The sequence below is a fragment of the Saccopteryx leptura genome, chromosome 2 (genome assembly GCF_036850995.1).
Source record: "Saccopteryx leptura isolate mSacLep1 chromosome 2, mSacLep1_pri_phased_curated, whole genome shotgun sequence".
Classification (NCBI taxonomy): domain Eukaryota; kingdom Metazoa; phylum Chordata; class Mammalia; order Chiroptera; family Emballonuridae; genus Saccopteryx; species Saccopteryx leptura.
The window spans coordinates 319327516-319559060 of NC_089504.1; the positions used below are offsets into that span (position 1 = coordinate 319327516).

Genomic DNA, 231545 nt, shown 5'->3' on the forward strand with positions numbered 1-231545 from the left:
GTATGAGCAGTAAATAGAGACTTTAATGTTCTTTTTTCAAAAATTTTCTTTAAAGTTTTAAAGTAACTCAAATCTGAATTAATATGAGCTCTATATTTCGCCTTCAAATGCGCCTCAAGACGACCTCGTTTCATTGATTCGTTGGTCAAGCATTGCTGGCATAAAAGACAAAAAGGAATCCGCTCATCGTGAACAGTGGGTATGAACCCAAATTTTAAATACTCCTCCGAATATTGACGAGTTTTTTTCTTGCTCGCACCACTCATTTTACTATGGGCTATAAGAAATAAAAATAAGATCAATTAAAAACTAATATTAAAACGCATACTAAAAATTCATATTTATTTAAATGTATATAACACATTTACTACACTACCACCGCAAATCAAAAGGTATCTATATTTTTTCCACTTGACAAAATTTTCTGGAAAGTTATGCTTCTAAAATTAAAATTGTCAAGCATGCACTATTATAGCCCCAATAATATTTATAAAATATTAGTGCTTTCTAGCCCCGATGCAAGAAGTACTTAATAAAGAGTTTAATATTGATAAAAATAAAATCAAATACTTACCAATTATATCTATACAATATATATATGTATATTTATTAAATCAATGAGCTTTTACAGCAGTTTTGACTGACACTTATTTCAAATTAGCACCAGCTGAATGATATGAAACACTACAGAAGTTGCGATGGGCCAATTAGGTGAGAATAACTGCGTTGTTTAGCGACAACAGTGGACACTGGAGAGAATGCTGACTGGCTGACTGGGACAAGGCAGAGGGGAAGCCCTAGAGCAGGGGTCCCCAAACTTTTTACACAGGGGGCCAGTTCACTGTCCCTCAGACCGTTGGAGGGCCGGACTATAAAAAAAAACTATGAACAAATCCCTATGCACACAGCACATATCTTATTTTAAAGTAAAAAAACAAAACGGGAACAAATACGATATTTAAAATAAAGAACAAGTAAATTTAAATCAACAAACTGGCTAGTATTTCAATGGGAACTATGCTCCTCTCACTGACCACCAATGAAAGAGGTGCCCCTTCTAGAAGGGGGCCGGATAAATGGCCTCAGGGGGCCGCATGCGGCCCGCGGGGCCGTAGTTTGGGGACCCCTGCCCTAGAGAGACTACACAAACCACCCAGGAAGTCCATGAGGCCCCCAGACACTGATGAAGAGGGAGGGAGCCCAGTGGCTTTGAAGGCTCATGAACACTCCTAGTTAAGGGCCTGCGGAGAATTTCTCTGTGACAGAACAAAGTGTGGTCAAGTGGTACCACTACAGTTATCAGAATCTTAAGAACTACGGTAAGTTGGGAGGGAAATAAATGGAATTAAAGTGCACTAAGAGGCCTGTATAATCTGAGTGGTGGGTGAAGTTTTTGGTTAACCACAGGCTTATGGAGTTCATAGTGTAAACACTGAAAGAGAAGAAATAGCATTTATATATTTCAAACTAGCAGGTGGAAATAATAGCATTATTTGAAAGAATCTCAATCAATCTAACAAAAATAGAAAAACATAAATAAGTGATGAACATTGGCAGTATAAAAATAAGGTGGGAGGTGTGAATACAAATACATCTGCAATTCCATTAAAAGTAAAAAATAAATGCCTCAGATTAAAAGACAAAGATTGTAATATTGGGTTAAAATACTACCAACTATGTCCTATTTACAAAAGACACATCTAAAACACAACCTTGATACCAAAACCCAACAGGGAGAGTCCAAAAAAATAAATGTACAGGCCAATGTCACTCATAAGATTGGTATGAAATTAAATAAATTATTATCTAAGTGAATCTACAAATACACAGGAATAGGGAAAAGTAGGTATACAGTTGTTCATATGGAAAATAATACAATAATTAATAAATAATGATACAAGATAAACTGTGTTTTGCGTACTCACGGCTGTAAGCCCCCTTCTGCCCCGCCCTGTATAAAAAGGACAGAACTTCATGACCACGTTGGAGTTACATCCAGAATGAAAAGTGTGTTTACTTTTATAAAATGTAATATATGTAATGCACCATATTAACAGGCTAAATGAAAAGGAGCATCTGATGATCTTAACTTCAAAAAAGTGGGTTTTGGCCCTGGCCGGTTGGCTCAGTGGTAGAGCGTCCGCCTGGAGTGCAGAAGTCCCGGGTTCGCTTCCCGGCCAGGGCACACAGGAGAAGCGCCCATCTGCTTCTCCACCCCTCCCCCTCTCCTTCCTCTCTGTCTCTCTCTTCCCCTCCCGCAGCAAGGCTCCATTGGAGCAAAGATGGCCCGGGTGCTGGGGATGGCTCCTTGGCCTCTGCCCCAGGCGCTAGAGTGGCTCTGGTCGCAACAGAGCGACGCCCCGGAGGGGCAGAGCATCGCCCCCTGGTGGGCGTGCTGGGTGGATCCTGGTCGGGCGCATGCAGGAGTCTGTCTGACTGTCTCTCCCCGTTTCCGGCTTCAGAAAAATACAGAAAAAATAAAAAAATAAAAAAAATTAAATTAAATTAAAAAGTGGGTTTTGATAAAATTCCACATTCATCCATGACAATTTTATTTTTGCAAACTAGAAGAAAAATTCTTTAATTTGGTAGAGACTATTTATAAGCAATATAGTCCACAACACATACCGTATTTTTCGCTCCATAAGACGCACTCTTTTCCCCCCAAAAGTGGAGGGGGAACCTGGCCAGGCAGTGGCGCAGTGGATAGAGCGTCGGACTGGGATGGGGAGGACCCAGGTTCGAGACCCCGAGGTCGCCAGCTTGAGCACAGGCTCATCTGGTTTGAGCAAAAGCTCACCAGCTTGGACCCAAGGTCGCTGGCTTGAGCAAGGAGTTACTCAGTCTGCTGAAGGCCCATGGTCAAGGCATATATGAGAAAGCAATCAATGAACAACTAAGGTGTTGCAAGAAAAACTTATGATTGATGCTTCTCATCTCTCTCCATTCCTGTCTGTCTGTCCCTGTCTATCCCTCTCTCTGACTCTCTCTCTTTGTCTCTGTAAAAAAAAAAAAAAAAAAAAAAAAGTGGAGGGGGAAATGCCCATGCATCTTATGGAGTGAAAAACAGTATTTTATTAAATATTTTAACACACCATTTGGTTCAGAATGTTTTTTTTCTTCTTTTCCTCCTTAAAACCCTATGTGTGTCTAATGGTCAGCTGCGTCTTATGGAGCAAAAAATACAGTACTTAATGGGGAAATTTTAAAAGCTTTTCATGTGAAATCAAAATGAGACAATACCTGCCATCACCACCTTTATTCAACACTATACTGGAGGTCCTAGTCAGTGTAATAAGGTAAGAAAAGGAAACAAAATATCTAAGGATTGGATAAAGGAAAGAAAATATTTACATTTTTTAGATGATATGATCATATACACAGGAAATGTAAAAGAATCAACAAATTATTAGAATTAATGAGTGTTTAGCCCAGCTAATCTAGTGTTAGCCCTCTTAATCTCATACTAGATTAAGCCCACATTCCCTTGCTTTTAGTTTGGCAAAACCACAACCTTTAAAATGATACCCTAGAAATTTCTGTGTGCAAAATTTGAAATTCTAAGTTAATAAATATCTGCACCCTCCTCTCAAATTACATAAACACTTTCATTTTTGTCATCCCATTCTTTTTTTTTTTTTTTTTGTATTTTTCTGAAGCTGGAAATGGGGAGGCAGTCAGACAGACTCCCACATGCGTTTGACTGGGATCCACCTGGCATGCCCACCAGGGGGCGATGCTCTGCCCATCCGGGGCGACGCTCCGTTGTGACCACAGCCATTCCAGTGCCTGGGGCAGAGGCCACAGAGCCATTCTCAGCGCCCAAGCCATCTTTTGCTACAATGGAGCCTCAGCTGTGGGAAGGGAAGAGAGAGACAGAGAGGAAGGAGAGGGGGCAGGGTGGAGAAGCAGATAGGCGCCTCTCCTGTGTGCCCTGCCCGGGAATCAAACCCTGGACTTCTGCACGCCAGGCCAACGCTCTACCACAAGCCAACCGGCCAGGGCTTATCATCCCATTCTTGATATGCTATTGTTAATCAGTATTTTAGTCTTATTCTTTTTTATTTTTATTTATTGATTTGAGAGAGAGCGCGCGCATGCAACGGGATAGAAATAGGAAGCATCAACTCATAGTTGTTGCTCCTTGTAGGTCCCTTGACCAGGCAAGCCTTGGATTTCGAACTGGCGACTTCAGCATTCTGGGTCGACGCTTTATCCACTGCACCACCACAGGTCAGGCTTAGTTCTCCCTTTTAAAAAAGCTTTGTAAATTAGACATTAATATTGTATTATATGGTCAATAACTTTTAGATTTACTTACATATCTTACAATTTCCTTGTTCATTTTTTTCCTTTGTGTAATCTCAGACCTCCCAGCAGGGTCATTTTCCTTTTCTTTAAAGTATATATTTAAAATTTTCTTTAGTGAAGCTTTATTGGTAATAAACTCTCTGAGATTCTTCATGTTTTAAAGAACAGTTTAGCTGGGAACAGAATTCAGAGCTGACTGTTATTTCCTCTCAACATATGGAATGTGCCATTGCACTGTCTTCTGGCCTCCTTTGCAATTATTGTTCATTTGTAGGTGATCTCAGATTTCTCTCTGGCTACCTTCAAAAGTCAAAGTCCTCAACCTCATCCAGGAGATCAAGTCCACACTGGAGAAAGGTCACCCGGTGAGGGGAGAGTGGGAAGATCAGAGAAAGGGGACAAACTCATCACCTGAGCAGAGCTGCCCTGCTCTGGGCGGGAAGGGCCTCCTCAGCTTCTTCACCCTTTGCAGGAAGACTCAGAGATCAGATTCAGAAAGAAGGAAACTGGAATTTCTTCCCAACCTTTAGGGACTAAAATATTAGGGGGCACCCAGATTTGAACTAGGGACCTCTTGATCTGCAGTCAAATGCTCTACCGCTGAGCTATACCCCCTGCCATACTATTAAGGCCCAATGAACACCTTTTACTGTTTGGTCACACCCAGAGCTTCTGTCCCAGGTGCCCCTTCCGCATGGCTTGGCTGAGCTGCCAGACCTGCTTTACTGCAAACTTGTCCCCACATCAAAGGGAGCAACAGGTGCCCTCCTCCCACAGTTCCACAGCCTCTCACCCCTAGTCCCTGGAGGAGGGCATAACCTGGAGAGCACCCCTGACAGCTGGAAGGAGCTTCAGTCACGTCTCTGTTGTAGTTTTGATGTTGAGCATCTGAGACCAGACTCAGAACGCCCGATGGCCTGACCACGCATGGAGCACCTCAGAGACAGAACACCCATCAACTGGACATGGATCAGAGCTCTGCACAAAGCCACACGTGAGCATGCGGGCTGACCGCTCTCCTGTGTCCCAAATCCCCATATAGTCAACCCTTTAACTGCTGGAGGAGATGAGGAAACATTTGAAGAAATGATTGTCTCTAGGTCCACCTTTCTGTCCTCTGCTCTGTGTTGCTGGTCTGGGCCTCTGTAAATCAGGCTTCTCCTTTGCCAGGTGGCTTGCTGGTTGGTCTGGTCAATAGGGTTTCAGAAGGCTGGAGCAGAAGGAAACACTTGTTCCTTCCTGCCCACTTTGGGTTCCTGTCAGTGTCACTTGGCAGTGACAGTCCATCCCAGTAGCAATAATAATGGCCACATGCAGTAGCACCACCTTTGAGATCTGAGTCCCTGCTGACCAGAGATACTCCCTGAGCTTGTAAGATTTAACATGTTTGTCCTCTTCTGTTTGCCCCCCAGCCCTGGAGTGGTGGCTGCTGTACTGAAACTACCTTTGTGACTCTTGGTCTTCCCTTTCTGCCCATTCAGTTCTAATTCCTGGTTGTTGTGGGTTGAAATGTGTGCCCCTAAAAGATATGTTGAATTCCTAGCTCCCAATGTCATTTTTGGAGAAGGTCTTCAAAGATGGAATTAGTTATGATGAGCTCACCGTGGAGTAGCACGGGTACCTAATCCAATGTGACTGGTGTCATAAGAAGAGAAGAGACTGTGTCACAAGCCGGCCATGTGAAAACAGAGGCAGGGGCTGGAGTGATGCGTCTACAAGCCAAGGAATGCCAGCAACCCCGGAAGCTGGACAGAGGCAAGGAAGGACCCTCCTCTAGAGCCTTTGGAGAGAGCATAGCCCACCTGACACCTTGATTTCAGACTCTGGCCTCCAGAACTTGGACAATAAATATCTGTTGTTTATGTCACTCATATTGTGGTGCTTTGTTACAGAAGCTATAGGAAATTGACATTCTGGTTAACAATTATTTATATTAAATCCTTTTAAAATAACTGGCTCAATTTTTGTCTCTGGACTGGACCATGGATGATACTGAAATTGGTACCACTGGGGTCCCAGGAAACAGACTCTCCAAAAAGGGTATTGAGGATGGATTTGGTCTTGTCTAGTCATCAAGGCCATGGCCAGTACCTACCTGGAGCCTAACAGAAGGGACGGCCATACAGGTACCACTTCAAAGGCTCTAGCAAGCCTCTGCCTGTAAGGGAACTAGAGTATGGTGGTCATAGAATTGATTTTGTCAATCCAGCTCAAGAAGGAAAAGAGTACTCTCAAAGGGGGCACCCGGATTTGAACCGGGGACCTCTTGATCTGCAGTCAAATGCTCTACCCCTGAGCTATACCCCCTCTTATTAATGATATGTAGTTAATAACATTCTTTATTCTTCCACTCATACGTGGGCTGTTGATTCTGATTCAGCAGAGAGCTGCTAGTCCTGCTCAACTGTACTTGCAACCCTTACGCCATAACTATTCTCTTTTCCCAAAAGGGCACCATCCCTTGTTGGCACACCACCTGGAAGGTCACTGAAAGGCTCAGTTACTGAACTCAAGGGGTGTATTACTTGGAGTGCTCTATTCAAGAACCAGACATAGCTCTCACAGGAGAGTGTTTTCAGTGAATTGGATGACACCCTCCAGCATTGGGGAGGGTGATCTGTTTTTACTTTTTAATTTTTCTGATTCAAATGCTAATCTTACATAGAAGCATCCTCACAAACACACCCCAAAATAATGTTTAACAAAATATCTGTGTGCCCTATGACCCGGTAAAGCTGACACGTAAAATTAACCACCATATTTAGCTTTAACAATTTACAACATGGCCATGCTTGTTAGATCGAGAGGCTTGATAAAATTCAGGTTCAATTTGTTGGCAAGAAGATGTCACTGTGTTTTTTCTTTGTATAAGGATGCTCACCGCTGCTTGTTTCTCTTTTTTTGGTGTGTGAAATTTACAGTTAACTGGTGCGTGGAGGTGTTGTTAACCTCATTATAAATTTCCCTATCAAACACACATCTCCTAGTTTTAGCAAGCACTGGTGATACTTGTTTACATTTGTTATCTTTTATTAGGAGTTGCAAATGGTTTCATTCTAATTCCTGATCTCTTATGAACTCGAGTTTTTTGGATAAGAAAGAATTTCTTTTATTGGCTTTGCGATTCTGTTGGAATATAGTTAATACAGAAAGTGTAAAATAAATGCTTGATTCTTTTCTTCTATTTGTGGGTTTTCAGAATGATAAATTGATGCGTTAGCAACCTTCAAGCTTGACCAGTGGGGGCTTTAAAAAAAACATCATAATGAATTAATGGATTTTTAAAAATTTTTATTTATTCATTTTAGAGAAGAGAGAAAGAGAGAATGAGAGAAAGGGGGGGGGGGAACAGGAAGCAACAACTCCTTGCCTTGACCAGGCAAGCCCAGGGCTTCGAAGCAGTAACCTCAGTGTTCCAGGTCGATGCTTTATCCACTGCACCACCACAGGTCAGGCAAATTAATGGATTTTTAAAAGATTTTTATTGATTGATTTTAGAGAGGGGGAGAGAGGGAGAGGGAACAAGAAACATTCGTTGATCGGGCGAGCCTGGGATTTCAAACCGGCACCTCCACGTTCCAGGTTAATGCTCTGTCCACCACACCACCACAGGTCAGGCTGAATTAATGCATGTTATCTGTTTCAGTCAAGTGTACTCAGTCTTCATTTTGACCCTCAAATTGTTCCCACCTTTGGCTAGTGGGAGCCCGTTCAGTTGGCTCCTATGTCCATTTAACATGGCTCTAGTAATCTTTGAGAATTTCCTTGTTTTCTGCAAGATGTGAGTGTGCGTTTGTGCAAGTAAAATGAAGTTGCCAGGCTGGGATGTCAAACCCAATCGTGGAGACTGACTTGCATTGTGTCTGTGGGGTGGAGGGAGGTGGGCCTTTTGGAGAAGTGTTGGCAGGAGCCTCCAAGATGGGAAGGGAAGGTCCAGGTTGTGTAGGAGGTAGACCCCTCAACAGAACAGAGAGTCTTTGCCCTGGCCGGTTGGCTCAGCGGTAGCGCGTCGGCCTAGCGTGCGGAGGACCCGGGTTTGATTCCCGGCCAGGGCACACAGGAGAAGTGCCCATTTGCTTCTCCACTCCTCCACTGCGCTTTCCCTCTCTGTCTCTCTCTTCTCCTCCCGCAGCCAAGGCTCCATTGGAGTAAAGATGGCCCGCTGGGGATGGCTCTGTGGCCTCTGCCTCAGGCGCTAGAGTGGCTCTGGTCGCAACATGGCGACGCCCAGGATGGGCAGAGCATCACCCCCTGGTGGGCAGAGCGTCGCCCCATGGTGGGCGTGCCAGGTGGATCCTGGTCGGGCGCATGCAGGAGTCTGTCTGTCTCTCCCTGTTTCCAGCTTCAGAAAAAAAAAAAAACAAAAAACAAACAAACAAAAAAAAACCAACCCCCCCCCCAAAAAAACAGAGAGTCTTTGAGGAGGCCTCCTGCAGAACCATCTGGGTGAAAGTCCTGAGCTCAGCCACAGGGGTATGGAGCCCTGTGGGGACTGCTAACCTGGACGTGGCCCGAGCAGACCTGAGTGAGGAGTGAGGCTGAGTGCCCATCACAGACTGCCCAGACTCGGGACACAGCAGAAAGGGGGGACGCAGACCAAACAGACCCGTGCTGGATTACCCCCCCCCCACTTTCAGTGAGTGAGGCCTCACTTAATTTGGTTATTTTAAATTTTTCATTGTATTTGTGAAAGATAAATACTGAAATCACAGAACTCACATGGTACAATGTTCAAGAGGTACAAAAGTATGCAGCTGGAAGCAACCATCCCTCAATGGGTGATGGATAAAAAAAATTGTTCTATATCCAGACAATGGAATATTACTCAGCACTGAAAAATAAGTGAGCTAACCAGCCATGAAAGACATGGAGGACACTTCATTGTATATTATTAAATGAAAAAAGCGAATCTGAAAAGAGTATGTCATATTGTATGACATTCTGGAAAAGGCAACTATATGACAATCTAGAAAAGGCAAAACTATGAAGACAGTGTAAAGATCAGCGGTTGCCAGGGGTTTGGGGTTGAGGGAGTTAAACAGGCAGAGCACATAGGATTTTTAGGGCAATGAAACTACATCATATGATACTATAATGAGGGATACACTTCATTGTACATTGGTCCAAACCCATGGAATGTATAACACAGGAATGGGAACCTATGGCTCATGAGCCAGATGTGGCTCTTTTGATGGCTGCATCTGGCTTACAGACAAATCTTAAAAAAAAATGATAACGTTAAAAATATAAAACATTCTCATGTATTACAATCCATTCATTTCCTACTGCTCATGTTCATGGTTGCTGGTGGCTGGAGTCAATCACAGCTGTCCTCCGGGACAACACCAAATTTTTATTGGATAATGCGTAAAGTACACGGGTCATTGTATGGCTCTCACAGAATTACTTTTTAAAATATATGGCGTTCATGGCTCTCTCAGCCAAAAAGTTACCCGACCCCTGGTCTAACACCTACAGTGAACCTTCATGTAAACTTGGACTCTGGGTGATACAGATTTGTCAATGGTTCATCCATTGTAACAAATGTGCCGCTCTGGTGAGGGATGTTGATAAGGGCTGGAGAGGCAGGCAGGGCTTGGTGGGTCCTCAAGAAATTCTGGATTTTACCCCAAGAGCAAGGGGAACCACTACTCTTAGGGAGGTAAGCAAGAGAACGCAATCATCAAATGTGCATTTTCAAAGGATTCCTCTGACTGCCTAATGTTCCTAAAGCATCCAAACCCACAGAGGGTCAGGCCCCACAATATGCCCCAGGCCACTGTGTTAATGCCATTGCCCCTTTGGTCACCACTAATACAGAACCAGGTGAGTCTCTCTCCCTCAAGAGCCTTTCCACATGCTGGGCAGACACTCTATTCACTGAGCCAACCTGCCAGGGCTCAAGAGCCTTTCCAAGTCTCACCTCTGTCTGTCGGTTCCCACCAGAGAACAAAAGTGAACTGGGCCCTGGCTGGTTGGCTCAGTGGTAGAGCGTCGGCCTGGCGTGCAGGAGTCCCAGGTTCGATTCCCGGCCAGGGCACACAGGAGAAGCGCCCATCTGCTTCTCCACCCCTCCCCCTCTCCTTCCTCTCTCTCTTCCCCTCCTGCAGCCAAGGCTCCATTGGAGCAAAGATGGCCCGGGCGCTGAAGATGGCTCTGTGTGGCCTCTGCCTCAGGCGCTAGGATGGCTCTGGACGCAACAGAGCGACACCCCAGAGGGGCAGAGCATCGCCCCCTGGTGGGCATGCTGGGTGGATCCCGGTCGGGCACATGCGGGAGTCTGTCTGCCTCCTCGTTTCCAGCTTTGGGAAAATGCAAAAAAAAAAAAAAAGAAGAAGAAAAGTGAACTGGTGGGCCTTCTATAAACTGGTTTGGCAACACGCATCAAAAGCCTTTAAAAAAATAATAAAGTTTATACTCTTTGATAGGACAAGTCCACCTCTTGGAAATAACTAGACGTATATTTGAAAAGATTTCAAGGACCAGAAAAGGTCCAGCCCAACCATCACCAGAGCGCTCCTTCACAAGGCCATGCACCTGCACATGCTGTAAATGCGTCTGCCACCAGCTTCACGGACCTGGACTTGAGGACAGTCGTTAAAATGAACTGTGGCCCGGGAAAGGGTTTTATAAACCCCGACGCTCCAGGGGCCGTCCCTCCCTTCTCGGTCCCCGCGACCCCAGTACTGCCATTGAACCCCTGCCCTCCGCCCCAGGGCGGGGCTCGTCTCGGCTCTGCAGCGTCCCACACAGCCCTGAGGCCTGCCCTTTGTGTCCCCACCTGGTCCCCAGCCCCGTATCTTTACAAAGCACGGTCCCCACCGAACTGGGCGTGGAAGGAAACGAGAAAACCCAGGAAAAAGGGGTGGTGTCAGGGTGCAACAGGGCGGTTCCGAGACGGCCCCGGAGGATGGGCCACCGCACGGCCCACCTGGGGGCTTGGAGGACCGCCCCTTCCTGGGCGCGCGACGGCGGCCCCACGCCACCACCGAGAGGCCCGCGTTCCTAGAGCGGCCGCGGGCGGCCAGGTGCGGAGCCGGCCTCGAGGTTCCCCGCTCCGACCGGCAGGGGGCAGCACGTCCCGGCGGCCCCACGTGGCCAGGGCGCCCAGAGCGAGGCTTGGGGTCCTGGGCGCGCTCTGCGGGTTCGCTTTGGTTGACCAGCAGAGGGTCGGCCCAAGGAATTCAAAACATTGAAGTCATTAAAAATTAAATAGACAAAACACATAGACATTTATTTAAAATATAAATCTATAGAAATGCATTAAAAATATACATGCTAGATTTTGTTCATCCCAGCCGCCATCGCCCCGCAGCATCGCCTACAGCGCCCCTCTGAGACAGACACTGTCCCATTTCACAGTTGCTCACTCGGGCCCATACTGAGTGGGTCGATGGGGTCTCAGGCGGGAAGAGATGGAGCCAGGAGGTCGGCCAGGGAGGTTGAGGACAAGGACAAGGCTGTCCCCGAGGGGACCTGGCTCTGCGGGACTCCAGGGACGTCCTCAAGGGGTTGGGGATTTGGGATTGGCAGAGGCCGCTTCCCGGGGGTCCCGATGCCTCAGCATTGTGTTGTATGTGTGTCTGTATGTCGCTGCTGCATGAGCAGGGAAGCACAGCACAGCGAGGCGATTTAAGCCAACAGAACCTGTGCAAACAGATCAGTGACAATGTGACAGCTCACAGGCAGCCGAGGAAGGGTGGGAGGGCGCCCCGAAAGCCAGGAAGCTTCTAACGGCTCCATCTCCCCGCAGTCTAGCTCTGCTGCCCGCCTTCGCGCCCCTGGACTCCTTCTCAGCGGGCTGGGTGACATTCCTTCCAAGGCCTGGCAGCCCAGAGGATTTCTGTCGTCACCCCAGGCACTCTGCGACCGTGGTAAGAGGATTGGGTAGTGACCCCGGGGCTCTACCTAATATTTGGGCTGAAAGATCAAAGGGAATGATGACATACATTTTTATTAGCATCTTTTAAAGCTTTTGCATTAGCTTAGCTATAATGAAGAAACTCATCTGCATGCCAACCGGGCAGAGATTTGGGGTTTTACTTGTGTTTCTTACTGCATTGTTATCTGGGGTTTTTGTTTGTTTGTTTTGTTTTGTCCATTCATTTCACGTGTTTGAGTACCTTGCAGGGCCAGACCCAGGAGCAAGCACTGAAGCAAAGGCTCGCCCTTGGGAACATCAAGCACACATGCCACCGAATGTGCCCACCGAGCCTAGGAAAGTGTGCGGGGGGGGGGGGCAAAGCTGCCAGCAGTCAGGTTGTGTAACCCAGGGTCCCAAGGGACTGTAACTGGCCTGCTGCATCTTCCCTTGCCTTCACAGTGTAGGCGTTTGCTGTAAAAATAACTTTGTTTGGGGATCCTTGTAGCTTCTGACAGGGTTTTTCTGGACATCTGTGCTGTGATTTCTCCTGCCTTCCAGGGATTCTTGGTGGGCATCTGCACGCTAGAATCACAGGCGTGGTTATAGGGACTCCCCACCGTCTGCTGACACCATTTGCCCAGTCCTGTGAAGGTTATAGAGCATAGACATGCAGGTATACCCTAACAGGAGGAAATAAACTTAAGAAACCCTCTGTCCTATCAAAGAATTAAGCATAGATTGAACATATGGAGTTTGGATTGAGACTGGGAAAAGTTAAAGCAAGGGAGAAAGGTAGGCAGGACTTGCCCAGGATAGGAGGCATGAAGCAGCTTCCTCTTCAGAGGCCCCTCAGTGCAGCACCCAGGCCCAGGGGAGGGCCAGGCAGGTGGGTTTAGCTACCACCCACTCCAATCTCCGCCCTTCTGCCTACAACTCTTTTATTACATATGTAACTTCTGAAAATAGTTTTGTTTATACAAGGGATTTTGCGGCTAAAAACTAAAGCTTGAAAACACCCATGAAGCACAGAAAATTTGCCTAGTAGTGATAAATTTGATGACGTCTGTGTCCTGAATCTGAAAGAGATTTTAAAATATTGATATATTAGAGATTTGGTTTCTAAAGAGGCGTTGAACTGTAAGTAAGCCACTTAATTTCATAGGTGTGGAGATGGTTAAAAGTCCTCATACTGAATGGGAAGTAAAATGATTTCTTCTGCAACATTTATGGACAAGACTTGATATGAAACCACATGAATTTCTCTTAGAGAAATAAGGGACTCATTCAATCCTAAGATGAGTTTTTATTGTTTGAGACTCAGAAATTCCTTTACAGTGAGAAAAAAACAACAAACAACAACAATGGCATTTTCATTTGGGGGGAAAAGGGTTTTAAATTAATTCTGAAAAAAAAATTAATTCTGAAAATTCTGTGATGCGATTACTGAGTTAATCTTTGGTAAAGTGAATACCTAAGCATGTTTGTATATAGTTTGTTGGTCCAAGACCCTGAAGAACTGGCAGATATATGAGCAAAAAAAAAAAAAAAAAAAAAAGTCTATTTCTTTGCAATATGTCTACCGTTTGAATTAAATATACTGGAGATTGGTGTGATTCAATCTGGATATTGACTTGCTTTTTTAGTGGAACTCTGAAATGTTTGAGATATGTTTTTTCTAAACTTATTTCGAGGTGTATCCCAAACCTTTGGCTTGGTAAGGCATTGCTACTTCAAAATAAAGGAAACTACTGGGTTAAAATGGGAAAGAAACAATAATTTTAGTGGGATATTTGTTATTAAACTGCTCAGGGGGTAACTATGCCAACCAACTTACAGCCTTTACTTTTGGACAAAATGTGGTGACTTTCCAGGATGACAGTTGATACAATGAAGATGATACAGACCTAAAATTATATCTTAGATTTTAGAATTGGCATAAATAGTCTACCAGCAGAAAATTTGATCATGGAACCTTGTGGTCCTTGTGTTATATGTTCCGTAGAAAAGTGGTAAATATCACATTCTATAACCTGTTTAATTTTCTCAATTGAATCCAATCGATTTCAATCCTTGGAGGTCATAACTTGAGTATTTGTGTATCCTGAAAATAAAGAACTGATTGAAGGTAGTCCATTAAAAGGTTGTATTAAAGCTTTTAGACTACTATATTGATTCTAAAAGGAAAGACTTTGTTATTCTGATAGCCATGATTTAAGCATTACTAGTGAGGGTAATTTTCACTGGTACATTTTGTCATTAAAATTCAACTTTCAAAAAAAACTTTAAAAATTCAACTTTCTATTACCCTAGTTAATAGACAGTGGTGATGCTTCTGTCTTATATAGTCTTATTTAGTTTGGGAAGTTGGATATTGTTTTATAAAGAGATGCAGTGTGTTTCAGTCATACGGTAGTAGTGGCAGGGGAATGGAGAGAACCCAAAGAGGTAGTATAGCCTGAAAGATTAGAGTCAGGGTGTGGATGGTACTTTATTAGGGGGCAGGTGTGTTTTCCTTATAATCTCCTTCACTCAACTCCTCTGTTAAACAAATGGCTTCCTAGGTCCCACATCAGAGGCAAACACAGAAAGGGAAACTTTTCCCAAAGTCCCTCCAGAAGAGAGGGTCTCAGTTTAAGCAGGGGCTAGTGGCCTGACCTGTGGTGGTGCAGTGGATAAAGCGTCGACCTGGAACGCTGAGGTCGCCGGTTCAAAACCCTGGGCTTGCCTGGTCAAGGAACATATGGGAGTTGATGCTTCCTGTTCCTACCCCTGTTCTCTCTATCTTTTTCCTCTCTCTCTAATAAAAATGAATAAATAAAATCTAAAAAAGTAAATAAATAAAACAGGGGCTAGTGTGGCACCCACCCACATCTATTCTGTCCTGGTTGAGAGCTGGGTCACCGCCCCAGTGTTGCCGGACTGGCCAGCCAGCAAGCTACCTGCTTTCAGCCAGGTCCAGGACTCAGATACAGTGGCCACTGGACAAATAGTACCATTTTGCCTTTTTAAAAAATGAAGGATCTGGCCCTGGCCGGTTGGCTCAGTGGTAGAGTGTCGGCCTGGCGTGTAGAAGTCCCGGGTTCGCTTCCCGGCCAGGGCACACAGGAGAAGCGCCCATCTGCTTCTCCACCCCTCCCCCTCTCCTTCCTCTCTGTCTCTCTCTTCCCCTCCCACAGCCAAGGCTCCATTGGAGCAAAAGATGGCCCAGGCGCTGGGGATGGCTCCTTGGCCTCTGCCCCAGGCGCTAGAGTGGGTCTGGTCGTGACAAAGCGATGCCTGGATGGGCAGAGCATCACCCCCTGGTGGGCATGCCAGGTGGATCCCAGTCGGGCGTATGCGGGAGTCTGTCGGACTGCCTCCCCATTTCCAGCTTCAGAAAAAAAAAAAAAAAAAAAAAAAAAAAAAAAAAAAAAGAAGGATCCATGTTGAAGAAATTGGGAGGCGGTATATAATAGCAGTTAACAGCACACACCAAGTGATCTCAGGCTAATTGCTTCATCTCGCCGAACTTCATCCGTAAAAGGCGATACGAATACCATTTCACAGGTTGTCACAAGGTAAAATGATATGAGAGCATTTACGCAGCACAGTGCCTGGAACACGGTAAGACCCAATGAATCGTAATGATGATAAATATTATACCTAATAAACTCAAGGCTAGGGTCTGACTGCTTACCAGAAGTTTTCACGTAAGACCACTCACTATCAGAATTATTTGCTTTAATTTTTTTTTTTTTTAACAGAGACAGAGGGAGAGTCAGAGAGAGAGATAGACAGGGACAGACAATAACGGAGAGAAGAGAAGCATCAATCATTAGTTTTTCATTGCGCATTGCGACACCTTAGTTATTCATTGATTGCTTTCTCATATGTGCCTTGACCGTGGGCCTTCAGCAGACTGAGTAACCCCTTGCTCGAGCCAGCAACCTTGGGTCCAAGTTGGTGAGCTTTTGCTCAAACCAGATGAGCCCACGTTCAAGCTGGCAACCTCGGGGTCTCAAACCTGGGTCCTCGGCATCCCAGTCCGATGCTCTATCCACTGCGCCACTGCCTGGTCAGGCTAAGTAATTTTTTTTTTTTTTTGTATTTTTCTGAATTTGGAAATGGGGAGGCAGTCAGACAGATTCCTGCATGCACCTGACCGGGATCCATCCGGCACGCCCACCAGGGGGTGATGCTCTGCCCATCTGGGGCATCTCTCTGTTGCAACCAGAGCCATTCTAGCGCCTGAGGCAGAGGCCACAGAGCCATCCTCAGTGCCCGGGCCAACTTTGCTCCAATGGAGCCTTAGCTGCGGGAGGGGAAGAGAGAGACAGAGAGGAAGGAGAGGGGGAGGGGTGGAAAAGCAGATGGGCGCTTCTCCTGTGTGCCCTGGCCGGGAATTGAACTCGGGACTCCTGCACACCAGGCCGACGCTCTACCACTGAGCCAACCGGCCAGGGCCTACTCGCTTTAATTTTTTCTTCCCTCCCTCCCTCCCTTCCTTTCTTCCTTCCTTCTCTTTCCTTTTTTAAAAGAATTCTTTCGGCCTGACCAGGCGGTGGCACAGTGGATAAAGCTTCGGACTAGGATGCCAAGGACCCAGGTTCGAGACCCTGAGGTCACCAGCTTGAGCGCGGGCTCATCTGGTTTGAGCAAAAGCTCACCAGCTTGAACCCAAGGTCGCTGGCTCAAGCAAGGGATTACTCAGTCTGCTGAAAGCCCGTGGTCAAGGCACATATGAGAAAGCAATCAATAAACAACTAAGGTGTCGCAATGAGCAACGAAAAACTAATGATTGATGCTTCTCATCTCTCCATTCCTGTCTGTCTCTCTCTCTCTCTGACTCTCTCTCTGTCGCTATAAAAAAAAAATTATTTTGGCCTGGAGTTAATCTTTTGTAGAAAATAAAAATAAAAGGGTTAGATTCTATTATTATTTTTTTTAAATACTCATTTCAAGGAATCCAACCAGAAGTGGCAAATGCAGAACTGATTTTTAAAATTTAAATCTAGGAGTTCCCACTATGCCTGGGAAGCAGCAAGAGGCTTCAGTGGCCAAAATGCTTTCCAGAAAGCTGGAGACCTTGGCCTGACTCACCGTTGCCCTGGCAACAGAAGGGCCCAGAGGCCTTGGGCCCTGATCCCTTAATCTGAGGAGCCAGCTACCACATTGCCTCAGGAAAGGTCCCCACAGACACCTGGCTAGGTAAAGCTACCTAGCAGGATGGAAAGAGAAGAGGTGGAGGTGGGGCTCTTTCTGCAAAGATAGCCACCTACGGGTCATCGTGATGGTCTCGGCTCTCCAGACCCTCCAAAGGCTGAGAGTAGAGAATTAGGCCACAGACCCTCTCCCAGGTTCTAAGTGTGGTCCTGACAGTGGATGGCTTCTTAATCCTTTTGTGTTTCTCCTCGGAGCTGAGCATGATGCCTTGCATGCACACATTAATAAATATGACAGCTTTATAACAATGAGCATCCCCGCAGGTGCCAGGTTCATTTACTGACCCCAGGAGCAAGCAAGCCCAGGCCACCAGCTCCTCCTGTCTCAATTTCCCTAGTGGTCAAACCATACGCTGGACCCCAAGGCCTTTTTCGCCTCTAGTTTAAAAAAAAATTTCCTTACTATTCATAATTTTGACAAACATATGGCACAAAGCCTGTTCTGTTTGAGATATTCTGTTTCCCTTAATTTTGTCTTAAATTTTAAAATCTGAGAATAAAATGGAATAATGCCAACGAGGGGCTGGCTTTCCTTTTTTTCAATAATCATTTGTGTCCCAGGTAAAGAACTTTGTGGGCAAAGCACATGGTCTTTGGAATAAAAAAGATATGAGTTCAAATCCTGGCTCTCCCATTTGGTTGCTGTGTAGCTTTGGGCCTATTTCATCTCTCTCAACTTCAAGCTCTATGCCGATGGAACCAGTAAAAGGGTGCATGCAGCAGAGATATGAGGTGATGTATGCAAAGTGGTCAAAAGTAACACGTGCCCAATAAATGGCAGTGATTCCCTTCGACCCACAGTACCATGGGGCCAGTGGCAACTGGCGATTTAGGAGTTTGAAGTCTGGCTTTCTAATTAAAGTAAGGCACCCTCAGAAAGCGCTGTGAGAGTGCCAGACACCCCTGGTAGGGAGGGTACTGCCCACTGCAAACTCTGCTGCCAGGCTCCAATGTGAGTTGAGACCCCCATCTACTCTGACATCATGACCAAGTGTCGTTGCCTATGTGGTTTGATTTGAACTTGTCCTCATATGAAAATAATTTTCCACTTCTGCCTCCTGGGGAAATTTCCTTTTCAGAGATTTGTTCTTTTAAAACACACCGCTAGCCCACAACCTACGTGAACTTCTGTTTTTACTAAGTTAAGCCGTCATAAGCCAGAAACTTATAATGAAATTTTAGCTTCCGGCCAGCCTTTATCAAAACCTTAGAAGATGTCAGTGCTTTTGTGCTGTATTTATTCTTTTTTTTTTTTTTTTTTCTCTCATTTTTCTGAAGCTGGAAACAGGGAGAGACAGTCAGACAGACTCCCGCATGCGCCCGACCGGGATCCACCCGGCACGCCCACCAGGGGCGACGCTCTGCCCACCAGGGGGCGATGCTCTGCCCATCCTGGGCGTCGCCATGTTGCGACCAGAGCCACTCTAGCGCCTGGGGCAGAGGCCAAGGAGCCATCCCCAGTGCCCGGGCCATCTTTGCTCCAATGGAGCCTTGGCTGCGGGAGGGGAAGAGAGAGACAGAGAGGAAAGCGCGGCGGAGGGGTGGAGAAGTGAATGGGCGCTTCTCCTGTGTGCCCTGGCTGGGAATTGAACCCGGGTCCTCCGCACGCTAGGGTATTTATTCTTTATGTTATTTAAGCCTCAGGACAGTGGGAATAACACCCCCTCATTGAACAGATGAGGAAGTTGGTATTGTTAATTAATCTGGGCAAGGTCATACAACTAAGATGAAATTCATACCTTTTTTTTGTATTTTTCTGTGGGTTTTTTTTTTTTTTTTGTATTTTTCTGAAGTTGGAAACGGGGAGGCAGTCAGACAGACTCCCACATGTGCCCAACCAGGATCCACCTGGCACACCCACCAGGGGGCGATGCTCTGCCCATCTGGGGTGTCGCTCTGTTGCAACCAGAGCCATTCTAGCACCTGAGGCAGAGGCCACAGAGCCATCCTCAGCGCCCGGGCCAACTTTGCTCCAATGGAGCCTTGGCAGATGGGCGCTTCTCCTGTGTGCCCTGGCCAGGAATCGAACCCAGGACTCCTGCACGCCAGGCCAATGCTCTACCACTGAGCCAACTGGCCAGGGCCTTTTTTTTGTATTTTTGAAGTGAGAAGCAGGGAGGCAGAGAGACAGACTCTCGCATGCACCATACGGGGATCCACCTGGCATGCCCACCAGGGGGCGATGCTCTGCCCCTCTGGGCCGCTGCTCCATTGCAGCCTGAGCCATTCTAGCGCTTGAGGTGGAGGCCATGGAGCCATCCTCAGTACCCGAGTCAACTTTACTCCAGTGGAGCCTTGGCTACAGGAGGGGGAGAGAGAGATAGAGAGAAAGGAGGGGGAAGGGTGGAGAAGCAGATGGGTGCTTCTCCTGTGTGTCATGACCGGGAATCAAACCCAGGACTTCCACACGCTGGCCCACGCTCTACCACTGAATTTCATACCTTCTTGACTACAGAGGCCATCCACACTTGAGTGACCAGCCCGTGGATGTTGGCCTTGGACCATTGTGGAACTTTACGGCAAGTGGAAGGCGAGAATTGTGATGGTAACAGAAGTCAGGATGAAGGGAGGGACAACTATGGAGTAGAGAGTCCTGAGCTCCTTGAAGGAAGAGGCCTGAAGAGAGGGTTAGAGCCCAGGAAGGGGAAAGAGAGGCACAGAGACCCCTTAACAGCCCAGTTCCACCTAAGAAGTACCAGTTTTTTCCTTATTTATTTTATTCAGTGAGAGCAGGGGAGGCAGACACAGACTCCCACATGCACCTCAACTGGGATCCACCTGGCAAGCCCCCTAGGGGGTGATGTTCCGCACATCTGGAGTGTTTCTCTGTTGCACAGCAACTGAGCTCTCAGCTCTTGAGGTGGAGGCCTTGGAGCCATCCTCAGCGCCTCAGTGCCCAGGGTCAACTCACTCTAACCAAGCCATGGCTACAGGAGAGGAAGAAAGAGACAGAAAGAGAAAGAGAGAGAGAGAGAGAGAAAGAGAGAGAGGGAGAGAAACGAGAGGGGGAGGGGTGGAGAAGCAGATGGGTGCTTCTCCTGTGTGCCCTGGCCGGGAATCGAACCCGGGACATCCACACCCTGGGCTGACCCTCTACCACTAAGCCAACCCAAGGGCCTATATTGACTTCTTTAAAAACTGAATGAGTAGGAAATGAAAGCTACTAAGCACCATTCTTGGTAACTATGTAACAAAGTTACTCTGGGAGTTTCTGCCTTGGATTTCACCCCAAAACATCATTGAGTTTCACTTTAGTCACAACATCCCTAGCACTCTGTGGTCCTCAAATTTCAGGACTAGTCAAGATTTGGAGCAGCAGTGGCCCTCCACCAAATATTTCCAAAATATCTCTGCTTCCATCTCTTTGAGGCTTCAAATATCCTGGTGTTCAAAAGAGCCACTTCCTCTGCTATCCTTCAACTTCCATCCTGCAGTGTCATCGTGACCTGCCCACGGGACACGGCTGGTTCTCCCATGCCTCTTGTTACCTATTTGCGTCAACGTTCTTTCCTGATCAGCAATTTTCAATGGTTTCTCACACAAGATCAAATTCAAACTCCAGCCTTAAAGTCCTCGACTCAAGGCTCCCTCCGCCCCTCCCCCAATCAACTCCAAGCTAACTTGGTGGTCCTGTTGTTCCCTCCACAAGCTCTCTCCAAACCAATCATTGCTCCCTCATCAATTGGAGTCCACTTTCCACACTTCTTTTTTATTTCACTTTTTAAAAATGCGTTTGATTTTAAAGAGAGAGGATGGGAGACAGAAACAACCTGTTTCTGCTCTGACTGGGGATCGAACCAACAACCTATACTTATCGGGATGATGCTCTAACCAAGCTATCTGTCCAGGGCACCCCACTTCTGCTTTTAAATACCCCCACCAAAGGGCCATCCTCCTTGTCCTCATCTATGGAATCCTCCCAGCCCACAGATCCACCTCCATGGAGAAGCTGTCCTGACTTCTCCGGGCTCCTCCTCCTGTAGCCGGCAGGATACGGATACGCTTGGCACTTGCATAAGTCTCTGCACCTGCATGTGGCTGTACTCTGCAGCTGGGTCTGCGATTCTGAGGTGAGAGGGGCAACCTCAGCAGCCCTTCGTGCCCATCCAAGCCTCTGCCCCTCCTCTGGCTGCCTGTCCTGATGTCCCTCCCACCAGCCTTTCAGAAATTTTCAGTGCAAACAGGTAAGTCACATCTTTTCAGGTGTGAGCTATCGGGCATCACCTCCCTTCTCTGTGCTTCAGTTTCTGCATCTTTATAAGGGGGTGGGGGGCTGATGACCTGTACGGTCCTTTCATGCAATAATGTGGCATCTCCTCCCTTGAATTCTCCTGTAAGTGTCTTGTTCCCTCCTCCCGCCCCCAGAATCACGACTCAGTCTGCCTACCTTCTTGTCTCTCAGGTCAGTCTCTCTGCCTTCAGCAGAAGTCCAGCCTCCCCAGCTACTGTGGCTGAGTCGGGCACTCTACTGGTCCCCATGAAGTGTCCCTTCACACTGCCTGAATTCTTGCTGGGTCCCTGCCAAGCCCAGGAGCAGAGTGAGAGTCAGTTGCTCTGTTGGCAAAGCAATGTGCCTGCACTTTTTCTAGACCTCACTGTATAGGATTAGAAATGAACATCTAGCGAAACCAGGGTGCATTCGTGCATGTAACAAATCTAGAGAATACCTCTCGTGCAACATACAAATACAGACTTTTTCAGAATGGTGCCTTTTTTGGTTTCCCCAAAGACGGGCACAATGGGCTTCTTCTCCCTTCCCTATACCTCCCTGCCTCTGGCTGTGCCACCGCCACCAGCCACACCTCCCTCCACTGGCTGACTGGCTGGCCCTGCTGCCCTCTACTGGCCACGCCGCCCTCCACCAGCCACTTGACAAGCTCCACAGAAAAGCCGCTTGGTCCCAAGGGAAGTGCCCAGCTTTTGCTATAGGGACCATCTTTCCAGGCCAGCCCATCCAGGCTCGTCCTTCTTCCTGCCTCCCTCCAGAACTCCCTCTGTCCTCCAACAGCAGGGTGCCAGGCAGCTGCCTACGCGCTCACAGTCTCCCTTACTATTTCAAGCTCCCCAATCTGGTCTTTTTGATTTTATAATGGGTGGGGTCTGTGCCCCTTCATCACCCAACATAGGGAATGAGCACATAAAAGGGGCTCAAGGCAACCTGTCCACTGCCACTGGGCACAGGAAGTCCCTTGGCCACCTTCTCAACCCCTCCCCTTCAAAACCAAACAAAAACGGCAAACAAGAAACGCTCGTCTTTTAAAAATTACTCTATTATTATCAAATAGAACCACAGTATCCAAAAGGTAATTATAAAGTTCTATCCCCTACTAAGTGGCCCTGCACCGCCCCTCCGAGTGGCCGGCGGCCAAATCACTCCCCCCGTGTTGATTGGTTTCATCCATTTTATTGTCAAGGAAATTAACAGCCCGAAGGGGTTCCCCAGGTCCAGCTCTCCCCCCCTTGAGCCCCGGGTAAACACGGCAGCAAGCGACCTGGTTTCAGGACCCCTGTGTCCTTGGGAAGAGGGATGAAAGGAGAGGGGGGCTCACAGCAAAGGGGCTGGGGGATGCCCTGCCCGCTGGGCTCAGGCCTCGCAGCAGCCGGGTAAGTGTCGTGTGGGGGGTGGGCTGGGCCGCGCACCAGGCCAAGAGGCATCGGCTGCGGTGGCGGCAGCGGGGGATGTGCTCACTCGCCCGTGTGGGTCCGCAGGTGGTACTTGAGTGACTGCTTGTAGCGAAAGCACTTGGCGCAGTGCGTGCAGGGGTAGGGCCGCTCGCCGGTGTGTGCGCGCTGGTGCTCCAGCAGGTGGTGCTTTTGCGTGAAGCGCTTGCCGCACTCGGCGCAGTGGTAGGGCCGCTCGCCCGTGTGGATGCGCCGGTGCTCCAGCAGGTGGTGCTTGCGGATGAAGCTCTTGCCGCACTCAGGACAGGCGTGCGGGCGCTCGCGCGAGTGCACGCGGCAATGGTTGGTGAGCTTGGACTTCTCGCTGAAGCTCTTCTCGCACTCGGGGCACTTGAAGGGCCGCTCACCTGTGTGAGTCCGCTGGTGGCGCAGCAGGTGCGACGGGCGGCTGAAGCTCTTGCCGCACAGGCTGCAAATGAAGGAGACTTCATGCTTGCCTGCGTGCACACGCTGGTGGATGACCAGGCTGATGTGGAGGCGGAAGCTCTTCTTACACTCGGGGCACGTGTAGGGCCGCTCACCCGTGTGCGTGATCTGGTGCTTGGTCAGGCTTGACTTGTGGCTGAAGCTGCTGTCGCACTCGGGGCACTTGTAGGGCTTGGGGCCGCCGCCACTGCCAGAGCTGGGCGACTTAGGTCGCGGCTTGAGCGAGTGCTTGGAGGTGAAGCTGGGGCCACGCTCGGGCGACACGTAGCCTCCTCGGACGCGGTGGATGCGCTGGTGCAGCGTGAGCTGCTGCTTGTGCCGGAAGCTGATCTCGCACTCGGCGCACTCATAGGGCCCCTCCTTGATGTGGTTGCGCTGGTGGATGATGAGGTTGATCTTCAGCCGGAAGCTCTTGCCGCACTCCATGCAGGTGAAGGGCCGCTCGCCGCGCCGGTTCCGCTGCTGCTGGCTTGAGGAACTCCGGTTGTCGCTCATGTGCCGGTCGCCGTGGGGCACGGGCGCCAGCCTCTTCACCGCTGGGTTTCCCAGCTGCAGGGGCGGGGGGCTTTCCTCGCCCTCGGGGGACAGCTCTTCCGGCAGGGGGGTCTGGTACAGGCTGGCCTCATACCTCCCGGACAGCTCCCCGAGGTCCTGCAAGTGTTGCGGCAGCTCATCCTCCTCCTCCTCTTCCTCCTCCTCCTCCTGTTCTTCGGTTTTGATCACGATCCCCTCTGCTCCCGGGACAGGGAGGGAGAGAGAGCAAGAAGACGTTAGCTGTTGCCTAGCGCTTGTAGCCTGGATCTAGGTAGGAAACATTCCACCTCCCCAATAAGCGCTGCATAGATACCATCACCTGGATTCCCTCCTTTGGGAGGAGAGTCCGTCCACTCCCTGCTGCCTGTGGCCCTACCCCACGGGGCTGGATAAATAACATACCCATTTGCTTCAGGAATGAGCCCAGATTCTCTCTTGGAACTTGACGCAGAGGAAGCAGGGAAGATCAGTGATGGGAAGCTGTCATTGCTAGTGCCGGTTCCCCAAGCTGCTAGTGAGCAGTCAGGAGTGGTAAGGACACCAGCGTGTGAGCCCTCCTGGGAGGCCCCCAGACCCAGGGGCCTGAGGTTGGTATACATATAAACCTACCAGTTACCCAGGCCCATAAACACCCATTTTTCATTTACGCTACTTAAGGGCTGGGTTTCTTCCTCCTGTATCAGAAGGGTCTGACTCATCAGAATCGTCAAGCTTTCCTCTCTATGGTCTCCTCTGCCTGTACTCAGCTCAGCCCAATGGGTTACATCTTTTCTAGACTCAGTTGGAGATTTCTCCTCAGGTGCCTTTATTGACCCTCCTTTTCATCTCTACAAATCGTGCCCATCACAGAACACCCAACTCCAACCTTCCCTGACCATCCCAACCTGCAGCCCTCAACCCCTCCTGAGCCCCCAGCATGTGCTGGTGCACCTCCCCAGGATGAAGAACTTGGCCTTCCCATGCAACATCTCACCTGCACAGTTGGGATGAGTCACCTACACAGTCAGACTCTACCAACCCTGAGGCTGGGGTAGGGGGTTTCCTCTGCCTGTCTCACAAGCCCTGGTGTGAATGCCAGACACTTCCACTAACGGATGGCCTTCCCCACCTCCCTCTAGTCCAGGGGTCAGGAACCTTTTTGGCTGAGAGAGCCATGAACACCACATATTTTAAAATGTAATTCCATGAGAGCCATACAACGACCTGTGTACGTTACGCATTATCCAATAAAAATTTGGTGTTGTCCCGGAGGACAGCTGTGATTGACTCCAGCCACCCGCAACCATGAACATGAGCGGTAGGAAATGAATGGATGGTAATACATGAGAATGTTTTATATTTTTAACGTTATTATTTTTATTAAAGATTTGTCTGCAAGCCAGATGCAGCCATCAAAAGAGGCACATCTGGCTCACGAGCCATAGGTTCCCGACCCCTGCTCTAATCTGTCCCTTTAAGATATAAATAAGGCTGTGTTCTTGTGGCCCGTGAGGATATAAATCCTAAAGACGAGTGGCCTCCCACGCCTGTCTGAGTTTTCTCAAGTGCCTTCTACTTATTTGGTACTCCCTAAAAACTGTTAACAGGGGGATTCTATTTTTAGTTGCACTGACCAACTTTGTGCAACAGGAGAAAGTCGCTCACTTTTCTGAGCCCACCTGTGAGATGGAAGATGCGGTAACAGTCCACATTTGTGGAATTCCTAAAAGCAAACTAATGGGAACTTTTTCAAAGCACTTCATACCTGTCTTTTCATATTCACAAATATCTTAGCCTAGGGTTAAGTCAAGTGAGAATTAACCCCATTTCACAGACACGGACATCCCAGCCTGGAGAGATGAAGTGAGGTTTCCAAATAAAATCAGTGAAATTGTAGACCTTTCGCCTGACCTGTGGTGGCGCAGTGGATAAAGCGTCGACCTGGAAATGCTGAGGTCGCCGGGTTCTAAACCCTGGGCTTGCCTGGTCAAGGCACATATGGGAGTTGATGCTTCCAGCTCCTCCCCCCTTCTCTCTCTCTGTCTCTCCTCTCTCTCTCTCTCTCTCTGTCTGTCTGTCTTTCCCTCTCCTCTCTAAAATGAATAAATAAAAAATTTAAAAAAAAAATTGTAGACCTTTCCAGAGCCTGCAAGCTGGGGACCACTATTCTCTCTTCTCAACTGACAGGGAAACCAGACCCTGCAGTGTCTGGCCACAGTCTTGTAAGTTTGTAGTGACTTCTAGGTCAATAAAATGCAGTGTTAAAGTCAGAACATAGGCATGCTGAATCCCCTAGCACAGGCTCTCCCTGTAAGACAACACTGCCTTGGGACTGTTAGGATTCTCGGCAGTTAGGGTTCTGGAAGGTCCTAGGAACACAATGCTTAAAAGATTGGGAAGACGGAGGCAGCTTCTGAGGTTGGTGACCAGTTGCCCTGGTTTTCTCCGGCACTGTTTATGAAAGACAGAGGGGGAAGTATGGGCCATGGAAGATTTAGACTCTCCTTGAACGTCAGAGCCGTTTCTTCTTAATGCAATAAGAATGGGACATCTGGCCCTGAAATTCAGGGCTCAAAATCCCCAAAAAACTGCTTAGCAATTTTCTAAAATCTGACTCAAATTAATGAGGACTGTTCAAAAGACGATCTGGAATATTACTTCCGAAGTTCTAATTTAGCATCTACTCACAATTTGCCTTGTACCTTTCACTATTCTTTTATGAAAGGCAACATGGTATATTAAAAAGACTTCTGAAATATCATGCAATTATTTAAAAATAAGGAGCTAGATCCACACCTTTGGACTAAGAAGGGTGTCCATATTTTATTATTAAGGGCAAAAAGGCAAGTTGCAGAGGAATTATCTACAGATAAAATGAAAAATAAAATTTCTAAAAATCAACACAATACTTTAAAAAAAATCTAACTAAAATGGATGTGGACATATTTCCAAATAAATACAATGTGTAAATTGGTATGATGGTTAAAGACTTCCACACACAAACAAAACATCCAAACAGCCTGACCTGTGGTGGCTCACTGGGTAAAGTGTCGGCCTGGAATGCTGAGGTCGCCAGTTCAAAACCTGGGCCTGCCTGGTCAAGGCATATATGGGAATTGATGCTTCCTGCTCCTCCCCACCTTCTCTCTCTCTCTCTCTCTCTCTCTCTCACTAAAATAAATAAAAATTAAAAAAAAAAAAATCCAAACAAAAACCGAAACCCTGCCTAACCAGGCAGTGGCGCAGTGGATAGAGCGTCGGACTGGGATGCAGAGGACCCAGGTTTGAGACCCCAAGGTCGTCAGATTGAGCGCAGGCTCATCTGGTTTGAGCAAAAGCTCACCAGCGGACCCAAGGTCGCTGGCTCGAGCAAGGGGTTACTCGGTCTGCTGAAGGCCCACAGTCAAGGCACATATGAGAAAGCAATCAATGAACAACCAAGGTCTCACAAGGAAAAACTGGTGATTGATGCTTCTCATCTCTCTCTGTTCCTGTCTGTCCCTGTTTATCCCTCTCTCTGTCCTTATAAAAAAAACAAAACCAGGCCCTGGCCGGTTGGCTTAGCGGTAGAGCATCGGCCTGGCGTGCAGGAGTCCTGGGTTCGATTCCCGGCCAGGGCACACAGGAGAGGCGCCCATTTGCTTCTCCACCCCTCCCCCTCTCCTTCCTCTCTGTCTCTCTCTTCCCCTCCCGCAGCGAGGCTCCACTGGAGCAAAGATGGCCTGGGCGCTGGGATGGCTCTGTGGCCTCTGCCTCAGGCACTAGAGTGGCTCTGGATGCAACAGAGCGATGCCCCAGAGGGGCAAAGCATTGCCCCCTGGTGGGCGTGCCGGGTGGATCCCAGTCGGGCGCATGCGGGAGTCTGTCTGACTGCCTCTCCATTTCCAGCTTCGGAAAAATGAAAAAAACTCAAAAAACAAAAAACAAAACCAAAAACAAACAAAAAAACCCCAAAACCAAAGTGTGTTTTATCAAATTTTTGAGGAGCAAAATTCCTATCTTATATATTATTTTCAGGATATAGGAAAAAAACAAAAAGAGCAAAACTTTCCCAGGCCATTTGATAAATCCAGTACAATCTTATTTCCAACATTAGATGAGGCTGATTTAAGAAAAGTTCAGGTTCATTTCATTTAGGAATATACCATATTTCCCCATGTATAAGACGTACCGTTTTGAAAAATTGGGGGTCTAAAATCTTGGTGCGTCTTACACAGTGACTGTAGGTCAAACAAGTTTTTTCGCACTTGTTTTTGTGCTCATTGTTGAAGACAGTGATTCGTCATCAGACACAGATGAGGACAAGATAATGGATGGGAGTTTTGACAGTAATGAGGAGTTGTATGGTTTTCATGATGAATAAAACATGAGTTCAATAACTTTATGTAATACATTTTTTTTCAAATTTCAAGCCCCAAAATTAAGGTGTGTCTTATACATGGGAGCGTCTTATATATGGGGAAATACGGTAGTTGTAAAGCTCCTGTATAGTCACTAAGCAGGTCTAATAGTGTGTTTAGGAAAGAGACCACCAAAAAATATAAATAAGTAAAAAAAAAAAGAAAGAAAGAAGAAAAGAAACAAAGAGACCTTAGACCATGACGGTCAGAAAGGGCTTTTTTCTCAGGAATGTAAGAATGGTTCAGCATCTGAAAATGACCACAAAAGACGTCCTGGGATGAGGCTATGCGAACCCATTTCCTTACTGTTCTCCTCGCACTTACAAGGTGTTCAGAATGTGACCCTGAGATTTTGTAATTAAAGAAAAATGAAGGCTAGATTCTACCAGAAAAAGGATAGTCATTAAAAAATGTGCTGTCCAAGGGCTGAAATCTTCAAGTCGGGTGAGACTTCTAGTGAGACACGAGAACAATCAAGGACACATCAGGACAAGGAAGTTCAAGCTTTGCCACTACCGTGGGCCATTGATTTGACCTTCTCCTACCTGTAGAAGGAGGGGTCCTTGCTTGCCCTAGTGTTTGGCTGTCTTACCTCCTTCCCTAGTCCAGACACAGATGCTCATAAACCCCGAGGCAGGAAACCTGCACCTGCGGCCGTGCTTGCAGTTCCGTCACACCTGTCCGACCATTAGCGACCCTGCCCTGACTGACCTGTGCAGTTTCTCTGCTGCACCAGCATCTGCTTCAGCTCGCTGAACTCGCCGGAGACTTCTGTGGACTCCTCCAGCGCGTTGTCCTGCTCCTGCATGTCCAGATCTGGCTGCTCCCCACATGGGTCACCCAGCTCCGAGTCCTGGAAGCCGTGCTCCTCCACCTGTCCCATCAGGGGCTCCGGCGTCTCCAAGCTCTCGGAGCCCTCATCGTTGGTCTGCACCTCGATCTTAATCACGATGCCATCGTGGGCTGAGAGAAGGCGGAGGGGAGGGGAGGAGGGAGACAGAAGAACCCAGAACATGTTCATTCTACCTGCCTGAGAATTTGATTTCAGCAATTCTTATTTTAGAGATCCTAAAGACACATAACACTGAGTTGGTGTTGATTAGACAGAGTTTTCTGGACATACTTCCCTGACTTCTTTTTTTTAACTTTCCTATAGGTCTGTAGGCTAATGTCATTTCAAATGTCATCACCCACACAGGCATCGTTTTCTATAAATGGAATTATAGCATGCACTTTTGTCCTTTAGTGCAGTATTTTTTTTCTTTTTAATTTGCCTCCTCTTCCTCTCACTTCTCCTTTCACAGTAGTGACCTGCCCAGGTATCTCCTGTAACTAACTCAGTGTTTTCTCTACAGTTATATAATTATTTGCCATAACACATTTACATTGATATGTTTTTATTTTCTGGCCATTATTGGTTTAAAAAAAATAAAATTGCGGCCCTGGCCAGTTGGCTCAGCGGTAGAGCGTCGGCCTGGCATGCGGGGGACCCGGGTTCGATTCCCGGCCAGGGCACATAGGAGAAGCGCCCATTTGCTTCTCCACCCCCCCCCCTTCCTCTCTGTCTCTCTCTTCCCCTCCTGCAGCCAAGGCTCCATTGGAGCAAAGATGGCCCGGGTGCTGGGGATGGCTCCTTGGCCTCTGCCCCAGGCACTAGAGTGGCTCTGGTCGCAAAAGAGCGATGTCCCGGAGGGGCAGAGCATCGCCCCCTGGTGGGCAGAGCATCGCTCCTGGTGGGTGTGCCAGGTGGATCACGGTCAGGCGCATGCGGGAGTCTGTCTGACTGTCTCTCCCCGTTTCCAGCTTCAGAAAAATACAAAAAAAAAAAAAAAAGGAGAAAAAAAAAATTGCTTTGTACATAGTCTTCTACGTTCTATTTCTCACTCATATATCTTGTCGAAATCCCTTCCAACCATTCTGTTGGAGGCTACGCATTCCCATTCAAAGCACAGTGAGGACGATACTGTAACGTGTTCAACCAGTCCCTTACTCAACAACACTCACTTTTTCTTCCCAGTCTTTTGCCATGGTGAACAATACTGCAGCAGGCATTTACTTAATTATAACTACAACTACAACTACAACTACAACTACAACTACAACTACAACTACAACTATAACTACAACTACAACTACAACTACAACTACTGGCCCTGGCCGGTTGGCTCAGCGGTAGAGTGTCGGCCTGGCGTGCGGGGGACCCGGGTTCGATTCCCGACCAGGGCACATAGGAGAAGCGCCCATTTGCTTCTCCAACCCGCCCCCCTCCTTCCTCTCTGTCTCTCTCTTCCCCTCCCGCAGCCAAGGCTCCATTGGAGCAAAGATGGCCCGGGCGCTGGGGATGGCTCCTTGGCCTCTGCCCCAGGCGCTAGAGTGGCTCTGGTCGCAAAAGAGCGATGTCCCGGAGGGGCAGAGCATCGCCCCCTGGTGGGCAGAGCTACGCCCCTGGTGGGCGTGCCGGGTGGATCCTGTTCGGGCGCATGCGGGAGTCTGTCTGACTGTCTCTCCCCGTTTCCAGCTTTAGAAAAATACAAAAAACCCCCAAAAAACTGTAACTACTAAACTGTGGGGTTTTTTGTTGTTTTTTTTGTTGTTTTTTTTCCTCTTTTTTCTGAAGCTGGAAACGGGGAGAGTCAGACAGACTCCCGCATGCGCCAGACCGGGATCCACCCGGCACGCCCACCATGGGGCGACGCTCTGCCCACCAGGGGGCGATGCTCCGCCCATCCTGGGCGTCACCATGTTGCGACCAGAGCTACTCTAGTGCCTGAGGCAGAGGCCACAGAGCCATCCCCAGTGCCGGGGCCATCTTTGCTCCAATGGAGCCTTGGCTGCGGGAGGGGAAGAGAGACAGAGAGGAAGGCACAGCGGAGGGGTGGAGAAGCAAATGGGTGCTTCTCCTGTGTGCCCTGGCTGGGAATCGAACCCGGGTCCTCCGTACGCTAGGCCGACGCTCTACCGCTGAGCCAACCAGCCAGGGCCAACTGTGGTTTTATTTTAACAAGAGTCCCAGGACTGGGGCTGCAAAGTCAAATGGTGTCTGTATTTTTAATTGTGATGACTGCCATCAGACAGCTTTTCCACAAGGCTGAGAGAATTCATAGTTCCACCAGCCCACCAAGAGAACAATACCCCAAATCTATCATTTGTTGGCTGTTTCCTTCTATCACACAAATTCCTTCACGTTTTCAAATGTGTCCCTCTCCATTTACGGCTTGCGGGTTTTTCTTAGTTAAAAGGGTCTCCCCCGTTCTAAATGGTTCCTCTGGTTGCCGAGATTTTATTCCAAGGTTTTCATTGTTCAATTATGTACCCTTAGGTCTTTACTGCACCTGAAATTTATTTCTGTTTTGTGTATGGTGTGAGGTAGGGATTCTACTTTATTTTCTTCCCTGTTGGTTGAGTTGTGTCAACATAAATCCCCTGAACAGGCTGAAAATTACTTTGTTAGTTAAGGAAATTATAAATGTATAATGCATAAACATATCCGTTCATTCACTGGACGCTTACTCAACAGCTCTTTACTAAGCACAAACTCTGTGCTATGTGGTGTTCTAATGGCTTGAGATACACCAGTGGACAAAGCAGAGCTCCCTGCCTCATCTAGCTTACATAAGGCAATAAACATAACTAATAAATTCTACGGTATGTTAGAAGCTAATCAGTGCTATGGCCAAAAGAGAAGGAAACCAGAAAAACCAGAGGACAAAGCCAATGGTCCCTGCCTCTGCGAAGCCTCCTCTTTGTTCTTCTGCCAAATCCCCTAGTTCTTCCCCAGTTAGTGGACTACATTGCTGCAAGAGCACCAACGAAGTATGCCATAACTATGCCTGATGACCTCAAATGGGTTCTTTCTAATGTCTGGCAACCCTTTAATTCTTCTCTGATTGGCCAGCTCAACCCATTTAGGAAAAAACAGAACATATAGCAGCTTTAATACTCCCAGGGTGCATCCCCTCCCCTAGCCTGAAATGTAGACCCTGGCTACCGTCCCTCAGAGCTGAGTCTCCAACAATCTCTTCTCACTGTCCAAATTCTCTACCCACACATAACCTTTGGACTTCCCCCTGCTCTAACTCAAGGTTATCATCTTGACCCCACCCCCTTCCCCAGTCTCAGGAAAAGCAGTGTCCTCTCTCCTCTTCTCACCTAATGCTCTGCTTGCTTCCTTAGTTCTGCCCATGTTACCCCCGGACTTCTGCTCTACCAGCTGTGTCCCTTTTCTTCTTTGTCCTCAATCCTTGTCTCTGTACCCAATCCACAACCACCACCATGACTGCAGCATTAGAAAAGATCTTCATGACAAACTCCTTATATATTTTGCTGCTCACCTCCTCCCTAAAATATGTTTTTAGAACTATGGACCCTTTGCACCTTTTGGAATAAGTGTGATATGCTTCAACAATGGCAAAAAGATGTCATTTCCGGAGTACTGTAAATACTGATATTTTAAAATAAACTCTTCCATCACCCTTTAATGTCGCCAATGAAATCTAAGAACCCTACCAATTAAAAACCCACCATTATTTACTAGATCTTCTTTGATAGTTGAATTTTTTTATACCATTCCTTTCCACCTTGCATGTCTACTTCCATTCCCACTTTGCCCACAGAATTTTATCCTCATAGAACATATTTTCATGCTTAGAAGCCTTTTACTGATCACTTCAACTACCACTCAGCCACAAAAATGTGTATTTATTTATTTATTTTTGTTTTTTTCTATTTTTCTGAAGTTGGAAACCGGGAGGCAGTCAGACAGACTCCTGCATGCGCCCGACCGGGATCCACCCGGCATGCCCATCAGGGGGCGATGCTCTGCCCATCTGGGGCGTCGCTCTGAGGCAACCAGAGCCATCCTCAGTGCCTGGGCCAACTTTGCTCCAATGGAGCCTTAGCTGTGGGAGGGGAAGAGAGAGAGACAGAGAGAAAGGAGAGGGGGAGGGGTAGAGAAGCAGATGGGCTCTTCTCCTGTGTGCCTGGCCAGGAATCAAACCTGGGACTCCTGCACACCAGGCTGACGTTCTACCACTGAGCCAACGGCCAGGGCCAAAAATGTGTATTTAAATTGCAAGATTAATTCTGCTTTCATTTCTAACAACCACAGGTCTCTAAGTGTTCAGTCCCCCTGTAGACCTCCTGGGCGTGTGTTCCCCTTAGTTATTACTACTGTAGAATGATAAATTCAAGATAGAAAACAAGAACAAAAACAAAACCTGCTTGGAAATGTATCTCTTACAAGGATGGATAAGGATGTTTTTCCTCCAATTAGTTCACTTACCTGAGAATGAATATTCTCATGGTTTGAATGAGACAGAGTTCCGAATCCAATCTTCCTGTTTTTCATTTATCTAATGCAGTGGTAGTCAACCTAGTCCCTACCACCCACTAGTAGGCGTTCCAGCTTTCATGGTGGGCGGTAGCGGAGCAACCAAAGTATAAATAAAAAGATAGATTTAACTATAGTAAGTTGTTTTATAAAGATTTATTCTGCCAAACTTAGTGAAAATCCTACATAAAGTACTTGGTAATTATTATTATATGCTTTAACTTGCTGTAACTCTGCTTTATAAATTTTATAAAGTAAAGTTACTTCCCTACTTTATAAATCACCATTACTGTGGAACTGGTGGGCGGTTAGAAAATTTTACTACTAACAGATATACAAAAGTGGGCGGTAGGTATAAAAAGGTTGACTACCCCTGATCTAATACAAGCTTGGGAAGCTCATTTACACAGATACGTACCTAGCTAGCAGGAGCTTTGCTATGGAGTCATCACTCCATTCTTTGGACTTCTGAATTATAATGGTACCAGAGCGCACGGTGAATGTATCAAAAACTGTTTTTGGCCCTGGCCGGTTGGCTCAGTGGTAAAGCGTCGGGCTGGCGTGTAGAAGTCCCGGGTTCGATTCCCGGCCAGGGCACACAGGAGAAGTGCCCATCTGCTTCTCCACCCCTCCCCTTCTCCTTCCTCTCTGTCTCTCTCTTCCCCTCCCGCAGCCGAGGCTCCACTGGAGCAAAGATGGCCCGGGCGCTGGGGATGGCTCCTTGGCCTCTGCCCCAGGCGCTAGAGTGGCTCTGGTCGCAACAGAGCGACACCCCGGAGGGGCAGAGCATCGCCCCCTGGTGGGCAGAGCATCGCCCCCTGGTGGGCGTGCCGGGTGGATCCCGGTCGGGAGCATGTGGGAGTCTGTCTGTCTCTCCCCGTTTCCAGCTTCAGGAAAATAAAAAAAAAAAAATCCAAAAAACAAAACAAAACAAAAAAACAAACCTGTTTTTAAGGACCCATTAGCTGACAACTCAGTTTCTCTTTCAATTTTGTTGAAAGCAAAGTACTGCAAAAACATCTCACTTGTAAGAGAATTCACCATCTAGGCCCCAGAGCGATGACTTTCTGGTCATGTACCCCAATATCTGGGGTTGTCCCTTTGTTCCGTGACCCAGAGGGCTTCCTATACTTCAGAGAAACATTCCATAATGATATAGGGATGGATGGGAGGTGCCTGCTCTCTCTCTTTTAATTGTGGGGAATATAGGGGATGAGGACCAGCATTTCAAGGATCCTCATGTGCTGTGCACCCTCACTGATGGGTTTTATGAACGAGAACACATGGACTGAAAGACCTGGAAATTGAACCTTCAATGCCATCTGTTGTGTCTCTTTTGGACCCTGCACTGTCAAGGGCATGGATAATACCCCAGCTTGGAGACCACTGCTTTCCAACACCAGCTCCTACTTCAAGACCCCGCTCCAATGTCCCCCACACCACCAGGCTTCTCACAATGCTCTCGGCTGAGCACAGCGTGCTCTTCTCTGAACCCCAAGCACTCTTCCATTCCTTTCTATGACAGTTAATTCTTTTTCTCTTGAAACATCTATTTACATATTTTCACCTCCCATTTGTTAGATAGTAGGGAAGCCAGTTGTTTCCCCAATAAACAAAGTTAGTTGTTTCTAACTTTGAGCCGAGGAATAGGAGATTCCAAGACCTAGGACCTCAGATGTTCCCTCTGGAGGCTGGCTGGTCACCCAAACAGATCTGATGTGCCCAACCCATACCAACTATAACTTTCTGGAAATAATCTTTATAGCTTTGTCTTGATATTGTTTGGCTATAGAAAACTTAATTGAAGTTCTGATTGCTTTTTAATCTCTGTAATCACATTTCTTCATAAGAACTCTTGTGAAATGGGAAATATCTGTCCCATGACTTGTTTTAAAAAATATTAAATGTTTGTGAACACTGAATTTAATAATTAATGAAGCTGATGTAAGATTATATTTGTAGACAGTTAATCATTTAATAATTTATATTCTGCAATTTTATTTTTGTTTTCTGGAACAAAAAGTATTTTATTCCAGGTTTCAAATATTTTTATAGAGTTCTGAAAAGCTTCTAGGTGTAAGATCTGTGATCATAAGGTTTACTGAATAAAATGGGCCAAGTAAGTATTTCCACGCTTGATGTGAAACCCAGACACCATAAAGAAAATTACTGGTAAGTTTGACAGCAACACCACACACAAATACTATACAAAGGTAAAGCATAAACTCAGAAGCATGTTCACATACATAAAAGAGTTATAATGTTAACCTTTAAGAAGCTTTTACAAATCAATAATATAAAGACGAATAGTTCAAAAGAACAATAAGCAGAAGGCAATTCATAAAATAAGACATACTAGCGATCTATAAAGGTATAAAAATATACTCCACCCCTAGAGAAACTGAATGAAAATACCAAACTATTGTCCTTTCTACCCATCATTTTGACAGGTGAAAAGATAAATAATAACTACTACTGCCAATGATATGGGAAAGCAGGTAGTTCCATGCATAGATGAATGTGTAGAAATTGGAACAATTGATTTTTTGTTTTTTTTGTTGTTGTTTTATGTATTTTTCTGAAGTTGGAAACGGGGAGGCAGTCAGACAGACTCCCGCATGCGCCCGACCGGGATCCACCCAGCACCTACACCAGGGGGTGATGCACTGCCCATCTGGGGCGTCGCTCTGTTGCAACCAGAGCCATTCTAGTACCTGAGGTAAAGGCCACGGAGCCATCCCCAGCGCCCGGCCAACCCTGCTCCAGTGGAGCCTCGGCTGTGGGAGGGGAAGAGAGAGACGGAGAGGAAGGAGAGGGGAAGGGGTGGAGAAGCAGATGGGCACTTCTCCTGTGTGCCCTGGCTGGGAATCGAACCTGGGGCTCCTGCACGCCAGGCCGACGCTCTACCACTGAGCCAATCAGCCAGGGCTGGAACAATTGTTTTGAAGGGCATTTGCTAATATCTATTAATTTATTTCCAGTGTCTATTAAATTTTCAGACAAGTGCACAAAGATGTACTTATAAAAGACCTTTAATAAAGGCACGGAAACTTATAAATGTTCTAAATGTGCAAGGATGAGAGTTTATTTAAATAAATGATGAAATCAATGCACAGAATACTACAGTCTGCTATTTAAAAAAAAAAAAAAGCAAGATGCATTTATATGTTTTAACATGTAAAGATGTCAAAGAAATATTGAAACAAACAAGTTGCCAAACAATATACTTCTACACTGTTTGGATTTTTTAAATAATGAGTATGTATTTATAAAATTAAGGCCGTGTGTGTTACTATCTGCACACAAATTGGAAGGAATAAACTTGACTCTTGCAGGAGAATTATGTGGGGCTTTTACTCTCTGTATTTTTTTCTTTTTTGAGGTGACATTTTATCAGAAAGTGAACAAGTAGAGTTGCCACATTAACTTTCTCTACCCGCAAGAAGCAAAGAAATGACAGCTCAGACTAGTAGTTCTCCAACCTTGTCGTAGTTGCACTTCCTGTTAGATTTTTAAAAATTTCGGTATATTAGCTTTTTAAATCTTTTTAAAAAGTTACACATGTACACAGGCCAGAGGACTGAATAGTTCTTCCAAACTTTTTTTTAAAGAGCTCTCCTCACCCCCAACCCCTTATGATCGGCTTCCCAGAGGCAACCACTTCTAGTTCTGGATGTTTTCTTTTTTGTTCATCTATATATATCGCTCACAAAAATTAGGGGATATTTCAAAGTGAATATGAAGCTGTAAAATATTCCCCAATTTTTGTGAGGTGTGTAGTTCTTTTTTTAAAATTAATTTTAATGAGGTGATATTGATAAATCAGGGTACATATGTTCAGAGAAAACATCTCCAGGTTATTTTGACATTTGATTATGCTGCATTCCCATCACCCAAAGTCCAATTGTCTTCCGTCACCTTCTAACTGGTTTTCTTTGTGCCCCTCCCCTCTCCCAGTGAGGTGTGTAGTTCTAAGTAACATACTTATGTTGCTACTCCTTGAAGTTTCTGTTTTAAGTGTAATCTATGGACTTCCAAGAGCTACAGATGCGGACCAGGCTTTTCCGTGTCCATTCGGTATTTCTTTCAAATCCCTGATCCTTGCAGTTTGGTTTGTGATTCTGACTGGATCAATATTGGCATGATTAAATTATGTGAATATGATTTAAAATTAAACAATGCCATTTATTATAAGCATTGTTCTATGCCTGTAAAGCTTTTTGCTTTTCCCTGGAGCTAGTAATTTTTTCTTTTGCGTGGCTTACTATTAATTATTATGAACTCTCCCTCAAACCCTGCTCTGTAGCTCTCCTCTCAAAATATGCAGACATATTAGGTATTTCTCAATTTCATCTACTGGAAGAAAAAAATTTCTGGAACCTTCTGAGGTGCTCCAGTCTGGTCTGGTTGCCTCCAGGTGCACAGCTGTCTTCTTGGGCTCCGACAACACCTGGGATTCCCTTCACCTCTCGTGTGTGGAGCTCCTAACACCTCTTCCTGGGTTTCCCTCCCCATTTTGAGAACAGGGGCATGGAAGATGGTGAACACCTCAAACTATCTCGATTTCACTCCCATACAAGGTGAGGTAAAAGCAGGTCTACAACTGTTTGCACGGAAAATAGTGCAATAATGAATACATAATGATACAAGAATAAACTCTGTTTGTGTGCTCACCACGGTAAACCTACTTTTGCTGCATCCTGTATTTAATTAGTCTGGCTGGGTCCGTCACGTTCTAGAATAGTTGGATGATATTTTCCAATTTTAAAAGTTACGAGAATTTTTAAAGGCACTGCCCTGCTGATGTGGAGCTTCCAATACTGCTTAGAAAGTCCGAAGCCATTCTAATTTTTGTTCCTCTGTGTAGACCATATTTTTCTCTCCAGAAGCTTGCCGAACCTCCCTTGTCCTCAGCGGCTCTGAGATTTCTTGCTGCGGTAGCTGCAGGGTGGGCCTATTTCCATCCATCATCCCAGACGGTTGGTGGTTGCTTTCAATACAGAAAACCATGTCTTCGGTGCTGGGAATTTTTTATTTGTTTAGTGTAAATTTTATTTTTTACTTTTATTATTTTTATTTTCCAAACATCGTTGACATACAGTGTTTGTTTCAGGCACAGCTGAACATTTTTTTGAATTATTTTGTTGCTAATTCCCTACTTCCTGGTATTGCTATTCTTTTTTCCCCTGATATTCTCATCTTCTGGACATTGGACTTCCATCCTTTAATTTTATTATTGTTTCTCTGTTTTCTTTTTTGCCCTTTTGCTTTATTTTCTGAGATGTGTGCTCAGTGTTATCTTTTAACACTGCTACTGAGCTTACAGTTTCTATTATTATATTAAATTAATTTGACAGAGACAGAGAGTCAGAGGGATAGATAGGGACAGATAGGCAGGAAGGGAAGGCGATGAGAAGCATCAATTCTTTGTTGTGGCTCTTTAGTTGTTCATTGATTGCTTTCTCATATGCGCCTTTACCAGGTGCTACAGCAGTATGAGTGACCCCTTGCTCAAGCCAGCGACCTTGAGCTTCAAGTCAGACACCTTTGGGCTCAAGCCAGTGACCATGGGCTCATGTCTATGATCCCATGCTCAAGCCAACGGCTCCATGTTCAAGCTGGTGAGCCCGCGCTCAAGCCAGTGACCTTGGGATTTCAAACCTGGGTCCTCTGTGTCCCAGTCCAACACTCTATCCACTGTGCCACTGCCTGGTCAGGCTCAAATTTATTTTATTTTTTTTTACCTTTTTTTTAATCTTTGTATATCAGAGGCCTTTCCTGAATGTCTTGCAGTTCTTGACTGTCCATTTACATTAAAGTGGAACCGCCAGAAGAGCATCGAAAGTTCGGTGCATTGCCATCCATGCGTCTCCCAGTAGGATGATTCCTTAGGGTCATTTCATGGGGAAATAGCTGGTCCCAAAACTCTCCTGATTAAAACTCTTACAGTATCCTGCCTTGGGGCTTTAATCCTGGATGTCATTTTGGGAGTCAAGTCAGGGAAGAAGGCTGCAAATCTCAGTATCTATATGTCAACTCTCACTTATTCCCTTCTTCTTAACAGGGTACCCCACTCTCATTGTGCCTGGTGCCCACATCCACAGATCTTCCCGTTCACCTTCTCCAGAGAATAAGTCTTGGCCCTCTACTAGGGCCAGGAGAGGCCGATGCCAGGGTTGGGTTGGAGGAGACTGCGGAGGGGGCTGTGCCTTTAAAGGTTTCTTTAAAAGATGTTCCATGAATCCTCTGTTTCAGCCTCACCTTTACCCCATTTCTAAAGATAAGCAGCATCTCTGGCACTAGCTGCTGAGCGCTGAGCATGGGTGGGGTGGGTGGGGAGCACGTCGGATTTCCGCTCAGTCCCCCGCCCCCCGGCCCAGGGGTGGATGCCACTTCCTAAATCCATCATCGTCCAACCACTTGCTTTCAGGCTCCTGCCATCTGGTGGCTGCAGTCTCCTTGTCCATTCTTTCGAAAGTCCCTTCACTCTTATTTTAGAAAGATTTGGGGGGAATGGAGTAACACAGGCTCAATCTGCCATCATCAAATCTAAGTCATTCTTCATGCATTGCTCTTTTTTTTCCCTTTTAAACAATTATTTTAGATAAGAAGTAATACATGCTCACATCAGAAAATTCTGCAAAGCACTGAGAAATATGATTTTGGTATGGCTGCACCCAATTTTTTTTTCTCTTTTCTTTATATCATTGACTTCATAGCGTATTGACATTTTCCAATTCTACATTATTAACTTTCCCATAAACATTTCCAACGGACTTTAGAAATCCCTACCTTAAGCAAACAATGATGGAAATACTATCCACAAGCTCTGGCCAGTTGGCTCAGCGATAGAGCATCATCAGCCCAGCATGTGGAAGTCCCGGGTTCGATTCCCAGCCAGGGCACACAGGAGAGGCAACCATCTGTTTCTCCACCCTCCCCCTCTCCTTCCTCTTTATCTCTCTTTTCTCCTCCCGCAGCCAAGGCTCCATTGGAGCAAAGCTGGCCCAGGCGCTGAGGATGGCTCCATGGCCTCTGCCTCAGGTGCTAGAATGGCTCCAGTGGCCACAGAGCAACAGCCCAGATGGCAGAGCATCACCCCCTAGTGGGCATGCCGGGTGGATCCCGGTAGGGCACATGTAGGAGCCTGTCTCTCTGCCTCCCTGCTTCTCACTTCAAAAAAATACAATAAAAAAAGAAATACTATGAACATTCTTAGTTTGCTAGACTGTCCCCCCACTTGGCATCACACCAGTGGGGGGTCTGGCTCAAGGTTGATTTGCAGCTGCCCTCATAAGGGAGAAGACTCACAGACAGACGGGTTGCTATGGGCATGTTTGGGGCTCCAGTGACTGCAGATCCTAGAATGGCCACTCTCCAGAGGCCAGGGCCCTTGGTTCATGCACAGGTACGAGTTCAAGGGCAGCCCTGGAGCAGCAGTTCCCATGTCCTCTGTCTCCCTCCCGACTCAGGCTCCAAGTGGCTGGAGATGGTCAGTGGGACAAATGGCACATTCCAGCACACAAGGCAGCCTCTGGGAGACCACCACTCCAAACGGAAGCTCTGGCTGTGGACGTGTGTGTGTATGCCAGAACAAACCAGCCCAGTGGGTGGGGGTTATTTGCTTTTCAATTTCGGCCCCCATCTGTGGGAGGCCCATCGGCACTGAGAGTATGACAAGGGGACAGAGGAAGGGGACCGGTAGCTTCATTCCAGCACCTGGACCTCAAAGCCACACTGAGACATCAGGCTGGATTTTAGGATTTCAACCACAAGTCACCTATCCCATATTGTCATTTTTCCCCTTGCCAGCCTTCTTCCTCACTTCTTCTCTGAAATTCCCTATTCCCATGCGGCCCCAGTGTTTGGATGTGACCGCTCAAACCTTTCAGATACAGACTTACTTTCCTCCAAACCAAAGATCACTCTGCCACACACCACGTTTGCCACAACATGCCCCCGCCGTCTCATCTACTCTCCAATCTGTCTTTTCTTGTCTGCCAGACAAAGTCAGGGTCTGCCTCTTCTTTTGATTTAAATCTCCAGAGAGTAATGCACCAAATCCCTTTGAAATATGCCACATTCACTGTCCCACTGGGTTCTGTCTCTTTCCTAAGTTCCCTTTGCTCTCAGTCCATGGGGCTGACATCGCTCCATACGGTTCATCTTTGGAGCCAGTTTGTAGGTCCCAGAATCAGTGACGTTTCCTCATCACAAGACTTGACTGTTGGCCCCGGTGGGGTTATCCTCCACGATCACTAATGACGCCTGGCTACAAAGGACAAGGATCTCTTTCCACTGAAGACCTTTGTCAGAGGTAAGGAATACAAGTCCCAAGGCAAGTCCCAACTACGAGCTCCCGAAACAGACTACACACCCTGACAGCACTGCAGCTTAAGTGTCCAGGCCACTGAATGGCCGGTGTGGAAGGGACAACACTCCATGCAGGATGACCACAGCTAGTCATCGCTACGAGCTCATCACCACACCAGGCCTTCGATATTAGGACTAGTCCTATTTTAATCGAGAAAAAGGAAGCCTCCAAAAGAGGCCGAGTAACTGAAGTCAACACTGCTAGTAAGCAGACAAGCTGGGATTCAAGCCACCAGATGCTTGAGCCAGCAGCTGAGCCAGTCCTACCTGCCGCCTCTCTGCTGCCTCCACCTCACACCTCGTCTAGATAGACACTGTCCTGCACACTGGAGGGCGTTTCAGGTATGGTCTACATCTGTCCCTAACCTACTGACCGGTGGTAGGACCCAGACGTGGCCCTACTCCAGCAGCTCCAGCATGCATGCACAAGCAATCTGACAAGTGATTATCTTCCGTTCAATTGTTTTGTTACCTGCAGAGTGAGGTGACACTCAGAACTCACTGAGACAAGGAACCCAACAACAGACCTATTTATCAGTGGAGTCCCAGCACCTGCAGACAGACCACCTTCCTGCACATGCGGGCTGACACACCCGTCCAGGGCCCACCCTGGATTATAACGCTGAGAGATCTAGAGGGCTGAGCTGCGGGCTGCCCGGAAGCCACTCACCAGCACTGGGGTCTGCAGGCGGCTCGCCCTCCTCCGAGTCTTCCTGCTCCTGCATGGTTGGCCTCTCCCCGCGCTCCATCTGGGACATGAGGTCTGGCTTGGAAATGGCATAGTCTGGGCAGAAGGAAGGAAAGAAAACACACTATGGGGTGAGGTCGCACCGGATGCTGCAAAGGTGTCACACCTGGGCGAGTGTGACACCAGGAACAGCTAGCTCCCCTGATGGCGGCTGACAATGTTGGAAAAGAAGGGAGCTACGTTTCTAGCCCTTTCCTTGGACCCACTGTGTGTGTGTGTGTGCATGCATGTGTGCGTGTGCACACGAATGTGTGTGTTAACCACGCACTATATCCTCCCATGCAGGGACCAGCGGTGGGGCGCTGGCTGCTACCAATGCAAACTGGCCCTTTCGTCACCTGTCGCTCCCTGTTGCTCAGGGTTTTCATGACAAAGGCACCAGACATTTAAAATTTTATAAAGTACAAAATTAATCCTGATCAAACCTACACGTCATAACACAAAATACTGACAGATTTCCTTACATTCAAAACGTTTAAAGTTCTTTGGAAATAAAGTTAAAAGGTGAAGAAACTTGGAGGAAACATTATTACATGCACACATTTGTCATATGTAAGGCAAAGAGTGAATATTCATAATTACACATAAACAGTCTCTACAATTACTAAAAAAGCAAAGATAAGAATACGCAATTCATAGAAGAAATGCAAGTGGCCAGTAAACACAAGAAAAGATAAACAAGTTCACTAATCATAACAAGGTGTCATAGTTTACTTATCTATTTAAAATAGAAGAACATCAGTTGGGGCCAGGGTGTAGGGAAAAGGCCTTGTTACACACCACTGCATAAACATACACGGCCTCTGGGGGGCGCCACAGCAATGGCTGTGATATTATTGTAAATGTGCACCCTCTACTCCAAAAACCCACTTCTGGGAATCCGTCAGCTGAAATAATCACCTAAGTGCACAGACACACAGAGGTGTTTATGGCAACACTGCAACAGTCAGAAGACAGACTCCAGCTGCTGTTTGTTAAATGCCCAGTGGTTCAACATGGAAAACTGCCTGAGACCCACCGTTAGGTGAAATAAGTGAACTATCCTGTTGGTGCAAACTACAAACTGCGTGTGCACAAGTGCAAGCATCATATGTATGTTTGGATGTATACACACAAAAAATATGAGAAACCACGCAGGCCAACAGGTTCACGGTGGTTGCCTCTGGGGGATGGGGGCTGCTCTGTATTATATAAATCTAAATTGGTAACTTTCCACAATTATGCATGTACTTCAAAAAGAAAATAAAAAATAAAAAATATAAAAGTTATCCCTATGAAGAGATAATGTGTGTATAAAATTAACATTCAAGCAAGAATCAACATTTCTATACAACAGTGTATTTAATAACTTTTAAACTTTTTTGTGTGTGCCCAAAGAGTTCACCACATCAGAGAAAAAGGATACATATAAAAGTATAGTTTTCCCAGGTTTTCATCCTTCAATACTCCTATTTAATGAAGACAGAAATAATCAAGAGACTTTGGGGTAAGAGAGATTTTAGTGACACTGTGACCTCCTGGTGGGGACCTGGGATGTCTCCGGGTCACAGTGTCCTCTCTACACAAGGAGGGACAGGAAACTAGGGGATGTGGCCCTCAACAGATGATATTGTTTGGTTTGTTACCTCAACAGTGAAACAGGAGTGCCCACCCCTGTCCTAGCTCCCTAATTTAGAGGAATGACTATCAAATAGGATTCTTGTAAAGTGCTTCACACTTGCTTCATAGTGTGCTGGACAAACTAACTTAAATATTTATAAATATGGTCTGCAGAGAAAATAATATAAAGGCAGAGATCCTGATATCTGAGTCCGCCTTCTCCCCTTGGGCCAGTGGCTTCTCCATGGAGCGGTGCCTCCATTCACAAGCGGTCCTGCACCGATGTGTGTCAGTATATGGGAGCGTTCTTCTAACCTGTGGTGCTCTCAAACATTCGGTTTCCCTTGCTCTCAACTCTCCATAGGACCGGAGTTCAGAAACCCCAACAGTTCCAAGTGAACCTTGAGCCAGTGTCAAGGCTGCCCCGGCGAGGGAAGCCCTCTCCTTACCCATGGAAACCAGAGACTCGTAGTTGCCCCTCATCACGTTCTTGTACAGCTCCTTCTGCCACTCGGACAGGTTCCCCCACTCCTGCTCTGAGAAATGGACGGCGACATCATCGAACGTGACAGGGACCTGGAGGGAACACAATAAGCTCAGCTGGGACCCACAGGAGGGCTGTCACAGGCCCTTGCCTGCCAAGTCCCAACGAAACAAATGGCCCTTTACCTGCCCTGGCCTGGCTCAAATACCTCTCCTTAGGACCAGGTAGGCAAGGCCCAAAAGCACAGTCGTGGGGTGTCACTAAGGAGTCTGGCCAGGCTTAGGCCATTGTCCTAACCAAGGGTCCCCAAACTTTTTACACAGGGGGCCAGTTCACTGTCCCTCAGACCGTTGGAGGGCCAGATTATAAAAAAAACTATGAATAAATCCCTATGCACACTGCACATATCTTTTTTTAAAGTTAAAAAAAAAAAAAAAACGGGAACAAATACAATATTTAAAATAAAGAACAAGTAAATTTAAATCAACAAACTGGCCAGTATTTCAATGGGAACTATGCTCCTCTCACTGACCACCAATGAAAGAGGTGCCCCTTCCGGAAGTGCGGCGGGGGTTAGATAAATGGCCTCAGGGGGCCTCATGTGGCCCGCGGGGCTGTAGTTTGGGGACCCTGGTCCTAACCAACTCCACAGAGTAAGAATCTTGTCTTGCCTGGTCCTCCTCCTTTCTAACAGGATAATCCTCGCTGCGGTAAAGCATGGTGTGCAGACCAGCAGAAAGAGCGCAACCAGGGAATTTGCTAGAAACACAGCCACTACATCAGATTCTGCCTTTAGTAAGCTCCTCAGGGGACTCATGTACACAATAAAATTAGACAAGGGCTGGCCTAGAGAACACAGTCCAAGTTCTTTTCTAAAGGCTGGGAAAGCCTGACCAGGCGGTGGCGCAGTGGATAGAGCGCTGGACTGGGATGCGGAAGGACCCAGGTTTGAGACCCCGAGGTTACCAGCTTGAGCACGGGCTCATCTGGTTTGAGCAAAAGCTCACCAGCTTGGACCCAAGGTCACTGGCTCCAGCAAAGGGTTACTCGCTCTCCTGAAGGCCCACGGTCAAGGCACATGTGAGAAAGCAATCAATGAACAACTAAGGTGTCGCAACGCGCAACGAAAAACTGATGATTGATGCTTCTCATCTCTCTCCTGTCTGTCTCTCCCTGTCTATCCCTCTCTCTGACTCTCTCTCTGTCTCTGTAAAAAAAAAAAAAATAATAATAAAGGCTGGGAAAAGGTGCAGAGGCACGAAGGAAAGAAATCTGGTCCACAGTACAGATTCTTACAGACTCTTCGGGAAAATCATATTAAAACCAAATGTTCTCTAGTTTGTTTTAGGGTCCTTCTTGAGATCACATTTTAACTGGCATTAACATGGTTCATAAGGCAACTGATAAAAACATTGAGCCCTGCCTGGCCTGTGGTGGCGCAGTGGATAAACCTTCGGCCTGGAATGCCAAGGTTGCCAGTTCAAAACCCTGGGCTTGGCCCTGGCCGGTTGGCTCAGTAGTGGAGCGTCGGCCTGGCGTGCAGAGGTCCCGGGTTCGATTCCCGGCCAGGGCTCACAGGAGAGGCGCCCATCTGCTTCTCCACCCCTCCCCCTCTCCTTCCTCTCTGTCTATCTCTTCCCCTCCCGCAGCCGAGGCTCCATTGGAGCAGAGATGGCCCAGGCGCTGGGGATGGCTCCTTGGCCTCTGCCCTGGGCACTAGAGTGGCTCTGGTCGCGATGGAGCGACGCCCCGGAGGGGCAGAGCATCGCCCCCAGGTGGGCAGAGCGTTGCCCCTGGTGGGCGTGCTGGGTGGATCCCGGTCGGGCGCGTGCGGGAGTCTGACTGTCTCTCCCCATTTCCAGCTTCAGAGGAATACAGGAGAAAAAAAAAAAAGAAAGAAAAAAACAAAACAAAAACCCTGGGCTTCCCTGGTCAAGGCACATACAACAAGCAAGCAATGAACAACTAACATGAAGCAACTATGAGTTGATACTTCCCATTCCATGCTCCCCTTTCTCTCCTGTCTCTGTAAAACCAATAAATAAAGTATTTAAAAAAAAAAAAAAAGGCTCTGGCCGGTTGGCTCAGCGGTAGAGCGTTGGCCTGGCGTGCGGGGGACCAGGGTTTGATTCCCGGCCAGGGCACATAGGAGAAGCGCCCATTTGCTTCTCCACTCCCCCCCCTCCTTCCTCTCTGTCTCTCTCTTCCCCTCCCGCAGCCAAGGCTCCATTGGAGCAAAGATGGCCCGGGCGCTGGGGATGGCTCCTTGGCCTCTGCCCCAGACGCAAGAGTGGCTCTGGTCACGGCAGAGCGACGCCCCGGAGGGGCAGAGCATCGCCCCCTGGTGGGCAGAGCATCGCCCCTGGTGGGCGTGCCGGGTGGATCCCGGTCAGGCGCATGAGGGAGTCTGTCTGACCGTCTCTCCCCGTTTCCAGCTTCAGAAAAATACAAAAAACAAAACAAAACAAAAAAACACATTGAGCCTGACAGAGCCTCCTAATACTTCTCTGCAGTCTCCCTCCCCCAGGGATGAGCCGCTAACTCACACTCGCAGGGACATAAAGCCTCAGTACCTATCACTGGACCTTCGGCCTGCTTTCTTGTCCTCTCAGACATCACAGACTGAACGCCCTTCGAAATCCCCGAGCACTAGCGCTAGGGCCTTCTCCTCATCTATTAACCTATGCTCTTATCAACACGAGGAAGAGTTTGACTGTGGCAAGTCCATGTTGGCAACGAGGTATCGTTATGGTTTTTTTTTTCCTTCTCAACCATCGCTTTCCTCCTTTCTTTTCTATTTAACTAAATTCCTAAAACACATTCTAATTCAGATCATTCCTTGGGAGCCCCAGCTGGGACAGGGTTACCTTGGGAACTTCGCCGTTGCTGCCGGGGGGCAGCCGCAGGATCCAGAAATTTCTGTTTTTCAGCAGGTTCTCCATGTTCTCCAGCCGCCTCTGCAGCAGCCCGTACTCCTGCAGCAGGGTCCCCAGCACGACCCACTTGCTCTCTAGATGGTTTGCAAACTCCACGGCCGTCTTCTCACAGTCAGCTATCTTTTTTTCGTTTGTCCCTGTCCGTCCCTCCAGTGTCAGCAGCCGCATGGCCTGGGCCTCCAGTTTCCTCTCTACCGCTTGGACGGCAGCCCACATGGCCAAGCGGGTGATCTCCGCCATCGGGAGTGGCGCGTCCTTCTGGGCTTCAGAAGAGACGTGGAAGGAGGTCTCCTTTTGGGAAACTGGGCTCTGGAGCAGGGGGTCCATGTCGGCTTCAGAGACTGTGGGGGAGAGGCTGAGGGGGTCCTTCTCGGGAACTTCAGGGGAGTGGAGTGGGGCTTCCTGGTGGTGAGTGGAGTGAGAGAGAAGTGAGAATTCTTGATCGGCAGCAGCTGGGGGTGGATACTGGGTCTCTTCCTGGGAAGGCAGGGGGCCCTGGAGCTGCGTCTCTTGCTCAGAGGTGGCCGAGTACAGGAGTGAGGGTCCCTTCTGGAGGATGTGCGGCATCCTGCTGGAGGTCTCTTGCTTGGGAGTGAGGGGCAAGGAGCCTTGCCGGGGACCAGAGGGAGACAAAGAAGGAACTTCTTTGGGGGGAAGAACACGGGACTGGAACAGAGCTTCTTGGGGGAGTCCAGCGGGGGCTTGCCGTGGAGTTTCTTCCTGCAGGACACTGGGAAATGACAGAGGCGATGAACGCTGGGTCTCCATGTCCAGCTGCTGGACCTGTGTTCAAGAGAAGGGCAGGAGTGAGGGCCATAGTCTCCAACCGGCAAAATAAACGCCAAAGATAAGCACCCACATGAAAAGGGTGTTGGTAGCAACGTGTTCTGGGGACAGTAATCTTTTCTTGAGAGCCAAGCATTCATTCAGACATCAACTACCAAAGCATTATTAACAACAGATAAAAGATATACAGTGATGCTGCCTTCTGCTCTTTATGGAGCCCATTCCTTTTCTACAATATACTCTGCATGGGCACCATCCTAGGAGTCATAGCGTCAGAGAGGAGAAAGGGTGCTGGCTGTGAATTAGAACACTTGGTTCTCAGGCCTGTCCACACCTATTGCTGCCTGTGTAGCCCTGGCCCGGTCACTCGAACCCTCTGTTCTCAGCATTCTCATCCATGAAATAAGGACAGCCATCTGGCATACCCTGATCCTTCACTGAGTTGTTCAAGCATTAAATAAAAGAGAACTCTGAAGAGCCACAAGCAGAATATTGTCAATGCCAGGCATGGTTCCTATCCCCAGACAAGTGGAAGAGGATGGGGTGGGGGGCTGGTGCTACCCACAGACCTACCTCACAGGTAAGTCATGTGGCCCAACTTCTTCGATTTGCATTACCAGGCATTCACAGTGCCCATGACTTCTTTCTCTCACTTTATCCAATAGTGAAGACACACAGTGATCTTAAATTCCACAACTTTTTGATAAAAGCTAAACTGTTGACTTATCAATAAAATTCCTCAAAGAGCTTTATGGTGTAGGCTGGCTTTGACACATATTCTATGGACCCAGTCCCTACTGGAGCAGCCAAATGGTCGTCTGGGCATTCCAAGCTGGCATTGGCTCTAAGCACAGAGAGGACAGACCCTGGGACAGGCGCGGCATGGCAATTCACTGACTCCCCGGGAGGTCCCCTGGCAGATGGTGTACTGCATGGTCTGGGTTCCTCCCTACGGTTTGTGCGGTGGCAAGTGAGGAAAAAGGCCTCGAAGGGCTGGAAGCAGAGCTGACATTTGCCATTTTTGTGACTCATGTCAACGCTGAAAGGGACCAGAACCAAAACAAAGACTGACTCCTTTGGGGATTTCAATTAGTCACACTCCTCTCCCTGTTCCCCACCTTGACACATCCATGTTCAGAGAATTCTTTTGTCATCAGGGATGTGAAGGCCAACATCTGCATGACGAGTTCTGTATTTACCTATCCAACTATCCAACAGCATTAATTGGAACTGAACAGAGTCTCTTCCATGACAATGTTCGCCCATTTCCTCATAGGCTTCCTGCAGATTTTACTCAATGCCAATTACTACGCACCATGTTCTAGTGATCTTTCAAGGAAAATTCCCATTTTCTTCATTTGAAAATGAACATATCCCATGTATCGTCTGATACATAGTATGTGCTCAATAAATGGCTGATGAAAGAATGAATAATATATAAACTATAGAGTTATGAGAAAAAAATTATTAGGGTAAATAATGAAGTTCCGTCAGTCTTTTACCAAAGACGATCTAGACCTATTTACATTTCTATCATCTTCTTTCTCTTCTTCGTTTATTCATTAACTTGTGGGTCTACTCATTAAGCCACTACCATTACATTTTTAAGCCAAAGATGAAAGATTTAAGACCTTTTTCCAGGCAAAACAATGTGGCGGTAGCATGGTCCGAGAGCTCTACAGCTGGCCAGTGAGGAGATAGCTAACAATTCTTCAGCATGTATGCCACTAACAGTGTTAAACATTTTAAAGGGTTATTTCATTTACTCTTCATGAAACCCGACGAAACGGAACTACTAGAATTATTATCCACACACAGCACATACACACTGAGGCAGGATAGGCTAGCAAACTGCACAAGGCCACAAAAGTGGTCTGGCTCCTGCCTGACCTGTGGTGGCGCAGTGGATAAAGCGTCGACCTGGAAATGTTGAGGTCGCCGGTTCAAAACCCTGGACTTGCCTGGTCAAGGCACATATGGGAGTTGATGCTTCCAGCTCCTCCCCCCTTCTCTCTCTATGTCTCTCTCTCCTCTCTCTCCCTCTCTGTCTCTCTCTCTGTCTCTCTCCTCTCTAAAAATGAATAAATAAAATTTAAAAAAATTTAAAAAAAAAAGTGGAAAAGTGGTCTGGCTCCTGAGCCCCAGTTTCAGCTCAGTGTGGGTCACCTCCTGGCCTCACATATCAACTGAGGCAGCTGGCTGGTGCGCTGAATCCTTTTTACCTCTAAAACTGAGATGCTTAGAGGTTAAACAAAGATCTGTGGGAGGTTCTATTGTGGGGGAGGTGGAGGGCCCTACCTGAAAAGATATTTTCATTTAAAGCTGGGGTCTGGAATCCCTTTAAAAACCCAATGAAAGTTATGGATTCTCTTGCTCAAAAAAAATGCACATGGGGCCTGGCCTGTGGTGGCACAATGGAAACAGCGTCGACCTAGAACGCTGAGGTCACCAGTTCAAGGCCCTGGGCTTGCCCAGTTAAGGCACATACCGGCATGCAACAAGTAAGCAATGAACAGCTAAAGTGAAGCAACTATGAGTTGATACTTCTTGCCCCCACCCCTTCACCCCCAGTAAAACCAATAAATAAAATATTAAACACAACACACAGGCACATACATATACAAAATTCTGCAAACATGTACAAGGGGTTCGTGGACCCCTAAACCTGAAGACTCATCAACAACAAAGCCACCTCCCAACTCTTCACAGGTGAGGGCAAGACTGGATCCCCCCCCTGGGATGGGAACCCCAGACATAGGGAAAGTGACTACTAGCATAATGCAACATAATAGGCACATTATGGCCCCATCCTTAGAGGGGATTAGGGTATTTGCCTACAACTCATAGCAAGAAGTGAAAAATCCCCTGGGGCCAAGTTAGTCTCCCTGAGTAATTCAGGGGTTTATCCGAAACAATGAAAACAAGCTCCAGTACAGTAAATAAAGCCAGGAGAGTAAGACATGGTTACAAACTAGTCTAATCAGAGCTCAAGGGAAAATACCATTTCTTAGCTGGCTATTATTAGGCTGTCTCTCTCCATTTCCGGATTTGGAGGACTATGGAGGGATGAGGGGCCACAGGAGCATGTCCCCTCCCCTGCCCCCAAATAAAATCCCCTTGCTATCATTTCCTAATGGTTTTCCCACCACCCTCAGCAGAGAGAAGTGGCCCAAGAGAAGGATGTAAATATTACATTTAAGATTAATAAGCTGTATTCTCCAACTGTTGTGGGGGGGAATAGATTTCTTCTGAACTGTATTTTACAAGATTTCACTGCATCTCCCTACCCGACAGCCGGTAAGTGAATGGGGTCTTCAAGATTCATGCCACATTAGCAGAAAAATACATAACCATGCATATTTGATTTATAAAGAAAGCTGTGCCATTTTCATGGATGACCCAGTGTGGTATACCCAGAATTATATAGAGCCCTGCAGACCTAAGCCTGGAGGTTAAACATTTTAAAATCTCCACTTTATTCTATTTTCCTAAGAGTTTCACTATAATGATAATAATAAAAATTACTATTATTAAAGAACTGATAGGCTCTGTAGAAAGCCATCTATCCGGACCACTTCCTGGGCACAACAGGAAACTGAGGCTCAGAGGCACTGACCCCCATGCAGCACTGCTCCCAGAACGACCGCTGCATCTCCGAGAGGAGCTCTACGGCGGACATTTTTACACAGATTTTTTTTCAATGGCCCACTGAAGAGACACAAAAGTCCCTGAGCCCTTGGGAGCCCGTTCCCCAGTTCCCATCCGTCTAGACGCCATAAGTACGTCCTGGGGCCCTCCCCACGCAGAGGCTGGAGGCCAAGGCGCCAAGCCGGAGGGTCACCTGCTTCCCAGCGCCGGGCCCCCACCTCCCCGGCCGCCACCGGCCGCCACCGGCCGCCACCCCTCCCCCACCCCGACGGGCCGCGTCCACCGCGCACCCGGCCCAGGCCCGTCCCCCAGGGAGGCCGCCGCCACAGCCGCCCCCACCCCGTCCAGGCCGCAGCGCGGGAGGCTGGCGTTTCTGGGGACGCGGGCAACGAGCCACGGACGACTCGCTACGTGACCTTGGGGCAGGCGGGGCAGGTCGCCGCCAGGTGTCTGCGCCTCAGTGTCTCCGCTCTGCGAAATGGGGAGAGCCGCGTCAGCGCCGCGCGCCGGCGGCGGGAGGCTCCGCGGGGCCGAGCTCTGCGGAAAACGTGCGGCGACCACCCCGACGGACGCAGCGCCGGCTCCGCGGGGAGCGAGGCGCGCCGCCCCGTCGCCTACCGCCGGTCCGCGTGCGTGCCTGGCCCGGCGCGTCCCCGCAGCCTCGCCCGGACGGCGGACGGCGCCTCGGCCCCGCGCTCGTCCCGCAGCCCCCCCTCCTGCTCAGGGGCGCGCGTCCCTCCCCCCCCCCCCCCGTCCCCAACGTCGCAGCGCTTCTGTTCCTTACCGAGACCCCAGGCCGGGCCGCCGAGCCCGGGACGCGCAGGCCGTCCCCAGGGCCCCGAGTCCGCGCGTCCGTGCGCGCGCGGGCCGCCCTCACCGCCTCGGCCATGGCCCTGCGCTGTCCGGCCCGGCCCCGAGCCGCCGCCGCCGCCGCTGCCGCCGCGCGGCCCCACGCAGGCCGGCCCCGGCCTCTCCGCAGGCGCCGCCCGCCCGCCCGCCCGGCCTCCCCTGCCCGGGCTCGCGCGGCCGTCGGGCCCGGTCTGCTCCGGGAGCGCGGGGCGGGCGGAGACGGAGCGGCCGAGCCCGGCGGCGGCGTCGGAGCGGGGCGCGCGGCAGTGGCGGCGGGCGGCCCGGCCGGCTGCGCCCCGGCCGCGAGCTGGGCCCCGGCCCTCAGCACCGGCCCCCGGCCCGCGCGCGGCCCCTCTGCGGCCGCGGCTGCGACCCCGGCTCCGGCCCCGGCCCCGGCTGCGAGCTGCGCTGCCGTCCCGGCGCCGCTTCAGCAGGGGAGCTGCACCGCAGCTGCCATGTTGATACAAACTGCATCCTGGGAGGCATGTCCCTCTCGGGCCGTTTAAAGAGAAACACTCCGAGGCTCGTCGGAGGCTGCAGGAACCCAGACAGCTCCATCTACAGCCGGTAGGAGCAAACAGTGTGGAGCGAGCAGCCAGGCGGCGACGGACACGCCCTGAGCCCCGGGCCAGCCCGTCGTGCAGCCCGGGCCGAACCGCCCGGGCCTTCCACCCCGGGGCCCCCCGGGCCTCTCACCTAGGGTCCGCGCCCGCCCGGCACCCTAGGGCGAGACGGGGAGGCGGGAGCACCGCGGAGAAATGCGAGCGCGCAGCGGGGCGACGTGGTGGGGTCTGGAGGCGGCTTGATTGGCTCCGACAGCCTTCCCCCGCCAGATCCCCTGCTCCTCTCAAACCCAGAACCCTTTCAAACCTGCGCTCACAAAGGGATCTAAGAAACCCGTCACACCAAAGACAGCCCCAGTTCATGTGACCAGCTCTGTGCAGCCCGGGTTCCAGGGAAGCGGGCTGTGGTTCCAAGGGGTAGCCAGGGGGTTGGGTGCTTTTGTGAAATGCCCGAGTGTTGTTTGTGACCTAAAAGGAGAGAAGAACGAGAATCATAGAGGGCTGGGGTCAGCAGGGGCCAGACCCGTCATTTGAGAGGAAACTGAGGCCGAGTGGGAAGTGACTTGTTTACCCTAAGCTGCAATGTAGGTCCCCTGTGTGAATGCTCTTTCTACCAATGAGAGACACCCCTCCCCCCAAAGCCACTGTCAAGTTTGGAGTTGGCGACTCCTTCACCTGGACAGGTTCACTCACATATTATGGAATATCTACCTACAAGGTGGCATGTACTGATAATGAAATTTAAAAGAAAAAGAAGAAAGAAAAGAAAAAGTATAGGCAGGCCTCCTGGTTACAAGTAACAAAAATCCAACTGGAACTAACTTAAAGGGGGGTAGGGGAGAAGAATATATTTGTTCACCTAATGAGAACCCCAGAGAGGTCAGGGGTAGAGCTGCATGGAAGGCAACAGGAGCAGGACACTGTGCACTGTTGGCTCAGATCTCTCTTTAAAAATGGAAAATAAGGCCAGTTCTACCCAGTCTTTTCCCTTCCCTTCCCTTCCCAGAGGTCAGACTTCCCACTTGTCTTGCTGCCTTTCCTACCCTCTCTCAGTAAACACTGCATTCCACTGGTTTGAGTATTTTACAATTTTGTGTGTGACGCAATCCAGTCCATATCCTGTTGGAATTTTTTTTTTCCATTTGTCATTATGTTTTGGAGATACAAGGTATTTTTAAACAAGCATGTCTGGTTCATTCATCTTAACCACTATATAGTATTTCATTGAATAAGTAAACTCCAGTTTACTTTCCATGCCCCCAAGAGGAATGAAAACAGACCTGCTACGTGGAACATCTGCCCACGTGTCTCACTGTGTACCCTGCGGGGCTTGATCTGGCAGAGACACTGAGACAGGGCACCCTGGGTGATAGGAATGCCTCCATTTTCCCTGGAATTACCAGACGGCTCAACAGCAACAGGGTGCCTGGTGACACTCCCACCAGCAATGTGTGGGGTCCTGTTTTCACATTTTCACCAACACTCGCTGATAATGGATTCAGAAGCCATTACAAGGACTGTAAGCTCATGCCTTTCCTTGGTATCTAAATTTGTATTTACCGGATTATTAAGAAAGTTGAACACCTTTTCATACTTACTAGGCATTTATTTTCTTCCTCTATGACAGGGGTTGGGAACCTATGGCTCGTGAGCCAGATGTGGCTCTTTTTTTTTTTTTTTTTTTTTGCATTTTTCTGAAGCTGGAAACAGGGAGAGACAGTCAGACAGACTCCCCCACGCGCCCGACGGGGATCCACCTGGCACGCCCACCATGGGGCGGTGCTCTGCCCACCAGGGGGCGATGCTCTGCCCATCCTGGGCGTCGCCATGTTGCGACCAGAGCCACTCCAGCGCCTGAGGCAAAGGCCACAGAGCCATCCCCAGCACCCGGGCCATCTTTGCTCCAATGGAGCCTTGGCTGCGGGAGGGGAAGAGAGAGACAGAGAGGAAGGCGCGGCGGAGGGGTGGAGAAGCAAATGGGCGCTTCTCCTGTGTGCCCTGGCCGGGAATCGAACCCGGGTCCTCCGCACGCTAGGCCGATGCTCTACCGCTGAGCCAACCGGCCAGGGCCTGTGGCTCTTTTGATGGCTGCATCTGGTTCGCAGACAAATCTTTAATAAAAAAAATAATGTTAAAAATATAAAACATTCTCATGTATTACAATCCATTCATTTCCTACTGCTCATGTTCATGGTTGTGGGTGGCTGGAACCAATCACAGCTGTCCTCCGGGACAACACCAAATTTTTATTGGATAATGTGTAAAGTACAGGGGTCGTTGTATGGCTCTCACGGAATTACATTTTAAAATATGTGGCGTTCATGGCTCTCTCAGCCAAAAAGGTTCCCAATCCCTGCTCTATGAATTTCTTCTTCGTAGCTTTTGCCAACATTTCTGTTACGAAGTCATGGTGGTTTATAAGAGTTACTTTAGGCCCTGGCTGGTTGGCTCAGTGGTAGAGCGTCGGCCTGGTGTGCAGGAGTCCCAGGTTCGATTTCTGGCCAGGGCACACAGGAGAGGTGCCTATCTGCTTCTCCACCCCTCCCCCTCTCCTTTCTCTCTGTCTCTCTCTTCCCCTCCCGCAGCCAAGGCTCCATTGGAACAAAGTTGGCCCGGGCACTGGGGGTGGCTCTATGGCCTCTGCCTCAGGCGCTAGAATGGCTCTGGTTGCGGCACAGCATCGCCCCCTGGTGGGTGTGCCAGGTGGATCCCTGTCGGGTGCATGCGGGAGTCTATCTCACTGCCTCCCCGTTTCCAACTTCAGAAAAAAAAAGTTATTTTATTTTATTTTATTTATTCATTTTAGAGAGGAGAGAGAGAGAGAGAGAAAGGGGGAGGAGCAGGAAGCATCAACTCCCATATGTGCCTTAACCAGCAAGCCCAGGGTTTTGAACCGGCGACCTCAGAGTTCCAGGTCGATTCTTAAATTATTTTTATTATTTTTTAAATTTTTATTTATTTTAGAGGAGAGAGAGAGAGAAAGAGAGAGAGAGAGAGAGAGAAGGGGGGAGGAAGAGAAAGCATCAACTCCCTCCCATATGTGCCTTGACCAGGCAAGCCCAGGGTTTTGAACCAGCAACCTCAGCGTTCCAAATCGATGCTGGATCCACTGCGCCACCACAGGTTAGGCTGTTTGTTTGTTTAAAAAAACACTCTGGATATTAATTTTTATCATCAAACCCTTAATGTAATTACTGGTATGATTGCATTTAACTCTACCATCTTACTAGAGGTTCTCTATGTGTTCCAAGTATTCAATGATACCTTCCCCCTTTTTTGTCTGCTTTTGAATTATTTTTAAAGTAATTCTATTTTTTTCACTATTCACTTATTAGTTACATCTTATTTTTAATGGTTGCCCTAAGTATTTTTTAGTTAAAATTAAAAAAAATATATATATATATATATTGATTGATTGATTTTAGAGAGTGGGAGAGAGAAACACTGATTTGTTGTTCAACTTATTTATGCCTTCATTGGTTAATTCTTGGATGTGCCCCGACAGGGGATTGAACCTGCGACCTTGGCGTGTATCAGGACAATGCTCTGACCGGTTGAGTTACCTGGCCAGGATGGTGGACCTAAGTTTTATAATATACACTTCTAATTTTTAACAGCCTACTTCATATAAATTCTACCTCTTCACCTACGGTGCATTAACATTACAGCAGGTTATCCACCGCGTTGTGCTGGTGTTAGCTTACATTTGATGTTTCTGAGTGTCATACTATGCACAATATGCTGTTGTTTGTACATATCTTCTCAACACTTTTCATGGTAGGTGTTGCACCAACATTTGTATTTAAATATAATCAAATCTAGTACTTTTCTTTTTTAAGAGTTTGTATCATACTTTCTTTTTCTGTCTTTTTTGTTTGTTTTCTTCCCTCCCTGAGTGCTGTAAGAATTTTATTCTCAATATCTTATTCTAAAACCTGTATAATTTAGTTTTTTTACAGTTAAGTATTTAATCTAGAATTGACTTTTCCAGCTTTTAATAAACTGCATCTTTACCAAGATATATTTTGCCTCATATAAACCATCCATTTAAAGTGTACAGTTCATTGGTTTTAGTGTGTTCAGAGCTTGTGCAACCATCACAATGACCTAATGATTCTCACGAAAACTTCAGAGCACAGAGTTGGATTTTTGCTTAGTTTTATAATCTGACAATTTGTCTTTCGAATGGAGAGCTTAATTCTCCCCATTTATGGCGAATGTAGATATACTGGGGGGGGTTTTCTGTCTTACTTTGTGATCTTTATTTACCATAACTTTTCTTTGCTTCTTTCCCGTTTCCTACCTTCTATTAACAGCGTTTCCTTTACTCCTCTTTTCTCCTTCTGCTGGGAGCCATTCTGCTTCTGCTCCTTTAGCAACAATGATGAACATTTTAAACATGTACATTTGAGTTACAAAGTTTAAATGAACTGATATCTCTGCCCATCCCTTTAAATCACAAGGACCATAAGATGCTTCCATTGACATGATGCTCCATCCTTCTTACATGAGATTGTTGTCTAGTATTTTAGTTCTACTTTGTTTTGTATTCCCCAAATTTGTCTTTAATATTGTCTTTTAAAGTCAATGCATGTTAAAGATTTACTCATGTTCATTAAATTAATTATTTTGCTGACCATGCTCCTTACGTCCTTTCTTTTTCCCAAAGGATAGTCTTCAGTAGTTTTTCAGGGAATGGTACACTCTGTTTTTATTTTCTGAAAATGTCTTTATTTGGTTTTGTTTGTGTATGATAATTGATCAGGGTATAATATCAAGGTTATTTTCCCTCACTGCTTTGTAGATGATAGTCCACTGTCTTCTGACTTCTATTACTATCATTTGTTTTTATTATAGAAATCTATTGTCAGCCTGGCCCGACAGCTCAGTTGGTTAGAGCATTGTCCGCAATGCAGAGGTTGTGGATTCAATCCCTGGTCAGACCACATACAGGAACAGATCGATGCTCCTGTCTCTCTTTCTCACTCTCTAAAATCAATAAAATAAACATTTTAAAAAAATCTATTGCTAATCTAATAGTTTTTCCTTTGATGTCAATCTTTTTCTCTTGAATTTGAGGCTTTTATTTTTGTTTTTCATAATTTCTTGAATATTGTCATCTATTCTTTTAAAGTATTTATTTTCTCCTAATTTCCTAATTATCTCTTTCTAGATGAGAAAATCTGATTCGCTGTATGGTGTTCCTAGGCTATGCTCTTAACGTATCATGTTTCCATCTGTCATTTTTCTCTGTCCTTCATTCTGCCTCCTTTTCTCATCTGTCTTTCATGTAACTAACGCTTTTCAGCAGTGTGTAGGTCTGCTGTTTAACAGTCCATTGAGGTTTTATAAGAATTTCAGTGACTATTTTTAGAAAAAAAAATTTCAAATATTTCTTTTTAATAGCATCTTGATTTATCTTAAGGTTTGGTGATTTTATTTGCCACACTTTTTACCATGCTGCTTCTTTCACCAGTTAGTTTAAATTTTTTTTTGATTGATTGATTTTAGAGAGAGGAGAGAGAAAGGCGAGGAGGGGGAGTGAGAAGCATCAACTCCTAGTTGCTTCTCATATGTGCCTTGACCCAGCAAGCCCAGGGTTTCAAATCAGCAACCCCAGCATTCCAGGTCAAAGCTCTATCCACTGCACCACCACAGGTCATGCCCTGTTCGTTTTATACCTTATGAAACTATTTATGTTCTGTTCTGGAAGATTTTTACACGACTTCAGCTTCTTGGATTTTTGATCCTGCTCTTTGTTGTGTTCTCACTAATGGTGGACTATTTCCTTGTGGGTTTAGCAGTTTCTGATTGTGAGCTTATATTGAGCCAGGCTTGTGGTCTGGATTGTGGAAGAGTCCCTCCTGTTTCTGAGTTACCTTCAGCCAGAAACCTCAAGTGCTACCATTGGCCCAAATTCAATTTATGTCCATTTATCAGCCCTGTGGGTAATGTAAATTTGAATCCTAACCTCCTCGAGGCTATAGTTGTGGTTTGGGATTGTCAAGGAAGATACTGCACCATCCACTGCCATCCTCCAGAGCCTAGCCTGAGACAGGTAGGCTTTTTTCCATTCTGGTAGCCATGGAGTTATACCACTTGGAGCTAGCTCTATTTAAGAACTTAAGCTCCAAGGAGTCAAGTGACAGTTCCAGTTATTAATGCCTTCAGGAAATACCTTGGCTTTCAAGTAATGGCCATGCTTTTCTTGAATGGGTGGGGTTCCAGGACCTGGTTGTTTCTACCCAGCACAAGACTCCTCTAATAGGCAATATTTGCTCTAGAACCGTGTCCAATTGGCTGAAACTGCCCGACCTTCTCATGTTCTGTTCCCGCTGCCCATACCTGTTCCCTCTCCTTTCCTTTCACAGATGTTGGATCTGCATCCTGGTCTGAGACTTCACCTGCAAAACCCCACTTCCTCCTCCTCCTCCCTTTCAAAGGCATTGGTCCCCAGTAAACGTCTCGGGCTTCTGCACCAGCATCTAGTTCTGAAGGAGACATCTTTTGGTGTTGGGTTGCACTTTTACTGAACTGTGTGTATTCTGAAGATGGAGCCTTCAAGGGGCTTCACCTGGAGGTGTCAGCTCTAACTTCTAACCTTCATGGGCCCAAGGCTGGGCGCCTCTTCCTTAGCCCCAGCAGGGGCAGCGTCTGCTCAAAGGCTTGCCGTGGGCATTCAGTATTGTCTTCATTTTTGGCACACGAGGGTTCCCGTCTTCTTTTCTATTCTTTCTGCCCTAGCTCTATACTTATGTTTATTATATCCCATTTGAAATTTCCAGATGTTTCTATCAGAAGTATGTCCAGGGTATACAATCCACAAGATGTACATTTTTTAAATTTTTGAAAAAAAAATTTTAAAGACAAATTATTTAATTGTATATATTTAATGTCTAAATTGTGCTTTTAATATTTTTAAATACTCATATATAAATTATACAATACTCGGGTTGAAAGAAATTTGACAATTATGCCAGATCAGGAACTTCATTTTATAGCTTTGAGGGAATAAAGACTTCCTGTGGTCTGAGTCAGTTGCCTCCTTTTATACATATACCTCTATACACATTCCCAGAAACATGTTATATATACAAAGTTGGAGGGGGATCCAACAAAATGACAAGGGTCTGAGCAATGGTCATGGGAAACGTGGGAGGCGGCAGTTTTACCTGCAGAGACTGGGTGCAGGTGGGTGACACTAAGCCATGCCCTGAGGGGTATACCAGGTGTCTGGGGATGAAGGGATGTGACACTGTGTGCAGCAGGAACATGTGTAGAGACATGGGACAGCACAGCACTCAGGGAAGGGCAGGCACTTCCATTCACCTGGAGGAGGGTGAGATGCAGGAGCAGCTGGAGGTGAGGACCAGGAAGGAGCCCGACCTCACAAGGGTACAATGTCCTGTGCTAACGTGCAGTTTCCTCTGCAAATTGAAAGGGGACAAGGAGACAAGGAGACATTCTCCCCAGGAGTCTCCAGAGGACCCAGCCAGGGCAACACCTTGGTCTTAGCTCCATGAGACTCATTCTGGCCTCCAGAATGGTAGGAGAAATCTGTGTTGGCTTAAGCTACAAGGTTTGTGATAACCTGTCACAGCTTCAATAGAAAACTAACATAGGAAGGGACCCCTGTGCTTTGGCCTAAGCGGGACACTTCAGAGCAGGGTTCCCAGAAGCTTGGCAGCAGTGTTCGGTACCCCTCTTCTGGTCAGAAACTGAACCCTCCCCTCCCATGTTCTCTGTCTTGGAGAGTGCAGCTGAACCTGAAGCTCCCAAGCTGTCCATTTAGTGAACCACTACATGGTAGAGATTTCTGGCATGAAAAGGGTCCTGCACGCAGGGCACACGGGTGAGAGGAAGTGAGAGAAGGCACGAGGACTAGGAAGAGGGTGATGGTGATAGAGACAAAAATGTGGTAACTCTTTGTTAACTCTGGTTGGTGAGAATGTGGGTATCAGCCCGGGTCTAATGCCACGGGGTGGACTTCACTCCAACATTTGTGGGCATTACCCGACCTTTCCTCGCCATGGCCCAGCCAGAAGATGCAAAGAGAAAACACCCTGTACCCGCTTTGCTTTGATGTGCTGCACTTTTATCCTGACCTTCCTCGCCTCGTGTGCATCATATCAAATTACGCAAGACTGAATTACATAAACCATGATTATCTGAAGCAGAGCATGAGAAGTGTTTTGGTTTCCCCTCCAAATGTCAGTTTACCTCCACTGAGCCAAACTTCTCTGGAATCTTCCCCTCCTAGCTTTTAGGGACTGATGCCTCCCTGGGTCCAAGGTGACCAAGTGTCTAGGGAGGATCCTGAAAGCTGACCACACAGTCTTGGGGTGAGCAGCGCCAGAGAGGCATCAGCACCAGAGATGAAGATGTAAGAACAGAATCCACCAAACCGCCTCGGTGCGGGTTAGATTTTATTTTAATGGGGCATTTCCTCTTCATTTGTTTTTCAAAATATCAGTTATATCAATTAGAGGTGTAAACAGGTACAAAATATACAGTACATAGAAACAATTTTCTCAACTATTCTATTGCCTAACAAAAAGTACATATGGGGGGAGGGGAGCTCAGTGAACAGCAGCCCTGGCCTCTCCTCTGCAGGGGGAACAAGTCACCCGTTTTGGATAAGGGACCCAGGGGCAGCTTCAACAAAACAGGAATGGTTACTTGTGTGGCCGGGACAGCACTGCAGCAGAATCAAGAAGCTGGGGCCCAACGGGTCTGATGCCACCGTTAGGGTGTCAGCAGAGGAGCAAACCTCACCTGCACTCGGCCGTCCAGACCTGCTGGGAGCTGGGACCTGCTGGGAGCGCACACCAGGGAGGCCTGGGTCCACTAAAGCCCAGGGCCTGACACCTTTGCTCATGCGCATGCAGGACACATCTTCTAAGAGGGCAAAAATGACAAGCTTTCTTTCCCCAAACTGAGGTTCTGGGAGGATAAGCTGTGTCTAACCTGAGGCTCTTCCCAACTGCTACACTCAACAGCCCAGGCAGGGCCAGGCTGGGATGTGTCCCCTTTGAGTAATTTATTTCCTCATCTCTAACATGGAAGAAGACCTGCCCTGCATGTTTCACAAGGTCACAGTAACAATCAAATGAGATGTGATGTGCAAGCGTTCGGACGATGAAAACACGCTACACAAAGAGGACACAGGAGCATCTTGCTGGAGTGGAAGGCAGCCCAGGGGGGTCAGCGGGCCAGGACTTGTTCCTGGCTCTGCAGGTACCTAGATGGTGACAGTGCCCACTACCCCTGCCTGCTCACCTCTGCAGCCCTGACCCTGTGTTTCCAGACAACCCTCTTTTCTGAGGCCCTGGAGTCACACCATAGGGCGATACTGTCAAGCCCCCTTCTGACGGGGTGGCCAGTGGCCTGAAAGGGAAACACAAGGAGGGCTGCGCTGCTGACCCTCAGATGGAGAGGCAAGCTGGCAATGGTGCTGGCTGCTCCGGGGCAAGTCCTTGTCCCTGTGGAGATGGGGTAGGGGTTCCACAGCACCAGGCGGGCCTCAGTTCCCCGGAGGCTTGCAGCCCTAGGCCAGAACAGCCCAGCCTTGGGTATAGCAGGGCCTCAACGCCCCCAGGACCCTGTGCGAGACCACCTCATGCCTAGATATCACTGGGGACAGGGGCGGCCATGGTCCCTCCTCAGTGTCCCCAGCCCCACCAACCTTCCAGCACACTCACCTTCAGACTTGGGAAGAACACAGCCCACATAAACACACGCTCTGGAAACCAAAGGTACACTAGAAACTTTAAACTGGTACCTACGACTATTTTCCAGCTTCTTCAAGAATTAAAAAAAAAAAAAGCTTCGTAATTAAATTACTTAAAATTCTATGGTGCTCAGTTTTACAATCGGGGAATTCTGTTTAGAGGTGGGAGCCGTGCTGACATTTTTCTCTCCTTCCAGTGATGGGTTCAGCAACTTGGGGGTTTGGTCTCCCAGTCTCCGCCCCGCCCCTGCCACCACCCGATGTCTGGAAACTGGACTGTCTGCACTGGCAGCCCGCAGGGGTCGGAGGGCAGAGGCAGACCCGGCCATCCTGGGGCGCCTTCACAGGTCCCCGCCATCGGTGGGCCCCAGGACACTCAGGCCACAAGTCCAGTCGGTCACAAGGTCTGTGGAGGCCAAGGGTCCTTTGGAGGCAGGGGTTTTGAAGGGGTCTGGGGGCCCGGCTGGGAGGGGAGGCAGAGGCTGACCGCGGGCTGGGCCCTTGGCCCCTGCTGCATGGTTGCGCTGGTGCTTGCGGAGGTGGTCCTTGCGGATGAAGCTCTTGCCACAGACAGTGCAGGTGAAGGGCCGCACGCCCGTGTGGGTTCGATAGTGGTCGATGAGCTTGGAGCGCTCGGTGAAGCGCTTCTCGCACTCGGTGCAGGGGAAGGGCCGCTCCCCCGTGTGCAGCATGCGGTGCCGGATGAGGTGGGCCGGCCGCGTGAAGCAGCGCCCGCACTCCCCGCACCGCAGGGCACTGCCGTCCCGAGAGGTCCCTGCAGCCCCCGCTGCCCCATCCGGCAACCCGCAGCTGCGCTGGTGCGCACTGAGGCTCACCTGTAGCTGGAAGCTCTTCCCGCAAGTGGCACAAGTGAAGGGGCGTGCCCCTGGGGGCGCGGCCGGGTGCTTCTTCAGGCCTGGCTTATGGCCGAAGCCTTTGGTCCGGCCAGGGTATTTACAGGGATCACTAAAGGGTCTCGGGGCCTGGCCTGGGTCCAGCACCACCTCTCCGTTGTCAGGGGATGAGTAGGGCAGCCCCTCCGGCCCAGTCCTCGGGTTCAGGCCCACAGGAGGTTTACACCTGAAATTCCAGCCCCACCGGACCCCGCCAAGGAGCCAGTCCCCTGGCGGGGTCTCGTCCTGGGTCACCGCAGGGCTGGGCTCCCCCATGTCCCGCTCCGGCCGGGCGGGCTCCCTGAGCCCCAGCACAGGGTCCTGGCTGGGGAAGGAGCTGGCCTGGCTCTCCCAGGCGCCTTCCTGCACAGGACTAGGGAAAAACCTAGCGGCTTGGCCTGGTCCGAAAAGGGTCCCGTGGGCCTCTAGGTCAGTAGGGTGCACTGGTGTGGCCACCACCTCCTCTTCCTGGACTTCAGTTTTTATCACAATTTTTACATCTGCTGAGAAAGACAGAAAGACTAGCTATCATTCTGTCCCCTTGCCCGCTTAGAGCGAAGACCTGACACGTCCACCCGGACACTGGGTAGCTCCTCAGCCCCTTTAACAACGCTGGGCCCTGGTCTCCAAGCTGCAGGGCCAGCTCAGCAGGGCACTCCCGGGTGATCATGCCGCTGCTTCAAACCCTATGTGAGGACTCTTGTTCTAGAACTACCCCCACAAGTAAAACCACCATCGCATCTGCTCATTTCTACTTTTGGCTGTTAAGGTTAATCAAGAATTTATCTTGAGGAAGGAACTCTGACCACCAGGGGCAATGTACCTGAGGGGCAAAGGCACTGGGCTGGGGCTCAGGTGGCACTGAATGCACCCACAGACCAGCTGTGGACTGCGGGATAACTTCTTAACCAACAGCACCTCTGTGACCACCCTGGTCACAGGGCTGTGTGAAGATTACACCAGATACCGTATCTGATGCACCTTGCACGCTATTTGGCACGCAGCAAGCATCCAGTTCATGTGGCTAGCTCGCTGATGATAAAAATATCAGTCAAACAAGCCCTGGCTGGTTGGCTCAGTGGTAGAGCATTGGCTTGGTGTGTAAAAGTCCCAGGTTTGATTTCTGGCCAGGGAATACAGGAGAAGTGCCTGTCTGTTTCTCCACCTTTCCCCCTCTCCTTTCTTTCTCTCTCTTTCTTCCCCTCTCACAGCCAAGGCTCCACTGGAGCAAAGTTGGCCCAGGCGCTAGAATGGCTCCAGTTGCAATGGAGCAACAGCCCAGATGGGCAGAGCATCACCCCCTAGTGGGTGTGCTGGGTGGACCCGGTCAGGTGCATGCGGGAGTTTGTCTCTCTGCCTCCCTGCTTCTCACTTCAGAAAAATGTGACTTTATGTTAAGTGTACTTGAATTTCACCTGTTGAAGGTTTGTTTTTTTTTATCAGGGTTCCAGGCTTTCAGCACATTTTTGGAGTGCTAAGATAGAACAGAAATTATTAAAGTAACAGATGATGGGCCTTCAAAACAGAAGTCAATAGAAAAGTAACATATAAAATTTGGAAGCTTCCTTCCCGTTTCTGGCCTTTGGACATGTATCTCTGGCAGTGCTAATATCTAAGAAGCACTTCTGGCCAGGCTTGGTTGTTTCCATGCCAGAGAGGAGGCAGGTTCGGAGAATATCCTCTCAAGGGACCGATTTATGAGGACTGACTGGCTAACATGAGAAAAGAACAGTCAGAAATGTGGCCATGCTCGAGGAAGGCTGTCCGAGACTAAGCATCTGGACGGGGATAAGAGACAGACTGTAGAGTCCTAACATCACAGACACCTGAATGCCCGCAGGCTGGAAGGCCAGGGCAGTCCAGCAATTAGAACGAGGCCTGGGCTGAGGCTGCCTCCAGGGTACATGGGACCCTTTTCCGCCCTCTCTGCCACCCATACCTTCTGTGGAGGCTGCTGTGTTGAGCTTCAGGGTCCCGTCTGAGCATGCGGAAGACGGGTGGTGGGGAGGGAGGTCTGCCTGCCAGGACGTGGGGGGAATAGTGGTTGAGAAGTTGGAGTGGACGCCTGCAATGAAGAGAGCAGAGCCTGTGGGTTAGAGAACACAGCCCCACGGGACAGGAAGAGTGGCCAGACTGAGACCCCACCCTGGGCTTTCTGCACAAATATAAAGACCCCACCACTCCTGAACTCAGCTTTCTTTTGCTCCCCCTTGGAGGCAAGAGGAGGCTCCAACAGTGCTGGCTTATTTCATACAGCCTCTCCTTAATATGAGGCAACTGATGATTTAAATGCCCAATGCTGGGGACAGGAACAGAAGTGCGGCTAACCAAGGTGAGCAGAGAAATTACCAGGACAAGAGCATCATGAAACCCAGAGGGGCACATAGGTTCCCTTTGGCGCAGATCCCATCTTAAGGTGGGGAAACTTCTAAGCTAGTCGCGCCAGATGCTCGGGGGGGCCTGTAGCTCCCACACTGCAGGCTCCCAGGAACTTTCCTCATGGCCTGCCCCGGTCCCTGCCTCGCACTCCTGGTACCCGCTCCCCACCCGAGCTGCTCACCAGAAGCAGCATCTGTAGAGACGTCTCCTGATCCGGAATCCAGCTGGCTGAGACCCCAGGGTTCCTCCCCGATGTCTGGCTGTCCGGCTGCCCATGCCTCGACGCCCAGGGTCTGCTGCTCCTGCAGCTGGAGCTCACCCTCCTGCTTGATCTGCATTAAGAGGTCAGGGGCAGGAACCGGGGGTCCCGAGCCTAAGGAAGGGAGAGTGTGTGAGTACAGAGCATCAGGGACCTTTGGCCTCGGGGTGGGGACACACAGCCAGCCGAGGAAATGGACCTCACAAAGGCCACACAGCAAGAGCCTGGTAGGAAGGGAAAGCAAGGTCAAACAGGGTCTGCAGGGCCCCAGGGAAAAGCATGGCACTGTGCACACAGCACTGAGCTCGTGGGAGGACCAAGCTGCCCTCGGGAGGGTCTTGCTCTCACTTAAACACACGCACATATTTAAGCAGGCATACAAGATTCTCAACATGAGAGTCAAAGAGAAAACACCAAGTCAAATTAAGAGTTCAAGTGACCCTGGAAATTGTTGGGACAAGATACCCCTTAGGGGCCGAGGCTTGGGTGTCCAAGCAAGGCGGGAGCAGAGCTGAACTAACTGCCTGCGTGTAGCCAGGACCCATAAGGTTCTGTCCCAGCTGTGAGATGGGGACTAGGAAAACTCCATCTGAGGGGCCTGTCAGGAAGGTGCCCTCTTTGTCCAGGCCATGGGTGGGAAAGCCACCCATAGAAATCAGAATCCATGCCCACACTGAATTTGTGCTACCCACGCAGTAGAGGCCTTAACCTGAGAAATTCACAGAAAGCTTGACTGTGAACTACGGCAACCCAGAAGGCCCAGCACAGGTAGAGGCAAACCTGATCCACAAGGGCCCTTACTAAAAAAAGTAAACTTACAAACCAGAAGAGAAACAAAGACTCAGGAATTCTAAACAAAATAATTAGTACTAAATGCAGCAATGTAGGTAAAGGGTCTTAGCAAAGGAAGGTTTATTCCACAATTGCAAGGTTGGTTCAACATTAGAACATAACAAAAGGTAGAGCATAGGCCTGGTGTGTGGAAGTCCTGAATCGGATTCCCAGTCAGGGCACACAGGAGAAGTGACCATCTGTTTCTCTACCTCTCCCCCTTCTCTCTCTCTTTCCATCCTGCAGCCATGGCTCCAAAGGCTAGAGCAAAGCTGGCCCCCCAGGGCATTGATGATGGCTCCAGAGGTGCTAAAATAGCTTGGCTGCTGAGCAGCAGAGCAGCAGCCTCAAATGGGTGGAGCATCACCCCCTAGTGGGGTTGCGGGGTGGATCCTGGTCAAGGTACATGAAGTAGTCTGTCTCTGCCTCCCTGTCTCTCACTTCATAAAAAAACAAAACAAAACAAACAAACAAAAAAACCTAAAACCATAACATAATTTACCATACTAGCAGGATTAAGGAGAAAAATTATACCATATTCTCAAGAAGTATCCAAAGAGCATTCTAAAATAATTCAACAGCTATTCCTTAGAAATATTTAGTCAACTAGAACTATAGAAAATTTCTTTAACTTGATAAAGGGCACTGATAAAACCTTTAGCATATATTATATTCCATGTAAAAATTTAAAAAGCATTCTCTTTAAAATCATGAATTAATAGGATACTTGTTATCATCACTTCTATTTAAGGATTTTCTGGGAGTCCTTAGCCAGCACAAGAAAACAAAAGAAAAATAAACCATAAAAATTTGAAAAGAAACAAAAAAGGCTTATGACTCATAGATGATATATCCTTTTGGAAATTTGAGAAGCATCAGTTATTAGAAAAGTTATTAACATCAATGAGAATTTTAGCAAAATTCCTAGAAAGAAATATCAATAAGTGGAAGAAAATTGCATTTTTGTGCACTACTCGGGTTTTAAGGGAGCCCATCAATTACTATTATTTTTGTCATACATCTTCTTTTTCTTTTTTTATTGAATTTATTGGGGTGATACTGGTTAATGCAATTATATAGGTTTCAGGTGTACAAGTCTAAAAGCCATCATCTGTACACTGTATTATATTCACCACCCGATGCCAAGTCTCCTTCCATCACCATTTATCCCCCCTTACTCTTTTCTACACCCCCCCACCCCGTCACAGATTTTAAGAGATGTAAAACAAAAAAAAGGAAGGCAGGTGAGGGTAAACTATGTTTATTACTGATAATTGAGAGCATCAGCTTTTATCTGTGGGCGAAAAGTGGTTCCCATACTGACCCTGATATCAGGAAGTCACCCACTGGACCATGGTCAGGAAGGCTGTCCCCAGCAGAGCAGCAGAGACCGCCTGTCCCCGAGGGGTGGCCAGCTGCCCCAGGGAAAAAGGATGGCAGGACTGGACTTGTCCAACCCTTGCTCCCAAACTCCCTGATGAGGAACCTAGGACTATGTCCAACAAGGAAATGTACGGGACCTTTTAGGAGCAAATTATAAAATTTCATTGAGGCATTACAGATGAGCTAAACGGAGTGACTTACAATATTCACAGACAAGAAGCCTCATTAGAGTAAAGGGGCCAATTCAACCCAAAATGATTAATAGAATGAATGCAATTCCAACCACAATCCCACCTGGATTCTCATGGAACTTAAGGTCATTTACCAAAGTTGACCTGAAAGAGCACAGGGAAATACCCAAGGGGCTCGTGAGAGAGAAGCAGGGTCCCGAACCCCCCATGGCCACAGAAATCCATTCCAGATGGATTCACAATTTGAACACGAAAGGCAAACTTTTAGTAGAAAATATGAGATGGTGTATTATCACCTTGAGTTGAGGGGAAATTTCTTAATTTTTATGATCTAGGATGGAGAAACCATGAAGGTAAAAACCAGTAAACCCGAGTATATTAAAATTAAAAGCTTCCATTCTTAAAGACATACCATAAATGAAGAAATCAGCCAGTCACACACCCAACAAAAAGACTAATTTTCAGAATATACAGAGAACTCGTAAAAATCTGCAAGTCAAGAGAAGACAACTGAAAAGAAAAATGGAAAAAAGATAAAACAGGTACTTCTTGGAAGAGAAGTGGCACATAAACAGGATATAATGTTCAATCTCATTGATCAGGAGAAATGAACGTTTTAAATTACAATTTTATAAAGTATTACTCCCACCCGATGGGGAGGAGTGGAAATGTAAGGGATTTACAGCGCAGGTGAGGAAGAGGTGGGCAGGGCTGCTCGCCCTGCAGTTGCGCACTGAGCATATCCCCCCCCCCCCCCCACCACCGCAGAGAGCATGTGGAAGTTACCTGGAAAAGTCGGGCATGCGTGCTTCCTACGACCCAGCACTTTCACTCCCGGGTCTATACTTAAAGAAACTTGTACACATGCATAACAATTTTCACAAAAGCATTGCTCTTAAAAGAAAAAAAGTTAGAAATAATACAAATGTCCATCAAAAACAGGAATAATGCATTGTGTTACATCCGTAAAAATATAAAAACTTAACATGGCGAAGGTTGGGACAATGGATGAACTATGCTGCACTACATCAACATGGAGGAGTTTCAAAAACATAATGTTAAGTGAGAAAAGCAAGTTAGAGAAGAATATATATGATATGATCTTATTCACACACATATATATATAGTTCAGAATCAGTCACAACTAAACGTTATTCAGCAATACATACATAGAAAAGCAAGAGATGGATCATATCTGTTTCTAAATTTCTTGTGTATCTGTAAGAGGAAAGGAGGAGCATGGGGCCAGGGAGGGACCATGGGGTCTTGGAAAGGGTCTGTGATCTATTTCTTATGCTGGGGTGTTGTGAATATGGGCTTTTACTGTCTTTCTCTAAACTTTACCTGAATTTTGTTCTGTAGGTGATTTTGTTTGTTATATGCAGTACATATATATTTTTAAAAAATCCAGTTGATCCAATGTGACACTTGTTCACAAAAACTTTAACAGTGGAAGGAAACCTGTTTAAGTTAAGAGAATCTTCAGTTTATGTGGGTTTTTTAAAAAAGATTTTATTTATTGATATTAGAGAGAGGAGAGAGGGAGAGAGAGAGAGAGAGAGAGAGAGAGAGAGAGAGAAAGAGAAGGCACCAACTCATAGCAGTTGCCTCTTATATGTGCCTTGACTGGGCAAGCCCAGGGTTTTGAACCAGCGACCTCAGTGTTCCAGGTTGACACTTTATTCACTGCGCTGCCACAGGTCAGGCTATTCAAAAGTCTACGGCAAAAATTATCCTTACTGTTGAAACTCTAGAAGCACCCACAAGCAAAGATGCCTGCTACCACCACCTCTGTTCGATGAGGTCTTAGCCAAACTGCTAAACAAGAAAAATAAAGTTATAAACATTTAAAAAGGGTTATCTGTGGAGGGTACCATTGTCCACATAAAAAAATCCAAGGAGGCCCTGGCCAGTTGGCTCAGTGGTAGAGCGTTGGCCTGGTGTGCGGAAGTCCCGGGTTCGATTCCTGGCCAGGGCACACAGGAGAGGCGCCCATCTGCTTCTCCACCCCCCCCTCCTTCCTCTCTGTCTCTCTCTTCCCCTCCCACAGCCGAGGCTCCATTGGAGCAAAAGATGGCCCAGGCGCTGGGGATGGCTCCTTGGCCTCTGCCCCAGGCGACAGAGCGATGCCCCGGATGGGGAGAGCATCGCCCCCTGGTGGGCGTGCCGGGTGGATCCCGGTTTGGCGCATGCGGGAGTCTGTCTGACTGCCTCCCCGTTTCCAGCTTCAGAAAAATACAAAAAAAAAAAAAAAAAAAATCCAAGAGAATCTAAATAGACAAGTCATTAGACCTTATAGCAGAGTTAAGCAAAATTGCTCTTTCATTAAACAAAGCCAACAGCAGAGCCATTCACCTGCAATAAATATTTAAAATATATCATTGATTTAAAAATGCCATTCACAATACAAATAACAACTCTCAGGAGAAAACTAAAAACTTATGAAAGCACACACGGAAGCCTTCAGGAGATAAGTCTTCCCATGGAGAGAGGGGCTCAGTGTTGGAATGAGGGTAATTCTCCAGAAACAAAATTATAAAGTGCAATTCCTAACAAAATTCCTACAGGATTTTCTAAGAACTTGACATGAAGGTTCTGAAATTCATATAGAACAAAGGTCCAAGAAGAGCCATGAAAAGTTTTGAAAAGCGAGTAGGGAAGGCTTGCTCTGCTAGAATCAATGCTTCCCAGGAAGCTCAAATGGTCCAAGTGGGTGCAGAGGTGGGCAGAGACCAAGAAACAGAAGACAGAGCCCAGAAACCACCCATGCCTCTGTGGACACCTGGTACATGATGGGGCTGGCATCACAAATCATTGCAGAAAAGACAGAATATTCAGCAAACTTGACTGGAAAATCAGACATCCTTGTGGGGGGAGGGGTTAATTCTCCCCTGCAATCTACACAAATATTAATTCTAGATGGATTGGAGATTTAAATAAGAAAGGCAAAACTTTAGAAGTTTTATTAGAAAATACTAGAGGATGTCCTTCTGAGCTGAGTTGAGGCAGGGAAGGTCATCTTAAGACACAAAAGCACAACTCATAAAAGAAAAGACTGATATGCTGACTCTGCCCAAAACGAAAACTTCTGCACGAGAACTTTACGGTGAAAAGACAGACCGCAGACTGGGACATGGTACTTGCAATGCAGAGAAAGGGTTCAGGTCTGGGACCTAGAGAAAGAAGTCCTCAATCAATAAGAAAAAGAAAACAACAGTAGAAAAACAGAAAAAGACATGTCATTGCAGGAGAAACCAAATAAACCTATGAAGACAATGCTCAATTTTTAATCCAAACTAAAACAGGATATGATTTCACTTCCATGGGGTTGGCAAACATCTAATTCTGAAAAGTGGGCAGAGGTGTAAAAAAACCAGGTACTCCCTAAGTGCTCGGCAGCAATACAAGCTCGTGTGCCCACGGGAGAGCAACATGGCCATGGCAGAGGTAGAGGATTCCAGCTCTGGGTCTATTCCCCACGGAGACACAAAGAGGGGTGTTCAAGGATGTTCACTGCAGCACTGTGTGTGAGACAGAGAGCTCAGAGGAGGGGTGGATGACAAACGGTAAGATAGCTTCTTTTGGAACATGAAGCATCTGCAAAAAGGATTGAATTTCATCTACGCAATTGACAAGAGATAAACCTGAAACACAGGACATTGAGTGACAAAGACGACATCTATGTAATTTTTCAAAACACAGAATTAATTAATGTCTTCAATATAAAAGCTATTCTAAACTTATGGGCCACAAAAACAGATGGTGGGTGACTAGGCCTGTGGGCCACAGCTGGCCGACCTCTGGGCTACTCCTGAGTGGACTAAGGGGACACCTGACTGCAGGGGAGGAACATGAGCACGTGCGGCCGCTGGGGAGCCAGGGCAGAACAGCAGACAGGTTTAACCAGGATTATGGTTTTGCCGGGTGAACACAATGAACAAGAGGGGCGAGGGACTTGAGGGTGTGTGCAAGGGTGATGACGGTGGCCCAGAACCACACGGGGCCACGAGGGAAATGCGGCCAAGCCGGGCAGTGAAAAGCAGCAGGCTCAGGGGCTTGCGGGAGCCGAGGATGGGGGAGCTGCTAAACTCGGGGCACAAGGGTGGCGGTCCTCCAGAACAGCAGGATGGGGAGGGTGCGCTGGATCAAGGGGATGAAAGGGGTACGCCCGTCGCCAACATTCAGGGGGATGACCACGGGGTGGGAGGCAGAGAGGGAGAGGAGGCAAAGGAACAGAGAGGCAGGGTGCTCAGAGGCCTGCCATTGCCCAGGGTGACAGCAGGCTCAGAGGTGAGAGCGAGGGTGGTCTGCAGGAGGCTGTACGGAGGGCAGCATGGGATTCATGGATTGGGTTTCTAGGGAGGTGGGAGGCTGGCAGAGAGATGTGAGGAAGGAGAGGGCTGCAGGAAACGCAGTGTCCCCAGGGGATCCAGTCTCATCTGAGCAAGAATGGCGACAGGGACACTGAGGACAAGCCCGAGGGCTGGGGGGTATTCATGAGGCCTGAGTTCCACAAAGCGTGGTCTGACAGGGGCTGCACCGAGCCCAGAGGGGGTAAGGGAGAGAGTGGTCCAGATTCCTGGGACAGGGACAACAGGGAGTAAGGCCACAAACGAATTCTTGATGTGCTCCAGGCAGGGCATAGGAAACAGGGCACAGTGGGGGTCTGGCCAGCAGCACCCCATTTCCAGGCCCCATTCACTCTTATTAATGATGGTGTGGGAACCAGAGAGGCTCACATAAGCCCACCATGCAAGCCTCTGTATCATAACCCTCTTTCTTTTTTTTTTTTTTTTTAAACATTTGTCCATCACTTTCTACTTTAAAGATTTTATTTATTCATTATAGAGAGGGGGGAGAGAGAGAGAAGGGGGGAGGAGCTGGAAGCATCAACTCCCATATGTGCCTTGACCAGGCAAGCCCAGGGTTTTGAACCGGCAACCTCAGCGTTTCCAGGTTGACGCTTTATCCACTGCACCACCACAGGTCAGGCCATAACCCTCTTTCCATCACGTTGTTCGGTAGCTGTCACTGTGCTCGGCCCATAAACTGGTGAGTGCTCTGACCACGGCAATGTGCCCGGTTCCAAACACTGTCTGCCCTCAGAAAAGTGAGTATCTGATCGCAGAAAACGGCAGACACAGAGAAACATTTCATTCACCACGAGTTGAGTTACACACAGTAAGATTCTTTAGCAACAGGTGTTTGGATGAAAAAGAAACCAGGCAGGGCTTACAGAAGAGGCGGCGGCGGGTCTCCCTGCTCAAAGGACAGACTGTCATTTACCCCACAACCCACCCAGGGCTTTGCTTTGGCCATGTGGCAGGTCTCATACGTCCACCAGCCCTTTCCTTAACTTTCAGAGATGCTGAGTGGCTCCAGGAAAATCTGACACAGTGACATCTAGTATCCCAATTCACCTTAATTCAAACTGTGGTTCTAAGCCATAGTGAAACGTGTGGTTAACAAGTGGCTAATGAGTTCATGTTCTGTGACTACTGAATTTCAGTGAGATGTGGTCCGTGGATGGAGGAGAGGCTGACTCTTCGTGAAGTTAGGGATGAGTAAGATGTTGGCTTTAATAGACTCCTGCCTTCCCTATCAATGTCCTTCCCTCACTTCCCCAGTTCAGTGCCCCTGGCTCTTTTTCCTAAAAGACTGGGTTTGCTGCCTGTTTCCACACTGGGAAGCATTCCTGAGTGTTCGCTGAATAGGGGATAGGTCATAACTCAAATATAAAACAAAACTTAGAAGGCCACACCTCTGGACTTTTACCTCTGTTTCTGGTGTCTCCTCATCCCCTACCCAGCCCCTCACCTGGACTCGGGTCCACAGGAACATCCGGAACCTTGGGGGCTGGGCGGCGCCAGCCACATGGCTCCTTCCCTTGCTCGGTCTGGGAGAGGACTTCAGGCTTGGAGATGGCATAGTCTGAGGAAAGACATAAAGGTTAGCTTTTGTCATTTGGTTCCATTCAGGGCTGGGAACAGGAAGCCTGGAAAACTAACAATGGCCAAGAAACTAAGTTCTGTGATTGGTATAGAGCAGCGTTCTCAACCCAGGCAATTTTGTCCCCAGGGAGACATTTTTGGTTGTCATGATTGAGGGCTGGAGGTCAGGGTGCTGCTGCCCCACAACACAGAATCATCTGGCCCAAAGTAAAGAAAACTCTGGTATTGTCTCCACCTTGAGAAGGGGTACGGTTCTGCAAACTGAAATAGAATGTCACACCTGCACCCGCTCCATCTCACCAAGGATACCTTAGTGCCTCAGGATCTGGGGTCACACTGAAACACCCCAAGAGGAAGTAAGCCCAGGAAGAAATGGCTCAGCCCTTCTGGGGTGTCACATAAGGAGCGGGCGGCAGCCCCAGGGTCTGGGGCAGCGAGGTGTCGAGCACTAAGGCAGTGCTGGCTGCAGGAAGCCCGGTCGGCCCACACTCCCCGCACACCCAGAGGACTGCCATGGTCAAGGCCACATAGCTCAGTAGGAGAAGGCAAAAATAAATAATCTCAGACGTGGGTGGGTTATATCCTGGATCTGAGTAGTAGGAGCCTTCTCCACGCCACATCTCAGCAGAATGGAAACAGCCGTCTCCGCCCTGGTTATGGGAGGGGCCGTCTCACCTCAGTCTGGCATCCCACGAATTTCACCAAGTGGAAGGGAGCTTTCGACTCAGTCACCCAGCACTCAGTTTTAAGAATTGGAGATAACTCTTTGCACAGTCAGAGTTTCTAGTGACTTATATATTCTTGCAATAAAACCCACTGGCGTGAAAAGAGAGGCCTGAGGACTCTCCAAATAACCCTGAACTGAGAAAGGCGTGCCAGGCCTTACCCAGGGAGACCAGCGTCTCGTAGTTGCCCCTCATCACGTGCTTGTACAGCTCCTTCTGCCACTCGTCCAGCTTGCCCCACTCCTGCTCCGAAAAACAAAGTCATGTCATCAAAGGTCACGGGCACCTGGAACCACAGGTGTCACACACGTGCACCCGCACTTACAGGCATGGCCCCTCAGGCTGTCCCATTGCAGGGGCCTGGGTTACCTTGGGGGTCTCCGCCTTGCTGCCCGGGGGCAGCCGCAGGACCCAGAAGTTCCTGTTCCTCAGCAGGTTCTCCATGTTCTCCAGCCGCCTCTGCAGCAGCCCGTACTCCTGCAGCAGGGTCCCCAGCACGGCCCACTTGCCCTCCAGCTGGTTCCCAAACTCCAAGGCCGTCTTCTCGCAGTCGGCCAGCTTCTTCTCAGCCATCCCTGTTCGGCCTTCTAGGGAGAGCAAGCGGGCAGCCTGGGATTCGATCTTCCTCTCCATTGCCTGAATGGTAGCTGCCATCGTCCAGGGAGAAATCTTCCAGAAACAAAGAGAGAAGACTGGCATCAATCATTCCACTAGTCGTGTTCTAGGAGCCCGGCTGCCCTAGGTGTTGTGGAGCTGGGCTGCGGGCGGGAGCCCCTATGTGAAAAGCGGGGATGCCCTGTGCCACATGCCAGGTGTCAGCCTAGCGATCACCTCCTCTGGGGGTCATAGACATCACCTAAGGATGGGCAGCTGCCGTCCCTCCAGGTCTCTACAGAACACTGTGCAGACCCCTGTGGCTGCGTTCACCGCCCTATAGTCACTTCCTGCACCAGCCTGTGCAACCTCAGAAGGCTGCACTGCCCCTTTGCTCAGCACTGCGCATGCCCACAGCAGGCTCTCCGTGCATTCTGCTAAACACAGTGGCTGTGCACTGCCGGGCGTTTTAGTAGAGAGACAGTAAACTGCAGATTTACTACAGCCCAACCAGCACTCCCATCATAATCACACAGGGACTGTCTACTGATGATGACCTAGCAAAAAAAACAGCTGGTTCACTGAAATGACACAAACAAGAGCATTGCTCAATTGCTTCCTTTCTTTTTTCTTTTTTTAAAGCAGCTTGTGTCTCTTTTTAATAAACACAAAAATCTAATTGCTAACTCCCCCTACCCCGGAAAATTTGATTTTGTTCCCTCCCCCATCGCCACCCTCTCCAAACTAAAAAATCACCACTATTGCAAATCTCCACCAGCCAAGAGTTAGACTTTTTTGCTATACCATGAGTCCCCTAGGCCCCTTGAGATGCTGACATTTTCCTCTCATTGTTCCTACTTCTCCTCTCGAGGGCAGAATTATGGTTTTGGACATTCCTGTGGTCACCCCAGGATCAGTGACACACCTTACAGACTGGAGAGGGAAGGTAAGACATATGTCATTATGTGAGACTTCTGCATGTTCAGCAACCACCCCGGACATGGTGCTTCCCCCAGCAGTGACTTCCCTGCCTCTGCAAAGTTCACACAGTGGCTTGAATGATCGGCAGTTGGAGACACTGAGGAAAGGGTACTTTTTGCTTTCAGTAGGGGCTGGATCACCTGCCGCACCCACACCTACATCTGAAGGTCACACCCAAGTGTCAGAGAGGGGCTCCAACCATTCATGCCTCTTCCTGGCATGCCTGAGTATCCATGGTTCCTTATAACATTCTGGAAATGAGTCCTAAACAAATGATTGGTGACTATTTGCGAAATAAAGAAGTGACCCCTAGAAACCAGGGTGGACTTACTTAGAGAAAGTCACCGAGCACTAGAACATGGGTGGGCACCCCAGAAAACAGTGACAGAAGGAAGCGTTTTAGCAGGAGCTGAAAAAACTATCAAGGATGGAGCATCAGAGAATCTGGTTGTTTGCAGGAAGTCTGGACCATATGACCTCTGACCTGAAGAAGGAAGGGCTCTGGCTGCATCTCAAAGGATAGGGAGGAGCTGGAAGGCAGACAGAGCTGCAACAGCTGGAAGTGTATGAAACCCCTGCTCTTCAGAGGCAGGTATTCTGCCCTGAGGCTGCTGGGATTGCAGTTGGGCTGGCACTGTGGGCCTGGTACCTTCTCCCTGCCCCTGGTCAGTCCCTGCCATGTGATCTCAGCCTCCAAGAGTTTGTGCTCCTTTCCACTGAAGTCCTAGTCATTCAGCCTCCAAGTATACCTGACTGCCGGCCATGAGTATTTTGTAGGAAAGGGCCTCTGAGTAAACTCCTACTTTATAAACAATGAGGCACCCAATTTTCTTACCACTTTAATAGGGCCAGGGAGTCCTGTGAAAGACCTTCACACTACCTGGTGGGAGGTGGCAACTGTCTCTGCTCAAATACAGCTCCTTACTAAACGGTGGCTGGACAATGAGGCCTGTCCCCAGAATCCTGCCAGGGAAGGAAGCCCAGGTGTTCAAACCCCTTCTACTTCTGCTGCAGCTTCCAGACCAAAGCCATCTTTTTCAGGTGCAAGGACGTTTCTCTGTTCCTTGAACAAGCTGGCACTGCCGTTTCTCTGTGTGCCCGAACCGTCCTCCGCACCTGAAATCCTAGCCTTCCCTGAGAGCTCAAATCACAGAGGCACAGGCCAGGAGGGGTGCGGATTGCTGCCATAGGCCCCTGCCCTCTCCCTTCCCTTGCCTCCCAAGCATGTTTCTACCTCCATGCAGGAAGCACGCATCTCTGCCTGTTTTGCACTATTACTGCCTGTGTACCTGCCTGCTGCCCCCAACGCCGTGTGTTCCTGAACACAGGGCGGCCGTGTCTTTTCACACACTTTCTAGCTGGTACGATCCTGGGCAAGTTAACTTCTCTAGGCCTCAGGTTTTCCTTTTGTACGATCGAGATAGCGAGTACCTACCCTCCACGCTTGCTGTGAGGACAAAATCATGCCTCACCGGGCTGGTGCGGAGCCTGTTTCTACACACGGGGGCAGCTGTCTTCCGCCCGGACCCCAGCGAGCTGGGCACGCGGTGCTGGGTGTCTGCGGAATCCAAGCCGCTTCGGACACCTCCCAGGTGCCACCAGGCCGCTGGGGGGAGCTGGGGGGTAGCGGACGCAGGGCAGAGCGGTGGGCAGAGAAAGGAGACGCGGGGAGGGTGGGGGGCGCCCCGATGAAGGGGCCCGCGGGTGGGGCGGGAGCAGGAAGCCGCGGAGGGCCGCTGGAACTCGGCGCGGGGCGGCCTCCAGGGCGGGGACGGCAGGTTCCGCCCCGCTCGGGCTCGGGCTCGGGCTCGGCCCGGATGGGGGGCCCAGCCGGCGGGCGCGTAGGCCCCGGCGGACCCCGCGCCCGGCTCGCTGCAGCCCCAGGCCCGGAGGCCCGGCGCAGCCCCCGGAGCCCCTCCCCAGGGCCTGCGGCGCCGTGTGCTGGGTCCGGGCCCCGAGTGCGCGCTTGCTAGTCGCCCTTACCGGAGCCGCGGCTGCCTCGGCCATGGCCCTGCGCTGTCCGGCCGGGCCGGCCCGGCCCGGAGGAAGTCGCTGCCGCCGTGCGGCCCCACGCAAGCCGGCCCCGGCCTCTCCGCAGGCGCCGCCTGCTCGCCGGCCGTCTCCGTCCGCCGCGCGCGCTCCTCGCTGGCCGGCCCGAGCCGCTCCGTCCAGACGCGCCGCCGCCGTCAGCGCCCGGCCGGTCCACACTGCATCCTGGGAGCCGGCGCAGGCCCGTGAGGCTTCCTGGAGGCAGCGCGGCCGCACAGCCCCACCTGCAGCCCGACAGGCGAACGGCAGGCGCCCGCCAGCCCCGCCCCGCCCCGCCCACACCGACCCCCCGGAAACGGCCGGGCGCGCGCTGAGTCACTGCCTAGACCCCACGCCGGACCTGCTGCTGGCCAGAGATCGGGCTTTGGGTCCCGTGACCCGAAGGGCTCGGTGGCCGAGAACGATCGCTCCGCTCGGGGGACCAGCCGGACAGCCCTGGTGACCGCGGCCGCTCCCCTTGATACCCCCAGGGAACTCGCCACGTCGCACCTGCAGCTTTAGATCCTGCCTGGCGATTTGCGCTTCTTACTGTGTCGTTGCTTATTTGGCAGCTGCAGCTCACGTCTACCTTTGGTTTGAAAAGGAAAAAATCCTCCTAACAATAGGAACGTAGTTCGGTAAACCTTGGAAGGCAGCCACCCAGAACTCCCTATACCCTGTTAAAAATATAAATATTTTTAATGGAATGACCAGTGGAACACAGTGCCATCATTTAAAATTATTTTGGTAAAGAACTTGGTATGGGAAGATGTTCCAATTATTATTACAGGCGGCGGTCCAGAATGATCCTATTTGTATTTTTTTAAATGAATATATGTATATAAAAATGACAAGTTTGGAGGCATACAGTCCAAGGAGTCTTCTTTAACCGTGAGACCGCGGGCCATTTTAACACATTTTCTAAATTTTTCAAATTTTAAAATTTTGTAATAACAACAATAATATTTTACACTAGTTTTGTAATAACAGGAATGGTATTTTTAAACAAGAAGGCGAGGGAAATAAATAAATTAGAAAATCTCCTACCGTGGAGCGGAGCCAGGAGCCGGCTGATATGGAGGGCCCCCCGGTGGTCACAAGGATGCATTTTCTTTCCGTTTCCTCTGCCTGGGGCTCCTTCCTGAAGAGAAACATGGCCCACGTGCTCCAGACTTAAGCGGGGTCCCGGGGTCTAGCAGCAGGGGTCTAGCAGCGGGATCTCAACATGCCCTTGTTTTCCTCAGCCTGGGCATAACCTATAGCAAGGGGGTCGCCCTGGATGCATTCTCCCCCCAGGAGTTGTGGTCTGGGCTACACTTTATTCAAACTATTTTGGGAGATCTGTTCCCTGCACCTGTGTTTACAGGGTAAGTTTACAGAGCATAAAGTAATTACTTTGTACAGATCTTAACTAACTGTGATATGTGGTGTGATGAACTGTGGTTCCCAAGAATTCATCACTCTACTCTGATCTGTTACCACTACCGCTGCCACCTCCTTCACCCTCCTAGAAAAATCTAAAGTGGGTGGTCATTGAGGGTCTGCAGCTCACCCAGATGGGCCTGGGGAGTAGGTCGGTGAACTTGAGACCAGGAGTCAACCCAGGAGGTGAGACTGTTTAGATGAGGGGCTGGGAACATTTTTGGCTGAGAGAGCCATGAACGCCACATACTTTAAAATGTAATTCCATGAGAGCCATACACTATGTTTAACACTAAATACAAGTAAATGTGTGCGTTTTATGTAAGACCAACACTTTTAAAGTACTCTGAATTCTTTTTATTAATGTTGTTATGCTGTTGCTTACCAATGATAAATAAAGTACTTCTTACCATTAATGCGACTTCTGGTGCTGCATGGTTTTGCTGATGGCTTTGTAGTCTGGTTGATACGTGGTGAGGTTAAGCTTCATGCAGGCATTGAGACTTTCATCCATTAAATGTGATCGTAGGTTGGTCTTAACATTCTTTAGATGTGAGAAAGACTGCTCACATGCAAACGTAGAGCCAAACATTGTCAGTACAGCAATACTCACACGCTGCAGTGTGTGGTGTGTGACGGGAAGCGTGTTCCAAATATTGACAATCCGCTGGTCCGTGGGTTGAAGTTTTTTCATTTCTCTCTACTTGTGTTTGCTCGCCAACTCTGCTTGCTGTCGTGCAAGTCTTTCCAAATCTTCATTCAGTGACTTGAACTTATTCACCCACATGTCTGAGGCCTTCAGGTCAGCAGCTTGTTGCTCAAAATCTCTGACGGAGACACCGGGGATGTAACTCAGGTCAACGCTGTCCACTGCACACTCGTGTGGATGGGTGATGAACATAAAAAGATGAGTGCGCTCACGAAATTCTCCAAAGCACGCTTTGAATGATTGCAGGAGATTAGATGTGAAGCCTGCTAGCTGCTGGAGATCAAGATGTTGAGCAGGGTCACTTGCTGTGCATGCATCGTTAAACTCACCCAGTTTTTCAAAGTGCAGTAAACGACCTGTTTTACTGTCGGCGATGAAGAGTTCCAGCTTGTTTTCAAATGCAAACACTGCTTGTTGAAGGAATAAGACTGTCTTTCCAATGCCTTGCATTTTCACATTGAGCTGGTTCAGATGTTCAGTCATGCCCACGAGATAGAACTTCAAGAGCCACTCAGTGTTAGCTAACTCAGGATGCTCGACGTTTTTCATTTCAAGAAAAGTCCAGGCCCTGGCCGGTTGGCTCAGTGGTAGAGCGTCAGCCTGGCGTGCGGAAGTCCCGGGTTCAATTCCCGGCCAGGGCACACAGGAGAGGCGCCCATCTGCTTCTCCACCCTTCCCCCTCTCTCTTCCCCTCCCGCAGCCGAGGCTCCATTGGAGCAAAAGATGGCCCGGGCGCTGGGGATGGCTCCTTGGCCTCTGCCCCAGGTGCTAGAGTGGCTCTGGTCGCAACAGAGCAACGCCCCAGATGGGCAGAGCATCGCCCCCTGGTGGGCGTGCCGGGTGGATCCCGGTCGGGCGCATACGGGAGTCTGTCTGACTGCCTCCCCGTTTCCAGCTTCAGAAAAATACAAAAAAAAAGAAAAAAAAAAGAAAAGTCCGAATTTTACTCAGACAAGCTGCAAAACGGCTGAGCACCTTCCCTCTTGACAACCAATGCACATTGCTGTGCAGAAGCAGACCAGGATAATCATTCCCAACTTCATCCAGCAGTGTTTTCTTCAGTCTAACGTTCTCCCAACTGAGCTATTTCGGCTCCCCAGTTGTGTTTTAAACTGGTGATCGTTTAAAGCTCGGGCAACAATAAAGTTGACCACCTGAATGACCAGTGATATCACCTCACCAAGCTGCTTGCCACACATCTGAGCACAAAGCGCCTCCTGATGTAGGATGCAGTGAAAACTTAGGATGGGTCTCTTTTCATGTTCACAAGAAGCGCTACGAATCCTCTGTTTTTCCCCACCATGCACGGAGCACCATCAGTACACACCGAAATAAGTTTATCCATCGGTAGATTTTTTTCTTTAGCGAACTCAGTGAAAGACAACAAATCCTCCCCTCTTGTTGTCTCTTTCATAGGCAAAACAGCAAGACTTTCCTCACGTAGTGTGTCACTGACAGCATACCTTGCAATCACACTGAACTGGGATAAATGGCTTACGTCTGTTGACTCATCCAAAGTGAGAGAAAAGAATGGTGCTGCATTTATGTCCTTTACTTGTGTTGCCTCAATTTGACTTGCCATCATGATGGTACAATCGTGAACAGTTCTTGCCGACAGAGGCATGTCTTTTATTAGTTTGATTATCTTGTCTTTAACCGAAAAGTCGTCAAAAAGTTCATTGGCAACATCAAGCATGAATGTTTTGGCATACTCTCCATCTGTGAATGGCTTTCTGTTTCTCACAACTGCTAAAGCACCAGCAAAGCTATTCGAATTTCAGTCACCTTGTTGGGTCCAAACATGGAGTTGCTGCTGACTACCTTGCACTCTGCACAGTAGCTCTTGACATGCTTTCTTCCTGCTGTCCTTCGCTGGATATTTCGATGCAAATATAGTATGGTGTGTGTTGAAGTGCCACTTTATATTTAACCGTTTCATCGATGCAATTTTATGATTGCATTTTAGACACACTGCAGACCTGCTCTCTCCACAAAGGCGAAATCCTCTGTCCATTCCTGCTGAAAAGTACGATACTCCTCTTTTTTTATTTTAGCCATCTTCTTCGTCAAAAGGGTTTCTGCAATTAGCTAGCTGACTACTTGATTAAAAGGAGAGAAGTTTACTTCCTGACCTCACAACGACCCATGTACATTAGGCATTATTCAATAAAAATTTGGTGTTGTCCCAGAGGACAGCTGTGATTGGCTCTAGCCACCCACAACCATGAACATGAGTGGTAGGAAATGAATGGATTGTAATACATGAGAATGTTTTCTATTTTCAACGTTATTTTTTTTTATTAAAGATTTGTCTGCGAGCCAGATGCAGCCATCAAAAGAGCCACATCTGGCTCGTGAGCCATAGGTTCTCGACCCCTGGTTTAGATGTAGGGGTAGCTACCTTGGGGCCCCTGCGGGTCCTTCCTCAGGCAGCTCCAGCAGTATGCGTGAACCTCCATTTCTCCAGCTGCGCCCTTAGGCCTGAGGTTTTCCCTGGGGACCAGGCAAACAGCCTAAAGGTTTAGGCCTTTCAAAAAGACTGCAGCAGTCACTGCTACTGCTCGCCAGATATTTTCCAGTTGGCTTCCCTTAAGGGATATGCCTGGATTGTGCTTCCTGGCCTCTTCTGGATAGGTCTGGCCAATGAGCTGTCATTTCTAAGGTAAGGTTTTAATTATAGGTTGGGGACCTCCAAAGATTTTCTTCCCTCTACTGTGGTGGCCAGCAATATTTGAGAAGGTGGCTGTTCTATTTTCCTGCATTCTGGAGGGAGGAACATTGATGAGCAATAGCATGAGCATGAGACCCTTGCTGTAATCAGCCCCGCGACTGTGGGGTTCACTGTAACAGCAGCTGAACCTGGCTGGTACCAAGGCTTGGTGAAAGTTGGCCTGGCATGGGGGCAGGTGTCCTGGACTCCAGGTGGTGTCTGTTCAAGCCCGACTCCTCACAAAAGCCTTCCTCCCACCCTGGGTAAAGAAAGCACTGTCTGCGGGCTCCCAGAAGACATTACCCTGCAGCAAATAGGGAATGAGAAGCAGCTCTGGGGTTCCTCCGCAGGGTTAGCGCCAGGTCCCCCAGGGGAAGCTCCGGGGGGCGCTGGTTTTCAGGCCCTGGCTCTTAGGAGTGACATCTTTTCCAGCTCTTGTCTGGGAGACTCTGTAAGTCTCTAGGACCGGCTGGCTGTGGACCAGTTACTCGCAGACACTCAAGGACAAAGAAAAGTGTCTGTGTGTCCTGTGACACTGCCTGAAACAGCCCTCAGCAAGCCAGAAGTTGTCATACTTCAATGGTCCTTGTAAATCTTGTACTCCCATTGTCATACTTCCATGCTTGTTTACATTTTAAAAGGTTGTTTTGACTTAGGAAAAAAGTTGACTGTTTGATGCTGCAAGATCCCCCTTTTGCTGCCCCCTCCCCCCAGGTCTCCATGCTGGGGGTTCCATGCCTCAGTCTGATTTCCACTGGGATGACATCACCTTCAGCCAACCTGCAGGGAAGCTCCTGATGTGGCTTTAGAGAGCCATGGCAAGGTGGCCATGTGGCAGATGTGTGGAGGAAGTTTCCATGCCCTAGGGATCCATGATGGCTTTCCATAGCCTTAGTTCTGATGTCAAAACTTGTCTAAACTGAGAGTGTCTGTGACTGACAGCAGTTCAGAGAGTGACCCATCCCTGGGCCCATGAACCTCACCTGAGGTCTGAGCTTTGAGCCTCAGGAATGAAGGATTGAGCTCCAGGGCATTAGGGCTCCCTCAGCAGAGGGGAAGGCTCTGGGCCTGGGCCCTCTGGGGCGGAAGTGAGGTCACCTTGAGCAAGCATACATGAGAAGTAGAGATTCCTAGGTGGGTCTTCTAGCAAACTCCGATGTGGAAAAATCCAGCATATGAAGCAAGCATCAGAGTTTGCTTTAGGTTTATTTTTAAAAACTCAGGTAACTACAGTTATTGAATCTGACCACAACTAACTTTTCTGCAGTTTTTGAAAATAATGTTTTAGTTACAAAAATTAGATTTCTCATCATGTACATTCAGGAACACTCACTGTGCCGAACATGGCAATGACATTATTCATTATAATAGAAACAAGCTGATTACTCAGTCTGACTCATAGTTACAAGTGATTTTGAAGTTTCATAAGGCTGACCCTTGAGTCATCAATTTTTGATGAACTTGTGATGAATACAATACTGCCTATGGCTTTCAGGGTGGGAGAGACCAGTCACATCAAAGGCAAGTCAGATGAAATTGGAATATTTTATAGAAACATTGAGTCCCTTTTAGCTCAGCTAGGGACAAAATGCCATAGAAATTAGTCAACAAGTCCCTGCTGAATGCCTACCAGCTCCTCAGCCTGGTGATGGCCATGAAGAATATATAATCAAGGTAACCATGTTTTTTAAACAAAAACCCAGGGTTTTTAATATAATAAAGTTCCCTTATTGGTGCTAAGAGATAGTCTGGAAGATATAATTTGGACCCCAAATAGAGAAAAATCTGGGACAATTTATAGATTCATCTGGACAAAAGACAGTAGCTGAAATTATAACTGTCCTAGGAAAACAAGCATTGTAAGGCGATTTATTCAACAAAAACAGTGCAGGGTTAACCCAGTGGTGAAAGATGTCATCGCTGCTCTGAGGAGTTCACCGTCCATTGCGAGATGATTGTGCAAACCAACAAGGGTACGGGGAGGGTATGAGCACAACGTTCAGCAGACGGAAGGAGTCTCGCCTGGGAGTCAGGGAAGGCTTCTTAAAACACATGACCTGAACTGAACAGTGAGGGGTCAGCAGGGGTTTGCTGGGCAGACAGGGTGAGGCAAGGGACATGCCAGACCGAAATCGGAACGTCTCCAGTGTGGGGGAGTGGGAGGCCATGCGTAGAGAATTGACGAGAAGTTCATTATGGTTACAGTGGTGGCTGATCATGGGATAGGGATAGTGGTGAGAAGATTAAGGTCAGAGCACACATCATCCTTCATGTCATGTTCATAATTTGGGTTCTATTTATAAGTCAAGGGCTGTCAAATAATTTTAGCTACAAACCCCTTTCTTCCCATGAAAACCTGAGAAGTGCAGAATAGAAGTCAGATCAGTGGGGAAGTGCTCTGCCTGGACATGGGGGTGGCGGGGTTTCCCCAGCCCCTCCAGAACTTGACCTCTTCCGCATCTCCAGGGGAGGTCTCTGAAGACTTCACAGGGCACACTCTGAAAACCATTGACTTGGGAACAGGAGAGTAACTGACAGGTTCTGAGCAGAGAGTACAAAATGGAACAGACATTTGGAAAGATTCCTCGAGAACCTACAAATGGTTGCTTTAAGAGGAGGGAGGCAGATGCCAAGAAGTAAGCACAAAAGTCCAGGTGAGTCACCGTGAGGGGACAAATATTGGAGCCACCACTGCCAAAAAGAGGCCACAATAAACATGCCAGACCTTCAGTTTGGACCCTTGCAGGGCTAGACCAGCTTCATAAGTACTGAAGTACAGTTTGAGATCGTATCATTCCCAGACTGAGCTGAGCTCCTACCCTGCCTGCCGGCTGGAAGGAAAAGTAGATCTCTGGAAGGAGGTAACATGTCACAGAGCCTCAAAGCTTAATAAATAAAAATATAAGAATAAACTCTGTTCCACGTACTCACAACTGGCTGGATCTCACAAACAGAACATTGGGAGAAGGCATTCAAAAATAGGCCAACAAATGTGTGTTAAAAGTTGAGAGTGAAAAATAAAAAGTTGAGGAGAGTGGCTACTTTGGGAGAAAAGGAGTTGTCAGAAGGTTTCCTCGTTATTTAAAGTTCAACATTCTAGCAAGATGACTGCATAGGTGCTGTTACGTCCTTCTCAGTGCTGGGTGGTCAAGTCTCTTCTACTATTGACGAAGTTGTATGTGATTATTCAATTAAAGTGGCGTTGGGCCGATTTTTCTGTACCCCTTCCCCAAGAATTTTCACTGAACACATTTAGCATCCATAAATGATTCTTACCTACATAAATTTTTACAATGATAGTTATATGATGATTTTATATTTCTATCATTCTGTTTCCATTTACTAGTTGACTTCTTTGGAAAGAAGAGCTTCCCTTTCTCCACCTAAAATTTTAAAAAAACCCAACTTATTAATGTAGATTCATGGATTCTTTAACCTAATGAGTTATATAACAATTCTTATCTTTCTTTGTTCTCCCAAGTTGTCCCAAAGTTAGCTAGTGGTGAGCCTCTTCAGGCTGATGAGCAGGTCCCCATCAGATTTTGAACACTTTCTGGAATAGGAATGTTCATCGTTTAGGTTTCTTGCTCTACCCGGGTATCAGCGATTTCTTCAAGAGTCCCTGGTTCCTTTTAATGGTATTTAGTAACCATTGAATGGGCGTTAGAAGTGCTCATTGCAACTGAGTTGTTGCTTCTAGCCCCTATCAGAAGACAGAGTTAGGAAATGTGCGCGCATGTGTGTGATAGTGCGCGTGTATTCATACAGCTACTTATGATTCCAGTCCAACTCCACATTCTTTGCCTTCTCTACATTCCATATTTACATTTCCTGTCTCAGTGAGAACCCTGGTTCCCCAAAATATCAATATAGCTACTCATTTGCTCAAAAAAATAGGTTTGGCCCTGGCCGGTTGGCTCCACGGTAGAGTGTCAGTTTGATTCCTGGCCAGGGCACACAGGAGAAGCGCCCATCTGCTTCTCCACCCTCCCCCCTCTCCTTTCTCTCTATCTCTCTCTTCCCCTCCCATAGCCAAGGCTCCATGGGAGCAAAGTTGGCCCGGGCGCTGAGGATGGCGACATGGCCTCTGACTCAGGCACTAGAATGGCTCCGGTTGCAGCATAGCAATGCCCCAGAGGGGCAGAGCATCACCCCCTAGTGGGCTTGTTGGGTGGATCCCGGTCAGGCGCATGGGGGAGTCTGTCTCTGTCTCCCAGCTTCTCACTTCAGAAAAATACAAAAAAAAAAAAAAAAGTTTTAAAAAATTATACGAAAACAACTTACTAAGTTCAATCTCTCATAAAACTCAAAATCTCTTTACCCCCCTCCCCTTAGAATAAATACCACTGAGGGTGTTTTCTTCTCTGGGGTCCTGTTATCAACTTTAGGGTTTTTTTTCTTCTTCTGTATTTTTCTGAAGCCAGAAACGGGGAGAGACAGTCAGACAAACTCCCGCATGCGCCCCACCGGGTTCCACCCGGCACGCCCACCAGGGGGCGACGCTCTGCCCACCAGGGGGCGATGCTCTGCCCCTCCGGGGCGTCGCTCTGTTGTGACCAGAGCCACTCTAGCCATCCCAGCGCCCGGGCCATCTTTGCTCCAATGGAGCCTCGGCTGCAGGAGGGGAAGAGAGAGACAGAGAGGAAGGAGAGGGGGAGGGGTGGAGAAGCAGATGGGCGCTTCTCCTGTGTGCCTTGGCCGGGAATCGAACCTGGTACTCCTGCACGCCAGGCCGACGCTCTACCACTGAGCCAACCGGTCAGGGCAACTTTAGGGTTTTTGTTTATATTTATTTTTATGTTCATGTCCTCATACTTCTTGCTTTATTTTTGGAAATGTAAAACATTAAAGTGATGCGAAGGTTGAGGCTACAGAAATGTGAACACACAGAGAGGAGCCATTCTCTACTCTGCCTCTTATCACATCTCCATCCGCCTCTGAGAGATGTTCCATTTCTTGATCTGGATGTGGGGTTACACAGGCATATTAATTTTTTTAGTAGTTGCAAAGCTGGTCACTCATGATTTGTGAATTTTTGTATGTTTCATACACAAATGGAAAAGGTAATGAAATGAACCTGGCTGGATGTGCCAGTCTGTGTTCAACCAGAGCAGTCTTGTCACCGAGAACGTTTCAATGAAGGAGTTACAGAAATAAGACCTTGCACTATCATGAGCTGGGAGAAGTAACAGTCCAGAAGGGGGAGTTGGAGGACCAGAGAACAGTCACTAAGCAGCCTTCCCAAAGCACGGCAAGGTGGTGAAAAGCCAGAGACACGGGAATCTGGGAAGCCAAGCACATCTGGTGCTGGTGTGGGACCACGAAGGGGATGGTAAAAAAGCTGATGGAGAGTTACCGCTCTGTGGGCTACCACATCCGAAGGTCCTCAGCTAGGTACCTGGTGGCTGCACTACTGTTGATGGACAGGGCCAGTAGGCCTCATGTGCCCCTTTGGGCAGGTGTCTTTTCTCTGCCCATTGGGATCCATGTGGCCTTTTGAGTTCTTTTGGTGATGCCTTCCCATGTCCCTGCCAGTTGGAAAGTGCTCGGTCAATTTTCGAGGTCCGCAGGGCCGTGTGTCCGGCCAGCCTTCACCTGGGAGAGGAATCCCTGGTCGTGGTTCCTCCGCATGGTTCCTTCTGCTCCAGCTGTGCTAACCTTCTGGTCCAAGGTCTCTTGGGACAGCTGGGTGGCTTCCTGGGACCCAGAATGGGGGTTATGACCTCTCAGGCCAAATTATTCAAATAATTTGTCAGGGCTTCCTGGGTTCAGTGAAGACACTGCAGAAAGCCAAGCAGCTTTGGTGGGAGGGAAACAGAGCAGAGGAGGAGGTAGGCTACGAAGCCCCTAATCCAGCCAATGATGTGGGGGAGGAGGCGGGGCTGGGGGGGGTGCGCAGGGCAAGTTTAAAGATGAAATTTGCCAGGGGAAGAAGGAAGGAGGGGACAGTCCAGGTCCTAGCAATGAGTTTCCAAACAGGTGCCTTTAAAACAATACTAATAAAATAAAATAAAATAAAATAAAAAGATACTAAGAAAGATGAGACTGAAAAATTGTGAGCAGAGGAGGTTTCCAGGGGCCAAATGGTACTGAATAATTTTGCTATAAGGCACATTTTTCACATCTCCAGAACCTTCTAAGGATTCATAGAAATTTCAGTGCCCAGGTGAAGGTGTTGCAACTCAGGTGTAAAGGCATTTAATTAGACATACACACCAGGTAAGGGGGTATAGCTCAGGGGTAGAGCATTTGACTGCAGATCAAGAGGTCCCCGGTTCAAATCCGGGTGCCCCCTACTCTATTGCTGATATTCTAGCTTCCTTTAATCTGCACCAATCATCTCCTTCCATATGCATCTCATTTCTTCAACCTGTTGGGTCCTCAAAGAGGAGGCAGGTACTCTCACGCAGAATTCTTCCAGGCTTTTCCAGGGCAGCAGAAGAGAGCTGTACTTGGCAGGAACAAACAGTAAATGGAACCCTAAATGATGACCTTCACCTTCCCACCAAAACAGTCTGGCACAGTTGAGTGGTGGGCAGACCTACGGAGGGAGACACATCCCAGCACCCAGGTTCTTCTTCATTCAAGGTCGACATTTCCCTCTGGGGAACTGGGTTCTCCATGTCCAGAGCTCTCTCACATGCTTGCTTCCACCTCAGAGGCAAAAGCCAGGCTTAGCTACTCTAACAGGAGAGAAGGAGTGTGCAGCATTGCTCCTACAAACCCCAACGACCGAAGCTCCATGATACTGTCGGCATTAGAGCCCATTTCTGCCTTCACTGAAGGAAGTAAGGCGGAGGGCTGGGAGTCTTGATCAGTGGGTAGTTTTGGAAACAGTCGGCCACCTCTTGGGCTAAAACAAAAAGGCAATGGGAAATGGATCTGGGGTTCCTTCAGGCAGCTTCTCTCATTTTCTCCTCTCTGATGACTCCACCTGGGGACTGATGCCTAGTAAGCTGCAGAGCTGAGGGAAGGTGTCTAATTATGAGCTGGTTTGGCAGCTTCTAAAAAGTCAGTCCTGGAGTAGAGCAGTAACAATTTTGCAGAGCTGAGGGTTACCACACAGATGAAAGGTATCCATTAGGTTACACTAACATCTGAGGGGGTATAGCTCAGGGGTAGAGCATTTGACTGCAGATCAAGAGGTCCCTGGTTCAAATCCAGGTGCCCCCTTATTTATGTGCAGTTTTGAATAACCTTCCCACCTCCCCTCACAGCCCACCTCCCAGTCCTTGTTCCCAGCTGAGAATAAATGGTGACTGGTCTCAGGCTGGCTGAGTGCTGAGCTGCATTTCTGGAGGCTGAGGATGGCAGCAGGGTGGCAGTCCAGTCACACTGATGGACTCACTAAATGCCAGCAGAACTGGAGTTGTGCAGATGGGTTGTTCCCAGCATACCTTGAGCACCGCAAACTTCCCAGGAACATCAGGTTTTGACTCCAAGTGTCAGAGCCTCCCAGATGCCCGCTGGGGTGGGTTAGAGAGTGTCACCTTGGATAAACTACTCAATCTCTCTTGTGCCTCAGTTTCGGCATTTATAAAAAGGGGGATAATAATAGTACCAGCTCAGAGATTTTATGAGAGAGAATTTAAAGCACTTTGAACAATAGCTAGTACTCTAATGTCAGCTGTTACTCTTAGCTGCAGATCTGTCCTCAGGTAAATGAACAGGTGAGGCTGTGTGAGTCCTCCTTTAACTGAACTGCATGTTTTTGGGAGTGTCTGCTGAAGGCAATGTGTGCTGCTCACACCCAGGGACAGTGGGCCAGGTCACAGGTTGTAGGCCCTTGGAGGAGGGAGCCTGTCTCCTGTTGTACAGCAGGTTGATGAGTTTTCTCTGAGGCAGGCCTGGAAACTCCCAAGAGCAGTCCATCCTGAAGTGGCAACTCATAAATTTATAGGTAGTCTGGGTGTGGCTGTAGAGATGAAAAGTATTAATTAAGGTATACCATAGCAGGAGGGGGTATAGCTCAGGGGTAGAGCATTTGACTGCAGATCAAGAGGTCCCCAGTTCAAATCTGGGTGCCCCCTATTTATACATATATATTTTTTACACTTTTTTTTTTAGAGAGAGAGATTGAGAGGGAAGATAAGAGAGAGGGAGAGGTAGGGAGAGAGAGAGAAAGGGAGAGAGAGACATATCAACTTGTTGCTCCACATAGTTGTGATTGGTTGCTTCTCATGCGTGCCTTGACCAGGGATGGAACCTGTTACCTTGGGCTCAAGCCAGTGACCCCATGCTCAAGCCAGTGACCTGGGGTTTCGAACTACCAACATCAGTGTTCTGGGTGGACTTTCTATCCACTGTGCCACCTCTGGTCAGGTGCCCCCTTATTTCTTCTTAATTTTGACCTTTTAAATTGGTGCTGGATTTCAATTTCTTCTTCCTCATTAGACATCACTGTAAAGATTTTTTTTTTTTTTTTTTGGAACCAGCAAATGGTGAAACATCAATGCGGTAGTCAGTGGATCTAAAATCCAAATATAAATTAGCATCACTAGAAGAGTTGATAAAAAAGTGCCATTTCCCAGGCCCCACCCCAGACCAGTTAAATCAGAATGTCTGGGGCGGATCCCAGATTTAGAGTAAGCTCCCCCAGGCCTCCTGGACAACATCTGAGCTGAGAGCAGCTTTAGAGCTTCCTGGGGACCCTCTCAGACCCAGGTTACCTCATCCCACTCCGTGTGCCTAGCACCTTGTGTCCTGGACTTCCTCTTATTCATCCTATGTGTCCATCATTTGTAACTTGACCTGAACAGCATGTTCCAGGCACAGATGCTGTTTTAGCATGTCTTAGTTTTCTTAATTTCTCCTTCTCAGTCTAGGTCTTCTGCCTGAGACGGGCTGGAATAGGTCTATTTCCCGGCCAAACCCCTCGTGGGGCTGGGAGTGTGCACAAGGTGAGCAATCAACCTGTTTCGGTCTAACCTTGGGCTGTGTAACTATTAAAGACAATGTTGTGCCTCATTCGAACTTTAGAAGTGAACTTCTGCAGAAGGAATCAGTGAATGTTATCAACCTTCTCAAAACTGAAGAATGTGATGGCTTCCTAGGGTGTGGGGAACAAAGAGCTGAGCATCTGGTGGACAATCTCAGAATCAGTGTGGGTTCAGAGAGACAGCATGTAATGCAGAAGTACAATTCATAGTTTTAGTATCCCTAATCTTTTATAATCTCTCTCACAACTACCTAAAATACATAGCATGATCCTTCAGGTTTATTAAAACAAAACAAAACAAAAACCCAAGAGTTTATATTTCAGATAGGTTAAGAACAGGTTCTTACAATAAAACTATTTGACAACCAGCAAGTCTTAAATCTTTTAAACATTGAAAGAAACAACCACTTAAGACAAAGCACCGGCAGGTCGGGTCTTCCTGGAGACTAACGAGATAGGCTGGCAGATAGCCTTTCCCCCGGGTTATAAATATATGGTATCCTCTGAGTTCTCTTATCAGCATATGACATACGTGTCTGAAAAAACAAAACTTCTTTTATCTTCAGAGATGTGCTTCAGTTTCCCCTTTGGTAAAGCTTTTGGTTGACAAGAGATGCAAATTTTTAAGTTAGAACTTTTTCTTCAAAGAGGTGGTTTTTGTTATTCCAGTTTCATAAACACTCGGAACTTTGGCTTAGGAACTTTGGCTGAGAACCTGGTGGCTTGCCCCTTACCTGTCCCTGCCCTCCCCTTCCCCACGGACACCTTTTGATATTGAAAATGACCTCTTGAGTGGCAGCCTCCATCTTGCTTCCTCCTTACTACTTCAGGTGCTGCAACCCAATCCTTCCAGCCCTGCAGCTGTGGAACCCCCTGCTCACTGGGGGACAGTTCCTTCGTCCTCCACCGTTCCTCTTAATGCCCCTTTTTACAGCAGTCCCCTGAAGATGGCCCTATGCCTTCATTCCCCCTCCAGAGAGGGCACCCTCTCCCCTTTCCTGTTCAGTTTCCTTCACTTCGCCCCTTCTAGGTCCAGGTCCTCAACCATTCCTCAACTATCCTCCTTCAAAGCAGTCTGCATCTCCGTACACCGTGCTCTCCTCCTTGATGTAGGTGGCCATACCTGGGACTCCCCAGGCTCAGTAGAAGATTTTAGAACCAGGCTAACAATCATATTTCCCTCGCCTCCTCAAGTTTTCGTCGTGTCAATATCACAGTAATGACCTTTCCAGTGCTCACACCTGGTGAGGTTTCCACGTTGGCTCTAATGGTGTTCACAGATTCCACCCCATGGCAGCTATAAAGAGGCATGGTGAAGTCTCTTTATAGTGTTTTTCCCAGTGTCCATTCTGTCTTTTTGGTGGTTAGCTGCGGACATGGCTTTGCAGAAGAAAAACTACATTTCCCAGACTCCCTTGGAGTGAGGCCAAGTGCGCTCTGGCCAGTGAGATGTAGGTGAGAGGGATGGGTATTCTTAAAGGGAGAGGATGTCTTTTCTCTTCCCCTTTCCTGCTGGCTAGGAGATAGACACCATGCTAAATTGGGAGATGTGGGACCACGGGGACACCTTTGGAATGAAAACCAAATAGGCTGGAACGACCAGGAAGAAGGAATCAGGTCCAGACCAGGTGGGACAGATGCCAAACCAGGACCATCTAAGCATGGCCCTTTACATGAGAGAGAAGAAAACTTCTGGTTTATGTACTTGTTTCTGTTTCGTTTTGATCCTTTGTTCTTTTGCGTGCTCTGCACTCGTGGCCAAGTCTACACCACCATACGACCCAAACTGGACCATAACTCAGAACTATTCCCTCTTAAGGTCTTAGATCTGAGAAGTCCTCTCTGATGCCTCTTCTCGTTTTCACCTCATCTTGTCTTTACTGTTACTGAAACTGTGCATCATGCTCATTTGGACCTTGATCACTTTGACCTGTTCTGTTTCTGCGCTCCCAGAACTGCTGTGGCTCTCCTGCCTACTGACCCAGTATAGACCCCGCGACTCTCCTCTGCCTCTAAACCACGATTCTAGTCCCTGTGTGGTCTTTGCCTGTGTTCCGTCTGCCTTCTTCACAGCGTCCTTTCACTTCTGTGGATACGCGACACCACTGACTTTCTCCATCTTTGCTCTAGGGTTGCCAGTGTTTGCTGATGTCATTGTGGAGCCAGGCAATGGTCCCATTGCAAGCCTGTGCCAGTCTGACCTCAACTGGCAGATCTCTGCTAAGGAGCAGTAACTCCCTTCCTTTCTAATTCACCTCTTCTGCATTGCCCACAGTGTCTGAGGCAAATTCTGCCCTGCTTCTCAAGTAGTGAGTGCCATGCTGCTTCCTTCCTTCTCTTTAGAAGACCTGTTTCTCACTTGACTGAGAAGACCAAGGCCATCGGCTGTGAGGTCACTCAGCATCCTGATACTGCCTGCACCCCCTCCAGCCTATAAGATGAAAGAAGTCTTTCTACTCTGCTTTTCCTGGGATCTCGTTCTGTCAGTTACAGCCTTTCTTCTTCTTTTTCTCCTTCTCCTTCTTCTCCTCCTCCTTCTTCTTTCTTCTTTTTTTACAGAGACAGAGAGAGAGAGTCAGAGAGAGGGACAGATAGGGAGAGACAGACAGGAACGGAGGGAGATGAGAAGCATCGATCATCAGTTTTTCGTTGTGACACCTTAGTTGTTCATTGATTGCTTTCTCATATGTGCCCTGACTGTGGGCCCTCAGCAGACCGAGCAGCACCTTGCTCAAGTCAGCGACCTTGGGTCCAAGCTGGTGAGCTTTACTCAAACAGATGACCCTCTGCTCAAGCTGGCGACCTTGGGGTCTCGAACCTGAGTCCTCTGCATCCCAGTCCGAGGCTCCATCCACTGCGCCACTGCCTGGTCAGGCACAGCCTCTCTTCTTTTGCTCAAATTTTTTTGTTTTTGTTTTTTTAACTTTTCTGAAGTGAGAAGCAGGGAGGCAGAGACAGACTCCCACATGCGCCTGACCAAGATCCACCAGGCATGCCCACCAGGGGGCGGTGCTCTGCCCATCTGGGGCGTTGCTCTGTTACAACCGGAGCCATTCAAGCAACTGAGGCGGAGGCCACAGAGCCATCCTCAGTGCCCAGGTCAACCTTGCTCCAGTGGAGCCTTGGCTGCAGGAGGGGAAGAGAGAGATAGAAGAAAGGAGAGGGGGGAAGGGTGGAGAAGCAGATGGGCACTTCTCCTATGTGCCCTTGGGGGAATCCAACCCAGGACTTCCATGCCTGGCTAATGCTCTTCTGCTGAGCCAACTGGCCAGGGCTCGCTTGCACGTTTTTACATGCTCATATACTTATTGGCCCCCTCACTCTATGCAAGGAGCCCTGCAGGCACAGGCCATGGCCATTATGGTGATGTGATGTGACTGCAGTGCGCAGCACAGCGGCAGCACGTGGGTGGGGGGGACTCACCTCTCACGAGGCTCTTGGAAGGCTCCCAGGACAGCACCCCCTCTCCCCCACCCCCCTCCATCTGCTCCGCCTCTCTGCCGCTGCTCCTGTGGAAGGCTTCCTTGACCATCTGTCATGTTCATTCTCAGTCTTGGCTCGGTCTTTCAGGAGTACCTTTTCCGATTGACTTTGGACTGGCACTGTTTTATTTGTTTTGTTTTCTTTTCTTTGTACCTCACTGCCACTGACTGGGGACCAAACCTGCAGACTTGGTGTTTCAGGACAACACTGTAACTGAGTTAACTGGCGGGGCAACACATTTTTTTTTTTTTTTTTTACAAAGGCAACAAGCTCAAGATTGAAAAGCTGAAAGATAAATAAATAAAAGCACCTAAGAAGCTAAAATCATCTAGACTTCCCCTGACACACTGTTTTTCAATTTGCCTTTGCACTTGATGAATTATCATGAACATTCTCCTATGTCATTAAATAGAACTTCCGACATGGGCTCTGAGCCATCTTTCAGTGCAAGGGAAGGCTTGGTCCCCGGTCAGAGCTAGGTCCCTATCCCAGTATGCCTGACATGCAGTACATGTTCAATAACTGTAACTGACAGAGAGGGTTACCTGGATGATTTTAAAGGTCTCCCCACCTGTCAAAGTCAACAAGGCTACCAGGGCGTTCTCAGCCAGGCGCATGGAGAAGTGATGGGGGAAGAAGGGCTGGTCCCTGCCAGGAGGGAGGCTGGAGTTCAGAGATTGGGCAGGCCATCCCAACCAGACCTGTGTGTGACTATACAGGTAAAAGGTATTAATTATACTCCTCCTCCAGGTGAGGGGGCATAGCTCAGGGGTAGAGCATTTGACTGCAGATCAAGAGGTCCCCGGTTCAAATCCGGGTGCCCCCTGCCCAATTTCACTTTTAATCACAGTGGGTCCTTTATGCCTGGTTCCCCCTCAGGCAGAACTCCTGGAGAAAAAAGAATGAAGCCATTCAACCTCTTGGACCCACAACTCCTCAGGAAGTGCAGACCAATCTAAATTTAAAGATTCTCCCTCAGGTGACTGGTGTGCACATTAAAGTGTACAAGGTACAGATCCCTGCTCCTGTCTGGGCACAGAGGGCTTGGTGTGTCTCCATCTCCTGCCCTGTGCTCCAGAGCTTCACCTGGGCTATCACACAGGAGCAGGTGGACCGTGTGCCCCTGTAATGGGGAGGCTGCTTGGCCTTCTGAGCCAGGCACACTGGGCCGCAGGCCAGAGGCCTTGGACTGAGGCTCCATGTCCCCAGTCCTAGAGTTCCCACTGGGGCCTGTTCCAGACTCTCCAACCCACACCCTGCCCTGCCTGGGCCTCAGCCTGGGGGAGCATAGGCTTCCAGGAGGCTCTGTGCACAGGGCAGGGACTGAGAGAGTGCAGGAGATGGTGGGGGAGAGGACTGATCTGACCCCTCTGTCTGTTTTCTCTCCTGCGTGCAAAATCTGGGCTCCAGAGAGGGAAAGAGAGCTGGAAGCACACCCCCAAATCAGTGAAAACTAAAAAAATAAGAACAGGTAAGGAATATCTGTCCTTAAAAGCCCCTCTCCTTGTTGTCTAACAAGGACTCGGACTCTAACTATACACAGAACTCCCGGACACTGAGGCAGCCCTCTGTCTGGTCGGTCCATGAGGCCCGCTTGCACAGCACAAAGGCGCTCCTGCTTGCCACCGACTTCTGCACAACCTCCGCCTGCAGCCCGCCATCCATGGCCAAGGACTGCTGAGTAAAGCTGTGTCAACGGAAGGCCTGTGGGTGACCCCGGCTGGGCTGCACCTGCTGTGAGAGGCTATGAGGGTCGAGTGTGCTCTCCCGGATATGAAGCTCACAGGCCTGGTCAGTCCCCTGAACCAGAGAGCGGGTGTGGGGCCAAGGGGCTCCATTGTAACAAGCTTGTCGGATGATCGCAGTGGAGAGTCTGAACTAGGAACCCCCAATTTAGCATGGTGCCCCATGTTTTGGGCTTGAAAAGAGGCCATAATGAAGAGACACGCTGATGCACACACACCTGATTAATAACAGGGTTGGAGCCAGATCCCACAGGGATGCTTGTGGGCTCTTCCCACCCCCGGGAGCAGGCATGACCCACCATCCTTGGCTGCCTCCCACTCCCACTCCTGCACCCTCCCTGGGCCAGAGGAGACAGACCTTCCCAGCAAATGACCTGCATGGCTTCTACCCCACATCTGGTACTGAACGAGACAAGTTCATAGGACCCGGGAATTTGGACCGCAGACCTCAGCACCTACCCCACATCTGGTATTGAACGAGACAAGTTCATAGAACCCGGGAATTTGGACCACAGACCTCAGCACCTGCAGTCACAGTGCCTTCCCCTGAGCCAGCGCCTGCCTCCAACTGCTTTCTAATTGACAGGGTTTCATGAGTGGGGCCTCCCCTAGGAGGGATCTCCCAGGAACCTATACGTTTCTGTTTATTATTCCCAGTCAGCCCATGTCCTGTCCTGGCTGACTCACCCGTCAGCTCCCTCCCCTTTCCCACTGACCCCTCATCTGAGCACCCAGAAGCCTCCTGACTCTGGCTGGCGCACCAGCATGAAAATCACTTATTCTCTCACCTTTGGGGATTACTATAAGTATAAGAACATGTAAACATGTAGGTAGAACTTGGCAACTAGTCACCACTCCCCACGTTCTACCTGACTACTCAGGGAGACATTTCGCATCTAAGAATTTTATCACCCCTGCTCCTATTACCTGGGTGACAGGGAAAACTCCCAATAAAGACTAAGGTAAAAGTAACATGTAGCAACTTTTCTATCGCATTGGAGGACCTGTTCTGACACCCTCTGCGATTTCACTGGAGTGGCTGTCATTGGAGTGGCCATTCACACAAGAGATGGGTGAGCCCAACTGGGCTCATTTCCACCTTTGTTCCCCAACAATCTGTCATTCAGCGGTCACAGGGAAGTCTGCCCACTTCCATCTGTCAGAGAGCCTGTAGACATTTGAGCTTTCCGCTGTATGTCTCTGAGCTGCCCCATGCTGTCAGACTGGGTTGGTCCTTTGTCCTGTTCTATAACAACGGTTTGTCCGGGAAAGCTTTGGGAACTTTATTCCAAGAAGGAGTGATGATACTCAAAATATTTAACAACAGCTGTGGCACAGACATCGGCCAATCAGAACGGAGGCCAGCCACAATGATCCACTGACTGCCTCCCACATGAATAAACTGCCTCCCATCCAGGTGGCCAGGAGCATCTACGTGATCAGCACCTCAGTCACTTTACACGGAGCGCCCGGAGTTCCCAGATTCTCAGCCCTGAAGAATCAGCTGGGTTTCCACTTTCTTCATCCCAAATAGGGGCGAAAGCCAAGCCCACACCCACTGCCTCTCCTTTAAGGTCCTTTGCCTACACAGCATTCCAGTTGTTGCAGAAGCCCAGGTACTTTGCTGCAGACACAGGAACTGGTTCTGTCTACTAGAAAAGGTGAGACACTCATTGTCTGGTGTCAGGGAGCTCATGGTACTGAAGGAAAGGTTGGAGATGCAGCCTCATGAAGCAGGGGTGACCCAAGGGAGCCCCAGGCTCTCAGACAATGTACACTGGTTAGGGAGCCACTGGACGATGCCAGACCCTGGAATTTGGGTCACTCAGTCTCTAAGAGTTGTCTGGGTCCGGGGCACTTGTTTGCCTAAGAGTGCCAGCAAGACAGAGGGAGAAAGTAATCTTCCATTTTGGCATCTGTGGTGGCCAGCAGAGCCATCGCCAGGGCTCACACAACGGGGGAATCCTCAAAACAAAAAGGGTTCAACGGTTTTGGGGGGAAGGAAAGGGAACACAACACAAGAGAAACACTCAGCAAAGAGAAGTGAGACACAGTGGGACTGTCAGGGCTGAAGGCTGGTCTGGAGAGGTCGCATGTGGCTGCAGGGGCGGGAACACGGCCTGACCCACCCAGCCGCTCTTCCCACCAAGTTCAGGGGCATCCGGACTCGAACCAGGGACCTCTACGTCATCACTCAAACACTTCACGCACAAACAACTAGTGTTGTGTGACGCAGTGAGCCGAGTTATCGCTCACGAGCCGAGCGGTCACCACTGTTGTGCCTGTGCTTTCCTCACCTCTCCCATGTTTTCTGCCTCTACACACCCAGTCACTGTCTCTGCCTACAGCCCAGCACCCGACCTCCCCTCCTTCCTGGGCTGAAGGCTCTAGCTTGAAAATTATGGGTATTTACCACCAGACTGTTGTTTCTATTGTAAATTTCAAAATAATATTCCAACCTTGGAATCACTGGATGTTAGGATGAGGTTAGCTGGGGAGTAAGCCCCCCCCAAAAAAAGAATAAAAAACCAAAGTCCCTAGGCTCCTTCTCAGTCTTACTAAGACAAAATTTTAATCTGTATTTTTAGTAAGGTCACCAGTAATTCTGACGCATATTGGGTATCGTCTGATTCATTCCTTCACAATGTAAACACTTAATTAAAAACCTCTGAAACACACAGATCATTAAGGACAGCGTGATGTCTTGTGCCAGATACCAGAAGTTACGTTGAGGAAACTGTCAGACCAGGGAAGAGTGGTGATGAAGGTCACTTGGAAGTAGGAAGTTAAATCAAGAAGGTCCTATTTATCTGTGTTCAGCAATAAAACAAGCTGCCAGCAGGGGGCACCCAGACTTGAACTGGGGACCTCTTGATCTGCAGTCAAATAAATGCTCTTCCCCTGAGCTATACTCCCATGCCTAACTAAGAGTCCTCCTTAACCTATTTCACCAGTGTGGCCACCCCCAAGGATTCCATAACATACTGTAAATTCTGTTTATTCCTAACCAGCCTATGGAAACCAGCAGACCCATCAACAACTGTCTAGAGACCACTCTTCGGGACATAAGTTCATCCTGCATTCCTTAGACAGCCCTCCCTGGTCTAACAGGCAATTTTTGACTCTGTAAGCACAACTCGATTTTTTTTAATGAATAGAAGTCTCTTCCTCTCCCCTCACCCAGTGCCTGGTGGGCAGTACAAGAGGGGAAGGGGGGACATGGTGTAAGAATTGTGGTTATACAGTGTATCCGTAAAGTCATGGTGCACTTTTGACCGGTCACAGGAAAGCAACAAAAGATGATAGAAATATGAAATCTGCACCAAATAAAAGGAAAACCCTCCCAATTTCTGTAGGATGATGTGGCAGCATGTGCGCATGCGTAGATGATGACGAAACACTGTGTATACAGCGGAGCAGCCCACGGCCATGCCAGTCGAGATGTGGACGGTACAGAGGAAAGTTCAGTGTGTTCTGTGGCTTGCTAAATTCGAATCCATAACCAAAGTGCAACGTGAATATCAGCGCGTTTATAACGAAGCGCCACCACATAGGAATAACATTACTCGGTGGGATAAGCCGTTGAAGGAAACTGGCAGTTTGGTGGAGAAACCCCGTTCTGGTAGGCCATCAGTCAGTGATAAGTCCGTAGAGGCTATATGGGATAGCTACCTAAGAAGCCCTAAAAAATCTGTGTGTGTGCCCACATCGAAGTGCACTGAATAGGTATGAAACTGGGAGAGTTTTCCTTTTATTTGGTGCAGATTTCACATTTCTTTCGTCTTTCGTTGCTTTCCTGTGACCAGTCAAAAGTGCACCATGACTTTACGGACACACTGTATTATTCAGCTATGCCCACAGTAACGCTTCCTAACAAATCCTCTCAAACTTCAGATGCACATGATCATAAGCATTCACCTTCACGTTCATAGGTCAGCAGCATGGATGCCAATTGGCGAGTCCAGGCTGGGTTGGAAGGAACTAGTGGCCCTGCTTCAAGCTGTGGTTGGCTCCTCTTAGTGAGCTGGACCTGGGTCTGCTCCACATCGGTTCCTTCTGGGGTCGGGTTGGAGGAGCAGCAGCTAAGCAGGGGAAGCTTTTCTCATGGCATTGGAAGACCTGCAAGAAGGCAAGCCCAACTATGCATGTGGAGTGCAAGCCTCTCCTTGTATCACGTGTGCTAACATTCCATCAGTCAGAGCGAGTCACAGGACCAAGCCCTGCCTGCATCCAGGGCAGGGAGCCATATTACACTTTGAATGGGAGATTCTGAAAAGTCTGTGGCAAAGGGCACAGACAGAATAAGTGAAGGACTGGGCTGACAGTTTAACTACCACGGCCTGCTCTCCTGGTCCTAATCATCTCCACCTCTCCTACTTGCAAAATATACACAGCTTTATCCCAAAACCCCCAAGTCTCACTCAATCAGGTAATGACCAGGAACTTGTGATCTACATTAGATCCAGGTGAGGTTTCTCTTGATCCAGAGACCTAGGAACTTGAAAGACAAGTCAGCTACCTCTCGCACACCCCAAATACAGTGAGGGTACAGGAGCGACTTACTGCAACCAACATTTACATTCTAAGGTTGGAAAAAATGGGAAGCACCCACAGTTATAGAAACTGGGCACGCAGAAGAAAGTGCCATGTCCCCTTTACCTTTTGGTACAGCCAGAGCCTCCTTCTAGATGCCAATTTCAATATTTGACAGCCTTTTCACAATTATGCTACATAAAAACAAAACCACCTCAAAAGTCAGTAGCACACAATAAGCATTTCTGGAGTAAGGATGTTCCTTGGTGTGGCCTTGGCTCCCAGTCCATTGTTTTACGCGGCTCTTGGCTCCACCCTCTCAGAAGTCTTCTTTTCCCATCATCTTCCTTTGCAATTTCTGAAGAGGTTATTGGAAAATTTGTCCTGTTTGGCGGTGAAGCAGTTTTTTCAACTTGCTTCCCACCTGTAGAGTATTAGAGGCCCAGAGGTCTTTCTACCTCCCAGTCTCAGTCTCCTTTAGTCTGGGCTGTTGATGTCTTGTCAATAGCACTCTCTCAAGAAATGTGTGGGTTTCCTATGTGTTTTACTCCATGTTTCAAAAGCCATAACCACAATTCTTTTTTGACATATGCTCTCCCTCCAGTTCACTTATAAGTATTTGGGGCACATTGCAGTTCTGCAAGACCACATCCCAAATCTTTCTACGTACACTTTTGTCCAACTAAGAGGATATATTTGGCATCACCTTAATTCTTTTAGTGCTCATAATAAAACACATCAAAGCTATGAGTACATTAAAGCTTGATTTGGTCTGAGGCTGTCTTACTGAAAGGCTCTGGATTTAGTCTTTTCCCTAAAATGATATAACAATGGCTTCACCTTTATTTTGAATAGAATGGTTTCATTTCTTCCAACTGTTAATTTCTGGGCTATCCATATTGCTTCTATATTCTGACTACAAACCAGTAAATTCTCTTCTGAATTCGAATCTGTCATAGTATCTTATCAAAAAGCATCCTGTGACAAATAGCTCATGCATTCAACATTTTGCCTTGAAATAGCCTCCCCCACCTCTACAAGTTCAAGTATACTTGCTGCCTTCCAGGTAATCATGAGCCTCCATTTTTCTTACCCTCAATAAGAATGTCCTTGCTATTTCCTAGCTGACGGCAACAGCTTCCCTGGCCCCCACCTCTTCATCATGAAGCTATTACATGTATTTTAGGCTTCTGTTATGCAGGAGCCCTTTTGACATACCGATTTCAGTATTTGTCAGTCTTACTCACAATAATGTTGTATAGTTAAGCCTTCAAAAATTGTGGCATACAACAGTAAGCATTTATTCTCATGCCCTTGGGTTTGCAGGTTGAATGTGAGTCAGCTGACCTAGGCTGGGCTTGGCTGGGTGAATCAGCTATAAGCTGCAGGTCTGACTGGCCTTGGCTCCTCTTGGGAGCTGGGCTAAGGGTTGAGCCATGTTCCATGCCGGGGAACAGGTTGAAGGAGAGCAGCTTCCCGGGTAAGTGCATCTCATGGTAATGGTGGAAGTGTGGAGAGCAAACCCAACTCTGCAAGTAGATCTCAAGTCCCTGCTTGTAGCATATCTGCTAACATCTTGTTGGCCAAACAAGTCACGTGGTGCGACAGTTATCAATGTATTGACTCTCAGCTCTTAAGTTCACCCTTCCATTTCCACTCTGGGGAAAGGGACAGATTCTTTCAGCATTTCTCCTTTAAGTGAGAACAATGTTAACACTTGTCCATAGAGGGCGCCGGAGGAATGTCGTAAGCAAAAGGGGGCTTTTTTCCCAGTTCTGGCCGCATGTTCTTGCTTTTCTTCTTCTGGCTCCTGTTGTGTGCTTTGTCAGTGCTGCAGGTGTGTGAGGACACCTGGTGGAACTCTGCCTCAGGCACACATCCAGTGAACAAAGCCCCTCTGTGTCCCTGCTGCCCCAGCTGGACTGCTGACCACCCCATGTTCCCACCCCAGTGCCCTCTAAGCACCCGCCTGCCAGTCTGGGCTTGCCTCTGCCCAGGTCTGGTTCCCATACTCTCCAAGTATGGACATTGTGACCTCCAGTTCTCACACTTCCAAGTGGCTCACTTATGTGCCTAGAAGGCTGCATCCTGCTTGCCTGGCAACTGTGAACAGGTCTGGTTGAGACAACTCGGTGGGTGGGCTACAACCACACCTTATCGGATGAGATCTGACTCCTAGCTCTGGGGAAGTGTTCCTCTTCCAAATTTGTCCTTGCTTGGGTCCCTCACTACAGGGGTACCTTTAGAGTTTTCTTTGAACCTTTGTAATTACTCTCATTTTAAAACCACATTCTATGAGAAAAGTGGTTCTTTTTTTTGTTTTGTTTTTATTTTATTTATTTATTTATTTATTTATTTAATTTATTCATTTTAGAGAAGAGAGACAGAGAGAGAGAAGTGGGGAGGAGCAGGAAGCATCAACTCCCATAAGTGCCTTGACGGGCAAGCCCAGGGTTTCAAACCAGGGACTTCAGCGTTCCAGGTCGACGCTGATCCACTGCTCCACCACAGGTCAGGTAATTACTCTTATTTTATAGCACAATAATTCTTTATATTAAACTTCCCATTTAAATGTCTGTGTGGTTTCTGTCTCCTGATTGGCCCAGACTGATACACATGGTCCAGTTCAGTGCAAAGGGGTGCACAGCACACAAAAACCACTCAATTCTGACCAGGCGGTGGTGCAGTGGATAGAGCGTCGGGCTGGGATGCGGAAGACCCAGGTTCAAGACCCCGAGGTCGCCAGCTTGAATGTGGGCTTATCTGGTTTGAGCAAAGCTCACCAGCTTGGACCCAAGGTCGCTGGCTTGTACAAGGGGTTACTCGGTCTGCTGAAGGCCCATGGTCAAGGCACATATGAGAAAGCAATCAATGAACAACTAAGGTGTCGCAATGAAAAACTGATGATTGATGTTTCTCATCTCTCTCCGTTCCTGTCTCTTCCTATCTAGCCCTCTCTCTGACTCTCTGTCTCTGTAAAAAATAAAAATAAAAATAAAAAAACCCCACTCAAGACATTGCTATTGAGTAGAATGTGGTATCAAGGTCACTTATCTGTGTTTGGCAATAAAACAAGTCACCACCAGGGGACACCCAGATTTGAACGGGGGATCTCCTGAGCTATACCCCCTCGCATAGTAAAAGCTCCTCCTTACCTTATTTCTCACCTGCGTAACCCAAGCATTCCATAGTGTGCAGTAAATTCTATTCATCCTAGTTGGCCAGAAAAACTGATGGGCCCATCACAGACTGACTGGAGACCCGTCTCTGGCCATGCGTTCACCCTTCCATTCCCCAGAGAACCCTCCCTTGTCTAATAGGTACATTTTCACTCTAACTCCAGGTAGGGCAGCACCAGGTTTGAGAACCCCAGTCCCACCATCCTTACATCCTCCCCTCCCCCATCAACTCTGCCCCCTCCTCCCAGCCTCCTCTCCCCACTGTCCCTCCTGTCTTCTTCACATCTTGCATGCTCCACACTTACCTCCTTCTCTGGCCCCATCCCTGCCTCAGGCCATCTCCTAGGTCTTGACTGAACCCAGGGGAGACAAAGCCAGAATGGTGTCAACCCCTGAATCCTGGACAGACCACCCAGGGAGCTAGGGCAAGGCCCACAGCCCCTGACCACCTGGCCTTGGTCTGTGGTCTGAGGTCCCTCTTTCTCTCTGCCCCACAGCAGGGGAGTGCATGTGCCCATTTCTCTCCACAGACCCTCATCCACACAGTGAGGACACACACCAGTCCTCCCTGAAAGGCAGCAGGCCCCAAAGACACCGAGGATTTAGAGGACAGTAGCCTCAGGGGTATGATACATAGATCATAGGTCAGAGACCAGCTAGACTCACATGAGGGAGACCACAGAGGGCAGGGAGCCATGCGATGGAAGGTCAAGGCAAAAGGGGGGGTTCTTTTCTCATGCCCATGCAGTTTACTTATGTCATTAATTTGTTATGCAGGTAACCTATTTCACTTTAAACATATAATCTAAGTTCTAAATAAGCATTTATTCCAGTGAGAACAAGGCATTGCCTTCTCCATGATGTTGCCAAATAGTCAACCTGCTACCATGTTGCTGGCTGCTTGCCCTGCCTATAAAACCATATCTTTTTATTAGGGGATGCAATTGTTTGTATGAAAAATAATAAACAATGAATAATACAAGAATAAACTGTTTCCTGCACTCACAACTATAAACCTACTTTTCCTGCACAGAATAATCACATCAACAGATAAGGATAAAATTGGTAAAATTCAATATTGAATCATGACTTGAAAAAACTCTTGGCAAGTGAAGACTAGAAATAAATTTCCTTGGACCTGATAAGAATAATCCACTATAAATCTCCAGCAATTATACATGAGAAGCAGTCCTGTTAGATTCAGAAACAAGGAGGCCTATTATCACCCTTACTATTCAATATTGTACTGGGGACCCTAGCCTCTATAAGAAAACAAGAAAATAAAAAGGAAGAAAAGAAGAAAGGAAGGAAGGAAGGAAGGAGTGAAGGGGTGAAGGAAGGAAGGACTTGAAGAGAGACTCATTGTCCTTATTTGCAGATAAGTATGATTGTCAACACTAAAAGTAGAGAAAAATCATTAGAACTAATAAGATAGTTCAGCTAGATTGCTCAGTGCAAAATCAAGACACAAAAATGAATACCATTTCTCATAAACCAGGAGTAACCAGCTGGATAATGAATTAGGGTAAAAATCATCTTAATAACAAAAACAAAAAATCGCAAGGTAACCAGAACTAAAGTACTATATTGCAAGTTCTTTATTGACAAAATTATAAAATATTGTTGAAGGACATAAAGGAAACCTGAATTAATGAAGATGAGTCCTTATTTGTGGGAGGGAAACTCAATATTATAAGAATGTCAGTCCTCTCCAAATTAGTCATTTGGTTCATTGCAGTTTTCAGCAAAGGTTCAAAAGGATTTTAGTAGAACTTGAAAAAACAGGTTTAAGACTAGCTGTGACAAATTAAGATATGAAAACAAAGTAGGATATGTTCTACCACATGGCAAGACTTACAAAGTAAATACAATTAAACTAGTCAGCATAGGAATAAATGACCCTGGCCGGTTGGCTCAGCATGTGGATGTCCTGAGTTCGATTCCCGGTCAGGGCACACAGGAGAAGCGCCCATCTGCTTCTCCACCCCATCCCTTCTCGCTTCTCTCGCTTCTCTCTCTCTCTTCCCCTCCTGCAGCCATGGCACAATTGGAGTGAGTTGGCTCTGGGTGCTGAGGATGGCTCCATGGCCTTAACCTCAACTGCCAAGAAGAGCTTGGTTGCTGATCAATGGAGCAGTGCCCCAGATGGGCAGAGCATCGCCCACTAGTGGGTGGGTGGATCCCAGTCCTGGCACATGCAGGAGTTTGTCTCTGCCTCCCCTTCACTCACTGAATTAAAAAAAAAAAGAATAGACAAATGAACAGAACAGGATATGTGACCCATGTCTATGGGGGAACTTGGTCTATGGAAAGGGTGACTGTGATGATGAATTTAATATATCAACTTGAGTGGAATAAGGAATGTCTAGATAGCTGGTAAATGTCTAGATAGTTGGATGACTTCCGGGTGTGTCTGTGAGGGGTTTTCCAGGAGAGATTAGCATTTGACTCAATAAACTGAGTAAAGAAGATGGCCTCACCAGTGTGGTTGGGCATCATCCAGTGTGTTGAGGGGCCCGGTAGAACACAGAGATTGAGGAAGGGCGACTCTGCTTTCTATTCAGGTGGGACATCCATTTTCTCCTGCCTTGGGACATGAGTGCTCTTGGTTCTGGGGCCTCCAGGTTTGGACTGGAACCACAATACCTGTTATCTAGGGTTTCTAGTCTGCAGAGGGCACAGCACGGGATTTCTCAGCCCCCATAATCAGTGAGCCAATTCCTCATAATAAGTGTCTTCCTATGGTTCTATGTCTCTCTCTTACACTCTACATATATACCATACATATTTATAAAACATATACGATGTATATAATACACATACACACAAACATACACACACATATATTTTGGTTTTGTTTCTCTGGAGAACCCTAACTGTATGTCCTAAGTTGCCTGGGACAATCCCAGTTATGCTGTGTTCCCAGCATAAATATGAATAGCATTCCCTTTCAATCTCAAAAGTTTCCTGGTTGGATGATAAATACATGGTCCCCCAATCCATGATGAAAGTGGAGTCACAAACTAGTGGGAAAAGTACCAAATTATTCAACATATGGTTCTGAGATAACTGGTGTTTCTACTGGTTCTTTTCTTGAAAAAAAATTTTAAGCCCTCACCACACCGAATGGTAGATTCCAGACAATTAAAAGACTTGTAACTATGAAAACTTTAAAATTATTCAAATTAAAAATTAGAGACTTTACATTCTCAGGTAAGTATTTCTTAACACAAGAGGCACAAACAACAATTGAAAAAGATGGCTTTGTCTCCATCAGAATAAGAAGTAAAATAAGATATTTTAAATGAGGTAACAGTTGTTTCTTAATGGTAAGAGATGTGTACACCTGAGACATTCCACTTGAGCCCTGCCTCTCAGTGTCACAGAAGAAATGTTTTTATCTTCTCTCTCATTTCCAAAACTCACACAAGTACTCTTACTAGCCAATATATGTCCGTGCGGAAATGCAGAATCATGGATTCACTGCCCATTTCTTTGGCCAGGATTCCAAAATGATGTATATTAGGGGCTGCCACTTTATCAATGACAATTTGTGCCATTTTTTTCCACAGTAATCAAGAAATATATTTTTCCCCCTCTAAATGAAGCAGCATGTGGATTAGCATTCGGCAGGTGCAAGCTCTTCTGTGTGGCACTGCCCCTCCTGTATACAGCCGGGACCAGGCACAGCCCACCCCAACATCCCCTTTCTTCCATCTTCGTGGTTCATGAAATGAAATGTGTCCTCGCCGGTAGCAGAGCTTGTCAGGGAGGAACAGAACAAAGAGTTGAGAGGCGCACGACCCCCATCTGTGCACACATATGGCCAAGGGCTGATGCAGACTGCACCATCAATAATTTCACCCAGAATTAAGAAAGGATTCGTTAATCCACACACGTTAAGAGTCATTGCGCTGACACATTGTAATCTCAAATGGGGCAGCCAACGCTTGCTTGCTTGCTTGCTCTGCTTTTCTCTCTGCCTTCCGATCAATCATGAACTTCATACCTGGTTTACCATCACCTTGGTAACAGCGTGATTCAGAACGAATCTTGTTACCCCTGGAATACAGAGGAGCCCCTCTTGGCCCCTTCTGGTCCATTCTCTGCACTGTAGTTAGAGAAACCCGAGGCTCCTAGTCTGCCTCAATGTTCCATGAGATAGCGCTGGTTATAATATAATAAATTCTCCTCCTCCCTTCCCACTTCTTTTTGGCTTCAGCCACCACCAGGTTGTTTTTGCCACATATCGGCCACATCACTGAGTGAGATGGACCAGCCTTAACAAGTCTCCATGGAAAGCGACAGATGGCAGATAGAGAGATCCATGACAGGCCCGAGCTACTACAGGAACCCACACTGGGGCTGCTGGGTGAGGAATATCCCTTTTCTCAAACATTCCAGAGGAAGGGAATTTGCGCTGGAGGGGACGCAGGGAGGAGACTCTCTAGGCCACGGGCGGCCCCTCCCCGCTGGGTCCCGCTTCCCCTGCCCACACTTAGTTTATTTCGCACACATTTACTTGAGGGCCTACTACGCGCCAGGCACTTCTGAAGTTACCACAGTCAACCAAACAGACCAGCAAGAGTCCCCCAGATAGAATGACACACTAGGCGATGCTGTAGCAAGCGTGGGAGCGGGCTGACGCGTGAGGGTGCGCCAGGGTCTGGCAGCCACTCCCGCCCACCCACGACCGCGTTCCCCTCTGCCGGCCTGCAGCCCCTCTCCACCCTTGGGGACCGGCTCCCGCCACGCCTCCCCGGGAGCCTCGGTCACGGTCGGTGGAAGAGATGCGCCCTCCGGGAGAAGCGGTCACCGTTTCCTCAGAGCATCCTCACCTGGCACAGAGGATGCGCTCAGTAAATGTTGGATGCAAGAATGAATGGACGGACGGACGGACGGATGCGTGCACATGGGCAAGCACACCATATGCTGGCCCCCAGGTGAGTTCCGGCGCCCAGCACCTCCCGGCAACTTCGCCGGGTCCTGGGCTGCGGGGGTGAGGAGGGGGTTCCACAGGCCACGCGGGGCTCACCCCGCCCCTCCACTGGCCCGCGCCGCGGCGCCCTCTGGGAAATGTAGTTCGCGCCTGCGCTCCGCAGGTCGCCGAGGCCGGGGGGTCTCCGGGCGGAAGCGAGACCACCCCGTCTGGGACGCGAGCAGTTGGGCCGGGCCGGGGTGCGCCCTCCCCCGCCGTTCCTCCGCGGTCCGCGCCCCTGGCCCCGCCTCCTACGGCGCCGACCTCTGCCGCCGGAGTCGCCGATGGTCGCGCCACAACCTCCGGGCGGGGGAGCGGGCTCTGGGAACCGCGCCGGAAGCCGGGAGCGGAGGCTGAATCCGGAATGCAGCGCCAGGTAAGCCGCGCCGGGACCCCGTCGTGAGCCAGAGAGAACGGCTGGACGCACGCCCGGGCCGGTCTGCTCCACGGGGTGGGGGAACAGCCCGCGACCCTCCAACTTTGGGATTGGGGTGTCCGGGAGCGCGCAGACCCGGGGCGTAGGGTTTCGTGTGCTGCAGTCCGGTGCTTGGGCGGCCTTCTCCGCTCCTCGCCTCCAAATATGCACGGATCAGGAGCCGCCCTCCACCGTTGGAAACTCGGTCCTTTGGGTTAAGCATCGCTCTCTCTGGATTAAGTTATCCTTGGAGCGGTGGGCAGGAAGGCCGCAGGGAACGCGTAAATCTCATACATTTATTCTTGGTAGGATCCTGGACACACACATCCCCCCTGCCGGGGACGGGGGAGACATGGAACTAGGTCCAGGCCCACCACTCCCAGGTTTTATCCTGTGGGTAAGGTGCGTAGCTCCGAGAGCTGAAGGGAGAGCCCTATCTGTCCTAGCCTGGGCGCAGTTTGAGTGTTGTTTGCAGGTGTTAGGAAAACGTGGTGATACCCGTGGGAAATTACCACATGTTTTTCTTGGTGAGGTCCTGGAGCTAGTTCTGTAATTGGGGTGGCCCATGAGCTTGGGCCAATCTCAGGCAACTGTAGACTCCATGGTTGGGGGGCGTGGAAAGATGGGGATTGGTTTGGGGCAGGTTGTGTCCAGGCAGAACAGTCACAGCAACATCAACAGGACCTTGATGTCATTAATGCCCCACACACATGCTCTTGGGAAGGGGGAGCAGCCAGATATATTGGACGTGGTGGGAGCAGGGGCAGTTTTTCTTGCAGCTCTATCTGTCCAGTTAGCAGCCCAAGGACATCCTTGCTCAGATGTGTCCACTGGCCGCATGCCAGGGGCTCCTCATTCCACAGTTTCCACTTCTATGAAATGAGGGGTTGGACCAGGGATCTTTCAGATCTGATGTTCTGGGATGGGTGTGTACTCACACTGTGTAGCTTAATGGAGAAGGCTTCCTGCTGGTGTGTCTTAGGTGGAACTCTTGTTTTGCAGGGGCGGAGCCTGAACTGGTCATTGCACCCCTAGTTTATAGTTCTCAGGGAAATCAACCTATACTAACCAAACTCACAGAGGACAGAGATAAATCAGAATGGCCAGTTCCTTAATATTCAGTAGTTTCCCCTCATCTGTGGTTTCACTTTTTGCGGCTCCAGTTACCTAGCGTCTGGTAACCCTGAGTGTTCTGTGGCTTGCAGTTGCATTACTCCAATTACTCCTTTGTTGTCACATGGCCTTCTCTTGTGTCCATGTGTCTCTCTTCTTATAAGAACGCCAGTCATACTGGGTTAAAGGCCCACCTTATTCCAGTTTGACCTTATTTTATAAAGCTAATTGTATCTGCAACGATCCTATACCTGAATAAGGCCACATTCACAGGTACTGGGGTGAGGACTTCAGCATATTATTTTGGGGACACAGTCGACTCCCATCACTATCTTGTGAGCAGATGCCTGCTCTCATGTGTTGGGTGCCCACCCCATACTTGCTGCTTTCTGCTCCCCTGTGTGCACCTGGCCTCCATGGGATGGAACCAGCCAACTCCCCCAAGATTGTGCCCACAGGTGTCCATCGCCTTCCAGGACCTGGCCGTGAGGTTCTCCGAGGAGGAGTGGCAGCTTCTGGGGGAGGGGCAGAGGGAGCTCTACAGGGACGTGATGCAAGAGAACTATGAGGCGCTGGTCTCCCTGGGTAAGGAGCTGTGGCACGATCCTGGGCTGCAAAGTGGAAGGAGGGCTGGATCCAGCACCAGGCACATCCAGAGTCTCCCTGGGACCCTCCATGCACCCCCAGGTCTTAGTCTTCATTTCCAAAAGGAACAGCACTTGAGGAGCCTCAGCTGAGCTGGAAACCTCACTGATCTTTTAGGCCTTTGTTGCTTCTGTGGATGACACTAGGGTTCGGGGACACTTTGGTGGGGGCACTAAAATGCTGGTGAAACACTGAGCAAGGTGGTTTTCGAGGCTGCTCTGCGGTCCTTGGGGTTTGGATGGTCCCACAATCACATGGTAAACAGATGCATGGATGTGTGGGCACTGGGGCAGTCTGCACACTTGCACTTAGGGAGTGGAGACAAGCTTCCATTCCTGGGAGACTGTCCCTCTCTTCTTTCTCAGGGACAGCTGAGCTGATCCCCCTCTCTGCCTTCCTGTCTCCCACTGAGCATGGAGGAGCTGTGAGCAGGAGCAAAGCTGGTGAGGGACAGGAGCCTCCTAGGGGAGGTGCCCTAGGTGAGTAATCTTGGTAGACGGACGCCCCTTTGGGTGTCCTGGTCCACCTGGGCAGCCCGGGTAGACTCATTCTTGTCTCTCCTACCATGTGGTCCTTAGCCCCTAGCTCCACTCCTCGTGGGACACTATGACATCAGTACTCCCCACCTTGCCAAGCTCCTGGCCCTAACCCCACCCTGACCTTTCACCCCTCTTCCCTCTGGGCTGGGAGCCTGGTACATTTGCCCGTTGTTTGACCTGCTTAGAAGAAGAAAGCTGGGGTCACTGTTGGAGTGCATCACCTCTCTATGCCCCCTTTCTGCCACCACCCATGCAGAGCCCGCCTGCCGCTCCTGAAGGTGCTGCCATGGGGCTGGCATCTGGAGACCTTGGAGGCCAGGAGGTTTAGAGGGTGGCGGGACAGGCAGAGGGCTCGGACTACAGGAGGGGGTGGGGAGGGGTAACAGGTAATGCATGACTGCATATAGAAAAAGAGACTAGTTACCCGGCTTCCTAGCCCTCTGTCTTGGCTGTGCCTGTGGGCAGGTCACCGGGTCTGAGCCCAGGTCCTCTTTATCTCATGGCCATCGGTCCCTCTTCTGCTGCTCCTTATGCGGCAGGAGGACCACGTGCGATGCTGGTGTGGAGATGCACACAGAACGTGAGTGCTGAGCCGATGGCAGATGTGTGGGTTCACTGTGTCCTCTCCGGCAGGAGGAGCACCCCAGCACAGCCTGCACCTCACCGCCCTGGTGCAGCTGGTGAAAGAGATTCCGGGGTTCCTGTTCGGGGAAGTCGACCCTGAGAGCGGGGGAGCCAGCCTGGATGAGGAACGGGCGAGTCCTGAGGGTAAGTCAGACAGCAGGGCAGCCTCTGCGCTCCACAAGGTGAAGTTCAAGCTGTGGGCAGTGCCGTGTACCTGCCCAGCTGCTTCCAGACCCCAGGTGGAGTCACTCCATTTCATGAATGTCCGGGCAGCATGCCTGCCTCTCGGAGCGTGCAGATAGTTGATGAGACAGCAGCTTCTGACTTTTATCATAGTGGTTTCTGCACGGCTTCATCCACACCCATGGGGCCTCATCACGTTGTGCCCTGTGTGGCAGGTGAGGCCAGTCTCTGTTCTGTAAGAGGAGAGGGAAGCTGTGCCTTGTCTGAGTGGCCAATGGGGACAAGTTCCCCCTCGCAGCCCATGCTCTTCCCGCATCTCCGGTCTCTCCTTCCTTCTGTGCCCTGCTCACTCACCCTTGTGGTATGGGTCTTATCAGAACAAGATGGTGACTATGAATTGACATTTTAGAGCTCAGTGGTGACAAGGCGGAGCTTACAGATGTCCAGGTCATTGTTAGTGGACCACAGCAAGGAAGGGCTGGAATGGGACAATATCAGGAGGCTTCACCTGCTGCTGGGCTTAAATTCCAGCGTCCAATGTCCGTTCCTTCCTCCCCGACAGCAGCTGTGATGACGGAGACTTGTCCTCTCCGGGGCCTGCTCAGGTGCCTTCCAGACACACCCATCAGCCAGCCCAGTGTGGTCACCATGCCCTGCGGTAGCTCACCATCCAATGGTTCACCCAGAGCCAGGGGACAGCGAAGCCCCCTCCCCATCAGTGAGTACGACCCAGTGGGGGTAGGGCTCCAACCCTGGAGTCTGGGACCAGATCCCATGCCCTATGTATTTGTCCTAAGACACGGTTTCCCTCATTGCTAAATGAGGACACACACCCTGGAGAGCAGGACAAGTGCCAGGGGCACCTGATTGGATTCCCAGGCCTCCTCATCAAGGCAGCCCTAAGAGCACAGAAAGGCAGGGGTAGCCATTAGAATCTCTCTGGGGTCTCATCTAATTTTTTTTAATTTTTGCAAATTTTGCAATTATCTGAATACCTGTTTTTATTTAAAATATTTTAAGTGAATATGGAATAAAATTGACACTCCTGAAAAATGTACCCCATTTAGCCTGTGGATACAGGTGTGCCTGAGAGATTTGCTCTGGTGTTCGACACGTCCCCGCATCTGAGAAGCATGATATGGGATGAGGGACTGCTCGTTGACATGGCTGGTGCCCAGGTTAGAGGCTGGAGTTCAGGAGGGTTCCAGAAATTTGGAGTGAACAGTCGTGGTATTTGCAGTTGCAGCAGGAGGAAACAGAGAGGACACCCTTCTCCTGCCGTCCTTTGGCAGGACCTCTGCGACAAGCCGTGTAGCAGCTGGCTCTGTGACCAGTTCAAGTTCCAATGACTTGGCTGCCCCCCTGGGATTGAGGGTCTGGAGAAGCCTGTCCCTCTGTGGGCACCAGATTCAGGGCAAGTCCCTGGGGTCAGGAGCCAGGGCTGGAAAGGCTTCCCTGCCTCTCTTGCTACAGAAACTGCAGATGCACCAGGATCTACAGAGATGGAGGACCCCGGGGCCGCCGGTGGGAAGCGCAGTCCTCCCACCTGGAGCCCTGGCAGAAGGAAGAGCCATAGGAAACGGCACGGAGGGACTTCAGGGGCAGGTGAGAGTCTGGCTTTCCTGAGAGCAGGGCCTTTCCCAGGGCTGAGCAGGCCAGGGGAATGAAGGGGTGTCACGTCCCCTTCCTGAATACCCGACGGGCACCATCCTGTTCTCAGGGGCGGGAAATCTCAGCGGCCCTGCTGTCCCACAGCCGCCACTGTTGGGGCTATGCTGACCTTGGCCAATCTTGCAGGTCCCACAGGAACCTCTCCTGGGAACAGCCCTCTACAAGGCCTCATCAACTGCCTGAAGGAAATCCTTGTGCCTGGGCCCCAGCTCCCTGAGGTGTCCCCGAGCTTACCGCCTCCTGTTCCTGGCATGACACAGCTGGCCAGGGTGGAGCTGGGGCCTGGGGGCCCTCCCTGGAGAGGTGAGTCCTGGGGGCCTGTCTCAGGCCCAGGTTTCTGAAGCCCTGAACCTCAAATTGGATTTCTGTGGTACTTCCCCATAAATTGAGTGTCTTCCTGAAGGATCATTCTTGCTTTGGCTGTTCCTATATCATCAGGGACATATTTCTGGAGCCCGGTGGTGTTCTCAGAACCCCATTTGGACAGCTAGGAGAGGAACACTCAAAAGCAGACCTTGGGCCCTGGCCGGTTGGCTCAGTGGTAGAGCGTCGGCCTGGCGTGCAGGAGTCCCGGGTTCGATTCCCGGCCAGGGCACACAGGAGAGGCGCCCATCTGCTTCTCCCTCCTTCCTCTCTGTCTCTTTCTTCCCCTCATGCATCCAAGGCTCCATTGGAGCAAAGTTGGCCCAGGCGCTGAGGATGGCTCTGTGGCCTCTGCCTCAGGCGCTAGAATGGCTCTGATTGCAGCAGAGCAACGGCCCAGGTGGGCAGAGTGTCGCCCCCTGGTGGGCATGACTGGTAGATCCCGGTTGGGCGCATGTGGGAGTCTGTCTGGCTGTCTCCCTGTTTCCAGCTTCGGAAAAATACAAAAAAAAAAAAAAAAAGCAGACTTTAGATCCTTTTGTGTTCTTTATTTACCCTACTGTCACCTTGGAGGAGGAGGTGCTGAGTGGGTGTCATTCCATGTTGACGCTCGTGGGACACTTAGCATGGGGTTGGGTGATTGAGGCATTGGGGGGGGGGGTGGAGCCTTGGTCCTGGCACTATGTGTGTGTAAAAGGCTCAGTCCTTCTTGATGTAAGTCCTGTTCAAGGCCAGAGAATGGTCTTCGAGCAGCGACCTGTCAGCCCAGCGCTCCATTTATGGTCAGAGTCACACCATGTGCCCTACCTGTATCTCCCCTCCTCTCCTCTGTCCAGTTCTGGGAGGCATGGAGACAGGTATTTTAAACTGGCCATCAAGATGACAGTGCCCGTGCAAGACTGAATGAGTCACAGCTGACCCACATCTCCAGATTTCTGGCCCTGAACTCTGCTTCCCTGGATTATCCACTTGGTGTTTGTCACCAAAGACCGAGGACACCGGACTCAGGGTGAAAATGTGTTGCTTTTTCCTGTAGTGAAAACAGAGGCGGCGTCTGGGGATTGTCCCCTCCAGGGTCTACTGAACTGTCTGAAGGAGATTCCGGTGGCCCAGAACACCCCCCCCAGCCCTTCGGGGGTGGCAGACCCACAGCTGCAGGAAGGTCCAGGGGCCTGGAAGAGGAACCCAGGAGGTAAAGTCCGCTCGCTGGGCTGGGAGGGCCATGGATGTCATCCGTTCCTCCCACTGCTCCCAGTGGGGCTGTGGGCGGCCCTCCACAGTAAGACGCTCCGGCCATACCTATACGCCTTGGTCGGAGTGGCCAGATGTCAGGGATGGTCACCATGAGGGGAGCTGGTCACTCAGGCAGTACTTCATCATCCGCAACAGTTTTCCAGCTGGGCTCTTAAAGCAGGGGCCAGGGGTTCCGGAAGGAAGGAGAGGATGATGTGGAGGGAGGGAGGACAGGGACAGAAGAGAGCACTTAGACCCAGGGGATGTTTGGGCACAGTGTCGATGCGGGGTTCTCGTCGGGTCCCTGTGGGCTGGGGTATTCCCATGCTCACCTGCGCTCAGCTGCTCCTCGGGATGTTGAGAAAGCCGAATTGAGGCAGGTGTGCTGGCCTCAGAGGGAAGACCCTGGCTTGGTACTGCCTGAGGCGGGCTGTCCCAGCTCCTTCGGCAGAAACCTTTGGAGGTACCCTGGGCTGGGGTGGGGGGAGGCTGGCAGCAGGATAGGGCGTGTGAGTGGGTCCATTTTCTGGTGACTGTGGGGTGACTGCCTCAGAGGTGAGACTGCTGTGGTGTCCAGGGGACTTGGAAGCCCTGTCCTAACCTGTGAAGGCCTCATGGAGTGCTTCCCACAGAGCCCAGACCCCTCCAAGCCCCTCCTCCCGGCCCTGGTTCTGGCTGCGTGCTCTCTGTGAAGATGGAGGATGGCTGGGCCCAGAGCCCCCCGGTGCCTGCATCCTGTCAGCTCCGCAAGCAGACCCGCAGCCTGCAGGGCAATGGGGACACCAGTGGGGTCCGAGGGCCCAACTGGGGCCCTGCAGCCCAAGGTGAGGCCCGGGTTGTCTACTTGAGTCCTGATAGGGTTCTCAGCCCCCCAGCAAGGCTCTATCCGCCCACTGGGGAAGGAGCAGGTTGAGTTGAGTCCACTGGGGAAGAACCGGCTGTCCTCAAGCCTCTTAGTCCACGCTTTTCCTTAGTCTAGCCCTTTCCCAGGGAGCCCTTCATCATAGGACCCTCATTTGCAGAGATTCCCTGACTGGGGGAGCTGGCCATAGCATACGTGTGGATCCCCCCGCCTGCCCCGGGGCCTGGGCTTGCATCTTCGGTCATTCCCGCCTTATGACCAGAGAGCAGCTCTAAGTCCCCTGCAGGAGGGTGTCCCGCCTGGCAGGCTCCCATGCCTGGTGCAGGCCTTGTCACTCAGCAGAAGGTGGGTGGGGCAGCCAGCCTGAGGCCAGGCCAGGGGACCTGCCAGAGATGGTGATAGGGCCGTCTCCCCTGTCCCAGCCAGCAGGGCCTCGAGGTCACCCCTGGAAGCCCTGGAAGCCTGTCTGAAGGGCATTCCCCTGAGTGGGTCGTTACCTCCCCAGCCGCCGGCCACCTCTTGGTTCCGGAGCCCCCAGCCAGGAGACCCTGGGTCTCAGGGGCCCAAACTTCAGCCTCGAGGATCACACAGTCAAGGTAGACTTGGCCATGGGCTGGGGGTGCTATTTGTTCCTGCACGCGTGAGGGGGTGCCAAGTATGTCCCCCTTCTTATCCTGGACCTCTCAAAGCACAGGTCCTGCTCTACTCACACTGCTAACCGCCCCCCCCATTCGTGCCTGCCCCCAAACAGCTCCTGAGCTGGGTGGAAGCCAGTTAAGCTGTCCCTGCCTACTGCCTCCTGTAAGAGCTCTTACTCTCTGGCCCCATGAGACCGATGGCTGGGGTCATGTGGGTTAACGTGCTGTAGTATTTTAATCAGCGCTGTGAGCACCCTAACAAAGGGGGCGACCCCAGTGGAAGATGCTCTGGGGCCGGTCTCCTGGGCTCCTGCCAACAGGTCAGGGCCCAGGGGACCTCTTCCCTAGTGGCTTTTCGTGATACCAGCTGTGCTGTTTCCTGCAGAAGTGACTGTGGGGCCTCTTCTGGCTCTGGGCCTTCAGGGCTTCATCAGAGATGGCCCTGCCCTTCCCCCAGGTCCCTGCAGCACCCCCACCAGCTTCTCCTCGTCCAGCAGTACTGATGGGGACCTGGACTTCCAGAGCCCCGAGGGCAGCCAGGGGCGCAGGCCTGGAAAAGGTGAGCTGGCCTGGCTGAGGCTCGGAGTCAACCCTGGGGAAGGGTGGGAGGCACCCCAGGCCACTGTGGTGTCCAGCCTGCCCTCGTCAGGGCTCTGTGCCCAGTGCTGGCAGCAGAGCCAAGTGTCCAAACAGGAGAGACACAGGACTGGTTTTGGGTGGGGACATTTGCTTTAACAACTTGGCTCAGAGGGTCAGGACAACATCTAAGATCTCTTAAGTCTTAAGAAATAACAAAGGGTTTTTTTAGTGTCAAGTTCTTCCTTACCCCAGCCACAAAGAAGTGTCTATGCCTGGTTGGGTGGCTTAGTTGGTTGGAGTGTTGTCCCAATACACCAAGGTTGCAGGTTCGATCCCGGGTCAAGGCACATACAGGAATCAACCAATGAATGCATAAATAAGTGGAACAACAAATCAGTGTTCCTTTCCTGCTCTCTCTCTCTCCCTTTTTCTCTCTCAAATCACTTTTAAAAATTAAAAAAAAAAAAAAAAGTTAGTGCCTGTGACATTCAAGTGGGCCTCTGACTCAAGAAGAGAATGTCATAAGGTTCATGTAAAACCACATGAAAATATGTATTTGGGGACTTGCATCTTCCCTCATCCCTCTGCATAGAGGCATCCGTGGTGAGCTGTCACCTCTTTAGGATCTTGCAAGACTCTTCAGTGTCCCCACTTGACCTTTTTTCTCCACAAAAATAGCACAAGTGCTGTTGGTCTGCCTTGTCTGCAGCCCCCAGCCCCCTGGGACTCACCCGTGTCCTGACCTCAGCCGTTATCAGTGTAAGGGCCCAGTGCTCACTGAGGACTATGTCAGGCCAGTCGGGGCTCCCAGGACAGTGCTGAGCCCTCCAGTGTCCATGTGGCCTGGATTCCTATACCCTGCCAGCAGTTAGCCGCTTGAGTGTGGGCCCTTTTCCTCCCAAGATGCAGCTGACTTTTCTTGTTTTTTTTAGCTTCTAGTCCGGCTCCCCTGCTCTTTCTGTTGCCCCAGAACTCAGGAAGACCGCATTTGGGGTTCTTCTAATTGACACCTGCTATGCCAGCCCCACATGACAGCCAGAGCTCTGGTGGTTTCTCTTCCCTTGGGCCCTGCCTGTTCTGGCATCAGCACAGGCCTTCAGGAAGGAGTGGCTAGAGAGGTCAGCGCCTGTAGGAAGGGCTCCTCCCTCTAGAATTTAGGCTCATCTAGTTCCTGTTGCTTCCACAGCTCTCTGTCACTAGAAATATGGTCTTTGCAATTTATTTGGTTTTGTTTCCTAGTTGAACTACATTAGTGTTGGGCTTCCTCAACCGACCCCATCATAACCCAAGAGGGCACCTTTAGTGATTCCACTTTTTTAATAGTGAGGGCAACCCTGGGACATTCAGTTGGTTGCTTGGGCCAGGTCGCCATTCAGGTGCTCTGCACTGCCATGACAGGGCTGTCCTGTGGGCGGGGCTGGGTGGTGGCATCTCTCACAGGAGTGGAGCTGGGTGTCCTGACACCATGCCTGTGTCCAGTCTCTCTCATCACAGCCACTGACCTGACCTCCAGGTAGGCGGCCAGGACAGGTCGGCCCAGAGCCAGGACTGACACGTGCTTAGGCCAGGCCGCCGTTCAGGTGCCCTGCACTGCCATGACAGGAGCAATGCTCTGTGTCTCCTCCCCTGGGCCCACCTGCCCAAGACACAGTATAAACAAGACCTCTGGGGTTCACTGAGACCAAGTTCTGACTGTCTAATAGTGCAAACATTCGGCTTTCACAGGACTCCCAGTCAGGACTGCCCCGCTCCAGGGCCTGGAGAATTGTCTCAGAGAGATACCCATGCCCAGGTCACAGCCGGCCTGGTCCTGGTCCTCAGCAGGGGACAGAGAGCCACAGAGAGTGGAGCCCAAGAACTGGACAGCAGACAAGGAAGGTAAAGCCCAGCTGCCCTGGGGGTCTGGGAGTAGGAAAAGGTGTCCTGTGCTGGTGCCCTGGGCGCTGCTGCCTTCGGCAGCTGGCGGGCCCACCTCCACCCTCAGGATGACAGGATGCTCTGGAAACGACCCTGGCAGGGGCCAGAAGCCAGAAGAGCACCGCCCGCCTCTGAGTGGCGGGCACGGTCAGGGAGGCCCTATGCTGCTGGGCCGGCCTTGGCAGTAGACACGCATCTTGATCGTGACTGCGCAGGCCCCATGTGCTCTGGTGTCTGGCACAGTGACTGAGCTGTGGGGTTTTCCAGACTCCTGGTAGCTGGGTCTGAAGAAATCCTGGAACTTGGGCAGACCCTGGGAACATGTGCAGGGCTGGTGTGTGTCCCACACCTGGAGCTCACATGCCTGAGAATCCAACAATGACGGAGTTGATGGTGTCCATTAACTTCCTTTCCTGGGTGCCAAGCCCGGACCCCGTGCGGCTGATGGGCCTCTGGGCCTCCCATTAACACAGGACTGAGGAGCAAGGCCTGTGAGCCCGTTCACCTCAGCGAGGACGTGCCCACCAGGAGCCTGCAGCCAGCCAGCCCGCAGGCACTCACCTCTAGCAGTGTCCCTGCCTGCTGTCAGCGAGGGCTCAGAGACCCTGTGGCCACCAGGCCCAGACCGTGGAGGTGGCTCCCAGATGGTGAGCTGACGTCTGCCCCTAGCCCTTCCTGGCCTGTTTCCCTTACGGATAAAGTCTTTGATGAGGGAGCAGACGTCCCATGCCTCTCTGCTCCTCTCTTCCTTCCCTGTCCTGCACCCTTCCCCAGACTGCCGGCCGAGCGCATGAACCGGCAGGGGTATCCCGCTGTACCTGCCACTTAGTGTCACTTACAGCTGAGTCCCATCTTAGACCTGCCAACGCACTGGTGGGCTCTGCCTTTTTTGAATAAATATGGTGTTTCTAATACTTCCACTGGGCAAGAGCCGGCTTTGGGGACTTCCTGTGAGCTTAACAGGGTCTCTGCTGCTGGACAGTTGGTCCTGAGGGAGTGGAGTAGGAGGACCCAGGGCCTGGCTGGAACCTACTACTAGCAGCTTTCAGGAACTGGAGTCTTCTGGAAAGTTCTGCAGCTGGCTTTCTGCAGGGGTAGAGGGTCTAGCCAGGCTCTGGCTTCACTTCTCTCTGCCATCATGTTCAGGTCCACGGGAGCTTGTCTGCGGCCCTTGACTAGGCGGTGAACCTGTTCATTCAGGCAGAGGGTCTGCCTCCCTGTCAGGCTGCTGGGCAGGAGGTTCTCTTGTTATCATTTGCTCAGGGGCAGCCACCGTGCCCTCCCCACTTCACTGTCTGGAGAACTCGCTGAAGGGCATCTTGCCTGGGAGGCCCCTGCGCTTCGCCTGCTTGGCCAGCCCTGGCCCCGGCCCTGGCCCCAGCCCCAGCCCAGGTCCTGGCTGCAGCTGCAGCTCCAGTTCCAGCATCTCGGAAGAAGACCCGAGGCTGGAGCCCGAGCTCTGGCAGCCACTCCTGCAGGGTAAGCTCGTGGGGGAGAGAAGAGGCAGGGAGCCATGTCCCAGACCGAGGCCGCCACCCTGATAGCCGCTTTGTGATGCAGAGAGGGACCCTCTTCCCAGCAGCAAGAGTCCTGGCCCTCCCACCCCAAGCCCTGGTGGCCGCCCGCCTGGCAGCAGCCCTGGGGAAGTCCCGAGGAAAGCAGAGCCCAGGGACCACTTCGGTCCTAGTACAGGTGAGCCTGGGGTCTCCTGTGAGGGGTGTGCTCCCAGGAGGGCCACAGTCCAGAGACTGGGTTCTCCGAGTCCCACCTGTCATTTTGCCTGACACTTGCCAGAAAGTTCTCTGCTTTTGTCATGCTTGAGTCTCCTATAGCAGTGGTCCCCAACTCCCGGGCCTTGGACCGGTACCAGTCCGTGGGCCATTTGGTACTGGTCCGCAGAGAAAGAATAAATAACTTACGTTATTTTCGTTTTATTTATATTTAAGTCTGAACGATGTTTTATTTTTATTTTTGTATTTTTTCTGAAGCTGGAAACGGGGAGAGACAGTCAGACAGACTCCCGCATGCGCCCGACCGGGATCCACCCGGCACGCCCACCAGGGGTGACGCTCTGCCCACCAGGGGGCGATGCTCTGCCCCCCCAGGGCGTCGCTCTGCCGCGACCAGAGCCACTCCAGCGCCTGGGGCAGAGGCCAAGGAGCCATCCCCAGTGCCCGGGCCATCTTTGCTCCAATGGAGCCTTGGCTGCCGGAGGGGAAGAGAGAGACAAAGAGGAAGGAGGGGGGTGTGGAGAAGCAAATGGGTGCCTCTCCCATGTGCCCTGGCCGGAAATCGAACCCGGGTCCCCCGCACGCCAGGCCGACGCTCTACCGCTGAGCCAATCGGCCAGGGCCCGATGTTTTATTTTTAAAAAATGACCAGATTCCCTCTGTTACATCCGTCTAAGACTCACTCTTGACGCTTGTCTTGGTCATGTGATATGTTTATTCGTCCCACCCTAAAGGCTGGTCCATGAACATATTTTCTGACATTAAACCGGTCCGTGGCCCAAAAAAGATTGGGGACCACTGCCCTATAGGATGAATTGTATCCGAGATAGAAGGTGAGGATATTGGGGGCATTCAGGGTTCTAGGAGTGTTAAATGAACGTGTCTAATTGAAAGCCTGTCAGTGAACTTAGTATTATAGGCTAAAGCGATATATGTATATATAGCATGTATACATTATGTACACTTAATAATGTGTATACATATACACACAGTGCTATGTGGGCCCCAGCCTGTGGACAGTGATTAGGAATGCCTGATGCTCACTGGCCATTTCTCAGAGAAAGCCCCACAGATATGTCCCCCACCGGGGCCAGTGTTCTGGCTGGGCTACCATCTGGTTCTTATTTGGATCATAGGATGCACTTCAGCTAAAACCATTGAGAACTTTGAGGAATAGGATTTATTCCTTACAGGCTCTGGAGGGCACACAGTGAGGTCACGGGGAGAGAAAAAGCGTGAGGGCCCAGGGCTCTGTCCTTGTTACTGTCATGGGGAGGACGGGTGTCCAGGGTTTGGCAGGTTCACTCTTTGTTGGCTAATTTAAACGTCTGGGGGGAGGTGGGGGTGGGAATCAGGACACAGGAAGGGAGGAGCAGGGTCGCTCAGATGGTTCGTTATCTGGGTCACCCAGGCTTTCTGAAAGAGGGACCTTTATGAGGCAGGGCAGCCTGGTTCCTGCTGGGGTGTGGTGAGTAGCTGCCACCCAGCTGGCAATATGCTGTCCCAGGTGGTGTCTATTGAAATGGATGCCTTAGCAATCCAGAACGTGTTGTCAGGGACTTACACAGTATGTATTTATGTATGTGTATATATAATGATGGTAATACATTTCTAATTTGGCAATAAGCATGTAAGTGTGAAAAGTGAGGTTCCTCCACCTGGGAGAACTTAGGTTGCCCTGTCAAGAAAGCTGGAAACACTGGCCATGCCCCAGGCCGCCTTGCTTCTCAGACCAACCCTGACCTAGTATCCGACCCAGCAGGAAGAGTGGAGAAGATGGGACACACATCCCAGCTGCCCAGGAGAGAAGTGTGCTTGGAGACCCCGGGCCAGCCCGGCGCCCTGGGCAGCGCCCAAGGAGGTAGGGGTGGGGTGGCTGGTCAGGGAAGGGACTCCCTCGAGTTCAGGCTGGTGGCCCCCACACAGTCCATGGCTTCACTGCAGGCCCAGGCTGTATGTGCATTCCTCACTGCCCAGTGGGGCTGACGGGAAAAAGCAGAGTGGGCTGGGCATGGGCCAGGCAGTCTCCGTGGCCCATGGGGTGCCCCCAGCATGCCCCTGGTAGAGCCTCATTGGTGGTGGGACCTGCAGATTGTGGCCTTCTCCATCTGCTCTGCCCGGCCCCCACCCTCAGTAGAGCCAGAGGTGTTGAGCCTGAGCTGCAGAGAACCCAGGTAGTCCGGTCCCCCAGCCCCTATCACATGGACCCCAGTGGGCCATTCGACCAGACTTGGGCTCCCTGGTGGGTCAAGTCCACCTTGCGTCTTATTTAACCATTATTTGAGAGTTGAAAGTTCAGTTCTTTCAAGTCGTGTCCAAATATTCCCATGTTAGAATGGCTCAGTCAAAGCAATATATGTCCACACCCCAGGTGTTCTCTTCCTGCAGGGGCATCTGGGAGTCGCTGTCCTGCCCCTCTACCAGAGAAAAGGCCCGGGCAGGGGCCCTGCCAGTCACCTCGGTCAGACCCTTGGCCCCTACCCTGGAAGCCCAGGGTCAGTGAAGAATCCGGCAACCTGGGGCCTAGACACAGAGGACCAAGTTTTACAGGTGAACTGGTGGCCTCCCTGTCCCCTCCAGTTGTTAGGAGCCCTTTGGGCACAGGGGTCGACAGGGGTTAACATTTGCATAGCCACTCACCCCCTCCCCTGCTGCTTCTTTCAGAGGACATTTACCTTAATACCCTTCCAGGCTTGTGTGAGTCACACTCGGTGGAAAGAGTCTTACCTTGAACTCACTTCGGGTTGCTTGTTTCATTTCAGCGTCTTCTTACAGAAAGAGCTGGCTTTTTTCATAAAAGCATAGCTACCTTTCAAAGGCAGAACAGGAATTGAGACTTGTGACAGAACAGATATGCCCAGAATCAAAAAGTCTGGAGTTGGAGTGGACTTTAGTGAATAGATGTGGAGACGGAGGCCTTTGTCATCTGTGTGGCCTGGCTGAGGGCATCCCGAGAGATAAGAGATGGGGTTCCGCCTCATACGTGACCCAGAGGAAGGTCCTCCCTAAACCACGTCGGAGACACTGGCTTGGTCTCCTGGGACATGCACGAGGACCCCTCACTCCAGACTGGAAGTGTGGCCACGGCAGCCCCATCGCTGGGTCAGGAGTCAGGCTGCTTGTAGCAGTGCTGTTTTACTGACAGCACTGCAATGGCCCAAGGCAGGCGGGCCCACGCCTCTCCCCCACTTTGAAGCATACCGGCCATAGCAGCAATATCACTGGCTCTTAGCTCAGATCCTTCTTGAACTTGTCCAGGGGGTGGTGGGGTCCTGTAGCCACACTCCAGCTTCATGCTTTCCTCTGATTGAAGCCTTGGCGGTTTGGAGGTGCTGACAAGAGGAAGGAGCCAGGCTGGGGCCCAGGGGGACGGGAGCAGCAGGTCTGTCCTGCCAATCTGAGTCAGTAACAGGACTTTCTTTTGAAGTTTGCCTAAGGTGGAGAACAGTTCCAAGGAAACTTAGAGTGAAGGATTAGTGATTTTCTTTTAAAGTAATTTAAGATTTAGGGTTCTTTGGTTTTGTTACTTCTGAATATGAAGGACAAAAGTCGAGGTGGAGGGAACCCTGGTGCTTTGCTCATGACCACTCATTCTGGGTACTGATGTGGACTTGGGCCATGCCACTGAGAGCACCAAACCCCAGGTTGGACTGGCCCTCCTGGACTCTCTTCCAGATGCTGCTCATGGCCTTGGCCTCCTGCTATCTGCTGAGGCTTGATCCTTTTCTTAGAAAGTCCAGTGTCCTAAGAAATCTTAGTGACCATGGTGACCCACTCTGTGGTTTATCCTATCCATGAATTTGAGGAACAGCTAGCTGGGAGATGTGGCCACTTTTGCTGTCGTGATCATTGTCATTGGTATTCTCAAGCCTGAGCCACTTCTTTCCCATCTAAAGCCAGGCCTAGTGGGGCAGAATGCTGAATACACTACTTCAAGGGACCCCTGGTGGTGGTGGGGTTAGGTCTGCTATCCTGAGAACTCTCACCTGCATCTCTGCTCTGTTTTTAGCCAGGACTGAAGGGAGGCCACTTCCCAAAGGCCTGCCAGAGCCAGCCCCAATGGCCAGCATCCCTCCCGCTTTGCAGCGTGCCTCCCCGCGGCCACTGTGTCCCTGTGGGAGTTCCCTGCAGCAGGAGATCCACAGCCTCAGCGCCGCCCTCTCGGAGAAGCTGGATCGGCTCGCCACGGCCCTGGCAGGCTTGTCTCAGGAAGTGGCCACCATGAGGACCCAAGTGGGTCGACTTAGGAGGCGCCCGCGGAGCCATGGTCCAAAGGGCCAGGCTTCCTGGCCATGGGCCCTCCCTCGGGGACCTCACTGGGCTCACAGCCCGGCTCGCAGACACCTGTCGTACTGGAGACATAAGGGCCCCACCAGGCCAAAGCCAAAGACCCTGTGTGGCCAGGCGGAAGGCTGCAGGGTTGGTGACGCCCCGGACTTCTCTCAGGGGCCACTCCACCCGGTGCCTCAGCCGCCTCCAAATGTGCCCCCAGCAGAACCTTCTGGGACCAGCGCCAGCTCTTCCCTCCAACCACTATCCTCAGCATGCAGCCGTGCTGTGCTCACTGGGCAGCCCCCGCTTGGACACACAGGGGGCCCCCGGAGCCCCCCAACCCCTTCAGTGCCTGCTGCCTTTCTCTCCCAGGTGGCCTCTTCTGCCACCAGTGCTGCTGCAGAGCCACCTGCTGCGGCCGCTGCACCAACTGGGACCCGAAACTGGCCCAAGGACCCAAATGACCTGTTGGTGGGAGTCCAGAGAGCCCTCGAGGAGGAACTGTGGGGTGGAGAACACAGGGGCCCGAAGTGGGGGGCCCCTAACTGCCTTCATCGGCTCAGCCCTTCTGGGGTTGCCTCATCCCTGGCCACCTCTCCTAGAGGCCAGGCAGCCCCTGTACCCCGCTCCAGCCAAACCTTTCCCATTTCTGGGCAGTGAAGGGCTGGCTGTCAGCCTTGGCCTGACCGCCCCAGACTCCAGGGTGCATTTGCTTGGACACCGCTGCTTGGGGTGCATTCCTCAGCCACGCCTCTGTCCTTGGCTCAAGTTCATCTGGATGTTGCTCCCTCCTGTCTTTGCCACCAGAACTGCCAGAGCTCAGAGGTGGGTGGTGGCGTTCACACCTATGTATAACATGTGCCATGGAACTCTGAGCAGCGGCAGAGGGCTCACGAGAGCCCCTGTCCCTCCTGCTCTCAGCACTGCAAGGGCAATGGCTCTGAGAGATTTCATTTAGGGATAACCGCACTCCTTGCTCCCAGTTGGATTCACTGATGTGGACTCGAACAATTACAAAATTGGTTGCTAAGAGAAAGGCATTGGATACCTACCTACAGAAAGGGGCTCAGTGGGTCCGCAGCAGGAGTGGCTAACTGGTTTGTTAACAGTACTGTTACAGGTTGACTTGGTGCACAAGGATACTTGGAGCCAGCCCATTCTAAGTGGTCCAGATCCAATTGGACTGTTTAAGAAGTTCAAAAATAATTTTTTTAAAAGAATGTGGAAAATAAAATGAATGGTAAGATGCTTCATGATCTGCTGCTATGTTTGTCCCACAGACCCACTGCCACACAAGACCAAAAGCTCTTATAATTGTCCACTGAAAAGTCTTCCAGAATCACTGATTTGGTGAAAATCTGTGTGCAGGTTAGGACTTTGGGAATATGTCCATCATTTTCACCTATTTCATGAGGAAATGTCACCTGGTTGGGAGAAACTCAGGGGCCTTTGTGAACTTAGCAATTCCAGGGGTCTGCTGGGTGCGGGTGGGGCACAGAAGGCTCTAGCTCTGCCTGTCACCATCCTGGCAAATAGCTGAGAGAACAGCTCCTGGCCTACCTGGGCATGGACCTTCCCTCGGTCTGCGCTCCATCGGCCACCTGCCAGCCGATGCCACTGTAAGGCAGCACGGAGAAAGTCCTGCTTCAGCCTATCGGAGCAGGATCCCCTTGGGTTTCAGGCCACCCCTGAGGGGCCCAAGGGAAGGCCACATGGGGTAGGGAGTGCAGGGACTACAATCCACTGCCTGTGACACCCCAGGATGTTCCTGCTGCCTCCAAAAGGAGCTTGGGTTCATTGGCAGACCAGACTTTGCCCTCAGCCTTTTGTGTCTGTGTTTTAGATGTGCCTCTGTAAACAGCCTGTAGTTGGATTTTATTTTTAAATCCAGCTTGACAAATTTTTGTGTTCCTTACTTGGAGCCTGAGTCCATTTACATGTAATAAGATTAGTGACAGGTTTGGATTTGAATACACCATCTTATTTTTTGCTTATGTTTGCCCCGCTTGTCCTGGGGGTTTCCCTTCTTTCCTGCTTTCTATTGTATTGATAATATTGTGGGGTTTGCTTGTTTTTAAACATTCTGTTTTCCCTCTGATGGCCTCAAGAGTTAAAAAAAACCTAAAGGAAAACATCCAAATTAACAGTCATATTTGGGAGATCTTAGTATACTTTTTCCAGAAATTGATGGAATAGTAAAGTCAGGAAAGATATAGAAGACTTGAACAAGTAAACTAACAAAATTGACTGATTGGTGATATATAGAACACCATACTACAGCACTACAGAATGTATATTCTTTTCAAGTATATGCAGAACAGTCACAAAAATTGGCCGTATAGTAAACCCTGGAGCAAGATTAAACAAATTTGGAAGTGTTATACTGAATATGTTCTCTGACCATACTGTAGCTTTTAAGCTAGAAACCAATTAAAAAATAATGAGGAGTTGTTATATATTAGAAAAATAAGAACTATGCTCCTAAATAACCCATGTATCAATGAAGAAAAAAGAACTCTTTTGAACTTAACTATAAGAAAGTACCACACAGCAAACTTGGAGGATAAAGCTAAATCAGTACTCAGAAATGCGTGGGCACAAATGAGTACATGAAAAGGAAGAGGCTGAGAATCTACAGGGAGGTACCAGCAGGACAGCAAAGCGAATCCAGGAAAAAGTTGAGGGCTTGTGAAGATAAGAGCAAAAATTAGCCTGACCAGGTGGTGGCGCAGTGGATAGAGCATCGGACTGGGACGTGGAGGACCCAAGTTCGAGACCTTGAGGTCACCAGCTTGAGTGCAGGCTCATCTGGTTTTAGCAAGGCTCATCAGTTTGAGCCCAAGGTCGCTGGCTTGAGCAAGGGGTCACTTGGTCTGCTGTCGTTCCCCCCCCCCCCTCATTAAGGTACATGAGAAAGCAGTCAATGAACAACTAAGGTGCCACAACAAAGAATTGATGCTTCTCATCTCTGTCCCTTTATGTCTGTCTGTCCCTCTCTCTGACTCTCTGTCTCTGTCACAAAAAAATAAATAAAAATAAAAGCAAAAATTAGTGAAATATGCATATATTACGTGTAATCAAGCAAGCCAAAGCCTGACCGGGCGGTGGCGCAGTGGATAGAGTGTTGGACTGGGATGCGGAAGACCCAGGTTCGAGACCCCGAGGTCGCCAGCTTGAGCAAGGACTCATCTGGTTAGGCAAAAGCTCACCAGCTTGAACCCAAGGCAGCTGGCTCGAGCAAGGGGTTATTCGGTTTGCTGAAGGCCCGTGGTCAAGGCACATATGAGAAGGCAATCAATGAAAAATTAAGGTGTTGCAATGTGCAATGAAAATGAAATCAACCAGCATGTAATATAATTCATTAGTAAAAAAAGAAGATTGGCCCTGGCTGGATGTCTCGGTGGATAGAGTGTCCTCCTGGCATGTGGACATCCTGGTTTCAATCCCTGGTCAGGGCACACATGAGAGGCAACCATCTGCTTCTCTTCCCCTCCCTCTCCCCCTTCTCTCTCTCTCTCTCTCTCTCTCTCTCTCTCTCTTTCTCTCTCTCATGAAGCCAGTGCCTCGAATGGTTGGAGCATCAGCCTAGGGCAGTGGTAGTCAACTTGGTCCCTACCACCCACTAGTGGGCATTCCAGCTTTCATGGTGGGCAGTAGCAGAGCAACCAAAGTATAAATAAAAAGATAGATTTAACTATAGTAAGTTGTTTTATAAAGATTTATTCTGCCAAACTTAGTAAAAATCCAACATATAGTACTTGGTAATTATTATTATATCCTTTAACTTGCTGTAACTCTGCTTTATAAATTTTATAAAGTAAAACTACTTCCCTACTTTATAAATCACCATTACTGTGAAACCAGTGGGTGGTTAGAAAATTTTACTAACAGATACAAAAGTGGGCACTAGGTATAAAGAGGTTGACTACCCCTGGCCTAGGGCTCTGGGGATGGCTCAGCTGATTTGAGCATCAGCTCGAGACAAGGATTGTCCAGTGGATCCCAGTTGCAGAGCATGTCTGTCTTACTATCGCCCCTCTTCTCACGTAAAAAAAAAATTTTTTTTTTCTGAGCTAGAAGCAGGGAGCAAGGGGGGGGTTGGCAATTTGTTGTATGATATTTTGATTTGTAGACTGATTACCAGCAGCCAACTGAATGGAACTCACCCAGGACCGAAAAGGAAAGATCCTCTGTGTATGCATTAAGTCAGGGGTTCCCCCACCCCAGCCCATTTATCAGCCTTAGAACCTCAGATTTTAATTTTAATGACACTGTAAGTACTGCACAGATAACCATTCCCTGTCCCCCACCCCGAGGTTCCTGACTGGGCCAGGGGTGGTTCCAAGTGGGTTCTCTTGGTGGGAGCCTTCATTGTTCCCAGCAAGGGTTCACTTGGTATTGTCTTTGTCACAGAATGTCAAAGCTGGTTATCATTTCCAGACTTCTCAGCAAGACGAAGAGGGAAGGAAAACGGCCAGTAGAGGCATAGGTCATCCTGTCACTGTGCTCACCGGCTTGAACCTGGGTCTCTCCAACCGGGGAACAACGGAAGGCAAAGAAAAGGTCTGGACGGGAACGAGGCTCAGAAAAAGAGTGGGGGGGCTGCCACGTCCGTGGAAGCGGGCCAGGCTGGGGCCGGGAGGTCGGCGTCGGCGACCAGGTGGGCAGCTTCGCCGTGGATCCGCTGGTGCCGCACGAGGTGGGTCTTGCGGCTGAAGCTCTTGCCACACTGCGGGCAAGAGAAGGGGCGAGAGCCCGTGTGGATGGCCTGATGGCGGACCAGGTTGGTTTTGGAGCTGAAGCTGCGGGCGCAGACAGCACAGGCGTGGGGCCGACTGCCCGTGTGCACCGCCTGGTGGCGGCCCAAGTGAGACTTGCGGCTGAAACGGCGGCCGCACTGCGCGCAAGCAAAAGGCCTGGCGCCGCTGTGGGCCCGAGAATGGGCGACCAGATTCGGCCGCGAGCCGAAGCGACGGCCACATTGCGCGCAGGCGAAGGGCCGTTCGCCTGTGTGTATCCGCCGATGCCGCGCCAGGTGCTGCCCATGGGCGAAGCCGCGTCCGCAGTCCGCGCAGAAAAAGGACCGCTCGCTCGCTGGAGCGCCCTGGGTTGCCGGTGTGGTTCGATGCACGCAGGTCAGGGACTCGGCAGCGGCGGGGTCCACGGTGGCGCCCAGTGCGCACTCGTCGCATCCAAAGGGGCGCCCCTCGCTGCGGTGCAGACGCTGGTGCGTGGCAAGGTTCTTCTTCCAGCCGAAGCTCAGGCCGCAGTCGGAGCAAGAGAAAGGCTTGGGTCCGGGAGGAGACGGGGTCGGGGTACGGGACGGGGCAAGGGAACCCGGAGAGGCGGGCGCGTCAGGAGACAACTGGGAGCGGCAGGACGCCTCGTGCACCCTTTGGTGCCTCACCAAGTGCTGCTTGTGCGTGAAGCTGCGCGCGCACTGCGCGCACTGGTACGGCCTCTCGCCCGTGTGGATGCGCTGGTGGCGGATCAGGTGCGTCTTTTTGCGAAAGCGCTTCTCGCACTCGGTGCAGGGAAAGGGCCGCTCGCCCGTGTGCGTCTTTTGGTGCGAACCCAGGTGTATCTTCTGGCTGAAGCGCTTGCCGCATTCTGCACACGGGTAAGGCCGCTCGCCCGTGTGCGTGCGCAGGTGGCGGGTCAAGTGGGCCTTCTTGCTGAAGCGCTTGTCGCATTCGGAGCACGGGAACGGCCGCTCGCCACGGTGGCTGCGCTGGTGCAGCAGCATGTGGGTGCGCTGCGTGAAGCTACGGCCACAGTCGGGACAGGCGCAGGGACCCTCGCCGCGGTGCAACCTCTGATGCAACCGCAGTGTCAGCTGGTCCCGGAACCGCCGCTCGCACTCCCCGCAGCCATAGGGCTTCTCTGAGGCCGGAGTCCACCCAGCCAACGCAAGTCCACCTAGTGCCTCTGGGACACCCGGCTCCAACTTATAAGCAGTGGCCAAAGGCCCCAGGTCAGGTGCGGGAAAGGGGCCGGGGAGTAATGACAGATGCTGGGGCCATTCGGCCTCCTCTTCTGCCTCCTGGTCTTCCTCCTCCACCTTCACCTTCCGAATCATCCACTCATCTGAAAAGTCCAAACAAGACAAGTCTATTAAGCCTCACATTTAAGTAACGACATTTATTTGCCAACAGACCACCACTTCCTAGAGCCTCACAGTCTGGCTTCTGCTGTCCACTCGACTGTAAGTTTCCTGGTGATGACCAAATCCAGAGACTACCACTCAGTCCTCCTCCTTCCCTCTCTGCAAACAGGACGCTGGTGAACCTTCTCCCAGGTTGGCACATGTCAATAGGAGCAATTAGAGAGCTTTACCTGCCTCACTCTGGGTTCACATGCCCACTGAGGCTGCCCCAGGTCTTTCTGTATAGCCGGCTCCTTTCTGGAACTATACAGCTTCTCAAATCTTCAGTTGAGCAGCTCCCTTGACTAGTCCTGAACATTGGCTGCGGCTCAGCAGGCTTATCACCAAACATCTCCCCTTCCCAGACCTACATCTTTCTTCAGTGTGAGGACTGCGTCTCATTCTCCCCAAGGCTGGGCTTAGAACCTTGACTCTCAACTTGGAGCTTCCCACCTGTGGACTTTGTATTCCTTCCTGCTGTCTGTTAAGCCTCCTCCCCTCCAACTCTCTTCATTCTTGTTTTTACAGCCCAGTGGGAAATCCCAGTTTAGAAAGAGGAGGATTGAGTGTACAGGGAACCAATGAACAGTGTAAACCTCTGGAAAAGCAGGGAGAGCTGCCCCTCGTGGGCACTGAATGGCCCAGCCAAGAGGAAGGAGCTGAAGGCCAAGACCCAGAGTGTCCATTTGGGTCTCCTCTGCCACTAGCCAACAGTGTGACTTTGGTTATCTTACTTCGTTGAGCTAAGTTTGTTAGTTTGCTTAGGGGGTAAAGGTTTGACTAGTTTATGGCTCCTAAATTTGGTGCCACACTATAATCTCCTGGGGAACATTTACAAAATACATCTAGGGGAGCAGGGGGCATGAATCTGTACTCTTTCTTTAAAGCTCCCAAAGTGATTCTTGTTTGAGAACCATTGAACTGGATGATCGGAGTTCCTGTCTGGCTCTAAAAGTCCGTAACAGCCTGAACCTTGGTTACATTACACATGGACTGTCACAATTACTTTTATCCCCAGTCTCTTTCACCAGTCTATCAATTCCAAACACTTATTTATCTCGTTGTGATACTGCTTTCATTTTCATTGTGCCATTCTTCTACTCAGGAGCCATCAGTAACTCCCTACTACAGGATGTAGTAAGTTCTAGCTGCACCTGAGGTACACCCCAACCCTCTCAAGCATAAGCCTTTCACTGTGCCACACTGGTCTGCTCTAAACCCCGTCACGTGTCAACTTCTTTTCTTTTTTGTGGTTGAAGAGATCTGAAATTGCGTTATGTATTTATTTATTTTAATTTGTTGTGTTTACGTGTCAACTTTCATGCCTTAAAGTCTTCCCTCAGCCTAGAATGTTTTCCCATCCTTCACACCCCACCCTCATCAGAGCTGAAGTAAACACCTCTCTCAAAATGCAGCATAAATCAAAATCTAATGCTTGAGGATCTCTTATATAAACGCCTATAGCACTTACTATGAACACATACTTGTGACATGGTTTTCCTGTTATTTGTTGATTCTTTATTCTAGCTCATGAGCTTATGTTTGTGTCAACTAGATTTTAGCCTCTGGAGGGAAATCATATTGTCTTCTATCTCCTTATACATCTAATAAAAATGAGAATGGCCACCATTTGTTGAATGCCAACGATAGATGATGCACTGTGTGGACACTGTCACCAACCTTCACAACAGGTATGAGAGTACCCTGTTTATGGGCGCACAAACTGAGGCTCCTGGAGGCGAGGCAGCCAATCCAAGATCACTCAGCTATGGAATGTGGAACAAGAGTTCACACAGGTGTGTGTCGCCCCAGAGCCCATCTCTTTCCTAACAGCCTGGACCTAGGAGGCACTAAATAAGTCCTTGTGGAATAAATGACATCTCTCAGGCAAAAATGATAAGGTTGGTGGTAATGGAAGGAAGTGATGGGCAGGATTGTGGAGAGAATCAACTGTCCGATCGCCCTGGGTATGGGGGAGATGAGTCAAACTGGAGCATCTGGATACCACTAAGGTCAGTGGAGATATGTGGGTGGGAGCCTATCTGGGGAGAGAAGATGAAAAGGTCGATCAATGACATTTATGGGAATTGTAATTCAAGCTTTGACAAGTCTGCACTTAGACTGGGGAGTCTAGAAGTTAAAACATCTAGAGAACACTGACATGATGGTGTGTTTCTCTTGGTGACCAGACTCTTTGATTTCCGTTGTCTATGGATGTGGAATTCTCTCTGGGTGCTAAACTCAATAAGCAGAAAGGTGCTGGGGCTTGGTGTCGGGAGGGCCTGAAGTGGCTACACATCAGATAGCAGCTCTGGAGCTTGTAGGGCCCCTGTTCCCCCTGCCTGGTCCTCTGGTGAGAGGGAGAGATGAAAAGACTCACCTGGGCAGGAGCCCGCAGGCTCAGCCTTCCATGGTGTTCCCACCTGGCTTCCTCTGCAAGGAGCCTCAGCCTGTTCGGTGTGGGTGCCTTCCTCCAGTCTGGGGACCTCATGCCCTGGCAGAGAACAGGTTGCCTCAAGCTACTGCAGACATCACAGATGGACAGAGTGCCCCACTGGTGCTAGGAAGCAGGGGAGTTTGAAACCCCAGTCCCAGCCTCACAGGTAAGGACCATTTTCAGTCTGTGTCATACCTGCAGGCCCTGGGCAGCCTTAGGCTCCTTCAGACAGGGCAGCTGCTTAGGCCCTGCATGATTGCTAAAGCCACACTGTGAGGAGTTTCTGTGTAAGCAAGGACAAGCCCTGCCCTGAGTCTTACATGAGACTCCTCGGAAGAGGGCTAGGGACCCCCACCCCCAGCAACCAGATGGACCCTAGTTCCATGGCAAATCATGGGAGAAGAGTGGGATGTGAAAAAGCCAGGTACACCCCTCCCTTAGGTGTCTTCTTCTGGTATGTTTAGCCACTTCCCTGTTTCGAATCTTACCTTCCCAATGAGGCATACTCTAACCACCTTGTGTAGGGTTACTCTGCTCTGCCCTCACCTACAGCTGTCTTAGGCCCCCCTCACCCTGCTTTATCCCCACCCCCACCCCCCAGCATGAATCCTAACACGGTTTATAAGTGTACTTTTACATTTGTTGGTTGTTGACTTCCTGCCCTCACTAGGATTAAGCTCCTAGGAGGTAGGGGTGTCTACTTGGTCACTGAGGTATTCCAAATAGCTAGAATAGCACTTGGCACTTAGCAGGTGCTCAGTAAATACTTGATGAAGAAAGGAAGGAAGACTCCACCATCCATGGTCCTCACTTACCCAAACAGGAGCCCAGTGCTCTCTCTTCCCTGGGAGGGCACATCTGCTCCTGGGCATTATGGGACCCTTTCCCAGGCTCACTTTGGGGGGCCATCTCTGGCTGTCCCACAGAGAATCCTGTTACAGGTAGAAGCAGGGGTCCAAGTAATACATCCAGTATAGAAGAGGTGATCAAAGTTGGGGCTCTTTCCCTTCCCAGCCAGCCTAAGGGGCTTTTCCCAACCAGCTCAAGAAGGAAGGGTCTCTAGCCAGTATGGACAAGGGACAGCCATACTCCCCAGCAGTCTGGCCAGGTGTCAACCTCAGCCCCTTTGCGTTGAATCCAGGGCCGGTGAAGGAAGGATAAAGTGGATTAAATACCCCAGTGCTCTGTGAGTATGCATGTGCCCGTACAGTCTAGCACAATATCCAGCATGGGCCACGCCTCCACAAACACACTGATGAAACCCCAAAGGATGCTGCCCTAAAGGTTCCAGGGGGTCTCAGGAATCTTAGGGTTGCAGTCTCTGAAGATGGTCTGCCTTCTTTATTGTGAAGAAGCAATAAGCTCATCAGGGCCCTGATCCTCACCCCCCACCTCAGGTTCCTTCTGTTCTTCTGGCTCACCCAGGGAGCTGAGGGCCTCCAAGGTCTCTCTCATGGCAACCCTGCTTAGCTCTTCCTGGGGATTCAGCCACACACCCTAAGGAGAAAATACAGCCTTGCTCAAATTCTTCTCAGGACAGCTTTTCACCAGGGCCCTGGCCCTGCCCGTGCCCAACCTCTCCCCATCAGCTACCCCCAGGAGTTCCAAAGGTGATGTCCCTTGGCATAGATGAGGTTAATGAAAGAAGATGGATTTCAGATAGCAAAGCAATCTTTACAGGTGGCCCAAGGAGAAGATCTTGAAGTCATTTCTGCAAGCTCTGGTCAGCTCTAGAAGTCAGCAGCAGCACCCCCTCACCTGGCAGGTCGCTCAGAGCCAGCTCCAGCCCCAGCCCACCAGTGATCCTACGAGGGGGGGAGGGATCAGGGTCAGAGATTAAGTTGATTCTCTAGGGAGAGGGTGGAAGGTGGGAGAACAGGGTTTGGAACAAGAACATCATTTCCTAGGCCCTCCAGCTGTCGCTGCAGGAGCTGGTGAAATAGGAGCTAGCGGAGGGGCGGAGGTGAGTGTCATTATTGGGCCACTGGTGGGGAAGGTCCTCAGAGGAGGGTCCTCACTGAAGGCAGGAAATAGCTCTTGCTTCCTCTCCCCAAAACTCTACCTCAAAACTATCGCCCCTCCCTGTGGGGCCACCCTGCCCTCATGCCCCCTGCCCTACTCCCAGCAGACTCCCCTCCCCCCCAATCTTTCTGGCAGCCTTCCCTCTGCCCTCCCTTCTTCTGCTCCCTCTGCCTTCCGCCCTCTCTCCCCACTGAATCTGGCTAGCTCCCCAGCTCCGCCCCCTGCCTCGCCCCTCCGGCTCCTCCCCCTACCCGCAGCCAAAGGGCCAACCCTTCCCCGCCCCCTCCTCCGTCGCCCCCTCCTCCGCCCCCAACCCTCCGCTCCCGGCAGTCCTCGCCGCTGCTCTCCCCTCCCCCTCCCCAGGCTCCCGGCTGCCTTTCCCTTCCCTCCGGTTCTCTCAGGCTCCATCCTCCTCCCCGGTGCACACCCTCTCCCTTCCTTCCCCCCTCCTCTTTTCCTTCCTCCCTACACCGCCCTCCTCCTCCCCGCTGTTCTCCCCCACTCCGCTCTCCCCTCCTCCTCCCTCTCCTCCCCCACTCTGGTTTCCCTTCCTTCTCCTTTCGTCTCTTCACCTCAGTTCCCTCCCTCCTCCTGTCTCCCCAGCCCTACCCCCCTTCTCCCCTACCACCCTCCGCCCTCCTCCCTTCCTCCCTCTCTCCCTCCCGCAGTTCTCCTTCCCCTCCGAGGCCCCCGGCTCCCTTCCCCCTCTGCCTCCCCAGCAGGCTCTCGCTTCCCCTCCCTCCTGGTCCCCAGTCCCCAGAACTACTCTTCCCCTCCTCCTTCCAGTCCGACCCTTGAGCTCCCCCCGTGTCCCCTGGCCGCCTAGGCGCTCACTCCGGACCTTCTCCTCGGCTCTGCCCTGCCCACCCCTGTCTCCAGCACACCTCCGTTTCCCCTCCCCTCTCATCAGTGGCTCCTGTTCCCATTTCTGCTCCGCAGTGACTTATCCACCCCCATCCCAAGTTTGCCTCTCGACCAGATCCCTCGCGTCCCACCTCCCCGCCGCCGTTCGCCTCTCCAGCCTCCGCTCCTAGACCTCACTCTTGCTCCCGGCCCCTCCCCGGCTCCCGGGCTCACCTGTCAGCGCCCTTCTCTCCACCCCCCAACGGCCCGATCCCTAGGCCGGATCTTCCTTCCCCTACCCCCTCCCACACTCCCTCTCCCCGATCAGCACTATCCTGCTCGGTCTCCTCGGAGCCTTGCACCCCTTTCTGGACAGAGTACCCCGCCCCGCGCCGCCCCTCTCCCCAGCCCCTGCCCTTCCCTCCAGCTCCTTGTCACTCCGCTCGACAACCCTGACTCTCCCCCACCGCCATGTCCTCCCCTCCCCACTCCCATCACCTCCCTCCTTCAGCCCACGTCCTCCTCCCTTGCCCTTCCATTCCCCTCCACCCCTCCCCACCCCCTTCTGCGCGCCCCCTTCCCCCGGGGTTGTCACCTGCAGGGAGCGGGCAGTGGCTGAGCGCGGGTGTGGCCAGGGAAGCGGAGGGAGCTGCCAGCCCCGGGGCGACTCCAGGGCGCGTACCTGGCGGCCGACCGGCCGGGTCTCCACGCTGTTGCCGGGACCCCGGCGTCCTGGCCTCCGGTCCTGGACGGCTCTGTTTGCAATGGCGCCCGCTGCCCGCAGCTCGGGTGCGGACTGCCCGAAAGACTGACAGACTGACTGACAGCCCCGAAACTTCGCGGGGAGGGGAGAGGAAAAGACGCGGGGGGAGCGGGAGCGGAGAACGCCCCCCCCCCGGCAGGGGGAGGGGAGCGAAGAAGCAGGAGGGGGAGCAGTGTAGCACCGGTGGGGGCGGCAGGGGGCCGGAGCGTCCTGGAGGGGGTCGCGGGCGGGTCAGCGGGCGGGCGCACCGCGGGGGCAGGCGGGCAGGTAAGGGTCTGGAGGGACAACAGCGGGAGTAGGTGATGGAAAGTGGGAGCTAAAGAACGGTGGAAGGGGAGAGGGGAGAGGGAAGAGGAGGGGAGAGGTGGAGGAGGGAGAGGAGGCAGGGAGGACGGGCACTCGGGCTGCAAGGGAGGGTGCTCGCCGGCGCCGAGGGAGGAGACAGGGGAAAGGTGGAGCGCAGGGCAGCAGGGGTGAGGAGCTGGGAGGACGAGGAGGGGGCGTGTTCGGGGAGGGAGCCGCTGTCTTTGAATCGCGAGTGCTCGCGGGAGCGTGTCTGCGCCACGCTCCCGCGGTGGGATCCAGCCTCCACTTTCAGTTGGTAAGGTCGATCTGGGAACTCCGGCACCACCCCGCCCTCTACCTTGATCCCACCGGGATCCACCCTGACTCACACCTTCCGGCCCCGAGTCCGGTGATCTGAGACCGGCCCCTCTGAGACCTGCCTCGGAAGCCGGGTCCCTTGAGGCCGTGCGGCGAGGCCGAAGGAGCCAGGGCTGGGCCCCTGTGCCTGCCGAGAATGGGCTCTTCGAAGTAGAAGTTGGGTGTGGGCTTTGAGCCAGGTCACCAGAGATAAGGCAGGGTTGGAAAGGAGGCACCGGGGGCTAGGCGGGAGTCGGGCTGGGCGGAGACTCCGAGGGCGGGGTCCAGGTGAGGGGACTGCGGGGGAGAGGGTGTTCCCTGGGCCGGCGTGGGGCGGGTCCTTCTACAGCCCGGGAAAACTCTCCCAGTCAAGTGTGCAGAGGTGCTCTCAGCCCTCAGGTCCGGCTTCTCGCTGTCCCTGTCCGGGGTTATGATCTGTCTCTTCCGCCTTACCACCTGGACACATGACTCTTTCTGAGCGCTCCCCACATCCTGTCCTCCTGAACTGAATGAAATGTGTGCTGGTTATTACAGCTTCCCCCCTCCCCCCAAGTCTCTTCCTCCAATCTCACCCTGGGTTCCAGCTTCCTCCCTCCCACGGCCTAATTTAGGGGAAAGGACCCTTGAGATTCGGGTTTCTCCCAGTCCAAGTGCTGCCTTACAAGCAGCGGTTGGAATCCAGAGCTGGGGGCCATGTGGATGGCCCTCGAACAGCGAGCAAGGAGCTCTTCCACACCTCGTCACAGGAGGGGATACCAGGGGACAGAGAACCGTGGCACAGGGCAGGGGCACCATCAATATTTGTTGATGTATAGGATAGGAGGAAAGGCACTGGAGCAGGTGGTACCTGGAGGAGGAGGCACAGTGTCTTAAGAATCAGCTATGAAAGGCCTTTTTAAGTCCTGATGGGCTATTTCAGGAAGTCGATGCCCAGCCTTCTCATGGCCCTGGGAGCAGAATGTGTTCTGATGCTGCACCTGTGTCTCCTTGTGAGCCCTGCAGTGGGAGTGTGAGCCTGTAAAGTATGAGGGAGAGAGTGTCCAGGTGTGCATGTGAGACAGGGACAGGGAGAGTGTCCATGCCCTCTCCAAGGACCCCATTGGAGAGCTCCCTGAAAAACTGACATAACCCGCTGTTGGTCGCAGGACCAGCGGTGCGCCTGGAAGGAATGCCTAGTGGGGCTCTGGTTCCCTACAGCCTCCTCACCCTGGTGTGTGTGTGTGTGTGTGTGTGTGTGTGTGTGTGTGTGTGTGTGTGTGACTATGTGGGATGCTGTCATGGACATCAGAGTAAGGGGATGGGGGGTAATGGAATATTAGACCCAGGCCACATTCCAGCCTGGGTGTCCTCAGAGTTGGTAACCAGGATTCCCCTGGAGCACCTGCTGCTGCCCCCTCCCAACCAGATGGATGTTGGGATTATCCCATCCGGTGCCTTGCCCCCAGGGCCCCTGTCTCCTGCCACCCGCCCCTTCATTTCCCACCCCAGACACTATTTCCTGAGGCTTGCTGGTTTGGACCCCAGGGACACTAAGAAACTCAAAGGAGACCAGGGTGGACCCAAGCAGCCACACATAATTACCTCCAGTAAGAAGTGGGATTACAGAGGAAGGGGCACGGGTAGTTCCTGTCCCCACAGTCCAACCTCCTTGGAAATGACTCCTCCTGCTACCTCTCACTTCCAGAATTCCTGGTGGGAGAGAGGGGAAGAGACAGGAAAGGGAACAGGGGAGAGAAGACCATCATTTGGTCCTGTGACTCTAAACATTTAGCCATGCCCCCACTGGGAATCTAATAAAAATTACAAAACTGTCTGTAGAAAAAAGTGTGCACACACAATTTCAGAGTATCCATGGATACCCTGAGTTCCACGCATGCATACCTGGGAGGCTCCTAGAGTTTTTAGTGATAAAGAAATAAAAGTCCTTAGAGCAGTCATGGCCAACAGTTTTTGCCCCCAGGCTAGATTAGAAAGAAATTTTTTTTCACAGGCCGGACGAAATATTAAAATTAAAAAATGTTAAATACAAAAATGATTTGTTTAAGTAAATAAAATTTTATTATGTAATTTATTTATGAATAAATGTAAGTGGGTGAAAAAATTTTAATATGCAATATTATTTTAATAAAAATATAATTACATACCGTATAAATATCCAAATTGTATCGCATCAATAGAAATAGTATTTAATTAATAGAATGAGCTTGAAGAGGTTATATCACAAATAAAACAATTATTTCATTTTATAAACAGCCTGGACACGTTTTCAGTTATCAACTGCAGCTATTGTCTATGCTACAATGCCACTTGATTCAGCACACTTGACCACAGAAATAACGGTTTGACCTTGGGTGTGCATTGGCAAACTCTGCATAAAAGAATGTGGGTTTCACATCACCACTAAACATCAAACAGTTCATATCGAGTACAGACCAGTACAAATGTTGTAAATCTTTATAATGAAATTTAAAAATAAATAAATAAATAAAGAAGTATCGCGCCTGACCAGGCGGTGGCGCAGTGGATAGAGCGTTGGACTGGGATGTGGAGGACCCAGGTTCGAGACCCTGAGGTTGCCAGCTTGAGCCCGAGCTCATCTGTTGTTTTTTTTGTTTGTTTGTTTGTTTTTTAGCTCATCTGGTTTGAGCAAGGCTCACCAGCTTGAGCCCAAGGTCGCTGGCTCGAGCAAGGGGTCACTTGATCTGCTGTAGTCCCCCAGTCAAGGTACATATGAGAAATCAATTAATGAACATTAAGGAACCTTAACGAAGATTTGATGTTTCTTATCTCTCTCCTTTCTTGTCTGTCTGCCCCTATCTGTCCCTCTCTCTGACTCTCTCTGTTCCTCCCACAAGAAAAAAAAAGTATTGCGAATCCATTCGACCAATTATTGGAAGTTAACCCTAGATTAGTTAGTTACTCTTGGAATTCTTTTCCGCGTGTCACTATCTTCTTAAATATCTCGATTTCCAATAATCAAAGATGCTTCTGCTTCTGAGTAGCTGAGATTTTAAAGTAGCGGAGAATATTAAAAATTTAATCGCGAGCTGGCATAAGCTCATTATGCAGGCCATATGTTGGCCATGTCTGCCTTAGAGTGATTGTGGCCTGCCCAGAGATCACGTTAATTTGTGGGAGCACCTGAGAGTGTGCAAATACCAGAGGCTGTGAGTGTCTGTCTGTGGCCAGGGACATGAACACCCATGCACACACACATACACACACTAGACAGGGGCAGAAGGGGGGCTAGGGGACTGTTTCCCAGGAGAGCAGGCCTCTGTGGGATGTGTGGGCAGGTCCAATCCAGTTCCAGACAGCTGGTGCCCTAAGGCGTGGGGCTGAGATAAAACCTCCTAGCCCCAGCTGTGAACAGCCTCAGCCACACTGAGGCTGGGCTGGAGCAGACTACTGTGTGGTGGGGGGAGGCTAAGGACTGGCCTCTCTACTCACTTGATGCACATTGTGGCCCCCAAGCCTCAAAGCTCCCCAAAGGTGATCTGTGGAGGCACCATGCTCCCTGCCTTCCTCTTTGGGATGGCATGGGCACTTACTGATGGGTAAGCAGCCTATCCCAGGAACCCTCCCACTAAGATCCTTTTCCTTCTGCCCCTTGACTGGGATTCTCTGGGACAGCCAGACTGCCCTCCCAAACTCAGCCTCCACCTCAGTTCACTACTGTCCCTGGGAGTTGGCTCTTTCACAGGACAGGGCTTCCTGGTGATAGGGGACAGTAGCAGCAGCTCTCATTCCCCATGCATGGGCAGGCGGTGGTGTGAGCAGACGGAGACCATCCTGGTGGAGGAGGAAGTGACCCCCCATTAGGAGGACCTGGTGCCCTGCACCAGCCTCTACCATTACCAGCGCCTGGGATGGACGTATCCTGGAGTGGATGTGCCAGGTGAGTGTGGGTTGGAGTCTGGGCTGGCTGCCCAACAGGAGAGAGCAAAGAGGTCACATTCTGGACTGGCGGTGACCTGAAGAAGTAAGCATTTGGGAAGGAGGTCTGGGTGGGCTCTCCAAGAGCAGATAGTGCAGGGTGAGGGGCGTAGATGAGTTGGCACCACTGTGAGCAGTTCACAGAGATGCTCGATGCCTCCTGCCTGTGCCTACCCTCCAGTTGGCCTCCACAAGATTACCGCATAGGGAAATGAACACCGAGAAGGGAAATCACATGATAAATCCCCTCAGATAGTAGATGACCAGTTGGAATGACCAGCACAGGCCTTTCCCAGGAACGGGGCTGGGCTGAACACTAACGTCTTCTCCCTTCTACCTGCTTGGTGGACCCAGACCCCCTGAAACACGGCTGGCTGCGTGGAACCGGACGGTGAGGGCCTGCTGCCCAGGCTGGGGGGAGCACCCACTACACTCTGAGTAAGTGCCCAAGATGAGCCCAGATCTGCGGTTTCAAGGAGGTAGCAGGCCGCCCCGGGGAGGGAAGTGAGGTCCAGGCTGACTGACTGGGCCCACCCCATTCTTTTTCTGTACTCAACACAACCCTTGCAGGAGCCAGCCCCGAGGCCCACTGCTTTGCCATGGGGCAGTGCCAGCCTCAGGTGGGTTCAGCTAATGCTCCTGCAGGGAGCCTGGAGGAGTGCTGTGCCCAGCCTTGGGGACACAGCTGGCAGGATGGCTGCTCCCAGGCCTGCCTCAGCTGCCTCAGCCAACAGCTCCCAGGTGGATCCCCAGCCTGCCAACGGGCATAGTCCCAGCTGTCCCTTCTGACCCCATGGGCACTCCCATGTGGAGTTCTTGAGCTCTGAGCCTTTCCGCAGGACCCATGTCCACTCCCCTGTCCTCTCAGATGAGTCACCTCCCATCCCCTGCCCTCCAGATTGACCTCAACTGTCCACCTGCCTCCCGCATCCTCTGCCCTCTTTCCCCACGTTCAGAGGCTCACAGGGGCACATCTTCCTCAGGTGGCACCCCCCCTCTGATGCCCCTGCAGCCCCTGGCAGGGGTTGTGGCCCAACTCTGGAGCCAGCGCCAACGTCCCTCGGCCACCTGTGCCACCTGGTCCGGCTTCCACTACCGCACCTTTGACAGGCGCCACTACCACTTCCTGGGCTGCTGCACTTACCTGCTGGCTGGTGCTGCTGGCTCTACCTGGGCTGTCCACCTCAGTCCCAGGGGTCATTGTGCTCAGCCTGGGCACTGTCAGCTGGTGAGGGATGGAGGTGGGGATGGAGACGGGGGAGCTGGATGTGGGAGGAAGAGTGATGTTGACCAGCTAGCTCACCCAGTACTTGTCTTTGCCCAGGCCCAGGTGATGATGGGATCGGAGGATGTGCTGATTCAGGATGGAAACGTCTCTGTGAACGGGCAGCTGGTACCTGATGGGGAGTCTCAGCTGCTCCCTAGTAAGGGACAGTAGGCCTACCCCCAGGGTACAGCTCAGAAGGGCAGCAGAAAGGGCGGCTGAGGACTGAACTTGGACCCCCACCCTGTTGGGAGGTATCTGGAATTGAGGGAGCCAGCTGAGGAGCCAGAGGTTGTGGATCTAGTCCCCTGCCCCATCTTCACAACTCTCCCTCACTAGCCCTCTCACAGGGTGGCCTTGGGCACTTAACTTCTCTGAGCCTCAGTTTCCCCACCAGTCTCCCACAGTGCTGTGAGGAAGGGTTTGGTGCTACTAGATGGGACGTTAGTCCTGGTTGGGTCCAGAGAAAGAGGTCAAAGTGGGGTTCTATGTGTGAGCACGTCCCTCTCTCAAGAGAACGTTTAGAGTGTTCAGGAATCTCTCTAGGAGGCTGTGATGGGAGCTCTGTGGGGGCTGTTCTGAAGGGTAACAAGTGCAGAGCTCTAGAATTGTGAGAATCCTTCCCTTCTCTTCCCTTCCCTGGGCAGTCCGAGCCCTAGTGTGCTGGTGGGAGGGGTGGGGAGTGTGACACCCCCCCCCCCCCAGCTACCCCTGCCCAGGGCTGAGCTTGCAGTGGCAAGGGGACTGGCTGGTGCTGTCAGGGGCCCTGGGGGTCATGGTGCGGCTGGATAGGTCCAGTTCGGTTTCCGTTTCTATGGATCATGAGCTCTAGGGACAGACTCAAGGCCTCTGTGGGGTCTACAATGGTCGGCATGAAGGTGAGTGAGGCGTGGTGTCCTTACTGGTATAGGAGGGAAGGGGGGACCCAAGACCTCAGACATGGCACCACCTGCCTTTCCCTCCCTCAGATGACTTCTTGGAGCCAGGAGGTAGGGTGGCTGCTAAGGGAATTGGGAATTCCTGGAGGCTGCCTGCCTCAGAGGTGAGGTGCAGCCCTAGGGGAGCATGGGTTCCCTCACTCGCGCCTGCACACCTAGCCTAGCTTCTCTGACACCTCCAAGCTTCTGTTCTGTCTCCCACAAGTGACAGGACCTGGTCCTCTCCCAGATCCCCAGAGAAGGAAAGGCAAGCTTAAGGTCCTGCAGGAAGTCAGTGTAAGGTGCTGCCTGTATGTAGCCCCAGCTGCCTGTGTGAACTGACCACCCAGGGGACACACTCACTGACCTGAGCACTAACCAGTTTTGGTTAATTATCTAGTTATCAAACCTCCTGCCTATGGGTTGACAGTGACACCAGCTCCCCTACCCCTTCCCAGGCTTGTCACTTTGCTGCCCTTCCCGCAAAAGCCCCAGAAGGATGCTTGGGCTGCTGGTCATGACAGTGGGGCTTTGAAGCAGCTATGGAAGCAGCAGCTGTTTTCCTGGTATCCTTGTTAATGTGCCTCATCTCTGGCCCCTGGCCTGACTCCTACTGTCCTCAGCCTGAGTGTCTGGATGCGGTGGAGGCAGCCCAGGGCTGCGAGGAGCCCCTGGGGGGCACAGAGGCGGGCATGGAGGATGTGTGCCACCAGCTGCTGGACGGTCCATTCAGAGAATGCCATGTCCAGGTATGGGTGGGGGTGGAGGTGATGTCTGGCACTGGAGAAGCCAAAGTGGAGGGCGGTGCTAAGGAGGTGCCAAACAGGGAATTTGGTCCTCCCACTAGATTGCATTGGGCCATTGGTCAAGCCATCCTCCTTTCTATCCTGGGTTCTATCACTGGGAAATGAGGTTGCTCATATGTATGATCTCTGGGGTCCCTTCCAGCCCTCATCTGTTTGATTATAAACCAGGGTGAGATAGAAGCAAGAAGAAGGGGTTGCTGGTGAGTGTTGGAGGAGGAGGCTGGTTGGCTGAGGGGCTGTCTTTTCTCCCAAGGTTCCCCCTGCTGAGTACCACGAGCCCTGTCTGTTTGCTTACTGTGCTGGGGCCCCAGTAGGCAGTGGCATAGAGGGCCGCTGGGATGCTGTGTGTGTCATCTTGGCCACATATGCCCAGGACTGTGCCAAGCAGCACATCCATGTACTCTGGAGGAAGCCGGGCTTCTGCGGTAGGGCTCCTGCCTGTCCCTCCGGAACTCCCCTCTCTGCAGGACTGGGAATTGAGGGAGGGCCCTCATGTGACCCCTACTTCTGAGTGCTCTGGCACCCGCTGAGCGTCCAGTGTGGCCCCCAGGCTCCTCCGTGGCAGCATGGCGGGAGGAGGAGTACTCCTAGGCCCCACAGCCTGCTCTCGTTCCCATAGAACGCCTGTGCCCTGTACTCGGAATGCGCCTTGGCCTGCCCGCCCAGCTGCTCCGCGGTGGGCGAGGGCGGGGAGGGGTCCTGAGGAGAAGAATGCGTGAGCGGCTGCCAGTGCCCGCCCAGCCTCTTCTGGGACAGCGTCCTCTGTGTGCCTGCCGCCCGCTGCCCCTGCTACCACCGGCGCCGGCGCTACGGCCCCGGCGACACCGTGCGCCAGCGATGCAACCTGTGATGGGTCCCCTGGGCCTCGCTGGCCCTTTCGCTGGGGCTGGAGACCACCCAGTGCCCTCTGATTCCTCCCTTATGCTATCTCCTCAATCTGGCTTCTCTTTTGGGGACCTCACAAGTAACCTGTGACCTCTCACGGCACAATTGGTAGCCCTGTTTAAAAGACCTAGCAGGTGACCTCTGCCCGCTGACCTCTAACTCTAACTGCAAGTGGGGGTGGCCGGAGGAGGGCGGCACCAGGGTGTGGGGGGACGGGAGGTCCTCTCCAGCTCAGCCTCTCCTTTCCCTGGGAGGCTGATCCAGAAGGCGCCCTCCCACCCCTTCTGCCCACAGCGTTTGCCAGGACGGCCGCTGGCTCTGCGCGCAGGCGCCGTGCCCCTCCGAGTGCGCGGTGGGCGGGGACGGGCACTATCTTACCTTTGATGGGCGGAGCTTCTGCTTCCGCGGCAGCCCGGGTTGCCGCTCCATCTTGGTGCTGGCTGGCAGAGGACCAACGAGGGCTGGAGGGGCGTCTTGCTAGAGCAGGGGCCCTCGTAGGGAGGCTGTGGGGGAGAAATGACCGTAAAGAAACCAGTGAATAACGGAACAAAACACACACAGTCGTCTGGGGAAAGAACCTGAGGGAGAACCGATTCTGGAGGGAGGATGGCTGCCGCAGACCCCGCAAAGCCTCCCTTTTAGGTTCTCACCTCCTCCTTAGGTTATCATTGCCACCCCAGCCCAGGGGTGCAAAACAAAATCCATCCTCACAGATGGGACAGGCTGGGCTTGTCATAAGTTACTTCGTACAAAATAATCCCAGGTCCAATAAAAGACTTTCTTGGCCCCCTAGTAAAATTAGATGACATCCTGAGTTCAGACCTAGGCATGTTCTTACACACAGACACACACAGGCATGCACACATGGCATATACTCATGCATGTGCATGTAGATTTAGCATGTATGTGTGCACAGCATACATACCCAAGGGGAAAAAAGAGGGGGCCATCTCACCCCAACATACAGAGGTACATGTGTGTGTCTGTGTGTGTATATATATACACATACACACACATTCACATGTGCCAGTGCATGTGTGATCTGGCTGGCTGGAAGGTGGTCAGCAGACATGGGGTGGGAGCTGCCTCCAGATGTGTGTTCTCAGGGCTGCCCCACCTCCACACCCACATTCCTCATTATCTGCCCCAGGACTTGGCCAAGGGGCAGCTGCTGATCCTGCTGGAGCATGGGGCCTGTGACTCTGGGAGCTGCCTCCACGCCATCTCTGTCACCCTGGCGGACACTCACATCCAGCTCAGGGACTCAGGTAGCCTCAGCTCTCCAGGTACCTACCTACTAGGCCTTCTCTCCTGGAAGCCCTCAGAACTATGGCTCAGGCCCTAGCAGCCTCCTGTTACCGCTTCTCTCCCTGTAGACTCTGGCTCCTTCCATCATCTTCCGTCCACACCATCCTGTGGCTTCTGAGCCCCAAACCTCCCCTCAGACTCCTCAAAACCAAAGTCATTGCCTTCATTTCCCCTAAACTCCCCATCTCTGAAGCAGACACACAATCCTTTGGAAAACTTCCAAGGCATCTCTGCCCCATCCTCAGGGATGGGAGTACAAGTTGTGAGAAGTCTGACACCAGACCAGACAGGCTCCTCCTGTTTCTGGATGCAAGCCCACAGTCCCTCCACCTCTCTTCCCTGCATGTGCTCCTCCTGTGCACTGACTTCAAGGCAAACTCGGTGCTAGAAAAATAGGCCACATGGGGGTGCTCAGGGGGCATGACCTCCCAGGGCTCGTGCCAGTTTTTCTGACTCAATGTGGGCAGCCCACAGTGACACAGGCTCTCCTACCTTTGCCCAGCCTTCCTTTCCTTGCAGCCTCACCTACCATGTGCTGTGCCCCTACCCTCATCAGCCCAGCCTAGCCCTATGGGGCAGCCCCCTCATAGGCCCCCTATTCCAGGAGCTGTCCTGGCTGATGGGCAGGATGTGGGCCTGCCCTGGAGCAGCCCTGCGGACCTCAGTGTCTGTCTCCCAAGCCTCCTCCACCTCCCTGCTGCTGCACTGGCCTGGAGCCCAGGTCCTCTAGGGGGGGTGTCTGACCCTGCAGCCTACATCAGCCTGGACCCCCGCCATGCCCACCAGGTGTGCCGGGGCGGGTAATTGGCTGGGTGAGGCCATAGTGGGCCTAGGCCCATATTTGACTATCCCATGCCCACTTGGGTGGCCCAGATACAGAGGCTCTGCAGCATCTTCACCTGGAACCAGCAGGATGACTTCCTGACACCTGCTGGCGACATGGAGACCAGCATGGCTGCCTTCGCTAGCAAGTTCCAGCTGGCAGGAGAGGGAAGGTGTCTCCCGGAGGACAGCACCCCACTTTCCCCCTGCAGCACCCACACTCAGCACTGCGTGTTTGTGGGGACAGCCTGTGCCATCCTGCATGGCCCAGCCTTCCAGGTAGCTGGTTGGGGGCACTCCTCCTGTTCACACCTGTAAGATAGGGTCATTTCTTGCCCTGCCCTCCTCCTGGGCTGTTGGGAAGGCCCTGCACCCTGCTGTGCTCAGCCTGCTGAGCACAGGAAGGTAACAGTGGATGGGGAATGCATGGAGGAGGAGCTGATCCATTTCCTCATCTTCCTCAAGGCAGGGGTCCCCAAACTTTTTACACAGGGGGCCAGTTCACTGTCCCTCAGACCGTTGGAGGGCTGTACTATAAAAAAAACTATGGGCCCTGGCCGGTTGGCTCAGCGGTAGAGCGTCAGCCTGGCGTGCGGGGGCCCCGGGTTCGATTTCCGGACAGGGCACATAGGAGAAGCGCCCATTTACTTCTCCACCCCCTCCCTTCTTCCTCTCTGTCTCTCTCTTCCCCTCCCGCAGCCAAGGCTCCATTGGAGCAAAGATGGCCCGGGCTCTGGGGATGGCTCCTTGGCCTCTACCCCAGGCGCTAGAGTGGCTCTGGTCGCGGCAGAGCGACGCCCTGGAGGGGCAGAGCATCGCCCCCTGGTGGGCAGAGCGTTGCCCCTGGTGGGCGTGCTGGGTGGATCCCGGTCGGGCGCATGCGGGAGTCTGTCTGACTGTCTCTCCCCGTTTCCAGCTTCAGAAAAATACAAAAAAAACAACAACAACAAAAAAAACTATGAACAAATCCCTATGCACACTGCACATATCTTATTTTAAAGTAAAAAAACAAAACGGGAACAAATACAATATTTAAAATAAAGAACAAGTAAATTTAAATCAACAAACTGACCAGTATTTCAATGGGAACTATGCTCCTCTCGCTGACCACCAATGAAAGAGGTGCCCCTTCTGGAAGTGCGGTGGGGGCCAGATAAACGGCCTTAGGGGGCCGCATGCGGCCCGCGGGCCCTAGTTTGAAGACCCCTGCTCTAAGGAGTGCCATGGGCTGGTGGACAGGGAGCCATTCTACCTGCGCTGCTTGGCAGCCGTGTGTGGCTGTGCCCCTGGCAGGGACTATTTGTGCCCAGTGCTTGCTGCCTATGCTTGCTGCTGTGCCCAGGAGGGTGCCCCATCTCCCTGGAGGAACCAGACCCTCTGCCGTGAGTTGGCTCAAACTGCTCCCCCATCCTCAGTCTTCTCTTCCCAGCTAGGAGGGATCCAAGAACATTTTTATATAGGAGAGAGGGTTGGGGGGAGGGTCCCCAGCAGGACCTCTGACCTTGGCAGATTGCTGGTTTACTTTCTTTTGGAGGCATAGTGGGGTAGGAGTGGGGGTCCGGAGAGGTGGGCAGAGCAGCAGGGACTATGCCCCCGACCTGCTTGTGTCTCTGTGCCCAGCTTTCCCATGTCCTTTGGGCCAGGAGTACCAAGAGTGTGCCCCAGTGTGTGGTTGAAACTGTGGGGAGCCAGAGGACTATGGGGAACTGGGCGCTGTGCGGCCGGTTGTAACTGCCCCTTGGGGCTGCTGTGGGACCCTGAGGGCCAGTGCGTGCCTCCCAGCTTGTGCCCCTGTCAGCGCGGAGCCCATCCCTATGCCCCTGGCAGTGCCACCATGAAAGACTGCGACCGCTGGTGAGGGCAGCAACCTTGGAGGGGGCAAAGAGCTTGGGGGTGAGGAGCTGGAACTTAGAGAAAAGGGCTGGGCTTGTAGCCCCGTGGGTTTCAGTGTCGCATGCATGCTGGGGGGGGGGGTGTGTGTGTGACAAAGCACTGGTAACTTCTCCTCTGGTGTGGAGCACTTTCATCTAATTATCTTATTTAATTTTGACTTAATTCTTACAATAATCTAGTAAAGGAGGAAGAGAAAGAATTGTTCCCATTTTGCAGGGGAGGAAACTGAGGCTCAGTTAGGCTAAATGGCTTGCAGAGTCACACAGCTTGTTAATAATGAAGAGCCTAGAACCCAGACCTCTGAATTCTAGTTGAATGTGGTCCAGAGGTTCTTCCAAGGGTTAGGGAGAAGGGAAGGCAAATTACAAACCCAGGGGTTAGGGCCAGGGCCAGGGCTTGGTGGGTGAATGTGAGACTTCAGTGAAATCCCCCTTCCTCCTGTGCTGGGAGAGGGGTGGTTCACTATCTCTGCCATTCCCCAGAGCCCAGAGAATGGCCCCATTGGAGCTGGGGCAGGAAAGGGTGATAATGTCTATCCCGAGTATGGCTGGGTGCTGGGAACAGCCTCAGCCCTTGTGCTGTAACAACTGGGGTGTTGGGGGAGGACACTCAGGTCTCCAGAGTGGATGTGAGGGGCCTGGGAGCCCTGGAGGTGAGGCTGGCCTTGGACGTGCCCCTCACCCCTCTCCCCTGTCGGCGGTGTCTGCCAGGAGAGGGGCATCCAGAACTGCATGCTTGCCGCTGCAGCCCTTGGCGGGCATTCTGCCCCCATGAGCTTGTCTATGTCCCTGGTGCCTACCTCCTCACCTGTGATGGCCCCGCTGCCAACAACCCCTGCCCCCTGGGCAGCACAAGGGACTGTGTCTGCCCCCCAGGCACTGTCCTGCTGGTAAGTCTGGGAGGGCGGCTGCATAGGACACTGCCCTGCACCCCTGGCTCTCTGAACTGCCTGAAATGGTGGGTGGGGCATTGGATTGTCCTCTAAGGCAGTGGCCCCCAACCTTTTTTGGGCCATGGACCGATTTAATGTCAGAAAATATTTTCACGGACCAGCCTTTAGGGTGGGACAGATAAATGTATCACGTGACCAAGACAAGTGTCAAGAGTGAGTCTTAGACGGATGTAACAGAGGGAATCTGGTCATTTTTTAAAAAAATAAAACATCGTTCAGACTTAAATATAAATAAAATGGAAATAATGTAAGTTATTTATTCTTTCTCTGCGGACTGGTACCAAATGGCCCACGGACCGGTACCGGTCCACGGCCCGGGGGTTGGGGACCACTACTCTAAGGGACCCTTTTGTCCCCGGCCTCTGCCCAGGACAAGCACTGTGTGCCTCCCGAACTCTGTCCCTGCCGCCATGGCGGGCAGTGGTATCCACCCAACGCTACCATCCAGGAGGACTGCAACATTTGGTATGCCCAGCCTTGTGACCTGTAATCTTTACCCTTACGACCCCTGGCTTGGGGCTGGGGTGATGTGTGGGGTGGGAGAACCGGACTGCCCCGGTAATGGGAGTCCTCCAGGATCCCCCAAGCTGAGAATCTCTCTGGAGTTGCTTAGAACCTGACCAGCTGCCAGGCCCCTGTCCTTGTGACTCTGTTTTCCCCCTTCCCCTTGCCCACAGAGTGTGTCAGGGACAGCAGTGGCGCTGCACAGGCCAGAGGTGTGGTGGACGGTGCCAGGCATCGGGTGCCCCCCACTATGTGACATTTGATGGGCTGGCCCTCACCTTCTCTGGGGCCTGTGACTACCTGCTGGTGCGAGAGGCCAGTGGCCAGTTCATGGTCTCTGCCCAGAACCTGCTGTGCGGGGCCAGCGGCCTCACTTGCACCAAAGCGCTGACCGTGCGGCTGCAGAGCACCGTTGTGCACATGCTCAGAGGTGACTGTGACACTGAAGGGTGGCATTGTCAGGGAGGGGCACACCAGATAGCCTCACAGCTCTGCATGGGTGTCGAGGCCTGGAGCTCTCCATGTCTCCCCCCTGTGTCAGGGTTGTGCAGCTGGTGCCTCCTCTCTTGGCTGGGAATCAACATTATAGAAGGCTCTCAGAAATGAAGGCCCAGAGTGGTCTCATGGCTTGCCCAAGGTTATGTAGCCAGAGAAGCAAAAGGAAGGTTGGAGGGGAGGCTGAGAGGACCCCATCCGGATCTGGGAGGCAGTCTACCCCAAGGCCAAGTCTGATGGCTTCTCTCTTCTTCCACAGGCCAGGCAGTGATGGTGAATGGGGTGAGCATAATGCTCCCCAAGTTCTACGCAGGCCCTGGCTGAGCCTGTGCCGTGCTGGCCTCTTCTTGTTGCTCACCACCCGCCTGGCTTCACCCTGCTCTGGGATGGAGGTCGGGCCCCACCCCTAACCCTCTGACTCTCCCTTGCCTTACCCAGAGGTCTAGCTCTCCTGGACTCCTCTTCCCTACAAGTGGTCAGAGTTTCCATGTCGTGTTTCTGTTCATTATGAAATCAATACCTTCTCACCCAAGAAACGTTTAGAAAAGACCAAGTTGGCCCTGGCCGGTTGGCTCAGTGGTAGAGCGTCGGCCTGGCGTGCAGGAGTCCCAGGTTCGATTCCCGGCCAGGACACACAGGAGAAGCGCCCATCTGCTTCTCCACCCCTCCCCCTCTCCTTCCTCTCTCTCTCTCTTCCCCTCCCGCAGCCAGGGCTCCATTGGAGCAAAGTTGGCCCGGGCGCTGAGGATGGCTCTGTGGCCTCTGCCTCAGGCGCTAGAATGGCTCTGGTCGCAACAGAGCAACACCCCAGATGGGCAGAGCATTGCCCCCTGGTGGGCATGCCGGGTGGGTCTCGGTCGGTCGCATGCGGGAGTCTGTCTGACTGCCTTCCCGTTTCCATCTTCAGAAAAATAAAAAAAATAAAAAATAAAAAAATTTAAAAAAAGGAAGAAAGAAAGAAAGAAAGAAAGAAAGAAAGAAAGAAAGAAAGAAAGAAAGAAAGAAAGGAAGAAAGAAAGAAAAAGAAAAGACCAAGTTTCAGACAGAAGAGAGAACCAGCTCCCCCTATTGGATGGTGGTACCCCAGCCGGTGGTCGGGCCACCCAAACAATAGCGTACTTGGTCTCCTCCCAACTCTGCACCCCGGTGAAGGCCAGCGAGTCTCTCTTCCCACAGTCTGACCCCTGCTGCCCTCTCTGTAGGCACTGGGGTCCTGGTGCAGCTGTCCCCGCAGTTCCGAGGCCGGGTGGCTGGGCTGTGAGGAAACTTTGACGGAGATGCTAGTAACGACCTGCGGAGCCGCCAGGGAGTCCTGGAGCCCACTGCTGACCTGGCTGCCCATTCCTGGCGCCTCAGTCCTCTCTGCCCCAGCCAGGGGACCTGCCACACCCCTGCACCATGAGCAAGGGCAGGAACTAGGCGAGGGAGTGGGGGACAGCTGCAGAAACCTGGGGGGTACCGAGGCGGGTTGCCGTGGGAAGGATGGGTGCTGCGGAGGGATCTGGCCAGCCCACGGTGCTGTTCCGGCCGGTGAACGCCCACAGGGCCGCCGGGGCTCGCGCCCGCTGTGGGGTGCTGCTGCAGCCACTCTTTGTCCCGTGCCACGCAGAGGTGCCCCCACAGCAGCACTACGAATGGTGCGTGTATGATTCCTGCGGGTGAGAGGGCATGCCTGGGGACAGTGTGGGTTGGGTGTGTGGCTGTGGGGCTGCTGGGGCTGACTGACCCCTCCCACAGCTGTGATTCCGGGGGCCACTGTGAGTGTCTCTGCTGGGCCATTGCACATACGCTGACGAATGTTCCTAGCATGGGCTCCGTGTGCGCTGGCGCAGCCAGGAACTCTGCCACAAGTGCGCCCTGCCTTGGGTCCCAGATGCCCAATCCCACCAACCTCAGACAAACATGCCAAGTTTGCTGGTGTGTAGCATTTGCACGGGGGATCCTTAGGAGGGGCTCAGTGGAAGTCTCCACCATGCACCTTGTGACCTTCAGGGGTGTCAGTTTGGGGCGGTTCACTGCGACTTTTGCATCCTGATGCCCTTGCACCTTGGTGACCTAAGCCTCTCTCCTCTCCACCCAGCTTTGCAATGTGAAGGGGGCCAGGTGTATGAGGCCTGTGGCCCCACGTGTCCCCCCACCTGCCATGACCATGGTCTGGAAGCTGGGTGGCATTGCCAGGCGGTCGCCTGTGTGGAGGGCTGCTTCTGCCCAGAGGGGACCCTGTTGCACGGTGGGTAGGGTCAGAATGGGGAGAGGGGAGAGAGCACTGGGATGAGGAAAGGGCCACCAGGCCACAATGGCAGGGCTAGTGTGAGGACCGCTGTGCCCTCTGCTCCAAGCCTTGCCATCTGTAGTCTCAGGAGGTGTCTGCTTGGAGCCAGCTTTTTGCCCTGTGAGTGGGGAGGGAGCTTCTTCCCACCAGGAGCTGTGGTACAGAAGGACTATGGGAACTGGTGAGTGAGGGGATTTGGGGGATCCCCATGCCCCCTAGGCTGGCCCAGTGCTGGGGCTGATACGAGGATATCATTCATGTGCTTAGCACATGCCATGAAAGCCAGTGGCTTTGTGGGGGTGACGTTACCGGCTATGAGGAGCTGATGCCTGGCTATGCGGAGGGAGAGGCCCCATGCCAGGAGAGCGGTCACTGTGTACCACACGAGTGGCTTTGTGACAACCAGGATGACTGTGGCGATGGCTCAGATGAGGAGGGTGAGTGTCCTCGCCTATTTGTGGCAGTGGCCAAGTGACAGGTCACTCCTCCGCATCCTAAGGCAGCTTCCCCAGTTGCTGCTCCCATGACCAGCAGCTGTGACTTGTAAGTAGTGGTATTCTGGTTTTTCTGGGGTGACAGACTTCTCTGGGACCGTTTGTTGGCATCCTGAGCTTGTCTACCTGCCCCATGCCAGGATGTGCCACCCCAGGCTGCGGGGAGGGGCAGATGTCTTGCAGCTCAGGCCACTGCCTGCCCCTGGCTCTGCTCTGTGATGGACAGGATGACTGTGGAGACGGGACGGATAGCAGGACTGCCCATGCCCCCAGGACTCTCTGGCCTGTGTTGACAGGCACTGCCTGCCCCCAGCCCTGCTCTGGGATGGACACCCTGATTGTCCAGACGCTGCTGACAAGGAATCTTGTTTGGGTGGGTGGTCCTCCTCCCCAGACTCTAACCCACCAGTCACCACCGCCCACTGCCTCCCCTCCTCCACCAATCCAGGTTCCCACTGGGAAGTTGGCACCTGTGGGGGTGTGAGTGGGAGCACCCCAAACAGTGAGAGTAAGTGGCAGTGCCTTGGGGCCAACTCCTCCTTTCTCCAGCTGCAGGGCAGGTGAACTGTGCCTCAGGCGAGGTGTCCTGCAGCAATGGCACCTGTGTGGGGGCCATCCACCTGTGTGATGGAATCTGGGACTGCCCGGATGGAGCAGACGAGGGGACTGGGCACTGCCTGCTCCCCTCTCTGCCCACTCCGCCTGCTGGCACCACACCCAGCCCCTCTGCTGGCTCCTGGGAGACTGCAGCAACTCCCCTGGCCAGCACCAATCCTGGTGAGTCTCCTGGGGGCAAAGGGGCCAGAAAGCTGGAGTGTGGAGGTGTGGTGGGGGGGCAGGAGAGCATCCCTAAGGGAGGATTTGGGGCAGGTGCTGGGGCGAGAAGGGGCAGGGCACAGACCCAGCCTCCTGACATCAGAATGAAAAAAGTAGAGGTGTTTGAGAGGGGCTGAAAGAGTCCAAACCTCGTTTCCGGACATTCAAGGCCCACTCTGAACCGAGGAGAGGCTAATGGAAATGTCTGGATGAGGAGAGACAGCTTTTAAGAGGGCAGCAAAATGCAGGAGCCACTGTAATTGGGGAGGGGTGGGAGGTAGGGCGAGGGCTGAGCTCAGGTCAGGGATGGGACCGACCTGAAGCTGGAGGCTGGCGGGTGGCAGAGAAGGAAGGACCTGGCCCACGCAGGAGCCCGGTCTACCTGCGGCGTCCAGCGCAGTTCCTGTGCGACAGCGGCGAGTGCACCCCGCGGGGCTGGCGCTGTAGCGAGGAGGACTGCGCCAACAGCTGCGACGAGCGGGCGGCTGCCGCGGGCCCTGAGCTCACCCCCCCCCCCACGTGCCCTGCTCCTGTGGCCCGCACTGCATGGACCTCGCTCTGCTGTGTGACGGCGTGCCCCACTGCCCCGACGGCTCAGACGAGGGCCTGGATGCTTGACACCCGGGAGGGCACTGGGGCTGGTGGGGCCCAGGGAGAGTGGAGTGAGCCCCAGCCCTGCTCACGCTATCTCATTCACCCCCTCCCACCCCCAGTGGACCTTTGCTCCGTGCAGAGCGGCTGGGGTGGCGCTCCAGCTAGAGTGACTTAGGTCTGGGGCATCATAGTCTCCTTTGATCTGTTTCATGAAACTCTCTTAGCCCTTCTGCCAGGCCCAGGGAAGAGAGGAAAAGGGGTTTTGTCTTTACCTATATTTGGGCAGGAAAGGAGAAAGGGGGCAGCTCTCTGGGCATGGGTAGTGGGCTTGTTTGGAGGGCTACCCCCAGCTCCTCCCCAGCAAACTTGGGGGTTCCCTTTGTGCCCCTGCAAGTCAGTCCTTCACATCAGCCACCTCCCTGGGGAAGCGGTGGTGACTGCCCAAAGGCCCCAGCTCCTTCCTGGGCCTGGCTGCCCTCCTGGACTGCTCCCGAAAGCATCTCTGAGCCAGGTGCAGGACCGGGGTTGGCTCTGCCACCTTCCCGCCCACCCTCTCCCTCCAGTGCCTCTGGCTCCCCCACCGGCCTGTCCGGAGGGAGTTGGCAGCAGGGGTAGGAGCACAGTAGGACACTTATGGCAGGCTTCACCCAGCTGCCCCCCTGTGGAGACCTCTTTCCCTGCCAGTCAGCTCTTCAGCTGGGCCTGAGCCTTGAGCGGCTCTGTGATGGAATCCCCAGCTGTCTGCAGGGCGAGGACGAGCTAGCTTGTGGTACGAAACTTGGTTTCCCTAATGGAGGCCAAGGCTGGGGTCTGGAGGCAGAAGGTGACTCTCACTCTCCTGTGTTTTCTTCTCTTCCCCTCAGAGGGGCTGCCAGCCATGGGAGGCCCCAACAGGACAGGAGGCCCCTGCTCAGAATACTCCTGCCCAGATGGCCTCTGTATCGGTTTCCAGCTGGTGAGGGCAGGGAGTGGCAGTGCATGGGACAGAGCCATGATGCCACCTGCCAAGAAAGGGGCCCTGACCCGTTCCCTCCCCAGGTATGCAATGGGCAGCTGGACTGTGAAACGGCAGGAGAGGTAGAGCTCTCCCCACAGGAGCAGGGTTGTGGGGTCTGGGGGCCCCGGAGCCCATGGGGGCCGTGTAGCTGCACATGTGGGTCTGGTGTGCAGGGCCGAAGTCGTCGCTGTTCTCTGCCCCAGCTCCCTGTCGTGCAGCTCTGCCCGGGCCCTGAGCACCAGACTCAGGCCTGCTTCACAGCTGCCTGCCCAGGTGAGGGGCCTGGACACCCGGGAGGGCACTGGGGCTGGTGGGGCCCAGGGAGAGCGGAGTGAGGAAGGCCACTGGGCCCCTACCCAGACCTCACATTGCCCCTGCCTATCTGCCCCCTCCTCACAGTGAACGGTAAGTGGACCTCCTGGTCCCTGTGCTTGAGCCATGCGGGGGCACCATGACCCGGCAGCGACAGTGCCACCCACCCCAGAATGGGGGCCAGGCCTGTGCCATGCTGCCCGGGGGCCCTCACAGCACCCGTGAGACCCGTGAGTGGAACGGAGGAGGGCATGGTGGGGTGTGGAGGGACTGCAGGGAACACACCCTTCCTGACTTCTGGTCTCGTTTTCCTCAGGGCCCTGCCCTCAGGATGGCTGCCCCAATACCACCTGCTCTGGAGAGCTGATCTTCTGGCCCTGTGCCCCCTGCCCTCTGACCTGTGATGACCTCTCTAGTCAGACTGTGTGCCCCACCGACCAGCCCTGCAACAGCCCAGGTGAGGGGGCTCTGGGCTCAGGATGTGGTGGGCATGCCTTCAGAGACTGAGCTCTCTCCGGAAACGCCTCACCCTGGGCCTTCCCTAGGCTGCTGGTGCCCCACAGGGCAGGTGCTGGGCAGTGAGGGGCGGTGTGTGTGGCCTGGGCAGTGTCCCTGCCTGGTAGATGGTGCCCACTACTGGCCTGGGCAGCACATCAAGGCCGACTGTCAGCTCTGTATCTGCCGAGACGGGCGTCCCCGGAACTGCCAGCCCAACCCGGACTGTGCTGGTGAGCTCTCACCTTGGCCTTGCCCAAGGGGTGTCACTCAGCCAGGTGACCCCTCCTTCAGTCCCTGACTCTTGGTCCTTTCTCAGTGAACTGTAGCTGGTCATCCTGGTCCCCCTGGGCTGAGTGCCTGGGTCTCTGCGGGAGCCAGAGCATTCAGTGGTCCTTCCAGAGCCCCAGCACCCCTCACCCCTCTGGCCGGGGTCGCCAGTGCTGAGGCATCCACTGAAAAGCCTGCAGGTACTCGGCACCCACCCTGGCCCACGGGGACCTGGATCCCTCTCTTCCAGCTCCCCATGAGGAAGCTGCTTGTGTGCCCACTCTCAGGCAAAGTGCTTCCACAAAATGAGGAACACCCCATTAGTCTAAACCCCAGGACTTCCAGCACATCTTTGGGGAACCCCGGCCTTCTCCTACATTTGTTTTATGCCTTCTAGGTCCTACACAGGGGTATAAGGAGCCCACAGGGGTATAAATGCAGCAGGACAAGCCCAGTGGCGGAATGGGTTCTCTGGTTTGCATCCTGGGTCTCTGGAGGGATCTGGTGGGGCTGTGGTGTGTAGCTGTACCGTCCTGCTCAACCCCCCCTGGGATGGGTGCCACTGGCCAGTTGCTGTGTTTGGGGTGCAGAGATGGGGCTCAGGTTACAGGGTGACCAAGTCCCAGTTGACTCAGGACCTTCCCAGTTTTATTTCTGAAAGTCCCTGGTCCTGGGAAGCCCCTCATTTCAGGCATACCGGGATAGGCTAGTTGTCTAGGTGAGCCAGTTCACCAGACAAGAGGCTGCCCCTGCTCCCCAGGTGCCAGACAGAGCCATTCCGGGGGCTGTGAGCAGCACGGCCGGTCCGCGGTGTTGGGGGGCACTGGCGAGGGGGCCCCTGCACGGTCTGCCAGTGTCTGCACAACAGCACAGCACACTGTTCCCCCTACTGCCCGCTGGGCAGCTGCCCCCAGGTGAGGGGACATGGGGGCGGGACAGTATGACAGGAAGGGGGTGAAGATGGAAGAGGGTGTCAGTGTGTAAAGGCCAAGGTTGGGGGCAGCTGATGGAATGGGCTGGAAATGGTGGTAGGCAGGTGGCCAGCTCAACGTGTTTAGCTCTTCTCTTGTGTCTCCAGGACTCAGTCCTCATGGAGGGACTGGGACAGTTGTGTTGCCACTGTGCCCTGCCTGGTAAGTGGGCCTGGGGGATGGCACAGAAGCCCCAAAAGGAGGAGGACGGCGAGGACTCAGAGGGAGCCAGAGGCGGCAGCACCTCATACCACTGCAAAGCCGGGATACTCTCTGCTGTGCCCATGCGGCCTTGTCTTGGGAAGGGGAGCTGGCAGACCTCACCCCTCTCTCTTGCACCCACAGGGCAGGGGCCAGTGAGCCATGTGCCAGCCTCTGAGGCACCTCACCCAAGTCCTAGGAAATCTGTGCAGACAATGACCCTTGCCCCCACATCTCTGCCCGTGACCATGGCCCTGAGGCCAGGAATGGCAGCTGTGACAGTACTCCCCCCTCAACCAAGGACTCCAGTGGCCCCTACCAGTAAGATTTCTCAGCCTTCTGCCTACAAACCTGAACCTCTGGCAACTTTCACGGGGCACAGAGGCACTGGGAGCCAGAGGCCTCTTTGGTCAAGGTCACTCAGCTCTAGGTGAGGTCAGGGTTTTCATAGGACCAGGATTAGGACCCAGGCCTCCGGATGCAGTTTACTACTTTTCCACTATGCTAGAGAGGCAGGAAGTAGGGCACACCGGATGTCAGGAGGAGAGGTTGGGGCTGCTGGGAGGTGAATGAGGGAGGGAGGCCAGGGTGGGCCCTGTGTATGGTCAGCCGGCCGTGGTGGTGCGCACAGGCCAGAGCCCCGCCTCGGGGCCCTTCCTTCCCCCAGGGAAGTGGGGGTTCAGAAACAACCTGATGTGCTTCTACAGCTACTGTGCCCCTCCCCCTCCCCTGACCCCAGCAGTGGTCTGTGGATGGAGCCCCTGGACCCCGTGGAGTCTCTGCAACCGCAGCTGCAATGTAGGGATCCAGCAGCGTTCCCGGGCGGGCACTGCGCCCCCAGCTGCCTTTGGGGGGGCTGCATGCCAGGGCCCCAGTATGGAGGCCGAATTCTGCAGCCTGCGGCCATGAGGTGTCCCGGAACCCTCCATAGAGGATCCAAGACTACTCCCCAGTCAAAGCCCCCTGCACCCCAAGAGAGGTGCCAGGCCAGGGCCTTCCTGAAGAGATGCCACAAAGATGTAGTCCCCAGGAAGCCCTGAGAGGGGACCTCCCTGGAGGCCAACCCTGCTCCAGGGCGAGTGTTGGAGCCTCCAGAGTAGGGATGAGGTCTCTTGGGGTGGGATGTAGCAAGGGAGGGGGTGCCCTATGGTGTCTTGGGTCCAGAGGTAACAAGTGCTCAGGTGTATAGGTGGGAGGGGCAGGTGGGCTGGGTGGCAGAAAACGGGGCCTGCAGTGACCAGGAACCACTCCAGGTCCCGATGTGGAGTGGGGGCCCTGGTCTCCATGCTCTGTGCCCTGTGGTGGCGGCTTTTGGAACCGTACCTGAGGCAGTGGAGAGAACAGCCCTGTGGACTTCTCTACCTGTGGCCTACAGCCCTGTGCAGGTGAGGGCTGCCCTGGGGACACACCTCTCCACTGTGCCCTACCCCTAGTTCTCATCCCTGTCTCACCTAGGGCCCTGTCACTCCAGGGGTGTGTAGCCCTGGGAGCTCCCTGGCTGTACCCAGAGCTGATACCTCTCCCCGGTTGGGAGCCTTGGGGAGAGCTGAATGATCCTGGGATGGACTGGCAATTTCCGTGTCCCCAGGACCAGCGCCTGGCGTGTGTTCTGGGAACAAGCAGTGGCTGGACTGTGCCCACGGCCCTGCCTCCTGTGCAGAGCTCAGTGCCCCTGGAGGGACGAGTCAGACCTGCCTACCGCGTTGCTGCTGCCCTACTGGGTTGCTTCTGCTGGTGAGCATGCTCCCTGCCTGACCTTCTCAGGGCCGGGGGGCCATGGATGACGGGGAAGAGAGAGGCAGGGCCTGGGGAGAGGCAGAGCCGAGGGTATGGGGCTGGAGGCAGGGAGACCCCACAGAGGGTCTTCAGTACACCTTACTTGGAGGAGACAGCACTGAACTCAGGGAGGGTGGCTCAGCTCTGCCAGCAAACAGCAGGTGACTCGGGCACGTCACATTTACGTCTCCTCAGGCCCCTGTTTTTCTCCCAGCAATTGGCAGGTCCATGAGCTTCCCTGATGACAGGGATGGAAAGGGACAGATGTTTGGAGATGATGTTTGGGGGGGGGGGTCTGAGAAGGGCAAGGGGGAGCAGCCCAGGCTAGAAACTAGAAGATGATGGAGGGGTTTCAATTCCAGAACAACATGTGTATGCCCACCCAGGACTGCCCCTGCGCCCACTGGGGACGCCTTTACCCCCCACCCCCCAGGAAGTACTGTGCTTCATCCTGTGAGAATTGGAGAGACCCCTTCCCATTCAGTGGCTCTGTGACCACCAGGGGCCCTGCTGTCCCTCTTCAGTGGCAGAGGATGTTGGCTTCCAGTGAGCCACGGAGACATCTTTTCCCAACAGGCACAGCACCCGGCTCTCTGAGGCCAGGCCTGCTTGTGCCCCTGACCCACGCCCTCCCCACCGATCTTCTCTCTTCCTACCGGCCTTGCTCTGCTGGGGCTATCCCTGTGTGACTTAAACAATTGAAATGTGTCTTCTCAGACTAGAAGGCTCAGATCAGATAGGGGGCGGGTTGGTTTCTCCCGAGGGCTGTGAGGGTGTCGGCTCCAGGCCCCTCTCCCCTCCTGTGGTGTTCCTTGGCTGCAGTTACATCCCTTCTACCTGTCTTCAGATGGCCGTCTTTTCCCTGTCTTCACATCGTCTTCCTCTGTGCACATCTGTCTGTGTGTTTAAATCTCCCCTTTGTTTAGGGACACCTGTCGTATTAGACTAAGGTCCTTCCAAGGATCTCAGTTTAACTTGATCATCTTAATGAAGACCCTGTCTCTGAAGCTGGTCCCATTCTGGGGGCTAGGGCTTCAGCCGATGAACTCGAGGGCGGGGCACAGTGCAGCCTGTAGCAGTGCCCTGACCCCCTGCTGCTCTCCCTGCAGCTCCTGTATCTCTGGGCGCATCACCAACTGCACATCCTGGGCCTGTGAGGAGGGTGAGTACAGGACCCTTGCCTGACTTCGCCCCCTGCTTGATTCCCGCTGCTCAGTGGCCTGCACTGGGGCAGGGGAGGCAAAGCCTTCACGACAGCTGGGGGGCCGGCAGGAGGGGGCTCTCTCTATCTGCTTCCTGTGCCTGTCTCTCCTGTGCACTCCCAGGCCGGCCCATGTGGTCGCCTTGGACCCCATGGAGCGAGTGTTCCGCCTCCTGTGGGCATTCCCGACGCCATCGGCACCGGCATCGCTTTTGCCCCAGGCACCCCGGAGTGGTGCCATCCAGCGCTGCGCTGCTGCCCCCACAGGCCTCGCCCATGCCCCTTTGCCCAGGCCCCTAGGCGGAGGAGGAGCCCTGAATCCTGCCAGCGTGTGACCGTGACTCCTGTGGAACCCAGGAGGTGCCCTTTGAGCCCTCTGGTGCCCTGCTGCCTTGCACCAGCTGCCCCTCAGCCTGGCCAAGCCACGCCTCCCCCACATTCCTTCCTCTGCTGTCCCCCCAGGAGCTGGGGGCTGGGGACCTTGGGGACGTGATCCAGCTGTAGCCGGAGCTGTAGAGGAGGCCTGCGGAGCCGTGCTCGAGCCTGTGACCAGCCTGCACCCCGGGGCCTAGGGGATTACTGCGAGGGACCTTGGGCCCAGGGGGAGGCCTGCCAGGCCCTGCCATGCCCAGGTACCTGCCAGGGATGGGGGTAGGGAGCAAGGAGCAAGGGCAGGAGGCTTTCAGGGGAGACAGGCTCACGCTGTGACCCACACAGCTCTCAGCCCGTCCTGTCCCCTCACCTGTAGTAACCAACGGCACCTCCATTGAAGGGACCAAGTTTAGTCCCTGTGGCCCCCCCTGTCCTTTCTCTTGTGATGACCTTGTGGTGAGTCTGGGACCCCTTGACACCCTCACCTGTCCTCTGATTCCAAGGGTCACTTTGCGAGAGGGCAGGGTGGGGCAGCCCAGTGGTGGAGGCAGGGGCCAGGTTGGTACCACCAGGCATCTCCCCCTGTGCCAGGAAAGTGTTGGGGAGGGAGCCTGGTCTTCCTACAGCAGATGTTTCTCAACTTAAATGTTCTATTAAGAAACAGCAACAGCCTGACCAGGCGGTGGCGCAGTGGATAGAGCGTCAGACTGGGATGCAGAGGACCTAGGTTCGAGACCCCGAGGTCGCCAGCTTGAGCGCTGGCTCATCTGGTTTGAGCAAAAAGCCCACCAGCTTGAACCCAAGGTCGCTGGCTCCAGCAAGGGGTTGCTCAGTCTGCTGAAGGCCCGCGGTCAAGGCCCATATGAGAGAGCAATCAATGAACAACTGGGGTGTTGCAACGCACAATGAAAAACTAATGATTGATGCTTCTCATCTCTCTCCATTCCTGTCTGTCTGTCCCTGTCTATCCCTCTCTCTGACTCTCTTTATGTCTCTGTAAAAAATAAAATAAAATAAAAAAATAAATAAATGTATATATTAAAAAAAAAAGAAAAAGAAAAGAAACAGCAACAACACATGCGAATCACCCCATTATATCATCTGAAACACCAGGAGCATTTTGGTGCAAGATCTTCTTTGAGTGTGTGTGTGAGTGTGTGTGTGTGTGTGTGTGTGTGTGAAGGGGTGTGTGTGTGAGTGTGTGTGTGTGTGTGTATGTGTGAAGGTGTGTGCATGTGTTTGTGAGACTGTTGCCCAACTGCCCGGGCAGAACCATGGAGAGAGGCAGAAACTAGGGCAGACTGGGCCTGTGTCCCCTGGAGCCTGTGTGGTGGGCAGGCAGCCGACCCTGTGGAGGAAGGATGGTGATCCTGTCTGAGGGGGTCCAGGGGCTCCCACATGGACAGAGACGGGCAGCAAGGGACAGTGCCTGTCTCCCGGTCTCCCCCAGAGGATCCCAGCTCCTTCCCAAACAGCCATCCTCTCCGGTACCCTGCTCCCTGCGTTCTGAGGAAGTTTGGGTGATGCCTTGGCTCCCAGGCATTGGCCCAGGTTCCCCACTAATCCATGCATGGGGTTCACCATTGGAGGACACCCCACACAGGGAAGCTCCTCCCAGCCCTCCTCTCCTACCCCTCCTCCGCGGGAGGGAACAAGGCAGAGCTCTGATGGAAACTCATAAACTGTGTTGAGGACATGAGGGCTGAACTGGAATGTTACACTTTCTCCTCTGCACACCCCAGCCTGCTCCCTCACTCCATCCTCTCTCCTGGGCCTCTGCCCCAACCTCCCGGGGCACCCTCCCCACCCCCTCTGGCCCGCTGCCACTGACCACAACCCCCCCTGCCTTGTTGTTCCTCAGCACTGTGTGTGGCATTGCCAGCCCGGCTGCTACTGTCCCCCGGGCCAGGTGCTGAGTGTGGACGGGGTCCTCTGTGTGCAGTCCAGCCACTGCAGCTGCCTGGACCTGCTGACCGGGGCGCGGCACCGTCCAGTCACTCAGCTGGCACGGCCCGACGGCTGCAACTTCTGGTGAGGCGGGCATGTGGGCAGGAAGCACATGCAGGGGTGGGGACCAGTGCACCTGAGCTCTCCCAGGTCTCAGCTGGTGCAGGTTAGACTCCCACAGTTTCTGAGGAGATACAGGGCAGTCCCCAACCCCTCTCTGATAGGTGGGGAAACTGAGGTAGCCATGGAGGGCCGGGTGTGTGCTCTGAGAGGAGGGGTACAGATGTGGTGGGGTTTTTTTTACTGTCTGTCCCTACTTGCCAGCAGACTACCTGAGGTCACTTCCCAGTAAGACACACCAGCCAGTGACTAGCAGGGAGCCCAGGGGACACCCAGAAGGGCCCTAAGTGGAATAGGGAGCAGGCTCTGGAGAGTGCGGAGGTTGACCTGAGACTTTGGAGGGAAACGGGGGCCAGGGGTGAGGGGAAGGTAAGAGGCAGTGCAGGTGGGGTGGGTATGAAGGTCATGGGCACCAACTGAGCTGCTACTGTCTCCCCTGTGCCCCATGCACCCCCAGCACCTGCTCGGAGGGGAGGCTGAACTACACGGACCTGCCTCGCCCAGGTACGTACCCAGCTCAGGGGGAGGTGAGGAGAAGCTGCCTAGGTCTCCGAGATGGCTGGGACTCAGGGGAGGATGGCTGTGTGCCAGTGCCTGCCACTGTCCCCCACACTGTCTGGCTGGTGCCCGTGGTCAGAGTGGACGGCCTGCTTCCAGCCCTGCAGAGGTCAGACGAGGACCTGGTCCCGGGCCTGCGCCTGTCCTGCTCCCCAGCACAGAGGGTCCCCGTGCCCCAAGGAGGCAGGAGTGTCAGGGGCCCAGCATCAGAGGGAGATCTGCCCCCACTCTGGTGGGTGCCCAGGGGAGGGGCTCTCTCTCCCTCGTCTCCTACAGTCCCAATAAGCGGGGCCTCCTAGACTGCCTCAGGCAGGTGATTCTGTCTTCCTGGCACAGTGAACGGAGCCTGGAGCCCATGGGGACCGTGGTCTCCCTGTGACACATGTCTGGGGCAGTCCCCTTGGAGCCGGACATGTAGCCGGCCCCTCACCCCTGAAGGAGGCAGACCTTGCCCTGGAGGCCACAGGCAGAGTCGCCCTTGCCAGGGCAATTCCACACAATGCACAGGTGAGGCCTTTTGCAGAGATCTGGGAGGGTCCCTCATAAGGCTGGGAAGATGCTGACTGTGACATTTGACCCCCCATACACACATGCATGTCAGTCTCTGAGGGACAGGTCACTCACCCCATGGACCTAGGACAGGTGGAAGGTCTGAGCAGGTGGTGGGCATAGCAGGGGGGGCTCTTTGCCCAGTGTCAGGATCCCTCAGGATAGGCCCCTTCAGCACCCACCTTCTCTGCTTCTCACCTGCCACAGACTGCGGGAGTGGCCGGGCTCTTTTCCCCTGTGGGAAGCCCTGTCCCTGTTCCTGCCAAGACCTGTCCCCCGGGAGTGTGTATCAGCCAGGCTAGACAGGCTGCCAGCCCAGCTGCAGGTGTCTGCCTGGCCAGCTGTCCCAGGATGGCCTCTGTGTGGTCCCCGCCCACTACCGCTGCCAGTACCAGCCTGGAGCTATGGGTCAGTACCGCCCTCACCCTCTCCCATGGGCCCGCCTGTCTCCCCCTGCCCCTCTGCCCACAGAGCCCCGTATAGGCTACAGGACAGGAATGGCCAACACTGCAGGCCTTCAGCCCCCACGTCTTCTGCATTCCAGGGCTGGTCCGAGACCCGGGGCCCCATGGCGAAGAGGCTGCTGGGGAGGTAGGGAGGAGACAGTGCAATGGGAAGAGGGATTGGGGGGTACACTGAGCTGTCTGGGGTCCCACCCCCACTTCCGTGCCCTCAGGAGTCCCTGAGAACCAGAACCGGTCAGCGGGGTCAGAGCGCAGCTCCTGGGAGAGACTGGAACCCGCAGAGGTGGTGACTGGGTCATGTGACGACTGGTGAGCCAAGAGGAGCAGGGGCTGGGAGTGGGCAGAGTGTCAGCAGGGCACTGGGACCCTAGGGGAAGGGGAGCCAGTGCATCTGGCCTTCTGAAGTCTCTCCTTTGTCCCCAGCACCTGTGTGGCAGGCATCCTACAGTGCCAGGAGGTGCCCAGCCGCCAGGGCCTGGGGTGTGGGACTCCTGGGGTCCCTGGGAGGACTGCAGTGTTTTGTGCAGGGGAGGGGAGCAGCTACAAGCCAGGGGCTGTGCCTGGCCCCCCTGCCCCGGGCCTGCCCGCCAGAGCCGAGCCTGCTACACCCAGGTCTGCAAAGGTGAGCCCAGCTGACCCTGACAAGACATTCTGACTTAGGTTTGATTTTCATCTTGGCCTTTGACTCGGAATCAGGAGCCTTTAGACGTTTCCCACCCCATCCCCACATTTTGCCCCTTATTCTGGCCAGTGATGGGCAAGTGGAGGAGGAAGTAGCCAGATTTGGGCTGTGCCAAGGGTCGGGGAGCCTGTGAGAGGGGGCGTCTGCACAACCAGGGGTGGGGTGGGGTAGGGGGATGAGCACTGGGGTGAGAAAGGGGCGGGCATAGAATTGGGCACTGACTTGGGTGTTACCTTAGAGGCAGGATGCCCGACCGAGTGTCTCTACCGGAAGTGCCAGCCTGATGAGGGCTGCCCCTTCTCCTGCGCCCACATCACTGAGCAGGTAGCCTTTGTCCAGTTTAAAACCCAGCCATTGGCTCAGTGGTAGAGAGTCGGCCTGGTGTGCAGGAGTCCCAGGTTCGATTCCCGGCCAGAGCACACAGGAGAAGCGCCCATCTGCTTCTCCACCCCTCCCCCTCTCCTTCCTCTCTGTCTCTCTCTTCCCCTCCTGCAGCCAAGGCTCCATTGGAGCAAAGTTGGCCTGGGCGCTGAGGATGGCTCTGTGGCCTTTGCCTCAGGCGCTAGAATGGCCCTGGTTGCAACAGAGCAACGCCCCAGATGGGCAGAGCTTCGCCCCCTGTTGGGCATGCCGGGTGGATCCCGGTCGGGCACATGTGGGAGTCTGTCTGACTGCCTCCCCGTTTCTAACTTCAGAAAAATACAAAAACAAAAACAAAAAACCCAGCCAGCCAGAAGCCCAGGGTTTGCCCCTCCTCTCCCCTCCCTTTCCCTCCTTCTCAGCTCCACACGGGTCTTCTGACACTTGTCACCTCTGCACACCCTGTGGCCTCTGGACCTTTTGCCTCTTCCTCATGTGACCTTCAGCTGCCTGAGGCCTTTGTTGCCTGTATCTGTCCATTGGGGGGCATGGCGACATTGCCTGGGCCCCTGCATCACCCTGGGTCTCAGCTCCAGCTTAGAGCTGCCTCTGACTTAGGTGTGGCCAGGGCTCACCTCTGGCTCCCTGACATCTAGCTCCTGGCACAGAAGGCGGTTTCCTGCCAGCTCCCAGCATGCCATTCAGGCCATGCCAGGGAGTCATGAGTCCTCAGGTCCCCTGCCCCCTCCACACCCTATGGGGAAAGTGTCCCTTCACCTTCACTCTGCCTGGTCCTAGATTCCTCTTATCCTGCTGTGGGATCTAGCTGCCAATTCTGTTCTTCAAGCCCTACATGCATAAGGGGACCCCTTTTACAATTCTGACCTTAAATCCTGAAGTGCATGTGACCCGATTCCTGGCTGAGGCTCCTTTCCCCTCCCACAATCCCTCCAAGTCTCATCCTTGTAAAGGCCTCTGCCCTTACACCTGCCTGTGTCCTAGCTAAGTGCCCTATGCAGCAACGCTGGCTAGCCCTGTCAGGTCAAGCTAACACGTCACTCACCCCTCCCCTGACACACGTGAACAGTCCTGTTTGTTCCTGGAAGTGCTCTTCTGGGGACCAGAGCCCACCTCCAGAGCCTTACTCTGTCCCCTCTAGAGATGTGCACATGTGCAGAGGGCTGACACCAGTCGGTGGCGCCACCTGTGACATTGCTCTTTCTCCTCTGCTCCCACCCCTAGGAGTGCCCCTGCGTGCTGACAGTGTCGCTGCTGAGGGCCTAGGGGGTTGCCAGCACTGACCCCAGGTCTCACCCACCCATTCTAGGAGAAGGGGCTTAGCCCCTTAGGCTTGGAGATGAGCTGGACTCAGGCCAGACCCTCTACACAGGTTGCAGCAACTGGCGAGGGCGATCATGAGGGGGAGATTTGGGGTTCAGAGAGGGGAAGCACTGGGATGCCCTGCCCCCGACCTGGCTTGGGCCAACCCTGGCTCCCTCTCCTGGCCCCTTGGGTTGAGACCTTTGCCCAAGCTCCTTTCTCCCAGGGTGCATCCTGCCTTTGCTATTTGCCCCCATGCCCTCTCCCCAGCTCCTGTGTGCACGGAAGCTGTCTTGCTCCGTGGGTGACTGCTCCAAGGCTGTAGGTGGCTTTGGGCCCTGGGATCCTTGGGGCCCGTGCTCCTGCTCCTGTGGCGGGCTGGGCACCCAAACCCGCAGTCGCCATTGTGTGTGCCCCTTGCCCACTCCTGGCGGTCAGGCTGCTGCAGGCCCCTCCAGGACCTTGAGTACTGCCCCAGCCCAGACTGTCCAGGTGAGGGACACGGGAAGGGACTGCGCAGAGACTGGCCAAATCGACGTCAGCTGGCCCTTTGTCCTTTTCTGTCTCTGCATTCCTGCTGCCGTCTCTCCATCTCTCTTCCTCTCTCCTTCTAGCTCTGTGTTTCTTTTCTCAGGGCTGTTCAACATTTCTGGAGCCCTGGGCAATGCACCATACTGTGTGTTTGTGTGTGTGTGTGGGGGGCAGTGTTGAGGACCTTGACCTTGGAACCCAGGGGCTCAAATAACCCGTGTCAGCATGTGGTGAGCTCTGTAAGAAGGTGCATGTGCAATGCAAGATCAAAAGGTTGAAAATTCTCCTAGAGCAGTGGTCCCCAACCTTTTTTGGGCCACGGACCAGTTTAATATCAGAAAATATTTTCACGGACCTCCCTTTAGGATGGGACGGATAAATGTATCACGTGACTGAGACAAGCATCAAGAGTGAGTCTTAGACGGATGTAACAGAGGGAATCTGGTCATTTAAAAAAAATAAAACATCGTTTAGACTTAAATATAAATAAAATGGAAATAATGTAAGTTACCGGTCTGCGGCCTGGGGGTTGGGGACTACTGTCCTAGAGGGACAGTCTAAGAAGGCTTCCTGGAGGAGACAGCATGTAAGGGAGTCTGAGGGATGGAGAGGACTTTGATAAGCATTGGAAGAGAAGGGTAGCAGGAACAGCTTGAGCAAAGGCCTTGCTACCACGAGGAAGTGCTCTGCTTGGAGCCTAGTGTGTCCATGGGAGATGGAGCTGAGGGAAGGGCGGAACCAGATATTGACAGGTTTGGAACTTGGCCCCCAGCCCTGGGCTTGCTTCTGGTGTACCGCAGGCTGGGAAACATTTCTGAGTAGGGTTTTCCTTTGGCACAGGGGCTGCAGGGTCCACTGTGGAGCCAGTGACAGGCCTTGCAGGTAGTCCCGACTCCTTGGGTCCTGATCCCACACTTCTTGCCCCCCTCCCTTTGGGAAAAGCAAGCTCAGGGTCTCCTCCCTCTCCCACCCTACTTCCTGGGAGGCCGGGAGGCCAGGAGCCCAGGGTGACTCATCAGGAGCCCCCTCTCCCCTTCCCCTAGGTGCTGGGGCCCGTGGTCCCCGTGGTCCCCCTGCTCCCTCAGCTGCACAGACCCTGCCCACCCTGCCTGGCACAGCCACACCCACCTCTGCCTGGCAAACTGCACTGGGGGGACACTTCACAGGAGCACCCTTGCAACCTGCCCTCCTGCACAGGTGCACCTTCCGGTCTTGACCTCTGCCCCGACCATCTGGGCATACCTGACCCCTGACCATCCCCTCTAACACCAACAACCGCCCTCGAACAATTCGTTCTGACCCTCAGCCAGTGTAGGACATCCAATATCCCTCCAAGCAAATGCCAGGTTCTCAACCTGACATCTGATCGCCAATCCATGTCTGACTCTGGGCCCCAGGCCCGTTGCCACCCCCAGCAGCTGCTGGGTACCCTGCCGACTTCTAGTGAATCTTCACGCATGTGTACCAAACACCATCCCCCAGGGTCACATCCAAACCCCTCAGCTGCCCTGTGAGTCTGGCACTACTGTCCTCCATGAGAAATGGGAAACTGAGGCCGAGTTGTCAAAGTCACATGCTGATTAGCGTCAGGGGGGAAGGGGAACCCGAGGTCTGGATGAGGCCCTTGCTGGCCCTGGGGAGGAGCAGGTCTGCTCCTGACCTGGGCAGGGGGAGGGGCTGGCTCCTGGCTCCAACGCACCTTCGTCTCGTCCCCCAGAGCTGCCCCTGTGCCCCGGCCCAGCCTGCGCGGCTGGCCGGGAACTGTTCCTGGACCTCCTGGGCCCTGTGGGAACCTTGCTCCCGAAGCTGTGGGGTGGGCCAGCAGTGCCAGGAGCTTACCAGGAGCTCCGCTTCTGCAACCTTTGTGCTTGCCCAGGTGAGGTGGGCTGGGGAGACCGGGGTGGGCCCTTCCCTGGCATCAGTGCTCCTTTGACACTTCCATCTTAGGGAAGGACCCTGCTCCTGGCTTGTGGGACATAGTGGGTGGTCCCCCCTTCAGAGCCAGACCCTTCATGTGTCCCTCTGTTCTCCCATGCAGTGCCTGGAAGCTAGTCACACTGGAGCCCTTGGTCCTGGTATGACTGGAGCTGCACGAGCGGCCAATCCCTGAGGAGCCGCAGTTGCTCGAGCCCCCACCCAAGAATGGGGTGCCGTCTGTGCTGGGGAGAGGCACCAGGCTCAGCTTTGTAACCCAATGCCCTGTGGTATGGCTGTGGGACCATCACGGCCTTACTGGCCTGTGACCTTGGCTGGGCCCTCCCTACCCCCACCCCAATCTCATCCTATCCCCTTGACAACGTGAGACACAGATGGGGGACAGGCTAGGACCTCTTCTTTGGCCAGTCAAGTAATCTGAGACCCTGACAGGTAGATGTAAGGAACTGGGCATCGGGTGAGGACTGTGGCCAGAGCTGAGGGGCCAGAATCAGCCCTACTACCCACTCCCACCCTCCAGTTCCTGAGGTGCCAGCAGCCCTGTTGGAGGATTTGTGGGTGACAGTCATGAATGTGCTGGGATGGGACTGAGCCAGACAGGCTGTGTAACCCCGTTTCCCACCCCAAGCATCAGCTCTGTTATTGGTCCTTCTGAGCTCCCTGACCTCATGGACCCTGGTTTCTCTAGTGCCTATCATCTCTGCCAGGACCCCCCCCACACACACATACACACTGATTTTCCCTTCTGTCCTCTGGATGAACACATATACACAAGCCATATAGGTGACAATGTTGGTTTTTTAGACACACACATTAAGTCCAGCTCAACAAGCATTTATTGAGTGTCAGGCTCGGTCAGAGGAACTGTGCCACTCAATGTCCCAAGCCCAAGGTCTCCAGTGCCCATGTTTCCATGGGCACCACTATGGGGAGGGTGGGGCATATAGCTTCACGGAGGTAAGGGTGGTCCCCTGGGGATCAGGGCCCTCTTGACTCTGGTCCTTCCCTTCTGCTTAGAGGAGGGCTGCCCAGCAGGCATGGAGATGGTCAGCTGTGCCAACTGCTGTCCCCGACGGTGCTCAGATCTCCAGGAGGGGATCGTGTGTCAGGAGGGTGAGGCCTGCCAGCGGAGCTGCCGCTGCTCCGAGGGTATGTCGGGGCGGCTCAGTGGGAAGGTGAGGGGGCCCGGGGTGCCAGCTCATTTCTGGAGGGCTGCCTCCCCTCAGGCTGGCTGGAGCAGGACAGCAGCTGCGTGCTGGTTGGGCACTGCGAGTGTACAGATGACCAGGGCCACACCTGGGCCCCGGGGAGCCGGCACCAGGAGGCCTGCAACAACTGCATGTGCCAGGCTGGACGGCTGTCCTGCACGGCTCAGCCCTACCCACCGCCCACCCACTGTGCCTGGAGCCGCTGGTCAGCCTGCAGTCCCTGCAGCTGCTCGTGTGGGCCCACGGGACAGCAGAGCCGTTTCCGGTATGGGGCTGGACTGGCTAGTGTCCCCTCTCCGCACCCCGGGTCTCCTGCTTCCTTGGATGCTGTCTCCCTCTCTGACACAGCATTTCTGGACTCTGCCCCTCATTGGTGACTGCACCCACCAGGTGCCCTGGCACCAGCTTCTGTCCCTGGTCACCCTTGCCGTCTTTCCTTAGCCACCTCTCTGCTCACCCTGGGTTTCCCTGGTGGATGCATCCCCGGAGGCAGAGTTGGAGGGCCCTGGGCCATCTCTTGCCTTCTCTGCCCTGGCCCCACCCAGGTCCTCCACATCTGGGTCGTGGGCCCGAGTGTCAGGAGGAGCAGTCCCAGAGCTGGCCCTGCCCTCAGCCCCTGAGCCCACCGCTGTGCCTGTACAGTGACCGCCCCCACACCCTGGGGGACAGCTGGTGGCAGGGTGAGTGCCAGCAGTGGTAAGCCCAGGGGCAGGGGCAGGGGCAGGGTGGCCCATGCTGGCCCGCTGGACATCCTGAGCATCCCTAAGTCTGGTTCCTCTCTCAGTTCCTGCACCCCGGAGGGCGTGCTGTGTGACAACGCCACGTGCACAGGTCTGGAGTCCATCTGGTCCCCGCCTGTCCCCACCCTACCAGCCTCTGGCTTTGCTGTCCATTGGCTTGCTCTGTGTCCTATATTTCCTCCCACTTACATTTCCAGCTGCCACCTCCTGTGCCAAAAAGTCCCAAAAAGTCCCAACCAGCCCAGGCCTTGGTGCCTTTCGCTCCCTCCCACCCCTCTAACCTCACCTGTGTGCTCTTCCACAGCCCCTGGAGCCTGGGCGCCGTGGTCCCCCGGTCTGACTGCCCTGTCTCCTGTGGAGGTGGGAACCAGCTTCGGACCCGGGTCTGCGTGGCTTCTGCCCCTCTTTGTGGGGGGCAGCCCTGCCTGGGTCCTGACACTCAGACCCAGCGCTGTGGGCAGCAGCCTTGCAGGTGGCCGCTGGAGGCCTGCTCTCGGGGCCCATGGGGGCCCTGTTCCCGCAGCTGTGGCCTGGGCTTGGCCTCCCGCTCTGGGTCCTGCCCCTGCCTGCTGGCTGAGGCTGACCAGACCTGCAGTGGTACCTTCCTGCACCTGGACATCCAGGCCTGCCAGTCAGGGCCCTGCCTGGGTGAACACTTGGGAAGTGACGTCTCCTGTTTTCCCACCTGGGAAGAGTCGGGGAACAATGTACACTTTCCCAACCCCCAGGCTAGGCCCCTCAAATACATCTCTATCTATTTCTCCCCAATATTTTGTTGAGTTCCTTTCTTCTTCCCACCAGTTCTTCTTTGAGAGCCCTTTGAGACTTGACCCTTGCTGCTGAGTGACAGGAGCCCAGCCAGGAACTTTCTGAACTCTTGGCTTCCTTTTGCCCTTTCCTGTGCAGGGGATTGGCCAGGGCTGGGAAGAGGTGGGGGGTAGGTGGCAGAGAGGCCGAGGGGGACCCCAGCGAGGCCCCTGAGTGACGTGACACCCCACCTTGCCCCTAGAGGACTGAGTGTGGAGTGGTTGGAGCAGCTGAATGCAATGCTCATGCCAGGTGCTGGTCCAGCAACGCTACCGGCACCAGCGACCAGCGCCTGAAGGGGTTGGGGAGGGCCCCCCTTGCATGCGGCTGGATGGCTACTTCCGGCCTTACCTAGTCAGCAACTGCTTTGGTGAGGCCCCAACGGGAAATAATCCAGTGTGCTGAGCCCTGGCGGGGCCTCCCAGGGTCCCCACTGGGACCCCCACCTCATCTTGGGGCAAGCCTCAGTGGCCCCTGGACCTCAGAGTGTTTGACCTGACCTCAGCACCGGCACTGACCCCTGCCCGGGGCAGCCCACTTACTCCCCTGTCCTACTCTTTCATCACATCTGCCTCCCCTCACCCTACCCCGGGTCTTCACTGTGACTTCCCGCTTCGCAGCTGCTGGCCCAGTGTGGCTTTGCCCACTCGTAGCTGCCTGGACACAGTGGGTCTTGCCCCCTCCCGTTGTAGTTGATCTCCATCTCTGCCTCTCTGTCTCCCATCTGCTGATCTCTGTAGCACGTGCCAGGCCCCTAATTCCCCACAGCCCCATCCTCCGGGCAGCTTCCAGGCTCCCCGAGGCCCAGCTGTCCTGCCCCTTCCCACAGGGCCATGGGATGCTGGAGGGTGACAGTGGTTTGTTTTGCACGCAGCAGGGGACAGTCTTGCACTCTTACTGGGTGACTCCAAGGGGCTCATTGGGATCCTGCACTGTGTGCTCTGGGCTTAGTGGGTAGAGGGTGCCTCTGGGCTGCCTCCCATCAACCTGTCTGCCTCCCCCCACCCCCCAGAGGAGAGCTGCACACCTCCCTTTGAGTTCCAGGCCTGTGGCTCCCCCTGCTCCGGGCTCTGTGCCACACATTGGAGCCGTCAGCTCTGCCAGGACCTGCAGCCTGCCAGCCCGGCTGCTACTGCCCCGAGGTAAGGGATGAAGCTAGAGGAGAAGCCCCAGAGAGGGGGTCCCCTGTCCACACTCCCATACCCCCTCCGCTCCGTGATTGATGCCCACAGTGACCCTCTCCTCCGGACCTTCTGTCCTTGGTGCTTCTTAAGAGCCGTTCACACTGTCTGTGGCCACTTGCCCATCTATTCACTCAGCGACACACGTGTGCACCTGCTGTGGAGCACACATGGCGCTGGCATTAGGATGCATAAGTGACTGTCATACAGCCCTGTCACTGTGTCCCCTCCAGCACAGGGACTGCTAGAGCAAGCTGGGGGCTGTGTCCCCCCAGAGCAGTGTAGCTGCCAGCACATCTTAGGAGAAGGAACCAGAGTGATCTTGGCCCAGGAGGGCCGTCTGTGGCTGGGCTGCAGGGAATGGTGAGTGATCAGGTGGGGAAGAGGCAGCATCAGAAGGCTAGGGGGAAGAGGGAAGCGGGGAGGGCGCCCTACAGGGCGGACCAAGCCTTGTCCCAGGGGCTCCGCCCAGCCTCCTCTGGCTCCAGATGAGCCCAGAGCTCAGTTGCCCCTACATGAGCCTCCCTGCCCCACCTACAGGGGGCTGCGTTGGACTGGATCCTGCCTCCCAGAGCCCACGCTGACCGCCCCTCCCACAGTGAATGCCGGCGCGGGAAGCTGCAGTGCACCAGCAGGGCTGTCAAGGTAACTCTGGACTAGGGAGACCTACTGGCCCCCTTTGCCCAGGATTGGGGATGTTTCTGGTACTTGGAACTTTCAGTACTAGGACTGGGACCATCCCTGACAAACCAGGATGGTTGGTCATCCTTTCCTGCTCCCTTATACCTCCCTCAACCTTCCCGGTCATCACCTGAGCCCCACCCTCCCTCTGCACTGGGGTCTCAGGCTCTGGGTCTGGAGAGGTCACTGGTAAGGCATTTCCCATCTTAGATCTTCTGTCTCTGAGTGGCTGGTCCGAGTGGTCGCCCTGTGGGCCCTGCCAGCATCCTGGCCCCTTTCTCCAGGACAGTCCTAGAGGAGTGGTGACCCCAAGACCTAGCCAGCCTCTCCCCAACCTCGGCACCCCTGCTGGCTTCAGAGCAACACCGCCACCACCTTTTTTTGGACCCTGAGACAGGGCGGCCTTGGTCTGGGGACCCAGACCTCTTCTGCACCATGCCGCTCAGCCAGCAACGCCTCTGCCTGGACCCTGCAGCCTGCCTTGGTAATGGGGAGGGCAGAGGCCCACAGGAGGAGGGGACTGGGGTGAGCGAGGGGCCTGGCCAGGCAGGTCTGGGCCATGTTCATGTTGGTGGCCAGCCAGTGAGCTGACCTGCCAACGCTTTCGCCCTGGATGCTCAGGGCACGCCAGGGTGTCTGCAGGGCGGGTGTCCAGGGCCTTCGGGTGGAAGCAGGAGGCAGCGGGGACAAGGGCCCTGGGTACTGACTTCCATTTTATCTTCCCAGACTTGTGCCCGTGGAGTCTTTGGGGATCTTGGAGCCCCTGCCAGGTGCCTTGCAGTGGGGGGTCCCGGCTGCACTGGAGAAAGGCTGGGGACACCCCAGGAGGAGACTGCAGGGGACTGTGGGCTCAGACTGAGAGCTGCAATATGGGGCCCTGCCCAGGTAACGCCTCACCCAGCCGGGGAGGGGACAGGAACTGCAACAGACGAGATGACCCCTGAAGGTGCTGTCCTGGGGGCCCAAGAACATCTCCAACACAGACTCCTACCTTCTGGTCCTCAGGGGAGAGCTGCGAGGCCCGGGACACCATGCTCACTCTTGACTGTGCCAACCAGTGTCCTAGAAGCTGTGTCGACCTCTGGGACCGTGTGTAGTGTCTGCAGGGACCTTGCCGCCGAGGTGGCCAGGCCATGCTCACAGCCCAGCCCGGGGATGCTAGGGGAGCCTGGGCCTGTTTTACTCCCTCCTGCTCCCCGAGAACATGTGGCATGGGGGAGGGAGGGCTGTTGGATCATGAGCTATAGGGCAGCAAAGGGCACTTCCAGCAACGGGTTGTAGTGTCTGGGTCGAGATGGGCTGTGGCTAGTGCGGCAATGGGAGATGGCATGGAAACCGGTCACGTGGGGCTACAAGAGGAAGCGTGCTCAGTGCCAGCCTGAGGCTTTCAACACCATCTGGCAGCTTAGGGGGTTCCATCGTGTGTGCTTGACCGAGCACCGACTCTTGCATCCTCTCCCCCTCCCCAGGCTGTTGTTGTCCCCCTGGCCAACTGGTGCAGGACGGGTGCTGTGTGCCCATCTCCTCCTGCCGCTGTGGCCTGCCCAGCCCCCATGCCTCCTGGGTGCTGGCAAACCTGGTACGCTGCCCTCCAGTGGCCAAGCAGGGGGACAGGGCGCTACGGTTGGAAGGCTTGGGGCAGGCAAACTGGGTTACGGGCACTGCTGGGGACTGAAGGCTCTGTTCACTGTGACTCAGGACCCTGAGCCCTTTCTGTACATCCCTGTCCACAGCACCTGTGTCCATGGGTCCCTGCTGTGCCCACACCATGAGTGCCCCATCCTTGGGCCATGGTCAGCCTGGAGCCGCTGCTCGGCTCCCTGTGGTGGGGGCACCAGCAGGCGCCACAGGAGCTGCGAGGAGGGCCCCAGGGGGCACCATGCCAGGCCCAGGACACAGAGCAATGGCAGGAATGTAATCTGCAGCCTTGCCCTGGTGGGTACCTGGGCTGCGGGGGCCTATCCTTCCCTCCGGGGCTGCCAGGCACGGGCAGATGGCAGATCCAGAGGCAGCCCCGTCCCTGAGACTCCATCTCACTACCTGTGTGCCCCCCCAGAGTGCCCACCTGGCCAGGTGCTCAGTGACTGTGCTATCTCATGCCCATGCTTCTGCTCACATCTTTGGCCTGGCACCCTGTGCATGCAGGAACCCTGCCAGCTTGGCTGTGGCTGCCCTGGAGGGCAGGTACGTGTGAGTGCTCTGCCTCGACTCCCACATGGGGCGAGGGCCAGAGAGGCAGAGGTCCGAGTGTCACTGGAGCCCGTGCAGCCCCAGCTGCTGCACAATGGCACGTGTGTGCCCCCACCGAATGCCCCTGCGCCCAGCTCTCTCTGCCCTGGGGCCTCACCTTGACCCTTGAAGAGCAGGCCCAGGAGCTTCCACCAGGGACTGTGCTCACCCAGAACTGTGCCCGTTGGTAAGGGCTGGGGTGGGGAGGAGGACAGGGGATGCTCTGAGCCATGCTTCTGTCTTCCCAGGCTCTGCCACGGTGGAGCCTTCAGCTGCTCCCTCACTGACTGTCAGGGTGAGATATGGGCTCTCTGGGCCCCAGCTGGTTCCCCAAGTCAAGTCCAGGCTGGCCCTGGGCTGGGGAGAGGGCCCTGTCCACCCTAGACAAAGTTACCCCTTTAAGAAAGCCCCTTCTCCTATCTGTCCACACTGACTCCTCCCTACGCAGAGCTCCCTAGACTCTCAGCAGGGTCCACCCTGGGTGGTTGGGGACAATTGCCAAGTCTGCTGTCTACGCACTGAGCCAGGGCTTTGAGCGATGCAGGAAGTGGCGGGGTCTTTCCCTGCAGATGAGGAAATGGGGGAGTAGAGGGTGAGCGGAGACAGCTTGGCGCTCTCCAGGTAGAGGTGCCTGCCTTGTGCTGTGACCGCCCCTGTCTGGTCAAGGTCAATAGACCTTTGCTAAGAGCCCACGTGTATCCAGCTTTGCCACACAGTTCTGTGTATATTCAGGGACACACAAGCATGGGGAGCCCGGAGGCACCCCCAGCCTGGCAGCTGAAAGCATACTCATCCATCAGAATGGGAGGGCAGGAGATAGTCTCTGGCTCACTGACAAATAAGTAGCACCCACAATTGTGTGGAGTTGGTGCTGCAAATGGAAAGGTCAGGTGGACAGGACTGGTCAGGGGAGGCTTCCTGGAGGAGGTGAGACCTAAGCTGGGCCTCACTAGTATTTGTGAGGGTGGGTAAGGTGTGTTTAAAGGCCAGAAAGTCTGCAGGGGTCCCCAAACTTTTTACACAGGGGGCCAGTTCACCGTCCCTCAGACCGTTGGAGGGCTGCCACATACAGTGCTCCTCTCACTGACTACCAATGAAAGAGGTGCCCCTTCCGGAAGTGGTGGCAGGGGCCGGATAAATGGCCTCAGGGTCCCGCATGCGGCTTGTGGGCCATAGTTTGGGGACGCCTGGCATAGAGGCTGCTGGAGCTAAGTAGACAGCTGGGGAGGGAAGACAGGGTGCCAGTGGTGCCCAGTGCGGAAATTGTGGAGAATCGTGCTTCTACCCAGGGCTGATGAGAGTGGTGGGGAGGGTGGTCTTCCCTGGCAGAGTGCCCTCCTGGAGAAATGTGGCAGCAGGTGGCCCCAGGGGAGCTGGAGCCCTGTGAGCAGACATGCCAGGAGCCCAATGCCACAGAGACTCAAGGCAACTGCAGTGTGGGCCAGGTCCCAGGCTGCGTGTGCCAGTGAGGGCACTTCCGCAGCCAAGCAGGCCCCTGTGTGATTGTAGATGGCTGCGAGTGTTGGCACCATGAGTGTCCCCACCCGGTGAGACACCTGGGCCCCTCTGTGCTACCTACCCCTTCTCAACCCAGGCCTCCCTCCCATCCCTATTCTGGGGCCTGGAGCCGCAGGTGACTTCCTGGCCCCGGGACCACCTCAGCTCTCCAGCCCCATCCTTGGCCCTGGCGAGGCCACAGGCTGGGTTGAGGGATGGGGAAGTATTATGGGAAAGTTTACAAGCCTGAGAGATGGAGATCAAGAGGAAGCGGTCCTCTGCTCTCCCAGCCTGGAGCCACATGGCAGGAGACCTGGGAGAGCTGCCGCTGCCTCAGTGGGAGGAGCATCTGCATCCAGCACTGCCCCCTCCTCACCTGTGCCCAGGTACCTGCCTGCAGCCCTGCTATCCTCACAAAGTGGCTCCCTGGGCACTCTCCTGGGTCTGTCCCCAGAGGCTGGTCTTAGGGCCTCAGGCAGGCAGTGCCGGGCACGGGGCCATCCCCCTGAGTGGACTGGGGACCACTTCCTCTGCAGGGTGAGGTGACTGTGCAGGACCCAGGGAGCTGCTGTCCTACTTGCCACTAGGAGACTCTGGGTATGGAGGGAGCCTGGGGCACCTCCTGGGGCTCCTCTCCCTGCTCTGGGCCCTTCTCCCACACTTCCCCCATGCCTGCCTTGGGAGGCCCACCTTCCCCCACCCTGCCCACCATGGGGATTGGCAGAGTGAGGACCCCAGTGCTGCACCGTAGTGCCTGGCCACGCCCACCCTGACACACTCCCCTCAGGTCCACACTGTCCTCCTCCCACAGAATCCCAACCGCCCTCCTTTGCCCTGCCCCACAGAGGAGCAGTCAGCGTCCTGCCGGCACCTCACTGAGCTTCGAAACCTCAGCAAGGGACCCTGCTACCTGGACTGGGTGGAAGTGAGCTACTGCAGTGGGCACTGCCCATCCAGCACCAACACCATGCCTGAGGTCAGCACTGGGGCTGCTGTGCAGGCCAGGGGAGTCTGTCCCATCCCTGATCCCCAAGCAGAGAAGCCAGCAAAGCCCAGGGGACACAAGGGACATGGTAGATCTCATGGGGAGACAGCTGATCAGAGCCATGGTCTGGCCTACACCTGCTGCTTAGTTTGGTCACCCTCTTCAGGGTGAGGGTCTGGAGCCCACTGTACATCTCCGCCTCTCCAGGGAGTCCCCTCCTGCCTCTCCTGCTGTGGTCCCATGCAGTTCCCAGCATGCTTCGTGGCCCACCAGGCCCCTGGAGGCAAGCAAGCTAGGAGCCCACTGGAGAGAGTCACAGAGGGTCTAAGTACACTCTGAAGTCAGAGCCCATCATACAGTGAGTGCACAGAGCATCCTCCTGGACATCGGTGAGGATGTTCTGGAAGGCTGACGGCACTCGCTCTGCATGGGCTGTCCTTGGCCCAGAGGCCCAGCCTGCTCCTTGTGTGGACCTTCCCAGGGGCTTTGTGCCCACTCTGAGTCCCCTGGGCCCTGGCCTGGACACCTGTGTGTGGCTCCAGCTCTGTCCTGCCAGGGTCCAGCCAGACTGGAGCCTGGCTCCTGACCCTGCCTCGTGTCACCTGAGTCACCTATTCCTGGAAGGCAAGGTGCTTTCCTACCTGCTCTTCGATCCTGGGCCACCCTTCCTGCTCCTCTGGCCCACCCCTGCACCTCCTGGGAATGGCTTCCCAAATCCAGTTCGGATTTTTAAAAACATAGACTGAGGAAAGACAGGAAATATATATATATATATAATATATATATTTAACTTTTTTCTGGGAGGAAGAATGAGTGACATTGGGATAGAACTCAAAGGAAGTGTTTTTTTTTTTTAACTGAATCTTTTGTATTTTTTAAATTTGGCAAATTATGAATGTGTATATTACCTATTTCAAAATCAAGTTAAAATAGAATTAAACATACAATTAAATCAGCTGTTCAGCGGGGCTTGTATAGAGTTACTATATAATCATAGAGCAAGAGGGGTCTACGTAGGAGTGAGGACTCCCTTTGTGCTTAGGAACAGAATGGTGCTGTTTGGGGCTTCCTTGTCCTCCGTTCCATATATTGGTTCATCCCTCCAGCTAGACTGTGAGCCCCTTGCAAGAGAGGTTGTCTTTCACCCATCCTGCCACGATGTAGTGATGGGAACATTAAAATCATTTGTTTAAACCAGGGGTCCCCAAACTACGGCCTGCGGGCCACATGCGGCCCCCTGAGGCCATTTATCCGGTCCTGCCACACTTCCGGAAGGGGCACCTCTTTCATTGGTGGTCAGTGAGAGGAGCATAGTTCCCATTGAAATACTGGTCAGTTTGTTTATTTAAATTTACTTGTTCTTTATTTTAAATATTGTATTTGTTCCCATTTTGTTTTTTTACTTTAAAATAAGATATGTGCAGTGTGCATAGGAATTTGTTCATAGTTTTTTTTATAGTCCAGCCCTCCAACGGTCTGAGAGACAGTGAACTGGCCCCCTGTGTAAAAAGTTTGGGGACCCCTGGTTTAAATGGTTGGATGCTCAGACAGGTGGCTGGAGTTAAGGAGGTGGGCTTCTTGGGGTGTGACGGGCTTAGCAGCGACACGTCCCTCCTGCAGGCTGCCCTGCTTGCTGAGGGGCATTGGACCTGGCCTCCCTCAGCCCAGCTTCTGTTGCATGGATAGGCCGGGGGAGGGAAGGAAGGTGGTCTGGTGGAACTCCCCTCTAGCTCAGCCATTTTTCCACCCAGGAGTCATACCTGCAGAGCCAGTGCGACTGCTGCAGCTACCGCCTGGACCCTGACAACCCCGTGTGGATCCTGAACCTGTTGTGTCCAGGTGGCCACATGGAGCAGGTGGTGCTGCTGGTCATCCACAGCTGGCAGTGCAATGCCTGCCAGGGTGGGTCTGTGCCCGGCTTCTGGCAGGGGTGTGGGCGGGGGTGGGGCCATGGTGGGGTGCAGGGCAGGGAGTAGCTGTGGAGTCCTCTAGGGCCTGGACCTGAACCGCGGAGGGCAGAGCCATGGGGGCGGGCATTCCGAGCCAGGTCCCCTTACTCAGCACAGCCTCTTGCAGGATTTTTGTTCTTTGAGTTCAGATTCCCCTTTTCAACATCCTTGTCGATTTCTTCTCCAATCACAGGTCAGCTTGGGTGTCAAGAGCCGGTGGTACCTGGTTCAAATCCCAGCTCATCTCTTTCCCTCCTTGCTGAGCCTCCCAGACTTCATCTTTACAATTGGGCTGCAAGGACTCTGTGAGAGCCAGCGTGTGAAGGGCCTGGCAGTGCCAGGTTCTTGTTCAGTACCTGCTTTATGATAACCTGAGGCCGCACTGGGTGGCAGGGGAGAAACAGGGGGAAGGGCACTGATGCTGACACCAGTACCACCTGGGTGGAGCGCAGGGCAAGAGCTCACCTTGTTCTGGGCTTCTTTCTGGTGGCTGGTGCTTCCTCCTCGGGCAGTTCCTAACAGCTGCCCTTTCCAGCCCCTTCCCTCTTGACGTGACCACTCTGCCTCTTGGTAGCACATCTCCCCCTCACTTAACATCCAGGAGGTGATTTCTCAGAGCGGTGACGGCTCCCCTGGATGAGTCCGCCTTGTCCTGCACGTGAGCACCGGACTGAGCAACACTGACTCCTCTTCCCATGCCCACCCATCCACTCCATTACCTGCCACTAGCATCCCCCAAATAAAGTAACGCTGGCAGCAAGCACGAGTCAGAGTCTGCATTGGTGTGGGGGGGGGGAAGGGCGGGTCTGTACCCCGGCCTGGCCTGTCTCCTGAGGACCTCTGTGAATCGGCTATGCTGGTGAACTTGGGCAAGTTGCCTCCCGTATCTGAGCCTCAGTTTCCTCATCTGCGGCAGGTTGAATATAAAGTCTGAAGGCCTCTGCTGTCAGACATCTCCAGTGCCTCGGGTGGCATTCCTTGCCCCATCTGATTTCAACTGCAGTGGAGGTGGGCATCCCCTTGCGAACTCCGCTCACCCATGCTGATGTCTGCTTCTCCCTTTTTAAGTCACACTGAGGTATAACTGACATACCATGAAATTCACCCATTTTATGTTTACACTTTAGTGACTTTTACAGAGAAATACAGAGTTGCCCAAACATCACCACAGTCCAGTTTTAGAACATTTCCATCATTTCAAGCCCATTTATAATCAGTCTTTTACCCCTCCAGCCCCAGGAGCCATTGAACTGCTGTCTATCTCACTAGCCTGGCTCTTTCTGGACATTCTCCTATAAATGTCTCACTTCTTTTGATTATCATGATGATTCTGAGGTTCATTCATATTGTAGCACGGACAGCAGCTTGTTCCTTTTAGTTGCTGAATAGTTATCCTTTGTGTGGGTAGACCACATTTGTCTATCCATTTGCCGGTGGATGAGGACATTTGAGTAGTTTCTTTCTTTTTTGGTCTATTGTGAATAAAGTTGTACAAACATTCTTTTGTGTGGGCATATTTCTTTTTCTTTTGGGTTTATACATGGGAGTAGAGATTGCTGGGACATATGGTAAGTGCACGTTTAGCTTTGTTAGAAACTTCCAAACTGTTTCCCAAAGTGGCTGCACCATGTTACACCCTCACGGCCCCCGAGCTGTGTACAAGGGTTCCAGTTTCTCCACATCCTTTCCAACCCCTGCAATGCCTTTTTAATGTTTTTAGTCATCATTCAGCTGCCTTCTCACTATTGCCTCTCATGACAAAGAGAGCAAGGTCTTTGGTATCTATTCTTATAAGGGCACTAATTCCATCATTGTGAACCCACCATCATGACCTCTTTAAACTTAATTCTCAAGGGTATCACATCTAAATACCATTATATTGGAGTTAGGGCTTCAACATATGAATGCGGCAGGGAGCACAAATCCATCCATAGCATCTCCTTTACTTGGCTCATTCCTGACTCTTGTTTTAATTCAGCTTGGGTATCACTTCCTCAGGAATCTGATTTACCACTCATATCTCCTCATCATTACACTCTAAGGCAGGGGTCCCCAAACTATGGCTTGCAGGCCGCATGCGGCCTCCTGAGGCTATTTATCTGGCCCCGCCGCACTTCCGGAAGGGGCACCTCTTTCATTGGTGGTCAGTGAGAGGCAAAGCGTGGTGTCACTCACATACAGTACTGCTTCCGGTGATGCGAGAGGCAGGCGTCAGGGCTCCGGAAGCATGTCATATCACTTGTTACAGCTAGCAGTGACAAATATGGAACCAGACATTGACCATCTCATTAGCCAAAAGCAGGCCCATAGTTCCCATTGAAATTCTGGTCAGTTTGTTGACTTAAATTTACTTGTTCTTTATTTTAAATATTGTATTTGTTCCCGTTTTGTTTTTTTTTACTTTAAAATAAGATATGTGCAGTGTGCATAGGGATTTTTTCATAGTTTTTTTTTTATAGTCCGGCCCTCCAACGGTCTGAGGGACAGTGAACTGGCCCTCAGTTTGTGTAAAAAGTTTGGGGACTCCTGCTCTAAGGTGACAAAGCATGCTTTTTAGGGTCCTCTGCTTACCATCTTTCATTGCACTTGTCTCTTTATTTTTTAATTATCTGTTTCTGGTCTGTTTCTCCAATAGGCTATGAGTTTTGTTTCATTCAACTATGCATTACCAAACCTCAGAGCCTGGCAGAAGGGAGGCAACCAATGATGTTTCTTGAATGAATATAAGACAAAGTATTGCCCTCCTTGATTAGGAAGATCTGGAACCTTCAAGGTTGACACTGGCCCTAAATATGCGAGGGAAACAGGCACAAGAACAAAAAATCTCTTAGCTCAATCAGAGCGCTTGGCCTTTACTGCAGGGTTCAAGAAAGCATCTGCAGTGTTTCCCAACGTGGGGCCCACGCCCCACAGGGGGGCAATTCGATAGTTAAGGGGGGCAATTTGAAAATGGACTCGACACGACTTTAACTCTTTCGCCCCGGGCCATTTAAATGCAATGCTAGATATCGGTGCCAAATTTAACAAAAAATGCAATTCTTAAATAATTGCGGTAAATAAGTATTAAGTATAATTTCATTTGACCAGACAAAAATATCAACTGGGTGATTGGCATCGTCAAGTAAACTTCGTCCTGGGTTCACCGCGGAGCACGCCGTCTGCCGCTGGGAACCCCGGACGTTTTAAAAACTCGCTAAATACGCAGTTATTCTCACCTAATTGGCCCATCGCAACTTCTGCAGTGTTTCACATCATTCAGTTGGTGTTAATTTGAAATAAGTGTCAGTCAAAACTGTTGTAAAAGCTCGTTGATTTAATAAATATACATATATATTGCATAGATATAATTGGTAAGTATTTGATTTTATTTTTATCAATATTAAACTCTTTATTAAGTACTTCTTGCATCGGGGCTAGAAGGAATAATATTTTATAAATATTATTGGGGCTATAATAGTGCATGCACGACAATTTTAATTTTAGAAGCATAACTTTCCAGAAAATTTTGTCAAATGGAAAAAATATAGATACCTTTTGATTTGCGGTGGTAGTTTAGTAAATATGTTATATACATTTAAATAAATATGAATTTTTAGTATACGCTTACTCTATGTCACATTGAATATATTTTAACACATATTTTAATATTAGTTTTTAATTGATCTTATTTTTATTTCTTATAGCCCATAGTAAAATGAGTGGTGCAAGCAAGAAAAAAACTCGCCAATATTCGGAGGAATATTTAAAATTTGGGTTCATACCTGCTGTTCACGATGAGCGGATTCCTTTTTGTCTTTTATGCCAGCAATGCTTGACCAACGAATCAATGAAACGAGGTCATCTTGAGGCGCATTTGAAGGCAAAACATAGTGCTCATATTAATTCAGATTTGAGTTACTTTAAAACTTCAAAGAAAATTTTTGAAAAAAGAACAACATTAAAGTCTCTATTTACTGCTCATACTTCGACTAATAATCGTGTTCTTGAGATTAGTTATCAAATTTCTTTATTCATTGCTAAAACTGGAGAAAATCACACTATAGGAGAAAATTTAATAAAACCGTCAATATCAGCATTTCTTAAAACGGTTCTTGCAAAAGATGACAAAGATGTAAAAGCTATGCAACTCAGTAACAATTCTGTTAGCAGAAGAATAGACGAAATGAGTGAAGATATTGAAAAACAACTTATTGAAAAGCTGAAAACAAGAAAATTCTCCTTGCAAATGGATGAATCAACTTTGAGAGACAGTGAGGCAGTATTGATAACTTACGTAAGATATATTGATAAAGGACATTTTGCTGAAGAAATGTTGTTCTGTAAAAGATTAGAAAGCACCACTACCTCCAAAGATATATATAATAAGCTAAAAAACTACTTAGATGTCAATGATATACCAATGAAAAATATAACATCTTGTGCTGCAGATGGTGCTCCCAATATGATGGGCAAGAAAAATGGCTGCTTAAAATTGATGAAAGATATGAATCCAGAAATGATTCTTGTGCATTGTGTTATTCATAGGGAAAACTTGGTAGCTAAAAACATCTCGCCTGTTCTGAAAGAAGTATTGCATACAGTAATAAAGTGTGTTAATGCTATTAAAGCTAGTGCCAAATGTGAGCGTCTTTTCAAGCTATTTTGTGAAGAACAAAATGAAGACCATGTGAGAATTTTACTTCATACTGAAGTCAGATGGCTATCTAAAGGAAACTGTTTGAAAAGATTTATGGAACTGTTTGATACTCTTAGTGATTTTTTAAGCAACAAACCTGAAATGAAGTATCTGTTAACAATAGATGGTAAAGCATTTGTGAGTTATTTAGCCGATATCTTTGAAAAACTAAATATATTAAATAAGCAACTTCAAGGAACAAATAAAACTCTTGTCGATGCAAAAGCAAAGATATTTGGTTTCATTACCAATATTGAGTTATGTCAGAAACATATTAACAACAAAAACTTTAAACAGTTTCATTGGCTCCAAAAATGTGAAGTAACTGATACCGCTTTTCTTTTTTTTTTTTTTTTTTTTTTTTTAATTTTTATGAAGCTGGAAACAGGGAGAGACAGTCAGACAGACTCCCGCATGCGCCCGACCGGGATCCACCCGGCACGCCCACCAGGGGGCGACGCTCTGCCCACCAGGGGGCGATGCTCTGCCCATCCTGGGCGTCGCCATGTTGCGACCAGAGCCACTCTAGCGCCTGGGGCAGAGGCCAAGGAGCCATCCCCAGCGCCCGGGCCATCTTTGCTCCAATGGAGCCTCGGCTGCGGGAGGGGAAGAGAGAGACAGAGAGGAAAGCGCGGCGGAGGGGTGGAGAAGCAAATGGGCGCTTCTCCTATGTGCCCTGGCCGGGAATCGAACCCGGGTCCTCCGCACGCTAGGCCGACGCTCTACCGCTGAGCCAACCGGCCAGGGCCGCTTTTCTTGTTATTGTCAATCATTTGAATATTCTATCGGCTGATTTAAAAGAAAGATTTTCTGATTTAAAACAAATTGATTTCCCAACATGGATGATGCAGCCAATGTTAGTGGATTTGTCTGATATATCAAATATGCAGTATCAAGAAGAACTCGCAGAATTGCAAAATGATGAGTCAGTTAAAGCTTTATTTAATATCAAAGGAGCGATGGCATGACTTTGTGAGGAAACAGAAATCAAATACCCAAATTCAACCAAATGTGCAAGAAAACTATTGCTACCGTTTCCATCTTCATTTTTAGCTGAATGTGGATTTAGTGCTGTAAATGATTTACTGGTAAAAAAAAGAAATCGGCTAGATATAACACAACGTGGAGACTTGAGACTAAAGCTAACCAAATTGGAACCTAATATAAAATCTCTGTGCAGCAAGCATCAAGCACAAGGATCACACTAAATTAAAATAATAAATTAATATAGAAAAATCTGTATTAAAATTATTTGGAATTTAAATTTCTGTTTTTCATTATATGTTTTGAAATTTTACTTATTGTGTTTTGTTAACAATGTCATAGTGATTTCTTCCTAGAACCTATCATTTATGTTTATTAAGTGAACAAATCAATTTTTTAATGTTAAAAATTATGTATGTTACATGGGGGGACATAAAAATTTTAGAAAGGTTAAGGTGGGGCATGGCACAAAAAAGGTTGGGAAACACTAGTCTAGGGGATGTCACCTGGTAACCACCACGTCTGAGGAAGGCGGGAGAGGCAGAGAGCAAGCTGCTCGGCGTCCAATCAGGACCCCGCATTCTGGGAGCCAATAGCAGCTCTGAGAGCCGCATATCCGAGGCCCGACTATGCTTCCCGTGATGCCCCGCCGCCTTGGACTAAGCGGTTGCCGTACAGTGGTCCGCCCAGCACGACGCTGGTCCCAGCTGCGCGCCTCTCCAGGATCCTAGAGCGCTCCCTCTCTCCAGACGTGGGGGAAGCACGAGCTCCATCCTCGCCCGGGAGTCGTCCCGTCTGCGGGTCCAGTCCCCGAGGTGGTCGCGGCGACCAGTTTGCGTGGGGGGGAAGGGGCGGCCTAGAGGCAGTAGCGGGGTCAGCACGGGCCACGGAAACCAGGGTCATGGAGCCCAGGGAGTCGGGGAAGGTAGGTGTGGAAGGGCCCCCGGGGCCGCCCACTCCCGTCCCGTGGACCCCTGATCTGGGCTCCGGGGAGGCGGGCGGGCAGGGTGGAGTCCCTGCAGATGGGCCAGCCTTGCAGGGGAGGACTCGCCAGCTTGCCTGCCGCCTCTTCTTCGGCACGGGGGCTTGTGCCCCTGGGCGGATGGCGCAGGGATTGGCGGACACATCAGCCATCTCCTCTGGCCAGACTACCCCTGCCAGGTGGCCGCTCGGTGATGCTGGGGGTGGGTTAACTTCTCAGTGTAGTGATGGAAAAGTGTGCTTAGTGCGTCGGCGTTTCTGATTCCTTGCTGTTGGTCAAATAAGTTTGTAAATATGATATATGTTTGTTTGCTTATAGTTTGCATTGGGTGTGGGGGACAGGCTGTAAGCAGGCAGGATTGTTATAGCCCAGGGGTTGGGAACCTTTTTGGCTGAGAGAGCCGTGAACGCCACATATTTTAAAATGTAATTCCGTGAGAGCCATACGACTCGTGTACGTTATGCATTATCCAATAAAAATTTGGTGTTGTCCCAGAGGACAGCTGTGATCCGCTCCAACCACCCGCAACCGTGAACATGAGTGGTAGGAAATAAAAGGATTGTAATACATGAGAATGTTTTATATTTTTAACGTTATTATTTTTTTATTAAAGATTTGTCTGCGAGCCAGATGCAGCCATCAAAAGAGCCACATCTGGTTCGCAAGCCATAGGTTTCCAACCCCTGTTATAGCCTAAGGCTTAGTTTTAAGACTTGTTCCCCACACCCTTGACTGTTGTATGATGTAGGGTGATGCACTCTTATGAGGAATCCCATTTATGCCTCAGATAAGTGGCTTTGCATCAGAGACTTTCTTATTTGTATATTGGATTAAAGGTTTTGATTACTACACTATAAAATGGGGCCAAGGAGCCCATGCTGGAGGAGAGCAGAGAAAGGCCACGTGGAGAGGAGAAGCAGCCAAGATGGCAGAGTGCTGAAGAAGAAGCGAGTTTGTGTAGAGTTTGAGCAGAGAGAAGGAGATGGGGAACAGAGGTTGTAAAGCCAGAAGCCGGGGCTACCATCACAGCAGCCGCCTGGCCCATGCAGGTTCGCATTGGATTCGGACAGTCGGTAAAGAAACAATGGAGCCAAAAACTGATAGGCCATTTTCTTTAATTCTAGCTTGCACCCGGCGGGCAAGTAAAAATACACACTGGGCTCCAAAACCCACTCACATTCAGTGCTCACAAAGCCACTGACTTATCCGAGTTTCCTAGAATCAAAGGTTTCTAGCTCACCAGCCTTATTCACCTTTGTTCCCCATCTCCTTCCTTATCCCAGATACAAACTGCACAAACTGGCATCTCACTCAGCACTCGCTATCTTGGCTGCTTCTCCTGGCCACATGGCCTCTTTCTGCTCTCTGCTTTGCTCCCTCTGCTCTCTCATGCTAATCATCCCAGGAACCAAGAGCGCAAACTCTCATTCTGCCCCCATTTTATATTGTAGCTTCACAACCTCTAATCCAATATACAAAATAGGGAAGTCTCTAATACAAAGTCACTTCTCTGAGGCATGATTGGATTGTACCACCCCACATCAAAAAGGGTGGGAAAGGCTTAATCCCAAAACCAAGCCCCAGGCTACAAGGATTCTCAACACACATTAATATCACCTGGGCGATGGCCTCACGTGGGCAGCGCCATTTTTAACAAAGTGAGCATAATACATTTTCTCTGCCCAACAGAGGTGAATAAGGCTAGTTAGGTACAAACATTTGATTCTAGGAAACTTGGATAAGTCAGTGGCTTTGGGAGTTCTGAATGGAAAGGGAAGTGTTTTCCCACTGTGTGTATTTCTTGCCCGCCAGGTGCAAGCTAGGATTAAAGTTTATGGCCCACCAGTTCTTGGCTCGGTTGTTTCACTACCATCTGTCTGAATCACATGCAAACCTTCATGGGCCAGGTGGCTGTGATGGTGGCCGTGGCTACTGGCTTTACCCAGACCTTCTCATAGAAGTCATCATGCCCCATCTCATCCTCCTCTGGACACAGTTCTATTATTGCACTTAGAGTTGTCTGTCAACTGATAGATTTTAATCTTGACAATAGAGAGTGTCTTCCATATCGTAGGCTCACCATGTACCAAGCACTTAGAAACAAAAATAATAATAAATGTATGTTGAACGAAAAATGAATTTAGTGCCTATGAAATACTTTCTGTGTGACAGGGTGGTGGTGAGAGCCAGGCTCCATGAGGTATAGGAAGGGTTTCATGCTCAGGGGAAGCAGAAGTGCTTGGATAAGAGGTTGGGAACTCCCTCAGGATAGAGGTTTAACGTGAATAGAAACTTGATAAGGGGGTAGGACTTGAGTAGGTTGGGAGGAAGTGGGCGGAGTCAGGTCATCCGAAGGTGGGTGTGTGAAAGGAGGCAAGGTACAAGATCTGTTGTTAAGTGGTTGCTATTATACTAATCTGGCTGAAGTATAGGTTCTAGGTAGGACGATCCATGGAGCTGAGTTTAAGAAAGTGGGTTAGGTTCAGCTTGAGAGAACTTGTGCTGGGCTGAGAAATCAGAGCCCTACCCTACAAACGGTAGATCACTAAAATAGAACATCCAGAGATACTCTTTGCTTAATGTGTAGGTAAGCAGATATGTTTTCTTTACATTGCAGTCAACTGGAATCAGCAGGTTCTTGCCATAATATTGGTAAAAGAGTGGTACCAGTGTTAGGGTAATTTCTCTTCCAGGCAAGATCATTATTTAAACGTTCAGTCCTGGCCATACTCTTCATCCATGTGGAGTTCATAATGGGCTTTCACCATGCCCTCCTTGTTCACTCAGGAAGAAAGGGTGGGTGGGGATGAAAAGGGAGCCCTGCTGTCCATGGTCATAATAAGGTTTTTAATCTGCCCCAATCAGGACAGCTTGCCCTCTAATCCTGGTGTACAGTAACCATCCAAGGATAATCCTGAGGGTTCCCTTCCCCCTCCTCCTTTCCCTCCTCGTGGGGAGCTGGTTCTCCTTAGACCATATCTGTGTGTCGGTTTCCTGTAAGACTATTATCTGGTAGTGTAGCCCATCCTCCGGCAGGTTTTTAGAAACATAATCACATTTTGCTTTGAGAAGACACTCAGAGTGCAAATAGTTATTTAAAACACACATTTGGCAGTACAATTTTTTTTTCCTTTTTTTTTTTTTTTTTTTTCCTGAAGCTGGAAACGGGGAGAGACAGTCAGACAGACTCCCGCATGCGCCCGACCGGGATCCACCCGGCACGCCCACCAGGGGCGACGCTCTGCCCACCAGGGGGCGATGCTCTGCCCATCCTGGGCGTCGCCATGTTGCGACCAGAGCCATTCTAGCGCCTGAGGCAGAGGCCACAGAGCCATCCCCAGCGCCCGGGCCATCTTTGCTCCAATGGAGCCTTGGCTGCGGGAGGGGAAGAGAGAGACAGAGAGGAAAGCGCGGCGGAGGGGTGGAGAAGCAAATGGGCGCTTCTCCTGTGTGCCCTGGCCGGGAATCGAACCCGGGTCCTCCGCACGCTAGGCCGACGCTCTACCGCTGAGCCAACCGGCCAGGGCCGGCAGTACAATTTAATTTTTGTTGTTAAAACTGTTCACTCCTACATAGTCATAGACAAAAGTCTGGAAGGTGACATACCAAATGTTAATAGTAATTAAAAAAATTTTTTTTAGCAAGGGGATTGTGGGTGGTCTGAAAACACTTTTTCTGTTTATTTTTAAATTTACAATGAACATGTATTGACTCATAAGAAAAATACTCAAATTATTTTTTAAATATACAAGTCAATAGTGACCAATAAGAATTATCAGTATTATGTTTCTCAAGAAGCTTCTACTTTTGAAGTTAAAATAGATATTTCATGTGTTTGAAATTTGAGTATAAAGTTCCAAGGCAATTTAAATCCCATTAGAACTTGTTATACTGTAAATGGAAATGCATGTGTGTCCCCCTCAGAGTTGTCACTTTGGAGGGACCTTTACCATGGATACTGTTTCCCAAAATGCTCTTTTTCTTTGGGGGTGGGAATTTATTTTCTGTTGATAATTTTATTTTTATCTCTTTGACTAGGTGATCAATATTCTTGATATGACATTTAGAAGGATAAACAGCAAGTTTTTCTGTTTCCTTTTCTGATTATTTCTTTTATAATTTTGTTTTATGGCTGTAATATCTTACCTCGCTGAGGGTATTAACAAAGGTTTATTTTATTTTTATTTTTTATTGATTTATTTGAGAGAGAGAGAGACAGAAACATTGATCTGTTCCTGTATGTGCATTGACTGGGGATTGACCGGCAACCTCTGTGCTTCGGGGCAATGCTCTAACCCAGTGTTTTTCAACCAGTGTGCCGTGAGACATGGTCAGGTGTGCCGTGGGGAAATTAAACATGGGTCCCCAAACTACGACCTGTGTGACCTGCGTGCCGTATAAGGCCCGTGGAGGCTATTTATCCGGCCCGCCGCCAGCCGCCTCCATCCGAACATAAACATTCCCCTCACAATCCCTCCAGCTATCAGCGACAGGAAGAGTGGAGGCACAGCAAACGCTCACTGACCAATCACCTTCAAAGATTCATCCCTACCACTAGCGATGAACCAATAGTAGGTCGCCTCTCATCCACATCCAGGAAGGTCCCCGCTCGGGCTGCCGCGCACTTGTCATTGTGTGGATGCGGGGAGTAGTTGAAGCTCCCCATGGTCCCGATTTCTAATCCTGGTCAGGACTGGAGGTAAATGTTGCCACCACTCGATGAAGCCTCAGCCTCAGCTGGTTATGTCTATCCTGATGGTGTAGATATTTGACCTTTTCTTTTTAAAAGAGGCCCCGCAGAGGGTGATATACAATGTATCACAATATTATCTATATTGTATATGGCCTCCTGAAGGGTCATCTTCTTAAAGAGCTCAAATCTCTATATACACCATCAAAACAGACAGAACCAAGGCCCCTGCACCCAGCTGACCATGGGATTTGAACCCACAACCTCAGGGAGAACTCTAGTACTTATCAGAATCCTTACCTAGAAAGCAAACTTCTCAATCTGACAGTAGAGATGCTCTGAGGACTTATGATGTTACACAAGTACCCAACATTTTCTAAAATTGATTTTGACCAGTCTCTATATAGAGAGAGTATTTGCCAAATTGATTTGAACCCACAACCTTGATGAAAGCTCCAGTATCTATTAGCGGGACTGTATATATGAGGGGATACATGGGACTGTATATATGAGGAGTTACATGGGACTGTATATATGAGTACATGGGACTGTATTTGAGGGGATGTTACGTGGGACTGTATTTATAAGGGGATGTTACGTGGGACTGTATATATGAGGGGGTTATCCTTTTTTATTTAACTTTTTTTTAATAAATGTAATTTATTTAAACTTTAAATAAATTCTAACAGAGTGTCATTTTGATAGGTGGTGTGCCCCAGGATTTTGTAAATGTAAAAAATGTGCCACGGCTCAAAAAAGATTGAAAATCACTGCTCTAACCCACCAAGCTAAATGCTAGTTTTGTAAAGTTTTCTTCTCCATACCTCACCTCCATTTCCTTGGTTCTCTCCTGCTCCTCTTTCTCCTACTCTCCGCTCCTCCTCTCCCCTTCCCCCAACTTGTTTTGATCTCTGTCTGCTTTGTTAGAACTTGATCCCAGAAGTCCGAACTGCAGTTGTTGGCTAACACTTAACAGTGGAAAAACAAAATTCTACCTGGAAACCCTTGAGTACGGGGAAGGACCAGCTTCGTCAGCTTACTGTCTCTTGTAGGGGACTCTGGGTAGGTATTTGTAGGCGAACCAATCTCCCCCAAATTGTTGTAATTTTACCCTTACTTCCTTCATTCCCAGGGCAGCAGTTCCCAGGGCTGCCAGATCCTGAGCCTTGTGAGGAGTTAGTGGTATAAATTGGGTGTTTCTCAGTTTGCCCCCTGCTGGGTGAGAATTCAGTTTTCTTGGATTGGCTCAGTTATTGCTCATTCATCTGCTTCTCAGTTGCTAAAGTTGTATTGCTGTTGTCCCCTCGTGTTCCCTATCCTAGTGGGTGTTTTGTTTCTGAGTTTTTCTTTTTTGGAGAGAGGAGGGTGTCTTTTAAATTCACAGGGAGGAAGCAAAATTCACTGTACTTGTTCAGCCTGCCGTCTTAATCCAGAACTCCCCAAATCATTGTCTGAGCAACCCCCCCCCCCCCGCCACTGCTTTATGGTAGAACAGACCTGCTTTATAAACTGATGGGATGTCGTTCTCAGCTCTAAAGCTTTGCCTGTCTTGATCATCAACTTCATTCAGACATAGTTCTGCTTGACTTTCAACTGTTTCTAGGAATCACGTACATCAGAGGTCCCCAAACTTTTTTTGTTTTTTTTTTGTTTTTCATTTTTCTGAAGCTGGAAACAGGGAGAGACAGTCAGACAGACTCCCGCATGCGCCCGACCGGGATCCACCCGGCACGCCCACCAGGGGCGATGCTCTGCCCACCAGGGGGCGATGCTCTGCCCATCCTGGGCGTCGCCATGTTGCGACCAGAGCCACTCTAGCGCCTGAGGCAGAGGCCACAGAGCCATCCCCAGCGCCCGGGCCATCTTTGCTCCAATGGAGCCTTGGCTGTGGGAGGGGAAGAGAGAGACAGAGAGGAAAGCGCGGCGGAGGGGTGGAGAAGCAAATGGGCGCTTCTCCTGTGTGCCCTGGCCAGGAATCGAACCTGGGTCCTCCGCACGCTAGGCCGACGCTCTACCGCTGAGCCAACCGGCCAGGGCTGGTCCCCAAACTTTTTACACAGGGGGCCAGTTCACTGTCCCTCAGACCGTTGGAGGGCCAGACTATAAAAAAAAAACTATGAACAAATCCCTATGCACACTGCAAATATCTTATTTTAAAGTAAAAAAAACAAAACAGGAACAAATACAATATTTAAAATAAAGAATAAGTAAATTTAAATCAACAAACTGACCAGTATTTCAATGGGAACTATGCTCCTCTCACTGACTACCAATGAAAGAGGTTCCCCTTCCGGAAGTGCAGTGGGGGCTGGATAAATGGCCTCAGGGGGCCACATGTTTCCCGCGGGCCGTAGTTTGGGGACCCCTGACGTACATCTTCCTAAGGGAAGATCTACATTGTTGAAGATTTTGCGAAAGAAGGTGCCCTGAGTTGTTGCTGGGGCTGAGAAGCAATAGGTCCCATGGGAGCCTTTGAAGAGCACACAGGGAAAGGATTATGAAACTCCTGACTCAGCCTTCTTTATGCCTCTTTTGTTTCAGTGTGTGGCCCTCCCTAGAAGAATGAGCCTCACTTGCTACTGTGACTTGCACTCAGGCAGAGAGAGACCTGGGGTGTAGTCTTGTATGTTGGTATGGACAGTGGCCCCTCCCCCAGTCTGATCCACTCCTATGGCAGGGTCCCCACAGGTAGTCATGAACACAGGTGTGGAAGACTAATCTAAGGAAGAACTTGGCCCTTACCTGGTGTCGTTTTTCCTTTCAGGCTCCTGTGGCGTTTGATGACATCACGCTCTACTTGCTTCAGGAGGAATGGATGCTGCTGAGTCAGCAACAGAAGATCTGTGGTCTAGACAAGCTGGGGGCACCAATGGGTATGCGCTCCTGTTCACCCCCCTGCCCCCACCTGAGTGAGTCTGGATCAGCATTCCCAACTGTATCTATGACATACTTGAGAATTTTCTGGAATCCTACCATTGTTTTCCCAGGCATCTTTATACTGTGCACCCGTTCGGTCTCATTTCTAACTTAACTGGACATGATCATCGCCACCTTTTCTCTTCCCCCTTTGACTTGGCCAAGAGAAGAGGGGAAAATCGAGTAGGTCAGGGGCAGACTGTGATGCCTCAGAATCTCCCAGGGGGCCAGGTGGGAAGCCCCACCGGTGATGTGTTGGGCTGCAAGGTGGATTCCGTTTCCGGTGCCCACAGGACACGAGGTAGAAAGAGCACCAGACCTGGAGTGTGGAAATCTGGTGTGAGTCCCAGCTCTCCCATGTGATGCTGGTGAGCCCTTGACCAAGCCCTTCAGCCTTTTTCAGCCTCCTTCAGAGAGGTTGAACGGGGTAAAAAAACTTAAAACTTTGTGCCCATGTAAGTACTTTTTATCTTTTCTATGTTCTGAGTGCCCTTTCTCTGCTTCTACAGGTAGACTCTCCTACCATGGACGGTGGTGATTGTAATTCAGCATGTGCACATGGATATGTACTGTTTTCTGATTTCAGCTTGATGACCATCTGCCATTGCTATCCTTTCTTCTTTTCATCTTGGTCCTTGTCTAAGGGCTGTGAGAATGATGGTCTCCGCTCTGTGTAGGTGGAGGGATTGTATAGCTGGGTCGGGTCTTCTTCCTGTGTGAAAACAATCCACTAGTTCTTTTAAACCAGAAATTGCAAAGGTAGATTTGGTCTGCAGAATTTATTTTTCTTTCAACACTTTTGTTTGGCTTCTTAAAAACACTGTATAAGTTATCAATATTTAACCATTGGGAGTCTTCACATAAAAATACAGATTTCAGGCTTCTCTTGAAAAATGGGACAGTCAGGTGATGCTGAGCCTGTGTTCCACATGGTGGCCTCCTCCTGAAGTGGAGGAGCAGCTGTCCTGATGCACGAGTGGCCACAGTTTCCTCAGCTGTCTTTTATCAGTCTGGCCCCTCTCAGCTTTTAAGTTGGAGCCTCTGCTCTGAACCAATAGTTTTCATACCTTGCTGTACCGTCATTGCTATCACTAGTCTTCCATTCTTTTAGTGGCCTCACGGATACCTGTGTTTCTAAACCACTATGCTAACCATTGAGATTTCTACCTGCCTCCTTAACCAGTTATCCCACAATGCTGAGAAAATGTCACAGACAGATCTTTCCTTAATGTCATGATCTAGATCCAAGATCTCATAGTGCTTCTCTCTTTCCCTGTCTCAGGACCAACTATTGCCAAACCAGAGCTGCTCTATAAGTTTGAGCAAGGGTCAGGATCATGGCTAGAAAATGTCCGGGGCCAGAGGAGTGTCCTGAGCTGCCACCCAGGTGAGTGTGGACCTCTATTTATGGTAGGCAAGCTTAGCGGGAGAGCGGACTCCTGATCTCATCTGCTGATTCTCCCTGTTCTCTACCAGCTTACACAGGAATGCTATCTTTCCCTCAACTTCACCTTAACTGAAATATACACACATGCCCCGACATACGTTCTAGGAAGGCATGACTCTGCTTTCTTTATTACTATATTTTCAGTGCCAGGCACAATGCCTGGCACATAGGAGTTGCGTAATAGATAATCACTGAATGAACGGATAGACGGATGGATGGGTGAGTGAACAGCCACCTCCTAAGTTATAGGGATTTAGCTTTGCCTCCCTTCTTTGATAAGCCTGTCCTGTCCAGGGACTGGCTTGGCTGGGGCAGGGCCAGGCCCGATGGCATCGGTCACTGGGTAAGAGACCCGAGTTAATCCAGCCCCTGCCATGGGAGGAAAAGGGGGTGGGAACAAGCTCCCATGTGAACCGAATCACAGAAGTTTGCTGTCCTTGTGATCTGTTGGAGATGGACTCAAGGAGCCCTGGGCTTCTTGATATGAATTTGAATTTGCTCTGTTCTTCTGTCCTGACTCTCTGAGTGTCTTTGTGACCCTGGGCTGGCTGTGACTCTGGAGGCTGGTCTCTTCACCTGGAGCAGAGGTGAAGAGCCCCTCAGCCTCAGAACTCACCCTGATGCGTAAGATATAGCTCCAGAGGAGTTTGAGTTGGCTCAGCTGCGTTGCAACTAGGGAGCAAATAAAGAAACTTCTAGTTCAGCTTGAAGAAGAAGCACCGTAGTGAGGTTGTGAGGGTTTTCACCCCCTCGAAGAGTAGTGGTGTGACAGCGGAATGGACTTTGTTTCTCTCGAAGGCTGATGTAGCCCCCCGCCCCCCAGGTGGAAGTTACACAAGGATGGATTGTAGCTTAAGGAAACTCTGGGACCAAAGCTGTCTGCCCAGGAGGCTGTTCGTTCTCTTGCCCCAGAGGTCCTTGGGCAAAGCACAGGCCTGTCGGAGAGGAGAGGACTGTGGAAGGGCATCCCGCCGAGTGTGGGGCTGCAGGACAGGCATACCTCCTCCTATTGGACTTCGCAGATGCTGCGGGTCTTTTTTTTTTTTTTTTTACTACCGCATTTTTACTCCCTAAGACACACTTAGGGTTTTAAGGAGGAAATAAGAAAAAAAATATTCTGAACCAAATGGTATGTTAAAATATTTAATAAAATACTGTATTTTTTGCTCTATAAGATACACGGGCATTTTCCCCTCTACTTTGGGGGGGAGGGAGTGCGTCTTATGGAGCAAAAAATATGGTAATTGTAGTCTTGTAGCAATCCTGCATTGAGCAAATCTGTCTGTGCCATTTTTTCAATGGGCTCAAGTGATGGTTGGCATTTTTTAGTAATAAACTATTCTTTCATTGAGGTCTGTATATGTCTTAGATCTATGCTATTGCACACTCAGTAAACTACAGTATACTATAAACATAACTTTTATATACACTGGGAAACCAAAAACTTCGTGTAACTTCGCTCTATTGCCATACTCACTTTATTGTGGTAGTCTGGAAACTGAACCCACAGTATCTCTGAGGTACACCTGTATTTTTTTTAATTCAGTGAGAGGAGGAAAGGCAAAGAGACAGACTCCTACATGCATCTCGACTGGGATCCATGCAGCAAGCCCACTAGGGGGCAGTGCTCTGCCCATCTGGGCTGTTGCTGTGTTACTCAGCAACCAAGCTCTTCTTAGTCCCTGAGGCAGAGGCTATGGAGCCATCCTCAGTGCCCAGGGCCAATTCGCTCCACTTGAGCCATGGCTGCAGGAGAGAGAGAAGGGATAGAGATAGAGAAGCAGATGTGTGCTTCTTCTGTGTGCCCTGACTGGGAATCAAACCTGGGATATCCACACACCAGGCTGAATCTCTGTCACTGAGCCAACTGGCCAGGGACTAATTAATTAACCTTTTTAATCTTTTTTTTTTTTAACCCTATGTTCTGTTAGTTCAGTTTCTTATCTATAAATGAGTTTGAAGTCCTGACGGAGGACCTTGGGGGGGATGGACCTTGGGGGGGATGGAGCACATCCTGCTTTGTATCTAGACTGCATTTCCAATTTGAGTCCTGACGATTGTGTCACTATCTCACGTTGTAGAGATCAAATTGCACTGATCTGCTTCAGCCGTGTGTCTGTACTTCAAATTAAAAAAAAAAAAGTTTGCTTAAAGCCCACTTGATTTCCTTCTGGGTGAGGTAAGGTGGGCCTGGCGTGCTGGGGGGACTTTGGGCGGAGGCTGTGTCACTTCTGTTTGTGTGACCTCCAGCCTTCATAGTTGATCTATCTGAGAAACTCCGAGTGGCCATGGCTCTAACTGTAGGACTTCAGCGCAATCCTGTCTGTCTCTTTTCGCTTCAGGAAAAAACAAGATGGAAGAAATGGATGTGCATGGGCCAGCCAGAGAAGCTGGGCCATACCTGCCACCTCAGAAGAAGGCCTACCTTTCCCGCTGCAGTACAAAGAGTGACACCACCGAGGGAGACTGCACAGGAAAATGCAAACACCCCTTGAAGGCCCGGTCCGTCCAGAGGTCCTGGTTTGCGCAGTTCCCGTGGCTGGTCATGAATGAGGAGCAGACGGCTCTCCTTTGCTTTCCTTGCCAAAAATACCCGTCCATCAGGGATGGTCGGTCCAGACGGTCCAGACTGATAAAAGGTTATACAGGCCCGTTCAAGGTGGAGACGCTCAAATATCACGCCAAGAGCAAAGGTCACCTGTTCTGCGTTGATGCCTTGGCAGCACGGGACCCCGTCTGGGCAGCCCGTTTCCAGAGCATCCAAGAGGTCAGCCTGGAGCACCTCTTCCCTGCAGATTATCCCATCCTGTACCCCCCAGGGCCTCCAGGAGCCTATGGTCATGTGGCCCGGCCCCTGCCCAGCTCACGAGCTGAACTGGAGGACCCTGGGGGGGATGGAGCACATCCTGCTTTGTATCTAGACTGCATTTCTGATTTGAGGCATGAAGAAACCTCGAATGACGTCTACAGCTCCACAAACTCTAACATGGTGTGTAATGACTCTGCTGAGCCCCGCAGTCAGGTAATGTGTTTATAATGGTTGCCGTACCCCCGGGGTGGGGGAGGATTCTGTGCTGAGAACAACATATATTGCCTGATGAAGCTGGAACAGTCACATTAGCTTACCTGCTGCTAATGTTGTCATAAGTTAACATGCTTGTCTTCGTTTAGGCATTGTTTTACGTGCTTTACGTGTATTGTCTTATTTATTTAAGACAGTGGCCCTATCATTATCATCTCCTTTTTACAAATAACGAAACATAATTAGTGGGTCAGAACATTTTAACTTCTGATATAAGGGAAGTTCCTAAATTCAGAACAGTAATCTTTAGCCAGAATCCAAAACAAGCAAAGAACTCAATCAGTAATCCACAACCACAAAACAACTACAGCGTGCTTAACTGATCAAACTAAAATCGTTCTTTCAACTTGAACTGTGGACTCACGTAGCACTTTAAACATGGCCAGGTTTCTTCACACACATTCTTCCGCGTAGTGACTGACTCTACAGGGGATCCTTGGGTTACAACAGTTTTGGTCCTGTGACAGTGACATAACCCGAATTTTGGTGTAAGTCGAAACACACCCTAGCCTAAGTCATTCACAATCCTAACAAGGTTGTGAAATAATCTAGAACACAAAAACACAAGCTGCAGAAAAAGAATACTGCGTGTTCTTCTGCCACGTGCAACCAAACTAGGTTCACCCATGTAGTCCATAAGTCCAACGCTAACGGCGTAAGCCATAACACTCACATCTCAATTATTTTAAATCTTTATGGGAGCGAGCCTCGTAAACTCGAAACGTCTTATGTTGAGACTATCGTAACCTGAGGACCCAGTGTAATGCTGCTCTGAGACTGTTGGAACAGCCCAATTGAACTCATCTTGTTAGGAGTGACACCTCCAGAGTCCAAGGACTGTCATGGCGTTGACCTCCTCCCAGGCCTTGACTGCCAGCTCAGTGCTTTCCTTCCACTCCCTGCAGCTCTGGTGGGGCCTAGAAGACTCTAGTTCTCATTTTAGGTTTATTTTGTAACGGTCTAAGGCTTTGGAAAATTGGCCTGTGAGGAAACTGTGTTAACTGGACTTTTTTAGTCACTAGAACCCTCCCCATTTCTATTCCATAGAATTAGGATTTTAACGACAGATTTTTTTTTTAATATTTTTTTATTATTAAATTTAATGCAGTGACATTGATAAATCAGGATACATATGTTGAGAGAAAACTTCTCCAGATTATTTTGACATTTGATTATACTGCATACCCCTCACCCAAAGTCAAATTGTCTTCCGTCACCTTCTATTTGGTTTTCTTTGTGCCCCTCCCCTCCCCCACCCCCTCTCTCTCCTTTCTTGCCCCATCCCCCCCACCCCCCCTACCCCCACCCCTGTTACCATCACATTCTTGTCCATGTCTCTGAGTCTTATTTTCATGTCCCATCTATGTATGGATTCATATAGTTCTTATTTTTTTCTGATTTACTTATTTCACTCTGTATAATGTTATCAAGGTCCATCCATGTTATTGTAAATGATCCGATGAATGACAGATCTTTTTTGAGTATCCCAAGGAGAATAGGTCAGATGTTCCTCATATCTGACATTGGAAGGGCCCAGCTAAAGTTAGTAAGCTCGAATTCTTCCAGGATCCCCAAAAGTGACAAGGCTGATGTCTTTTCATGTTCATGTTCCTTCTAGTTCTTAGTGTTAGAAGCTGAGAAACAGGTCTGGCCTTTTATAATCTGAATTCCTGTGGCAGTATGGCATGGGTAAACCAGTTGCTGGACGTAGCATCTCCAGTTCTCTTTTTCTATTTCCTTTCCATCCCAGTGGGAAATCAGCAGGTGCTCCTAGAGGCAGGCAGGGGTCACCTTTGTAGTCATGAATGACTCAGGACCAGAGGAGACAGGGTGCAGCCCGGAGGCCCTTGTCCTTCTAGCACATTCCTCTTTCCTCCCAGGAGACCCTAGGATCCCACTGAGGCTCATTTGGGTTTTGCCCACTAATACTGGACCTCAGAAATTGGCTTCTTTGACTTTCGACGGATAAATTAGTTCCTCAGAGTATACCTGGCCCTCTTGGCAAGCTTCCCAGGAGACACAGGCCTCAAGGAGCACCCGAGAGTGTCATGCGGGTGTCTGACCCAGGAGGCGCTCTGAGTGACTGCCGCTCTCTGTTGCAGGGTCCTCTCGGACAGGGGCTGTTGGAGGCGTTCCCAGTGGAGTTTGAGGAGGTGGCTGTGTATTTCACCCAGGAGGAGTGGGGCATGTTAGACAAGCGGCAGAAGAAGCTGTACAGAGACATGATGCGGACGAATTATGAGCTGTTGGCCTCCCTGGGTAAAGATTCACACAGACCTTTGTTTGCCACCATCATTTGATGTGGGATACCCACAAGGGCAGCTGTGGCTGCGGTCACCATCCCATTTCTGCCCTCTCTCTGTACATAGGCAAAGAGCACATCCATCTTCTGCACCTCAGAACTTGCCCTGCTTTGGAATACTGTGCTTTATTCCCTCTTCATTTACCTGTCTGTCACCTGTCCTCTACCAGACATTTACTGAGTAACTACTGTGTGCCAGGTGAACCTGAACTCATTCTTCTTTTTTCTTTTTTAATTCAGTGAGAGGAGAGGAGGCATTCCTGCATGTGCTCTGACGGGGATCCACAGGCAAGCCTGCTAGGGGGCAGTGCTCTGCCCATCTGGGGCTGCTGCTCCATTGTTCAGCAACTGAGCTCTTTTTAGCACCTGAGGTGGAGGCTATGGAGCCATCCTCAGCACCCGGAGCCAACTCATTCCAATTGAGCCATGGCTGCGGGAGGGGGAGAGAGAGAGAAAAGCAAGAGAGGGAGGGGTGGAGAAGCAGATGGGTGCTTCTCCTGTGTGCCCTGACCAGGAATTGAACCTGGGACATACACATGCCAGGCTGATGCTCTACCACTGAACCAACTAGCCAGGGCCTCGTTCTGCTTTCAAGGGGCCACCAGGTTTGTGAGAGAGACAGATAATTTAATGGTTCAGGAAAAGTGCCCCAGGGCTGCTGAAGAGGCACAGTTTGACTTGGTTGGGCACCAGAGGACATGAGAAGCCAAGTCTTTACTGAGCATGAAATGTTTTCACTGAGTTACAAACTAGCTGGACAGGGAGGGGAAGGGCACCTAGACATGACAGGACGAGAGAGCCTGAGCAAAGGCATGGAGGCGAGAAAGGGCCTCCAGGCAGATTGGACCTTCCTCTTTGTCTGTGCCCAGGCTACCTTATCTTTCCAGGGGCCAGCAAGGGTTGGTGGTCTTGGCCTCGGTGGCACTAGTCTGGGCACTGGAGAATGATGAAGGTTGTAGTACTTCTTACCGTCCCAGAAGAATGCTATCTCCTCCATCTGCTTCTTGTTCTTCTCTTTTCCTTCCTTGACTGACTCACAGCTGTGTAAGTCAGAAGTGCACACGGGCTCAGCTGGGCTCCCCGCTTCCGGTCTCGCGAGCTGGCAGAATCCAGTCCCTTGTGTTGTAGGACTGAGGTTCCTGTTTTCTTGCTGGGTTTTGCCCAAGGATTATTCTCAGCTTCTAGAGGCTGCTCTTCAGTACTTTGCATGTGGCCTCCATCCTCGGGCCAGCAACACCATTTTGAATCCTCTTGGTGCCTTGAAGCTCCTCTGTGTGTAAAGGGCTGATGTGATTAGGGTAGGTCTCCCAGATGGCCTGCCTTTTGCCATGTAATGTAACATAATCATGGGTGTAATACTATGTTCACAGACTCCACCCACACTTCAAGGGGCAGGGGTTAGGCAAGGGGCAGGGGCCACTGAAGCTCCTGTTAGAATTTTGCCTATCCCATAAGAGGATGTCCTTTTTCTTGAGTAATACACCTGGAAGTATTTAGGGATAAAGGGGTGTGTGTGTGTGTGAAAACCAATTTATTCCCAGTGGTTCAAAACATTATATATATAAAATAGTATTTATATATTATCCATGTACAGACGATAGTTCTCGACTTATGATTTTTTTACTTTATGGTGGTGCAAAAGCAATATGCATTTAGTAGAAACTACTTTGAATTTTGAGTTTTGATTTTTTCCTGGGCGAGTGACATTCGGAATGATGCTCTCTCGTGATGTTGGGCGGCCCCATCTCCCAACCAGCCGCCTGTCAGGAGGGGAAACAGCGGATGCCCTCGGTGCCGCATTGCCGGTGTTCTGGGTATTGTGTCTGAGCACCTCTAAATAGGCTCAGCTGAGCTGTGTGGCACGAGCACGATAAAGCAAACGGGACAAAATTAATGACTAGAGTCCCTTGTGTTATTGTTGTTGAACTTTTCTTTAAGTTTTTAAATGATACCAACATTTTACAAAAAAGACACAATGAGGAAACAAAAGTCCAGTCCTGGTGTGGGAGTAAAATATCTAGCCTTCATTTAAAGCTAAAAGTTCTTGCCTCAGCCCTGGCCGGTTGGCTCAGCGGTAGAACGTCGGCCTGGCGTGCGGGGGACCCAGGTTCGATTCCCGGCCAGGACACATAGGAGAAGCGCCCATTTGCTTCTCCACCCCCCCCCCCTTCCTCTCTGTCTCTTTCTTCCCCTCCCGCAGCCAAGGCTCCATTGGAGCAAAGATGGCCCGGGCGCTGAGGATGGCTCCTTGGCCTCTGCCCCAGGTGCTAGAGTGGCTCTGGTCGCGGCAGGGCGACGCCCTGGAGGGGCAGAGCATCGCCCCTGGTGGGCGTGCCGGGTGGATCCTGGTCGGGCGCATGCGGGAGTCTGTTTGACTGTCTCCCCGTTTCCAGCTTCAGAAAAATACAAAAAAAAAAAAAAGTTCTTGCCTCTGCCACTTGAACCTGCTTCAGATCAGAGCTTGAATCTTGCAGTGGGAAGAAAGGGGTTCTCCTAGCCTGGCTGGTTCCAGGGCCTGTGCCACATCCTGGGCGGGCACGCAGTGGGTGGGTGGGTGGGGAGGGGAGGTGCAAGAAAGGTTTTACCTGGCTCCTCCATAAACAGTCATGGGCAGAATCCCTTTAAATGTCTCAGTCTCTTCTCTTTTCCTGTGGGGCCCACGTCTGCAGGGACCATGGAAAACATTCATATCCTTTGCTTCAATGAACCCTGGGAAGGTGGGTTCTTCCCAGCATGGCCGCCAGGAAGGAGCCCATCAGCCAGTTTCTGCCTTTAGTCTTTTTCAGGCCTGGATTCATGAGTAACCCACAGCACCTGAGAGATACAGTTCAGGTTGTCATTCCCATTAGGCTTAATTTCGGGGGGAAAGTAACCCACCCCTCCCCGTGGTAAGTCATAGTCATTGGGGGGAGGGGCTCTCACTGCACTTGACAGCTCTTTCCAGCAAACATCTCTATTATCCAACCTCCTGATCGCAGAATTCCCAGTTCTTATACTCCCTCTTCAAGGCGAGGTTTGGGTTACAGCCCAGAGTTTTAGCCTCCTTCCAAGTCAGGCTTCTCTGTCTGACTTTGGAATGGGGATAGTTGGCTCCTATTTTGGGGGCCTTCAGCCAAAACAGGAAGATAGAATCACACTTTAATATCCTGCTGCATATGTTTACTGCTATTCCTGATTTATTGATTTTTGATATTATCTATTAATTCCTACTGTGGAAGATGAAGATAAGGCTCTTATCTTCTTCGTCTGACTAGGCGGTGTGACAGTGGATAGAGCATCAGACTGAGATGCGGAGGACCCAGGTTCGAGACCCCAAGGTCGCCAGCTTGAGCGCAGGCTCATTTGGTTTGAGCAAAGCTCACCAGCTTGGACCCAAGGTCGCTGGCTTGAGCAAGGGGTTACTTGGTCTGCTGAAGGAACCATGGTCAAGGCACATATGAGAAAACAATCAATGAACAACTAAGGTGTCGCAACAAAAAACTAATGATTGATGCTTCTCATCTCTCTTCGTTCCTGTCTGTCTGTCCCTATCTGTCCCTCTCTCTGGCTCTCTGTCTCTGTAAAAAAAAAAAAGGTTCTCTTTCCTCACCCCTGGTCCCCACTTCTCTTCTCTCCATCTTCTCAGAACAGGTGCACCACTCTTTTTGGTTAATTCAATGTAAACTTTTAATGATTATTATTTACCTATTTATTTATTTATTTATTTAATCTATTCTGTTCTATTCTATTCTATTCTAAATTTTAGTGAGAGGAGGGGAGATAGTGAGGCAGATTCCCGCATGCATCCTGACCGGGATCTACCCGGCAACCAATTTGGGGCTGATGTTGGAATCAACCAAGCTATACTCAGCGCCCAGACCAACACTTGAACCAATCGAGCCACTGGCTGCGGGAGAAGAAGAGAGAGAGAAGGGGGAGACGGAGGGGAAGAGAAGCAGATGGTCGCTTCTCAAGTGCAGGGATCAAACTTGGGACGTCTGCATGCTGGGCCAACGTTCTATCCACTGAGCCAACCAGCCAGGGGCTGTATTATTTACTACTGATCAAAGTAATATATTTCTTTTGTTGTAAAATTTCCCCCTGGAATTGAATTATTTTCTTATTTTTTCTTTTGCTAGTTTTCTGTCCTATCACCAGTTTTTCTGAAACTCTCCCATGAAATTCCACAGCTCCTCTGAAGAGTCTCTTCCACATGATCAGACTCAGGACTGTTGGCGTCACTCTGAGTCTGGAGGTGTCAGGTCTTTCATTTGCCTCTGCTCTGTCTGAATAGTGACCCTGCAGGCCTGCTGCCCAGCTGTGGCCTCATGCCGTCCTTTGTCTTTCCCTTAGCTCTTCGATGTGTCTCTTCTTTCAGGTCTATATCTTGTTTTATTTGGAGCACATCTTCCAGTAACTTTCTAAGAAAGGGTTCATGGGAAGGCATGTTTTTAAGACTCTGCATATTCCAAAAATGCCCTCATTTGGGTGGGTATAGAATTTCAGGTTGGAACTAATTTTTCTCAGCATTTTCAAAGCATTGCTTTTAGGTTTTACAGGTGCTATTGAGAAGCATAATGCGTTTTTATTCATAAATGTTTGAACACAGACTGGTTTTCCACTCTGAAAGGATTTAAAATCTATTCCAGAGTTCGGAAGTATGGCAACTAACCTTTTCTGGTTTGGGGAAAAAATTATTTCTTCCTACCTATTTTCTCTCTTCCTTCTATCAAAATGCCCTGTTAGATACTAGTTAAGCCTCTTCCTAAGTTAAGCCTCTAGTTTCATATTTTTCTTTTTCTCCTATTTTCTGCTTCTTTTTATTTTTAGAGATTTCCTCAATTTTATTTTCTAACCATCCTATTTAACTTTTTTAAAAAAACTTCTTCAATCATATTTTAAATTTAAGAGCCCTTATTGCTCTCTCCATGGATGACTATCATGACATTTCTCTCTGTGGTTATTAATTTTTAAAAAAATTAAGTGAGAGGCAGGGAGGCAGAGACAGACTCCCACATGCGCCCCAACTGTGATCCACCCGGCAAGCCCCCTAATCGGGCTATGCTCTGTCCATCTGGGGTCACTGCTCTGAGCTATTTTAGTGCCTGAGGCAAGGCCATGGAGCCATCCTTGGCACCTAGGGCCAACTTGCTTGAATCATTTGAGCCATGGTTGTGGGAGGCAAAGAGAGAGAGTGGGAGGGGGAGGGGTGGAGAAGCAGATGGTTGGTTCTCCTGTGTGCCCTAACTGGAAATCGAACCCAGGACTTCCACACTCTGGGCCAATGCTTTACCACTGAGCCGAATGGCCAGGGCCTGGGATTATTAATTCTACTTTGTGTTTTTGAAGTTCTGTTTTGCTTTTTGTGTTATCTCTACTATCTTCCATCCTTTTCTCTGTTTTATGTTAGAGGCTTTTCTTAAATAAATATTGTGCCCTGGCCGGTTGGCTCAGCGGTAGAGCGTCAGCCTAGCGTGCGGAGGACCCGGGTTCGATTCCCGGCCAGGGCACACAGGAGAAGCGCCCATTTGCTTCTCCACCCCTCTGCCGCGCCTTCCTCTCTGTCTCTCTCTTCCCCTCCCGCAGCCAAGGCTCCATTGGAGCAAAGATGGCCCGGGCACTGGGGATGGCTCTGTGGCCTCTGCCCCAGGCGCTAGAGTGGCTCTGGTCGGAACATGGCGACGCCCAGGATGGGCAGAGCATCGCCCCCTGGTGGGCAGAGCATCGCCCCCTGGTGGGCAGAGCGTCGCCCCTGGTGGGCGTGCCGGGTGGATCCCGGTCGGGCGCATGCGGGAGTCTGTCTGACTGTCTCTCCCTGTTTCCAGCTTCAGAAAAAATGAAAAAAAAAAAAAAATATTGTTAGGTTCATACATAGTTAAGAATAAATCCTTAAAATAAAACTGGGTGAAAAGCTCTGTGCGCATGGCTGGGGGGTTCACTGTAGGGGGACCAGATGGAAACCTGGACATCTCACTGAAGAGCCCACAAACATCAGTCTTTATAGGTTTTGTGGGGGAAGGGTGTAACGAAGGTTAATTTAGTTTCTCCAAAGAAAACTCTGCCAGTACCCTGCTTGGAGGGTATAAGCCGAGCCAGTGGTCTTGGAGCCGAGTGACACGCCTTCCGGAATCTAGGCTGTTCTTCATCTCTGTATTGCAGCCCTTTCTCTTGCTCTCACTGACCCCACTATCCCAGGGTCCCAGCCTTTCTGGGTAAGTGTTCCGTAGACTTGATATCTATTTTTCTTGGGTGAGGGCAGCCGTGTGTTCTGGTTTCCTGGCACAGGTGAGAGGACCTGGGTGTGGAGCTGGTCTGCGCCGACTCTGAGCTGGCCCTGTGTCCTCTCATCCCTTCTCCACCACCGTCGATTGCTCCTGGGACCTCCTGGTCCTGGACCTGCCCGGGATTCTGCAGCCAGATTCACATTCTTCTCCTTCACCTCCTCTGCCGGCACTTGGTGTTCAGTCTGTTATTTCTTCTTGCTCTTTTCTCTTTGTTTCTTTGAAAAATGTATTCATGTTTTTAATCCAGTGTTTCTCTTGAGCTTATGCTTTGTTCTAAGAAGGGTATACAGCCTGACCTGTGGTGGCACAGTGGATAAAGTGTCGACCTGGAACGCTGAAGTCGCTGGTTCAAAACCCTGGGCTTGCCTGGTCAAGGCACATATGGAAGTTGATGCTTCCTGCTCCTTCCCCCTTCTCTCTCTCTCTCTCTCTCTCTCTCTCTCTCTCTCTCTCTTCCCCCCTCCCTTTCCCCCTTTACCCCCCACCCCAGCCTCTCTAAAATAAATAAAGTGTTAAAAAAAGAAAGGTATGTGTTCAATCTACCATACTTTAACAGTTTATTATCTTTTTATTAGTAAATACATGGATACATACACACATGTAATAAATATACACATATCCAAGTTTCCAAAAGGTGAACAGTGAAAGCACTCTCTAGCACTCTCCCTTTGACCTCACCCTTGAGTCCCTCCCCAGTAGCTCCCATAGTCACCAGTTGCTTATATATCCTTCCAAAGAAAGTTTATACACAGTCACACACACACCTACCAAAGCATGTAAGTGGATACTAAAGGATTTTATTTGCAATCAAGAAAGTGAGTTCTTTGCATACCCCTGAGGAATACTTATATTTGAAGGAAAGGGCAGTGCTTGAAAGACATGAGTCTCAACTGTCAGATTGCAGGAGTTGTGGCCGGTGGCAGGTCATTTGTAAGGGGCCTTTCAAGTGTCCCTTAAAATAACACATGCAACCAGCCACCTGCACCAAGTCCAGCTGTGCATGTCACCCAGGGGCACACGCATGGGACAGTTGTTGGTGGCACTCTTCCACTTCTCGTATGGCTTATCATCCCTGTCTTTATCCCCCTGTGTTTCTTCCTATTTTAAAGCTTTCCACTCTAGATGCATTTGGCTGACTTGTAGCTTGCATGCCTGGCCCATGGATCTAAGGAAGTTACTTATCCTGGCTGACGATCACATCCTAATCTGGCTGCCTCTTGGGGTTTAAGACTAAATTGGCACCGTAGATGAGTATGCATTCATCATGCCCCTGGATGAATAGACTATTAAGAGATAGACCCAGAGGCATCCCTGAATATTTCAGGCACCACAAATAGCTTTAGGTGGGCTTCTTGGCTTGATGGTTTATAGCAGAGACATCAATGTGACTCTTTGTCCTTGCATAGGGCCTGTGGCTACCAAACCAGACTTGATTTCAAAGCTGGAACGCAGAGCTGCACCCTGGATCAAGGACCCAAGGAGGACAAAGAGGGGAAAAGGTTGTTCTCCAGGTGAGTCTTGACCTGCTGAGTTCTGGAGGGCACGTCTGGGGGTCCATGTCGCTGTTGCAGGTCACACATAGTAGTCCTGCCACCCTCAGCTTGAATCTCTTGTACATCAGGCCCTATATTAGGCTTTGAGTAGACAGAGATGAATAAGAAATTAATCCTGGGGAAGAAAGATGGCGACGGAGTAGGCAGACATTCTAACTGTTACCTCCCAGGACCAAATTGGGTTACAACTTAATTTAAGAACAATCATCTTGAAAAACCAACTTTGGACTAAACTAAGAGGAATCTATAACCAAGAATCACTAAAGAAGCCACACTGAGACTGGTAGGAAGGGTGGAGATGTGGAAAGGGCTGCTCCACTCCCAGGAGCGAGCAGCAGCCTGGAGGGACTCTCACGGTGGGTTGGGTTGCCCTGAGAGGTGTGGGTCTTCAGCCCCAGGCCCAGAGCCCCAGACTAGAGCTCCAGAGCCTAGCAGAGGTGCCCAGACAGCATTTAGCTATGAAAGGAGCTGGGTTTCTGTCTGCAAGAAAGACACACCTCTTGGACACAGATTCTGTTTTAAAAGGACCATGCAGAAAACCTCGTTCACAGCCACTTACCTGGGGCTCTGAAGGGGGAGAGCTGAGAGTACTGGCATTGCAGGAGGAAAGTATAAAGTTGGAGGCCCAGGGAGAGACACTGGGGGATGGCCACTGGAACCCCTGTGCTGAATCATTCTCCAGTACTGCAGTCGCCATCTTTTTTGGGTGGAGCAATCCCCTCTGAGTGGCATCAGCCTGGGGAAAAGCAGCTGTTCCACCCTCAGGAGTCTCTCTCCTACCCCCAAGGATGGCGACAGATCGTTCTGAGAGGCCAGGAAGCAGGGGGCATGTTAGTGACTCAGTTTTCTGGTGTTGAGGCCGGAGCTCCTCCCTCTACTCTCCCAGGTCTATGACTGGTGCTTCTACCTCACAGGAGACTCAGCTGAAACTGTTCAGAGTGATGGCAGACCTCACCTCTGGGTCTCAGAGGCCACACCCACTAGACTCCTGGGGCCACACCCTACTGATGTCTGTGAAAAAAGTCTGGACAGACTGATATCTGGGGCCAACGGCTGGAGCCATACCCACTACCCTTCATAATTGCTGAATTGCCACAGACTCTAGACTCTTGCAGTGGTTTTTTCAGTGGCTAAGCCCAACAAGCAACCAGCAGACAGGCTGCAGGAGACGAGACTCAGGGAAAGTTGGCCATTTGAGCAGACTTTCCCCCAGGCCCAGAGTGGGTAAAAGCCAGCCTAAGTATGCAGTTGGTATTTCTATGAACACCTGGGCCCAGCAAAGGCAGCTGTAAACTCTGAATTACTTATAGCTCCCAAGAAGGTTGCTGAGGGCCTGTCAAGGGCAGTGTCTCCCACTGGTCTGCGCTGGGTTCCTACTTGGGAGGCCCAGGGCTGGCACATCCAGGGGCCAGCTGCAGAGAGCATTGGTTCAGGACCTAACAACCCTTACTAGAGTGGTATTCTAAGGAAAATCTCCTCACACCTTGCCCAGCTGAGGTGAGATCAGCACTGGCACAGCGGCTCATGTGCATTGGATAGGGTGGAGCTTCACAGACAGCTGGCCTGGGCGCTGGATATTCTGTCCTGCTAGGCTTGATTCCACAGGGGGAAGGGAGAGAGACTTGGAACATGGACATTTAAAGTGTAGGTCCCTGTGAGTCTATTGTTGGATCTAGTTAAGAGGCTTAGCTACCTTTGGGAGGGGCATAGTCAACCCCAGGAGAGGACTCTCTCAGTCTTCCTCCCTGAGACCGGGGTCTCAGCAGCTGAAAGAACTTCTGCAGAGGGGAATGGGGGCTACACTTGGTCTAAACCAGCTGCTCATCTTGTTGGGGAGAAAAAAATTTGAGTATCCAGCAGTGGTTGAGGAATCAAGCTCTGGAGTAGGGGCCACATTCCCTGTACTGAGCTCCTGACCAAGAGACTCCTGAAGTAGGGGGTTCCACAAACATTGTATTCCCAACCTGTTAGCTGCCCTAACCCATCAAGTGTGCAACCTGTAGAGGGGTTGGCTGAGTGAGGCCAATCTGAGCCCACATTACAGTCTTTCTACAGATGACTCTGTGGGAAGACCAGGCAGCTGAAAGAGGAGGAGGAGAAGCTGAAAAATGGAGGCAAATCTTACAGAGCTTGGGGCTTTTACACAGCTTTTGTCATCTCTAAGCAGGAGGAAGCAGATCCTTATATAAGGGTTGGCCCCCCACACTACCCAGGCATAGAAAACACAGACACAAACAGTGAAAAGAGCAGTAGCTTCAGACAGGTAGCCCACAGCGGGTTACAAACAATAGCTGATGCCAACCCAAGAAGATCTAGAACCAACACAACTGGTAGTGGGTAGCAGACAGCACCAACCCTAGACTCAGCTAGCTACACAAGCAGCATGCCGAAAAAAGAAGTCTAGCAGGCAGCAGACACTGTGGAGAATAAATACGCCCAACGGGACAGACATCGCACAGTGTGTAATACACATGATCAAGGTTGATTCTTAGAGCCAGTTAGCCTGAAGGGATAAATGTACCTACAAAAAGACCAACTGCATCTAATACTCACATACAACAAAGGGATAATAGTACTATCAAGAAGCATTCCTAGAACGAGGAAAAACCAAGTGGCCTGGAGGACAGTACCACTGAGCCCATCTTCTTCATGAAGACCACACAAAAATTTCAAAGTCAGACAGTGCTACCTAATACACAGATAAAATGGGCAGACAGAGAAATACAACCCAAATGAATCAACAAATCTCTAGAAAAAGAACTGAATGAGATGTAACTAAAATACCAGATGTAGAGTTTAAAACAATGATTTTTAGGATGCTCAAGGATCTTAGAGCAACAATGGATGGACATAATGAGCACCTATAAAGAGATAGCAAGCATCAAAAAGGACATTGAAATAAAAAAAAGAACCAGTCAGAAATGACAAATACAATATCAGAAATGAAGACTGCACTAGAAGGAATTAATAGCAGGCTGGATGAAGCAGAGGATTGAATCAGTGATTTAGAAGACATAAATGAAAGCACCAAAGCAGAGCAGCAAAAACAAAAGAGGCTCAAAATGTTTGAGGAAACTCTAAGAGAGCTCTGTGACAACATCAAGAGAAACAACATCCGCATCATTGGCGTTCCTGAAGGAGAAGAGAACAAAAAAAGAATAGAGAACTTGTTTGGAGAAATCATAGCTGAAAATTTCCCTAAATTGATGAAGGAAAAAGTCACACGAGTTCAAGAGGCATAGAGAGTTCCATTAAGAGGAACCCAAGGAGGCCTACAGCAAGATACATCATAATTAAAGTGTCAATGTTAAGAGACAAAGAAAGAATACTAAAAGCTGCAAGAGAAAAGCAGTTAATTACCTACAGAGGAGCCCCTATAACGATGACATCTGACTTCTCAACAGAAACACTTGAGGCCAGAGGGATTGACAAGAAATATTCAAACTGATGCAAAGCAAGAACCTACAACCAAGACTTCTTTATTCAGCAAGGCTGTCATTTAAAATTGAAGGAGAAATAAAAAGCTTCAAAAAAAACCCCAAAACCTCAAGGAATTCATTAAAACCAAACCAGTACTGCAAGAAATGTTAAAGGGCCTGCTGTTAAAACAGCAAAGGGAAAAAAAAAATCGAGAAAAAGAAGGTTGTAATTTTAAAAAATAAAATGGCAATAAACAACTACAAATAACCTTAAATGTTAGTGGATTAAATGCTCTACTCAAAAGACATAGGGTAGCTACATGGATAAGAAAACAGGACCCATATGTATGCTGTCTACAAGAGACCCACCTCAGAATAAAAGATACACATAGACTAAAAGTGAAGGGACGGAAGAAATTATTTCATGAAAATGAAAATGAAAAAAAAAAGCTGGGGTGCAATACTTATATCTCACAAAATAGAATTTAAAACGAAGACTATATAGTAAGGGATAAAGAAGGTCACTTACATAATGATAAAGGGAGCAGTCCAACAGAAGGATATAACCATTGTAAATATCTATGCACCTAATATAGGAGCACCTAAATATATAAAGCAGATTTTGATGGACATAAAGGGTGAGATCAACAGCAATACTATAATAGGGGATTTTAATATGCCACTAACATCAATTGATAGGTCCTCCAGACAGAAAATTAACAAAAAAAACAGTGGGCTTAAATGACACACTATCAACTGGATTTAACAAAACAAGTCTCAATAAATGTAAGAAGATTGAAGTCATATCAAGCATCTTCTCTGATCACAATGGCATGAAACTAGAAATCAACTACAATAGAAAAACTGAGAAACATTCAAACACTTGGAGGCTAAATAGCATGTTATTAAATAACAAATGGGTTAACGAGATCAAGGAAAAAATAAAAAATTTCCTTGAAACAAATGAAAATGAACATACAACAACTCAAAATTTATGGGACACAGCAAAAACAGTCCTGAGAAAGAAGTTCATAGCATTACAGGCATACCCTAAGAAGCAAGAAAAAGCTCAAATAAGCATCTTAACTCTGCATCTAAAAGAACTAGAAAAGAACAACAAATAAAGCCCAGAGGAAGTAGAAGGAAGGAAGTGATCAAGATTAGAGTGGAAATAAATGACATAGAGGCTAAAAAAACAATAATGAAATTAATGAAATCAATGAAATTAAGAGCTGGTTTTTTGAAAAGGTAAACAAGATTGATGAACTTTTAACCAGACTCATCAAGAAAGGAAAAGAGAAGACTCAAATAAATAAAATTAGAAATGAAAGTGGAGAAGTAACAACCGACACCACAGAAATACAAAGGATTGTAAGAAAATACTATGAAGATCTGTATGTGAAGAAGTTGGACAACCTAGGAAAAATGGATAAATTCCTTGAAACATATAATCTTCCAAAACTCAATCTGGAAGAATCAGAAAACCTAAACAGACCAATTACAACCAATGAAACTGAAAGTTATCAAAAAAACTCCCAGCAAACGTATGTCCTGGGTCAGATGGCTTCACAGGCAAATTTTACCAAATATTGAAAGAACTAACATCTATCTTCAAGCTATTTCAAAAAATTCAAGGGGAAGACTTCCAAGCTCCTTTTATGAGGCAAGCATAATCCTCATTCCAAAACCAGATAAAGACACTACAAAGAAAGAAACTATAGGCTAATATCCCTGATGAACTCAGATCAGGCATGGCCAACAGTTTTTGCCCCCGGGCCAGATTAGAAAGAAAACTTTTTTTCACGGGCCAGACAAAATATTAAAATTAAAAAATGTTAAATACAAAAACTATTCATTTAAGTAAACAAAATTTTATTATTTGTTTATGAATAAATGTAAGTAATTTAGTACAACAAATTAACAAAAAATCTAATGTGACGTGTTGAGGCGCTTTGCATCGCCTATTATTTTTTCAATATCTGATTCTATACTTGTAGTAGCTATTCTCTTTTTTTTTTTTTTTTTTTTTTTGTATTTTTCCGAAGCCAGAAACAGGGAGGCAGTCAGACAGAATCCTGCATGCGCCCAACCGGGATCCACCCGGCATGCCCACCAGGGGGCGATGCTCTGCCCATCTTGGGGCGTCGCTCTGCCACAACCAGAGCCATTCTAGCGCCTGAGGCAGAGGCCACAGAGCCATCCTCAGCGCCCGGGCAAACGCCGCTCCAGTGGAGCCTTGGCTGTGCAAGGGGAAGAGAGAGAGAGAGAGAGGAAGGAGAGGGGGAGGGGTGGAGAAGCAGATGGGCGCTTCTCCTGTGTGCCCTGGCGGGGAATCGAACCCGAGACTCCCGCACGCCAGGCCGATGCTCTACCACTGAGCCAATGTAGTAGCTATTCTTAACACAAGTCTCCAAATGTAAATCATTCAGTCTTGATCTTGTACTTTTTCTAGATGCATTAAAGAAAAAGTTTGTTCAAAAATATAAGTTGAGCTGAAGATTACTAAATATTTCCTGACAAGTTTGTTTTTCTTTTTTTTTTCTTTTTTTTTGACAGAGTCAGAGACAGGGACAGACAGATAGGAACGGCGAGATAAGAAGCAGCAATCATTAGTTTTTCATTGTGCATTGCAACACCTTAGTTGTTCATTGATTGCTTTCTCATATGTGCCTTGACCGTGGGCCTTCAGCAGACCGAGTAACCCCTTGCTTGAGTCAGCAACCTTGGGCTCAAGCCGGTGAGCTTTTGCTCAAACCAGATGAGCCTGCGCTCAAGCTGGCGACCTCGGGGTCTTGAACCTGGGTCTTTCGCATCCCAGTTCGATGCTTTATCCATTGCGACACTGCCTGGTCAGGTGCCTGGCAAGTTTTTTAAAATTTTCATATTTTTCATTATTTAATTGATTATAAAAATTGCACAAATTTTCTTGCTCTTCTCGATATTTCTCATTTTATAATTCATCACATTGTAAATTAATTATTTCTAATTGTATATCAACAGGAACATCATCTACATGTACAGAAAATAGATTTTGGATAATAAAGTTTTATCAGTTTTCTTGAAGCAATCAAATCGCTGCTCGAAATCTGTCATTAATGCAAGGATATTGTTATTAAATTCTTGAACCTTTTCTCTTGAAATATCTTATAGTCACTAACATTGGAAAATGATCAAATTTGCATTCAGCCAGATTTCTAGGCAAAAGACTAAGCTTCATTTGAAAAGATCTTAACCTTTGTATTAAATCATGAGCATATAAATTTTTTACCTGTAAACATACGTTAAATCCATTGAAATGTGTGAGAATATCCAAAGAAAATGCTAAATCACAAATCCAATTTGGTTCTGATAATTCAGGAAAATCCTCATTTTCTTTAAGTGTTAAAAATATTTTTATTTACTCTTGAAGATCCCACACATGTCGTAAAACTTTTCCCAAGCTTAACCAACAGATTTTATTGTGATATAGTACATAACTGGTATTTAGTTCTTCAAGGAGTACAATACATTGCCTGTGTTTTAATCCTTTTGATCGAAGGAAATTCACTATTTTCACAACTACGTTTGTAACATGATCGATTTTTAAAATATTTTTGCATAATGTGTGTTGATAAATAGTGTAGTGTATGGGTATAATTTTATGATTTGGATTAATTTCAGAAATTTTGTCTTCAATTTGTCTTATGAGACCAGTATTTTTTCCAATCATATTTGGTGATCCATCTGTTGTTACATTCACCAATTTTTTCCAGTCAATATTGTATTTAAAAAAAATATTTTTCAACCTCTTGGAAAAGATCTTTCTTTGTTGTGTCTTTCATAGGAACAATTGACAAAAGTTCTTCCGAAATTTGAAAATCTTCAGTGATAGCTCTGATGAAAATTAATAACTGAACAGTATCTTTACATCGCAACTTTCGTCAAGAACTGTTGCATGAAAATGGGCTGATTCTAAATTATTCAGTAACTGATCATTTAAATTAGCATTCGTATCTTTTATTCTTCAAGCAATAGTTTGCCGAGACAGGCTTATATTTTCAATTTTATGTTTAGCTTCTGGACACATTACATCACAAACATCCAACATGCACTTTTTTACAAATTCTCCTTCGGCAAAAGGTTTTCCACATTGAACAATTCATTTTGCTACTAGAAAAATTGCTTCAGTAGCAGATTCTTGTAGTCCCATTTTGCTGTGTAAATACATTTTGCTGCCAGGTCAATTTTACTATGAGATCTGCGGCTTGGTTTTTGCAGCTTTCTTCATTTAAATTTTGTGCGTAAGCCCTGGCCAGTTGGCTCAGTGGTAGAGTGTCGGCCTGGCGTGCAGGAGTCCCGGGTTTGATTTCCGGCCAAGGCACACAGGAGAAGCGCCCATCTCCACCCCTCCCCCCTCCTTCCTCTCTGTCTCTCTCTTCCCCTCCTGCAGCCAAGGCTCCATTGGAGCAAGGTTGGCCCGGGCGCTGGGGATGGCTCTATGGCCTCTGCCTCAGGCACTAGAATGGCTCTGGTTGCGGCAGAGCAATGCCCAGGATGGGCAGAGCATCGCCCCCTGGTGGGTGTGCCAGGTGGATCCCGGTAGGGCTCGTGCGGGAGTCTGTCTGACTGCCTCCCCGTTTCCAGCTTTAGAAAAATACAAAAAAAAAAAATATTGTGTGTAACTTGCATGTTTCGTTTCAAAATGTCTTCTCAAGTTGTATTCTTTTAAAACAGTTACACTCGAATTGCAAATAAGACAAACCGCCTTATTGTATATAGTAAAAAAATATTTCTATTTCCATTCATCATTAAATATACGGCATTCAAGATCAATTTTGCATTTTCTGGAAGCCATCCCTAGAGTGAAAAAAAATTTTAATATACAATATTATTTTAATAAAAATATAATTACATACTGTATAAATATCCAAACTGTATGGCAACCAATTGAAACAATATTTAATTAGTAGAATGAGCTTGACGGGGTTATATCGCAAATAAAACAATTATTTTGTTTTACAAGCAGCCTGGGCACGTTTTCAGTTATCAGCTGCAGTTACTGTCTCTGCTACAATGCCACTTGATTCAGCACACTTGACCACAAAAATAATGAATTGTTTGACCTTGGGTGCGCACTGGCAAACTCCGCCTAAAAGAATGTGGGTTTCACATCGCTGCTAAATGTCAAACAGTTCATATTGAATACAGACCAGTACAAAAGTTGTAAGTCTTTTAATGGAATTTTTAAAAAATATATGTATCTCAAATCCTTTCAACCAATTATTGGAAGTTAACCCTAGATTAGTCACGTGCGGAATTCTTTTCTGCATATCACTATCTTCTTAAATATCTCGATTTCCAATAATCAAATATGCTTCTGCTTCTGAGTAGCTGAGATTTTAACTTTCATTGTTGTACAATGATTAGATATCATAGTTTATGTATAATAATTTAAAAGTACCACTTATTTCATTTCCACAGTGCATTGTGCAGAAAATATTAAAAATTTAATCGCGGGCTGCATAAGCTCATTGCTCGGGGCCCGCAGGCCCTATGTTGGCCATGCCTGACTTAGATGCTGAAATTCACAACAAAATATTAGCAAACCGGATCTAGCAATACATGAAAAAAATATATATCATGATTCAAGTGGGATTTATTCTGGGGAGGCAAGGCTGGTACAGTATTCACAAATCAATCAATGTGATTTAACACATAAACAAAAGGAAGGATAAAAATCACATGATAATATCAATACATGCAGAAAATGCATTTGATAAAATCTAGCACCCATTTATGATCAAAACTCACAGCAAAGTGGGAATACAGGGAACATACCTCAACATGATAAAGGCCATCTATGACAAACCCACAGCCAACATCATACTCAATGGGCGAAAACTAAAAGCAATCCCCTTAAGATCAGGAAGAAGGCAGGGGTGTCCCCTTTCACCACTCTTATTCAATATAGTTCTGGAAGTCCTAGCCATAGCAGTCAGACAAGAAGAAGAAATAAAAGGCATTCAAATTGGAAATGAAGAAGTAAAACTATCATTATTTGCTGATGACATGATACTGTACATAGAAAACCCTAAAGTCTCAGTCAAAAAACTACTAGATCTGATAAATGAATTCGGCAAGGTGGAAGAATATAAAATTAATATTCAGAAATCAGTGGCATTTTTATACACCAACTGTATGAAAGAAATTAAGGAAACAATCCCCTTCACTATTGCAACAAAAAAAGTAAAGTTTCTAGGAGTAAATTTAATCAAGGAGGTAAAGGACTTGTACTTGCAAAATTATAAAACATTAATAAAAGAAATCAAGGAAGATACAAACAAGTGGAAGCATATACCATGTTCCTGGATAGGAAGAACAAACATCTTCAAAATGTCTATATTACCCAAAGCAGTCTATAAATTAATGGAATTCCTATTAAAATACCAGTGGCATACTTCAAAGATATAGAACAAATATTCCAAAAATTTATATGGAACCAAAAAAGAACACAAATGGCCTTAGCAATCTTGAAAATGAAGAATAAAGTGGGAAGTATCACACTTCCTGATATCAAGTTATACTACAAGGCCACTGTACTCAAAACAGTTTGGTATTGGCATAAGAACAAGCATACAGATCAATGGAACAGAACAGAGAACCCAGAAATAAACCCACGTCTTTATGGTCAATTGATCTTTGACAAAGAAGGTAAGAGCATACAATGGGGTAAAGACAATCTTTTAAATAATGGTGTTGGGAAAATTGGACAGGTACATGCAAAGAAATGAAACTAGACCACCAACTTACACCATTTACAAAAAATAAACTCAAAATGGATAAAAGACTTAAATGTAAGTCATGAAACCATAAACATCTTGGAAGAAAACATAGGCAGCAAACTCTCTGATATCTCGTATCAATGTTTTTGCTGATTTATCTCCACAGGCAAGTGAAATAAAGGACGGTGCACAAATGGGACTATATCAAACTAAAAAGCTTTGCACAGCAAAAGATACCATGAACAAAATAAAATAAAATAACCCACACAATGAGAGAATATCAATATGTCTGATAAGGGGTTAACCAAAATTTATAAAGAACTTCTAAAACTCAACACCAGTAAGGTAAACAATTCCATTTAAAAATCGGCAAAAGAACTGAATAGACACTTCTCCAACGAGGACATACAAATGGCCAATAGGCAGCCTGACCAGGTGGTGGCACTGTGGATAGAGCGTTGGACTGGGGTGTGAAGGATCCAGGATCAAAACCCCGAGGTCGCCAGCTTGAGCGTGGGCTCATCTGGTTTGAGCAAGGCTCACCAGCTTGAGCCCAAGGTCACTGGTTTGAGCAGGGGTTCAACTTACTCTGCTGTAGCCCCGTGGTCAAGGCACATGTGAGAAGGCAGTCGATGAACAACTAAGGTGGTGTAACAAAGAACTGATGCTTCTCATCTCTCTCCTTCCTGTCTGTCCCTATCTGTCCCTCTCTCTGTCTTTCTCTGTCTCTCACAAAAAAAGAGAAAGCAAAGATAAAAAATAAGTAAATAAATTTTTAAAAAGCAACAAATCAAATGGCCAATAGGCATATGAAAAAATGTTCTATGTCACTAATCATCAGAGAAATGTGAATTAAAACCACAATGAGATACCACCTCACACCTGTCAGAATGGCGCTCATTAACAAAACAACACACAGTAAGTGCTGGTGAGGTTGTGGAGAGAAAGGAACCCTTCTGCACTGCTGGTGGGAATACAAACTTGTGCAGCCACTGTGGAGAATTGTATGGGGTTTCCTCAAAAAACTAAAAATGGAACTGCCTTTTGACCCAGCTATCCCACTATTAGGAATATATCCTGGCCCTGGCCGGTTGGCTCAGTGGTAGAGCGTTGGCCTGGTGTGCATGAGTCCCAGGTTCGATTCCTGGCCAGGGCACACAGGAGAAACGCCCATCTGCTTCTCCACCCCTCCCCCTCTCCTTTCTTTCTGTCTCTCTCTTCCCCTCCCGCAGCCGAGGCTCCATTGGAGCAGAGATGGCCTGGGTGCTGGGGATGGCTCTGTGGCCTCTGCCCCAGGCGCTAGAGTGGCTCTGGTCACAATACAGCGACGCCCCGGACGGGCAGAGCATTGCCCCCTGGGGGGGTGCCAAGTGGATCCCGGTTGGGCGCATGCAGGATTCTGTCTGACTGCCTCCCCGTTTCCAGCTTCAGAAAAATACAAAATACAAAGAAAAAAGAAATATATCCTAAGAATACCCAATCACTGATTCAAAAGAAGATACGCACCCCCGTGTTTATTGCAGCATTGTTGACAATAGCCAAGATCTGGAAACAGGCCAAGTGTCTGTCAGTGGACTAGTGGATTAAAAAGCTGTGGTACATATACACAATGGAATACTATGTGACCATGAAAAGGAAGGAAATCTTACCTTTTGTGACACCATGGATGGACCTGGAGGTTATTATGCTAAGCGAAATAAGCCAGGCAGAGAAAGAAAAATATCATATGTGGAATCTAATGAACAAAGTGAACTGAGGAACAAAAATAGAGGCAGAGGTGGAGTCACAGGGACCAGAGGGACAGCAGTCAGAGGGAAGGGGGATGAGGCGATGGGATCAGAGAAGGTAAAGGAATTAGTGAAACTATATATACATAACACAGAGATACAGATAACAGGACAGCAAATCCTAGAGGGAAGGCGGAAGGGAGTTAGGGGGAGGGAGACAAAAGGGGGTATAAAAAGGGACACGGTGGCTTACAGAGTTATATTCAGTGGGACACTTGAATCCATGTAAACATTAAAAATTAATAAAAATTTAAAAATTAACCCTGCCCTCAGCATGTAGGATTACCTGGGAAACAGGGACAGTATGGGAAAAATAAGGAGCTTTTGATGAGCAGGAGCTCTAAAAGGACCTGTGATGGAGCTGGTGGGAGGAGGGCGTGGGAGCATTGGTTATGAGGAACCATATGCCACCAGGCCTGTGGGTCTTCCTCTCCTTCCCTTCTCTGTCTTTAGCACTGCTGGTCTGTGACAGTTACTTTGTACATCTCAGGCAGTAACTTTTTGGCTAGTAGCTACTGTTTATATTTCTGTGCCTTCCTTCTTTGGAAGGCTCTTAAGGACTTATGGATGGATATTTAACTTCATTTCTTTGTGGTGCTTCAGAAGAGAATCACAGCCACCTGTTGATCCAGTAGCATCTCGCAGGGGTCTCCAAACTTTTTACACAGGAGGCCAGTTCACTGTCCCTCAGACCATTGGAGGGCTGCCAAATACAGTGGTCCTCTCACCACCAATGAAAGAGGTGCCCCTTCCAGAAGTACAGTGGGGGCTGGATAAATGGCCTCAGGGGGCCGCAGTTTGGGGACGCCTGATTATGGCAAGGGTGGGTAACTAAGTTTATTTGCAGCTGATGTCATGTGATCCTGGGTTGCTGTGTGGATAGAGAGGGGGCGGCTGGCTAAAGAACCCACAGGGATCAGTCGACAACTCTTAGGGAGCCAGATTGATTCTATAGCTGATCATGGGGCAGCCATTAATGATTTCTGGAGAGGTGGGTCACATTCATCCTACCCCCTTGCAGCTGAGGTATTTGCTGCACTGGTGTGTGTAGCTGATAGGAGACTGCAGAGTTCTGGGCAGAAAAACCAAGCATAGTTTGATTTCCTCCAAAGGGAAAAAGAAGATGGCAGCTGCGAGAGAGAGAGACACACAGGCCTTGGCTGTGGAACGGCTTCCAGCACCTCCTGTGGAGACGTGTGCCTCCTACTGTGGTTTCAGCCTCTGTGACGCCAAAGTAGACAGGCCTGGGAAAGTCCAGAGGACTTGCAGACCGCGCTCAATTCAGAGGTCGTGGTTTGGGCAGTTCCCATGGCTAGCCATTGACTCAGAAGAGACCAAGCTCTTCTGTTCAGCTTGCAAAGAAAGACCAAGTCTCCGCAACAGATCATCGCCGTTGGTCCGAGGTTACACGGGGCCTTTTAAAGTGGAAACTTTAAAATACCACGAGGTCAGCAAAGCACACAAGCTCTGCGTCAACACTGTTGAAATCAAGGAGGACACCCCTCCGGCCGCCCTCTTTCCAGAGATCTCCAGTGACCTGCTGGCCAACATGGAGCACTTCTTCACTGCCGCCTACTCCATCGCGTACCACCTGAGGCCCCTGAATGACTTTGAGAAGGTCCTGCAGCTCCTCCAGAGCACTGGGACCATGATCTTGGGCAAGTACCAGAACCGCACCGCGTGCACCAAGTTCGTCAAGTACATATCTGAGACGCTGCAGAAGGAGATCCTGGAGGACGTGCGGGGCTCGCCCTGTGTAAGCATGCTGCTGGACAACCCCAGCCACGCCGCTGACCAGGCCTGCGTGGGCATTTACATCCGCTACGTTAAGGGGCTGGGGGTGAAAGAGTCTTACATCACGCTGGCCCCGCTCTTCAGTGAGACGGTGGATGGGTACTTTGAGACCATCGTCTCTGCCCTAGATGAGCTGGACATTCCCTTCCGGAGGCCCGGTTGGATGGTGGGCCTGGGGACCGACGGCTCCTCTGTGCTGAGCTGCAGAGGAGGCCTCGTGGAAAAGTTCCGGGAGCTCATCCCCCAGCTGCTGCCTGTCCACTGTGTGGCCCACCAGCTGCCCCTGTCCGTGGTGGATGCCTGCGGGGGCATCGACCTGATGAAGAGGTGTGACCGGCACATCCGCACAATCTTCAAGTTCTATCAGGCCTCAAAAAGAAGGCTGACCGAGCTGCAGGCAGGTGCTGCAGCACTGGGGCAGGAAATCATCAGCCTGAAGGACCTGAACGCCGTCCAGTGGGTGGCCAGCAGGAGGCGCACCCTGACGGTGCTCGTTGCCAGCTGGCCTGCCCTGGCCAGGCACCTCCAGAGCCTGGTGGAGGCGGGGGGCCAGACTGGGCACAGGGCCCGCAGCCTGCTCAAGCTCGCGAAGAGCTTCCATTTCATCAAGTCCTGCCACTTCCTGTTGGACTTCCTGAGCATCTACGGGCCGTTGTCCGAGGTGTGCGGGAAAGAGCTGGTGCTGATTACGGAGGTGAACTCCACGCTCAGACATGCGTATGTGGCGCTGGAGGCCCTCCTCCGCCAGGCAGGGCCCAAAGAGGAAGAATTCAATGCAGGCTTCAAGGACGGGCAGCTCCACGGCATTTCCTTGGACAGGGTGGAGAGGGCAGAGCAGCACTTCCAGGCAGACAGGGAGAGAGTGATCATGACCGGGATGGAGTACCTCCAGCAGAGGTTTGACACAGACCGTCCCCTACAGCTCAAGAAAATGGAGGTGTTTGACACCATGGCCTGGCCAAGTGGCATCGAGCTGGCCAGTTTTGGGAACGATGACATCCTTGCCCTTGCCAGGTACTTTGAGCTCTCCCTGCCCCCAGGGTACAGTGAGCAAGCCCTCCTGAGGGAATGGCTGGGCCTGAAAACCTTGGCCAAGAACCGGCCGTTCTCTACGCTGTGTAAGAGGGCCCTGGGCCAGCCCGGCCGCTTCCCCGTGCTGAGCAGGCTGGTGGCAGTGGTGGTCTGTATGCCCATCTCCACCTCCTGTTGTGAGCGGGGGTTCAGTGCCATGAGCCGGATCAGGACCGATGATAGGACCAAGCTGTCCAATGAGGTGATCAACATGCTCATGATGACAGCAGTGAATGGGGTGGCAGTCACCGAGTATGACCCCCAGCCCGCCATCCAGCACTGGTACCTGACCTCCTCAGGCCGGCGCTTCAGCCACGTCCACACCTGTGCCCCGGTGTCACCCCACTCTCATACAAGTAAGTCCACATGGCGGAGTTCCTGGACGTGGGAACGCGAAGGAAGGGAGGCTCATCTCCCCAGTCCCACGTGAACTCGAAGTGTGAGAGCTAATGAAGTGAGCCATCACAGTGGGTTTGGTCTGCACTATCTGTTGAGCTTGGGTACTGTGCCCAGCCATCTGCTGACCAGTGGCTCCCAAGACATGACACCTCCCCTCAAGGTGCCTCTGACCCAGCTAGAGAGGCAGGGTGCATACACTGCAGGCACAGGGCATACTGCCGAGAGCACAAACGTGGGGACTGCTGACAAGTGTGACTTTGGGCAAATTAATCATTACATGCTTTTTTTTTTTTTAATCTGTAAAGTGAATTAATACATGTAATGTGCTTAGAACAGTGACTGGCAAGCAGAGCCGACCACCACTGGGAATAACTAGATGACTGGACCAGTTGGGGCAGCAATGTCACATCCTAAGTGGGGCTGTGCAGACTTGGAGGGGTGGAGCGGGAGGAGGTCAGTGCAAGAGGGCTGTGACCGGGATGCTAGTGGAGAAGGTAGGCGTGGTCCAGGCAGGGGAAGAGTCCTGAGGGTACTGCTTACTGGCCTGGGGGACCAGGCGGGGACAAGGCTTGAGGGGGGCATCATGTTATAGGAAGTCAACTTACTGAAAGTCTGAAGCAAGAAATTTCAGTGCTCACTCTGCAGGCGGTTACTGGAAACCAAAGTGAATGGGACAGTCACAAGGTTCCCCACATCCCTCGTGGTTTAATGATGGAGACAGCTGTGATCTCTCTTGTCATCTTCTAGCTGGTCTCCTTCCTGTTCCTTCTGCTCTTGTTTGTCCCCTCTGAGTCTGTGGTTGTCAGCAGGGGATAGGGTCTCAGGGTTGACAGAGACTCTGTAGGAAGCAGGGTGGCCCTGAGCTGTAATTGGGCGGAGGGGAGGGGCCCAGAGAAGAAAGAGACAGGAAGCACCAAGAGAGGGGCCAAGATAGCCAGTCCTCTCCCCAGCGTTTGCTGTCCCGTGTCCAGCCCTGTGGTGGAGGAGGAGACAAAGATGCTGCCAGTTGTGCCCTTTTGTAGGTTGTTTTCCTGGGGACAAGGGGACTTGTACATCTGAAGCAAGTAGCGAATGCTACCCGATGTTATACAATAAAGCCCTCCTTCCCGGGCAGGCTTTCTCAGCCTCAGCACTGTTGACATCTGGGGTCAAACAAATCTCTGTGGGGGCCAGTCCTGTGTGTGGTGGGGTCTTCAGCAGCATCCCTGTGACATGCCCACTGGATACCAGTGGTCCCCTCCCGGCTGCCGCAACTGGAAGTGTCTTCAGACATTGCTGGATGTCCCGGGAGAGGGGCAGAGGGCCCCCGGGTAAGATCCTGTGTGAGGATCTTACTATCAAAACACATTTTTTTTCTTTTTTCAATTATTTTATTTATAAATGGTCCTGAATGTTCATATTTTTTCTCTTTACATTTTTTTATTTTAACTTACTGTGTTTGCATAGATTCTAGTGTCCCCCAAATGCAGCCCCCCACCCCCGTGTTCCCCTCAACATCCCCCTTGCCCCCCTGCCCCCAATGCCTTTCCCCCTTCCCTCCAGGATTTGCTGTCCTGCTCTCTATAATGCTGTGTTATGTCTATATAATTTCACCAATCTCTTTCCCCTCTCTGATCCCATCCTCTCATCCCCTTTCCCTCTGTCCACTTTCCCTCTGGTTCCTTTGATCCCGTCTCTGTCTCTATTCTCCTCAGTTCACATTGTTCCTTGGTTTCCTCAAATGAGTGAGGGCATATGATATTTTTCTTTCTACACCCAGCTTATTTCACTTAACATAATAGTTTCCAGGTCCATCCATGTTGTCACAAAAGGTAAGGTTTCCTTCTTTTTCACAGCTGCATAGTATTCCGTTGTGTAATCCACTTATCGTCATAGTATTTAATCCACTCATCCACTGATGGACACTCGGGCTGTTTCCAGATCTTGGCTATTGTAAACAATGCTGCAGTAAACATGGGGTGCATGTCTTCTTTTGAATCAGTGATTTGGTATTCTTAGGATATATTCCTAAGAGTGGGATGGCTGGGTCAAAAGGCATTTCTATTTTTAATTTTTTGAGGAATCTCCATACTGTTTTCCACAGTGGCTGCACCAGTCTGCATTCCCACCAGCAGTGCATGAGCATTCTTCAATT

The 231545-nt window shown here is 50.8% G+C and overlaps 5 protein-coding genes, 1 long non-coding RNA gene, 7 other non-coding genes and 1 pseudogene across 39 annotated transcripts; 7 read left to right on the forward strand and 7 right to left on the reverse strand.

The window, feature by feature from the left end:
• Positions 1-4854: 4854 nt before the first annotated feature.
• TRNAC-GCA (transfer RNA cysteine (anticodon GCA)) lies at positions 4855-4926 on the reverse strand. The gene has a single exon. It is a non-coding gene; the product is annotated as a tRNA-Cys (tRNA).
• A 1620-nt stretch (positions 4927-6546) lies between these two features.
• TRNAC-GCA (transfer RNA cysteine (anticodon GCA)) lies at positions 6547-6618 on the reverse strand. Its single transcript has one exon. It is a non-coding gene; the product is annotated as a tRNA-Cys (tRNA).
• Positions 6619-22628: 16010 nt separating this feature from the next.
• Positions 22629-53737, reverse strand: ZNF777 (zinc finger protein 777). Its single transcript, XM_066362966.1, has 6 exons — positions 53085-53737; positions 47798-48649; positions 44896-45022; positions 42770-42883; positions 29109-29360; positions 22629-24215 (listed from the first exon to the last, which is right to left on the reverse strand). The coding sequence occupies exons 1-6, from the start codon at positions 53187-53189 to the stop codon at positions 23062-23064; spliced, it is 2604 nt and encodes an 867-aa protein (XP_066219063.1). The 5' UTR covers positions 53190-53737; the 3' UTR covers positions 22629-23061.
• Positions 53738-60642: 6905 nt separating this feature from the next.
• On the reverse strand, positions 60643-79906 carry ZNF746 (zinc finger protein 746). 2 transcript variants are annotated; one of them, XM_066362970.1, is made up of 7 exons: positions 79613-79906; positions 76424-76723; positions 76216-76297; positions 75196-75309; positions 66896-67087; positions 66275-66400; positions 60643-64835 (listed from the first exon to the last, which is right to left on the reverse strand). In XM_066362970.1, exons 1-7 carry the CDS (start codon positions 79634-79636, stop codon positions 63784-63786), a joined length of 1890 nt encoding a protein of 629 aa, XP_066219067.1. In that variant the 5' UTR covers positions 79637-79906; the 3' UTR covers positions 60643-63783. The 2 variants fall into 2 exon arrangements, with proteins under 2 accessions (XP_066219067.1, XP_066219068.1); XM_066362971.1 differs by having other exon boundaries at positions 60643-64838; positions 79613-79903.
• A 10815-nt stretch (positions 79907-90721) lies between these two features.
• Positions 90722-90793, forward strand: TRNAC-GCA (transfer RNA cysteine (anticodon GCA)). The gene has a single exon. It is a non-coding gene; the product is annotated as a tRNA-Cys (tRNA).
• LOC136393568 (uncharacterized) lies at positions 90727-94817 on the reverse strand. Its single transcript, XR_010749098.1, has 3 exons — positions 94678-94817; positions 92732-92968; positions 90727-92413 (listed from the first exon to the last, which is right to left on the reverse strand). It is a non-coding gene; the product is annotated as an uncharacterized lncRNA (long non-coding RNA).
• TRNAC-GCA (transfer RNA cysteine (anticodon GCA)) lies at positions 91600-91671 on the forward strand. Its single transcript has one exon. It is a non-coding gene; the product is annotated as a tRNA-Cys (tRNA).
• On the forward strand, positions 92457-92528 carry TRNAC-GCA (transfer RNA cysteine (anticodon GCA)). Its single transcript has one exon. It is a non-coding gene; the product is annotated as a tRNA-Cys (tRNA).
• Positions 94818-97673: 2856 nt separating the features above from the next.
• TRNAC-GCA (transfer RNA cysteine (anticodon GCA)) lies at positions 97674-97745 on the forward strand. Its single transcript has one exon. It is a non-coding gene; the product is annotated as a tRNA-Cys (tRNA).
• Positions 97746-101504: 3759 nt separating this feature from the next.
• On the reverse strand, positions 101505-101580 carry TRNAC-GCA (transfer RNA cysteine (anticodon GCA)). Its single transcript has one exon. It is a non-coding gene; the product is annotated as a tRNA-Cys (tRNA).
• Positions 101581-111101: 9521 nt separating this feature from the next.
• On the forward strand, positions 111102-131174 carry KRBA1 (KRAB-A domain containing 1). 6 transcript variants are annotated; one of them, XM_066362991.1, is made up of 19 exons: positions 111482-111730; positions 112079-112171; positions 113341-113467; positions 113893-114006; positions 114700-114834; positions 115436-115591; positions 116347-116478; positions 116671-116847; positions 117944-118099; positions 118773-118964; positions 119425-119598; positions 120026-120199; positions 121945-122097; positions 122610-122783; positions 123400-123615; positions 123697-123828; positions 125626-125727; positions 126255-126416; positions 127876-131174. In XM_066362991.1, exons 1-19 carry the CDS (start codon positions 111719-111721, stop codon positions 128796-128798), a joined length of 3504 nt encoding a protein of 1167 aa, XP_066219088.1. In that variant the 5' UTR covers positions 111482-111718; the 3' UTR covers positions 128799-131174. The 6 variants fall into 6 exon arrangements, with proteins under 6 accessions (XP_066219087.1, XP_066219088.1, XP_066219086.1 ...); XM_066362989.1 differs by having other exon boundaries at positions 112079-112166; positions 125629-125727; XM_066362990.1 differs by lacking the exons at positions 111482-111730; positions 112079-112171 and adding an exon at positions 111102-111319.
• Positions 131175-131919: 745 nt separating this feature from the next.
• ZNF467 (zinc finger protein 467) lies at positions 131920-141120 on the reverse strand. Of its 15 annotated transcripts, none has more exons than XM_066362978.1 (6): positions 140268-141009; positions 138479-138525; positions 138106-138217; positions 137536-137652; positions 136664-136777; positions 131920-134225 (listed from the first exon to the last, which is right to left on the reverse strand). In XM_066362978.1, exons 3-6 carry the CDS (start codon positions 138173-138175, stop codon positions 132721-132723), a joined length of 1806 nt encoding a protein of 601 aa, XP_066219075.1. In that variant the 5' UTR covers positions 138176-138217; positions 138479-138525; positions 140268-141009; the 3' UTR covers positions 131920-132720. The 15 variants fall into 15 exon arrangements, with proteins under 15 accessions (XP_066219075.1, XP_066219071.1, XP_066219072.1 ...); XM_066362974.1 differs by having other exon boundaries at positions 140181-141009; XM_066362975.1 differs by having other exon boundaries at positions 138399-138525; positions 140181-141009.
• A 3380-nt stretch (positions 141121-144500) lies between these two features.
• Positions 144501-185999, forward strand: LOC136392245 (SCO-spondin-like; annotated as a pseudogene).
• Positions 186000-191623: 5624 nt separating this feature from the next.
• On the forward strand, positions 191624-230875 carry ZNF862 (zinc finger protein 862). 7 transcript variants are annotated; one of them, XM_066362998.1, is made up of 8 exons: positions 191624-191870; positions 197545-197679; positions 199382-199490; positions 200816-200920; positions 203323-204002; positions 206165-206321; positions 214034-214138; positions 227260-230875. In XM_066362998.1, exons 3-8 carry the CDS (start codon positions 199433-199435, stop codon positions 229440-229442), a joined length of 3288 nt encoding a protein of 1095 aa, XP_066219095.1. In that variant the 5' UTR covers positions 191624-191870; positions 197545-197679; positions 199382-199432; the 3' UTR covers positions 229443-230875. The 7 variants fall into 7 exon arrangements, with proteins under 7 accessions (XP_066219095.1, XP_066219094.1, XP_066219096.1 ...); XM_066362997.1 differs by having other exon boundaries at positions 191624-191760; XM_066363003.1 differs by lacking the exons at positions 191624-191870; positions 197545-197679 and adding exons at positions 199827-199901; positions 200043-200206 and having other exon boundaries at positions 199468-199490.
• The last annotated feature ends 670 nt before the right edge of the window (positions 230876-231545 follow it).

What these genes read in the sequence shown, in the direction of transcription:
- ZNF746 (XM_066362971.1), bottom strand. Translation starts at nt 79,636, where the DNA reads ATGGCCGAGGCAGCCGCGGCTCCG. An exon ending in GCAAGGCGGAGACCCCCAAG is followed by an intron (nt 76,298 to 76,423) that starts GTAACCCAGGCC and finishes TTTTCGGAGCAG; the next exon opens with GAGTGGGGCAAGCTGGACGA. An exon ending in CTCTACAGATGCTGCTTCTG is followed by an intron (nt 66,401 to 66,895) that starts GTGAGCAGCTCG and finishes TCTTCATTGCAG; the next exon opens with GCGTCCACTCCAACTTCTCA.
- ZNF467 (XM_066362981.1), bottom strand. Translation starts at nt 138,175, where the DNA reads ATGAGAGAGACCTTGGAGGCCCTCAGCTCCCTGGGTGAGCCAGAAGAA. An exon ending in GAAGGAACCTGAGGTGGGGG is followed by an intron (nt 137,653 to 138,105) that starts GTGAGGATCAGG and finishes TACCTGTAACAG; the next exon opens with GATTCTCTGTGGGACAGCCA. An exon ending in GCCTGCGGGCTCCTGCCCAG is followed by an intron (nt 134,226 to 136,663) that starts GTGAGTCTTTTC and finishes TGGACTTTTCAG; the next exon opens with ATGAGTGGATGATTCGGAAG.
- ZNF862 (XM_066363004.1), top strand. Translation starts at nt 191,847, where the DNA reads ATGGAGCCCAGGGAGTCGGGGAAG. An exon ending in AGCCCAGGGAGTCGGGGAAG is followed by an intron (nt 191,871 to 199,381) that starts GTAGGTGTGGAA and finishes TTTTCCTTTCAG; the next exon opens with GCTCCTGTGGCGTTTGATGA. An exon ending in GGGAAAAGGTTGTTCTCCAG is followed by an intron (nt 214,139 to 227,259) that starts GTGAGTCTTGAC and finishes TTTCCTCCAAAG; the next exon opens with GGAAAAAGAAGATGGCAGCT.
- KRBA1 (XM_066362989.1), top strand. Translation starts at nt 111,639, where the DNA reads ATGGTCGCGCCACAACCTCCGGGCGGGGGAGCGGGCTCTGGGAACCGC. An exon ending in TCCTAGGGGAGGTGCCCTAG is followed by an intron (nt 114,007 to 114,699) that starts GTGAGTAATCTT and finishes CCTCTCCGGCAG; the next exon opens with GAGGAGCACCCCAGCACAGC. An exon ending in GGGGCGCAGGCCTGGAAAAG is followed by an intron (nt 120,200 to 121,944) that starts GTGAGCTGGCCT and finishes CGGCTTTCACAG; the next exon opens with GACTCCCAGTCAGGACTGCC.
- ZNF777 (XM_066362966.1), bottom strand. Translation starts at nt 53,189, where the DNA reads ATGGCCGAGGCGGTGAGGGCGGCCCGCGCGCGCACGGACGCGCGGACT. An exon ending in CGGCCCGGCCTGGGGTCTCG is followed by an intron (nt 48,650 to 53,084) that starts GTAAGGAACAGA and finishes TCTTGAACACAG; the next exon opens with GTCCAGCAGCTGGACATGGA. An exon ending in GCAACGGCGAAGTTCCCAAG is followed by an intron (nt 45,023 to 47,797) that starts GTAACCCTGTCC and finishes TGTTCCCTCCAG; the next exon opens with GTCCCTGTCACGTTCGATGA.